Source organism: Parasteatoda tepidariorum, chromosome 1 (genome assembly GCF_982258835.1).
Source record: "Parasteatoda tepidariorum strain Cologne lab strain chromosome 1, Ptep-v5.0, whole genome shotgun sequence".
Classification (NCBI taxonomy): domain Eukaryota; kingdom Metazoa; phylum Arthropoda; class Arachnida; order Araneae; family Theridiidae; genus Parasteatoda; species Parasteatoda tepidariorum.
The window spans coordinates 64,567,081-64,787,556 of record NC_141755.1 but is presented as its reverse complement, the minus strand read 5'-3'; the positions used below and the strand labels follow the sequence as shown (position 1 = coordinate 64,787,556).

Below are 220,476 nucleotides of genomic sequence, written 5' to 3'. Positions count from 1 at the left end.
GGAATTTTTTTTTAATTCTTTTTTTTGCTAAGCAAGATTTATCTAAAAACAGGTTTTTTAGTAAAATATGGATGAGATATTTTTCAAAAATACCCATATATGACTTGAAATATTTATAGATTTTTTTTTTCTTGAAAAAAAAAAAAAAAAAAAACTTTTAAATCTGGAATATGAGAGTTCTAAAGCTTATAGAGAATTAACATAAGGTACAATTTAAGAATTTTTGATGGTCTTTGCTCAAGGTGATTCATTTTAAACTGGTTTCATGCATGACAGGAAATGTTTATCCAATAACATACCAAATCCAGAACATATATGTAGCTAACATGGAAAAGCTTCATTTATTACAATCATCTCCCCCTTTTTTTTTAAAAAAAAAAAAACTATTTCATGTGAAAGCGGGTTTTAAAAATTGGTGAGTTTGTTTTAAAGTACTCAAAACATGCCCACCTTGATAATTTTTTAAACTTATGAAGTATAGAACTTATCAAGTAAATCTTTCATCATCATTTTCTTGGGATTATTCATTTGAATCGAATACATTATTTTATTCAACTAAAGGTGAATTTTAACTTCTTTACATTAATATTAGTAACTCAAACATAATGTAGAAAAGATGCAAATTAATTTCTAACCTGCCAATTACTTTTAACACAAAATAATTGTGTTTTTCAAGTACAGATTGTGCTTGACTATAGACTTAATGAAAATCAAGGACATAAGTTTTTAAATTTATTCATAAAGATAACAAAACTTTCATAAGCAACATATAACTTTTCCTCTTTTGAATGCATTTGCAGACTTTGAAAAAAACTAAATAAAATAAATATCAATGAACTAAATACACTTTTACAATAAAATTACATTTTTAATTCATTTTTGATAAACAAAACATATTGCCATCAACTTGTAACATTATGCATTCTACAAAAACCACAAATGCAAAAATAAAATGTGTTTGATTTTTAAACAGACAAAATATAAATAGTCAATTAATTGTGGGTTGAAATTAGAAAGTGAAAGATTAATGTAAAAAGAACGCAGAAGAATTATTGCATTTCTATAACAATATAACCTCATAAATATCAGCAAAAACTTAATAGAAATAAAACTAAGAAATATCTATAACACAAAAATAATTAGAAAAATATATACAAAAGAAAATAATTTATGTAAAAATCCAAAAATAAAGAAATAAAATCTATAATTAAACTACAAAACAAGAAAATTTAAATAAATTCCCCAATATTTTCTATAAGCATGCATCGATGTGTTTCAGAAAAAAACATTTATAAAATAAATACTCTTTAAAATTAATTTGAAAACAATCAAGCACCAGAGGAAAAATTAAATCAAATTATAAAAAGATTTGGATATTTTATTAAATTCTAATCAACAAATTTAAGCAGATAATAATATTATGTAAAAGAGCAAATTATAAAAATACCAGCTAAATAATTAGTTTGAAAATAAAAATAAGTTACAGAATTTGGGATTTTAGAATAAAAATTATGAAACAATATTAAAAAAATGTTCAATAAAATAATTTAAACATAAAATTACTAATTTTAATATATTCAAATAGACATACTTGCAAATAAGTATTACAAAAAAGGGTAATAAAAATTTTGTTATATGGCATCAAAGCCTGGGAATCTACAAGTAGGGTCAACTGGATGAAATTACATCCCATTAAGAAATCCATTAAATTAACCTGCTGATGGTTCTGCACATAGAAAGTCGCATTTTAAGCTGCAGTCTTCTCTGCATAGCAAAACCGCTATTATATAACTGCTGACCGATGTCATTAGATAAGAAAATAGTGTATTGAGGAAGATACATTCTCTCGATTTTGACCATTTGATAAACCGCCAGTGGGTTAAAAACTATACTTTGCTTCTAGCTGTTATTAATTTTTTATTTGAAACAATTACAAATAATACTTGTTCAGTCTTATATTGTATACGCTTTAAACTATTAACTACATTGGAAACTTGCATTCTTGAATTTAATATTGTAATTAACTAATATTTTTTTTCATTTATATGAAAATATATAAAAATTGCTTCAATAAATTAAAAAGTTATAAAACGCAGGAACTCACTTCGCCTATGTGCTAGGTAGAAATAAACTTGATTTAAAAAATTTAAATTAAGTCTGGTTTTTATAATTATTTTTTTATTATAATTTTTTTATATTTTAAAATTTGAAGATTGTTAAAAATGCATTTTTTTTATAATAAGCTTTATACGTTAATTAAACTTCTGAAATTGCTTGTAAAAATATCATAACCATACATGCAAAAACCTTTTTCAGAAATACATATATATATATCTATAGATAGATAGATAGATATGCATGATTGTGGAAGTAATTTAATGAATATTTCCCCCTGGTTGCACCTTCTGGGAATCTAAGGCCTTGAGGGCCTCATAGTATCATTTACCGGAAAAATTAAAATACTCTATTTAATAATATTATAACTTATAAACTGTTTTAATAGATAGAAGAACACTTATTTAAATAAAAATTATTTAATAGTACAATTCTTAGAGCATTTTAAAAATTTCATCCATGTGAAGGTGGGATAGTAATTGTTCAGATAAGACGAAGGGAAAAGAAAGAGAATAAAGACCACTTTTAAAAACTACATTATATGAAATCTAACATGCCACATAAAAGTGGAATAAGCACAACAAAAATAAATATGGTGTAAAATTTGATCCATTATCTAAATCGACTTTTTTTGTGCATTCAATGTGTAAGTTAGCCCCTTTTAATTAACGCTTTCTAAATGAAACATAAAAGTGAAAAAATGCATAAAATTTTTTAAATAAAAATATTCCATAGCATTGCTTCTAAATGTGAATCATCATCATCATAGTTGGCCAGACAACCCGATGTGAGCTAATGCGTTCCTTCTAAATGTGAATATAACATCAAAATAATGAAAGAATAATTTCTAAGATTCATAATTCCTTTTGCTTTTGAGTCCAACGACACAAATTTAAATAAAATTAAGAAATTGGAAAATTAAGAATCTTGGTAATTTAATAAAAAATAATAAATACTGTTTCTTTTTCTTTAACCTTTAAAGAAAAATAGCAGTTAAATTTTTAAAATATACTACAGTTTTCAAATGAAATTTTTTCTACATTTTAAAAAAGGATTTAAATAAGATTTATTTTGTTACTTATGATGCATTACAAGAAACTTATAGCATAAAAAATCCTTCCAATATTAGAAAACTAAATTTGTGTAAAAGATAACCTTCAATGATTTCCCTGCTAATCAGAGTTTGAATAAAATGTACAAAAACACCAGAAAATACACTTAATAAAATAAGGAGACGGAGAAACTCTAAAAAGCAAAGAAATAAGACGCATGCAACATTTGCTTACAAACTCAAATAAGTAATGAGACTTTATATTAAATGAACATATATAAATTAAATAATTCATAAGTATTTTATTAAATTACTTAATACATAAACCTCTCTTTATCCCTGAGATAAACTCTTATTTCTCTCAATCATATTTCTTATGTCTGGAATGAAATATGAAACAGATGTATGAATATTTTGTTTAAAAACATTCATGATTACAAACGGAAACAACATTTAAAATTAGAAACATTACATAACACTTTGCATAACAGAGTAAAATTTTTTACTTAAATCCCTATAAACTAAGTAGCATAAATCTAGAATATTACATTTGTTTTATGCTTCCAATATTTGTACAAAAAAAATTCTCAGCTGCACTTTGTGTTCAAAAAAATAACATTAACAAAACTGGTTAGTGTAGCATAAAGCAACCAAGTTTCATAACGAACTCAGTTTCAGACTTGACAACTAGAGCCTAATAAAACACAGAAAAATTATTTACAATATGGTTTATCAATATTTGTTTCAATTTCAATTCTTTCAACAATATAGAATTTAACAATAAAAACCACAGCACAATATTGAGTTACTTATTGTTTCTCTAGTTATCTAGAGGTACTACACAATTTTTGTATAAAAATTTGCTTTAGTAACTGATTAAAATTATCCAAAATCTATATAAAAAAGAAAACACCAATTTTTAGCATTTTTAATGAAGGGTAAATAAAAATGAAAAAATAAAGCAAATTGTGAAAATTATCCAAAGTATTTTTAATTCATAATAATGTTCATATATTACACTAAAAAAAGTTAATTGTATAGTAAAAAAAAATTCAAAAAACAGTTAATTTTATGCAATCCTACATTTTCAAAATATGGTGAATAACGTGTATTTTACAATGAAAACGATATTAGATAACTTAAAAAATTTAACAGCAACTACTTGATTTTTTTAAATTTGTATTTTAACATTAAAAGAAATTATGCATAGATATTTAAATTAATGCCTTCATTTGTATTAAAAAACTTTAAGAGTTAAAAACACTCAATAGTTTTTCTCAGAATAAAAGCAACTTCATATTAATGATTACATGATGCAAAAATTCAATCCGATGAAAACAATATATTTAATAATTATCAAGAATAAATAAATAATTTAAAATTATATCACAGCAGTTTATAGTATTGAAAAGATACTACTTTGTTCTAGCAATTCTACAGAAATTCAACAATTTCTAAGGCACATTTTTCACTTAAACATATACTTTGTTTAGTACATGAAAAACTTTTAAACTAACTATAAAAGAATTAAACAATCATAAATTTGACTTTTGCTTTCACTTAAAAGCACTTTATCTGTAATTCATGAAGGCGTGTATTATTAAAAAAGAAATACTAATGTTTATATAAGGAACATTGTCAACAATGATGTTAAAGAGAACAAGCAGCTGCATCAACTCTAGGATCCTCAAGAAAATCGAGTGGTGACTTATTGCTTCCTGATAAATTTTCTGTAAAAACAATATCAACTTTCTCCCACTGCCTTTGATGCAGCAAAATAACATCAACAAGTTGTTTTAAATCAGGAAAAAATCCAGAGAGAAGTCTATATGAAAATATAACAGAAACAAAATGAAATATTTACAAACAAACAAAAAAATTACAAAGTAAATAAATATTATAAATAAAATAAAGCCACAAGTAATAAAACAAGCTTTTCTACAAATCAATAAATAAAATTAAAATTACATGTGCAACGCGCAAAAAAATTAACCGCCCGGAATAATGTTTTTATAATGATTGGATCCTCTCATACTAGGACTCAATCTTAACAATTTGAGGAGGTGACCTCAAATGTGCTGAGTAGTTATATGATATTTTAAGTTATAAAATCAGACACAAAAACATACTTTCACTGAATAAACTTCAATTTTTGTTTCTTAATTATGGTTTTTGACCCCCAAAATATAAGGGGTAGCTACAATATAGGAAATATGGTCGTATTAGTTTGGTCAGGAGAGCAGTTCAAAGTTTGGACCCCTTAATGTTAATTTTACCTCTTGATTGCTTTGCCATATTTTTTAAGGGAAATGAAACATTTTTCATACAATTAAAAAATTCAATTATCCGAAAGATAATTTCACACAAAAAGTAATTCCTAATAATTATTTGTTATTTTTTTTTTAAATTTTACTTAAGCATAGTCGGAACAATTTTGAATTGTAAGGTTTACAAATTTTTACATCATTTTAAAGAATGTAATTTTATATGACAAAATACAAAATTTGAACAAAATTGATTGAATAGTTCCTGGGAAACTGAATTTTAAAAAAGTGAGAAATTTAAAATTAGATTTCTCAGGAACTAGTCAACCGACCGATTTTGTACAAATTTTGTTTGTATCATATAAAATTACATTCTTTAAAATAATGTAAAAATGAGTATACTATTCAATTTTTATATTATTGTAGTCTGGAAAAGTTTTCTGATTATCAGTAAATAAAATTATAAAAAATATTAAATAGCTTTAAAAATTCTTTTTTGTGTAGAAATTATAATTGTGTGAAAAATTTTCCATTTTGTTTAACAAGTTCTGGCGATATAGCGAAATACGTAAAAAGTATTGTACGATTCTTAAATTACAAGAGAAGCAGTAATTTTTCAAGTTTAATGAGGTAATTTGTGGTAAATTTTAAGTAACTATGAAGGCTTAGAAACTTTTGTTTACATGAGGGAATGAAATACACATTATAATTAAAAACATTATTTAAGAAACATGCAGTTTTGTTAATTTAAACACATTTAATAAGCTTTCTTTGTAACAACTAAAATACCCCAAGCAGCATAATTTTTTTTTTCAGATAAAAAAAATAATGTAGTGTAATAAAATATCCATTTGCATCATAGATCAAAAATCAACAAATTGAAATGTAGAAAAATTAGGAATAATTTAAACATTCGTCAACTAAATATTTCTTTCTATAAACTTATGTGGTACTTAAATCAAACAGTATTTCAGAGTTTCCATTGGCAACAGCTTTTAACTTTTTTGAGACTAACCACAAAGCACATACTTGCAAGCAGCAGTGTGAATGGAGAGACACAATTTGATTGTTTACGCATGTTCAATTACTTGAATAAAATTTCTGCAGTTTGCTTTTTTGGGGGGAAAGGTATATTGATATCCAGGTTTCTCATTAAATGAAACTATTCAATTTGTTAACAATAAAAACATTTTAACATGCAGTGCTATGAAGCAATATGTTCATACTTTATGCTTCAATTTGTTTTAAGTAAAATCAATAAGAATTATTTTACTTATCTAAAAGGGCACAGTTTGTGCTAAACATTTTTCTGGGAGCAGCTCAAGCCATGCATAACAACAAAACTTAAAGATAGTTATAGTGAAGTAAATATATATTATATGTATATAATCTTAAACTAGTTATTGTAGCAATTGAAAATTTTAAAGAAAACTATTAATTTTACATAATTTTACTTATACTACACAAAAAAAGAAGAAAAAAAATTGATATACAAAAAATAAAGGGAAAAATTATAATAAACAGTGTTTCAATTCTTTCTTAAACAAAGAAGGCTTCTTTTTCGTTAAACTCTTCAATAAATTAACTACAGGTTTCTAAACACTCACTTATAAACGGGCAGGACAACTTGTTCTAAGAAGCTTATCTGTAGCATTGGTATTTGAGCTCTCTCTCTATCCATCATTTCATTTGGTTTCACACCCATTGCTTTCTCTAAATCTCCTTGTGAGAAGAATTCTCTGTATATAAGTTTCTAACATAATAAGAAAGAGATTCATTGGCATCATTTCATAAAGTTTTAGAGTTTAATTAACTACTGCAAGATTTTTAATCTTAAAAAATCATAACATTTTAATATGCAAATATTAACCTAAATATGTTAAAAATCAGATAATTAGTTAGTATGATATGAAAGAAACAAAAATAATGACAGTTTGAGGCATTAAATTTAATTTTTTTTTTTTAACATATGATTTAAAATTAAAAATATCATCTAAAATGTATATTTAAATGTTATTATTGTTTCAATAAGTTTTATCATTGCCAAGTTTCTAATTTTAATAACTTATAAGACACATAATAATTTAATTAAATTAAAGCATAATACTAACAGCAATTTCCTTCGTATTTATCCAGTCTTTTGTTTGGTCTGATAAATCACAGGATGTGACCATTAAGCATAAGAGTATTCGATGATGCTCAGGGTTTGAAGCATCATAACCATCTAAAATAAAATAAAGATTAAAAAGTGTTTTCTAAATTTAAAAATATGTAACTTAACTAGTTCAGCTATTAATAAGTTAAAAAGAAAATGATACCTTCAAGAACTTTCTTTATGCCCTTTATTATTCGGAAATGATGAGCTAAATCAGTAGCTAGGATAATTTCCCTCACAAAATCTAAACATTTCTTGTAATCCTAAGAACAAAATTGAAAAAAGAAAATCTATACTAAATAATGAAGGTGTATAAAAAATTAAATCATTAATGCATGTTCGTATGAATTTCCTTTTTTATAAAAAGTCATGCAGCTTTGTAAATATAAACATGAGTAATATGAGTGAAAATTTATATAGCCTAATATGCCCTTATCATGTAAATAAGTATACTACAAATATACACAGCCAAACAAAATTATAAAAACATGTCTAACAATACATAAGTATGTGAATTACTTAGCAGTTACAAAAACTATAAAATGTGTTATAGTTATTAAGTTAAAAGATTTTAAAGAAACAAACCTCTTCAGATAGATTTTCAAATATGTTACAACCATCAGCATGTAAAATTGCCATTGTTTGAGCAAAGTGATGTCTCTATAAGAATAATAATACAACAAACTAAATAGATTGAAGTAATATATTAAATATGTTTCACCAAAATATAATAAAAAAGTTTAAATTATATTTTAGCTAAAATTTAAAAGAAAAAGAACTAAGTAATTTTAAAACAAATTAATCCACAATGTATTACATCCTGGTGTGTAATACATCTCACACCTATAAAAAAGTGGAATATTAGTAATTTGTAAAATTGAATTTTCCTATGGCCTTTAGTATTAGACTTTTAGAACAAGATTGCACTTAAATGTGTAATTTAATATTTTGTTAAAATTGAAGTGACACAAACCCACTCGTCTTTTTATATAAGTCCTTTTTTTAATGAAATTTGTAATGAGAAATTTTCTTCTTATGGGAGACAATGTTGGTATTTATGCACTCAAATTTATTACAGTTTTAAAGAAATCTTTTTTAAAAATCTTTTTTCGAGAAAATAGTTCGACAGCCAGAATAGAACATAGGTGGCGAATGGTAATTTTTTACTGCCCTGAATGTTGCGACAATAAATTCTCAATCTAGATTTTAACCCTTGATGCATAATTTATTATTCATTATTTTCATTTTCACTCATTATTATTATACATTAATTTAGGACAAAATAAATTAAAAATATTATATTTAACATTTTAATAATTTATAGTTAAGAAATACAGCATGAGACACAGGTGTCGCTTTCTGCAGTAATTTTAACATCTCCCAGACATGACTCTCTTTCAAATAATAATTTTTCAACTCTACACTCCTTTGCACTTATTTAGATCTATGAAAAACAGTAATTCATCACTGAAATTTCTGTAAATTACAAAATAAATTATTGATAAATATTTGAATATAAATTAAAAATAAATTTTTACATAATCTTATGGTTCAATGTTAATCTCAGTTTTTGTGTTGAATTATATACATTACAATATTTTGGTATTAGATTACATACATTGAACCTTCTTTAATGTATATGGATCAGACAATTTTGAAAAAAAAAACTAAAATACTGATTAAAAGAATCTGAAGAAAACAGCTTATGAATTCAATAAAATAGAAAAGGTACAAGTACAATTATAGATACAAATAAATCAATAAAATACAATTAGATTCATATTTTTTTTAATAAGATCATACTTTAAAAAAATGTATTAAATTAACGGCATTAAATTAAAAGTTTAATCGTACCTCTAATACAGATCCTTCAGAACTATATAGAGCAGCCAAGACCGACTTCTAAAATAATAAGAATTCATTTTTGAAACAAACATTTTATTTCTATAATTTAACAGCAATTAAATTAATTGAGCTTTTTTAGTAATAATTTTCATTTATAAACTTTATTCAGACAGTAGCAATCAGATAAAGCATATAAAGAAAAAAAATTTGATACATATTAAATATTGGATTGGAGCTTTGTTGAGGTATGTTGTTATATGCAATTATATGCTTTGTTTATATGCAATTTTATTTTCAATCTTTTTATAAGTAAAATTATTTTTTTTATTAATTTAATATGAGTAAATAATAGAAACTATAAGAAGTAAAGAAAATGTTCTTGCAAACAAGGTAACATTAAATAGAGACACATTATTCAACTGGAGTTTTGACATTCTCAATTTTACTCCTTCAAAATGCTTACTTCTTTTCATATAACTTTTGCTCAGGCTAATTCCATTCACTCTCTAATCAAAAAACTGTGGCATGAAAAGTCATTTTTCGCTTATCTAATTCTAGATCTGCTTTGGTGTAAAAAAAATCTGAGAGGTTTTTCGATGTGCAGGACAATTTCTAATTAGAAAATGAAGCGACATTTTTTATGTGCATAACCATTTGAGAGGGTAAAACAAAAATGACCATGTAGAACCAAACGTAAGGATAATGAATCTTTCTTATCTAAGCAAAAATTTATTTAAATAATGGTTTAATATATACAGAATATTTGGAATCATACTTGTTCTCGTAAACTTGTATAAAAAATAATGTACAGTTATAACTTAGTAAAAGATATTTTAAATATAGCACTATAAATTAAATTTTTCAATTTAAAGAAACAAAACTAGTAAAAATAAACACTTTTATAAAAGTGTATTAGCATCAGTACAAGATTAACTTTAACAAGTTTATCAAATACATACAGATGTAACTTGAAAAGAGCTTGTAGTTCCTCGATGATCCAAATCATGACAAAGGCAGGCTACATAAAGAGCAAGTCCTTCCAGGGGACTGTAATTAAAGAATATAATGTATATGAGAGCAGTAATATGAATAACATTAATCAAAAATAGAGAAGCAATAAGAAACATGAGAAAATATTTACAATAAGAAGAAGATATACTTTAAAATATTTTATAGATATTGAAGTAAATACTAAACAAATGCGTATCATTAGCACACATAATACACAATACACGATAGATATGCTTTAAATACTTTATGCCAACACTGAGTTCTTTAATTAACTATTTTTGTGTAAAAAATATATTAAAAAAACTCTTAACTAAATACTAAACAAATGCATTTGATTGTTATTTTTTTTAATTGATATCTAAGACCAAATAAGCAAACTGCCTCTGTACCTGATTTGATTGCCCATTAATTTCAAATTCTTCAACAACAAATAGGAAAAGTGAGCCACAGAAAATCCATGCTTCCAATTATGATAAGGTGGGTCTCTGTATCCTTGCTTAACAGTAACAATGAACCTAAAGAATTAATACATTTTCAGAGAAATTAAAGTAGTCATGAATCATTTATTCATTCATCATATTTTTAAAAGAATGGAAGAAGGAAGAGTTTCTTTAATTTACTACTAATTCAAAAACTGAAACAAAAGTTTCAGAAAAACATTGGAATAAATTTGTGGTTGAAAATAACATGAACAGTGTATCAACTGAATGTTTGACATAAATTTACCAAATAAAGATTAACAACATATAAAATTAACTAGCCTCTTTTTGTAATTTTTAAAGTTATACTAATATTGCTTTGTAAAACCCTACAAACAAATGCAATGGTAATTTGCCAACAGATGACTTTAGAATGGAGCAATGCAATAAGCTGTGTGCTCAGAATAGCTGAATTTGGAGAAAAAAATCTTTAAATATATTAAAAAGGCTTCCAATGAAAATTAATTTTCTAATTTTAAGCTTGAATGGATAAAAGTTTTGTTGCTACTATTGTGAAGTAAAACCAGTTTTTAAAGAGCAAATACCTTTCAGTTTAACAAAGTTCATAGCTTAATCAGAAAGCATAAATAAAATAAGTAATAAAAAAATTATAACATCAATAAAACGACTCATTTTTAAAACTAATTGTTTATACCTAATTAATGTAGTCTTCCTCAGCCTCCAAAATTTTGAGAATTCAAGGTCTGCAAACATTCCAAGTGTTGCCTGTTATTAAAACATTAAAAATTATTCTTAAGAGTAAATAAAATTGAATGCTAGAAAAAAAACTGCAACATGTAAATAGAAAAAAAACACTATTTATTACATTAGCTGCTTCAGAATCTGTAAGAAGTCTAGGAATATATGAAAACTTCTGAAACTCTTCATTAATAAAATTTCTTTCAGCCATTTCACTAGTTATTTTTAGAATGTCTTCTTCAGTAACCTGAAAATGAAAATTTAAAAACATACATTTTAGTCAGCAAAGTATACCACAATTTTTACATTTTGTTTAAATTATGTATTAATAAACCAAGGCCAATATAAATTTTTTTCTGCAGAATTAACTTTTTGATTGCCAAACCTGTCTAAAATCAGTTTGGGGTAGCAGGGTATGTCTGTTATCTATATTATTTTTCTAAATTCTTGTTGTATAATAACTAATATTATACAGAATTCAAAGGTTTATTATTAGTACAAGCATGTTTCAAAACTTAATACTATAATAAAATTTATAATTAATACATATATCTGTATAAAAATAAAAACACTAAATTGAGAGTTAAGTTTCAAAATAATATTAATAAAAATGGAAATTGAGTAATGCTCTTTAAATTTTATTTCAACAACAGTTTTTGTACAACCTTTAGACTGCAGCCTATTTGAAGAAAAAAAACTAAACTGCGATATCACATTAAATGTTAGTTATCTATAAAAATCTTTAACTATAAACATAAAAGCTATATTTCTATATAATAATAAACTATTCACTTTTACTATTTTCTGAGAGTTTATTTTTCCTTTAACTACATTTTTTCTAAATATTAAATTTTTATTTAGTTAAAATAAAAATATATATTTAATAGGAAAGAGGCAAATGGAGGAGTAAGCTTCTTATAAGCAACAACCAAATGCATGACAATCAAAGGTTTTAAAAATAATTTTGTAATTAAATATTTTAATTTCCTTAATACTTACATTTTGAGACAGTTTTAAAGCATTAAAATTTAAACAAACGTTTTTATCTTTAAGATTAAGTAGGTAAATTATTAATTCATTTCTAAATTACATATTAAAATGCATGCATATAAATATGAGGAAAAAAAAGTACATACTTTATAAAATAGCAAATGAGCAAATTATAAAATGTACATTTGCAATTAAAACAAATATAATTTAGCTTTTTTTTGTGTGCGTGTTAACAAGTTTTGGCGAATTTTGAACTAAAAAAGACTTTTCAATGATATAATCATTCACATGTTCACATGAAAAAAATAACTTATTAACAACACATATGCTCTAAAAGATTAAATTTAAAAAGCAATAATTGAGCTTTCTTCTTAAGTGCACTGAATTAACACTATTTACCTAAACAGAACAAATATACCTCATAAATATAAGAAAAAATATGGAAACATAGTAAATATAAGATCTGTCAATATAGATAGATTTTAATTACTTACTTTAGCTTGCATTATTAAACCATTTGATAATCTGCTTCTTGATTGTGCATCCCTAACTTTCTTCCACATAAGAGACTAGAGTAAAATACATAGGTAAATAACAATAATAAATCATTACTCATATGGCTTTATAAATTTAGTTGAAATAAAAATAAAAATTTGTAACAAGAGCAAAGAGTGGTCCTGAAGAAAAATTTCATTTCTCAAAAATTTACTATGTTTGATTTTAAACATCTTACAAGACTGAAACAATATCAAAATACATTAATGACAAAAATTATAAACTTCATGAAAGTAAATGTTTCAAAGTTTATAAAAAAAAATTATTAACAATTAACTGATGTTACTTTCATTATCATTTAAAATTTGGTTTACGCAGATTATAAGACGTCTCTGTAAAAACTATAATTTAGATGTACACTTTTAATATAAAAATGCATAACAATTTATGTCATCAGCTATTTTAATTACGTGCAATGGCAGCAAGATTTGATACTCTAACGAACATTCATGACAGAATTTGAATCCCTTATTTTTTAAATAAATAAGTAACATCATATGTCAACTTGCTTTTCTATTATTTAATAGTTTCAATTAACATAAAAAATACTTAATTACATGACTTCTCTGTCAAGACTATAATTTAGATATATGCTTATAACATAAAAATGTACAAAAATTAATGTCATCAGCTACTTTAATTATGAGTAATGGTGTCAATATTTGATACTCTAACACACTTGACAGAATTTGAATACCTTATTTTTAAAATAAATAAGTAACATTAAATGTCATCCTGCTTTTCTATTACTTAATAATTTTAATTAACAAAAAAATACTTAATTTTTAAAAATAAAGGTTTTAACTTAAACATCTGCCACCCTTCTGAAATGAACAAACAATCTGAAAAAGTACCATTCCAAAAGATTAAAACAATCATTTAAAAAATAAAGTAAAACTTCATTAACTCCCTGCAGTGACAGAATACAAAGATCTATCAAATTATCAAAAAGCCAATTAATAAAGATTGAACCAGTCAAGTTTTGAAAAACAGTGAATATCTTTAAGATATAGCCTTTCTAAAAATATTTCTCTTACTTTATTAACACTTTTAAAATAAAGAAAGAAAATTACATTTTAAATCTAAAATAATTTCACTTTTAGTAAATACTTTAACTAAGAGATCTCTTTTTATCTAGGAGATTTATCAGAGCACAAACCTCTTCATCTACCACACATTATCACTGTGACTTCATTATATCAGTTAATTAAATTTAATGAAATAGAAAATTATGAAATAACTATTTTAGTATTTTCATTTGCATTGGCAACTTTAGACAAATGATTCACAAATCTTTCAACTTTTCAAGCCTGATTTTTTCAAAAGAATGCAAAATAACAAAAAACAGTGCTAAAATTGAAATGTTTTAGTGTCACTGAATTTTATGGCTTAGTTGCCCTCACCCTCTTATTCCCAGGGGTGGTTGTTTCCTACGTGACTTTGCTGCACACCACTGGGTGAGATTTTAAAAATTCTACAACCAACAAAAAATATCAAGTTAAATACAATCAGGTTCAGATTTTACAGAGATTAATCTCCAATTAAATAAAATTTAACAGTGACTCTAAAATGTTTAAATTTTCCTTATAAAAAAACAACAGATTTCTCTTATATCCAAATCAAAAGGTATGAAATGTTGAGCAAACAGTAATAGTAACTTTTTAAGAAAAATTAAGTAAAACTAAGCAAATGAAAACAACAGCCTCTTTTATCTGCTAATCTCAACCAAATTAGGAAAAAATTTTAACAAAAATTTAAAAAAAACAATTCTTGTAAAACTAAAAAAAATAATTATTGATAATTATTTGACTATTCCAACCATGCATTAAAAATCATATGAGAAAGTTCAAAAAAAAATTTTTTAACTTACATGCATTATACAAATGGCACAATACACAGAAAATGTACTAGCAATTTCTTCATCAAATTGTGTAAAATGGTTGCCATTAATTTTATTGCATAATTCAGCTACACCAATAACTCCTGATAAATAATATAATGAAAATTAGTTTTTAAAAAAAATGTGTTTGTGTCATGCAATAAAAAATATATATTGAACTTACCACTGTCGTCTTTGATAGGAAAACATAAGATATTTCTAAAAACATAAAATAATATTAATCAATAAAACAAAAGTAAATAAATATCCCAAGATAGAATTTAAGAGCATGTTATAATTAATATATTCATTTATACAAAAAAATATCTTTATTTTTTTATTTCAATATAAATAAAATCTTTAAACAGAATTTAAAAGATATAGGTAATATTAAAAAAAAAACAATTAATTAATAAAAAAGTTGAGAAAAATTTTGCACAATGATAGTAAATCTAAGCAAATAAAAATTCTTTCTGGGATTTTCAGAAAAAAATAATTTAGACTATATATTACCTAGTTTTAAATCCAGTTAAGTCATCCATTTTGCGATAAAACAGTGGATGTTGATATGCATCGCCAATATTCAAGATTTCCCCTAGAGCATTAATAAAATACAATGGTAAACATGTTTACATGAAGGAAAATAAACATTAATATTTTAGTGTTGCAACATGAAAAATAGGTACAAAAATTTCTTAAAAAATAAGAAAAAAGTGCTGAAAAGACTCTTTCACTTGAAGCAAATTTATTAAGTAATAATACTTTTATTTTAATACTATCTTTTAAGAAAGGAACCATAAAACTTAAATAACAAACATAAAGATAACAAGTAATTTTGGGGTTGAAGTTTTTAAACTTAAAAAACTTAACTAAATAATTTTAGAAAATTGCTTGAGAGATATATTTACTCTGCTTGAAATTTAACTACCAAAATGTAATTTTTGAAACTTTAAAATTTTTATAAATGTTTTGGTATAGCTTATTCAATTATTTTAGAAATAAACAAGCAAAACATAATATCATACAATGAAACTTTTAGAGAGCAACGACCCTCCATTCTGTAAAAATTTGTTAAGAATACTGGACACTCAAAAAAATTTTTAACACTTAGGTTGCAAAAATACTTTAAGTAAAAATATATAGAAACTAATTACATTTTCCATTTATAAAGAACATTAAAAACAACTGTTTGTTCTGTTTATATTAAATACTGGATACATTAAAAATAGTACTGTATATATATTTGAAATTAAGAACCCACCTGGAGTCTTATCTTTTACAACCTATTCCATCTTTTAAAATTTTATTGATTTGAATTTTCTCTAAACCAAATTTTCCAAACAACTTTTTTCTTATTTCATTTATTTCAATGTGCACCTTTTACATTTAAACCATTTATTTCTTAGGCATGTTTAGGAGTGGTTAGAATAGAAAATTATTTTAAATATTTTAAAAGTTAGTTACAAAAAATGTACTTCTTTTTCAAAAAGAAAATGCCAATTAGGTGAGGTTTTTTGATCTAGATAAAACTTATCAAAAACCATAAATAATTTTCAATCTTTGCAAATCTTTATGTAATATTGCATTAACATTTTTAATATTAAATAATTAGATCACAAATGCTTTTCATTTTCACAAAACTTTGGATTTTCTTCATTTCGATGTTTTGCACCATTTTCAGCATTATCATAGAGAGTGTCGGACAAAGATAGGCTAAACTTGCTTGAAAGGCTAAACTTGCTTGAAAGGCTAAACTTGATCTAACAGTCATGAATAATTGTTGCAATCTCACAGCAGTTATGAAAACAGCATATTATTTAAGAATAAGTGGTATTTCTTGTGACGTCAGAGCTAATGAAAATCAGCCTTAAAGTTCTACTTTACAAGAATCGCAACTGAATCTTTGAATTGTACATTTTTTCATCTTGTCATTCTCCTACTTTATCTTTGAGAAATTCACACCGAAAATGATAATGTTTGAAAAATTATTTGCACTTATTGCAGTTTTGTTTATCTTAATGCTAAAAAAAGAAAATTTTCCATCAAAAATCTGTTTATTGGTTGTTTGCAGAGATTTGTCTGATCTCTTCTTGAAGATGTTTCAATATTAAAATAATGAATTGATAAATAAGTGCCTTTAAAAACTGGGCGTTGGTAAATAGATAAGCTCAATAACGATAGAAAATCCGTTGAATTCTCACAGAAGTTATACTGTATACCATTCATTATAAAAAGATATAATTAATACATAAATAATTATAACTCTTAGAAAATCCTACAATTTATCTTAGGATAATGAAATATCAATATCAAAGATTGAAACAGGATTAGATTATGAAAAAATTAAAAGTAATAATTTAATTGTGAAATATTTAAGTGGCAAATGCGAACACAATGACCTCAATAAAATTTTATTTTATAAATGGCGTGGAACAGCCAACCCAATTCTAAGTTTAAGGCTACCAATGTTCAACTCTGTAGGTTTGTAATCTAAACACAACCCAGAAGACAAGGGAACTCCTGGATCACGCATTGGTACAAAATAGCCTTATTATTGGTACAAATAGGTGGACATTCTGATGGAACTAACCTGCATTTGAATTACATGTAGAGGAAAACTACAAAAACCACCCTCACAGATAATCCGATGACAAGGGTATTTTTACCCATGATCCATCTATCACTGAGGATATTTTATCCTTAGTGAAATTTATAATTTTATTTAACAAAAATCAGAGACTGATCCTCCAGTAAGTTAACAAGAAAATTTCAAATTGCGAGAAACTGGGCTAAATTTTTTTTCCAATCAATAGATTTAAAGTTCCATTTTAATTGTTTTTATATGTGTCAAAAAGTGCGAAATAGAAAATTTTAAGAACTATGCTTATTTTTATACATAAAATTTTTTCCTAATCTAGTAAAACTCTTAATATAAATGCCTTCAATTACATTGACCATTTATTATTTTTCAATGGCAGTAAACTCAATTAGACTCTAAATTTAGGTGACAAAACTTCACAAAAATAAAATAGTTTTTAATTTATTGGTTAGTTGCTTCATAAAATCTATATTGTCAGCACCTAACTTCAACCTTAACCTGTTAGAAGTTTGTAAATTTTATCTGACAATTTGCATACATTTTGATAAGCAGATAATAGAAAATTTTTGACATTTTGCAGTTTAAAAAAAAAATGAAAATTTTAAATGCATAACAAAGATAAAACAAATATAAAGACAAATGTAAATGGATTGATACAAAAAAAATCATCAAACTAACACCATACAATTACATACCACTCATTGCAACATGACCAGCAATTCCTTCATGAGCAGGCATGCAAATATCTTTTGGATTCTAGAAAGGAAGAAAAATATTTTCCTTTAAAACAGTCAAAAAAATTTTAAAATTAAATGTGCCAAATAATTTGATCAATAATAGCAGTTCTCCTACCCATACTTGGTTAGGATCTTCCGCATCATTTCCATCAAACACTTTTGCAACTAATTCATTTTCTTCTTTATCAAGAAGAAACAAAGAACATCTACACCAAAATGAAAATAAAAAATTAAAACAACAGTAAATCAGTAAGAAATATTTTACATAAATAGATAACATTTAAAAACACAAACAAAATTTTCTTGAATATTCAAATCATTCTTGCAATAATTTATCCTATTTGTAATGTTACAGGAGTTGCATTTAAAAATTATATATATATATATATATATATATATATATATAATATTTTCATATTTTATAATTTGGCAATCTTATTACGAAAATATTTTAAATCATTCTTGAAAGATTCCAGCAAGTGTAAGCTCATTAGAGTTAGCTACTCCCTTTCTAGATTTCATTTTGTGTTTTCTTTACATTTTATTTACTGTTTTTTGCTTGATATATTTTTTACTTATAGTGTGTTCTATTTTCATTTTAATCTTCTTTTTTTAGTGCTTCTCACACTATTATATTGATATATTTTGCTTTGGCTACATTGATGCAACATTAGAAAGCACTCCTTTTTACGGATATAATCGTGTGAGCTGATAAAGAGATTATCTTTTCATTATTATGTATTCTGGCTTTTTAACACTTTTTTAATATTTTATTTTAATAATTTTTTTTCTTCTCTTTTCATTAATCTTTATTATTTTTTATGTTTTCCTTATAAATTTAATTATTTATGTATATATTAACAAAGTTTACTAAATAAAATTAGTTATATTCAAAATATATTGAGTTTAGCAGTCAGTATTTTAATTTAGCTTAATCAAAATGCTTAATTAGTTGAAATGCAGATTAGGATTATAAATATTTGGAAGTAATTTCTAGTGGAAATATTTCATTTTCGAATAAGATTATTTATAATTTATTATGTAAATTGACAAGCTCCTGTTGTGAAAGAAAATGATCCAATAAGTTAAAGTATTGCAATTTTATTTTCTTATGTTCTTAGAGTTAAGATATTTCTGACAATGAAAATATATCAAAAAGTATACGAATACTGATGTTCAATATGATTTTTATAATATTTTCGTCCACAACTTCACAATGTATGGATGGGCAGAACGTAATTTTAAAATTTAAAATCAGGACCTCCATTTTTTTTCTTACAAATTTGATTCTACCGAAAAACATATGAAATTCAGCTAACTGGCTTTTTACATTTTGGTACATGGATGGTTTTAATTGCACAATGAAAAGGAGTAATAATTATCTAAAATTTATTTACTCAAGTAGTCATGCCTAAAAATTATTTACAAACCTCTCAGCTCCTGTTATTTTCTTTGCTTCAGTCATTACTTCTTTTAAAAGCAAGTTGACATTATCTGCAAAATAAGCAATTAAATTATAAATTCATGATCATAACAAATACAAAATAAATTTAAAATCATTGCATTAATACTAACCAATTTGTATAAGTAGAGTCTTGATGACTTGTAACAAGCACTAAAATAAAGGAAGGAAACAATTATTTTAAATAAAAAAGTAAAGATTTTCATCAAATTTTAGGAAATTTAAGACAAGACAAAAACACAGGGATAATTAATGAGTAGCTTTCAATTTTTCTGTTTCTTTTTTTAATTATATCAAAATTTTCTTCTAAATTATGAATGAAAGAGTTAAATATAATAAGAATTGATTCGAATATTAAGTTGAAAAATATTTTAATACAGCAAAACATTGATCAATCATTTCTCACAAGATCGAATATGTTTTATTTCCCAAAAGGCTAAACCCTCTGTTCACTACTGTTCACCAACCCTGATGATTTATTTGCAATAATTGTTATTTCATCAAATAAAACGGTTTTTTGCACAAAAGTTGAAATTATTCAAAATATTCACTTATATATGCACTATGAAAAATTCCATTTTCTTATGCTTCAAACATAAACGCTTAAATTAAATGTTTATTTTAAGTCAGATTTGTTTGCTAAATAGTATGAAAGATCTTTAAGATATATTGGTGAATATAAATAATTTTGCTTAGTACTAATAATTTTTTTAAATATTATTTAAAATTAAAGACATATTGTTATAACACAGTTGGTGATTTCACAACCATAACTTAATATTTTCACTTACCAAATATGTTGATATGAATACAATTTGAGCATGCTTAACATTGAGTATGAAGCTAATCATTAAGTTCTGAATCAATTAATAATTATTTTTAATTGCAATTTATAATAGAATATTAATGTAAAATGTAATTTAAACCAAAAAAATGATAATTGTAAAACCGTTAACAAATTTAGAAACTGATTCAAATAAATTTATCATAAAATGTAACATAAGAAAGAATATCATAGAATTACTAATAACAATTAGTAACTTATTAGTTTCAAAATATTAATTTAGAAAACTATCAAAATTCGCAATTGCAATGCTTGAGTACGCCGTCTATCGGACATTTATTTATTAAGTTTTCATTTAGTTATATCATAACCATTGGCAGAGTCGGACGTCATTTTCTTAGTAGTAAATAAGAAGCAAAATTTCCCTAAGGAAAAGGCAGAAGAGCTTGAAAAAAAATAACCAGAACATTGGTAAATTTTTTTGAAACGGAACACGCCAAACACTTGAAGAACAATTTCTCAATAATTTTTACCTTTCTATTATTAACAAGCTTGCAACAGATAACTTCAGATTTCAGGATTGCATACTGGTACAGATGTGTGTATTAGATACGGTAAAATACATTTTCTTCTGTCTTCAATTCATTCCAAATTAAAGTGAAGTCAACATTGCTTAGTTTATTCCAATGAATAAATATGATTTCAGAACATTAATAAATTTTTATCACTTTTTTTTTTTTTGGTAAGTATTTTTTAATTTTGAATGTTAAATTTCAACTAGAATTCAGCTATTTTGTTTTTAAGTAACATATTGAAATTCTGAAATTCATATCGAGATCTTGCAATTATAAAATTTTATTGTGTGGTATGTCATCTTAAAGTAATGAAGGGATAATCTATGTGTAGATTATTTGAGAATTAAGTTTTCAAATGAAGAACACATAATTTTGGAATTCTCCGGATTTATGAAACAGTTAAGTTTTATAATTTTCATTAAAAAAATTTTACCTGTAAATAATTTTTTTTCTTATTTGACGATAATTTTCTATAGAAAGGTTTTCTACGTCCTATTATAAATAGAAAAAACATGAAAGTTTTTTATTTTAATGTGAGGAATTTTTAAAATGTCTTTTTTGTTTTGTAAGCATTCTTTATTTTACGTTTTTTAGTTTCTAACTAATAATTTGTATCAAAACTTAAAATTTTTTGATAAAAATTGTTGTTAAAAAACCTTTTTAGCAAAATTAAATTATATAAAATTATGAGCTTATGCATACTTTTTGCTTATTTTAATGTTTGAAGTAATATGATTCATAAAACTATGGAATGTAAAGTTTAAATAGGCCTTTCATGTTATATCATTAAATATAGTAAAACTATTTCTCAGGCATTAGGTTCTAACTCTAATAAAAAGATACATATTTTTTTCTGTTTATCTACAAATATTTTTCCGATGTGTTTTGGATGCTCCTTCTCTAAAAAAAAGAGACACCATTTTGTTTTTGCTTGCATAAGAAAGAATATCAAACATTTTTCTTCTTTAAATTTAATAAACCACAATAAAGAAGGAACATTACAATGCTACACTGAAGACATTTCCAGAGCAACTGAATAGCCCCCTATAGTTTGTTGCGATTGTGAATTAAAAACATAGTTTTATTAATTTTATGCTGTTGACAATCAAACAATATGAAAATTTATGTGAAAAAACTAGACCCTACCCTGTGATTTCCCAGCCAATAAAAATTTACGGACAACAATAGAAAACTGAGACACCATCATTAGATTTTTATACATAGTTAGAAACATGAAGATACATAACAGATTAATTTTAAAATAGCATGTATATATTTTTTGAAAGAAAGTATGAATGATAGCATTAAATTTAATATAAATAGAAATTAAATTTAAATGTAAAAATTCATTATAAAAATGCGTAAAGTCTTTTACTTGTATTCATTTAATACTGAAAAATTTGTAGTGTACATAAAAAAAGCTAATATTTTAATAATTTCTGATCAAAAGGTAAAATTTTACCGCAAAAGCAAATACTTAAAGTTACAAAAAAAATTTACTTTCTCTGATTAAACATCTCTTTTTTCAATAGATTTTAAATCTTGATGCTAAAAACAGGGGGGTGCGACTGCAATTTGCAAAATATTATATCATGGTTTAGACAAAACAGCTGTCCGAAGCTTGGAGTGTTGCAAATCAATTTTATTTTTTTAATATATTGCCATTTCATAGAGTTTCTATTCCCACCACTAAAGATCTATTTGACCGATTTACTTTAAATTTCGCACTTTACTCACTTAAAATAAAATGTTTGAGTAAAAATTTGCATGCTTAATAATTAAAAAATTTCTTGACTATTAGTATATTGAACAATAAATTATAAAAATCATTTTTTATACAGAAACTTTAAATTAACAAGTTTTACAAATATGAACAAATTTTAGTTTCATTTCATTATTTCAGGAGATATAATCAAATATACATAAAGAGATATCTTTATGGGTCTCCCACCTAAACTATTGGGATCATATGATTCATATTCTAACAGTCAAGAGTCAAACTTCATTGAAAAAAAAATGTTTAAAAGACAAAAAAAAGACTCAGAGAAAGGTTATTTTTTTGCATAATTTTGTTACTTAATATATCAGTTGCACTAATATCATGTTCAAGATTAAACTCTTGAACCATTAAAGTTGAGTTCTAGGACATGAAGATCATTAAATGAAAAATTATAAAGAGATTTATGTTTTTTATTTTGCACACTGTACATGCTGTTTTCTACTTAGAGCAAACAGATTTTTAAGTCGTACTTCTTCTTTTTTTCTTTTCTTTTGAATAAGCATTTCTGCGAATGCTGGAATTGGTGTTGTATAAATCAAATTTCCTCCTGTATTTTTTTTTTCACTTTATTTCTTTTAGCTTTACAACAAGATATTGCATAGTTCATCCTTTGTGTACTCATTTTTAATCTAAAACAATGGGGTAAAATGTGCCCATAAAGTACTGATTTTTATGAATAGCATTGTCCTTCCCTAATTAAAGTCAGAATTCATGCTAAATAAATTTTTTTCATAATGTTGTCCGAAACTATGAATCATACAGAAATAAAATTAATGAACTCAAATAGTCAATGATATCCATCCATATTTTCCAATGAAGAACCTTATGGAGTGTATGCTAAACAGAATCCTTAAAATAAAATCAATTTTCCTTCATTTTTTTCCAATTGCATTGACAAAACAATGTTAATCAGAACAAATTTTTCTCCTTTAACATACATTTCTTATAAAGTTTGGCTAAATTTTTTAAACCATTCTCCCAAGAAACTGCTATTATTGGAAATTATTAATTTAACTGGCATGATTGGAATTACCAGAATTGTAATTGTAAAAGAAACATTACAATGATATCATATGTACTTGAAAATAAAAATTGTGAGAATGATGGATCGAGGTTCAACAATATTAAAATAGTTCTTATTGTTTTTATAATACTATGCTTAATTTTCAATTATGTTTTAAGCATTACAACACTAAATTAACCATAGAAAAAACTGTTGCACTAATAAATTATTACTTCACTAAGCATGCACAGATACAGTTACAAAAATTAATATTTGTTAAAGAGTTATGTATAAATTTTCTGTAATAAAAATTTAATTAAAAAAATTAGTTTAATATAATATTGCCTAGAAAAGCATACTTGGCTTTTCTTCCGAATCTTTCTTTCATCTTCACATTTACGTAAACGATAGAGCAATGGAGCAATATACTTAGAACAACTTTTCACTGCATCAAGATCTTCCACAGTGAAACTAAAACAATATAAAACATTTTAACATCAACAATAAAAAATTATCATAAATAAAACAGGTAGCAAATAGCAATCAAATATCAAATATGTTCTTCACAAATATATTAGGGCAGATTATAAAGTGAAATACATGTTTTGCAAAAGGACAAGTGATTAAAAAAAAGTTCCTAGAAGGAATATTTGTTTAATCACTTTGCCTATAGTATAAATTATAGTAATAAACTAGGCACTAACTGCTACACTTAAAGTTTGTAGTCAATAGAGGATGAAATTTAGCATATGATTTGATTGATCGCAAAAGTAGATTCAATCGTAAAATTTATAATATATTTCAAACTTCTTTTTTAATGTAAATTACATTTCTGTATTCTTAATTTCTCCATATCAAAAGCATTTTCCAATAAATTAGCTATGCCATTTTTTTCCATATTACTATCTGATTTAAAAAGTATTAAAACTAAGCTACTTAATGGTTACAGCTCATTTTTTTAATTTTTCCTTTTAAACAACTAAAATTAACCTTTTCCATAAACTAGTTTTCACAAACCTCAACAAACTGCCAAATGTTCTAAGATATTTCATTGAATAGCTGCATTTTTAAATTTTATACATCAGATTAATTAAAGACACATTATCTTTACCTACAATTTTGTAATTTATTTAAAACTGTAAAATAAATTTGCATACCTATTTTTGTTTATTAGACAAAGAATACTTGAAACTTTTTCTTCGAGACTAGATGTGAATAGTGGAACACACATATAAGAATGTACTTGAATATTCAAGTTATTATTGTTACCTAAATTGAAAAGCTGAAAAATACAGATGTGTTGTGAGCAACAAGAGCAAACTCAAAGTAAAATTTTAAAAAAAAAATTTAAAAAAATATATGGCTCTCAATGAGAAAATCATATCAGACTTTTTACTTATGAAGAAAAATAATAATTCTCTTATTCTAACTTCAAATTTATCCAAGACATAGCTTGTTAAAGTTTGTAATTGGTATTAAATGACCTTATGAGTCACCTGGTTGCAAGACTTCATATGGGATGTAAAGAATTTAACAAAATGTAAGAAAGACTTCTGTAGAGTTTCTTTTTTCAGTTCATTTTGTAAAATTGAACATCATATTAGGAAATATTAAACAGATCCCTGTGGCATAAAAACTTTTCCTAAATGAAGCATACTTTTAGAGTTAACTAATTGAACATTTTGAATTCAATGAGTTTATCAACAATATTCAGAAAACAATATTTGAGATAATATTAAATATATGAACAATATTCAAGTAAGCAGAGTAAGATTAAAATCAGTTATTTTGTCACTACCAGCAGTCTATCCTAAGAAATGTATTTTGGACAATAATGTCAACAACCTGTGATGAGAGATTTGTAATTAAATTTGCTTCTTTCTACATTATCATAAGTTTTTTCAAACATATTGAAAGTTCTATTACTTGTTTTAAAAATTTCAGCTGGGATAGCAGAAATGAATAGGGGGGACTACAAACACTAAGAAAAAAAAACTGATTTCTGAAAATGGTGGCATAATTTTTATTATTAATTTTTCAGTAATGCCATAGTCTTAATCATAAAATATGTCACAAAATTATAAATTATAAAATTATAAATCATAAAATATATCACAATCAACTTTAATGTGTGCCATTAAAGTTGAAAATAAACGAATTTTTTAGGAAACAAATTACGAACCATTAGTAATCTTACATATACATTTATTTATTTTCCTTGACTTTTTCGGCATTTTAGCAAAATTTTCTGCTTTTTCCACATTGATAAATTTCCCTAATTTTTACTTTTAATTGTTTTAAGAACACCCTGTAAGAAGCTTCCACTTTCCAGAGACAAATGAAGCATTGATACATTGAAAGTTCAAATAAAGGAAGCATTAGACAAAAAATTTAGTACTCTATGTTAAAAAATAGCTAATCTTTCATTGTTTTATGTTTTTTTATTTTGTTTTTATTAGTTATTATTGTCTTTAATTGATCAAATTATATGACCAAAAGCTCTCTTCTAATTTTAAGTGAAATGTAAATCTTAAAATGGTAAGAAAACCTACAGCTTAAGGGTAACAAATAAACACAATATAACTTGAATTTGTCAGTTGCATAGAGCAATCATATACCTATTTGAACCAATAGAAGTTTAACTTATAAGCATTTTAAAATGGAATTTTTTTCACAGAGTCAGAGAGTTATCAACTACAGTCCTACTAACACATTTCTTGCAGATTATTTTGTTTTTGAATTCATCGATGTAGCAGGTGTGTGTTTCCAACGCTTAAATGCTTAAACTTTTGTAGCACTATACATGTAGAAGGAATACAGCACTTTGTAAATTCGATCTTCATGGCCAACACAACATCTGGCATGTTAATGCAACAAGTCTTACAATCAATCTGCCGTGATTGAAAATTCTCTTGCTGGTGTGGTAGTTTGAAGAGAAAGTCACCAGCTGAAGCACTTTGCACGTCATCTGATTCGAGTAAAAATTAATTGATATTCTCTATTCCCAGAGCTAACTTGCTCTGGACAGCAGAATAATAAATAGCAGAATATCAGTGACTATGGTTACAACGTTTAACTATTTCAAGTTGGGGTTTTACATCATTAAGGTAAATTTTGATTCGGGTTGACAAGAAAAAGGAAATAATTTTTTTTCCGGTCAAATGTGATAACTCCCAAGTAGGTAAGAAAAAGCCAACCTGAAACATTATTTAAAATGTTATTTATTATTCATTGATTTAATTAAAGAAAGAAAAAATCAGGTATATCTTTAAAAACTTTATAAATCAGATTTAATAAATATTCTACTGGCAGCCAATTCAGTAAACATCCAATCTATCTATTCTATTTTCAAAGCTCCCCTTATTGAAATGCGCTATTTCTTATTTCCATAGCAGCAGATGGTCTTAGACTTCGTGACGAGGAGAGTTCTTTCCATAGACCAACAATATGTCAGTTTTTGTATCATTATTTGCGATTTATTTACATTATTTTCCTTTATCATATGTACCCTGAAGTATACTCTATCTTCATTTGAATTCTTCCCTCTTGATCACCCCTTTCTTGTTGATAAGTACAGCCTATACTTCTGAAGGAGTGCATTTTGCTAGAACTATAAAACTATTGGTTTTGTCACTGAGTAGTAATTCAAAGTAAACAATACCAGTTCTATTCTAAAAAATTTACAGGAGCACAAACTTTTGCATAAAATGAGTGGTATTTACATCATCAGTAATATTTTGTCATATTTATTATATTCTTAATTGCCAACTTTAATGACGACTACAGTTTCTTTTTCTTTAATTGTTTGCTTTATTTGCCATAGGTATACTGATTCACAGGAATAGCTAAGATTTTGTCAGTGTTAGTATTTTTACATTTATTAAAAATGCTGTTGTGCATATCAACTTCTACATGCTTTTGAACTATGAAGCTTTTTCTAAAATAGCATTTGATAAAAATCGCTTGATAATGACTTTATAACAATAACTTTATAACAAATATCTTGAACTTTATGATAACAATCCTGCATTTTTTTTTTTGTTTGGCATCAGATAATAATGACTTTTTAAATAATGCTGAATTGTAGAGGAAAATGAAATCAATAAAATTTTTAGAAATACATTGAAGAATTTAAAATATATATATATTTAAAAAATTTATATTAAAACATTTGACACTGAGTATTTAGAAAATTCCAACCAAATTACAGATGCAACCCAGCAATTAAATTCTATTTTGGCAACATTTGGTTATTATTATTCTTAGAAAAAAAAATATGAAGTATACTAAAATTGTTAGCATTAATAAGTTAGCACATACCTTGAGGTACACATACCTTCGCTTTATTCATGATTACATCAGTTTTCTTTTCTAACACCTCGGCAAAAGCAGAATTTTCAACCTATATAAATTACAATTAAATTAAGATTTAAGAATGTATTTAAAATACTTCTAAACTAGGGAATTTTAAATTAATACAATTAGTTTAAGTTAAAATTTTCACACAAGTTAAAATAATGATAATAGAAAAAAAAAGGAAAAGTTCAAATAACTGTTTATAGATGTTACAGACAGGTAAATATAATTAATTTACTATAAACCACATGAGTGAATTATTAAGATTAACTGCTAAATTCAAGCACAGAAAAGTCAATAAGTAAAGAGAGGGGGGGATACATATTGATCGATAAATGTTAAAATAACCAATGTCGAAATGTTGAAAACTAGGTATATTAACTCGCAAAAAAAAAAAAAAAATTATTTTTAATTAATTATGACATATTATTAAAATTAATTTCGGGTCTTCTATATTTCCTTTATATTTTTATCTTTGGTAGTTCTTGTTGATAAAGACTAAAACTTTTTTTTAGCAAATAACCCAGCATTTGATAAAATTTTGACATTATTTTTTTTTATACCAGAAGACATAATAGCTCATAAAATGTAAAAACTACAAAAGTAATCTTAAACTGATTAAGTCATAATAGAAAAAGATAACACAATTTTGATAATTTCAGTTTAGTAATACACTTTCCATAAATCTAAAAAAAATTTTTATAGAACAAAACAGAAATTTAGATTTTTTTAAGTATGTAAAAAAATAAATAAGAAAAAATAGGACTCATAATTTAAGTTTGTCATGTAAGAAAATAATTGTTTAAAGAACACAATAAAATGGAAAATTTAAATGTTTCTATAATTTTTAGTATATCAAGAAGTACAATATAAAACAAAACACAGAGCAGCTTAATAACTTTTGAATTAATGCAATGAGGCAATATTAAGTGTTCAAAGAGCTAACCTTAAACATAATTTATTTGCAAAAACAATATTTTATATTAAGAGAGATCCCATTCTAAAGTGTGCCTTCTCTGAATAAACTTACTTTGCTCACGGATAGATTATAATTTTTTATCCTTTAAATATTTAGGATAGACACAATCACAATAGTTTAGTCAGTAAAGTAGTAGAAAGTTTGGACTCCTATATGTAAATTTCACTTTTTGTACATTTTACAACTATTTAAGTGAAAGAAAAAGGAAAATGCACACATTTATAAAGCTAATTTATACAAAAGTATTACTAGTAAAATATATACTATTTGTGCTGTTCAACAGCATAATAAGCAAACATTAAATTAAAACTAGAAAAATCATGTGATTTCTAAACGGTATCTGATGCCTTCATAGCTCTAAGGATAAAATATACTTAGAAAATTAGTAAAAAAAAATGTAAACATTACATTATACAGAATTCAAGGAGAGATTACGATTTTTAAAAATAAATATTCATTTCATATATTACTTAAATTACAAAAAAGAAGAAAAACATACAAACAAACAAGCTGTACAATTTAAAAACATGCATATCATATACCAACTGCTTTTAATTCCACAATTAAATTACCTATTAAGAATTAATGTTCAAACTATTCTCCCTGCTTTCTATGAGTAAAATCATTATTCAGTAAACTAAAATGGACAGAATAGATAAGCAAGCAAATGTTTAAAGATAAAAAAAATTAATATGCTTACATTAATGATGATTTCTTCAGGTAAAACTCTTTTACCAATCACCTAAGAAAAGAAAAATTACATTTAGTGTGATAATAAAAAGACATCCCCAAGTTCAGCCACATCATAAACTAATTTAAAACTCACCTCACATGCAAGTTCTTGGTGATCTTCGGAGAGGAAAAGAATAAAAGACTCTTCTGCAGAAGTCTTTTTCATCAACTAAAAAAGTTTTTACCCACATTACTAATAAATCTTTGATAATACAGAAAGTACCGCTTCCATCCATTTATAAATCACATAATATAAACAGGGGTGAACCCAACTCAAAAATCCTGAAAATTTCTGGAGTAAAATCAATGATACATTTCAAAAAATTAATGCCTTTATAAATTGAAATCATTCCTATTTTTGAAACATGAAATTCAAAATAAAATATAAGCAGCATAGCAATGAATAATTAATTATATATGAGTTTACTTTTATCACTAATTACACATATTATTAGTAAGCACGTATAACTACAATAGGGAACCGATTATCCGGAATGATCGGACCATCGCTATTCCGGATAACTGATTTTTCCAGTTTTCAGAATCGCTACAAAAAGCAGTTTTTTTTATTGTTAAACTCAATTAAAAAAAAAAAATTTCGGAAATAATCTTAAAAAGAAGAAAAAACGATGAAGTAATACACTAATGATTATTTCCAAAATAATGGTAAGGTAAAAATCTTTTAAAAAAAGAAAGAAAAATCCTAAAATCTTATGAGGAAAAAAAAAAATTTCTTCAAAAATGGCGGGAAAATTCATCGAATTTCGTTCCGGTTTTCTGATTTCCGGATATCGGGCTCTGTACTGTACAATGATAATACAATGATATAAATAAATAATAATAATAAAAAATGATTAATTAATTGAATAAAGTATGAATAAATTGTATGTTTGATTCAATATTTATGAGGCGCAGTCATACCTTTGCACACTCTAGTAATAGTATAAATAAACAAATTAAAAAAATAATCGACTACAATAACAAATTCTAACGAAAACAAGAAACTGGAACTCCCGAAAGCTCCGGATCACGATTAAAGAAAAATCCGGAAATCCAGATTTTTTTTCCGGAGCACAATCATCTCTGTATATATAAACATATTATTAAAAAATTAAAAACACATTTTTTTCACTACATAGAAAAATATGTTATTCAGTCACGAAATAGATGTATTCCCATCATTAGTGGAACAGCACATCTAAGGTGCGCTGAACTCAGAAATATCAAAATGAGTAATTAGTATCAAAATGAGTAATAGTTTATATTTAAGTTTGTTACTTAATTATACAAAAAATTTTCTTTATCTTATAGACTTCATTTCTCTAGCGGCATAATAAAGTATTGGCTTTAGATAAATCGAAATTTAATTAGGCCTATTTACAAAATCTGAAACCTAGCCAAAAATTATGTGTAGGGCAAAACATCTTCAAAACTCAATTTTTCGACAGCTGAACAAAAAGAATATAACTTCTTTCAATCCCAATCAATATGTTGTCAACGTACCATTTTGTTTTCAAAACGAAATTTTTTTATAGGTAAGTGTTAATACCTTACACTCTCTTAGTTGCACTTATACTCAGTCTCATTATGCCAGTTTGAATGGAGTTTATTGTACTTAAATTGTGCCTTGTGTCTCAATGGGTTGAGTGATTCATAACAAAACGGAAGAAAAGCTTTACAAAATTGCTGTCATTCCTAATATATACAGAATTTTTAAACAATTTAAATAAAGGAAGTTCTGATAATTTAAAAAAAAAATAATAATAAATAAATTCATGAACAGCGAGTTTTTTTTTTTTTTTTTGACAATATTAATAAAATGTAAATATTAATGAAATATTTCTTGTGAAATTCAAATTATACTCATCACAAAAATATTTTGATATTTAATAGTATACTAACTTTTTATTAAAACTTTTGAGGTAAAATCTAAGGTCTCTGTAAATTATGGCTCACAATAAACAAAATTGACTAGTATATATAAAATTTTATAACAGTCCATGATTACAACATTTATAATTGTTAAGATAAAAGACTTTCACACATTATCTTCAACATGATTACAAAATAATGCAAAAAAATAATTATTAGACACAACAAATAAAATAATAAGCAATTCATTTACCATCTTATTGACTTCTTGTTGAAACAATAGAGAGGAATTGGCATAAAGACATTCTAAAGAAGAAAACATTGCAATTAATTTTGAGAAATTATAAATACTATTGAAAAAGACCAGGTAAAATAAATGCTTATAAAACATTTACCACACAACTTCAAGATATCTGAAGAATCTGGAAAATTTGACATTTTGTATGGTGAGTTCCTACAAAAGAAAAAAAAATTGATGAAGATAACATTAGGCATAAAACCAACCAAAATAAATCAGAATCACAATGTAATGTTTTCGTAACAGATCCAGCTAGGAACATGGATCTTTCTAAAAAGCAATAATTTTTTGAAAGCTGTATAATTTAAACACTTATAAAATTATAATTTTTAAGGGACAGAAATAATGTGATTTTTGAGAATAGGCCTTGCCCCCACAAATCAAAAAGCCTTCTTGAATATGTGTAAGCAATGAGCTCTAGCACTAGATTTAAAAAATAAGGGGAAAAAATAGACTTCACAATATTTGCCACAATACAAACTAAGTTAGTTCCTTACTTACATACAGTCTATTATCTATGATTTCATTATGTACTAGAAAAAATGTACTAAAAAAGCAAATGCAGTTTTTTTTTTCCTTTAGATAGCAGAAATTTTGTTTTTTAATACTTTAAATTATATTATTTATTCTTAAAAAAGAAAGAAAAAAAGAAAGAAACAGCACAATTGAATAATTACTTGAAACATCAAGAGAGATAAAATGAAACAATAATTGCCTTTTATTTATATAGAATTATAAAATGCTAAAAGTAGCAAAATTAAACTTTTTAAAAACAGATTTATGATTATTATTTTTTTTTCTTTTTAAGTACAAACGTTGTATTGATATAAATAAAACTTGTGCTCGACTTTGCATGCAGGTCGTCGGGCTACCGAAGTGGGATAATACCCTCTGCAGAGAACCGAAATTGTGAGGGCGTGTCTTCGGATCATCCTCCGGGATGTTTCCCAGACCGTCGCCAATTGCCCATTGTGCTGCTCCAGTGCAACGTAAATGAACTACAACAACAACATAAATAAAACTTGGTTTTCAACGAAAATGTTTACAGCATACCAGAGTAATCTGTTAATTTGAATAAAGCTACTTAAGGAATAGCATTTTAATTTCATCAAATCAATGCTTTATAATAATAAAATAAGTATGCTTCATAGCAGATACTTTCAAAACAAATAATTACAAATTAACTGAATAATTTTTAGATACAAGTTATGATAAACTTTCTTATTTTTTGTAACAATAGCTTAAACTTATGTAACCTATGGTTTGTTATTGTAAAAACTTTCTTTTGTTTCAAACTTTTTTTTTTGTCAATCAATGCATAAAATAGTTGTTTCCCAAGATGCATTAAAAGTTTTTATTAACTACAACCAAAACGCAAAAAATAATAGCACTATGTATGTAATTAAAGTGCATAAATATCACATTCAGCTTAAAGTAATTAGAAAGTAGTAAAATATGCTCACAGCTGACATCCGAATCTTACATTTCATTCATCACTAAAATTTGCGTAGATTTAAATAAGCTAGATTGTTAAGATTCATTTCAGTTGTTGCTACATCTAAATACTGAAAGAAAAAAATCAAAGCGCTGTTAAGTTAGTAAAAATACTAAATAACTTCAAGCAGTATAGGTTTATAAGAAACGAAAATAGAGAAAATTTTATTAGAAGTAATGTATAAAATAATTACAACCAGAAACTCACTAACAAGTGAAATTCAATTTCGATAATTATTTTATAAAATTAAAAGTTATTAAAAATCCTTATAATTAATAAAAAGTATTGAAAAAAATTAATTTAGACATCAATTTAGGAGTGATGAGAGAATAAAAAAATAAGCAATTTAAAATAAATTGCAGTTATATATAAATAAGGCAAAAAGTAAAACCCGTTATGAAAAACTTATTAGAAGGAAAATGAGTTATTGCACAAGTTAGACAGGTGTTACTATAATTCTACAACTACAAAGAAATAAAAACTATTAAGAACAAATTCAAAACTATAGAGAAATATAAATATTGGGATTTTGCACACGCGAACAAGCAAAGCAGAAAAACGAAGATGATGGATTTCAGAATATAAACTTACTTAATGTTAAGACATGTTAATGGGAAGTTATTTAAAGAGAACAAAAGGTCATTTATGTTTGTGAACTAATTTAAACGATTTCCTCTCCAAAGAAGGAAAAGAAATTGGCGCTTCAATAAACAAACACTCCATCGTCTGCTAAATTTGAGGAAGCTATCAATGCCAAAATCAGTATTAAAATATTTGAAATAATAGTGTCTGTTAATTACCTCTGAGTTTTCCACATAACGTGCTTTACCATAAACTTATTTCAACAGTAATATCGTTTTTGTAAGTAAAATTTGAACTTGATTTTTATAACTCTCTCAGGTTAAAAGTTTGAGTAAAATTTAAAACTATATTCGCACTAACATAGTTCACGCGCAATTCGCGATCGCTATGCTTGAGTGCGCTCTCTAGCGGAGCCTGAAAATATCAGGCATTTTCATTTAGTTCTATCATAATAATTGGCAGAGTTGGACACCATTTTCTTAGTAGCAAATAAGAAGCAAACTTTCCCTAAGGAAAAGGCAGAACTTTAAAAAAACTAACCAGAAAATTGGTAAATCCTTTTGAAACAGAGCACAACAAACATTTGAAGAACAATTTCTCTATAATTTTAATCTTTCTATTATTAACAAGCTTTTATTTTTTTTGTCTCCAATTCGTTGCAAATTAAAGCGAAGTCAGCATTGCTTACTATACTTCAATGAATAAATATGATTTTAGAACGTGCAAAACTGTAATATAGTTATTAAATAGTATATATTTCGGAATCTTTTTTTTTCCAATGATCGGCACTGAACTTTATTCGTTTCGCCTTAGAAGAAGCCAGAGGTGTTACTCATTTCGCGCTTCCCAGTGGGTATCTGTGAACCAAAGTCACGGAGGCGAGTAACATTGCCCACACCACACTGCCACAAACCCGTTCATAGGGTGGGCCACATTCACTCGAGATCACTTCAAGAGAGGCATTCACTTGATGATCATCACACACAACAGAGGACAACACAAGAGAGAGAAACATCCATGCCCAGGGCGGGATTCGAACCCGTGGACATTGGCTTCGCAGTCAGGCGCGCTAACCGCTCAGCTACCTGGCCGGCATATTTCTGAATCTATATAATTCAGAAAACAACAATAAGGAATCATCCGAATTACTTGAAATAATATCATTATGTTGATTATTAATAAATTTTTATTGTTTTCTTGGTAAGTATTTTTTAATTTTTAATGATAAATTTCAACTAGAATTCAGCTATTCTGTTTTTAAGTAACATATTGAAATTCATATCGAGATCATGCAATTATAAAATTTTATTGCGCGGTATGTCATCTTAAAGTAATGAAGGGATAATCTATATATATATTATTTGAGAATAAAGTTTTCAAATGAAGAACATATCATTTTGGAATTCTCCGGATATAAAACGCAGGTAAGTTTCATAATTTTTATAATAAAAAATTTTACTTGTAAATAATTTTTTTCTTCGATGATAATTTGTTATAGAATAGTTTTCTGCGTCCGATTATGAATAAAAAGAAACATGATAGTTTTTTATTTTTATGTGAGGAATTTTTAGAACCGTTTTTTTTGTTTCGTAAGTATTCTTTATTTTACGTTTTTCAGTTTCTAAATAATGATTTTTGATGAAACTTAAAACTTTTGAATAAAAATTATTGTCAAAAAACTTTTTTTGCGGAATTATATTATATAAAATTATGAGCTTATTTATACTTTTTGCTTACTTATACTGTTTGAAGTAATATGATTCTTCAAATTATCGAATGTAAAGTTTAAATTGGCCTTTCATGTTATATCATTAAATTTAGTAAAACTAGTTCTCAGACATTAGATTTTAACTCTAATAAGAAGATAAATATTTTTCTGGTTATTTAGAAATATTTTCCCAATGTGTTTTGGATGTTCCTTCTCAAGAAAAAAAAAAGAGATACCATTTTGTTTTCGCTTGCATAAGAAAGAGTATCAAGCATTTTTCCTTCTTAAATTTAATAAGCCACAGTAAAGAAGGAACCTTACAATGCTACACTGAAGACATTTCCAAAGCAACTGAATGACTATTCATATAGCTTAATGCTGGTGCAAAAGAAAAAAAAAATGAAATTGCTCAAGTGGTATGTTTGTAAAATGCGAATGTCCAAATATGTGCTCAAAAAAAGTGCAAATGCTTGATCAAATTATGCTTATTAAGATAGGTTTAGGAGCATTTCATACGGCAGCCCCAGACTCGTGTGCGAGTGTTTAGAAACTACGTGTAATGAAAAAATCACACTGTATTTGGTTTTTCCAAGATTCACAAGGATCTGTTAGCGTTCACCAATAACATATGAGAAAGCTCAAGGTGATATGCTCACGCGTTTCATTAATCAAAATGACGTGCGATCGCGTATGCAAATCGTATGCAGAGAAAATGCTCCGTTAAAGGGAACATTCTCACTGCATGCGATTGTCTAAGATATGCGTCCAAATGTTTAGAAACGACATGAGAAACGATCAGCTGGCGAATGTGCGCATTTCTTTGACATGCAATAGCATGTGCGATACACATGCAGTGAGAAATGTGCTATTGTATTGATAGAGCATTCTCACAGCACACTATGTTCCTATGCGATTGCACATTAACGCGATTTCCTTATGCGCAGGTAGTTCATCTTACCTGTAATTTTTAAACACTCGCAATTGCATCTATGGCAATCGCAAGCACCGAGGAATTCTTCTGTAACGTTGGACTCTTTCTAAAGACTCCAGCTTAACTGAACAGTTGATCATTGTTGTTGATATTGGCAATCTTGGTCAATTATTGTTGTTGTTGTTGTAGTTTGTTTACGTCTCACTAGAGCTGCACAATGGGCTATTGGCGACGGTCTGGAAAACATCCCTGAGGATGATCCGAACACATGCCATCACAATTTTGATCCTCTGCAGATGGGATGGCACCCCCGCTTCGGTAGCTCGACGACCTGCACGCGAAGTCGAGTACTTTACGGTAGAACAGTCGAGGACCAATACCGCACAACCTCGGTCCCTACGCAGACTGATCCAAGAGGTTACCCACCCGCACACTAACCGCAGCCAATGATGTTTGACTTCGGTGATCTGCTGGGGAAAATTTTATTCCTCTTTGTAATTCATTATTTATTTGATTGAATAAAAATGATGGAATTTTGATTGATCTTCTAACAAATTGAAGCAGTTGCGATTAGTGAATCCGTAACTTCTCTTCTACCAACATCAAAAAAGCTTTTGGAAAATCTAAGTGATTCTCACATTTTTTATTATTTAGTTAAAAAATAAATAAGTGTTTAAAATTTTAAAAAAAAACATTAAGTTATTTACTTAATGACTGTTAATGTTGACAGGAATTCTTTTACTTTCGTTATGTTCAAGTATAAATAAAGAATCCTCATTTTCTGTCAAACCAGCAATTGAATTTTTTCTCAACCCGCTAACGTTACAGTACAATGTGTAAATGTTTTCATACGTTACGATAATAAAATATCTACATACTTTTATATTGAAGGGAGAAAAGGAAAACAATTACTTTAGCAAACATTTTTATAAATTTCACATTGAAGAAATCCCGTTCAAAATTGCAGTATTTAGCTTAATTTTTGAATCTGAATGAAATGTGGTAGACCGAGATTTTTTCGGACAAAAAATAGAAGACGTAAAATAAATCATTTAAAAAAAACAATTAGTAATACATTTTCTGTTTAGCTATGATGTATTTTTCGAAAAAAGTTAACCCTTTCATACCCGAAATATTTATTCTCACCTTGAACAAATTTCTTCGTATTCCTTGTGTTGTTGGAAAGGCAAAAAATAAAGAAAGAAAGAAGAAATTAACAAATAAATGTCCCTTAATATACATTCGTAAACATCATTTTGATTCGTATATAAGTACATATGACAACTGCATTGCGTATGTAATATTATTCAATAAGGGAAGATTTTGATAAATATATATATTTATTGATATATTTAATTTATTAATCATATTGCCGATAGACCAAACTGACTTATTTATTATCCTCCTGAAACTATTAAGTATATTGAATTTTATTTATGTATTAAACTTTCAAAATGGGTTGATTCTATTTTTATACTATTATATTATTAAATGAAACGAGAAAGATCAAACAAACAAAGCAAATACTTAAGATTTCTTGACCATTATAGTTTTTTAAAAAAAGATCATAAATTTCAACTATGATCCGTAACAACCAATTGTGATGAAGAGGATAAAAATTTTTTGATTTGTTCCGTTTCTTTATTAACCATTGTATGAAATAATGCAGTTATATTTTACAACGATGTGCACTTGCTTCCATACAGTATTAAAATAAGCTATTACTCATTGAAGACTTGTTCAACATGTTATTATTATCATTATTATTATTATTATTATTATAATTACTATAATAATAATTAATATAATAATAATAATAATAATAATAATAATAATTACTATAAATTACTATAATTATTATTATTGTTGATGTTGTTATTTTCACACCATATACCAGTTTACGAGCTATATTTTTTAGCTTCTTTCCGACAGAAGTGGAAAAACAGCAATAATTTGTGTTGAAAACTGACTTCATGGTTCTACTTTGAAAATAAACGAACTGGATATTGTCAAAATGTTATTTGCAATAACCTAAAGAATATATTTGCGAAAAAAAGAAATTTTTTGAATTAAAAAAATTAAATGATCTTTTAGAAAAAGAATACCGAATACAGTGCTTTCTTCAGGGCACGAAATAGCTTAAAAATGAAGCATTTCGTTTAGTTGTTAAAATAAAATGTTTGAATCGCAATACCAATAGTCGATGTGATTGGAAATTCTGAACGTCACTATTTTTAGAAGTGCAGTCTTTCACTTTTAAGTTTTAACATAGAACTTGTAGTTAGAAAGTTATTCTTATTTTTTTTTCCTGCGAATTTCGAAAGGAACATAAAAGAAAATACTTAATATGAGAAATAATATGAGGACTCTCTGTGAAAAATCCCTTAAAAGACATAAAACTTGCAACGTTATTTCTTAGTTTTTTTTAAACTTATTTATTTTTTTTTTAAATTTTTATTTTGCATGTTTCTTTTTTTGTTTGCATGTTCATTTTCTTTTTCTCTTTCATTTTGCACGTTTCTTCTTACTTTTTTTTTTTTTTTTTTTAAACTTTTTCTTTGATTTTCATGTTTTTATGTAAGCAGTCATGCTTTCCGACAATAACATTACCTGACCAAGAGAAATCTTTTAAAGGACATAAAACTTGAAACATAATTTCTCAGTTTTTTTTATTTATTTTTTATAAAATGAAATTTTTATTTTGCATGTTCATTTTCCTTTTTTCTTTCATTTTGCACGTTTCTTCTTATTTTCCTCTTTGGATTTTCATATTTTTATGTAAGCAGTCATGTTTTCCGGTAATAATAGTGACCAAGAAATTTCAAAGGTACATATTTTAAAACCCATCTTGCTTTAATCGCATGCAACTGAATAATTAAACAGGAGGTTATGACTTTAATGATAGCATTAGAGGTTAGAACCTGGAATCTTTTAGCTTAAACTGCTATAGTGTTCCACCTCGCTATGTTTATAGCCATTTTTGGTAGTGATGCTGAAATTTTTTTTCCATTTGCATTTAAAACTATGTATCAATCCAAGAATAACTTTAAAAAAAAAAAACTAAATGCAATGATTTTCGTGACTTATTGCAATTAATGTTATTTTTGATATAATAAAGTTAATATTATAGTTATTACTACCCAGTAAATTCGCTACATAAAACAAAGCAAAAAATAAAATAAAAAAGCTCAAATTTTAAAAAAAAATATTATAGTGAATTTTATTTGTTAACGGATAAAATTCCAAGAAAGTTTTATCTAAAATATATGAAACATTATTTTTTTTAATTGACTTTTCAACCATGCGTGATGTTAATTATGTTATATTAAATTGTTATGTTTTTTTATTTATAGACACTCACGAACACCTGTGATGGTCTAGTCATCTATGTATCATTCATCTATGTCATCCCCCCAAGGAAATCAATATTTTTCTAAAAAATAGAAAAACCATTTTTTCATAAACTGTATAATTTTATTTACGAACATTTTGTTATCATGTTAATCGCAACAGAATGAACTTGAATTTGAAAATAATCAGCTTTACTTGAAAAAAAACTATTTTAACTTACGAATACGGAATGTGTTATACAATGAGAAGTAATTTTGCTTGTTAACAATCAATGGTGACCTTATATTGCATAACAGTTTACGTTGATAACGGTTTTAATTTTTAGTTGATTGTTTTTAAATAAATTCAATATAAATGTTATAAAACTATCAAACAACTTAGAATTTCATTAAGAAAAATTAGTTTAAATATGTTTACTAGTTTAAACTAATTAAATAAAATAAGTTTAAATAAAACTAGTTTAAACTAGTGTGACTAGTTTAAAATAGTGTTTCCCAGCAAAAAAGAGATTAACTGAAATAAGTTTATAATTGAAAATGGTCCTTGTCCAATATGGTTTTTTTATTTTTACTACAAGTTTAACAGCTGATAATTCTCGAACTAATAATTAAATCTTAATTATTTTTTTATTTCGTTTTATTCCTTTTTTTCTTATACATCTTTGTAATTTCAAGTTTCAGAGTCTTATACAAACCAAAAATTGAAAATTAAAAAAATGAAAAAAGAACGAAAAAATTAAATTAAAAAAAACGCATTCGAAAATTATCTTTCAAGCATGTCAAATTTTAACTCTGTAATTGCATTCTTGAGGCATTTGGAGCGGCTCGTACGAAATTTTTCCTACAAGTTTAACAGCTAATAAATCTCGAACTAATTATTGAACGCAATTTTTTTTTTCATCGTACTCCCTGCACATTTTTCGACATACCATCGGTATTTCACGCTTTTATAGTTTTTGCGCAGCAAACAAAATGTAACTGTATATTTAAGTATTTGAAAGATCAGTGATTATTATTATGAAGTCAGATTAGAAAAAAACAATCATTGTGGTTAATCCAATGTGTTGATGAAAAAGAAAAAGGAATTATATTAACGTGTCTTACAAACTATTACCGTATTACACAAACAAATGAGTAATACGGTATATGTTTGTGTAATACGGTAATAGTTCGTAAGACATTTATTTTCGGGGTTCTTGATTGCTAATATAAGATCAATTTACAGAAAACTAAATTTGGATATACGAGTTTTATTGCAATTGAAAATAAATTTCAATTTTTGGGTTTTCATCGAGTATTATTACTGTGATATCTGGGGTATGAGTGTATTTAAAATTTGTGTTACAATAATGGTTCGATTTGACGTGCAAAACGGATAAAGAAATCATTCGTAAGCTTTGTTTATATATTTGTTTATACAAACTCTGAATTCATAATTTCTATAAGATGTGCGATATTTTGAACTATCGAATAATTGCTGTAAAATAAATTTCTTTCAAAGAACTACCTTCATATGCTTTATAAATTCATTTTTTAAAAATCTAATTTAAAAAAAGAGAAGAAAGCAATTCATTAGAATAAGGCGTCCTGTATAATTTGCGTGCTTTCAGGATCTTTTACTTAGTTTTTACTGAAGCATTTTGTCGTTTTATAAAATAAGATAATTGAAACTTACTGAATTACCTAATTTTTTTCATTATCATTTTGTACTCTAATAATTAAACATTGTTATTTCTTTAAGAAATTTTATAGTTTGAATATATTACACACTTTTGTTATAGAGAAACAAAACTATTTTCTTTACATGTTTGAATTTATTTTTTAGAAATATTAATACAAAATAAAATAAAGAACACATTTCTTTAGAAAATAATTTTATAGATGACGCATTTTCGAATTTTTGCTTGCTTTGAACTGTAGTATTTTCTCTATTTATCTTCTAAAATAAGATAATAAGATAAAGACACTTTAATGAGTTAACTAATTTTACCATTATGAGTTTTGTCTCTTACTAATTAAAACTTGACATTTATAATTTTTACGAGAATGATATTTCGAACATCTTTATGACATTACAATAAAATAATTTCTTCGTAAAATTTTTTTTATATTCTTTATTTTTTTGATGAATACTATTGTAAAATGAGAATTCCCTTAAAAAGAATTATTGTATAAAAATGGCACATTCTTAGAATCATTTGCTTATTATCTACTGTAGCATTTTGTCATTTTATAAAATAAGAAAAAACGAGATCTTCTTTAAAAAATAAATTATTCAACAACAATAGTTCGTAAGTCATGCAAAATTTTAAATCAAATTCCATATACTTATAGTGAATATAAAGATAAAATTTCTCAAACTTTAGCGTGTAGTAACCTAAATAAAAATAAAAATAAATGGATTTTTTCTTGTGATAAACCAAAAGGATTAAGTATTTATCTGAAAAAGTTAGACTATTACACACTGACTGTTTCTCATAAAAGAATGATATATTTCGTAGGAACTATATTTCAGTTTTATCATTGAAGGAAGATAAAAGTAACACACCTAATGTACCATGATGCAAACAGTTATAAATGAACTTTGAATTTATTTTCTTGCTCTTCTTCATGTGGGATATATTTAAGAGTAACAGTGGAATTATACTGTGTAAGCAAGCATGGATGGATTTATCATTATATCAGAATTTATATCATAGCGCTTTATTTTCTTCCCAATTTTCCCTCTATTATTAAAGTTATTACCATTATTTTCTCATATAAAAATTATTCAATGCGCAACAAAATTAAAATCATCCAAATTGCTTTTTTGCTTTCAATGTTTTTCTCATTCCAGTATTTTGGTAAATTTAGCTAGTATTTTTTATGTTTTATATGATCTTGTGCACTCTTGCCTATGTAACCTAGTGTATTAATTAAAAATAAACATTTATAAATTTATCAAGTTTCAAAACTAGCGGTACAAATGATTTCAAAACTGAAGCTTTCATTAAGAAATTTCACATTAAAGGTTAATAATACTAGTTAAAACTAATAATAAATTAAAATTATAATGAACCAATGTCAAATAATTCATATTGCACTTTTCTTAGAAATTAATATTTCTTTAAAAAATTGTCGAACGCAAATTTTTCTAAGCTTTAACAATATAGTTGTCGTTCTATAATATTTATCATGTTCAATCTTATCTTTTATTTACAAGTTTCTACCACCCCAAATATAATAATCGAGGAAATTTTTATTAACTTCTTTCACTTTTTAATCAAAACAATAAAAAGTTTTTTTAATTGCTTTTGCATTACATTTTATTAAAAGGTAAAAATATAAGATAATCTAATTTTGCGTTTGGCTGTTTAAAAATGGATTATATTTTACAATTTTAATTGCAGATAATTACATTTATTACAGAAAATATTTAAAAAATTTGATACATTTTAAAGTTTCAACCATGAATTTTTAAAATACTTTATCAATATTATTACATCAAATTAATTTTGACGTATAAATATTATTTAAACGTATACAGATTTAAAAGCACTCTTTTTACACAATGTGTGTTATTTTTTCATCTTCTCTTTCAAAGCAAGTTTAAAAACAGTTTATTTTTAATTTCTTTATATTTTTGTCAAATCAATTTTTAAAAAAAAACTCAGCTAGTATGAATGACAGAAACAAGTGGTTGTCAACAATGACTAAGACGACATGGTTGACAACTAAAACATCTGTAATTTCTAACTTTTTCCAGCAAATGTCGACTATCAGCATGCTCTGATGCTGAAAGTTGAATCAGGTTTTTGTTACAATTCTAGCCTACTCTGACAAATGTCGACTTTTAATAAGCGTTGAGAGTAAATGTTGAGACAATTTTTCTTAAATATGGCTAATTCTTACTCATGTCAGCACATATCGACATGAAGCGTGCCCTGATGGCAAAAATTAAATCAGTGTTTTGTTATATATTTTGCTTACTCTGAGAAGGTTCTTTTAATTGAATATCATTTTTCACTCGCATTTTCAAGTGTTGACATTCAACATGCATTGATGGTAAATGAAATGTAGATTTAAAGGTTTTGCTGAATATTTCTTATTTACATCAGAAAATTCGACATTTACATGCCATGACAAGGATGATGTAAGTAATACAAGTTCTGATAATAGTAATTTTTGTGCAATATTCACAAGCAAAGCATGCCGAAACTTGACATTGCTGGAGTAAATTAAAAAAATGATGATATTAATAAAATAAAAAAATGTTTTTGGTGTATACTAAAGCAAATTCAAATTTGATTGATGATAATATTAAGCTAACGCTATATTTTATTTTATAACCTTCATTGAACAGCTGACCCAATTTTTTGGGTTTACGACTACTCCGTATCCTTGTAACTTTGAGCCCAATCCAGAAGACAAGGGAACTCCTGGATCAGGAATTGAAAGAAATTTGCCTTCGTGGAAGACTTTTTGATGCAATTAACCAGCATTTGCGTTACATGTACCCATGGTTTGCCTGACGGCAAGGGGACTCTAACACATGATCTGTCTACCACTGAGGATATTTTATGTCAGCAATGTGGTTGGAACAAGCAGGTTGCTGAATTCGTATCAGTACTAACCATTTTAGTACTTTTACAGTGAGAAAAAAGTATGGTTGGAATTGACAGAATATGGTAAGATTTACCGTGTTTCAGGTACTATGGAAATACCAAAACTCACGGTAATTTTTGCTGAAGTGCTTCGGCAACGATTTTCGTAAAATTAACAATAGAATACTGTTTTATAATTTGTGTTAAAATTCGCTAAATGTGGAAACATTTGATAATTTTATCCTGATTCCTTAGAGAATGGCATAAAAACCATTTACTCTGTTAAATTTATATAAAAGTTTTGCATTTTTACTAAATGTTTGGTAGAACATTTAACTAAAAGGAACTGTAATCGGGAAAACCAGAATTTCTTTTAAACCATAAGAACTGAACGGAAAAATTACCAAATTATTAGTTTAAATACTACCTATTTTGGTTTTATTACTAGATTTTTTTTATCAGAAGTGTCTTTACCATATAGTGTGTTAATTTCACTCGAATTTTTTTCGCAGTGCACGATAACGATTCTATTAGAAGTGGCAAATAAAATAGGGTATATTAGATTAAGTAAGTATTTCAGATCCTATTAGAATAAATACATAATTCAAAGCACATTAAAACAACCAAATTATTCAGAACATCTGAAAACAAATAAATAAATTCAAACATACCGAAAAATGCTGCAAACCCAAGACACAAGAGGTTTGAATGCAGTAATAGAAATACTATTTTAAACTCAAAAAAAGCTATTTAAAGCCTCTGCCTTCTAGGCAAAGTCCTAAAGTGAGAGGACAAGGAAGTCAATATTATCACGAGCAAGAGAAAAAAAAAGAGAAATAAAAAAACAAATAATTTATCAAAAAATAACAATCCTAAACAATGGACCTAGATGCTATAAAATGGAAAGAAGAAGCAATAAATGGTCAGCAAAGAATAAGGATATATAAAGCAGTAAAAGTTTTTCCTTTCATGTGTTTCACACTTCATATGACAGCATTCGTTATCAAATTAAATTGATAACATGTTAGATAAGAAATTAAGACAGTTGTTTTATTCGGAATGCAAGTTTAATATCTTTTGTACGTCATTTTGTTATAATTGTAAAAAATACGTCATATTACGTTAATTGGTTTATAACAATCGTATTATATTGTATTGAACGATGATAAATTCGATATCATTAAGCCCTTTAAAAATTGCATCGAATTTTAAATTGAACTGCAATTTTTAAAGTAATATGCGTTTTAAGCTACCTTAAAGTAATTTTTAAATGACATTTTGCCTTATCGTAAGCTGATTAAAGGTTTTCACATTATCCACTGCTTAATATAATATAATATAATATAATATAATATAATATAATATAATATAATATAATATAATATAATATAATATAATATAATATAATATAATATAATATAATATAATATAATATAATATAATATAATATAATATAATATAATATAATATAATATAATATAATATAATATAATATAATATAATATAATATAATATAATATAATATAATATAATATAATATAATATAATATAATATAATATAATATATTTTAAGATTACTTAACATATATTAAAATAATGTTACCAGAGTAAATTTATTTGACAATTTTCCCACTTGTTAAATAAATGTTGATTTATTCTATCGAAAAGAGACATATTTAGGACATTTTTTCATCTAAATTTGCTTCAAAAGTGACATGAATTCTAAGCAGATCGATTTATACATAATAAATTTAATGAGTAAAACGGATCTTAAAATCTTGAAACAAATTTTCTCCAAGTTGAGTAAAATCAGAACTAAGATGAATATCTTTAAATAACGGTGCATAACAACAAAATCAACGAAGTGTAAAGGAAGTAAATCGTATAAACTAATAAGCAAAATGAACATATTTTACAAAAAAAATAATTAATTCTTATTTCAGAATTGATGTGAAAATTCTCTTAAGGTCTTACAAGAAGAAGGGAGACTTTATAATATTCCTGTGAAGAAGTTGTTTCGAAATACGTAAACACCATTATTAAAATTCCACCACCCACTCAAAGATTAAAGGTCATTGAACAGAGTAAAATCAATATTTCTTTTTAACTCATAAATGGGCAGTGATCTAAGTTATGAAAATGTCTTATATTTAGAAGAATGTAGCACTGACTACGAAAAAAAGATAATATGAAAAGGAATATGATCAAGAGAATATAATATATCAATAAAATTTGAATGATTTATTGTTAATATTAAAAAATTTATGAAGCTTCGTAAAATTTCAAAATAGCTAAACTATTTTATTCAAAGTACTTGTTAAAATCTTCTAGATCTAGATGATATAATTTTATTTTTTCTTAAAAACAAATAGTTTCGTATTTTTTTTAAAAAAATGTCTTGTTCAATTGTTAATTTTTTTAAATCTCAGTTGATTTTTTTTCATTAAGAATTAGGGCTATTTACTTTTAGATATATATTTTTCTTCAAAAAAATTATCAAACTTTTTATAATTTATATTTTTATCATATTTTGGCTGTAAAATCCTATTGTAAATTTATTAAAATAACCGAAAAAAGGTGTTTTATAATGCCTTCTTCTCTCGATAGCAGATAAAGAGCAGAATAACGAGAATGATAAAGAGCAGAAAAATATTTAGAGACACCATAGTTTTCTGATTACAACATTGTGCAACGTTACTTCAACATCATTTTGTGTATTATTATATACTATTTTAAACTATTATGACAAGAGAAGTAAAGCTATGATAGTGCTGTAGCGTTATAACATATAATTACATCGTCAGTGCTGAGACATATAAGCATTTCTGTGTTGTGCTATGCTTTAGCTCGTATGTTGATATGAGTTAATGGTACTGAAACGGCTGTCTGACGTTGAAAAATGTTTCGTTGTTCTTTCGTTTTTCCACATTATTTTTGTTTACAGTTTAAGCTTGAAAATTTTTTAGAAAACTTGTAAAAAAATAAAAAGGAATTTTGTAATTTAATATATTATTTTAAAAGTCAAAAGTTATTTATTAAATATAAGATTTTGAAAAAAAAAAATTTCTGTAGCAAACAAGTCGAGCCATTTTTCTTAATGGTTGCTCATTTTTTTCCAGTCATCATTTACAATTAAGAAAATATGTACTTTCTTATAATCTTTTTGTTTAAATTTATTACTCGTCCACGTTGAAGTAATGATATATATACTATACTGAGAAAAAAATATGGCCAAAACTACCAGAAACTGGTAAAATTTACCGTGTCTATGGTTTTATGGGAACACCATAAAGCTCGGTGGCTTTTGGCGGATCACTTTGGTAACGATTTTGATAAAATTAACACTAAAATATGGTTTTACAACTTGTGATAAAATTTGGTAAATGTGTAAAATGGGGCAATTTTATCATGATACTTTAGAGCATGGCATAAAAACCATTTATTCAGTTAAATTTACTTTAGAGATTTGCATTTTTATTAAAAGTGTGTCAATAAGAACAATAATTTTAAAAACCAGTATTTATGGCAAACCATTACCATATGAACAGAAAAATTTGCCAAATAAATGGTTTAAATGCTGTATATTTTGGTTTTATTAATTAGAATTATTGCTGCTTTTTTAACAAAAATATCAATACCATACAGTACGGTAATTTAACCATAATTCTTTTCGCCGCATAGGTATGCACATTTTTCAGAAGAAATATGTTGAAATTGGCTCCCAAATGTTAAAAAGCTAAAACACTATTTATTTATCTATTTTAAGAACACATTTTATTGTATTACCAGAAGTCTGCGTTCTTAGACTTCTTATTCAAGAAAAATAATTTTAAAGTGAGAGGATTTCAAATCTTTCGTCTTTTAAATTCCTATACCAACTTTTCACTTTAAATTTGGGGTTATGAAAGAAAAATGGCTTGTTAAAACGGCTTTAAAGGAATTTAATTTTGAGTTATGGCAAGGATAATTTTTTTCAATTATTTGTTTACCCCAATATTTTGTAAAGTATAAGAAATTTGGAACTAATGCTTGCGTTTTTCTTATAAAAATTATGAATACAGATTTTTCGGCCTTAGAAAAATTATAGGATAACAGCCATAACTGAAATTCTTTTGAGTCTTCTCGACATCCTAAAGTCAATTTTTTTAACAAAAAGAATTTGCTGTGTTTATTTGAATCTATTAATCGAGTTCTTTAAATTCTTGCTACAAATTTTATATTTTAAAATTGAGAACTTTTTTTACTTTTAGTTGGAGTAATTATTATGTTTTGCAGGGTGCATTTTTACAGCTTGTTTATTTCTCGAAAAAATTAAACTCTTTAAATATATCATATAAAAATCGCTAACAATATTGTATATAATTGAATATGTATATGAAAAGATTACATTGGGGAACAAATTTTTTGTTGTATTTATGCAAATACTTGATCTTGCCTAATTCGGATGTGAGGTTTTCAAATCTGAAATAAGTTTTGTTCCTAAAGGTATAGATTTTTTAAAATGACAGTTGTAGTCCATTTTTTGCCGAAATGTGCAAGTTTAAAAACGTTACATGTAGCAGGTCACGTAAATGTAGCCACTATCTTCTAGGGTGGGGGGTACATCATCGTGATTAAAACGGCATAGGAGCCGATGCCTGGGAATGTCACCGTACGCGACTAGGGGCACTTTTCTATCATGACTTGTTCAGAAGCAAGCGAAGAAACAGTTCATAATAGTTAAGCTGCCCTTGTGGCGTATGACGATATTTCGGGGAATGAGTTCCTCTGCCATTTTAATCCTGATGTGATGTGCTTTAATTCCCCTAGAAGTTTGCCGCTTTATTTATACGACCCCCTGTTATATATATAACATTTTTAAACTTGTACATTTCGATAAAATAAAGACTAAAATTGTCATTTAAAATAATGTAGCTTGGAGAGATAAGCAAATAGCAAATTTGAAAACTGCGAGGTAAAAATATCCAAGATCGGTATAAAAATCGGATGTAACACAAAACAAAACAAAAATGCTCTCCAGTGTAATTTGTACAAAGAAATTTTTATAATGTACATCTGTGAATCATGCAAAATTTTAAAATAAAAAATATATATTTAAGCACATTCTAGTTTAAAAAAGTCATGAATTGTAATACATTTTTAAAATATGATAACCCATATTTTAGTAACATGCTTTTTGGCTTAATTAATCATGGTACATGGTTTCCATTTTACACATTATTTACAAAGTGCTTTGTTTTTATAATAACTTAAATGCATTTTAGCATTCCTTGCATTATTAATTTAAGCTTCATAAAATTAACTGGATACGTACTTTACAAGTTGAATAGACGTGAAATATGTTTTCAATAATAAATTTCTTTAATAAATAAAAAATTCTTTTATTACTGAAATTCTTTGTTCCGCATTTACCTTACCTACTCTTTAAGCATGACAAGAGCTTTGTGGAATTTTCTCTGTATTTTAATAAACAAGAGTTGGTATTGTAAATTCTGGGATAAATATCTGATTCGTTTTAACTTTGATCTATTAAGTTTTTTTTATATTGTAAGTAAAAAACTTCTTTTCTATCGACTATAATGGACAGGTTTTCTAAACATCGAAATTATTATTTTTCTCATAAATAATTTTGAATATGGCAATCAATCATTGAAGATTGATAGCATAGTTTATCTGAAATTCATATTAAATGTTAGAATAGCTTAGAATATAACTGACTTAAGAAGTGTTGAACATTGAGAATAAGTTAAGTGAAATTAGAGAAACAAATATTAATAATAAAAAACGAAAAAACGAATAAAAAAAAGCCAAAAATTGTCTACAATAACTTAAAAAGCAAAATTTGTTTTTTTTTAACTAATTACAAGCAATTTATTTAAAACAATAATAAAAACGAAACATCAATATTTTAAAGAACAAAATGTTTCGAAATAAGATTGATAAAATTTGAACAAAATATTTAAATCAGCCTTTATTTAAATTACGAGATATGGTTCAGGTTTTATTTTAAATTTTAAAAAAATCTGCCATCATTCAAAAACACGAGTCACAAAAAATAAAATATAACTAAAAGTTCAGAAAATTTGCTTATTTCTATCAATATTGATCAATCCATTAAAAAACTGAAAGTGTGGAATCGTAAAACTAAAAATAAATAACTAATTAATAAAAAAATTTTCATGGTCACGAATACTTTTACAACAAACCGTGTAATTTCTTTATTTTAATTACTTCAGAATATTGTCTAAGCAATGTAGTAAGAAATAAAAACAAACTCTGTATTCTTTAGAATTTTTTACCTTTAGTGTCTATAAATGTTTTTCATGCATACGTAAAAGTATATCTTTTATGCATACATAAAGCGTATTAAAAGCTACACCTATACGCCCATAAGAGGAAACAGAATGCTCAATATCTAAGGGATTATTGATAAAATATTAGTAAAAAACGTATAGATAAGCAAATTAAAGAAACAGAGTACTTCGATCCGTTCACTATAACTTTAAAAAAAAATAGATTACAATATTTATTTCATATAGAGCATAAATAAGAGGAGATACGTAAATTATCTCAGCAGCTTTAGTTAACATTTTATTTCGAAATTTACTAGATAATTGGAAAAACATAATTGGAAAAACATAATTGGATATATTGGAAGAACATAAAAAAGACCTTTTAAAAAACCTTTTTTTTTTTTTGGCAACAGCTGGTAGCCTCTGTTGCATACGCTTTTTCTCGCTCCTTGAATATTTTGATTTTACCCATTGTTTTAAGTCTAATTTCACTTATAATTATAAAAATTTGAAAATATCAATTTAATGTTTTAGTAAGCAAGCTTTCTATACATAAATATTGCTTCAAACAATGTCTTCGTCAAAAATTTTGTGTAAAGCATGTGCCGAACCAATTCTGGAAGACTCAGATGGATTAACATGCAAAGGTGAATGCAATTCTGTTTTTCATTTTCAATGTGGTGGTTTCGCTGAAAGAGCTTTTAGAAGACTTACTGTTGATAAAAAACAAAAGTGGACCTGCGCACAATGTTCAAAATCACAGGAAAATCCAACGAAAATAAAAAGTGCAACTAGCCCAGACATTCTCGAGGATATCTTACAGCAAAATAAAGACCTAAAAGAGTTAATAACTAACAAATTCAATGACTTAACCCGTTCAATTGAATTCAACAGTGAAGTAATTCAAGAGTTGAAAAATTCTATCACAGAGCTACAGAACGTAAACAAAACTTTACAAGCAAAAAATGATCAGCTAACTAGAGAAAGCGCAGAAATAAAGAAGGAACTGAATGAACTAAAAGATGCAGTTATTGAACTCAAGCAATATTCCCGAAGATCCAACTTTGAAATAAGTAACTTACCCGAATGTGAAAATGAAGACATACAACAAGTAATATCCCAGATTGATAATGTTGCGAATACTAATATATCCGAAAATCTGATCACCGCTCACAGAGTCCCCAGCTTTAATAAAGATAAACCTAAACCCATCATCGTTCAAGTTAAATCCAAATCTGTACGTGATGAGCTCTTAAAGAAACTGAGAAATCGTAAACTTTCAACCTGCGAAGTCAACTCCAGATTCACTGAAATGCCTGTTTACTTCAATGAACATTTGACTCCCGAACTGAAGCATCTATTTTATCTTTCACGTAAGGCTAAATCTGAAAAGGGATTCAAGTTTTGTTGGGTTCGTGATGGTAAAATATTCCTGAGAAAAGATGAATCGTCCAAAATAATACGTGTGAAATCATCTCAAGACCTTAATACTCCATCCAACTGAAGAAACATTTTTATCTGTGCCGGACTGCCTAAAAATTGAAAATTTGGACGATTTAAAGTTTTTTATTACCTCAACCTGTAAGTTAAACATTAATATTTTACATATAAATATTAGAAGTTTAAGAGCCAACTTTGATAATTTTATTTCACATATTTCTAGCATGATTGAAAATATAAGTGTCATAATTATGTCGGAAATTTGGATTTACCAAAATGAAACTAATTTTTACTCAATAGATGGTTATAATTCATTCTTTAATTGCAGAAATAATAATCGCTCTGGAGGTGTTTGTGTTTTTATTAAAAAATGTCTTGATATTTCAGAGTTAGCTATACATTTTGTTTCCGCAGAATCTATATTACTTTATTGCAAATCTTTAGATTTATTATTTCTATCTTTATATAGATCTCATGATTTTACTGTTGATTTTTTTAATACTGAACTTAAAGTAATAATCTCTAAGCTTAAATATCCTAATATAATACTGATGGGTGATATAAATATTGATATTCTAAGTGATGATTTTATTACTCATGAATATATTAATTTATTATGCCAATTTGGATTTCAAAATTACATAGACAAACCAACTAGAGTAAATTCCTCATCAACTTGCATTGATCATGTCTTCGTAAAAACAAATAAATTTTCAATCAAATCCGGAATATTCATAAATGACATAAGCGATCACTATCCAACCTTTTGCAGTGTTCATTACGATGAGGTAAATAAAATTAAGGAAGCTGAAAATAAAATTTCAATCAACTATAATAAGCTCAATAATTATCTGTCAAATTACAAATTTAATTACAATCCTCAAGATTCTCTTGATCAACAATATCGAAGTTTTGTTTTCAAACTCAATAATTTAAAAAATAATTTTAAATATAAGCATAAATCAAACAAAAAAGCCAAAAATAACTGGATGACTAATAATATCTTGATTTTAATTCGAAGAAAGGAAAAACTATTCAAAAAAACTAGAAAATATCCATGGGATATTATTTACAAAACAGCATATAACACTATAGTTTCTGAGCTTAAGAACTTAATTAAAACAGCAAAATCAGAATATTTCAAATTCAAATTTTTAAATTGTGATTCAAATAAACAAAAATGGGATCTTGTAAATGGTATTATTGGTAATCAGAGCAAATCACTTACTTTACCTGATATTTTAAACGACTATGAATCTTCTGATCAATTCAATAAATCATTTGCAAATGCCTACAATACCTCAAACCCAAATTTAAACAGTTTGCAAATATATATTTCACCAAGTTTAACCTCGTTTGTTTTCCTAGAATTGAATGATTGTGAAGTACTTCATTTAATAAATTCTCTTTCTAATAAAAACTCCTTTGACTATGACGGTATTAATGTAAAATTAATTAAACTATTTGCTCTCAATAATATAAATTTTATAACTAATTTCATCAATACCTCAATCAAGTCATCCATATTTCCAACTTCTTTAAAAAGAGCAACCATAACTCCTATTTTTAAAACCGGCGATAAAAACTGCCTATCAAACTATAGACCAATTTCAATATTACCTGTTTTTTCCAAAATCATTGAAAAAGCTCTAGCTGATAAAATGTACAATTATTTAAAACATACAAATTTTTTCTCTGTTAATCAACATGGATTTATTAAAGGCAAAAGTACAGAAAAAGCTCTTTTGGAATTTTCAAAATTTATTCATAATAGTATTGCCGAAAATAAGACAACAGTAGCTATATTTCTTGATATATCAAAAGCTTTCGATAATGTCAATCACAATCTTTTAATTAAAAAATTAGAATTTGCTGGTTTCAGAGGAATTATGTTAAATTGGTTTGTTTCATATCTTTCAAACAGAGAACATAGAGTTAAAATCCGAAGTAATTTTAGTAAGTATATTTTTTCAAACCGTGGTGTTCCTCAAGGATCTATTCTAGGACCCTTATTGTTTATTATATTCATCAATGACTTTTGTCAACTCAAACGTTTTGGTAAGATAATAACGTATGCTGATGATTCCGTAATTTTGTATTCTTGCACTGATTTAAATCAACTAATTTTTCAAATTCAATCTGATTTACGCATAATTTCAAAATGGTTTACAATAAATGACTTAAATTTAAATCTAAATAAAACTAAATATATTTATTTCAGTTTAAGAAAATCAGAATTTAACTTAAATTTAAAATTTCACTCTCTCTCCTGCAAAAGTACTAATGAAAATTGTCAATGCTATATTCTACAATCTGTAAACAATATCAAATATTTAGGACTATATATCGATTCTAATTTAAAATGGAAAACACATATTAACAATTTAGTTAAAAAATTGCGTTTCGTTTTAGTTAAATTTTATCACCTTAAGAATAAAATTCATTTTAATTTTGTGAAAGCACTCTATTACTCCTGGTTTTATTCTTTAATTAATTATGGTGCGATAATATATGGCGGTGAATATAAAACTAATTTACTTCCCTTAATCTCAGTTCAGAATAAATGCTTCAAGATTATTAATTCTCTAAATATAAATAATTCAAGTGTAACTACTACCAATATATATACAAGAATTAACCTATTACCATTTCGCCATAATGTATTTTTTCGTATTTTACTCTATTTACACAACAATAAATTAATATGCAAATTAAAAACTAATGTGTCTGAAAGGAGACCAACTGAAATGTATGAGATTCCCTTCTTTACAAAAGAAATTTCACGAAAACAGTTTTTTTACTTAGCACCTAAATTATATAATAAATTACCATTTCAGTTGCAAAACATCAAAATATATTCTTCTTTTAAGCGTGCTTTATTTCAATTTGTGATGAACATTGACGATTTAGATCTCTATTTTTCACTTTAAAGGAAGCATTTGATTTTTTATACCAGTCTTGTGCCAATCCAAATGAATTTCTTATGTTACCTTTGTTATTTTTTTTATTTATTTATTTATTTTTTTATATATATAGTTTCATGCATTTTTTTTTTGTTTTCTATTATTACAGTGTTCAACAATATATGACGTCTTATGATGAGCAAAATAATTTATGATTGTATTTTTTTTTTTTTTTTTTTTTTTTTTTTTTAAATTTCTATTTTAAATTTATTGTATTGCTTTTCTTTGTCGCCTGGACAGGATTTTCCTCTTGACGACGAATATATATTCTTTGTATTTATGTGTTTTTGTTCTCAATAAAGTTATATTTGTTTGTTTAAAAAAAAAAAAAAAAAAAAAAATTCAGTTTAAAAAAGAAAAAAAAGAGAAAAAAAAAAAAAAAAAAAAAAAGGAAAAAAAAAAAAAAAAAAAAAAAGGAAAAAAAAAAAGGAAAAAAAAAAAAAAAAAAAAAAAAAAACTATTTTTATCCATTTATTTTATTATGAATACATATTATATTATCTACACCATACGGAACATCTAAGCCTATATAGAAGAAAATATCTAAAATATCTGAACAGGTTATGTTAAAATTTTATTGACAAATGAAATAAATATTTACTAAACGAATTAAAGAAACATAACAAGTTTAAAATAACTTTGATAATTCTTCATTATACATTTTAAATTATTTTATTAAATTTAGAATACTGTCTATTTCATATACAATATTTAAGCGAACACGAAAGAATATCTTCATGGTTTATGTGGAAATTTCATTACTAAGTGAGTTAAGGAAGCGGTATAAGATTTTTAAAAAAACTATTGTGGTTTTATTATTATTATTAGTTTTTTTTACTTAGATTTTTAATAATATCTACTTACATGCGATGACTGGCAGTAGGTTTTTCGTCGTTGTCTGCTAAAACGTACTTTTTACACCTCCCAAATAAACACGTCATGAGAAACTATTTACGATTTCATCAAAATAATAAAAACTAACTGGATATCCAATAATTTGTATTGTTCAAAATCATCACGATCATTCGATCCGCATTTCACTATCACGATCAGAATCATTCGTGATGCCAACTCCAACAAAACTTTTGCATAATCACAAATTTTTCTTTTGCATACTAATTCATCTTAAGGACAAACGATTTAATTGAAAATCGTCTGCTCTTTCGTGAAATAATATTCACAATAGCACATACGTAACTTTCGGGTCTTCCCTTTACTGACACGCCGATCTTTGAGGAAAAACGTTTTCTGCATTCAATTTAGGACCCGTTTGAGTCTAGGTTAGGGTTGCCGAGAGACAACTACACAGTTTTCACACACATCATCTGAAAAAAAAATTATCGTTTGATACAATAGAAAAACAAAAGAGTATTTCCTCACCAAGGCGTTGAAAAGCAGGTTTGTTGTGGTAGTGTTTATGAAAGAAAACTTTGATCTGATAAATCAAAGCTGATAAGAGATGTTTTAATCAATTTGTATCCCATATTAAGCAGTTGAAAATATAAGTTGTTCATGTATTTTTAAATAAAAGTGTTTTAACTTGAAATAGTGATACATTTATTTCTTAAAAACGGTTTTTTTATGATTTTTTTAATTGTTTTAAAAGTTTAGATAGAAACTGACGAATAGCTGATTTTTTCACAACTAAGCATTTTTAAATGTAAATAATTTAAATTATTAATTAAATATAATAATTTTAATTGTTATAAAATTGCTTAAATATAAATAATTTTATAATAATTTTTAAATGCAATAATTTTAACATTTTTAAAGATAAAAATTGTTAAACACAATCATTTTAAGATTTTTAAATGCTACTATAATTTTAACATTTTTAAATGTAATAATTTTTGATAAATAATTTCATAAATAATTTTAAATTTAATTTAATTTTAATGTTTTGATTAGAACACTACCTAAGAAATGACTAAGTATCGTTTTTTTTATGTTAAAACTATTAAAACTTCAGATAATTCCATACACATTAAAAATTTCCTCAATTTACCTTTTTTTTCTTCAAAAAAGTAAAAAATTAGAGTTTTTTTCTAATTGCTAATTTTTTGCACTTAAATGTTATTTAAATCTCTACAGAAGACAGAGCCTCGAAAAAAAATTATTTTTTTCAACAATAAAATTTTTATAAAAATGTAGATTAAATGAGTGTTTAATTCAATGATAAAATTTTTATGACAAAATGACCGATACTACTTGCACTATTGATGCTATTTGTATATGAGTAACGCTAGAAGATGTAGTGATATTTAAACCAATGAATACAGATTTCAATATTTGTGGCGATGATTATTGTAATCTTCAACTAAAAATAACTTCGCAAAATATGCAAAAAATTAAAGGAAGTGCTTGTGATTAAAAACTCATGAGAAACATTTAAATCCCTTGTATTCTTAATTTTTATTGTAAATAATTGGACAATTTATATTGTTTTTGAGCATTATTGATCGACAATTTAATGTGCTTTTTAAGCATCCAAAACAGCTTATCTTACCTCTGTTTAAAAAAAAAATTTTAAGTTACTTAGTTTCCTTAAGAATTAAAACTATACAAATCTGGGACTTCAATATAAATATTTTCTGTAACAGGAAATTTTGATGATTTAAAAGTTAAACCTATACTCTCAGAAAAATCAATTTAACGCTAATCCGCAATATCGGTAGCTTGAACAGTAATATTGAGACAAACTACTACAACCCTAATAATATGGTCTCAATAATGCTATATTATTATTATTAATACTTTATTACTACTTATTAATGTCAACACCTTATTATTAATACTTTATTTTAAGTAATGCTTTATTATTATACTATCATTAATGCCTTACTATTAATAATACGATGCACCTTAGTATTATAAATAAAACGGTGCAACTTATTAAGGTTCAAGGTTAATATTCAATGTATTATGGTGTTAAATCGAAATTTCTACTCAAAGTAAACCATAACATCATGCATTCACATTTAAGAAATTTTAATTTGCGTGATGATATGGTTCAACTTGGATCGGTCTTTATAGGTTATAGAAAACTAAAACGAGTTTGTAGTTCAGTAATCTTAAAATTTTTTTAACAATCTATTAAGCATGGCAACGTTAAAATAATTTGTTATGCATGGAAATGTATTCCAAAAAGCTTCGCATCTTACTTCATGTTTGTGCAAATGTTATGCTTTTAAAATCTTTTTTTTTTATTATTGAAGCATAGTAAAATAACCAGTAAGTTTATATACGACGTATTGTATCAAATGAATCGGATCAACCATAATAGCTTTAACATCGTGCAAACTTGTGTCCTAATATCACGTAAAGTTTCTCCCATTTTCAGTGTTAAATTGAATCATATTTTCAAGCAAATTGGAATCATACTATCGTGTAATCAAACTTTGGAATGATTAATTTGCACGATAATATGGTTCAACCCATCAGCTCTTTATAATAGTCGAAGGAAATTTTCGTGACATTACAGTTCCATAGTTACTAACAGTGTGGATTCTAATGTGTTAAAGTGAGAAAAATCTCACTTTCTATAATGCCAAGTTGCAATGACGCAGTGATTAAAGTCGTTAAGCTAATTCTAATGTGCTAAACTGAGAAAAATTTAACATCGTGCAAACTTGTGTCCTAATATCATGTAAAGTTTCTCCCATTATAAGTGTTAAATTGAATCATGTTTTCAAACAAATTGGAATCATACTATCGTGCAATCAAATTTTGGAATGATTAATTTGCACGATAATATGGTTCAACCCATCAGCTCTTTATAATAGTCGAAGGAAATTTTCGTGACATTACAGTTCCATAGTTACTAACAGTGTGGATTCTAATGTGTTAAAGTGAGAAAAATCTCACTTTCTATAATACCAAGTTGCAATAACGCAGTGATTAAAGTCATTAAGCTAATTCTAATGTGTTAAACTGAGAAAAATTTAACATCGTGCAAACTTGTGCCCTAATATCATGTAAAGTTTCTCCCATTATAAGTGTTAAATTGAATCATATTTTCAAACAAATTGGAATCATACTATCGTGTAATCAAATTTTGGTATGATTAATTTGCACGATAATATGGTTCAGCCCAACAGCGCTATATAAAAGTCGAAGGAAATTTTCGTGACATTACAGTTCCATAGTTACTAACAGTGTGGATTCTAATGTGTTAAAGTGAGAAAAATCTCACTTTCTATAAAACCAAGTTGCAATGACGCAGCGATTAAAGTCATTAAGCTAACTCTAATGTGTTAAACAGAGAAAAATTTCACGAGTTTCTAAAATTCAAGCCGCGATGACACAGTGATTAAAAGCATTGAGCTATCTGGGGGAGTTAATGGGGGTAGATTCTCAGAGGTTGCTTGAAACCCATAAAGCTTTAAACAGATGGGTAGCAGCTTATCTTAAAAGTAACGGCGACTAGCGCGCAATGCCGATGAAATTGCCACAAAGTTGGCCCAGAAATCGTGGAACCGTTAGCGACATAGCCCACAACGATTTGTTGATTATTTGTTGTCATTGGCGATTTGTTGTCATATGATTGCTTTAGAGAAAGCTTTACGGTTTTTTTCTTTCTATAAAGCTTGAGTTTAGAATTGATAGATTTTGATAACGAGCTCTTAGTGAAATAAATGAATAATCAATCTAAAATAAAGTAGGAATTCTTAAAATACATAAGATCAACAAACTGTTTAAATGATACACAAATTTTTTTTTACGTGGGATGTTTTTAATTGTACTGAACTGAAATAAATAATGTTTTTAAAATAGTTCGCCTTTTGTTTCTAAACTCTGTTGTTAAACATAAAAATTCTATAGATCATAGGTCATTTTCATTTCCCAGAAAAGTTAACAAATGCTTTAGGAGAAAACCTCATAATGTAAATTACAGATCTGAAAATAACAATAGCTTAGTTTTGGAATAAAATAGTCTTTTCTTACGATTCAAAAACACAACTTTTAATGCAATCCACGTTTCTTGGCATTTTTCCTACACATTTACAGTTCTCAGAATCGTGCATCGAAAGCTAAAATGAATAATTTTAGATCGCAGTATAGTCTTTCTATAATGCTTTTGTTTACTTAAGCTGTTTCAACCCCAACAATTTTTCAGGCTTAACTTTTCTAAGTTTCTTCCGAACTCAATAAAATATTTTGGGGCTTAGTTTCAAATTGTGCATCCAATTTATCACCTTTCGTACTGTCCCTGATTTCTTTCATTCAGGCATTATACTAAGGGAATTATATAATAAATTTTTTAATAGTAAATATAATTAAATAATCATATAATTTGCATACTTAAGCTTGTTCGAGTCAATAATTCTAACATGTGTATTGATGACTTACCTCTAATATTTTTAATGTTGCTTCTAATTATGCTTCGTACATATAATGCATCAACATAAAATTGTATTTTCGATATTAATTCAATTTTTTTTTATTGAAACCTGAACCAAATAATTCTGCCCTTATACTATTGAAATTACTTGTGGGATAATTTTCCATCTATAGAAATCTGTTATTTCCATTCTATCTATTATACCTATTCAATCTCAGTTTTTTTAGAAAAATTACTGCGATTATTGTTTTATTGTATACTGTATACAATTCGGGATTAAATTACAGTAAAAAGTACCGGCACTCAGAAAACCTGTACTTTTCCCCGTAAAATCTATTTTTACCGGAACATGTTACGGAACAAAAAAAAATCTGATACAACAAGATTTTCATAGTAATAATCACCGTAAAATCAGAGAATTACTCTAAGTAAATAAATATTACTGTAAAAATTACGGCATAATATTTTACGGAAAGACCAGATTTTTCGTATGATGTACCTAAAGCGCCGGTACTTAATACCGTAATTTGCGGAAATTTTTAGTGTAGATGCAACAACATTTCTATAATTTTTAAAGCTAAAATGAAATGTTTCTTTTTAATTGGGATGTCAATGATTGGTCTTTGTTTTTGTTAAAGTCAACAAAAAACGTTTATTTTATATAATTTTCTGCCACTTTTAAGCACAGATGTAACATCAAAAAACTTTTTTGCAAAATTATTACGTATGTAATTATTAGATTTATTTTATTTGGTTTATTTTTCTTCTATGCAAAAATACAATTCTCCTTAATAGATTTATTCAACTTTGCGGTGTTCTTTGATCTCGACATTTCATACCAAAGTGTATTCCTGATGACCATACAATATTACATTATTTAAAAATTTAAATACTAATTTATTTATTTTTTAAAAATCCAAACATATTAAATTTTTCAACTAATTGAATTTTCTAAAGTAGACAAATATTAGCGTCCTAAATTAGTCCTAAATTTCGAAAGATGTAATGTTTTGAAGACGAAAAAAGACATTTTGCTTCGATTTGTATCAATTGTTTTTTTTTTTTTTTTTTTTTTTAAATATTCCATTTTTTTTAAAATTTATTTAAAAAATAAAATATTTTATTTTATTTTGCTTTTTTTTTCAAAATCATAACAATTTTAAGTGCTTAAGGGTTTTGTCGACTATGCATTTTGACGGTTTTATTAAGTTTCAATAGAGTTAAATATGAGACGTTTTCAAGATTGTTTTTCCCATTTTGTTAAAATGAGCTTTGAGTAGAAGATTTCTATTTTAAAGAAAAAGTAAGCTGCGTTCGCTTAGGCACTTCGCAAGTGACGTAATAGAGTAGCGATTACGATAACGATACTACGTTAAAATTCCAACAAATGCTAAAAGAAACGTTTGTATTCTTATGCCACTGATGCGAGTGGATCCAAATGAAACGTCTTATATTTTCAACTACATTTTAACAAAATACTCGTAGTTTTATTTTTCTGATACTATTTGTTTCTTTTTTTTTTAAATTCGTCATTTTACAAAAAAAAACTGTTTCAGTACACTGATAGATTTTTTTAAACATCTCTAATACTTATATTTACACGCATTTTTATTTTTTATTTTAAATACTTTATTCTTCCGGAAGGATTAAATAAGGTTCATCCTTATCCAAACAAAATTAAATGAGGGGAGCAATCTTAATATTTTTGTGATGAAAAATTTCATTGAGCGAAATAATTTTCTTCGCATTGTAATATGAATACCGTTTGAATCCACACACAATGAATATTCCGGATCACATTATGGTATCAAATACTGGTACTTCAGGTTCATTTTTCGTAAAATTCATCTTACAGCAGGATTCATTTTTATAGTAAAATATAACACCATAATTTTTACAGTATTATATATATTTTTTAAATTATTCAGGGATTTTTCAGCAATTATTACAGTAAAAATTATGGTACATCAGTTTTTTTAATGTGACATGTTCCAGTAAAAAGTGGTGGCACTCAAGATGACGGCTCTTTTGATGTAACTAATCTTGTCTACTGTAACTAATCTATGCTATAACTAACTTTGAAGTAACTAATCGCACTATGATGATGTAACTAATCTTTGCATGCATGATAAAATCTAGCTATAAATAAGTATATTTTCAATTATTTAAAAACTACAAAGAGAAAAACTTCCGGTAAAATTATCGTACTGTATGGTAATGACATTTCCGGTAAAAAAGAAACAAAAGTGTAATTCTGGTTTAAAAAAATATGTGGCATTTATAAACCAGTCATTTATCATTTTTTCCATTTATATAATTACGGTTTACTGGAAATTCTGATTTTCAAAACTATAGCTTAATACCAAGGCATTTAGAAAAAAATACAAATCTTAAAGTAAATTTAACCGAATAAATGATTTTTCAGCCATTCTCTAATATAATCATGATAAAATTATAAAATTTTATCACATATTATAACATTATATTTTATGGTTAATTTTACCTGAATCATTACCAATGCACTATGGTAAAAATTACCGAGCTTTTTGGTTTTCCTTAGAGCTAGAAACATTATAAATTTAACCATAGTCTGGTGGTTTTGACCATACTTTTTTTGTCCGTGAAACCTGCAATAATTTGAATTTCGAAATTTAGCCTATTTCACTATCTCAAAAATAAAAATCTATAGCATTAGGGGGACTGGAAAGTAATATCGTTTTAGTAAATTTGATATCAAGACTTTATTTTTAATCATTAATGAATTCCCCCTCGTTAGCAACAGCCTTTCAATGCCGGACCGAAAAGAATCGAAAAAAATGAATTGGATTTTAGGATTAACAAATATTTAATGCGCCAAAACGATATTATTTTCCGGTCCCCCTAATAGTTAATGATTTGTAACTGATAAAAGAATGAGAGAATATAATAGAGATTCAGTGCTATTTATTATTCATAAAATTAAATACACATTTAAAATACAATAATTAACAACAAGATTATTTGTTAAATAGTATACAACAGCAATAAAAATACATCTTAAGGAATGATGCTGTGATTAATGCTTTTATAAAAGCAACTTACTAAACTCTCACATTTATTCATAGAGTAAGAGACATATTAAGTGATGCTAAGATGCTTGGAAAAGAAGTATCTTCTTTAACTTCCTAGCGAACAAAATCTCTCGAATAAATTATCAACCGACTCTCATCATAATTAAATGTAAGGTAATTTTATGCGCATAAATTCATGAATCTCGATATGAATATTGATTTTTCCAAATTAGCTACTTCTTGAAGTTATTCATGAAAATACTATTAGGCTAAAGAAATAAAATAGAGGATTTTCGTTTAAAAATAGATAGTTAATACATCTAGTTTCATTTTTCTTATTTTTCTCAATTTATATCTATTTATATATTAAAATTTGTCTTATTTTTTTTATTTCTCTATAAAAAGAAGAAAAAAATTGTAATTCTGTAGAATATGTTTTTTTAGACGTAATGTTAGATAACATACAGGGACAAAGTTTTTGTTGCATTTTTGCAAATACTGGATATTGCCTAATTTAGGTGTGGGGATTTCAAATCTGAAATTAGCAAAATTGTCCGATACTGTAATTTAAACATAAATCAATATTTTTACTTGTGAATTACAAATGGACGCGAGCAAAAATTTATGCGTCATTGTATTTATGGAAACACGTTATGTTTAAACCAAAATAGATAGTGACTTACTGCTACTATAAGGTGTTGAATCGGCTTTAGTTGCTTTATTGTATGGTTATATGAATGGACTTGTACGGCAGAGTTAAATAGAAAACCTATATAAGTTCGCAACAAAATTGCCTAATACTATAATTAAACATAAATCAATATTTTTACTTTAGCGACATTTTATCCGGCACTATACTTATTAAAACACATTATGTTTTGCTGTTAATTATTTTGCATTTGCACTTGTCGATTCGATATATCTTTTTTAGTTATTCGATATTTTTTAAGATTTTGCTGGGTAGGAAGTTGTTGAAAGATACTTAAAAAACACATACAGAGATATATTAAGTATTCTAAAAATATTTACAATTATAGAATGGTGTCATGTTCTTTGGCTCGTGTAGTTTACATTTAAAAATAGTTCTTCTACCGAACATATTCTATTCTGTAAAACCTATGTAAAATATCACACAGTTTCAAGTATTTGTTCAAGTTTTAGGGATGCGCCATTTATTGTTAGAATTATTACAAAACCAAATTCATTTCCAATGATGATTTTTTTTTTATCTTTCTTATCAAAATATTCATTCCTTCTTCTCTATGTACTAGTTTTAAAAATGAGCTACCCCTTCAATTTAAAAATCCGAAACTTTCTATAGAATATTTTATTTTATATATTTATTCTATCTAACTATTGCTAAGAAATTTAATACGACGAAGAATTAGATCAGTTACATTTATTCTAAACTGTCTAGTGAACGCTCTAAGACCTCTTTTTATAAAAAAATTTGGAAAACACACAAAATAGAAAAATCTATAATTACATCATATTGTTCATAAAAAAAAACTTAATTTGCTTCGAAAATATGAAATTTGGAAATAACAATCGACATGTTTCAAGTGCTCAAATACTGACACCCATTTTCAGGACTTGTTGGACGTGAATGAGAAAAAACAAAAATGATTTGAAATATAAAACGCATTCACATTGAATGTTTAAAATATAAAAAAGTTTTTACCTTGGTTTGCCCTTCTCGGTCACTGTGGTTTTTCTTGTTTTGTTTTTCCCCTTTTTTCTCTGTCCCGCAGTGGACTGATCGTAAAGACAAGGTTCCCCATAGAACATAGAAGTCAGACATCACTGTCTGGGGTCAATAAGTGGATGAGTGGCCACTTTGATCAGCCTGCTTAGGGACCGAAGGTGCACTGTATCGATCCTCGTTAAACTGTTCTACCGTAAAGTGGTTGACTTCATGCGCAAGTCGTTAATCTATCAAAACGGAGGAGCCATCCTCTCTGCAGACGATCAAAATTGTAAATGGCATGTCTTCGGATGATCATTAGGTTTCCCAGACCGTCGCCAATTGCCCATTGTGCATCTCTAGTGCGACGTAAATAAAATACCTACCTAAGTCATCATTTTTCTCTCTCGGCTACTGTGGTTTTTCTAGTTTTGTTTCTCCCCTTTTTTTTCTGTTTTTCGATACGAACTTCACGTTTTATATTTCAAATCACTTTTACTTCTTCTAATTGACGTCTGGACGGCCTTGAAAATGAGAGCTGTTTTTGAGCGCTTGAAACAAAGTTGACTGTTATTTCCAAATTGTATATTTTTTAAGCGAATGAAGTTTTGAATCAAGTAATATCTCACAGCTTCAGTTTCTAGGGATTAAATATTTAATTACTTTATCTATTGTTTTATTTTAGCTATTATTTAAAATTTAAAAGTATGCAAGGTAGTAATATTTTTAATTTTAAAATTTAGAAATTAATCCCTTTCATAACTTTACGCCCTGAAACACTTTGGTAAATTACCAAACGTATTTTCTTAGTAAAAAAAATTAAAATGACCTTTTATTTGCTTTTAAATTTTAGGAATGAATTTTGCAATTTTATAGTTATTTACGTGTTTAATTTTATTGAATCATGATAACATTTTATCAATACTACTTTAGATTCACCTCATTTATTGAATCTCGCATTCGCTTAGGGCACAGGGGAAAAAAATAAAATGAACAAAATTTCAATTAATATTTGAAAGTGCACTCCACGTTCGAGATACAAAGTATTTATTAGTCTATTAAATCATCTTTCAGAAAAACATAGAGCTTAATTGAAAATGAATGACCATAAATTTAACTTAAAAAAAGCATTTTATAAAATAGAATAAGACTAAAAATATGATAAAGTTGAAAAAGTTGTGATACTAATTTTTAACAAACGTTCGAATTTTCACAATAAATTTTATTTTTATATGATTAGTAACTTCACATTTATCTACTTAAATGGAATGTATTAAATTTATTCACAATTATATTACAAAATTGCGTAAGTGCTTAAAATCAGATTCTCTAAATCAAATTTGGTTTAAATAAGAATCAGATAGCATGAGTAACCGATTAAGCATTTTGAATTTGGACCAGTTTGCGTACGCAATTTTCCCATTGAGTACGCAATACGCAATTTTCTCATTGAATAGCACACACACACAGGAAAGTAAACAAATTTTTTGGCAGAAAATACAACAGGTGACACGACGCCTTTCGTTTTCCTGTCAGTTCCATAATATTTGAACTCGAATTAGATTTTCTTAGATATTATTCTTTTTTTCCCCTCGCTAGTTCCTAACGTTAATAAAGTAGCGAAATTAATTATTTTTATTTTTTACAAAAGTAACTCATTGCGCAATTTTTAATAAAAATTTTACTTCAGAAAGGAAATAAAAATAAAATTACCTTGTTTCAGAACTTTAAGGTACGATGAGGAAGCTCTATTAATATTACCAAAAGAGATTTTGACTGTTTCTAAAAAAAGTTTTTAAATTCATACTGACAAGCTACACACTCACCAACCTTAGATCACCATATATAAAACATTATTGTTAAACTGAACAACAAGACATAGTGATTTCAAAACTTAAAACACGTTCATTTCCTTCTTAGTCATGCATCCCTAAATCACAAAATTCTTATCACGACATAAGTTTAAGTGAAAAGTTATGCCACTGTGGATACGTTATAACCTTTCACGATAACTTTATTACTAACCCAACATTTCATGAGTTTATAAACAAATATAAAGCAAAACAAGAAACAAGTATTAATATAACATTTGGCCCCTGAAATGTGGAAGATAAATTCTTTGCGAAAAATAAAAGAAGTCATATAAATGACACTTTCAATAAGTAATGAGAAATAAAATTGACATTAACAGATATATTTAAAAATTGTGCAAAATATGTATAAATGAACTACATAAAGCATTAATAAAAGTAAATTTAAGTTTATGAAAATGCAGATGTACTGGAATGTAAGTCATAACAACATTCAATTCAAAAAATATTTGAAAGTTTTGGGGCAATATGAGAATGAGTCATATTTTCAACACATAGTGTTTTGGAGAAAAACACTACAATAGTCATGTGTTCAATTAGGCGTTTCTTCGTTTTGTGCTGCCATCTAGTGGAAATTTTGAAAAAATAAAGTGAAAATATAACTTATTCTTCCATATAGCCCCAAGCTATTCATTTTTATTTATAAAAGTAAATATACCATGCATTTGGCTTATGTAACAACAATTATAAAGTAATAAGTAAAAATATTTACACAATAGGAAAAAAATATGGCGAAATGAGAGCTTTAATCTGTTTTAAGTGGAGGAAAGGTGCGATGCGACACCCTGAAAGGTGCCAAATATACGACAACCTGATTGCAGCCAAAGTAAAATGCTGATTGCATCAAAAACAATCTAAAATATATATGAAGGTTGTGTTAAGACAGTGAGAAAAAAAAAACGGTAGTAGTGCGAGCCTGGATTGTGTTAAAAAAATTTCCTTTGTAGAGTTTCTAAATAAATTCTTAGTTGATATGCATTCTTTTTAGCCAAATATGAGTGAATATTCTACTATTTTATTTATTAATTTTCAGAAAACAGCCATGGTTGAATTTATTTTAACTTTGTGAAGTGACATTTCTTATACATCATAAAAGGCTGTGTCATGTTATGAATCTTTCTCCTATGCCTCTATATTCTTTTTTTCATTAAAATCAATAAATATTAATTGATTACTGAAAGCTTGTTAGCAAAATGTTTATTATTTGGTTTCGAACTCCTCGAACTGGAACGTTTTTATTGCTACTTTCTGTTTTGTTAGCCTAAAACCGCCATACCTCCAAGTGGCATGATTTCAAATATGATCCATTACATCCACCCGGTTTTTGTTTTGTTTTTATCTGTCTCATTAAAAAAAGCAAATATTTAGTTTTCTTTAGTTGCTGTCCTTAGCGGAATAAGTAGTTAAGTTATCAATTGAACGCGGAATTTAATGTTAGAAATCCCTATGAGGGTGCGGAATTAAAATCAAGCAATGACGTATAGACACGTCGAGTGCAGAGCAAATGGTCCTCTCATAAATTATACGAAAAACGAGGAAGGACTATACTTTCATTTAAAAATAACAAACAATTCATTTCTGAAAAAGTTTTAGTTACTTGAAATTAGTTAAAAATTTATCAAAAAATAAATAAATAAAACACATAAGACAAGATACGAGATTAATACGAGACGAAAGCAAAGAAGAGAGAGTTTTTGAATGGAATGTTTTGTATTCTTTTACTCAATTAGGGAATGTCTAGGACTCTACCACGCTAAACAAAGGGCTAGCATTAGCCCTGCTAAATGCTTACGCAATTTCTCCACAAATCAACGCTTGCTGTCAGAGTCGTAGCTTACGTATGTAATTGGTTTCAGAACCTGATCCCCCGTCCTCAATATCACCCCACAATCTAAAATACTTAGCTGTCCTATTAGTAATATTAAGGAAACATAATACTAAATAATATTATTATTGCACTTAAAGGAAATTTTCAAATTTTGATAACCATTAGTAATTGTTTTTCACTCGACGTGTATATACGTCAAAGATTCTGAACTGGCTAATGTCTTATGTTCTGATAATCACGGAACGTAATGGTTAACCTCGAGACTAAATACGCCTCGAGACTAAATACGCCTAACTTATATCGTTTCTTAATTTCAAGAACTCATACGAGAGTAAAAAATTCTGATATGAAGTATTGAGGCATATTACTCGAATTTTTTGATTAGTTTAAGAAAAGTACCCAACTGTGTAGGATCCGTGCCATTAGAAAACATCTAATTTTAGATATTAAAAAAATGGAGAGGTAGAGAAATTGGTGACACTTAAGTTTTCACTTAGATGAAAATCATAACTGTCTTCTGCGCATTTTCATTGATTTAAAAACACGAAACATAAAAGAAATTTTAGCCCGTCTCTTATCTTTGTAGTAGACGCTATTTTCATTCAAGCTAAAAAAGAAGAAGAAGAAAAGAGCCAAAATACTAATCTAGAAGTTGTTTATCATGTTCCGTAACTAACCATGTAATGACAATTGTGATGGACTAATTTCGTCTATCTTAATTAGCAAAACTAATTAGTACGAGAACATATTGCCGCAAGGAAAATTTATTTTGATAAATATATTTTCTGCTCTCAACTCTTTTTTTTTTTTTTTTTTTTTTTTTTTTAGATTTTTGAAATAATAAGTCATTATATTGATAAAAGCAAAATTATAAAGAGAAGGCTTAAAGTTTGATATAAGAAAAATTTAAAAAGTTTTATCACTTTAAAAAGTGTTGCGTTGGTTAACACGTTTTCAAAAACACTTAAAATTTTTACCAATCCTATAACTTAGATCTAATATAAAGAAGGATATTTGTAGCAAGAAAGAGAAAATATTCAAACACTGTTTTGTAAAGAATATTCTAACATTGTTTTGTTGGGAAAATATTCTAAACTGTTTTGAGTAAACAAACAAATTTTACAATGAACAGATTTTTAAGTTTGGAAAATCAGACGACTGATGAAAAATGGAAGCACACAAGGAGAAAAATAATATGAAAGTCTTATTTCCATTTAAAATATTCCATTAGCCTAATTTTTCTCGTTCGTATACTTTTTTTTCAGAATGATTACTATTAAAATTTGAGATGAATTTGTGCACAGCTTCAAACTGAGTTGAAACTGTTATTTAATTCAATTATGAGCTATTCAACTAATTCTGAAACTCACTCTATTCAAGTAACAGTATCTCAAAAGTATATAAAAAGGCCTCAACAACAACTTCAAAAATAGTTCAAATGAAAAAGCATTGCACTTCAGTATCGCTGGTTTTTAGGATTGGCAACAACTCGTGTGTTTGATCATGGTTTTCATGAATCTTTTTTGGGATTCAAGTGTTTTTCAGAATCTCAAGAAGTATTGCGTAATCCTTTGCCAGGAAGGCCATAAATATTGAATGTCTAGTGATCGGACTGAGTTGGAACTGATTCCCCTGAAGGGTCATGATCCAGGTTTTCGAGAATCCACTGAAGGTTCACAAATTCAAAAATTGTTTAAATGAAAAATCATTGCACTTCAGTATCGCTGGAATGTTGGATTGGCAACACCACTAGTTTTCGATCCTGGTTTTCGTGAATCTTTCCTTGGATTCAATTGTTCTTTAGAATCTGTAGAAGTGTTGCGTAATCCTTTGCCAGCAAGGCCATGAATATTAAATGTCTTAAGATCGGACTGAGTTGGGACTGACTCGACTGAAGGGTCACGAGAACTATCTAACTGCAATGCAGTAGAGTCCTCCAATGGCACAATACTGGTATCAAAAGGCTGTATGATTCCTTGATCGACGGTAGGAGTTGTGCTAGCTACTGAGCCTGCGGAAGTTGTTGAGTATATATCAGCTGCCACCGATCCCCGATAATAATCAACATACAAGGAGGTAGGGCGCGGAATTGGAGTTAGAGTATAATCTTCAGGTCGCAAACGAACGTGTGCATTTTTGACGACAGTACCAAACCTTTTTTGAGATTTGCGTAAGCAACAGCATTTAATGCAACACATTAAAAAGCAAAGAACCAGAACAAGTCCAAATGTTATACCTACAGAAATATAAGCAATTGATTCATGTTCGGCAATAGATGTAATAATAGTGGAAGATGTATTCGAAGATTTCGATTTTTCGAACTTCAAATCAATTTTCTCTAACTTCACGACTCGAAAAGTCCTGTTGAGGACATCAACCGTAATATTATGCCTGTCGTCAATATTTGGCAAAAAACGGAGAGTTGGGGTTCGTCCACCAACCGTTAAATTTATATGGAGGTGTGAAAAACATTTGGCATTCGAAACTTCGGGAACGACATCACCAAAACCAAATTTGACCATTAACTTCCCAAGCATCTTCTCGAAATCTACTTTTGACAGCCTAGTGCAATCCTCCGCCCGTAAAACCAGCATCAGCAGCTTTTTGTGCTCGCTTTCTGGTAATACATCGGTGTTTGTAGATTCGTTGTAGAGAGATGACATGGAATGAGAGGACAGACTTGTGTGAGGCAAGAAATGGCTCTGCGTTTCTAGATGAATTGGAAACGGTAAAGACGGCGAAGCGACTAGTAGAGACATTAAGGGTGTATGAAACTGTTTGTATGGCACTGATCCCGAAATAGCATGAATTTCAGTATTGGAAGATGGTGTTTCTTTCATGCCATTCACAACGGACGATAATTTTCCTTTCTGTTTTTCTATAATTGCCATCGATCTGAAAGAATTTTCTCCGAATAATGCACTTTTTGAAGAATATTCTTGAAATTTGGAAGAATAACTAGACGTGCTAATTGGAATGGGAGAAGTACTGTATCTCTCAACGGGCATGGATGAAAAGACATTTATTGAAGACATCAGTTGAGTATCTGAAAAAGACGAGGTATTGGATTGAACATTTAGATCAGGGAGCATCAAAATAGAATTGCCTTCAAGAGCACCGGTCGATCTGGAAGAAGAATTGGCAAGATTCCATTCCTCTTCGGAAGTTTCAGTGGTTGAAGGAACATCACTATTCATAGAACTTAAAAGCACCGGAGAAATAATGGCTCCTACAAAAATAAACAATATGTATTAGAAAATTAATAAATTTTTAAAATATCAAAAACATGTTTAGAACTGACTATTCATATACCAAAAAAATATTTACTGCATGGAGAATATAAAAGATTTACAAATGTATTTAGTTTAAGCTTTAATAGTGTTTAATTTATTTCTAGCATTTTAAACTTTTTAAACCATGTCAATCGAATAAAAATTTAGTTTAAAATTACTTTATGAAGCACAATTTTTCATCTTCATCTTTTCAAGTAAGCATTTATACTCTAAAAACAGATTCTACTCTTAAAAAATGGCGAAACTAGATAAATTATATTTTATTGCGTGAAAGATTTTTTGAAAAAAAAGTAATATATTGTCTTGAAGCATGCCAGTTGTAACGTACGAAATATTGCTGCTGTTTCAACCAAAAATAGATTTTCTAAAGCACTTTAAATATTGTTTCATAAATTAATACTTTTACATCAAAATGCCATTTTGTTATCACACGCAATAGTGAATCGTCCTACTCACGTAGCAATCGCAATGTTGGTAGTTTTTCCCATAAATTTATAGCTTAAAATAGTTTAAACAACAAATTTCCTGACGTCTAAACATTCAACCGAAAAGTAATCATAAATTTAATATATCAATAATTTAATCATTATTTTATTTAAAAAAAAAATTTAAATGGAAAATTATTTTGAATAAGTAGGGAATATTTAATGCAAATAATATGGATATCAATAGAATTTACATTTAGTTTAAATTAATATTCTTTTCATCTTTTATAAAGCAATCTAATATTAAATAATTTTATTTTCTTGAACGAGTGTAGAGCACTGTAAGAAATTCCGGATTAAGTAATGATAAAGAGTGCTGAGACCCACGATACCTGTACTTTTTACCGTAAGATTATTTTTACCGGAACATGTGTTACGGAACAAAGCGTCTGATATACAATTATTTTAAAAGTAATAATTACTGTGAAATTACTGAATCACTCTAATTAAATGAATATTACTGCAAAAATTACGGTAAAAATGAGTTTTACGGTAAATTGGAATTTATGGATGATGCACCTAAAGTGCTGGTACTTCATACCGTAATTTGATCCGGATTTTTTTGCAGTGTATTTAATCTTTTTAAAATTAACGATATTTTTTTTAATTGAATGCACAATAAATTATAAATATCTTCAAAAGTTTCATTTACAAGATTTGATGCTTTTATTGAAGTAATACGCGTAGCAATTGATTGGAAAATATCATTTATTCCTAATAAAAAGAAACATCAATCCAATCTTCGTTTTTCTTTCCATACATTTATAGCAGTTACTTTTTTAGCAATAAACACCAAAAACTTTCCTATTTTAAACATTGGCGAATATTTCTTCCATTATAAAGGGAAGAATCCGGATCAATATAGTAAGGGGTGGGTAAAGAGGAAGGCTTGCAATGATGCTCATTTAAAAAATTCACGAATATCGTGCAAACATTGTAATGACTTCGAAACAAGCTTTGATTGGTGCACGATGCGAAGCAAATTCTTATTTAATCCCATCAAATATTAAAATTGTTTTTCGATATTTAATGTTCGGTAATTTACACAAATTTGTTTCGTTTAGTCACGATTTCAAGGAAGAAATGCATGGAGTGTTGGTTATGAAGTTACATTAAATGAAACATTACATAGTATCCCTTAAATAATTTCCATCTCTAAAAAAATCTAAACTTGTGAATAAAATGACTTTGGAGGCTGTGAAGTTTTCATTTCTTTACGAATTATTTATATTACATTTGTAAGGGGACGTTATTATTTTAAACGACTATAGAACGACTCATTTACATTTAAAGACGATTCATACTCAAATCATTCCTCTAAAATTATCAGTTATTAAATGAATGTTGCGCATTCGTTTTCTATTTTTTGAGACATAAAGAACGACTGTTAAATAAATGAATAAAAACGGTCTTAAAGATTTAGTTAATGAACGTGCCCGGAGAAAATAATGAACGGAAAGGGAAGCTCATTTTGAACAGTAAAGAAAAGAATATAATGAATACAAAAGTGATTCTAAAAGTAAAATTCTTTTCGGCTAGCCTAGAAAGAATTCTTAGAATAAAGATATCTGACTTCTTGCTTTAAGGGCCCATATATTACTTATGTTTCAAAAGGAAAACATTAATGAAGTTTAAAATCATTATAAAAACAGGAAATCGTATTCTTTTATCATTGAGATTAGTTTTTTTTATTTTATTAAATTTATTTATTTAGTTGGTCATCTATTTTGCAATAAACACACATAATGATCATATTTCAAACCGGCAAAAAAGTAAAAAATTACATTAAGTAAACATTTATATTGGACAATAATTTAGAATAGTAATAAGTTCTAGAAAAAAAATAGAACCGTTCTATGTATTACATTAATAATAGCTATTGTGTCACGTCATGGCTGAGTTTCGAAAGAAAAACGTGATAATTTATTACTAATTCAAAAAAAAAAAAAAAAATTAAATTTTGTTTGCAAGATTTTACCTGATACTTTTAATATAGATTACTAAAAAAAAGTATAAAATCAAAACCTTATTAATTAACTATTGATTATTAATAACAATTCAGAACTTAATATTTACAGTTTTTCATTTTTTATTTTCTACAAAACCTAATTAATAAAAATTTCAAAAATATCTATATAAAACTTGGGTTGTATTTTCGTTTTATTTATTACATTCTTTTTTTTTAACTTACATGAAAAAAAGGGTTATTTGCCTAGAAATCTCATTCTAAGCATATAATTAACATTTTTTTCCTCGTTTTTTTATTTTTTGAGTGCTGAAATTGATAGATATATCTTTTTTCAGATCGTGAGACTCTTCTTCAAAAAAGGTTGGCCACCCCTGTTTTTGAGACACATATTAAAAACATTTCACCGGTTAATGACTGGAAAAGTGTTCCAGTTACGCACGGTAATAATAATTTTATGCCAGTAAAGCTATCATGACCATAAAAACACAGGTCTGACAGTAAATGTTTCCTTGCAAAGATATGGCAACTGACTGCGAATTAACATCATACTCATAAAAATTATCTTCAGTTCAGACTTTGACGCTGTTTTGAAACTCAGGTGACATATCTCTCGAATCAAGACGGATCATAGAACGAGGCGAAATAATATAGTGCAGCTATCTGTCGTGGAGTGAGAGAGTTGCATATTTATTGTCCGTGGTCACCAACGTGGAGGGAGTGTGTTTGAGAGAGAACTGTAACTTGGCACCGATTGAGTTCGAACCAAGAACTTCTGTGACAGCAACCTTATGGTATAACCTCCATAGAAATGGTAAGGGAGCTGAAAATTTTATATTTTAATCTTATAAGTTAACGGCTAACTCTACTAATTTGTTAAATTGACGGGGACTGGATTTTTTTTCTCTAAGAAGAATAGATTAACGACCAGCATACAAAACGGTATAAGTACCTTTATAAGAAACAAATTCTTATTTAGTGTGAATTTCGTTAATATCACAATTTCTAAGCAACTTTAACAAAAAAACATGCAATAAAACACAGCCTAAATTTTTTCTTCTTCTTGATTTAAAAATATTCGTAGAATAAAGCTTACAACCCTGCATTTTATGATTATGATGATTACCCTGATTTTATGATTATGATGATTACCCTGATTTTATGATTATGGTTTTACAGGAGTGGTTCAAATTTGTCTTTGACCCGCAATTTCTTTACTAATAAATCAAAAGAAGATTATATAAGTATTGCAAAGACTTTAAAGTGAAACGTGGTAATTATTTCTTATTAAACAAGCAGTAATGCGGGGAGTTGCTGTCACTGTTCAAAATGTTACAATAAGAGGAAAATGATGATTCTATTCGTTATCTCGTGATTACTCGTAATGATCATATGTTCAAATCAGAAAATACAGTCAAGACCAATTTCAGGTGAAAACTCCTCTTAAAAAGCAGACATTTATAAAAAACGAAACTTGTCTCAATTAATTTGAGTAGAACTATCGATGTAGAATACATAAAAAAAAAGTATTAGGAACATGTGCTGCAACTACTTTTCTAACTTTTTTTTTTCATCAAAAATAATCTTCTGTTTTGAAATCATTTGAAAATTATCCAATTTAATATTTTAAAATAAATGGAGTGTGTTATTTTTAATTTTTGTTCACAAACGTAATAATAAAATTATAAAGCATCCTTATTAAATGCATATTAAATTAGAAAGTATTAGAGGCATAAAGAAAGCATTGTGTGAAAAATGCAAGAAGTATTACTTACCTAAACTAAAACGGATAAAACTTATGAAAAAAATGAACGTCAGCAGTGTGGACTTGAAAACCGTCAACAGCATTTTTAAACCTGGTAGTCATCACATTTTTGGAAAAGAAAGCAAACCTGTAAAAAAAAGTGGTTTTTTTATCAAATATATTACTCAAAAATGAAATATATTACTTAATTAATTAATTAAAATTAACTATATTACTTAGAAATTTAGAAATTATATTACTGAAAAATTATTTGGTGAATGAAAAATTATGTCCCTGGCTTATATCAAAAATCTTATAAAATATTACTCATCCTTGGTTTAGGATTTATTATTATATTAGAAATATTGAAAAAAGTTCATTAAGATCCTGACTAACATCAACATACAGAGTTGGTAAAATTAAATTGTTTCCAAATTCAAAGGAAAGATCATGGCTTTGTATGGTTTAGCAACAAAATTTTAGTAAAAATTCATTTCATTTAAACATTGCTCAAGATTTAATAAAAAAAATATATACTAAAATACTTCTACAGTATTAATTTATGACCGAAAATTCCAGAAACAGATTGATATTCAAATGTATATATCGTAAATTTAGCGAATAAAATTGTGTTTTGGCGAATGATTTTTTTCAACTAGAAAGAAAAATATATATTTAATTCGATCCTCAAAATTATGTCAAAATGAATTTTTCTGAAGAAATCAGTATGTTTTTATTCGCGTTCATTAATTTTTGGCAGATGCGCTGCATGACCAATTAGAATTAGATCCAAATGATATAAGCGTGAAACAAGCTACAATAAATTAGTTTTCCCTGGAGAATAAATTTATCATATATATATAGGTATATATATCATATAATTTATCATATATATATATATATATATATATATATATTATTTGTGAGAAGGCGCCTTAAAACTTTAAGAAAACAGTCATAAGAATTTTTAAAGAGAGAACATATTCTTTTCAAAAGCCTTTATAATTATTGTCTTGTCATCGGCAATTTGACATTTTAGGCGCCGACCATTTCCGACAAGCTGTCAGATTCATCGAGACTTTATTTCACTGTCAAGATGAACTGAAGGGAGGAAAAAAGAGGAAAAAAAAGTTTTATTATTTCGTTAAAAGCTATTGCTTTACTTTGCAATAAGTTGCAAAAGTTAAATTTATGTAACTTCATAATCTCGGAGAAAATTGGACAATCACAAAAAAAGAAAGATGAAAAAGAGTAAAAAGAAAACAGGAGCTTAAATTTTAAAAATAGAATTGACTCTCAACATATGTTTAATTTGCGATGAATCAAATTGATTTACTTTCATATCCTTTGTTAATATAATGCATATATATTTTTACTATACATTGTTACACTGTTATTTTCACAGTTTATTTGTATTAGGCTCTAAATAAACCCATATGTGATACACATATTTCTCATAATAGATATGGTTGAGTAAAAAAAAATTGGTTCAGATGCACAGAGAAAAAAAGTTCTGGTAAAAATACCTTACAATATGACAATAACATTTCGAATTTCAAAAAAAGAAAGTAAAAACATAAATTTAGTTATCAAAACTAAATTTCTGGTAGTGTTGGTAGTCAATATAAATTTTACCATATTCTGAACATGCTGATGCCAAAATTTATATGTAAGATTAGTTCTTCAATGGGTGAAGTATTCACATTATAATATACTCATAAATTCATTTTTACCGGAAAAAAAGTCTTTTTTAGTTTGAATTTTTTATCTTCGATAAATATTTTGAATTGTTTAATTTATTTTATTTTAGTTTTAAATCCCATTAAAAATTATCAATTTGCATACTATTGCATGAACTGAAGTGTTATATTCACGCAATTGTAAAAAGCACAGTTAATTCAGCTCAGTTCACAATTTAGTAGCAGTTAAATTTTTTTTTTACAAAACACAATTGCAGTTAACATACAATTGCAGTTAATTTTAACAGATAACCTTTTTTTAGTTTCATTAAAATACAATAATTTTAAGCCTATACAGTTATTTAACAAATGCACGAACAAAACTTCGAAAATTAATCAAGAAATAAAGGTAAGATAACAGTAAAAAATCAGTTTATTAAATTTTAAAGGAAAATGTTTTTAGTTGAATATGTGGACTCCATTTGTTATTATATTCATCAGAGTACTTAATGTAAACTGAAAAAACACATGCTTGTTAGCATGTGCTAGAGAGAAAAAAATTAAGTTACCATTATGAAACTCATATATGTTCAGCTTTTTCATGCACTACGTTTTTGCAATTCAAGTTTAATTTTTAATAAAAAAAAACTGATTTTATTATTTACAGGTTTAATCAATCATGGTTTTATTAAATTGTTCGAATTCTTTTATTTTGTTTCAATTTTTATGCATTTTAATTTCCTTCTTTTGCTTTCAGCCAGACTTACCTAATTAAAAAACAGTAAAAAAGAATGATTAATTTGAATAATATTGATCTTAAGCAGGGAATTACATAATATAAATTCCAAACTCTTGAAGACTCCAATGGAGATGAGTAATAATACCTAAGTACTTGTCTTATCCGTAAAGGACATAGAGAGAGCGCCAAAAATTTAATTAAGATTAGGAATGCGAAAGGAATTTCCTGAATGCTTTATAGTAAAGCGCCCTCTTCATTTCTAGTTAAGTTATTTAAACGGTGAAGGTTTTGTTTTCAGGATATATAGGACGTTTCCATTTTAAGATTTATTGAAAAAAAATACTGATTTACGAAGTAACAAGCAAATTAATGTATAATAATGTTTAAAATATAATAAAAACTTGTCTTTAATTATTTAACAGCTTTATGCTTAGATTTTTCAAAATAACACATTTTTTAACAAAATGATTATTACTAAACTAATTTGTTGTTTTTAACTTTCAAAATAAAACATTAAAAAGTTACAGGGGAACCTTAATTAAAGTTATCACGATAGACATAGGGGTAAGGTTAATAAGATCAAATATGTTCGATTTCATAAACGTTCAAGGACCGTTTAAGAAACAAACGTTTCACAGTCTTTCAATTTCAGAAAAATATCCACGTCTACTACAAAACTGGTACTGAGTTTACTATTGAAAGAAATTATGGCGAGAAATGATGATTTAAAAAGCCATCCTCTCTATCGTTCTCTTTCGTGAAATGTTTTACCGATTTCTTCACTTTTCAGCAAACGTATTATAAGGATAATCACTTTTGAACCACTTCATGTAGGCCAGTGTTTCCCAAACTTATGACTTTTGTGTACCCTTTCTAAATTTTTCGTAACGCTGTGTGCCGCTAATAAAAAAAAATGAATGTATATTTTATTATAAAAAAATTTCACAAAAGTTAAAAATCACAACTGGCTGTTGACACTACTAATTATTAACTGTAAACTCTGAAAAAAATAGCCAATAGAAAAATACGTAATTGTAAATTTTCATGGCTAGCTTCGTTTTTAAATAAATTTTTTTTGAAATTTTAGTTTGTTGCATGATATTTCTCATAAGAACGCGTACCCCGCTAAACTTTTCCCGTACCCCTGGGGGTAAGCGTACCACACTTTGGGAAGCACTGATGTAGGCTATTATTTATTTATTTTCGGAAAGAATTCTAAAAACTCATAAACAAGACTGTGTTTAGAGAACACCATGAATATATTCTATTATATTTGAATTAACCTTTAAATTAAAATTTTTATACTTTATTGCGACGATTTCAATTTACTGTTTGTTTGGATAAGCACAACTGACCCGCATGAAGTTAATCTGTTTAAACTTGTTAAGATCACGCCAAATAATATTCTGGCTTTTGATTGGTTAAAAAGAGATGCAGTTGAAAGACGATAGGTTTACAAATAATCCGTTATTGTCTTCGAATAAATGATAAAAAAATGTCTTCCATTTTAGCATGCCTAACAGCAACATAACCTTACGCAAAAGGAACTTACGAAAATTGTTTCACTATTTGATTTTACTAAGTTTTTATAATATTGCAGTGCCAGCTGAAAACATTATTTGAATACGATTTGTAAGTTCCTAGTATTTGCTGATTAATTTATCTCCTTGTTCGTCACCTTTTGTTTCACTATTGTCCTCGAATAGTCGATCAAAAAAAGTATTCCACTTTAGCATGCCTAACAGCAAAAAGAATCTTATACAATTGGAACTTACGAAAATTTTTTCACTATTTGATTTTACTAAGTTTTTATGATATGGCAGTGTCAACGGAAACCATTATTTAAATAAGAATTGTAAATTCATAGTATTTGCTGATTAGTTTATTTCCTTGTTTCTTTGTCACCTTTTGTTTCGTCGTTAACAATGTTAAATTTCGCAATTTTATCTAACTTATCATTCAGAGATCGATAACTAAGTTAAACTACCGAGACATTTTATATACATTTTTAAAAAAATACAAGATACTTTATCATATGTTTCAAAAAGAAATCACGCCGTGTAATGTCAAACATTTCTACTTAAAATGACGTAGGCAAAATACACAACAAATTGATCGATCCTGATAACGGATCTAAAATTCATCTTTCATTCTGTCACATAGAATGAACTCAACCGATCGTAGTTTTAAGTAATTCATCACATTTGCGCGTGCCATGAATGCAATGTGTGTGTGTGTTTGTGTAATATCACTCAAGGTTAAAGTAAGTGAAATATGAAAGCGCAGATCAGATTCAGAATGATTTATCATAGCTAGTAGAATTTTAAAAGGTCAGCAAAGGACTATAAACTACTTTATAGTCCAAATATGATTTTCAGTTTTATTACATAAAACATCCAAATGAATTAACCAGCGTTGAAGGCTTTTTGAATTATTTAGTTTTAAATTCTTTAAGCTGTACCTTTACTTGTTATGGTACTCTTTCTTTTCTGTAATTTATGAATAAGTGCAAAACGAGTTTTTGGGATTAAGCTGGCTTTGCCATTGCTTGCAAATGGCTTAGCTGATATTAGATTTAAATGTACAAAGCGATTTTTTGTGGTTAAATTGGTTTTGCCACTGATTTCCATGTTAGCACATATTAGATTTAAAAGTGAAAAGCGATTTTTTACGGTTAAGTTGGTTTTGTAATTGCTGGCCATGTTAGCACACATTATATTGAATTCAAAAATTTTAGATTTGAATACAAAACCATAAGCTTGAAATTAGTATTAATTTATCCGTTAATAAGTTTGAAAAAGGTTTTCTATGACCACCAGACAGTTTTATAAAATAAAAAAAAAACGACAAGATGTTGTAGATAAAAAAAAAGTTTATGTTAAGAATCGTTTTTTGTTCGAGATATTACTGTTATAAGAAATTCTGACAATCATTCGTTTTTTTCATTGGTGTCATTCTTTTTTGTTTGGTTCTTTTTTTTTTGAGTCATTAGTGTCATGAAAAAGAGAAAACCATCATAGTAAAATTACTTTACTGAATGGTAAAAACCCATAATTCTGGTTAACAAAACCAAAATATACGGTACTTAAACCATTCCTTTGGTAGTTTTTTCGTTCATATGGTAACAGATTGACGGAAATTCTGATTTTCAAACTTATCGTTCTTATTACAACACATTTATAAAAAAATACAAAACTGAAAAGCAAAATTAACCGAATAAATGGTTTTTATACCATGCTTTAAGGTATCATGATAAAATTACCAAATTTTGGCCACATTTACCTAATTTTATCACACATTATAAAACCATATTTCATTTTTGATTTTACCAAAATAATTACCAAAGTGCTTCTGTGAAAAATACCAAGCTTTTTAGTGTTCCCATAGAATCAAAAGCTTGGCAAATTTTACCATATTCAGATAGTTTTGACCATATTTTTTTCTCAGAGTTGATTTGAATTATAATTTATTTATGTTGTTAGTGTAAAAGCTATATCAGTGCTATAGGATAACTTGATTTGAATAACACATTTATTTTGTCTCCCAAATTTTGTGGCTCTCTATACTGATTAAGTTTGCTTCATATTTTTGAAAAACTTAAATTTTAATTTTAACATAAAGGAAAATGTAGAATGCTTATAATTATAAAAAGTGTCTTTTCGTTTATAACTTGTCTACCACTTTTAGACCATGAAATAACAAATAGACTTCTCTCCTTGCAAAAACTTCTGTATTAGACTAACAATCATTACTTTTTTATGGATCAGTAATTTGGGACAGTAGGGGAGAGTGGGGTCAATTGTAACATTTTTTACTTAACTATTTTTAACTAACAAAAAATCCAATATATTATTAGTATTAATTGACAGACGAGTAAAGTAGACTATCCTCTACTAGAAAAAAAATAAATACCTGATTTTAAATATTATTATATTAGTTATTAACAATTCTTGACAGTCGTGCAGTTGTTACAATTGTTCCTACTTACGGGGTCAATTGTAACAGTTCATAAATTCAACTAAAACATAGTTAATTATACATATTATCATAGTTGTGATCTATTTTTTTTATTGATCAAAATAGTAATGATATTTTAGGAGTAAAAAATAATAATGAGCAGAGACCTAAAGGGTTAAACTTTTAACTTTAAGGGGTGAAAAATTATTATTTATGCTGCGAAAGGTGACAAATGAAATAATACACATGCAACATAATATAAATGATATAGGAAACTATTGGTGGTTCTTAAAGAGTTAAGTAATGGTTTGTAAACATAAGATTATTTATTTTCAGCTGTTACAATCGTCCCTTTACTTATTGTTACAATTGTCCCCGAGACGCCATTTCAGCTTCATTTGTTAAAAACAATGCTAGTTAATTAGCAAAACTAATCTTTTTTTTATTGAAATGTTAATTAAAGTGTCCACTTACATATTCGGTTACTAATTTTTATTTGTTAAAACAAAATTACTTTGTTACAATATAATATTCTAATACCAAAAAAAGTACTTGCGTGGCGTGAAAATATCTTTTGTGATGTAACTCTTTCAAAAGTACATAAAAATGGTTGCCATCAGGGGTGTACATGTAGATTTATTAAATACACCTTGTGCGCCACCTAGGAACCAAATCTAGAACCCGGCACTCGAAATTTTTGCTCTGTTACAATCGTACCCTGTTACAATTGACCCCACTCTCCCCTACTGTCATCAACTGCATGCATGAACTAAGACATTTTTAATAAAAAGAATTTTTTTATTCTTACCCTACACACTACGATTACCTACAATTTACAAATACAAACTCCATTGGTTATTTGCGTATTATACCTTTCATTATATCACTTCCAAAATTTACATCAATGACTTAGTCGTTAATTATTAAAAAAATATTTAGTATAGACCTGAGTAACTTTTTTGATAATTCGTAATTTTGAGTAATTTTTTTTCCTTTTTTTTTCTTTTCGTAAAATTTTGCAAATGTCAGTAATTTTATAAAGTTTAGGAACGCAATGAAAATACCAACAACTTAAAATATTCTGGATTTCCCTACAAAAAAATTATTCTGACAATTGTATTTAAGAGAAAAAATTTTGTTGAATAGCAATAGACAAGAAACTAATTAATAAATATATAGACAAACTAAATACAATTTCACATTGAAAAAACTAATTCAAAAATTAAAAATAAAGAAGAATAAGAGGTTAAAAATAGTAACAATTTAATTTAAATGTGCAAAGGTATCTCGAATGAAAGACCGGATATATATAAATTTTCGAAACTATCACACGTATGGCAATAAATAATTCCCAAAACTAATTTAAAACTTATAAATTTTTATTCAATTACGAACGTTTAATGCACAATCTCTTTTATTACACGACAGACATCCAATCTGTTACTCATTAATCGTTAATCATTTTGTATTTGCATACTGTTATACTGTTTGTAAATAGAAAAGGAGTCTCAAGAATACGTGATTTTCCCATTCTTCACACTTTCCCCTCTCCGTTCCTATGGTATCATCAAATCGTGTTTTTCATACGCTAATATATTCCCATTTTTTTTTCTGAAACATACTGCTGGATAGGAAAGACAAGATTTTTCGTAATCATGGAAACGGAGAGGGAAAAAATCGCATAACCTTGCATAACCTACCTATTAACCCAATTACATAACCTATTCACCTATCTATTAATCCTATGACCTATTCTATTAACAAAAAAAATAATGGTTCCTAATGCTGAATCAATGCGTTTTTTTAAATTAAAAAAATGCTTGTAGTGTTTTTTGACTTCGGTGGTTTATCAACAGTGCCGTTGATGTAACCCTATGAAATTTAATCGTATGCATAAGGTTCAGAGATTATGGTGGCCATTTAAAAAACGGGTAAATCGAGCAAAAATCGTACCGAAGACACTATTTACGAAACACCTATGCCAAAAACGTTGCATTTGAGTACATGAGAAACTATAAATTTCGGGGAAAAACAACAAGATAACAAACATTTGTCACTTAATATTTGTTACCAAACATTTGTTACTTAATATTTGGTACCAAGCACTCGTAATTAAAGAGAGAAAAAAACTTGGTACAAATTTTTCTTTAATTTTGTGTATCATTTATAGGAACATGTATAATAATTTCAAAAATAAAAATATCTCAAAAAACAGGTGAATCGTTTGAGCTGTAAATAAATATAGAAAACAAAGCAAATTTTAAAAATCAACAAATTTCTAAGACAGATTTTGATAAAATCAAAGAAAATGTTTTGCTCATTTATATTGCATGAATAAAAATGTATCTGCGATCTTCTGAAAGTAATAAATTATTAATAGTTTTAAAAAAATCGGGACTTCTCGAAACGAAAGGAATATGCTTTGAGAAAACAAATACGAGCCTGAAAATCTAAATATTTCAGACGTATATCAGTTCAAAGTATAAATATTTAGTAAAATTCTAACGCTACCTATGTTATTTTATTTGTTTATAACTTGAATTTTAAATAAGTAAAGACTGGTAAATTCATACATTAATCAAAATGTATTTTTCTTACTCTTCTGTTGTTTTCTATTTGGAATTAGAATCAATCCGATGAATTCATTTAATATTTAGAAGTTAAGAGTTATGTATAATTCATAAAGCAGAACGTGCAAGTCTTGTTGCGTTCTAAATGTAGTACATTGTTTACGTTTTTCGCAATATTAAGATTTTATTTCATAGTAAATGAAATAAAAATGAGTGTTGTCTTCTAAATATACATGTTGAGAACATGTAGTACAGATAAATCTATACTGCTGCTCTATTTATATTTGTAATTTTCACTATTCATATTTATACTATTTATATTACTATTCATATTTATTTATATATGCTATATATATTTTCCCTACATCATCTTAAGCAAATGTGAGGAAACTGAGATGGTAGTAAACGTTTAATGCGAAAGTAAAGAAGTCAACGTATTTTGTTTAAGATTTAACAAAAATATTATTTTCTAATTTTTAATCAACATAAAAAAGTTAAGTTTTAAAAATTATTATTTCTTAAAATAATAATAAATAAAGTAATATCTAATTATTAATTATTATTTCTTTATTTTAGGTTTGTGCGTGCCAGTTTAGATCAAATATTGGCTTAAAACTTTGATTAGTGATAAATTCTATTTGGCGTAAAATCGGCAATAACTTCTACTCGCTCATGTCAGGAAAGATGAAAATTTGTATTGTCATTTTGCGCATAACTTCAGTTGCAATTTGAGCATGCTAACTAGTCGGAAAGTGATCAAAGTCAAAATTCCAAATTCTAATTTTGCCTTGCAAAAACAGCTAGTCTACCGACTTAAGAAGAAAGCGTTGCTTAAAAAATCTCATAACTCCTTCGAATTTCTGAAAATTAGCCTGAAAAGAAAATTTTTCACTACTTCAAAGTCATTTTAAGAAATTATGTGATTTTTGACGAAAGATGAATTCCTCAAATATTTTACGGAACTGCTTTTCCACTTTGACCTGACTTCAATGCATTTTGGAAGCTTTTTTTTAAACATATTTTAAAACCGTTTTGTGAGACTCACCGTAAAAAATTCCGTATCAAATTATAGGTTAAGGTGCATCATCCATAAAATTCATTTTATCCGTAATTTTTACAGTAATATTAATTTAATTAGAGTGATTCAGTGATTTTAAGGTAATTATTGCTGTAAAAATTACGATATCCCAGTTTTTTTGTCCCGTAGCATTACGTTAAAAAATACCGACACCCTGACTACCGCCACTTTTTACCGTAATTTGATCTGGAGGTTTTCACAGTAGTTCATAAGGTTAGGTTTAGTGTGACTACGAAAACTGGTAATTGCTGAGAACTCCTTTTATTTTATGTTGTATTTCCTAGTTAAATATCTAAATTGTCATGCAGAATCAAATCTAACGCTTTTGAAGATATTCGAATCTTGAAACAAGATAAGATAGTAATTTCCTCTATTTGACGAAACGTTCACTCGGAGCATTTGCCAGAAAACGGTTTAGTCAAAACGAAGAAAATTCGTGAATGTTTATTATTCATTTTTATAGTCTCGCGAAAGGAATCTCGCAATTTAAATATTCTTGCATTGTTTTGACATTTTTTTATAGCTTTTGAGAAATTATACCGTAACATTTCTTTTATATCACAGTGTTTAATTTTTCTATTCTACGATTTTAATACATTCTTTTTTTAATATAAATAACATTTTCGTGTTGTCTTGGTTGCATTATGTTTGGAGAATATTCATATTTTAAGAACTTCTTTTTATATCTAGTTTATATAAAGCGAAAAAATAAAACTTCCCATTTAGATATTGAGCACTTAAAAAAGTATACAAAAAAGAGACAGACGCCAATGGGAAGCAGAAAAAAATCTTAGATAATAAAAAATCTAAATGTCGCCAGACATTTTAGTTTGGCGACATCTTCAACTTATCACTGCAGTTATTTTTTTCTTGTTTTCAATCGATTAATTTCAATAGTTTTCCATTTATCTAACCAACTTAACATAAATTTAACGCTCGTTCAAAACTATTATTTGAATTGTATCAACGAATTTAAGTCGAACAGTTTTATAATTACATAAGGAGTTCAATAAAGCCTTTTTTGTTAAGCGCAAAAACTAAACCGTTAGATTTATATTAACAAAAAAGTTTGATGTGTTGTATATATATATACTAGGAGGCTTCGCCCCCTGCTCGCTGGCGCTCGTCAACCCCCGGAACTGCTTTCGCAGCTCTTTTCAAATTGCTTCGCAATCCAATGCTCGCTCATTGGATACGTCCTTAACGTCTAGCTTTTGTATACTTTTTTGAATACTGAAGTTCCGAAAACTTTTCACTGCAGAAAATTCTAAACCTGTACATTTCAATATTAATTTGAAATTGCAAACAGTTCACATATTTTGCTTAATCACACTATTCTAAATTTCAGTTGTTGAGAAAAGTAACTGTTGTAAGTTTTGTTTTAAAGGCTTTCCCACCAGAGGGCTAAAGCCATGTGTTGTAAAACAATATGAAATAGTAGTCTGCCACTGAACGCCGGTTGTAAAGCATCGGCTTCGATGAAGATATTTTTGTATTTTTAATTCTCTGAAGGGCGCCACCCTAATAATATGGAATTTGTAAAATAAAAGTATATATTTTTGATTGTTGATGAAGCCCATCATTTTGTGTTTTCATCTGTGTTCAGAAGCAGAACTATAAGTTTTTTATTTTATCACAAAAATATAAAATGCATAAAAAACAAAGAAAAGAGTAAGAAAATGAGTATAGTCATAGAAAAAGTTAAAATTATTATATAGTATTTGTCAGTTAAAATAAAACTTTTTTTTAAGTCATTGTTAACAATTCAAATTTCTCCGAGGCAATTCTAAACCTTAATTTTGTTCTAAATGTCAGTATTCAGACACACAACAGAAGTTTAATATGAAGTTCTAAAATGCATATATATATATATATATATATATATATATATATATATATATATATATATATATATATATATATATATATATATATATATATATATATATATATATATATATATATATATATATATATATATATATATATGTAAAATGTAATGAAAGAGGGTCATAGCAATAATGTAAGTAGAAGTAAAGTTAGTACTGTAAAATTAAAACAATATTTTTAATCAATGAGCCAAGTTCTTCAAGAAGCAGTTGTAGAAGTAGCTGGATAGAAGTTTTTTGTATATAAAACTTTTTATAGAATTTCTTTAAAAACACAATTGTTAATCTGGGCATTTGGCGATACAACACTTATACATAGAATTGAAGGATTTGTTACGTCAAGCGCTCATTTTGATCTAACTGCGCTTCTATGTCATTTTGATTTATGTTGCTAAGTTAACTTTCAAAAAATTCTATGGCTGGCAACAGCATTTATATTTTTTAAGTTGCTTATTTTTATTTCTTTTAAAATTCGTTCTTTTTTTAGAGAAATGTTTTTCAACCTAACAGAATTCTTTGCCGACTGTTCTCTGTATATAGGTTGAAAATAAAGTAAATTAATTAATTCCTAATTGAGTTTAAATTAAATATTATCATGTTTTTAGGGCATGAATCTGAATTGAACAACCTGATAATGCTCACTCTGGTTATTGTTTCCGTTTTTAAAAGCGCTATATGTTGAGTCAGTTTAAATTAAATATTATCATGTTTTTAGGGCATGAATCTGAATTGAACAACCTGATAATGCTCACTCTGGTTATTGTTTCCGTTTTTAAAAGCGCTATATGTTGAGCCACCTCAACTAGATTTGCCATGTGACATTTTTAGCAGCAATCATTGGTCAATTTTCTAACGTTGAAATTCGGGGAGTTGTAATGAGGCCTTTTTTTGGTGCCGTGTAAGAGAAATATATATATAGATTAGATTCAATTAGAATAAATGTTTAGCATAATTAGTTAATTTTGTTGCCTTTTTTTCATAGTGATGCATTTAAAAATACATGGTTTGATACTCTCGCTTTTCGCATGATCAAGAAAAGTAGGAATAACTTCAAAATTAATGTATATTTAATTTGAAAAAAGTAGATATTTTCGAATTAGAATACTCTGAAATAAAAGCATCTTAATTGAATTTAAAGTTACAAATGTACGAATAAGATATTTTTATACATTTTTTTTATTTAAAAAAAAACATTTGAAACATTTTCTAATCTTCTGCTAACCCTAACATTTTTATAATTAAGTATTCAGATACTTCAAGAAAATATGTTTAGTCAAAGAAAGTACGTTTTCCTAACTTAAAATATCTTCTACACTAATTATTTATCATACTTAGGTATTTCTACCCAACCTTTAAGATTGAGTTCTAGTACGAAATAATCCAATTATAAGATCGGAAGATATCAAGAAGTTCGGTTCTTTACTTTGCTCACTGTGCATAATCATTCAAGAAAATAATTTTGAAAATTTAAAGTTTTCTTTTGTAACAAGGCATTAAATTTAAAGTTTAATTCGGCATTCTGAGTAGCTCAAAAATAACTACTACTTTGCAATTTAACAGCATAAAATGTTTGACCCTTTTCCAGGAGGATAAGTTGTGTTTCCTATATCTATTAGAGTTTGAATAGAATTAAAACTTTATATAAGTTGGTGGCAACGTTTGAGTTCCAAACTTTTTGCCAGCAAACTTTGGGTATGTAGGTAGGTACGTACTCTATTTAGGTTGCGCTAGAGCTGAACAATGGGCTATTGGTGATGGTCTGGGAAACATCCCTGAAAATGATCCGAAGACTCACAATTTTGAACCTCTGCCGAGGGGATCCCTTTTGTGAAGACTCTTCCTCAATTTAAATATATATCTGAAAGGGAAGCAAACTATGAAAATTAAAGTTAACCCCTTCCCTCTCTCTCCCCTCAAAATTGGGGAGAGCTTCCGTCTCCTATATCACGTGCCCTTGATTTTACCAGCCTTGAGCGTTCAATAGTAATCCACCAAAAAGGCTTAAATATAACCATATCTTATGCCCGATTTTTTTATATCTTATTTTACTCACTAGTTGGCTGTACCAGACTATTTTTAATGTAACTGGAGATAGTTAGTTTATTATAAACTAGATGTCAACACTATTCAAATATTTTACTCTTAGAGCAGCTACTTATGCTTATTGTGGATACACGTGGTTTGTGATCTGTCTTAAAAAATTTTCAAATAATGCTTACAGTGCGCCAAAAAAGAAACGGACCACCCTGATTAGCTTTTGATCTAATTATCGGATCTTCACGTTCTAGGACTCAATCTTAATGACAGGAGGGGTTGATTTCAAATATAGTAATTAATAATGTTCTTTTTTACGACATTTTAAGTAAGGAATCAGACACAAAAACGTGTTTTCCTTGACTAAACATACCCTTTTTTCAACAATTTGGATTTTTGACCCCCAAAATATAGTCCGATCATTAGATCAAAAGCTATTAAGGGTTGTCCGTTTTTTTTTTATTTTGCACGCTGTACATTAAGAAGGAAAAATTGCATGGACATATGGAGTATTAAATTTCAAGCTAAAAAACTCCCTAAATACATATATTGCACATACACCTCTTTCATATTATTTTTTTGAATAAAAAAGCAGATCATTTGTTTTAAATGACCTGTTTTTTTAAAAAAATGTTAATCAGGGTTACGACCATTTTTTTAAAAAAATAATAAGGTTGTTAAAGAGTTAATAAATGCTCTTTAATCTGTTTCTTCCTGCATTGTTTGCATTAAATTATTAAATCTAAAAAAAATTAGAGCCGAAAATCCAATTATTAACCGTAATTACGGATATAAAAAAATTTGTATCCGTAAATTCACACTGTGAAAATTGTGGTATGATACCTATCCAAATTTGGTGTTGAAAAACTCTTAAAAGAGTGTGTTATTTCAAATTAATACCGAAACGAGCATTCGCGCACACTTTAAATAGTTTGGCTAAATCTAAACTCCCCTCCCCCGAAAGAAATATATATATATATATATATATATATATATATATATATATATATATATATATATATATATATATATATATATATATATATATATATATATATATATATATATATATATATATATATATATATATATATATATATATATATAGATAGAGAGAGAGAGGGAAAGCTTACATCAAGGTCAGGGGATTTTACCCATTCATGAATTATTTTCGCCAATTTTGGGGTACGTTGCTTTCACATAATTATAAATTTTAGCGTTACTGAATAACTGTACGATACTTTTTTAATTTATTAAAGCAGTATTATTTAATTTATTAATTTAATTTATTAAAACCGTTATTATGCACTGTAAAAAAATTCCGGATCAAGTTACGGTTCAAAGTACTGGCACTTTGGGTACATCATCCGCAAAAATCCATTTGTCCGTAAAATTTATTTTACCACAAAATATTTTTTTACCGTTTAAGTTATACCTTGAATTTTGCAGTAATATGTATTTAATTCAGTAATATTTATTTAATTCATTATTAATTTACAGTAATAATAATATAAATACAGTAATAATATAAATACAGTAATGATAATATATATGCAGTAATAATAATATAAATACATTAATAATAATATAAATACATTAATAATAATATATTTACAGTAATAATAATATAATGTAAATATTACTGTAAATTATTAATTTACAGTAATATTTATATTTAATTCAGTGATTTTACGGAAATTATTATTGTAAAAATTACTACGGGATATCGGATTTTTTGTTCTGTACCATGTTCCGGTAAAAATGAATTTTATGGTAAAATATACCGGCACCGTGAGTGCCGGTATTTTTTTACCGTTATATGATCCGGGATTTTTTTACAATGTGGAACAGTATAGTGAAAAAAATTAGAAATTTAATGTTTAATAATTTTCTATAATATTTGAAAAGAAATTTCTTTACTTTATTTTGCGACGTTTTAAAATGTAACAAATTTAAAAAATGTTTTATTTCCGGTTTAAAAACTCTGAAGTTACAACTTGTTAAAGTTTTAATTGAGAGGATGAGAAGTCTTGTAATAAACCTTATTAGCTCTAAGACTTAAATGAAGTGTTATTTGCTACCCAGGAAAGTTTAATCACTTTTATGTTTGAAGGGGGCTTTCCAGAAAACTACTGCAGGATTGAGAAGAGTGACATGCGCTACAGAAATATCGTGTGGGAGTTGCAGTAGTTGAAGATAAACTGATTCCTCAAATCCGCCTTCAACTGTGTGGGTGGATGTGTCAATATTACCGTCTTTTGATGAAAATTCAGAATAGGCAGACTTATTAGGCTAAATATAGAAACATGTAAGAGCAGACCTCTAAGGGATCAGATTGTTTATTCTTAGTAATAATTTACTCGAGTTGTTATAAAGTTCGCTCTGTTTATTTTTCCGGCACTCTTAAGCCTTAAGCGATAGAAATTGGTGAAGGAGGGAATTAAATTATAGAAGATTGTAAGGAATAACTATTATTATGTTGTAAATTAAAATGAAATAGTTAAGTGTTAAAGGTGATAACTGTCAATTGTTTTATTTGAAATATCTTTCTAGTTTGGTTGCTTTAAGATCCAAAAAAAATTGAAGTGATCGTAATTTTATTTCAGCATCAGTAATGAACAAACGTTCCACATAGCGGATGTATGGCTCTTCTGGTGTTTATTTTTGCAATCTTAGCCTTCCACTGCGGTGAACTGGGTTCGAATCCCAGCGGTGGCTAGTTGATACGAATTCCACATCCGGATCGCGCTGATCACAGTGCTGACGTAAAATATCCTCAGTGTTAGACGGATCATGGGGTAGAGTCCCCTTGCCGTCGAGCTGACCGTGGGAGGGCTTCGTGGTTTTCCTCTCCATGCATCGCAAAAGCGGTTTAGTTCCATCAAAAAGTCCTCCAAGTAGGAAAATTTCTTCCAATACTTGATCCAAGACTGGGTACAAAATTACAACGCTACCGAGTTGTACATCAACAGTCGTAAATTCAAAAGTGGGTCGACTGTTCAACTTAAATAAAATAAAACATGATAAGTTATAAATAAAATAAAACATGATTCATAAAACCGCGGTTGCGCAGTGTATAGAGCGTTCGTCTCCCAATGAGGTGACCAAGTATTAAATTTCAGCTGTGAACGATTGAGAAGAATTCTACTCCGACACACACAGACCTCAGTGCTGGCGTAAAATATCTCAAAGCTGATTATAAAATTGTAAAATAAAAACATAACTCAGAAGATCAGAAAAGATTCGAGTTAAAAAGAGACACGAGGATTACCCTTTTGCTATGAGTTCTTTTTTGTAATTGCTTAATTTTAAGCTTTATCTAAAACGGTTTTTATCAGTTGAAATAATCCAATTTTTAAAAGTCTGAAAATTGTTGAATGTATACTATTCCGTTGTCTTTTGAATTGATAACCAAATAATTTTGTGTTTCGTTTACATTTTTATGAAAAAATTAGCAGAAATTTTAAAATTTATCGAGAGTCTAACCTAACCACACACCATTATTTTTAACCTTGAAAGTAACCCTTTTTTAAAAAAAGTATTAGGCTGCCAAATAAATTATAAGCTATTACCAGGAAAAAAAGGAAGGATTAAAAAAAAGGCCCAGAGAGAAATAGTAAAAAATATACAAAGCTTCCGAGAAGGAGTAGTTTTAGTGAGGGATTTATAAATTGATATACAGATGTTTAAAGTGTAAGAAAATTTTAAACCAGATAATACTTAAAACTTTCAAAGTTTTCAATATCAGTAAAAAGTTAGATAATTTAAATACCTTATACAGTTTTTAAACATAAATTTACATGTTTAAACTTTTTTTAGGAGAGAGAGGGAGAGCTAACACACATAAAGGATTATCTATTTACTAAGCTCTATACTTAGGAAGATATCGCAGCTTATCATTCCTAAATCTGCACTGAGAAAAAAGCTTTTTAAAAACTACCTGAATATAGTAAAATATACCATATTTCTGGCTCTATGGAAGCACCAAAAAGTCGATGAATTTTTGAATCGCTTTGGTAATTTTGGTAAAACTATGGTTTATAATATATGTGATATGGTTTTATAACGTGTGTTATATGGTTTTATAATATGTGAGAAAATTTGGTAAAATTTGGTTATTTTATTATGATACCTTAGGAGCAGGGGATAAAAGCCATTTATTCGGTTATTTACTTTTCAGTTTTGTATTTTTTATTAAATGTGTGATAATAAGAGCTATAACTTTGAACGTCATCATTTCGGGTAAACTATTGCCCTATATACGGAAATATCACCAAATGAATGATTTAAATACATCATATTTTGGTTTCATTAACCAGAATTAGGATTTTTTTTACCAGAAATATCGTTACCATACAGTACAATTTTACTAGGACTTTTTTTTCTCCGTGTAGTTTCGAAAATATTATCTAGCTCCCCGATTATAATAATAATTTAAAAATGCGAAATTGGAATTGTAAACTTCTTTTTATATCAGTTTAATCCAGCTAAATACTTCAGAAATTACAATGAAAATTTGCTATTCAAACCAAGTTATTCTATAGCACTGATATAACTTTCACTTACATCTAACATAAATAACATAAATCAATAATTACTCAAATCCACACTGAGGAAAAAAAATATGATCAAAAATATCAGAATATTGTATACCATGTTCAAAAATATCAGAATATTTACCATGTTTTTGGCCCTATGGGAACCCCAAAAAGCACGGTAATTTTTACCGAAGCACTTTAGTAGTCATTTTGGTAAAATTTACAATAAAATATAGTTTTGATTTTATAATATGTGATAAAATTTGGTAAATTTTATCAGGATACCTGAGAGAATGGCATAAAAACCATTTATTTGGTTATATATTTTTCAGTTTTATATTAATTTACTAAATATATTTTAATACTAACTATAACTTTCAAAACAAGAATTTGAAAGTTACAATAATATAATAACATAAATCAATAATTATTCATATCCACACTGAGAAAAAAAGTATGATAAAAAAATATCAGAATATAGTAACATTTACCTTGTTTTTTGCCCTATGGGAAGCACGGTAATTTTTACCGAAGTGCTTTAGTAGTGTAACAAACCAATACCCTGTGGTGCCACCTATGTCCCCACCACTGAGACTCAGTTCAAGTTCGGATATGAAACCCTAAACATGACTTTTCCCCTTTCCCCGAGTTTTCTTAAATTTTAATTCTTTTTACTTTTGTTCAAATGTAATTTATGTTTGTATCTGCGGTTATTAATTAAAATTCTTTATTAAGTGTACTTTTAGTCACTTTTGTCCAAATTTACAATTATTTTGAGCTAGCCGATATTCCTTCACACTACAGTAGTAATTTTGGTAAAATTTACTATAAAATGTTGTTTTATAATGTGTGATGAAATTTGTTAAGTTTTATCATGATACCTCAGATAATGGCATAAAAACCATTTATTTGGTTATTTATTTTTCAGTTTTGTATTTTTTTACTAAATATGTTTCAATAAAAAATATAACTTTCAAAACCAGAATTTCCTGTTACCATAGAAACAGAAAAATTGCCAAATAAATGGTTTAAATACAGTATATTTTGGTTCATTAAGGTTTTTTTTTCAACCAGAATGTCAGTACCAGAAATGCTTTAACCAGAATTATTTTCTCCGTGCAAGCAATATAAAATTTGTCATTTTTTTATATGAATAATACGAAGCACAATTTCAAAAAACATGGAGTAGGCTAAATGCCAACATGCATCATGTCTAATTCCTTTATCCGTTTCCATTTCTTTCTTGTTTTATTTAAAGAACAAAAGTAATTACTTTAGTTATTTCCGAATCAGTTTTACTAAGAATGAAACAAAGATAGAAACATCTCAATAACTTTTGTCTTCAGAGGCAAAATATATCTTTTAACTTAGGTATGTTTGAGTTAAAGTCAAAAACACTTCATTGTCTAAAGAAAGAATGGTTAATAAATATTGCCTTAAATTATGCGAAAAAATTTATTTTATGACATTCCTTATAAAAAGAAATAATATACAACTCAAATAAGGACGTAAAACAACTGAAAAGAAACTTGCTAGTTCTTGAGCGAAGTTTTAAGAGCTCAGAAATAACCTTTTAATAATACCAAATGTCAATAAAAAAATAAGATATAATTTGAAATTTATTTTTGAAGTTGTCGAAATTTACTGGGTGACAGCATTTTACCATAATTATAATAAAATTAAATTAAATCAATTCTATAATTTTGATAATGTTCAATCATGCAAAAGCGAAATTGTGTTATTAACATTTTATAAATAAATTCCTAAAATAATTGCTAAAATATTTTTTCTAGCTTTACAGAAGCGTAAATTAGATTTTGTTTTAAAAAGTTATAAGAATTTTAAATATACATATTTTTTAAACATAGTTGAAAGTTTTAATTTTCTTTATAATTAAATTTGAATGAAATTCAGCCTAAATTTAGAGGTTAGCCAAATATCTCCTTAATTGCTTCAATAGAATACTCTTTGCTCAAAATATTAGCATTCTTTCATCTTTGAAGAATTTAAGGTACTGAAAATAGTATGTATTTATATGTGTTTAAGAACTTAAATAAGGCATTGAAATTTCAGCAATAAACTGTTTCTTTAAAGTTTTTAAAAAAAGATATTAATACATATATTCAGTATCATGGATGCAGAGTTTTCCAATTCAAATTCTGAGAAGGCATAGTATATATTCCTTCACTTCGTATTTTAATTATCATTACACCAGCATCATAAAAACTATCGAATTGAATAAAAATGTATGAAGAGAAAACGATTATGAAACTCTCAATTTATTAAGAACTAATTACGTATTCAAATTTTCACCATCAAAATGAATAATAAGAACGCATACTTTAATAATCTATTTTCTTATTTTTGCCTTCAGGTAATCACAAAGTAATTAAAGAACAAAGACTTAACAGTATTTTACGAGCAACTGTTTTAAATTTGTATTATACGTATGACACTAAAATATAATTTTACTAATATTGAATTTACTGAAATTACGTTTACTATATAATATACATTTAATAAACATATACATTTAATATACGTATGTGCATTATACGTATAATAATTTTACGAATATACATTTACTGATAATTTATTTGGAAAGAAAGCATTAGTCGGTAGATATAAATGCTTAAAATAGAAATTGACTGGATACACAGTTCGAAATATCGAAAACATTTTATTAAAACTATTTCATTTTTACTTTGAAAAAATAATTTCAAATGACTGTAAAACATAAGGATATTAGAAAAATAGATCTAAAATGGCTATTGTATTGTCTTTAGGCAAATGTCTTTTATGTTAAAAAACATTTATTGCAAAGTTGTAGCTAAAAGAATACTAATCACGACCGGAAATAAAACTACACACAATGCTTTTATAAATACAAACCATACTGACTTTTTATACTTGATAATGGTGAACTAATTTTTAACTCCAAAAATTATTTAGGAGAAAAAGATCGACATGTTTCGAGCTTTTGCAAACATTTTTCCCATAGTGCTATAAAACATGAGTGTTTTGCTTTCAATCCCCTGAAAGACGCCTACTTTTTCCACCATGATAATTTTTGAGTTTTTGAAGGTAATGAAGTTTTTTCCTTATCAAGTATATCTTTTCATTTCAGTTTTTAACAATTATTCATTTCAAACTAAGTTTTATTTTAATTTTGAGCCTCTTTTCTATTTAAACTTCCATAAAACCAAATAAGCTTAACTTTGAATTCAATAAAGCCTTTCAATTATCTAGACAAACAACTAAATAAACTTATCCCTTGGATTATAAAAATCTTAGCAGTATGCTTATTTATAAAAGTTTTGTAATGCATTTCAAGTCACATTGAAGCATCCAAATTGTTTTTACTTTAATTCTAGAACATGTAAAAAGACCTTGTATTTTTTTTCTTCTTCAAAGGTCGACAAAATTATACTTCTCGATCAAATATGCACTTGGGAGTACTCTGCTATGGTTATAGACTTAATTACTTGGCAGATGATGATTTAATCATTTTCTCGTTTCTATTAAATTTTAATTGAATTTATAAAATTCGCTGAAACGGTCTGATTATTTTTTTTTTATCTTAATTCTTTAAAATACTCGACTATTTCTTAAAAAATTTCGATTGTCAAAAAAACCAATAAAAATTTTTTAGCACTTTAAGTAAATTGCAATATGATTTAAACCTTTAAATTCTGCATTTTTCTGGTTACTTGCAATTTACATTTGTATTTTGTAGCTGTTTTTCGCGTACAATAATGCACTTGTGTGTTCTTTAATCGTATAGTATTAAATATTTTTTAAGTATCTTATTGTCAGATATTATATCAATAAGATTACACTTATCACTTATTATAATCACTTATTATCACTTATTATAATCAATTATTAAAGATGGTTTTTAGAATCTGCTTCGTTAAGGAAAATAAAAAAAGCAACAGTTTAAGTGCCTTTCACTTGAAGCAAAGCTATAATTTTAAACTGTATATGCCATCTGGATGTAATGAATTATCTGGGATATAAATTTTTAAATCCTAAATATTGCAGCACTGAAGTAAAGTTTCTAAAATTTAGCTTTTTCTTCATTTGAAGTTTTCCACGATTTTCAGAATAAATATAGAGGACGATATAGAGGTCAAAATAAATATAGAGGTTAAAGATAAGCTAAACAGTCATGAGTAACTGTTGCAAGCAAACATCATGAAAGTACAGAGCCTTTGAAAAACAGTCTTAAACTAAAGTATCTCAATTTAAACTGATTTAATCTATTACACTATTTAAAATTAAAAATGTTACACAGATATATGTTTTAAAAAAATTATTACAAACTTCTTTTAAAAAGTTGTACTATTTTGAGTTAATAAAGTAATTCCTTTCGTTTAATAAAAGAGAGCAGAATAAACGCTTTGTTTCGTGAAGTAGATTGCGTCATTCAAAAAATCACTTATCCTTTTTATCTTATTTAAGTAACACAATTGAGAAAGTGCAAAGATCAATTGAAGCAAGAGCTTTAACATCTTTCTCTTTTTCTCCTTCTCCCATTCTATCTTTAGAAGATATTGTTTTCTCTTTTTTTTTCTATTAAATCATTTAATTGACTATAAGGTTGAGATAAGTTTATTTTCAAATTATATATTTATTTTTATATATTTATTTTCAAATTATACAAAAATTACAGCGGCAAATATAAATTTTTTGAATAGTGATAAATGATAATAATGTGAAAAAAAGTCATTTTAATCATTTTAATAGATAATACAGATACGATGCGTTTAGCACTAAAATAAATTAGTTCAAAAATTTCTTTGTTTCATATTATTTTTCAACAAACTCTTAGAAAGTAAATTATTTTAATAGATAGTGCCAGTTTAATTTGTCCAGGAATGGTGAGCTAATTTAAAAATCCATGTTTCAAATGAAATTCCATGTTTTTCAAATGAAAAAAGTGAATTGATTATAATCTTGAGATTAAATTATAGATAAATATTATCGAAACATTTTTAAAAGAAAATATTTAGCAAACAATTTGTCTCTTTTTTTATTCTCCGAAAACAAAAGAAGATAAATTATTTTAATAGATGGTGCAAGTTTGATGCGTTTAGCGAGCTAAGTTAACTCAAAAATTTTTCTCTGAATCCCATTTATTCTAAATTAAGAAAGTGATTTTAATCTTGTGAGGTAATAATAAATAAATATTATTTCAAAATTTTTCTCTGAATTCTATTTTTTCCAAATGAAAAAAGTGATTTTAATTTTGAGAGGAAATAATAAATAAATATTATTTCAAAATTTTTCTCTGAATCCAATTTTTTCCAAATGAAAAAAGTGATTTTATTCTTGAGAGGTAATAATAAATAAACATTATTTCAAAAATTTTCTCTGAATCCAATTTTTTCCAAATGTAAAAAGTGATTTTAATCTTGAGAGGTAATAATAAATAAATATTATTTCAAAATTTTTCTTTGAATCCAATTTTTTCCAAATGAAAAAAGTGATTTTAATCTTGAGAGATCATAATAAATAAATATTATTTCAAAATTTTTCTCTGAATCCAATTTTTTCCAAATGAAAAAAAGTTATTTTAATCTTGAGAGGTAATATTAAATAAATATTATTTCAAAATTTTTAAAAAATAAACAAAGCGAAAAATGTATTTTTATTCATTGACTCTAGTAAAACTCTAGACTCTAGGTTGACTCTAGAAAGTAAATTATTTTAGGGTATTAGATGTTTTAATGTTTTAGATGCAGCTAAACTAAACCAAATCCGGAAATTTCTTTAATTACCATTTCTTGCAATCAAGAAAGTTAATTAATTATAATCCAATCTTGAGATTAAATTATTGATAAATATTATTGAAATTATTCAAAAATGAACATCTCAAAATTTTTTATTTTTTTATGTCCATTTCAAATGTCATTTTCATTAACTCCTTGAAAACTAAAGTCTTGAAAGCAAATTACTTTAACAAAGCATTACTGAAGTGTTTAACTGGACTAAACTGATTCAAAAAGAAGTTTTTAATTCCAATTTCAAATTTAGAAGGAGTTAATTAATTGTAATCTGGGAACCTAAATAATCTTTTTAATATTTTTAAAACTATGAAACTATTATAAAAAAACAAAAATAACTAAAAAAAAACTGCATTTTCCATTGCATTTGCGAAAAATTAGAAGAGGAAGTATTTAAATAGGTAGTAAACGTACATATATATAGATAAGTACGTTCGATATATTTAATCAGAAAAGGCCGATTCCAGAAAATTTTTCAATTATTAGAGGGTGAGAGATTCCTGAACCTTCACTTAACTAGCATTAAAATTTCCGTATCCTTGGTGAAAATGGGAGATAAATAGGATTATAGCTCTACGTAATCGATAATCATCTGCTGGCATGAGTTTTGAAGATTTGAACTTGGAAATCAAATCCTTAAGTAAGGTGCGTTCGAATTTGTTTGCATATTATTTATTTCTGTATTTTCGTGAACACCACATAAAATTTTTTTTATTTTTTTGAAGATTTTTAATTGGATTTGCCGAAAATTAAAAATCATTTATCTACAAGTCATCACAAGGTTATAGGTTGCCAGAATAGAAATTTTTATCCAAATTGACGTTTTGCTTTTCTACAAGTTAAATTATGTATAAGTTAAATTATGCCAGGATAAAAACTAGACAAAATAAGGAATGAATAAAATTACAAGAATAATTAAAATTATCTTTATCTCCATGAAAGTAATATACTATAATATTCTGTTATTTGTAAAATCATATTTTACTTTACTATTAAAAGAAACAATGCTTCTTAACTGAGGGATTTGTCGCAAAAAATCCTTATATGCTTATATGACTAAAATAAAAACGATCATTGGAATAAACCCCAGGTAAGATAAAAAGAAAAAGATAGGTGCCCAGGTAAGATAAAAAAATAAACAATTTTAAATTTTAGGACGTTTACACTATGATGTTAATTTAAATTTTCTCAAAACACCCTTATATAAACTTATAATTAAAATAAAATATTGCAGTAAATTTAACAAACACTTGAAAATCAGGTTCATTTTCTGTGGTGAAATAAAAAGAAGAAGAAAAAAAAGAGTTTTTTTTTTAATTTAAAGGCGTTTACACTAAGATATTCAATTAATTCTTATAAAACTTATATGAACTTTTGAAAATCATAAAAAATCAATAAATTAAACAAACATTAAAAGCCCATAAACGTATGCGTAGCATAAAAGAAGAAAATAAATAAAAATAAGAATTTTTAATTTCAAAATGATAAATAAGGCTCTGAAAACTTTAATATTAACTATAAATTAATAGTATCTATACGTCTATAATAAAAAATTATAACAATATAATAACAACTTAATTTTAATATGACTAATAAAAATTTCAATAAAAAATAGTTTTCTTTGAATTAACAGAAAACTAAGGTATATTTTTGAGGAATAATTTTATTGTTCGATGATATAATATTTTAAAAATGAGAGAATACTATTTCATTCATTATCTTATAAACGCTATAATAAATAATTTTTTTCTCAATATTTAAGAAGAGTAACTTCGTGAAATAATGAGACCAAGGGCATAAATACTCACATTTATTTATCAAATGCTAATATAATATAATATAATATAATATAATATAATATAATATAATATAATATAATATAATATAATATAATATAATATAATATAATATAATACAATATAGTTTAATATAATATAATATAATATAATATAATATAATATAATATAATATAATATAATATAATATAATATAAACTAATATAATATAATATAATATAATATAATTTAATATAATATAATGTATATAATATATTATAATATAATGTATAGTTCAAAATTTTTATTATAGTATGAGCGTTTCGATTTCTTAAATTGCTCTCCTGTAATTTTATTTAAAACTAATTTTGAAATATAATTCAATCAAAGTAATTCTGTTCAAATCATTAAAAATTCCCTTTTTAACTGTAATTTTTTGGGACACAAAAGGTTTGCTACTAATTGATTTCTATTGTCAATTTCTAAATATTATATCTTTGTTATAGTTAATGTAAAACTCAACATATAGTATGACCAAAATAAAATTTATATAATGTATCAAAAGATATCAAATATACGAATCTAGATTTTCATTTTTCTTTTCTTCTTTGAAAAAAAAAACTTTAACATTAAAATATTCAAAATTCTGATTTTAAAAAAAATTTAATTGTGAGGTTATAAATTTTTCTAAAACACAAATAGCAATTCATTGTTTATTTTGTCAATTAGTATTTAGCATTTTACTTTATTGTCTAAAAGAATGACATTCTCTATTGTCAATCAGAACATTTCAAATCACTCTTTCTATTGTGATTCTCCTTATAAAGTCATCATCTTGAAATTCAAAAATTGGTTGTTGTCATCAATTATAACTACAAATAAATAATATTTTATGAATAAAAAAAAACTTCATCATTTAAATGTCACAATTATTGATTCTCAACCATACTCCCCCGCATGGATGGGTAGCTATGGTAACACACTCATCCCTAAAGAGCAAGCAAAAGCGTACAAACTTTCTTCCAACACTTTTCTCTATACTCATTGTTCCCAAAAGAAAATAAATTATTAACAATACAAACCTCTGGTCCATCGAAATAAAAGAAGAAAACGAAAGTAAGCTAAGTGTGGGGGAAAATAAAATATTAACAATGGGAATTGTCCATGTTTATGCTTACCAGGGTTGATTTACGATCACGCCTATAAGCGCGGCATTTAGGTCTTGGGTAGAAATGGATGCGGCCTATGTTTTAGAGTAGAGGCACGAGATGCAGTGGAGATGGGATGATGCTATTTCCCCTATTCCAAAGCTTCTCTCACTTGGTTGTGTTACTACCGGCTTCGATTCATGAGGATCAGCGCCATCTGTCGGGAGGGTGGGATGGTTGTGATTACGATTTTTTGCCCTCCACTCTTAATAGTAGAAACAGCATCTTCGATGGGCAGATGAATGAATTTTATTCGATAACCGATGAGTTTAAATTTATGACGTCCAATAAAATGACTTGAATACCTGACGGGGTGTGATTGGGATGAGAATCGAATTCTAGAATGTTATCTATTATGAATGGGAATGACAAAAGGGGAGAGAATGAATTAATGGATTTTAAGTTTCAACTAATAATTTGAAAACGATTTTTAATTCATTAAAAAAATAAACAAATTAATTGAATTCTATTTTTAAACGGAAATTTAAATATTGATCTGCAAATAAAAATGTATGCATTGTTCTAGCAAGAATGATTTCATTACATTATATATAATCTTACTCTTTTGTCTCTTATTATTAGTACGTTTTATGCATAGTGATTTATTCCACCAGGAAAAAAAAATAAAAAACTTCTCACAGTTTTCTCTAGCTTAAAATTCTAGAATGTTATCTATTATGAATAGGAATGGCATCAGGGTACAGAATGAATAAATAGGAATGAATTGATTCATTACATAATATATTATTTTACTCGATTAATTCTTTTTATTACAACGTTTTATCCACAGTATTTTATTTCTTATGAAAAAAGGGGAAGAATTAAGAAACTGTTATATTTAAAACAAATATTACTCTGCTGTGACACAATAAAGTGAGCTTGTTGGGAAAAATGTTTTCTTATAATCTTTACAAATTGCCTTATCTTATTGACTCATATTAAAAACACGCTTTTTTTTTAGAAATTATTTTATATCTTTGAAAAATAATTAAAAAAAATAGCAAAACTTTAATTTAAGTCAAAATTCTTAAATGTTATCTTTCATGAATAGAAATGACACCCTGAGAGAAAAAAAATATGATCAAAACTACCAAAATATGATAAAATTTACAGTGTTTCTGGCTCTATGGAAACACTAAAAATCACGATATTTTTACCAAAGCGCTTTGGTAATGATTTTGACAAAATTTATAATAAAATATTGCTTAATAATCCGTGTTAAAATTTGTTAATTTTACCTTGATACCTCAGAGCATGGTATAAAAATCATTTATCCGGTAAAATTTATTTTCAGTTTTGTGTTCTTTCCTATCCCCTATTAATAGGAATTACGATTTTGAATACCAGAATTTCCCGTTAACAGTTACCACGTGAACGGAAACCGTTACCATATGAAAATTTTAAATAGTACCATATATTTCGGTTTTAATACCAGAATTATTTTTTTACCAGAAATATCTTTCGCATAAAGTACGGTAATTTGACCAGAATTTTTTTTCTGTGTACAATAAGTGGAAGTTCAATAAATGTATTCTAAGTTTCATTTAATTATTTGAAATTGGATTTTATGATATTGTTCAATCAAAAAAATATTGATTAAAAATATTGATCATTCAAATTTTAAATATTACTCTGTAATGAAACATTAAATTGTTGTTGTGGAGAGTATTGTAAAATTTTCCATTTTTCTAGCTTTATGGAAGCACCACAAAGCTCAGTAGTTTTTACCTATACGCTTTGTTAATGATTTTGCTAAAATTATCAGTAAAATGTAATTTTATAATATATGAAAACATTTGGTAAATGCGGTAAAATATTGTCACTTTTTTATAATACCATACCCTGTGACATAAAAACCATTTATTTACTTAAATTTAATTTTCAATTTTGTATTTTTCACTAAATACGTGGTAATAAGAACTATAATTTTGAAAACCAGAATTTAAAGTAAAGCATTATCATATGAAGGAAACAATTTCCAAATGAATGGTTTAAATACCGTATATTTTGGCTTTATTAACCAGAATAATTGGTATTTTGATATTAGAAATGTAACTGGGAAAATTTTGCCAGATTTTTTTTCTCTGTGTATAAATAATAAAATATTACATCTCCTGCTTCAATAACTATTCAGATAATTTTATTACTACTTATAATTTTTAATGCTTCAGAATCAAACAATAGGTATTTTCTGGAAATACCACAGGCGACGTTTTAACGGTAGTACGCAAAGCACTGGTTTGAATATAAAAAAGTTATCAGCCTAACTGGATTTGAAAAGTCTAAGTATAAAATTGTAGAAAATTTCTACGTTTTTAAACTAACATAACATTTCTAGCATCAATAAGTAGCTTTTTGTATTTAAAAACTAAATGGTTCTGAATATCCTACAACTAATAAATAAATAGCCCACTCCCTTTATGGAGGGCAATAAATCTACATACTTAATGAGGCATAAATATCTTAATCCTACGTACTATTATGACTGTACATGAAAGCCCATTCCATGTGGATCATTAGTAGGAAATCTCACTATCATCATCATAATTTAAATGACAAATAGGATTGGTTATTTCTGAAAGTCGAAGTTCAAAGAAAACTATTTACATCCAAGATTTATATTCTTCATAGTTGAGTTGAAGTATTTTTCAACGTAGTTTTCTTGTATTTATACTGCATTGATAAGATTTTGTCAATTATTTTTGAAATAGGATTTAAATTTACACAGACTACTGACATAAAACTACGAGTCTCTAAGAAATTGAATTGATTTGGAAGTACTTGTTTTATTATTAATATTAGTAAAATTTTATTAGCTTGCTTTTATGTCTATGTGTTTGATTCCTGCAATCAAAATTTCGGTTATTTTGCAACTTGCTAGAGAGCTCAAATTTCTACTAGAACTCAGCGTTAGATGACAATGCAAGTTTAAATACTTTTCTTACCATCACAAGCAAGTTCGCCAGTTGAAACTTTGACCACTTTTTGATTAGAGAGAATCTCTAAATTTCCTCATCCCCCCACCAGAGCAAAGCATAAATTATCTCTAATCAATTTTTCTTCCACTTTTCTATACACATTTATTAGTCAAGTAATTAAATTTAATTATAAGTTAATTGATTAAGTTATTTCATTCATTAATAAAGTTAATTAAATAAAATACCAGGCAAAAAACTGCAAAGAAGAAAAGCAAATGAAAAAATTTTAGGCGCAGCCTTTTTTTAATTGAAGAGAAGTTAAGTTTGATCGAAAACTAGTTATATATATATATATATATATATATATACATATATATATATATATATATATATATATATATATATATATATATATATATATATATATATATATATATATATATATATATATATATATATATATATATATATATATATATATATATATATATATATATATACATATATATGTACATATATATATATATATATATATAATATATATATATATATATATTACTAATATATATATATATATATATATATATATATATATATATATATATATATATATATATATATATATATATATATATATATATGTCTGATTGTTTCGCATTTTCAGACTTTTAAACCATTTCATCCAGAGCAATAAAATTTGGAATATTCACAGTGCTAAGCACAGAGAAAATCCACTGTTGAGATTAGAATATACCACTAAGAACCTTTCGAGCGTGAAGAGTGAAAAACGAAACATTTTCTGAGTGGTAAAGTGTTTGCCATCGTTTTAAATTAATTTATAGATTATTCTATATTTTCAAATATTTTATAGATAACACCTGTAAAATTTGCTAATCTATAGCTCTATTTGAAAGGGGGGAAAAGAGTTTATTGTACGAATTTAAATATCTAATTAGTTTTTATTTCCTATGTCAGATAAATTCAATGAAAACTCTAACGTAGAAGTATGGGAGGACTATGTCTCCAAATTAGTATTCTTAAAGTTATCTGAATCCACGTGTTTATTTCGCTTATAGTAGTTCATTTAAAACGTGTTTTTTATGAAAGCAAATAATTAAAAATCAACAGTTACTAAATATTTAAATTTTTTCTATTAAATTCAATAAACAAATTTTTAAAATCAACTGTACTGCTGCAAGTCAAAAGGAATGAAAAAGAAATGACTGCAAAACCTTCCTATCAACTTTTGAAAACTATATCTTCCATCATGTCACGTGATTCCTTACTCCGTCCGTCTTTCGAACCGTAATGGCTCATAACATTATGCCCAAATTACTACCATCCGCGCCAAAGGAGAGCCAAACGAGGCGCTGTAATATCGCCATAAATTCCAACTGTGTACGATCTCTCACAGAGAAGACACAGCATGTCGTACAGAAATGAGAATTTTTATTAAATATATAATCTCTTGTTCCACCGTCACCGAGAGATAATGACTAAAGATACACTTTATAGTCGGGGTTGTTGCTGAATTTAAAAATCAGATATGAATGTCGTGAAAAGAGTTGTCGTTCGAATTAATGATTTCCTTGCAATGTGTTTGAAATAGAAAAGCTTTTTTGAAATGGTAAAAAAAGTTAAAATAAACATGGAAGGTATGGAAGTTGAGTTATTAAAAAAAAAGATAAAAGGTTTCTGATTCAATGAAATAACAATGTTTCCAGAACACATCGATAAAAAGTCGTAAATAGCCCATTATGTTTTATGCAAAACAGTAAATAAAATAAATTCCCCTAATTGCCTTTTAATATTTGTTCTAACCATAAATCTTTGAATTGCATAAGCATTTCAACTGTTTCTATTGAAATTTATGTATGAAATTCTCTTGATCTCTAACATTTTTCCGTAATTTTGAAAATTCAAATTAAAATAAAATATGTTCGTTGACAGACCTGTCTCTAAAAAGTTTTAAAGCATTTTTTGTTTATTAACAAGCTGATTAACCGATTACTTACTACTCCTATTCACTGATCATATATATATATATATATATATATATATATATATATATATATATATATATATATATATATATATATATATATATATATATATATATATATATATATATATATATATATATATATATATATATATATATATATATATATATATATATATATATATATATATATACATCGTATATATATACATCGATATATACAATATATATATATACATCGTATTTAGATATAATTCAAAACTATCATAACGCATTAAACTTGATGACATCACTTTTTAGAATATAAGCAAAAAAGTTTTATTTCAAAAATGCAAGAAACAATCATTCAAAAATCAAGCGTAATACATTATTGCGCATGCATGAAATCTGAATAATAAGTAGCATTCAATATTTTACAGCATTTATTAAATTCTTTTTGCTGATTTTGTACATTACTCAAATTTGAAAGTTTTGAGTTCCGAGATTGCATAATAATATTCATAACTGATGATATAACTCTCACAAAACACTTTAACAAAGTAAACAAGACAAATCAGGCAATACATTTATTTTAATGAGCTACAATTGAAACTAAATGCAATTAAGTAAAAAGTCTTTTCGCGCTAATTCTTTTAATATTTCGCTTCTTTAATGAAAGAGCTGAAGTTGTTTTTTCTCTTTTCGATAAAATCTCTCCAATGAAAACCAAAATTGAAGCAACTAGACCAATACACAAAATAACGAATGTTCCCAAAACATGTTTCATTCCAAGACTTTCTACTTCGACAGCATCATTCGACAGGCATTCTTCGAAGGATAAAAATTCTAACTTCATCCTTTGATCCAACCAACCTGACTCAGCAGTGTATCTCAATCTAAAAAATTAAACACACACTATGAAAACAAGAATTCAAGACTATATTGAACATGTGTGCTAGACCCTAATTCTAAACTGTAATTTTAACAATGAGCCCACTAAATCTTACCACAGTAGTTGATTTTAATTTGATTTAGCTCCAATTTTAATCTTGCTATCCCGATTTTAAACTAGTTTCTAAATGATTCTGATTATTTGTATTTAAATTATCATTAAATTATTTGATTTTATTAAGTTGCATGAATCTCATAATCTTGCTAAGTTATTTAGCTTTTTACCTAGTTTTATACACATTATAATCAAAACGAGGCTCTGGCGTCAAAAAATTTATGTCAATCAACCCTTTTCTTAAAATTAAAACTTACCCAATATTTTCTTCCGAATGAACTCAATGAATCACTTTTGAAAACAATTTAATGGAAAAAAGGGGGATATTAGGAAACAGTCAAACCAAATTTAATTTTAAAAAACATTTTACAAATTAGGAAACTACAAAACTAAAGTTTTGAAGTGAAACTAATTTTTTCTTTATTTAAAATATTTATTATGGTTAGTAAAACGCAGCTTGCCAAACAAGACAGACACCAGTTTGTTTGTTTTCATCGACAAAAAAAATCAACAGCCTTAAAAAAAAAGATTTATTTGAACAATAACTACTTCGCTTACTAATATGTCCTTCAAACGAATTTAAAGATGATTTCATTAATTAGTGCAGTTAAGGCATCTTAATTATAAATTATTAATGTTTTAATACTATTTGAGAATTCGAAACTTAAAAGAATGTCTATCGGAAATATTAAATAAGGGATTTAAAAAATATTGAGACATTTATATTTTTCATGCGGATTTTAGTTTTTCGGAATCTTTACAGCCTCATAATCCCGTGAAAAAGTATAAATAATTATTTTTGAAAAAACGACAGTTAATAAAAACAAATTTCTTTCTATTATTTTAATAACATTTGTAACATTCAATAAAAAGTAAGTATCCAAAAACTTATTACAATGCATAATAAATGAACATTCAGATGTTTTCTATTTAGCAGGATAAGTTTTTAAAACATTATTTCAAAAATCTGATGAAATGAGATTTTTTTAAAAATTAAAGGGGTACTGTACTTAAAGGGGTATACCCCGGTAAACTTTTCGTGAGACAAATTTTTAATAGTTACATATTTCGGTTAAGATACTTGTAGATAATGATAAGACATTACGAATTTAGATATTTGAAGTTAAATAAAGATTTTGCACTTTTGCGTCAAATTCCGTATGTTCAGGTACGAACGATTTGAAGTAATTGCGCATGCCCCAGTGAATAAAAAGAAGAGATGTTGCGAAAACTAGTAAGTTAAAAACTCAAGCGTAGTGGAATGTTATCTTAATTTCGACCACAACCTCAAAGCCGACATTTACAATGGACGTGGATATTATGGAAGTTAAACTTCATCCAACTAAATTGTATAATTAAAGTAAAAATATTCAATAATCTTTAATAACAGAAAATATTAAGTTAGACCTTTTGCAATTCAACAACCATAATTTTTAACTAAAACCAATATTTTTTTATTAGATCAACCAATTGTTGAAAAATAATATGATTCGTTTTAACATTATGTAACAAGGAATCCCCCATCTTCATTTTGTGTTGGCGTTTTTCTAGATACTATATTTGTAACATGTCCAGGTTGTTGATTCGAACCTGGCCGGAAGTTGCTTATTTCTGCCCGCTTGCTTATTTCTGCCCGCCTGAAACTTCGTCTGCAGCGTCATGGGGAGCTTATTTCTTTTTTTTCTTAAGCCTAATATATTTTTAGTTTCGGTTTCTGTTTTTAATTTAGTTTCGTTTTTTAAATATTATTTAATTTATTAGTTTTTTGAGGGTGGCAACACTTATTATTTTAATATTAGTTTTTAAGGATGGCAACATTTAGAAACTTTGTTATTTGGGGGAGAAATTGTGTATTATGAAGTTATGACGTCATCTTTTATTACATAACACATAAATGATATCATGCTTTCGATCTAGTGGCGCCATCTGTGTAGGAATAAAATGACTTTAAATCTATTTTAATATTTAAATCTGTTTTAATATTATTTATTAAATATAATTAAGGCTGAGGATCGAACTCGCGCCATTAAAAAGCCTTCGTGGGTCAGTAGTTGGATATCATAACCACTGACCCACGAATGCTTGGTTAGATATGTGTTAATAAGTTAAACTTTTGTATTCTGAACCCGTGTATAAATGAAAAGGATTTGATATCGATATCATCCTGCAGTCTCATCGATATATTTTTCACTTAACCTTTGACAGTTATTAAATAATTATTTCTGCCCCTCTTAATGTTATGATAGCTTTCTCTGGGGTGGCAACGGTACTGACCATACACATGTTAAGATTTGACGTGTTTTTGTGTGATAACACAACTACTGGTTACAGAGCGAGTCATTCTGATAACATATAACAAGCTAGATCTTGGGCTATGACGCATGTGTTGAATTCAGTTCCTTTCACTTGCGCTGGTAAATAGTTAAGCATGTGACAGTTTAACATTTTTCTGATTGGTTGTTAGAGTTATACTTTCATGATTTGGCAACTAGAAGGATAGAGTGACTTAATTTCCCCTACCCCCTCTTATATTAGTATTTCACTTGTTCTTCTGTTGTGTCTCGATTAAGTTTTTGAAAAGTTTTTCAATTAACTATTTCGTTATGGACGGTTATTTAAAGAGAAAACATGCTGAAACTGAAGTAAGTACTATTGATTTCTTAGTAATTTACTATGCTTTTAAATTTATTGTTAATAGAATTGTTTTATTTTAACTTCTAGCACTAATTCGTTTTTAGGCAGAGCATGTGACAAAACTTAGTTAACTTTAAAAATTTTATAACTACGTTATTTTTATTATATTGATGATAATAGTATATTGATAATGTTAAATAGTATTATTTATAAAACTACTGAGATGCGTTAATCTGAATCTTTAATTAACCAAGATAAAGTAAATTGTTTTGTACATTTTAATTAATTATTTTTATTTTGTTAATAATAAAAATTACTCATCTTCTTAGTTACAAATTAGGAATAGTTATTATTTTTTTCATTGCGTAATCTAAATGAAGTTAATATTTCTTAAATTAACTTTCTATTTGTTAAAATTTATTAAGTATGTTTACTGTGAATAATAAAAGTATTAGAATTAAAGGTATATTAATTTTAAATTAATAAATATTAGTTTATACGATTAGGTATTTTTTATCCCTATCGTTTGGATTTACGGCTATCAATGTTGTCATTTTTGAACCCAGAAGACAATGGAACTCCTAGATCTTGAGACAATACATGTCTTCGAAGTGGACTTTGTGAGTACCCATGTTATATGAGGAGGAAGACTACGAAAACCTCCTACCCTTAGTCCGACGACAAATAGTGGGATTGGTTTCGTTAACCAGTATCCTGTGAATGTACAGAGATCAGAGGAAAACTTAAGGTTTTAATAAAATAAATTTGAATAATTTAAGAAATACTATATGAATTCTAATGGTGTCATCTATACTTAAAATGTTAGAAAGACACTATATTAATAACTCTTAATTTTAGTTATTTTTTAACGTAAATACAGTTGATATAAATGGCTATAATTATTATTTACCTATTTAATATTACCTATTATTAACCTACTCAATAAAAAAATACACCCTTTAATAATTAATACCAAAAAGTTTCATAAAAACTAGAAACTTATTACAAAAATATAAAAATTATTTTTGAAAAACTAGAAATTTTTCACAAAAGTAAAATTATTTTCTGAAATATTAGAAAATCTCCCTCAGTAATAAAAATATTTTCTAAAAACTAGAGCATTTTGTTAAAAAGAATAAATAACGACATATTTATATTATCAATTATATATTAAATTTCCTTAAAATTTCAAATGAATTATTTTAAATCTAAGAAACATGTAATGGGAATTTTTGCCGCTTTAAATTCAATTATATTAAAAACATGTAATGGGAATTTATCGTTTTATTACGTCGTTTTATTCAGTTATTACAATATACGATTCATTTATTACAATATTATTACAATTACGTCGTTTTATTCATTTATTCCATCGTTTTATTCGTTTTATTACAATTTAATATTATAATAATGCAAATAACTTACTTTATTTTCAAATTAGGAATTAATTTGAAACTATCTATAGCCTTTCTATTTGAAAGTATATATTTAAATGATACTGATTACAGAACTTGAACACGATATCTATTTCTCACAAAATTTTACAAAGATAATGTCTGTCCGGGACGTTTCGGGCTTATCCACGTTTTATCAATTAGTCATAATAACATAGTGCTTCATACTTGTTATAGAACGTGGGAATACAACTATTTCTTAGAAAATTGTTAAGAAACATATGATGTATGCTGTAAATTATGCTTTTCTGCGAATAATATGTTATTTTTATAACTGCTGTGAGTTTGTAACTGTTACTCATGACTGTTAGGTAAAGTTTAGTCTATCTAAGACCAGCGTTGTCTACGCTTATTTTGAAAATGGCGCAGAACTTCAATGTGGAGAAAAGTCACAGTTTTCTGAAAATGAAAAGCGTTTGTGGCTTAATTTTTTAATGTTTAAGAACTTACTCCAATGCTGTATTACTTTGAGTCATACTCATAAAAATTTACAAAAACTGAGAATAAGGCAGTAATTTTGATAATTTTCATCTAGGTGGGAAAATGTTGCCAAATTGGCGATTTTTAAAAAAGTTTAATAACTTTTAAAATATAAGTTATTTGTCTGTTCTAAAGCTCAGATAATTCCTCACGGCAAGTTTATATATATAGTTAAATATCATCGCTTCAAGTGCAAAGTACTTAAACTATGGCTTATTTTTTGACAGAGCATCGAAAAACAGCGTTAAACGGAAAACAACATTCAGGAGCTATGAACAGCGTGCTTGTAGCTTTGTAGAACCAAGGCAACAAAATGTTAAGAGAGGTAAAATCTGATAAATAAAAGAAAATAACTGAGCATGCGCAGTATTTTCAACTCTTACGTGCGAGAACGTACTGAATCTAAAGTAAGTCCTCATAATTTTTTATCTCCCATAATTTTTTATGTGTATTTCAGTGTTGAGTTAACATATAATTCAGATTTATTTTTTGTAGAAGAAATTTTATGAGTTATAGGGTACTTTCATTAGTTATAAGTATGATTTAATTATTATATGATATTATTATAATTTAAAAAGGACCAGACGGCACTTACCAGGCTTATCAGCGGCCACCTTAAGTCCCATTTTTTCGAGGAAAGTGTTAAAATCTTCCCAAACTGCCCCAGGTGCCACAACATGCAGGCTTCTCCCCAACATATCCTGGACTGTCTTGGTCTGAACAAAAGGAACATATTAAATAACCCACTTTTGGTGGCCGACTTCCTACGGGTCATGAATTTCATGGACATTGTTTAGCCCTGCTAATTTTGGGGATAAAGAAGAAGACAATTTAAAAAGATAGCTAATCTTGAGAAGCTTGCATGGTAATGTTTCAAAGATTGTTAAAATTTATTTAATGGCTTTAAATCTACAAAAAATCTATTTATTTAAAATGCATTTCCAAAATCATAGACAACTTATTTTGATAAAACATATTATGGTTATAAAAGAATATTTCATAAAACTATTTAATTTATATGGTATGCTATCTTTTAAAACCTTTATTCCATAGCATAAATAGAGATTTTATTTTATTTCATAATATGACAGCATTACTATGAAAATTATTCGAAAATACTTCGAAATCTGAAGCTGCAAATATAAGATTGCTGCTGCGTACATGAATGAGTAAGTAGATGATGAAAAGGTTTTTGAAAGGTCAAAGAATTATTTAAGCCACTTATTCATCCATTTAGTTCATCTCAATATTTCATGCAAGCACAAGGGGAAAAAAATCCAATTTTATTTTATATTGCATAAGAAATAAGATGGGAGAATTAAACATTTATTCTGGTATTCTACATAGTTGGTAAAAAAATTCCATCGCGAAAATGCACTTAAAATAAAAACACATGGCATGCATTGAAAATGCTACATATTTTTTAAATAAACTTTAATATCTTTACTAAGTTATTCATGCATTGTGAATGACTCTTTAGGTTCTTTAGCATAGATTTAAAGTATTTATTATGCAGATACTTATAAAACCATGGTTTACATTATGCCCTCTCGGTCCTTATTTATTTTGTGCTTTTTCCAGAACTTTTTTTTCCAATAAGATGCACAATCAGTCTTCCCGACTAGTGCGTTCTCCAGAGGTGGTATCCACTCTTTCAGGACGACAACAATGGATGAGATACCGTTGGTCATGTTAATTTGGACGTCTAGTTTCTTCCACACTAGATGGCAGCTCCGAGACTATATTTGGATGCTAAAGTGCACTAGGAATTTAATTTTACCGGAAATGCCAAGAGTCAATAAGGCACCCCAGGGATCTTTCACATGCCGCATAATCATACGACATGGCCGCTGAGGATTTTTTGCATCCCGATAATCCGGTGTCTGGGTCGGGGATCGAACCCGCAAACTTGGGCTCAGAAGGCCGACGACAAACCAACTGCGCCACCCAGCCACTTTTTCCAGAACTAAATACAGAAAAAATGCTTGATTTGTTCTACTAGACAGACAAACGCTTTGTTCTACAACTGTTCATGAGGATATCAGATTAATCAGAAAATGGATCTTTGACAATGCGATAGGCGAAATCAAGGCAAGAGCACACTTACTTGCTACCTTGGTGCCTCTCTTAGTCCATGTATATGTTGTTGCGCATTCATAACATGCAACTTCCTAACGTTTTGCACTCTACTCCAAGTGTCTACTACTTCCACTAAGCAGGCTAATGATGCCAATCCATTTGTTAATAATATTTCTTAATGTAAATAATAATAATTTCTATAACCCAACAGATGACGCTCTGCACAGTAATTGAAATCATTTAATTGTAATCAGTTTTCTCCATGCCACTGTAACATTACCATCATCCGTGTTTGTTATTAAATATAATATGTTAAAAGGCGTTTGTTATGATTTAACCCTGAGATCATCTCACCGTACTTAACACCATTAATGTTTCGGGATTTCTTTGAGGTGTACAATGCCATAGATCTATTCTATTTCCGCTGTTATATAACTAAATTTGCTTCATAAAAACAATACGACATATATAAAGTGCTGCAATAATTTTTTGTCTAATTTCGTTAATAAGGACATGCAACTAAAAATAAACATTGATTTTGGTGATCTATACAGGTAATTATGTCCAATTTTACAGGAATAAGATTAACTGCTTAATTTTTTGCCAATCTGAATTGGATAAAATATATTTTTTTATGTGCCGGTGAGATTGACATCCATCGAAAACCATCTTACTTCTTGATGGTACCATTACGAATGATCTTCATCCAATGTTATGAATTGGAACTATTTTATCTTGACCCAACATGAGCAAAATCAACATGGTTTGATGGTTTTGTTTAACGATATAACTAGAACAATATATCATGAACCAACATATTTTGTCGGTTTCCGACATAATATGTCATCAAAGACCATCTTACTTCTTGACGGTATCATCAAGACTGACCTTCATCCTATGTAAGAAATTGGAACAACTTCAGGTCAACATACAAAAAGTTTAGGATATTCAAAGAGAATTCCGTGTGTACCTGAAAGTGTCAATTTAGATTTTTAAAAAATAGAGTTAATAGTTAGTTAGACAGATTTAAGTTTTTGAAGCAAGAGACAAAAAAATTTAGACTACTTCTAAAATTTGATTAAAAAGTTCTGTGATTATCCATTGTCTTTAAGATAGTCAATAAAAGGATATATGAGTTTGATTATTACCAATAAAAACTGATCACCCAGGATAATCGCAATTAAAATAACGACGTCTCTTAAGTTTTTAATTTGGACATTGAGACAAGCTGTATTTTATAATTATATTTTGTATAATTAGAGAAAACGGGTGTTGGTTCATTTAAAAACATGTGTTAATCGCTTATACCCAGTGCGCAATCTGCTTATGGAAAATCTGATTTTTCTAGAGACATTTAGAAACTGGAAAATAATGTATTATGTGTCGATTTTTAAGTTCCATTCTGTCTCCTAAACGGATATTACTGTTTTGATATTTTCACAAAACCGACTTTTCGGAAGGTTGTGTGACGGTTTTTTTCTGTCCATGCAGACTGCCATATAATATGTTCTCCACAAAATAAAGCAAGAGATAAGGAAATTAAATTGGTTAAAAAAACCTCCTCGTAAATAATCTAGAAAAAAATAACAATTTTACTTTTCTTAAAACATTTGTCAAACGTCAAGAGATATTTATGGAAAATGAAGAATAAATATATTTGTAAAAATATTTCTTGTATTTCGTTTCATATTAGGACACATAGGGGCACGTGCCTCCTCAATAACTTTTCAGAACATCAAAATGTTTGAAAAATTATTACTTTGAAAGAAAACATAAAAAACTATTTTTAATTTATAAATATTAATAAATTATGATAGTTTATTAATAATTTAGCGAAATAATTCCATATTTTTCATTTTTCAAGTAAGTGGTAACTTAAAAACCATTTAGTGAATTTTTTTAATTATTTCAATCATTACTTAACAATTTTGACGTTAAAATCGGCAAGTGTTAATATAACTTGTAAATGTGGTTATTATTTATGTAGTTTAATTTATGCACAGGACAATTTTTTTATTACAATTATTACCTGTTACTGATCCATTACTGATTAATTTAACATGTAATGTACCAATTTTCTTCGTGTTTCAATAGTATGTGTTCTAAGCAATTTTATTTGATTATCACATAGCTTATTTGATTATCACCTATCATCGGATTTGAAATATCAGATTGTACTAAATGCATAAAAATATTAAAATATGTGACAAATTATTATATCCTGCAAAATTGTTATTCTTTCAGATTTTAAGAGAATTTCATATCAAGGAATTATATTTCAAATAATAAATAAAGCATATTATGGTAGATATGATTTTCTCTTAATCTTTCGGTAACTAAATATGTAAAAACTTTTCGCTTTTTGGCCACTGTGGATAAAGCGATCATATCTCTTATTACAAGCCTAGACTAATTTTATTCATGCTACTTTTATATTAAAAATATATTTTGCGACAGTTAGAATTGCATGAGATGTTGCATTATTTTTCAATCACAGCTTCCTGTTTAAAAATTAAAAGGAAAACAATTCCTATAAAAGCATTTTCTAACATTGACTTCAAGAGAGTAAATAATAGTAGATATAAGAAAATTATAAGAATGAAATGTTTAAAGAAAACAAATACAACAAAAAAAATTGATAATTGTTTAAAAAAACACTTAGACACTAAGAAAAATCGAATTTTATAATTATCATTTCTTGAAATACAATTGTAGAGAGCGCGAAAATAAATAAATAAATGAGTAAAAATAAACAAATGAATAAATAAATAATAACATAGCACCCTGAATAACTTTTGATCTAATGATCGGATCTTCACGTTTTAGAACTCAATATTATTTTATCACAAATATGCTAAGTAATTAGCGCAGACTACTTTAAGTTAAGAAATCAGACACAAAAACCAACTTTCTCTGAATAAACATATCGTTATTTTCGATAGATTCGAATTTCTGGTCCACAAAATGTAAGGGGAATCTGAGAAATATGGCCCCATTAATTTAATCAGAAGAGCTGTTCAAAGTTAAGGTTAAGGTTAATTTTACTTTTTGCGTATTTCTAAATATCTCAAGAGTTTTTTAAGCGGATTGAAAACAATTTTGCACGCAATTATAAAATTCGCTTATACAATGGTATAATTCCATGAAAAAAATTACTTTTAATAAATATTTGTTATTTTTTACTATTTTATTTAGCAATATTAATTAGTGTAAAGCATTAAAATTTATCATTATAAAAATGCAATTTTATAATGGAAAAATATAAAATTTGAACGATATCGGTTAAATAGCTCCTGAGGAATTAAACTCTAAAAAAGCGACTTTTTTAAAAAATTTGTTATCTCAGGAATAATTTGACCGATTTCATTCAAATTTTTCAGTTTGCCAGGTAAAATTACAATATTTAAAATTATATAAAAAAAATTTTACCTTGCAATTTAAAAAACTTTCGGTTACGACTAAATCTTAGTTTTGCGTAAAAAATCTTTAGAACTCGAAGCTAGTTTCAAACATCAAGCACGAAACAAGTACAGTGTGTGTGTATACTACCAGTAGATATAAGGTGTTTTCTCGAGATCGTTCTTCCAAAATTGTATAGATAATTTTTCTTTATTAACAATGTGGTAATTGACGAGAAGACACACAATTATATGGTTTTTATTATGTTTTTGTTTTGGAAATAAATATAGGTATTTTTATTTATAAATAGTCCATGCACACACATCCACCATGTCTGCTGTTTTAAAAAACACATATTTACACCACATTAGCTTTAAAGCCCATACAATTCAAATCAGTCTTCAGTTTCTTAAATAATATTTAGATGATCTATTACTATTTCTCAAATATTTCTCTGTCAAAGATTTGAAAAGTTAAAAGCAAACTTCAATACTGATTACAGAAACACCCATTGCCACAACTATTAGTCTTATAAACGTCTAAAATGGCATCTCTTTATTTGATTTTTATTTTTCTCTAGTCCAGGAAAATCTTTTTTCACGGTAAAAGCATTCCTCAATTGCACAAATGATTAGGGCGTAATTCGGTTGAATGCTTCGATTCTCAATGTTAGAGTTAATTGGAAGATTCAGTTCATTTGGATGAATTTCTACCCACGCACAGGATGCGAATCCAATGAATATACCTCGTTAGCACAGATTGAAAGTCTATCAAATAACATTGCCTCTCTCCAAAACAACTATTCCATGGAAAAGAGCTCTCAGTTTCAATTGGTGTTTCAGAAAAAGTGCTTTTTTTAGTTTTGTTCTTTATGAAGCTTGGCATAGTTATATTGAAAAAAGTTGAGGGTGATATTGTATGAACATCTAATACGTAGAACGGCTTTCTAAGTAAAAACTGTGATTTTCCAAAATAAACATCTTTTTAGAATCCATTTAAAATTTAAAAACATAGTAGAAAGACACTCACCGAAAACAAACTCAAAAAGTATATTTACTTGTGAACTTTTAATTTCTTAATTTCTCTCATATCGTGCTCTACAGTAGCTATGTAAAGTGCAGGGGCTGACATTTATCCCTTTCCTCGGCGAAACTCATCACTTTGTAATTTTTTTTTTATAAAATGAAAACAAAGAAGAGAACAAGTTATAAACTTTTGATCTAATGTTCAAATTTTAGGGAAGTATGATGTGATCTTAATGGTTCAAATGCCTACCCTTGAATACGCTAATTAGAGCGGACGATGTTTAAAGTTACGAAATCATATATAAAAATATACTTTGTCTTTTCAAATATATTTTTCTCTAGATTTTTTATTCTAATGGCATGGTAGAAAGTAGCCTCAAATCTGGAAAAGAAGATCCTAATATTTTGGTTCAGAGATAGACATTTTGGACCTTTAAGTTTTAATTTTACTTACGCTTGACACATTAAAACTGAATCTTAGTAGGTTAAAATTTGGCCATTAGATCAAATGTTATAAACGTGTTGTTTTATTTATTTTCCTAATTTTACGAAGCTAGAAATTTTGAAAAATACTCTCATAATATGGTTCATATTTGATGCAACCTTTAATATGTTGTTATATGTTGCTATAGTTGATAAGTTGAACTATATAATTTAATTTTGTAACACGATGCCATACACTGAGAAAAAATAAGGTCAAAACAACCAGATTAAGGTAAAATTTACCGTATTCCAATGTTAGCAAAAAAATTGATAATTTTTACCGAAGTGCTCTGGTAATTTTGGTAAAATTAACACTAAAATATGGTTTTATAATATGCGATAAAATTCGGTAAATATGATAAAATTTGGTAATTTTATGATAATACCTTAGAGTTTGTCATAAAACCATTTATTCTGTTACATTTACTTTAATTTTTGTATTTTTTACTAAATGTTTGGTAGTAAGAACTAAAATTTTATAAACCAGAATTTTCGGTCAACGTAAACCATACGAACGGAAAAAATTTGACAATGAATTTTTTAATTAACGTACTATATTTTGGCTTGGTTATCCAATAGTACGGTTCTTTTTTACCAGAAATATGTCATTACCATGCTGTGCGGTAATTATACCATAATATTATTTCCATGTACTATAACGTGAACGGATACTAGATTCTTTTAACTGAATTCAATTTAACAATTAAGTAAAAATTTAGTTAATTCGAGTAATATTATGTTTCATGGTACTGAAAATATGGTTCAAACCTAATTCAATTTTTTTAAGCCTGCAATAAATTCTGTCTAGTGCGTTTGGTTTTTCTGATATCCAAAAAAAACAGCCATGCTGAACTTTTTCTTCACTTTTGACATTTTGGTTTCACTTTTTATTCCATTTTAAAGAATAGCTTTTAACAATTCACTGTGAAATAGTGGTATGTTTGTTTTTATCGGAAATAAAGAGATAGGGCAAGATCCGCTTAAATGTAGCTAGAAAGTGTAACGCTCCATTTAAAGGAGGAACATCAAGAGGGATAAAAAGGATAAAATATCAATTCATTCTCTCTTTTGTGGCGAGTCTATTGTGTTTTATATCGAAAATAGTAGCAACAATAAAGATCGTCAATGCTTTAACACTTCAAGATCTTCAGACTATAGGAGAAATCAATAGCCCAGTGAAAAAATATACATTGTAAAATAAAACACAAATTTAAATAAACATTTTTTTTTTACAAAAAAGGATAGATTTAAAATTTTTATAGATAAAACACACTAAAAATTTATCAATGTGGTGCTTGCTTATAAGAAATGATCTAGAATAATTAACTTCATTGATAAATATCAGATGCATACAATTTTATCTCATATAACACAGTAAAAAATTCCACATCAACTTATTGTATGAAGTATCGGCACTTTGGATGCTTAATCTATAAAATAAATTTTACTTTGAAATCCATTTTTATCTTAAAATATTAAACCTTATTTTTTACAGTAATATTTATTGGCACCTTGACCAAGAAGTTCTCTTACAACTTTTGAAGCTTATTGAAAAAAATTATGTAAGTGTTACTGTGCTTCCAATTCCTTTCAGGCAAAAAAGTGTATGGTATATATAAGCTATTGCAGGCTTATATGTTGTAACTGCTTGATATGTCGTAATTTTCTTTACCTAGGCAGAATTTAGAAATTTGGATTAGTAAATTTATCATAAGAGAGCAGAAGGGAAAATTTTCAGAAACTTGAAAGCCCCGAGGTCGACGAAAAATTTTATCAGAACGTAAAAAGAGATATCCTCAGTCGATGACAAAAAAAGATCTAGCAAACCATTTTTTTTCTAAGATTTTGTAGGGAAAAAAAATAGGCTAGGGAGAGGATACGACCAAATGATGGACCAAGAACAGCTAGAAAGCTAACCCGAAAACTCGAAATATAGAGGGGATCAATGTTAAACATTCTGAAAAGGGACCTAAGGTATAGAAAAAGCAAAGTTCATGGATTTTCAGAATCTCCTTAGATAAAAAGGAGGGAAAGGGGGGAGGAAATTTTGATGAGTTTTCCTCTTCAGAAGAGAAACTTATTGTTTTATAGCATCGTCTCAACCCCCAAAATAATATAATATGGTCAATTTCTAAAGAAATCTTCCAAGGAGACTAACTGTCAGACTAACCACGGGAGGTTTTCGTGGTTTCCATCTCCATGTAACGTAAATACGGGTTAGGTCCATCTAAAAGTCATCCGCGAAAACAAATTTCTCTCAATACTTGATCCAGGATTCCCTTGTCTCCTGGATTGGGTTGAAAATTACAAGGCTACGGAGTTGCACATTAGTAGTCGTAAACTCAAAAATTGGCTCGGTTGTACAACGACGATTTTAAAATAAAAAATAAAATTTCTAATAACTTCCATGAGAGCCAGCATTTTGTTCCGCATCATCAAAATGCTTTGTCTGTTATGGTTTGGGTGGGTTATTTCAAAAAGTTATAAAGCCCCATTAGTCATTGAAAGAGGAGTAAAAATCAATGACCAATATTCTAAAACTGAGGTTTTGGAAAAGGTTTTACTTCCAAGAGTCCAGAGTATGTGTGGGTGGAGTATTTCTGCTTTCAAATAAGTAGTACTCCTTCTCATACCGCACGAAGAAGTGGTGCAGCAAACATTTAACTGACTTTTTTCGAAAAATAAATGGCCTCTTAACTCCCCAGATCTGAACCGCCTTGATCATTTCGTTTGGTCATTCATGCTCTTCTAACATATTAATTATGAAATCATCAATCTGAGCAAATTCAAAAATTTATTCCAAAAGATTTGACTGGAAATGCCGATGGAAGCCGTACGTGCCCCGTGCGATAGATTTGAAGAGAGACTCAAGCTGATTAAGAAAGTAAAAGGAGGTTTTATGTCAACGCATTCGTCGCATTAATCAAAGATACTTAATGATTGCTACTTTAATATAATGCAAATAATTTTTGTAATCCTGACATTTTTAGTTAGGAGGCAATTGTCCCATCAACACCTGAAGAGATCTTGAGAATTGCTCAAATATTTTATATACTCTTTCAGAAGAAATATACTTACATTTTATTAATTTCGAGTATCCATTCATTAGGGAAAGTCTTTTGAAAGGCTAAGACTTTCCACAAATTCCAGAGAGGCTGCCTTGCTAGACGAAACTGACACGGATATCTATCCTCATACCTCTTTGCTAAGAAACTTTTCAATCCCATGCTGTCCGTAAGCAAAACGAAAGAACCAGTCATCACTTGATCCATACCTATGGTGGACATTTCCTTATAGGTTAAAATACTCTTGGCTGGGAGTTGGTTTGCCTTTTCGAAAACAGATTTATACATTTCTGACTTCCCCTCCTGAAAATATGAAATTAATATTTAAATTATGGAAGATTAAAGTTATGAAATGATTGTTTAAAAAGTCATTTTTCTAATCCGCATAGAACTTGGGGTATGCTTGAAAATAATAATTGACGAATGATCGGAGCGGAATCAATCTACTTTTTTTAGCAAACGCTGAGAGTAAATGTTGGTAAAAATGCAAATTCTTAACCCTTATGGTTTGAACCAAATTTGATGCTATTTTTTTTATTTAATATACCAGATTAAAATCTTACAACGAGTACCTATTTTGTACACCGAGAGAAAAAGCATTGTCAAAACTACTTGAATATCGAAAAATTTACCGCATTTCTGGCTACACACCTACGTAGTGCACACTTGCGTGGTTTCAATAGTGAAAATTTTGGAATGAAAATTCAAATCATAACAACGCCAACCATATTCAACCAAGATTTGCCCCTAGGAACTGATTTTTATTTCCAAACATGAAAACAACTGTTTCGGGAAACAAAGGCTCACGCCAAACGAGAAGATCAACAGCCAAACAGATGCCTATGTTGAGGACTTTCTGAAGTCTAAACAGAAAATAAATTATGGTCAAAACTACCAGAATATGGTAAAATTTACAACGTTTCCGTCTCTATGGCAACACTGAAAAGTTTGGAAGTTTTTACTGAAGAGCTTTGGTAATGATTTCGGTAAAATTAAGTATAAAATATAGTTTTATAATATGTGATAAAATTTGGTAATTTTACCATACCTTAGAGTATGGGCATTAAATTTATTCCTAAAATAGTCCATACCATTTATTCGGTTAAGTTTACTTTTAAGTTTTGCATTTCTTACTGAATTTATGGTAATAAAAACCACAATTTTGAAAATCAGAATTTCTGATAAATTTTTATCATATGAACGGAAAAATTACCAAATGAATGGTTTAATTACTGCATATTTTAGTTTGAACCAGTTGTATGTTTTTTTTTTACTAGCAATGTCATTGCTATACAGTACGATAATTATACCTGAATTCTTTACTTCATGTAAATGATTACTTTGTGAGTTAACCATTTTGCTATCTTATGAGAAAATTAGTTAACTATTCTTCAAGTTAAATTTTTGGATAATTGTGATGAATATAATACTTATAGATAGATAGATGGAATCCCTCTCAATTATCTAGATTGATAGATTCTACTTCAATTACCCAAGTATTTTGACTTAAAATGTGCAACGTTTTGGATTGTATAAAAACATGTTTTAGTTTCTCGTCACATTGCTTGTCGGAGGATAGAAAATTGATAAAAATTTGCTGTTAAAACTTTCATAATACATAGTTAAAAATTTTCTTTTTTGGCACTATGTTCCAAAAATAATTCATATTAAATCTATCTAAACAAATGTAACACACGTTTAACACATTAATAATGTCGTATGCTTAATGAAAATAAAATAATGATACATGTTTACAGGAAAAGATCACTATAAGAAATGCTCAATTTTACCTGAAATCGGTAATAAATGGAAGATTCAGGTTCTAGAATTGGGAAAAGATCCGGCGCAGCAATGACATCATAAATGGAATCTATTGTCCTTGATTTTCTGAGTAACAGTTTTGAAAGTACCACACCACTCAAGACATTGGCTAAAACCAGAGTTCCTAACACCCAAAAAATTATTAAAATGGCATAGGGAGTGTTTGGCGGACGTTTCACTCGACCTGTAGGTTGAATGAAAATAAAATATTTAATTAAAAAAATTTTTAAAAATATATATTTGCTTTATTTTTAAGTTGTTAGTATTACATAAAAATTATCTTGGATTTTTTTTAAGCAAATGGGTTATACGTGTAATCATACATTTAATACTCAAGAGATATTAATAATAAAAGGCTTGAAGCTCTGTAGTGCAAGCCCCATTTTATTTAAAAGGTGATGTTTTTATAAAGTGATCCTTATCGTTGTTTACAGATTGGTAATTTGCAAGTTTTAAAAATTTTCCCCATTTGATAACACGATGTATAAAAATATCTTACTGCATAAATAAAAATCATGTTGTTTTTGATCAGAAACGCTCCTGTGAGCAATTACAAATGTGGCTTATTCATTTATTTCCCAATTATTATTGTTTATTTATTCCCGTCTTTCTCAAATTTTGAATTTTGTATTATAATATGATATTACTTTAATATTTGCACAAAACTGAATGAATTTTTTCTTCCTTTAGCTATCCCTTAAAGTTTTAATATCACTGCTGTTTAATTACTGATACAAATATTGATTTTAAAATTATTGATTTGTTTCATTATTAGCGCTAGATTGCCTAAAGAAGTCATTTTGACTGCTTTTTAATTTCAATTACAAAAACAATGATGACACAATTTCTTAGAATTTTGTGACTTTTTGTACAACATATAATTTTTTTATTGTTAATATTTGCTAATAGCTTGTTATATAACTGTAAATAATATAAAAATATTAAAAATTAATTTTAAACCAATTTTCTTTCAAAATCCAGTCATTTTGACTGCTTATGGGCAATATAGGAATTTCAGTCTTTCTAGTGTTAAATGATCATAATAAGAGAAATATTTTTACCACGTTTTCATTTTTATATATAAGACAAATATGTACTTTGAAATTCAAAGTAGAAAAACCACAGTAGCCGAGAGAGAAAAAAATTATGTTCTAGTTTTATTTCTCACCTTTATTTTTCAACTTTAAATTTTCAGTTTCCAATCATTCTTGTTTCTTCTCATTCACGTCTGGCAAGTTTTTAAAATGGGCGCCTATTTTTGAGCACTTAAAACATGTCGATTATTATTCCCCTTTTGTATATATTTGAAGGGATTGAAGTTTTTAATCAAGTGATATCTCATCGCTTCAGTTTCTTGAGATTATTTATTTACCACTTTCAACCTGTTTTATTCTGTTTTCTGAGCAATAAAGATTATATAATCACAATTTTAAGTTTAAATAAAAGTAAGCTACATACTGGATTCAACTTATTTTTATAAATCCTTGGATAAAAACTAAACAAAATTTCTTAATTTTTTTAGTTTTGTGGAAATAAATTTATTTCAGTTAATTTTTTATTAAAATATCCAGTTCGTAATATAATTTTTATAATTTTTACTCAATGTTTTATTTGCAGTCTTCATTTAATCCTAACTTATACCTGACCAAAATGAATAGGACAGGAAGAGTAGCTTGATTTTTATTTTCTTACAAAACAGTTGATCAGTTTCGTTATACTTAAAATTATTTCTTCATAGTTCTTCACTTAAATCAAATTTTAAGTGTATGACCCAATTTTTGGAAGGATGTTTAAATAAGAGGAAGAGTTTTATCTCAACTCTCAACCTCTTCAAAAATTGTTTATAATAAAAAAAGGAGAATCATTTTCACTGTTAAAATTTAAAGTTGTCTATTTCAAAAAGCTTCGAGCAATAAATATTTGCTTTAAAGCCCATTTATAGAAAATATAAGTTATTCCATTAACTTATATTTTCTTTTTTAGAAAACAAAGGGCGAAAATTTTATTTAAAAAATTTTAATAATTAGTCCGTTTAATACATTCTTGACACAATTTCATACCAGAAACTCAATATAATTATTCCTTGAAACTTGTATGTTATTTGAAAATTAAAAGAGGAAGCTTCCTCCAAACTTTTAGATTTAAATATTTTGTGCATATGCCATGTAAGAGGTCCAAAAATTACTTTGTTTGAGAGCTACTTTAATCCAATCAAATGAGTTTAATTTAATACACAAAGGTATTAAATTGAAGATTACTATTATTTTGAATATTATTAAAAATATCGCATTACGTAAAATTCTATTATTAATTAATCATAGAAAGAAACCAGTTCGTATCAGAAACTGTTAATCAAATTAATTTTACTTTTCTCAGAAATTATTTTTAATAATTATTTAAAATGCTCTTTTTTGTTGCTTCAAAGAGATCTTATTATCACTTGCAAAATTTGCAAAGTAAATAAACAGACTTAAAAAGGTACATATTTACTAAGAATAGTCTAAAGAATATCGCAGCTAGATTACGGTCAACAACCAGTAAACAGAAATTTCAGTCGCTGATCGTAAAAATTTTATTGCATTTATAAAACTATCATGACCATAAGAGTACAGGTGTGACCGCAAAGTTTTTTTTCGTAAAATGTATGTCCAATGATCATGAATGAACATTATGCCCAGAAAAAAAGTCATCTACAATTTAGACTTCGACGTTGTTTGAGACAAAGGCGATTTGCTTTTTGAATTAAAGTAAAGCAAGGACGGGGGATGTAGTTGCGTGTTCATTGTCAGTGGTCACCAACTTGGAGAGGTGCGAGAGACGAATGTAATTCCGGCTGGGATCGACTGGACTTTTATGAAAATAACGATATGCTGTAATTACCATGGAACAGGCATAACCACCGACTAGAGTGAGTTACAATGCCTTATAAAGTGACCGAGGCAAAATGACGATGTTTGAAAACCAACTATTAATAAAAGTAATTTATTTTGACGAGAGAAAATGTTTTGGGTGTTAAATAATTTTAGTTAAGTGAGTTCGACTAAGAAACAGTTGTCTGAACTTGATTTCATTCCTATTAATTCTAGTAATGTTGTGATACTGCTATTTGGAACTTTTTTCTGCATGGTCTTCAACAGCTCATAGCCGCTGATTACACTGAGGATCTTTTTTGGGGAAGATATTTTTCACGCTTGCTGGATTTTTTTCTCGAAGATGGCAGCTAGTCGTTTAATTTAAGGCTATTTTTCGAATGCTTTGTCGTATTATGAAATGATGTTTTTTTCGCGAATAATATGCTATTTCTATAACTGCTGTGAATTTGCGACTGCTACTCATGATTGTTAGGCCAAGTTTAGTCTATATAAAGTCAGAGCAGTCTACGCTTATTTTGAAATTGGAACAAAACATCAATATGGAGAAAATCCACAGTTTTGTGAAAATGAAAAGCGTTTGTGGTCTAATTTTTCAATATTTAAAAACTGACTTCAGTACTGCATTACTTGGGCACATACTCATAAAAATTTGCAAAAACTGAGAATAAAGGCTGTGATTTCGATAATTTTCATCTAGTTGGAAACATGTCGCCAAATTGGCGATTTGTAAAAAAGTTTAGTAAGTTTTAAAATGCATAAGTTATTTGTCTGTTCTAAAGCGCAGATATACACTGAAGAGCCAAAAAAATTGGTATACGAGGGTTGCTATTTATATTTCTGGCCTAATAATGAAAAAAACAAATATGTAGGATCAAAATTGGTTTTATTGTTTTTCAAAATATTCTCCATGATGATCAATACACTTTTGCATGCGTTTGAACCAATTTTCAAAGCACTTTTTCCAGTCCGATTGAAGTAACTCCAAAACATGCGTTTTGAATGCATCAACCGCTTCTTCGGGGGTCGAAAATCGTTGTCCACGTAATTTATATTTGATGTGTGGGAATAAGAAGAAGTCATTGGGTGCCAAATCAGGGCTGTACGGAGAATGACCCATCAGTTCGATCTTTCGCTCCGTCAGAAATGCCTTTGTTTGAGTCGATGTGTGAGAGCTCGCATTGTCATGATGAAAAATGATTCTCCTGTGCTTCTGCTTTTTTCGAATTTCTCCGATGACTTCTGCCAAACAAATGGTCGTGTACCATTCAGAATTGACCATCCTGCGTTGCCCTAACGCCACTGTTGCCACATGACGGTTAATGCCGAAGAAACAGGCAATCATTTGTTTCGATGTGCTTCTTCCTCGAACAACGTTTGTTGGTTTTGCCTCGTCTTGGAAGACCCATACAGTTGATTGCTGTTTTGTTTCCGGCTCATATGTATAGATCCATGATTTGTCACCTGTGTAGATGTTATACACAGCCTTTGATGTACCTTGAACCTATTTTTCCAACATTTCTTTGCACCAACCGACGCGAGCCTTTTTTTGAGCGTTTGTTAGATTATGCGGGATCCAACGCGAACAAATTTTTTTTACGCTCAAATGTTCATGCAATATTTTATTGATGCTAGTCATACTAATGTCCAAAGACGCCTCTATCTCACGGTATGTCACATGACGATCTTGCTTTATCAGTTCACGCAGAGCATCGATCTTTTCTGGCACAACAACGGATTTTGGACGACCTGCACGGGATTCGTCCTGGATCGAACATCGACCACGATTAAATTCGTTATACCAATTTTTTACAGTGCTGTAGGATGGCACTTTATCGCTGAATAAAGAATTAAGTTCATCGAAGCACTCTTGTCCTGACAATCCACGTCGATAGTTATGAAAAATAATGGCACGAAAATGTTCACGATTCAATTCCATTTTTTGAAAGAGAAGAACTTTTCAATTTACTGTCAACAACACAAATGAGGCTATAATGGTAAATCGTCTGCTGAATTTATGTTTAAAAATATCAAACTTTCGATTAAAATCGTCTGCGGTCGCCTAGCAACACTTACTGCTGCCAAGGCCAGAAATATAAATAGCAACCCTCGTACCTGCCTAATATAGTGTAGGGCCAACGCGAGCACGCAGAAGTGCCGCAACACGACGTGGCATGGATTCGATCAATGTCTGAAGTAGTGCTGGAGATAATTGACACCATGAATCCTGCAGGGCTGTCCATAAACCAGAGGGAGTAAGAGGGGGTGGGGATATCTTCTGAACGTCACGTTGCAAGGCATCCCAAATATGTTCAATAATGTTCATGTCTGGGAGTGGATCCAAGAGCACTCTTCTGAATTTAGACACTTCCGCTGGCCACCAAAAGTCCCAAACATGAACATTATTGAACACATTCGGGATGCCTTGCAACGTGATGTTCAGAAGATATCCCCACCCCCTCTTACTCCCTCTGGTTTATGGGCCGCCCTGCAGGATTCATGGTGTCAATTCTCTCCAGCACAGCTTCAGACATTGATCGAATCCATGCCACGTCGTGTTGCGGCACTTCTGCATGCTCGCGTTGGCCCTACACGATATTAGGCTGGTATACCAGTTTTTTTGGCTCTTCAGTGTATCTTCACGGCAAAATACTTAACTTTGTAGGTGTTCGTTAGAATTAAGAACACTGGGTTTTTCCTTAAAAAATTTTTAAAAAAGGTGCTGACTGTATAATATAACAAATTTACTGAAAAATAAGTAACTTTTATTATAATTTCTTGGAGTGCAGTGTTAAGCGATCTGTTCCTTACATTCTTTGTTAATTAATAAAGTTTATTTAGAATACGCATATATAACATATTTACTTTCTTGTAACAGCGATCGTGATATAATCCAGACATTTTTGTAAAAGTTCAGTACGAATTCGATGCTTCGTATTTCCTTTTTTTCAGCTACTGTTATGGTTATGCTTAAAACTAATCCCATGGTAAAAATCAAGATCCACACCTATGACGAAAAAGAATATGGTTAATAATAGTGTACTCTCTACTAGTGTGTTTAGTTAAATAGATTGCCTTATTGATTTGAAACTCTTTATACAATTATTTCGTAATTACTTTTTATTGCTGTAACTGCGTATATATTTTGCTGTTAATTGAGTAATTAAAATGCTTCAGAATTTTTTGGAAGGTATTGGTGCTGGCAAATTAAATAAATTGTTGATTAACAGCTATATTCAGGTTCAATAGATATAGCTGTAAGAAGCAATTTTGACGAAAATTCAAGTCTGTCTTGTCTGCGTGTATAGTCATGACAACTGTGTTTTGGGATCGAAAGGTGGTATTGTTGGTTGACTTTATGGAAACTGGAACCACAATAAACTCTGAGAGATATTGTAAGACACGGAGAATGCTCAAGTGGGCCATTCCGAACAGGAGAAGAGATATGTTGTGCAAGGCCGTAAGCGTTCTCCATGATAACGCTCTCCCCCATGTTGCCAGACGAGCCGTTGCTCAACTGCAACAGTTTGGATGGAGCATCATCACCCATCCACTCTATAGTGCGGACTTGGTACCCAGTGACTACCATCTCTTTCCAAAGCTGAGTTTCAAAGTTTCTTTAACAGTATGGAGGTGAACTAGTTTGACTTACGACCACTATATAAAACTTCCTTACTCTCCCTGAACTGGTGAGTACAACTATGGTGGTTAGAGCATCCTAGTGCGAACCCCAAAATCCTTGGCTCAAATGTTACCAGCAGCCAACAAACATCTCTTTTACGCCTTCCTCCCGCATTACTTTTTAGACTATTCATTTTGCACAGAAATCAGTAGATGCTGTTCTAATTTTGAATACATCGAGTTTTCAAATTCTATAATTATTGGTTTCGGAGCTATTTTGACGCATTTTTGCTTGATTTTGAGAAACCTTTCTTTATAATGCAATCTATCGTCTGTTTTGGCCAGATATTTTGCTTGTAGCATAAATAATAATTTTCATTTAAAATCTGAAAAAAAAATTTTTTTGCTTTCGAAGTTTTGAGACTGAATGATTTTGTTGTTAAGACAAAACAGCGTAATCTTAATACACTGCTGGACAATTGCTAAGGACGGATCACAAATTGCAATGTAGCATAACATTAGGCGAGACATGAGACCTAGTAGGATAAATTATAGTTGCCACACTGTTCAGACATTAGAATAAAGAACATTCATTGTTCTGGAAAGTACAAAAGCTATGAAACATCTGAAAGAAAAAAAATGTTCATTTGATGCTGCGTACGGAATAATGGAACAATGCATTTAAATGTCAGCAGGCAACTTGAAGAAAGGTGTCAGTACGGGATATGTCCACCGTGGAGTGTGATGCAACATTCTACAGGTCGTATCATACTTCGCACAACATTATCCAGCAGCTGTTGAGGCAATTTATCCCATTCCTCTGTCAGTGCACGGATGAGGGTGTTCTTGTTTGTCGGAGGATAGTTTCAACCAGCAAATTGCCTCCCCAAAGCATCTCAAACATTTTCAATGTGGTTTAGATCTAGAGAACGTGATGGCCATATGAGGCGTTGAATACCCTCACTGTCTAAACAATTCTGAACAGCGAGTGTTCGATGACATGTTGCGTTGTGGCCCATAAAAACAAATTTATCACCGACAGCACCACGGAAAAGACGAACATGAGGAAGTAGAACTTCATCAAAGTATCGTTGTCCCGTCATAGTCCCATTCGCAACCACATGTAGGCGCGTGCGGCCATTGATCATGATGCTGGCCCACACCATGACACTGCATGTCGGATATCGGTCCTTTTCCTGAATATTATCTGGACGATAACCAGTACCACTCTCGCGCCAGATCAGTTGGCGTCTACAATCCGATGACAGACTGAACCTACTCTCATCTGAGAAGAGTACGCATGCCCAGTCCTGTTCAGTCCATTTGTGATGCTCACGACACCATTGCAAACGTGCAGTACGGTGCTGTCTGGTCAATGGGACGCACACAACAGGTCTGCGGGTGTATAGTCCTCCTCCCCTCAAACGTCTGGCAACAGTTTTTCGGGAGATCTGCTTTCCTGTGGTAGCAAGAAACTGATTTGCCACCTGCTGAGCTGTGGTGCGCCTGTTCCTTTTTACTGATAGGACGATGTATCTGTCTTCAGCAGGCGTCTTACGTCTAACACGACCTCCCCCTTGCCGCTTACTACACATTCCAGTAGTTTTAAAAGATTTCCACAGCCGTTAAACAACGCCGTCAGCGATGTCGAACTCCCTGGCAAAGTCTCTTATTTTTCGCCCTTCTTCGATCTTTCCAATAATTCGGCCACGCTTAAAATCATCTAAGTAATATCGGGAAGACATGCCGAAAATTTCAAGTTCGTCAACTAAATCTTTCCTGTAAAAATTTGACTAGAAACAACAACTCTCCACAACGCGTCAAAACCTTTAAAGCTCTTATCAGCGCTATCACGTGATGAACAAACGTGGACAAAAAAATTTACATACCCATACCCCTTCTTACTATATCCCGCACTTATTCTAATTTTCCACATTTTGCTTCCCTTCATTTTGTGGTTGCTATGGATGATAGTGTTATCCGTCCTTAGCAATTGTCCAGCAGTGTATAAAGGAAAATCTTAAATAAATTTACGAATCTAAAAACATTACCTCATAGGAGAAGGCTGAAATGGTGTTAAAAAGCGACATTCTCCATTCGAAGACAGGAACCAGAATTTCAACATGATCTATATAAAGTGGAACAGAGGTTGCAAACGTCTCGAAACGGCTATATGACAAAGTAAATGGGCCTATTGCAAAATCAGCTTCCTGAAGAAAAAAAAAATTTAAAAAAACATATATTTATAAAGCAAAATAATTAACTCAAAAGCATTCATGGGTGTTTTAAAGAAATATGCCATTGGCTGAAATAACTACAAACACTTGGAGCAACATTGCCAAAGTTTGAAAATAATGGTGTTTTTAGCGCTACGTTAAAAAAACATTGGAGAAGCTTAAGCCAAACAATAGAACTAGTTTCAACCAAGTCGCAGGCAAGCTTAAACCAAACGTGTTAAATGATTTTAGCGGAACTATTTTCTAGCGACTTTATTCTACCACTTCCATAAAAACGTCTCCCTTTTTGAATTTAATGAAGGGCTGGGCACTCCATAATGATCACCTGTAGCACTTGTTTTTAGAATTCATATAAACATATAAAAAATGTTGTTGTTGTTGTTGCTTATCCTCTCTGTCTGACGGAGTCAGACAAGATCCACGAGTTCGTTGACTGAAAGGAAGACAAAGGAAGGACAACAACAGCAACAGAATTCATATAAACATATAAAAAATGAAAATCAAAAAGGCTGGTTGGTCAGGAATCGTAGACTGAGAAAAAAAGTATGGCAAAAATTTCCAGAAAATTATTAACTTACCATGTTTCTGGCTGAATGGGAACACAAATGGTCGGATTATTTTTACCGAAGTGCTTTGGTAATGATTTTGATGAAATTAACAATAAATTATGGTTTTATAATCTATGATAAAATTAATTAAATGTGGTAAAATTTGGATGTTTTATTATGCTTTAGAGCACAACATAAAAACCATTAATTCGGTTACATTTACTTTTCAGGTTTGTATTTTTTAATCATATCTGTTAATAAGAATTGTAATTTTGAAAGCCAGATTACCAAATTAATGGTTTAAGAACCGTATATTTTTTAACAGAATTATGCTAATTTTTATCAGAAATGTCAATACCATACAGTATGGTAGTTTTACCATATTTTTTTCATGCGTGCTTGCTACGTCTTTTGTCGAAACGAATTTTGATTTAGTAAAAACACATAAAATAATGGAAAATATAAATGTACTTAATGTATTATGTTAGTTACAAACTTAGCATACAATAATTATTGTTAATATTATGTAAATGTTGAAGAGTTGAAAAATGTTTGTGAATGAGATTGATTTAATCATATTATTGTTTTGAAAAACAAGAGTGTTTCAAAAAAATACATCACTGTCTTTGAAAGAATAAGAAATATAATTATGATCCATGATCATGCTTAAAATATTTTTGAATTTGGTCTATGTTTGTCATATGATGCATTAGCAATATTTAAATATGAAAACAAATTATATAAACAACTTAAAAACATTTATTTTTTAAATATAAGTATGTTTTTTATTTTTTTTTTGTCAGAAAAATCTTTTAAAAAATTAACATTTTAACATTTTTCTGATTCAAAATTATCAAAATAAAATATTTGAACTTTGACTTAAGCCTGCTCCTCCATTGTAGTTGCAAATAAAAATCCAAACCATTCAAAGGAAAGTATGGTCAAGAACGATATCTTATTGAGACAAGTTCGTGATATATCGCTTTCAATATATCGAAGTTTTTTTCAGCATTAGCATAAATCAGACATACCCAGAACAAAAATGGTCATATATCAAGTGATATTTCCACATTAAATTTTTCGTTTCTGATGCTTTATGGGAAGATTTTCCGTAGCCATTTTATAAGAACATGTATAAATCTTAAGAAAAGCTTGTTAGATGTGTTTAAAATTTGTCAATGTAAGTTTAAAACTCAGCAACGAAAAATAGTTGCGAGAAATAGTTAAATCTTTTTGAATTCTTCATATAGTATAATAATTAAATATCCACTATTTATTAAAAAAAACAACAATACTTTCGCTCCGGGTATAAAGAATATTTAGATTACCATTAATCTAACATTAACAGCGTTAATATTTATATTTAAAAGCTTTGTATTTCAATTAAAAAAATATTTAAACTTTTAATACACTTATCAAATATACGCTGAGCAATTCACCATTTAAAATTTCTCAATCAAAAATAAAATTAAATGTCTTCTATATATTGTTGCAACCTCATAATAAAAACAAATTTTTATTTATAAAAATAACTTACGTCCCTTTCCACCATTCCAAGCATACCTGTCCATCCGCTATTCGTTTGAATACCCCACGAGTCTCCTTTAGCTCGATGCAATGAGTACCTACATTGAGAATGAATTACATTTTAAATAGCAAAATAGTAAAAAGCATTGTATCACATACTTATACCATTTCTGCTTAAATCTACCAAATTGATTGAGACAGTTACAAGATTTCAATTAAAATTTTCGCCCTAAAGCAAATCTTGTTTAAAATAAATCGCAGACTACAACACCATTCACAATATCCGAATAGGCTTACTGAAAGTGATGATCTCCAAACTGAATGCACATATCAAACAATTTTCACGTTTAATAATCGTTCTCCTGATTGTGAAATTTAAGGTGTTATATTTGTAAAGTCTGTTAATTCAGTTTAGAAAGTTAATGAAATTCAAACTAAAAATTAAAATAAAGCGCAGACTACAGCACCATTCTCAATATCCGAATAAGCTTGCTGATAGTGATGATCTCCATACTGAATGCACAGATCAAACAATTTTCACGTTTAATAATCGCTCTCCTAATTGTGAACTTTAAAGTGTTAGATTTGTAAAGCCTGTTAATTTAGTTCAGAAAGTTAATGAAATTCAAATTAAACATTTAAATAAAGCGCAGACTATAGCACCAGTAGTAGCTCACAATATCCGAATAGGCTTACTGAAAGTGATGTTCTCCAAACTGAATGTACAGATCAAACAATTTTCACGTTTAATAATCGTTCTCCTAATTGTGAACTTTAAAGTGTTAGATTTGTAAAGCCTGTTAATTTTGTTTCGAAAGTTAATGAAATTCAAATTAAAAATTTAAATAAAGCGCAGACTACAGCACCATTCACAATATCCGAATAGGCTTGCTGAAAGTGATGATCTCCAAACTGAATGCACATATCAAACAATTTACACGTTTAATAATCGTTCTCCTGATTGTGAAATTTAAGGTGTTATATTTGTAAAGTCTGTTAATTCAGTTTAGAAAGTTAATGAAATTCAAACTAAAAATTAAAATAAAGCGCAGACTACAGCACCATTCTCAATATCCGAATAGGCTTGCTGATAGTGATGATCTCCATACTGAATGCACAGATCAAACAATTTTCACGTTTAATAATCGCTCTCCTAATTGTGAACTTTAAAGTGTTAGATTTGTAAAGCCTGTTAATTTAGTTCAGAAAGTTAATGAAATTCAAATTAAACATTTAAATAAAGCGCAGACTATAGCACCAGTAGTAGCTCACAATATCCGAATAGGCTTACTGAAAGTGATGTTCTCCAAACTGAATGTACAGATCAAACAATTTTCACGTTTAATAATCGTTCTCCTAATTGTGAACTTTAAAGTGTTAGATTTGTAAAGCCTGTTAATTTAGTTTCGAAAGTTAATGAAATTCAAATTAAAAATTTAAATAAAGCGCAGACTACAGCACCATTCACAATATCCGAATAGGCTTGCTGAAAGTGATGATCTCCAAACTGAATGCACATATCAAACAATTTACACGTTTAATAATCGTTCTCCTGATTGTGAAATTTAAGGTGTTATATTTGTAAAGTCTGTTAATTCAGTTTAGAAAGTTAATGAAATTCAAACTAAAAATTAAAATAAAGCGCAGACTACAGCACCATTCTCAATATCCGAATAGGCTTGCTGATAGTGATGATCTCCATACTGAATGCACAGATCAAACAATTTTCACGTTTAATAATCGCTCTCCTAATTGTGAACTTTAAAGTGTTAGATTTGTAAAGCCTGTTAATTTAGTTCAGAAAGTTAATGAAATTCAAATTAAACATTTAAATAAAGCGCAGACTATAGCACCAGTAGTAGCTCACAATATCCGAATAGGCTTACTGAAAGTGATGTTCTCCAAACTGAATGTACAGATCAAACAATTTTCACGTTTAATAATCGTTCTCCTAATTGTGAACTTTAAAGTGTTAGATTTGTAAAGCCTGTTAATTTTGTTTCGAAAGTTAATGAAATTCAAATTAAAAATTTAAATAAAGCGCAGACTACAGCACCATTCACAATATCCGAATAGGCTTGCTGAAAGTGATGATCTCCAAACTGAATGCACAGATCAAACAATTTTCACGTTTAATAATCGTTCTCCTAATTGTGAACTTTAAAGTGTTAGATTTGTAAAGCCTGTTAATTTAGTTTCGAAAGTTAATGAAATTCAAATTAAAAATTTAAATAAAGCGCAGACTACAGCACCATTCACAATATCCGAATAGGCTTGCTGAAAGTGATGATCTCCAAACTGAATGCACATATCAAACAATTTACACGTTTAATAATCGTTCTCCTGATTGTGAAATTTAAGGTGTTATATTTGTAAAGTCTGTTAATTCAGTTTAGAAAGTTAATGAAATTCAAACTAAAAATTAAAATAAAGCGCAGACTACAGCACCATTCTCAATATCCGAATAGGCTTGCTGATAGTGATGATCTCCATACTGAATGCACAGATCAAACAATTTTCACGTTTAATAATCGCTCTCCTAATTGTGAACTTTAAAGTGTTAGATTTGTAAAGCCTGTTAATTTAGTTCAGAAAGTTAATGAAATTCAAATTAAACATTTAAATAAAGCGCAGACTATAGCACCAGTAGTAGCTCACAATATCCGAATAGGCTTACTGAAAGTGATGTTCTCCAAACTGAATGTACAGATCAAACAATTTTCACGTTTAATAATCGTTCTCCTAATTGTGAACTTTAAAGTGTTAGATTTGTAAAGCCTGTTAATTTTGTTTCGAAAGTTAATGAAATTCAAATTAAAAATTTAAATAAAGCGCAGACTACAGCACCATTCACAATATCCGAATAGGCTTGCTGAAAGTGATGATCTCCAAACTGAATGCACATATCAAACAATTTTCACGTTTAATAATCGTTCTCCTGATTGTGAAATTTAAGGTGTTATATTTGTAAAGTCTGTTAATTCAGTTTAGAAAGTTAATGAAATTCAAACTAAAAATTAAAATAAAGCGCAGACTACAGCACCATTCTCAATATCCGAATAGGCTTGCTGATAGTGATGATCTCCATACTGAATGCACAGATCAAACAATTTTCACGTTTAATAATCGCTCTCCTAATTGTGAACTTTAAAGTGTTAGATTTGTAAAGCCTGTTAATTTAGTTCAGAAAGTTAATGAAATTCAAATTAAACATTTAAATAAAGCGCAGACTATAGCACCAGTAGTAGCTCACAATATCCGAATAGGCTTACTGAAAGTGATGTTCTCCAAACTGAATGTACAGATCGAACAATTTTCACGTTTAATAATCGTTCTCCTAATTGTGAACTTTAAAGTGTTAGATTTGTAAAGCCTGTTAATTTTGTTTCGAAAGTTAATGAAATTCAAATTAAAAATTTAAATAAAGCGCAGACTACAGCACCATTCACAATATCCGAATAGGCTTGCTGAAAGTGATGATCTCCAAACTGAATGCACAGATCAAACAATTTTCACGTTTAATAATCGTTCTCCTAATTGTGAACTTTAAAGTGTTAGATTTGTAAAGCCTGTTAATTTAGTTTCGAAAGTTAATGAAATTCAAATTAAAAATTTAAATAAAGCGCAGACTACAGCACCATTCACAATATCCGAATAGGCTTGCTGAAAGTGATGATCTCCAAACTGAATGCACATATCAAACAATTTTCACGTTTAATAATCGTTCTCCTGATTGTGAAATTTAAGGTGTTATATTTGTAAAGTCTGTTAATTCAGTTTAGAAAGTTAATGAAATTCAAACTAAAAATTAAAATAAAGCGCAGACTACAGCACCATTCACAATATCCGAATAGGCTTGCTGAAAGTGATGATCTCCATACTGAATGCACAGATCAAACAATTTTCACGTTTAATAATCGTTCTCCTAATTGTGAACTTTAAAGTGTTAGATTTGTAAAGCCTGTTAATTTAGTTTCGAAAGTTAATGAAATTCAAATTAAAAATTTAAATAAAGCGCAGACTACAGCACCAGTAGTAGCTCACAATATCCGAATAGGCTTGCTGAAAGTGATGATCTCCAAACTGAATGCACAGATCAAACAATTTTCACGTTTAATAATCGTTCTCCTAATTGTGAACTTTAAAGTGTTAGATTTGTAAAGCCTGTTAATTTAGTTTCGAAAGTTAATGAAATTCAAATTAAAAATTTAAATAAAGCGCAGACTACAGCACCATTCACAATATCCGAATAGGCTTACTGAAAGTGATGTTCTCCAAACTGAATGTACAGATCAAACAATTTTCACGTTTAATAATCGTTCTCCTAATTGTGAACTTTAAAGTGTTAGATTTGTAAAGCCTGTTAATTTAGTTTGGAAAGTTAATGAAATTCAAATTAAAAATTTAAATAAAGCGTAGACTACAGCACCATTCACAATATCCGAATAGGCTTGCTGAAAGTGATGATCTCCAAACTGAATGCACATATCAAACAATTTTCACGTTTAATAATCGTTCTCCTGATTGTGAAATTTAAGGTGTTATATTTGTAAAGTCTGTTAATTCAGTTTAGAAAGTTAATGAAATTCAAACTAAAAATTAAAATAAAGCGCAGACTACAGCAGCATTCACAATATCCGAATAGGCTTGCTGAAAGTGATGATCTCCAAACTGAATGCACAGATCAAACAATTTTCACGTTTAATAATCGCTCTCCTAATTGTGAACTTTAAAGTGTTAGATTTGTAAAGCCTGTTAATTTAGTTCAGAAAGTTAATGAAATTCAAATTAAAAATTTAAATAAAGCGCAGACTATAGCACCAGTAGTAGCTCACAATATCCGAATAGGCTTGCTGAAAGTGATGATCTCCAAACTGAATGCACAGATCAAACAATTTTCTCGTTTAATAATCGTTCTCCTAATTGTGAACTTTAAAGTGTTAGATTTGTAAAGCCTGTTAATTTAGTTTAGAAAGTTAATGAAATTCAAATTAAAAATTTAAATAAAGCGCAGACTACAGCACCATTCACAATATCCGAATAGGCTTGCTGAAAGTGATGATCTCCAAACTGAATGCACAGATCAAACAATTTTCACGTTTAATAATCGTTCTCCTAATTGTGAACTTTAAAGTGTTAGATTTGTAAAGCCTGTTAATTTAGTTTCGAAAGTTAATGAAATTCAAATTAAAAATTTAAATAAAGCGCAGACTACAGCACCATTCACAATATCCGAATAGGCTTGCTGAAAGTGATGATCTCCAAACTGAATGCACATATCAAACAATTTTCACGTTTAATAATCGTTCTCCTGATTGTGAAATTTAAGGTGTTATATTTGTAAAGTCTGTTAATTCAGTTTAGAAAGTTAATGAAATTCAAACTAAAAATTAAAATAAAGCGCAGACTACAGCACCATTCACAATATCCGAATAGGCTTGCTGAAAGTGATGATCTCCATACTGAATGCACAGATCAAACAATTTTCACGTTTAATAATCGTTCTCCTAATTGTGAACTTTAAAGTGTTAGATTTGTAAAGCCTGTTAATTTAGTTTCGAAAGTTAATGAAATTCAAATTAAAAATTTAAATAAAGCGCAGACTACAGCACCAGTAGTAGCTCACAATATCCGAATAGGCTTGCTGAAAGTGATGATCTCCAAACTGAATGCACAGATCAAACAATTTTCACGTTTAATAATCGTTCTCCTAATTGTGAACTTTAAAGTGTTAGATTTGTAAAGCCTGTTAATTTAGTTTCGAAAGTTAATGAAATTCAAATTAAAAATTTAAATAAAGCGCAGACTACAGCACCATTCACAATATCCGAATAGGCTTACTGAAAGTGATGTTCTCCAAACTGAATGTACAGATCAAACAATTTTCACGTTTAATAATCGTTCTCCTAATTGTGAACTTTAAAGTGTTAGATTTGTAAAGCCTGTTAATTTAGTTTGGAAAGTTAATGAAATTCAAATTAAAAATTTAAATAAAGCGCAGACTACAGCACCATTCACAATATCCGAATAGGCTTGCTGAAAATGATGATCTCCAAACTGAATGCACATATCAAACAATTTTCACGTTTAATAATCGTTCTCCTGATTGTGAAATTTAAGGTGTTATATTTGTAAAGTCTGTTAATTCAGTTTAGAAAGTTAATGAAATTCAAACTAAAAATTAAAATAAAGCGCAGACTACAGCAGCATTCACAATATCCGAATAGGCTTGCTGAAAGTGATGATCTCCAAACTGAATGCACAGATCAAACAATTTTCACGTTTAATAATCGCTCTCCTAATTGTGAACTTTAAAGTGTTAGATTTGTAAAGCCTGTTAATTTAGTTCAGAAAGTTAATGAAATTCAAATTAAAAATTTAAATAAAGCGCAGACTATAGCACCAGTAGTAGCTCACAATATCCGAATAGGCTTGCTGAAAGTGATGATCTCCAAACTGAATGCACAGATCAAACAATTTTCTCGTTTAATAATCGTTCTCCTAATTGTGAACTTTAAAGTGTTAGATTTGTAAAGCCTGTTAATTTAGTTTAGAAAGTTAATGAAATTCAAATTAAAAATTTAAATAAAGCGCAGACTATAGCACCAGTAGCAACTCACAATATCCGAATAGGCTTAAAGAAAGTGATGATCTCCAAACTGAATGTACATATCAAACTATTTTAACGTTTAATAATCGTTCTCCTAATTGTGAACTTTAAAGAGTGAGATTTGTAAAGTCTGCTAATTTAGTTTAGAAAGTTAATGAAATTCAAAATAAAAAGTTGCCACTAATCTGTAAATTGGAAACTGCAGTAAAAAAAAATATATATATATATATATACGGCCTCTCAATTTTACGTACACTCTGAATGATACATGATTTACTTGGATGAGAAGATCTCGTGAAATAGGCGGGGAGGGAATCTGTATCAATCGAAGATGAAATTGCGCTTTTGTAGAGTGCCAGTAGTATAAAGTTTGTTAAAAATCGTGAACGAGAACTACAAAAATATATATTTAATCAGTTCCTGTAAATTATCAATGCAAGTATATACAACCGGAAAAAATACTAATTTAAACTCTAACCCTAACATAGACACCTTATATTATAATAAATGAATAAAAGAGCTAAATAATATAAATATATTCAACTATAGATAGAACTATTGTTATTTCGCTTTCATGCAGTGTAAGTAAAAAATTATCTTAAAACTGCTACGCAGAAAAATATATTAATAAAATTTACTCCGAACCAATTAAAAACTTCGTAAATTAAAATTTTGAAATAAAATTTCAAAAATAATATCATTGTTTTTAATTTTTTCCTAAAATGTTTGGTCTACATTTAATTGAATTAATCAATTACTGAATTGGTTAGAAAACCATGAGCTCCCAATTTCTTAAAATAATTAAAATAATTTTAGATAATTTTAATCTCGATTTTATGGCAACAGATAAAGATACTAACATTATAATGATTATGTGACTATTACGGACAGTTGAAAAAAAGTATACTAATAGTGTTTGGAATTTTTAAAACTTGTAAATATTTGAGTTAGCTCACTTCTAAACGCTATTGAATTGGTCAAAACAGTCGCGATCAGACATAAGCATCAATTGTGTAAAGTATTTTTCAGAAGATGGCGACACTATCAATTAGTCAAATTCAAAAGTTCAAAATTATTTAAATACTTATTGCCACTTAATATGAAACAATCATTTCTAAACTAAATTTTCCAGTTAATTTGTAAGTTATGAGAGAGGAGAAGTTTTCTCAAACTTAGGTGTCATATTTGAAAAAAAGGCTAACTTTTAGTTATTTCTGCTAATATTTAATAAAACATGGATATTTTTTTCCTTTTTTGAAAAAAAAGCAACCAACAATGTTAAATATTTTACGGTAATAAAGAAGGTTTTTATTTTTTTAAATCATTTTTATGCTATATTTTAATATTTGTTGTTAATTATACGCGCTAATTTAAAAATATTATATGCATATTGTAAAAACAAATCAACAAATAGAAAAATATTAAAAAATGAAGGAAAAAAAACACATTAATAAATGGAAATAGTGTATAAAACTAATGAAGTGTTATAATTTTATTTTTTTCTATGCAGCATAAAGCAAACTTTTTTAAAAAAAAGTAATTCCTTCTTTAAATCTTTGTAAATGTTATATATAAATTATAAATTATATATAGATTGAAGATTATATATTGATTAATTATAATAAATAGATTAATTATTGAGAGGTGAAAATAAATTTATTGGATAAAGATTCAATGTGATCTCAATATTGTTCAGATAATGGCTGGTTATGGCAATAATTAAATATTGAATGAAAAATATTACTTCATTCGTGACATTCTGGGTCGATTTTATCATTTCATGTCATAACTAAATCTCAAAAAATATCAATTCTTCTTCAATATGATGGAATAATCAATGTATACATGTTTTTTATAATTGAAGGCTGATAAATTCTTTGAAGAAATAAAATGGTGGTTATTTTAGATTCAACAATGGTATATTTTTAGTTTTTTTCCTTTTGATGCAACCTTCAAATTATAAATCTTTTTTTTAAATTAATTTTAATACAAAATGTACACACTTCATAAGTTATAATAAGCTGAAAAAAGAAATTCAAAATCATTCCACGGAGTCTCAGAAGTAAAAACTTGAAATGATTTTAATTCTTAATGTAAGACACTCAAATAGATGGGGACAAGCAAAAAAAGTTTTAGAAAATAAAAATTTGTTTATTTTATAAAAACACATCATGCCACTTATATTCAATAAAATATACTTTTATATAAAGAAATAATAAAGCCACCGATAAAGGCAACAAATAAAAAATAATAGGAAAAACTAGGATTATTTTAGCTTTATTATCTATTTATATAGTAGTGTTCTTATTTATATTATATATCAATTTTTGAACATCTTATTTATTTGAATGCACTTACGTAAAATTTAGCTTATTCTGTATCAATTCAAACACATCAGTAAAAGGTCCTGACATTTGCAATTCTCCATCTTCATCCGTTTGTAATAACAAAAATGGATCATACTAAAAAAAAGGATTAGTAAAAAAAACAATAAAAAGAATAAGTATACAAAATTATTTATATTTTTAAAAAACCTGCATTATTGTGCAAGTCTGATATGAAAAGTAACGATTTAAAATAAAGGTTTAGCACAAAAGAATATCATAATTTTGTAATATTCATTTTTTTAAATATATTATGCATATTACACTAAATAAAATGAAAAATTTAATAAAAATATATTAGCATTTGTTTTCAATTACAAGTCTTCAATGCATGACCTTTTACTCCATGGAAAACATCCAATCTTTTGTTCCAAGCATTTTGAAGCTTCACACATTATGTAGCTCCAGTTGATTCGTAATGTTGTTCAAGTTTTGATTTTAATTTCAACTAATTCTTCAGTTTGATTCTGAATGGTTCTTAATTCTCTTCAGTTGAATTTTAAAAATGTCCAAATGTGTTTTTATCCATTGATTCATTAATAGTGTCTTGGGTATACGAATGTCAATAACTTGCACTTAATTAAATGGCCATCTAGGTCTCCGAACCTTACATCATGTAACTTTTTTACGGTGTAAGGTTAAAACACTGTTTTTATAAACCACCATTGCCAAAAAAGCTTAAGGAAGCATTTGCTAAGCATTAGGAAAAATTGACAGTGTGCAAAATTAATGAAACAATAAATAAGATTTCTTTTGTGTAACAAGAGAATCACACATATAACATTCGTAAGTGAAAAAAATTAACACTATTTTCTATAATTTTATCATTTATTGTAATATTTATTTCCCACCGATTTTTTATTGCAATATTTATGCCCACCCGATTGACACTCGTCATTCAGGCATCAGTAAGGCAGATTTATTGGCCATTCTTTCAGGGTTGCCATATTGTATAACATCCATGTCTTGTCCGATATATTATATAAACCCAGGACCTTTCTAACGTGAGTTTAGCTCCCTGACCACCACACAATCAGGTCGGTATTTATTCTAATATATGAAACATTATAACCGTTTTATGAAATACGTTTTTATTTAAGAAACCAATTTATGTAACAAATCATCTTTACCATTATAATCTTCTTAATTAATTTCATTAAACAAATTTTTATTTGAATAAATAATCACAAGAAACAGAAGCTGTTACTTATTACTTGATAAAAAATTTGATTTGTACTCATATGCAGATGGAAATATAAGTCCATCTCTTGACTTTTGACTCTAAAATTGACTATTATTGCCGTCTGCATATTTTTGAAGCCAATGAAGTTTTTTAAAACAGTAAACTCTAATTTTATTCACACAGATAAGTTTCAATGTAAAAAAATTTAAATATAGCATGAATTCATTTTAAATTTCGAGTTATTTGTTTAATTTCAAAATGTACGTATGTGTTGTAATTTTAACATTTTCCCGGTTTGTGTCAAAATGTATGATACATTTTTATTGGCTCTCTTTAAATAACATTGATTTCTATTATATATGAATCCAGCGCAAATTATTCATTACAATCATTTTCGGAAACAATTGCATTTATGTGAGAACAAGTTATATAATTTGCAGCTATATCAAACAAGTAAAATTTCAAAACCTACTTCAGCCACAGCAACTCGTAAATGCATACCAATCAGTAAGAGATCCTAAAAAATTAATATTTCTGTTAATTTCATTAAACAGGCTTTTATTTTGCATTTTTATAACAAACTAGAAATTTAATTTTGAAAAAAGTGATGTTATTGTTTTAAATTCTACATATTAGTGCAATTTACAATAAACTCACAGCATCAAATGCAGTATTTTTAGGTTTGGAGTACTAATAATTTGAAATATTAGAGTACTAAATAATTTTAAAAAAAGCGTGTGTTAAAAATAAAAATAAAAACAGGACACATATAATATCTTCTATTTGGTTATTACAGTGAGATTCAGAGCAAAAGCAAAAGGGGGAAATTCAAATTGAAAGGGAGAATGATTAAACTTTTCCCCTGAGAGGGAAAACGTACAAGAACTGTATTATTTTACTTTAGTATTAGGTGTGCTCAGGATTGTAATGGCATAGAAATGTCATGTTCGAGATGTTTACTTTTGTTACCTATTTTGTTTAATTAAATTTATTGTTAAATGTTGTTCACCCGTCTAATTATTATTTACATCAAAACTCTTATTCACAATTTAAAACCTTTCTATTATTAAGAATAATTTCCTGAAATTCTCTATTTATGTTCAATTTTAAAAGCGGTGAAACTGTATAATAATGGTAATCTTTTTTTTTTTTCTTAGACATAATATTAGTTTATAAAACCAAAATATACTACATTAGAACCATTCATTTGATAATTTTTCCATGCATATGGCTATAGTTTTAAGTTTACTACAAATCTGAATATGGCTGTGCAGAACATAAAGTAATGTTTCCCTGTACTGGATCTCGGTGAAATTATCCGGGTCAAAATACCCGGTACCAGGGGCCTGTTACGGTAATTGGTGAGTTGGTTATAGGAGTTGGTAGGAGTTGGAATAGGTCTTATGACTAAAAGTCGGATTCAGGTACGGAAACCGGGTAGAGAAATTATTGTATCGGTTTCGGGTAATAAGTGAGTAATACCCGGGTAACCTAAGTAGATAACGAGTAATAACCGAGTACCGAGAAATTGCCAAGTATCGATATATCCCTAGTTTCAATGTTCCAAAAATCAATGGTTTTGAAGGGTAAAGTGAAAGTAGCATAGAAAAATATCGTCTTAAGATATCGGAACACTTCTATGCTTCACTAAAGCGATAAGGTGAAAAGGCGTTTAAAGATATAAAAAAATTTCGCCAGTTTGAAATATTTGAAATAGTTAATGAAAAAGAAATTTTGCTCTCTGCTTTAGAAAGTGTTGTTGTAATACAAGTAGTAAAAATTCTATCACATCTATCTCGAAATTTGAAATATCTTTATCTCTTCTCAAAGAAAAAGAAATGGACGAAAAATAGATAAATTTATCTAATTCTTAGAGCGATGTATTAGTTTTGCTTAAATGACCACTATATTTAAATCACTGCTTTCTGAAATGAGAAATTTCATTAAATGTTATTTTAAATTAAACGGCAAAGAAAATGCCCCTTTTCTCTTGTTTCCATTGCCTCGTTTCTCAATTGCAATTGATGGTTAAGGCTATTAATAATATTTATTAACAAAAGTCTTATCGAATAAGTTTGGGCAATTATCTTTCTGAAATACGTGATTCATTTATATTGCGAAGACATCCATTAGTTAATTTTACAAAACACCCTTTTTTTTAAACAGTACGGTTATTTGCGAACATCGATGTAAAAGAAAAGCATAAATTGAAACTGAAGAAAGTGATTACTTCATCCTAATAAATATTAAGTTTTTTTAATAATTATTCAAACCATTTAATTACAACTTTAAATGTTAACAACATGTTAACTAATGAATTTCCTACTGTTAATATTTTAATACAAACAGTAGAAATGTTGAAAAAAAGTATTAAGGAAATCTAATATTTTTTTTATTAAGTTAATAAAAAACTTTTAAACGAAAGTAAATAGTATTAAATGCTAAATTAACTTCACTTTAGTTAATCGCAATTATTACTTTAGTAAATTTTTCTTGAAACAATAACTACTCTTAGAAATCTTACTTAACAATAGCTAACACGAATACGATTTCCCTTGCGCGTAGATATTTTTAAAATCTGTATATAGTAATTTAAAAGTTGCGTTCCTAATAAATAAATTTGTATTTGTCAAAACATTTTAGACTCATTTTAATTCTTTTCATAATAAGAGATCTTATCCATTTTACATATTAGAAATGTTTACAGGTTAAAAATACAGGTAAATGTAAATTTCACTTTAGAAATTTCAAAATAATTTTTATTTGAAATCTGTGTGATAAAAAAAACCAGAGCAGTGCTAAAAATGTAACTTTCTGTTTTACTTTTATCTTTTAAAAATATGAATATTTTATATTAATTACTTTAACCAGCAGATGGGTAAAAGAGAAGAAAGCTGAACTGATTGTCTCAAGTCTAATTGAAATATAATTTTTATGAAATGAAACTTTCCATGAATTGAAATTAAACTAAACTTTCCATTTTTGAAAATTCGAATTGTTCATTTTCATGAATTGAAAATTTCCATTTTTATGAATTGAAACTAAAACACTTTTTACACTCTATTTCTTTTAGTCATATTCTCCATATGTGTAAAAATGTATTATATAATTAATCATGACAAATCATATTTGATTTAATAAGTTAGTAAATAATAAGTAAAGTAAAGTAATAAGTAAAGTAAAGTAATAAGTAAAGTAAAGTAATAAGTAAAGTAAAGTAATAAGTAAAGTAAAGTAATAAGTAAAGTAAATAATAAATAATAAGTAATAGTAAATAATAAGTTAAAATAAAATAAATTTTCGGAAAGATATAAATAATTTAATAAATTTATTTTAGTAAGACTTAAACGCGGATCAATTTTTGAGAAAATAATTTATTTTTGTCTGACGTAAAAGAGAAAATGAAGGTGAAATACTTTTAAGAGACGATGGAAGAAAATCTTCAATGGTGATTGAAGTGATACGGCCAACGTATTTCTATAGTTTTATACTCTACAGTTTTCTGGAAAAAAATATTTTATCTTCTTTCAGTCAACTCAAAAAAATATAGTCTTTAGAATTTCAATTTTATTTTTTAATTTTGTGTCTTGTAGTTTTATCTTGGAATGTGGCCAGAACTAATTTGGTAATATATTTTTTAATTACAAATAATTTCAATCAAATTAATAATTAAGCTGAACAAATACTTACAATTTTTTTCTTTTTTGCTGCAAACTTTGACTATTTTATCAACACTCCATTCGGAAATCATAAATTTTAAAGTCTTTTTTTAAACTAACCAAATAGAAAATTCTGTTACCAATACAGTAGATCTAAACTCTAAACATATATATTTTTTTTAAAAAATTATTTATATTTAAAATCAACGTAATAACAAATACAGTTTCTAATAATATGGAATTAAGGTCTAAATGCAAATTAAATTTGTACTTCCTTCAATATAATATCAATCTTAAATATAATAATTTTTGTCGGATCTAAAATATGACATTATTATTTACTCACACTTCGTATCAATTTCCGGCATAAATCAATAAATCTTATTTCAATAAGATTTCAATTTTAGGGATAAGATTTGAAAATTATTTACTTACGTTATGAGTCTACCCGTGACTAATTGTAAGAATTTCCTTAAATGCCGTCCTCCGAATTTTAGTTCTCACTAAAAACTAAACAAAAATTTGCGTTTCCAAGTTTACATTGCATTGCATCACGCAATGTTGCTTTTTATTGTACATTTATTCCTGACAATTATTAGTTTTCAATATTCACTTATCGGCTTTGAGCGTCTTCTTTTGAAAAATGAATAATATAATACCTCACGGGTTATAGAATTATAATGATGAATGAAAAGTGACAGTGACATTTGGCGAGTTTTTGAGTTAGATATCTAACTGCTTTCATTACTGAAGCCCTAAATCGATTTCCCACTTCGTTTCTTTAGAAATATAAATGAAGTTAGACAATTTACGACAATGCAGTATTGACGTTTTCTCTGCCGATTCTTTGCATTTTAATGAATCTGTTTTTCTGCAAATTATTAGATAAATAATTGATGTAATAGGATTTCTTTCGATTAAGATGTTAGAAATGAAAGGTTTTTTGTCATCTTAAAATAAGTTTTATGTAGTTTTGGGAAAATATTGAGAATATTAGTTCTTCGTGGTTGTGGATGAGGTTTTGATTAGAATAAGCAAGTTTATCTCTATGTTGAAAAATCGTAAATGCCAACGTCGCCGCTTTTGGGGGTTCAACTTAACGTTTGTTTTACTATGCAAAAAACTGTAAGACTTTGAAACTTGAAATTACTAAGGTCTCTCGAAAAGAGTACATGGATTGCAAGGATATTAAATTTTAAAATTTTTCAATTTGTTCGAGAATTATATATATTTCTATTAGACTTCTTGGGAAAAAACTATAGGGCTGCTCGAAAGGCCTCGGGTATGCAACCAAAAAGTTCAAATTCGGCATGATGAAAATTTCCAAAATTTTAACTTATTCGGAAGTAGTAGAAATTTTAAATACTCTTTTCCGAATTCTTTTTCACTTTTTTTTATGTTACATTTTGTTTTGATGCTCAAACTCTAAAAAACTAAGGAACTTGAAGTTAAGAACGTGTTTAATAAAATATAGGGAGTACGGCAAAATAAAAAAACAAAATCGAATTCGAATTTGAATATAATAATAAAAAATTTGAGAAAATAAATAAAACATGTTAATCGATCTATTACTTGCTGAAAGGCAATTACAGAGTTATTATAATTTTGACGTTTATTTTTTAAATTGATATGTGTTCGAAAGTCTTTGCATATTCATGTAACGAATTCGCACATCGAATTCATACATCGAAACTATAAACTTTTTTGAATAATTCTATGATATATATCGTAAATGATAGCACGAATTAAATTTCTGTCTGATATGTTTAACTTTTGAAACTTTTTTCATTGTTTTGAAAGCATATTTGTTAAATTTGGCAACGAAATGAAACGGAACTAACTATAAGCATTTGGGGAAGATTAATGAAATCTTATACCGCAATGGTCTTTTCTTAACTTGCAAAGGACTATAATTATTATAATCACAATTTTTTAAAAATCCATTTGATATCGCTTTAATATTATTAGTAACGTAATTGAGAAGTTTCCCGTGTTTTGTTGTAATAACATTTTTAATAAGCTCTATTTTTAGGCTAAAGTGTTTACTGTTTTCCATAAATGGCACATGCAAATTTCTAAGCTATTCCAAAAACCAATACTTAAAACAAGTGCATTCTAGTGAGAATGATTTGAAACATATATATCAGTTTTTGTGATTGCAATTTCACTAAAAAAGAACTTTTAAGGCTATTAAGCCATTCAAAAAAATGATAGCAATCATTTATATTGACTGCTCTATTATTATGCTATGAATTATGAAATAGACCACGCAAGCGAGACAATTAATCAAAAGTTTGTCTTCTAACTTTTGGTTGCATGTAATTTATTTATTAGTTCCATGAAAGAAATAAAAGTTTTTGTTCATCTTGAAATAGGATTGTTTAGTTCTAAACGCATAGAGGTAATTTTCAGATTTTGAAAAAAGTTAAAGTCAAACAAACAATTTCGTTATTACTTTTTTTAAACACTTAATTCCCTGTTTCCTTTTCAGAAGTTTGTAACATTAATTTGATATGATTTTTTTTATTACTGAAAAATATTTATAGCCTTTTAAAAAATTTTAATATAGTTTTTATTTTTCGCATCCTATTTTTATAATTATGAGCCAATTTTACCAGTTTTGGCTTTTATTTTTAAATGTAGAAACAATAGTTTGAATATTGAAAATTTGTAGGAAATACATTATACATTTGTCTACATGGCGAAGGCAATTCTGGTAAAAATTATCGTACTGCACAGTATTGTCATTTCTGGTACACAAAAAAACATAATTCAGGTAAAAAAAACTAAATTATACAGTATTTCAACCATTCACTTGATAATTTTTCCTTTCATATGGTAAAGGTTTACCGGAAATTCTGCTTTCAAAAACTATAGTTCTTATTACCATACATTTAATAAACTACAAAACTGAATTCCATATTTTTAACAAAACTGAGCAAAACTATTATGAACAAAACTAAAGGCTATATTTTTAGGATTGCGCCCACTCCACCATATGTTTTACGGTTGGAGAGTTCAAATCCATCGTAAAAAGGCATGTTTATTCAGAGAAAGCACGCTTTTGTAACTTAAATATCTTCTGTGCAAATATTTCAGCATGTTTAAGCTCAGACCCTTGAATCATTACGATTGCATCACAGTACGTGAAAATCCGATCATCAGATTAAAAGTTATTTAGGTACTCCATTTTGCTCACTGTACTTAATATTAGTGTTTTTACGACCCATACACACTTGATTAAAGATGAACAAAAGGAAGGTTTGGCGTAAAACATTATAATTTTTTTAATTTATGCGCTAATTAGAAACACAAATAGACCCACATATTTCTACTTACTTTTTTTCACCATTGAGCATATATGATGTGCATTAATTTGTATACTGTTTACAAGCATTTATATTGTAATGTCATCCCTCAAATTAACCACTATATTAAAAAATATATTTATCATGAAGATTTTTTAGTTGCATGTTTCCTGTTTTTCTCAGTGCGAAAAATAAAAATTAAACCACTCTGAATAACTTTTGATCGAAAAATCGGATCTTCACGTACCAAGACTCAATCTTAATGGCTGGATAAAGTGATCCAAAACATGCTAATTAATTAATGCTGACTATATTTTAAGTTACAAAATCCGGCACAAAAACACACTTTCTCTGAACAAGCATATATTTCCCCCCCCCCCACACGGATTCCGATTTTTGGAAATATGGTCTCTATAGTTTCGTCAGGAAAGAGGCCCAAAGTTTGGACCCCTTAATGTTTTTATTTTTTTGTATTTCATCTTATCTCGAGAAATTTTCAAGCATGTTAAAAATTGTTTGCACACAATTATGACTTTTTTTGATCCAAAGATAATTTCATAAAAATTATAGCCTTTAGTAAATACATATTACTTTATTTAATAATGCTCGATAGAATTTTGAATTGTAAGGTATGTAATTTTTTACATCATTTTAAAGAATGTAATTTTACATACCAAATTTGAGTGAAGTCTGTCAAATAGTTCCTGAGAAATCTATTTTTTAAAATTCAATATCTAAGGAACTATTAGATAGATCTCACTCAAATTTTGTAGTATAAAATTGCATCCTTCAAAATGACGTATGAACTTACGTACCTTACAATTCAATATTGTTCAACTGTTATTAAATAAAATAATAAATATTTACTAAAAGTTACATTTTGCATGGTATTATCTTTGAATAAACAAGTTTTATAATCACGTGCAAAACTTTTTAATTTCGCTCTAAAAGCTCGGGAGATATAGCAAAATACGCAACAACAACAACAAAAAATAACATTAAGGGGTCCAAACTTTCTTGACCAAACTATTGCGGCTAACTTCTATTCGTTTTGTTGGGAACCAGAAATCCAAATCCTCCGAAAAAAATGTATGTTAATTCCGATGAAGTACGTTTTTGTTACGTAACTTAAAATATCATCTACACTATTTCATTAGCATATTTGAGGTCAACCCCTTCAAATCATTAAAAAAGAATCATAAAACGTGAAGATCCAATCACTAGATCAAAAGTTTTAAGGGTGGTCCGTTTTTTATTTTGCCTACAGTACATGAATTATGGAGAAGAGAATATTAATTCCATATTTCGTTAGTTTCGAATATATTACTTTTGTTTTTCCTCTGTGGCAGCTTGAATCCCATCAAGCTTCAAATTCATGGGTACCAGCTTGTCTGGAAAGTAAAGGAGGCTTGTGTGCAATGCTTACAACAAAACCAGAATCATGCCGTTAATTGAAATTACGGAGCTTTGACCTCGACGACCTCTCTAACAAGCAACGGACGTTTACGTTATTTGACTTTTTATATATACAACGAAGAGCCATTCCATTATGACCACCCTCCATCTATGACAATGGGCAGGCCCAGGTTTTCATGGTTTCTCGCCCAGGAACATGAGGCACATTAGGACCCATAATCCTCATAGAACAATCCCTGACGTCTGTAAGCTTCTTGAACATAGTTGCAGACCAGGTTCACCCATTAATGGCAACAGTTTTTCCTGCGGGGTGTGGTGTTTACCAACAGGATAATGCACCATGTCATAAGGGTCGAATCGTCGAGGAACATTCCAGTGACTTTCAAGCCATGTCTTGGCCCCCAAATTCACCTGACCTTAATCCAATAGAGCATTTGTGGTCCTACTTGGAAAACCAAACTCGTGCTGCCACGCTATTCCCTCGCAATGTGAGGGAATTTCAGGACCAGATGCTAGGTACCAGATACCTCAGACTACCTATCAGCACCTTGTGGAATCAATGCCACGGCGGCTGCTAGCAGTTTTGAGGGCTAAAGGTGGTCCTACATGTTATTAGAAGGGTGGTCATAACGTAATATTTCTTCGGAGTTTACTTTGGAGTTTTATATATTTTACAATTACTTTTAAATACCTATTAAGAACCATTAAAAATATTAATAATTGTAAAAAAAAAATAATAGATCAGCTATTTTATAATGTAATACTTTTAATTAGCTGTCCAATTTTAAATATGATCAGAATAAGAATTTTAAAACTAGATATTTTGAAACTAAATTTAATACAAAGGATTCATTTTTCATAAAGTGAGACAAGGAAATTGTAAAAATAACAAAAGGACAAAAGTAGGAAAATCAAAAATTTATTAAATCAAAAAGAAATCCAACAAAAACAACTGTGAAAGGCATGATAAAAAACGTAAAAAGCATAAAAAACGTATTATAAAGAAAGTAAATCAAAACGTAATTTCTATAACAGTCGAATTATTTTGTAATTAATACAGAAATAATAAGAAGTTTACTGTTCCTTCTATAATCCGAGTAGTTATATTTTATTTTAAATTTATTGTGCAATATTTTAAAATTCTAATAACAATGCTCCCTATCAAATTATAAATAATATTTACTGGTAAAAGACGTAAAGATAATTACACGATTTTAAATTTAACTTTATTAATTTTTAATGAATTCTTAATGTTGTTTTTTTCGCAAAATAAAAATTACATGGTCATTTTGGTATCTTTGTACAGTATTATTTTGTACTTACTCATGAAGTATGTACAATTTTATCGAACTGCTATAAAAAATTTGTAACAAATTTTTTATAGCAAAATTCGAAATGCTGTAAAAAATTTCTGAAAACTAATTATTATTATATAATGGAAATTATAGCAAAAAATTTTCTGTTTAATTGCAATCTTTTTCTTTTTAGTTCTTAATGCATAATTCCTAAATACGTCTAGTATCTGCAAAGATTTAACGTTAGTTAATTAATAATTTTCCCGTAATAACGTAATTAATAATTTTCAATTCAATTAAAAAATATGCTGAGATGATCTTTAGTGCTTTTAATGTACAAAATTGCAGTTTAACCTTTATGGAATTAGTGAATCAGCCACTTTTTTAATTCACCTATTCAAATTGAAGAACACGCTGGTGTAAATTGAAGACTCTTTTAACTCTGTTTGGGTTCTCAACACATTACAATCATAAAAATGGTGACATACAATAGAATAAACATAAAAAAAATTTGTACAATTCATATGCAGAAAGTCATGTGCTTTCCTTAATTTGTCACATTCAAATAAAAAAGAAAACTAGTTCTAAGTGTTCAAAAGCCTCTTTTGGTTCTACTAAAATTTTAAATTTATTGAAAGAATAAAAATATATATGGTTAAAAATTACGTGGATGTAATCATTAGATCTTTGATTATTCTAAATTACTGTTTAATCATTTTACTCCCTTTGAACGTTGTGCAATTCATCATTTTTACATGTAAAAGCATATTCAAAATATCTGAAAGTTGAAGAATTTTGTTGCTTCATTAGATTTTTAAAGTCATTATAAGAAAAAAGAATATACACATTTTAAAGATAAGATGAGACAATCATAAGAGCCGGAAGAATTTGCAACTTAACCCTCCAAGCGTTAAACCCCTGGGTAAAATTGTACTCAAATTTCTCTGCTACACATTACTCTCCCACTGAAGAAACCAGTTTTGTGATGCAGGGGAAAGTTCGGAAAAAGCAGAAAGTAAAGCTCAGAGGGTTAATCATTATACAGATTTATTATTTATTTAATCATTAAATAGATTTTTTAAGTCAGTAAATTTTTTCACCCAACCGAAGATCACACTGTTGTGAGTAAAAGACTCCTTACATACACTTGAATTTTAAAATAATTATGAGAAATAAAAAAAATTAATACAGAAAAAATTTAAGACGAGATAATTAACACATGATAGAATATTCAAAAATTTTTAATCGTTACAATCATTTAGAACGTCGTGTACTTTTGTTACTTAAAGAGCTTATTGTCCGAATATCCTTATTGTTTTCGTCCACTTAAATTTTACCCTCTTTGTAAGTATAAAAAAATGATGTCGTTAAAAAGAGTGAGAATATCAACATTTTATCATTTAAAGATATTGTGCATCATACATTCACATAAATATGTCCGATGCAAATCAAAAAACATATTCCAGATTTCTGTTGAAGAATCATTTAGCTCCACTAACTCACTATAAGCATAAAAATATTATAAAGTTAAACAATAGAACGAGGCATGTTGGGCACTTTTCTTTCATTTCATTATTGGCAAGTTGTGCATTTTCATTAGTGGAAGAGTGAGTTAAAGTTGAAGACACTTTTGGCACCACAATAACTTATCAATTCATTCAACTAATTAATTTACTTATTAATCCGTTCATTCATAATAAATACCTACGGGGGCCATTTCGAAAGTAAGTTTCCCATGACTGATAAAGAGAAATAAAATATAATTACTTGGAAACATTTATTGCAAAGTATACAGGAATATTTCAACTAATTCACAACATAAAAATAAACCGGCATTGTAATATTTAAGTTGTGAAATAAGTCTTTGTAGTCAAATGCCATCGAAGTCTGTCACCTGTTAACAGTCGATAGACAACCCACCAAACTATGTTAAATAGTATGCGTACGGAAATTGATGTCTATTACTTTCTGGAACATTCTGCTCGATGAATTCTTGACAAATTGTGCTACGTTAAGAGCTTAACGTTATTGTGGGGTGTTCAGTGCCGAAATTGTATTGCTTCACAGCAGCGCTCAACATAAGGACTTCATGTTGGACAGAAGGACTTCATGTTGAATTTGCCTTCTCGCTCGGAAGGCAAATTCGACATGAAGTTTGCTGAAGAACTTCGCTGGAAGATGTTAGATCATCTTTCCATAGTTCCGATATTGCTCCAAGCGATATTCACCTGTTATTGCACAAAAAGAAAATCCTGTCCGGATATTATCTTCCAACAAACGAAAACTTTTTAACAGTTATGACACACTAGTTCCATTTCCTAATGGCAGATTTTTTTTTGATACTGGATTACAAATACTTATACCAATTTATTAATTCCGATGGCTTATATGTTGAAGAGCAGCCGAAGTATTGCTGTATCCTTTGTAATTAGAGCTTTTGAGGAATTATGTTTGTTTCTTTTTATTGGCCGTGGGAAACTTTTCGGTTGACCCTTATTTACGGTCAACAAGATAAAGAGTCAACAAGAAAGGTTTTCAGAAATGTCGAGACAATTATGAAAACCTTTAATGTTCAGAATTGCGTCTTAATCGTTGTAAGGATTTAATAAATCGTACACTTTTTTCAATTCCTCATATTCAGCTCGAAGAACATTTTCCAATTGTTTGAAATTTGATGCCTCTTTCGGTTCTATTTGAATTTTCAACTCATTATAAACATCAAACAAAATAATGCAGTTAACAAACGCTAGTGCAACAGCATTTAGGAATACATCATTGGACATTGGAGACACAGCCACGGAAAGACCAGAAATAAAGAGTTTTTCTAATTTTGAAAATGATTTTATTTCAGACAACAATTTCATCTTTTCTGAATGATGCGAAGAATTCTCATACTTCAACCTGTTAAAAAAAAAGGAACTATTAATTGAGAAATCAAATTGCTCCTAAAAATATCAAGTACATAAAATAATGCATGAACGAAACCTTAGAATGAACAGTCATGTTGGAAAAAGTTGAAATTTGTGAAAGTGAAGATTTGCATGTTACAATCAAGTCAATTGTTAATCTAAATTAAATGCATTTTATGGTATGCCGTAAGATAATGATTAAATATATATAGTTATTATATGATTTGAGCCACATTAACGCATTGGTTAAGGTTTTAAACAGAAATTTTAAAGAGTTGAAAAATGATTCCTGGTGGCAACTTGAAGTTAACCCAGCCTAGCTTCCATTCGCGAGGTATCAGCTACTCTCAAAAGTAAAAGTGGTTGGTGCGCAATAATCATGGTGCCGTTGGTCACTAAATTGTGGAATTTTAACCAATAGGATCCACCTGGAAGACAAACAGACTTTTATTGGAGAGCTTTACGTTTATTATAAGTAATAGCCTGTGATTACTTAGGATAAATTCGTCTTTTGTATATATGATATAAATAATGCGTCTTATTATTCGGCCATGTAGTTTGAAAAATTATTATTAATGACCAATTTTTTTTAATAAGTTTTACAGATTGTTTCACTGTGAATTATCTAGAATGAAACAGAAAGCATTTCCATCCCATTCATCATTCTTTACTAAGAACTGAAGATACAAATATTCTTCAAATGTGAATAACACTTCGAATGTTGAAAATAATAATGAGTTATTTTTCGGATAAAATTTTAACTGTTTTCAATCATTTTTAAAACATCCTTAAACATTGACATCGTTTCGTGAATCTGTTACACTTGCATTTGCTTAAGAAATTTCAGCAATTTTAAAAGATAATATATTGTATAATTACAAAAGCTCATAATAAACTACTTCATATATGTCACTTGAAAATAATCAATATTTAACAAACCTAAAGTATATTAACAAGAACCTCAATAGCTCTACTTTTGTCTAATCAATATTGTTTAATCAATAACTCGAATTTCGTTTAGGTTGTAAATACATGAATATTTAAATTTCAGCCATTAACATTTTAATGAATGTATCAGCCAGAAGACTACTCTGCAAGGAATTTTTGAAACACGAATTTTGTGTTTTATATTTGCGTGAGAAGTATGAAGAACTCAAAAAATTACTAATTGTGTTTTTAAATACTTATAGTCTGCCTTTAATCAATAACACTAATAGTCCTACTTTCCAAAGTCTAAAAGGTTATTATTTTTCTAACATCAGAAAATAATTAAATGCTCATGAGACAAAACGCTTTGATTAGGGCAAAAATAAAATACATCCAAAAAACATTTGTTTTCCAAAAAAAATTTTTATTTATCCAAAATCTTTTAGTTTTCGTATATCTAATCGGATAATTTTTAAATATTTTTTGAAAAATCTAATACTTCTATTTTTAAATATCTAAATTAGATATTTTCTCCCATCATCTTTTTTTTAGGCAAGAGTAACTGAGTTTCTATTTATTCGAGTGAAGCTCGAGTTTTTAATTTAGATCAAATTATTTAGTTTTGAAATTTATTTTATAGGCCCCGCATTATTTTCACAAAAAGGAAAGGAGTAAAATTTTTAAAATATTCTGTATAATAAATACATTATGCTCAGAAGAAAAGCTGTTTGTTTGTTCTTCAAAACTATTGTTTAGAAATAATGCAAAAGCATTAATAAATGAAAAAGACTACAAAAAAATTTGCGTGGGGGGGGGGTCATTATTTCGGAAAAGCATTATGCAGTCCGCCGTTTTTCGTTTTAGATTTTTATTACGTATATAATAATAATCAAAATATTATAAATACTATAAATATTATAATAACCTAAATAATATAAATAACCTAAATAATATAAATAACCTAAAAATAATTATAGAACTTATATAATTCTTTTTTCCTTTTTAGTTCTTGTGACGAGCATGGTTACTAAAATCTGTTGTTTTTTAATTATTATATTTAGAAATTCTTCATTTTTGTTTCGTGTCTGTTATTTTGTACTGGGCAGTAAATTAATAATAATAAATTAGGCTCTTAGGGGTTGGGAAAAGATAGAAGAGATTTTTTTTGTTATCCGATAGTCTAGCCTAACTAGTTGAAGACCAAAATATCAACGATTAACACTATTTAGTGGAAACATACCTGCTTGCAGTAAGAATGCGTGAATACTTATATTGCCATCCGGCATAGCGAACCGTTTGAATTTTTATCACTAGTCTGTACAAAAGTGTTTGAAATTTTAATTCCAAGATTTGCACAGCTCAAACAAACAAACATGTGACCTAGTAAATCGGAACTTAAGAATTCAAGGAATAGACATAAGTATACTTAATAATTTTATTAATGTTAGGCTTGTTAAAAAAGAACCATTTTAAGTTAGCTGATTCACTTGATGTAGTATCCGCATTTACAGAGACACTTTTGACTTTTACGCACATTAAAGCTTGCTCATTACTCGAAGAAAAAAGAATTCGGACAAAATTACCGTACTGTTCTTACTGATATTTCTGGAAAAAATATCATAATTCTAGTTATGAAAACTAAAATATGCGGTATTTAAAAAATTACTTGGTAATTTTTTCTGTTCAAATGGTAAATGTTCATCGGAAATTTTGGTTTTAAAAATCATAGTCATCATTACCAGACATTTAATAAAAAAATACGAAACTTAAAAGTAAATTCAAATATTTTCTATGCCATGCTCTAAGGTATCATGATAAATTTACCAAATTTTACCACATTTCATAACATAATTTAAAAATCATATTTCATTTTTGATTTTACCGAAATTATTACCAAAGCGCTTCGATAAAAATTAGCGAGTTTTTTTTTCTATATTCCCATACAAAACACACGGTAAATGTATTATATTCTGCTAGCTTAAACCATAATTTTTCTCAGAGTAAGAATTTTTTGATTAATTTCGAAAAAATGAATTACCACGTAGTCTAATTTTCTCTCATCAAAACTATTAGTAGTTAAATTCAACATTTATTACTGAATACAAAAACAAAGGCATACGAAATATGAATATCAAGCAGATGGTTGCGTGTTATGATCACGCTCTAGCAAATTGATGGTTATTGAATCGTAATTAATTGTTAATCACCATAAAATTATTTTAACACGCAAGTTAAGAAATTAATGAAATATAGCAACAGAGACTTCATCTACGTCAAACAGGATTGGGATTGTGATATAAGCAAAGTCAGTTGTTGCCATGGTTATAATATGTAGTGTTTGCCCAAATTGAGAAACGATAACATTATACACTTTAATCTTGAGTTACATTAGCCAAAGAAATTTGTAGTTATTTTCATCTGTAGGACGTGTCAGTAATAAAGTTTATGCATCATGCTTACAGATATAAGTATCTAGCATGATCTGATAAATATTTCTCAAACATTTATCTATTGAATAGAGAGGTTAGTTAATTTTAAACCTGAGTATTTCCATTATATTTTAAAATTTGTGAAATATTAGCATGAAATATGTGACTTAATTCTGAAACTGTATACGGTGAAAGTTAATAATTTGAATGATAACATATTATAAATATTTAAGGTATCTAAATTCGAAAAATTTCGTTAAACACTTGACTCAGATAATTAAAAATAAAATTCTGGATTTAAAATCTATTCAAACGAAAGCGTTTAATTATTTATTTGTTAAATTTAATTTTATTCATTAATTAGATTTCACTTTACTAATACTTAATTATTGATTTATTTATTATTTATTTAATTGCATTTTATTCCTCAACTTTAAATTACATATTTGTGCATAAATCCAATCTTTATTGCGAAAATTACTTTTAAAAATTTACATTTTTATTCTTATATTTTTTCTGCTTTAGCATTTTAAGAAAAATTTTAGTTAAAATTTAAAAATTTTTGTTTTTTTACAATACGAGTTGGTATACTTTTCAGAGCTAGCAAGCCAGAAATTTGAGCTCTCCACAAAATTTAAAGTGGTTGACAAATGGTTATTAATGAAGTAAAGGTTTTTAAAAATTTCCTTTCACTTAAAAAACACAACAGTTATATTTGGTATTTAATACGGATGTTTGAATTAAATAAACATCGCCGTGGTCAAAATCATTTAAAATTAAATGTTAGATCCCAAATTTTGCTAAGATTTGAAACGTTTGGAAAAAATCTTTATCAAGAATCCTGTAAGGTTGGAAGGTTTTGTATTTTCAAAGATGAAATCACCTTTTCCATCGCCTGGGATATAAGTTGATATTTTACACTCTAAATATTCGGTAGAAACACCAGTTTTATATTTGAATAACGATTGCTCTTCTTCGTTTCTTAAAATCATGCTTCCACGTCAAAGTAACAGAACAAGGTTGTCTATTCAAAACAGTGTAAAAACGTATATCCTAGAGCAAAGTCATAATAAAAATAATTACGATTTATAGGTAAAGAAATGAAGTATAAGAAATTAAAAAAATCCGGAATGAAATCTAAAGAGAGCGATATATAAGCAATTCAATATAAAATAATGAAATGAAGAAATGGAAGTGAAAAATCGTAAGTAGAAGTGAACAAGAAGTGTAGAAAATTAAATTAAGTATAATAAATTAAAGTATAACGAAACATAATTAATGCTACTTCACAGAACATCTCACTGATGAATTAAATGTCCATGAATAGACACTAAAAAAAAACAGGAGCGTACATTTTGTTGTTAAGGCATTCCCGCCACAGCCCATTGTGAGCCAGAGGGATCATGGAGGTTAAGGCTCCACAATTTCGTTAGAAACGGTATTATTGTAGAAATTATGTGGTCAGCACTTCGCGCCATCAATATGGAGCTGAGTGGATTTCAAGCCGCCATTGAGGATCGAACCCTAGTTTCTGTGGTTAAAGAGTGGCAAAATGTACGGGCAAATTCCGGATCAAAATGCGGTATGAAATACCGGAACTTTGAGTGCATCATTCGAAAAATCCATTTTATCGTAAAATCAGTTTTTACTGTAAAATGTTTACCGTAATTTTTACATTAAAATTTATTTAGTTGGAGTGATTCAGTGATTTCACGGTAATTAGTATGGTAGAAATTAAGATAAATCTGATTTTTTTGTCCCGTAACTTCCGATAAAAATAGATTTTACTATAAAAAATACAAGCATCCTAAGTACCGATACTTTTTACAGTAATTTGAACCGCAATTGTTGACAGTGTGCCAGGGTCCCCGTTCCGTAATCATAGTTCACTACAGTACTCTGTTTTTAGATGATGCTGAGTTAGATTACCTTTTTGTTTAGTAACAGTTTTTGAAAGAACTGTGAAGGATAGTCCCCGCAAACTGTAATTTTACCCCAGAACGTGAGTCACACCTAGAAAACTTCTGACTTACCTGCGATTTACTTTGTTACTTACCTTGACATGCATATAAAATGTATACTCATCTGCTCAAAGAAGGATCTTTTATATGGCTTCTCAATACGAAAGAGGGTCTTTTAAATAAAGATTTGGCCGGAATAGCCTTGTTTGCAGGGCGCTGGACTCACGTTTGTAAGAATGGCACTTCGAATCCATCCGGCCGAAGACTTCCCGCGTAATAAATGGTTATGGGTACACGATAAATCTATCGGGTTACAAAGTCCTCCATGCTCCCATAACAAATCAATACCTATGAGGATACTGAATTGGAGATTGATTGTGGTCTGGTTCAAATCAAAATTACGATCTGTGGTTGAATGAATGGATCTATGTATAAACGGGTGTGACGTACGGATGTAGCAGAAATTTAATTCTTGGTCATAGATTGCACCCCCTCTGCCTTAATAACCGGTGACAACAACAACAAATAAAGATTTTAAATAAAATTGAAATGAGTAATGCATACCTATTCCACCATTTTTCTGCTAATGTGCTTTTTGAGAACATTTGTACTTTAGCTAAAAAATACGTGTCCTGCAAAAGATCTGGATCGCTCAATATATTTGAGAGTACAATGGCATAAAAAATCTTCTCGTCATCACTGGCTGAATCCATTTCATCAAAAAGGGTCTTAAAATGACTTAATTCCTTGCGTTTCATCAATTGCGGCTCGATCATGTTTTTTACAATTTTATAATTCACACCATTTGGGAAAAATTCGTGGATGTCATTGTTGAGTGCACCAAATTGTATCTCTTGTTCAAGATCGTCTAAAGTGAACTTATCGTCTTGGTACATGAGCTCAATTTCATCTGCTTTCGTTTTGCTGACATAAACATCGAATAAGCTGAACAAAAAACTAAAAGAACCAACTGTAGCTGCAGCGAGAAATGATTTGGCCGACCAAGATTTGTTGACATTGTTCAGAAATAAGCTGACTGTTGAAGCGATTACGGTTAATGATGAAAATGTTAATATTGCTTTGTAACAAATCTGTCTAGAATTTTTAATCGTTTTTGCTCCACCCGAAAGCTTATCAATAGTTCTTCTTCGGTTTTTGGCCCAGATTTCAAAACAGTTTGAAACTTTACCGAAGTTGTTTTGGTACTTTGTTTTGATACTAAGAAGGTTGGAAATTCCAGGATTCATTGCTGGTTGACTATCCAGCTTTTTATAAGTTTCCCTTATTATGTTGGAAAAAGACGTTTCATTTAATAGAGATAATTCTTTGTAGCTGCAAGTATCTATTGAGTCACAAGGCATGGTGATTCTGTGGTTCCTATTTTCACTGTTTTGTGTACCTAAAATTTAGAAAAAGATTTTATAATAAATACACAGTTTAGCAATACTCACATATATATTTGATTGTTATAGCTATTATACATATGGCAATGCTTTTATGAAGTAATGAAATTAAAAATAGAAATGCGTTTTATTTTCTTATGCATTACTTTAGAAATTTAATATTTCTACTGGTATTTTCGTTACTTTTTCTAAAATGAAATGCAAGTATTTCTGACGAAAATGTCGGGAAAATTTTTTTTTCCTACTATAAATGTTTTTTAAAAATTGTTTTAGCTTTTTATTTAATGTACTAATTTTCGCACTTGTAATTAAGTAGAATTTAACGTTGATTGTTTTTGCTTGCTTTATCATAGAAAAAACAACTAAAAGTGGAAAATATGTAGCTGACTCTTTTTTATACATAGTGTGTTTTTTCATGCTGCGATGAAGCAATTATTTAGTGTTAAAAAATATATTCTGAGTGGTAAGTGACACTTCTTAAAATGCACTTGTTTTACCAAATAAATATGAATGTTCAAGAACAAATTAGTTTTATGCGCTTAATCAGTAAATATTTTACATTTTTGTTCTAACAAGTTTATGCTATTGTGAATTTTCAATTTTCTCTAAATGGACTTCAATTAAAAGTAATGTTTTAATTTATGCTAGAATACATTATATGATATCTGTGTTCTCCGAACAATCAATTTTAAAAACTTAATTATAGAATTAAATGTAAGAAATGGATAACTCTTATAAATAGCACTTCTTATAATAATCATTGGTAATTCCAGAAATAAAGAACAAATTAACTTATAATCAATAAAAAATGCGTATTTTACTACTATTTGACTATCAGTAGTGATGAGAAGTTTAATTACATGCATTATACTTGTTCATATTTTTAAGCTACGTTCATTTTAGTATAAAGAAGATCTATTGCACATAAGAGCTTAATTTAAAAAATCGTATTTATAGGCCATAAAAGTATTTACGCATTAAGAAAGTGCATAATAAATATAATGCAACTTAATTGTTCAATTAACGCATTCATTATAAATACAAATATTTCAAAAGACCCAAAATAGTGCGGATAGACTTTTTTTATATGCAGACAAAATCAATAGTTATAATTAGTTTTTCTATGAATTTTCTCCAGTATTTAGAGTAAAAATCCAGTGAAAAATGCTCTTATAGCGATAAGAAGCGCCTAAAAATTGTTTCATGTATTCGTTTTTCATCATAAATATATTTATCATAATATATTCATGATATTATCATCATAATAATATTTTTTTCTGATATTAATTAAAAATTAATACATGATATTAACCTACTAATCTATATTAACCTACAATAACCTTAATAATTAATATATAATTATCGTCATAAACTGCATGGTTAAGTTTTTATATATAATAAATATATTTAAAAAACATTAATTTTATTATTCACACATAAAACTAGATTTCTTATTAATATCATTTATGATTCATTTTATTCAGCTTATAATTGATGATTTTCATTAGCGATGAAACTTCGAAAAAGGAATATTTATATTTAAAGGGTGAAATACAATATATGCCTTACAGTTAAGGGAAATACACAACTTCCTATTCTTCTTATACAAAAAAAAAACTGCTTCTGTTTCAGAAATTTACAAATAAATATTAAATAATTGTACGTTTGCTGATTTTAAAATTGTCTTTGTCCAAAACTATCTGGCTATATTTAGATTACAAATTATTTACATTCCAAAACATTTTCACACTTTAATAACATTTTAATTTTGAAAAATACTCACAGACTTCTTGATTACAACTTATCAATATAATTGATAAACAGTGAAATAAAACTTACAAAAATAAACGTGCTGCGAATGTTAGTTTCACTTCACTTTTTATCACTGATATGTGATAAAATACTGGCGACTGGATTCTTATCAAATGAAAATGTTTACCCGTACCCGCAGGTTTTTGCCTTCAAACAATGACGAATTTCGAATAAGATGCCGTTTTTGCAAGTAAACATTGCGATGCATTTAAAAGCTAAAATTTTGCATATTTCTTGTTAAGGATATTTCAAAAAATTTGAAAAGTGATTAATGTATTTTCCAATATAAATACTTTCTTTATCTTTTAATACTTTCTTTATCTTTTAATACTTTTTTATCACTCTTTCTACCTGATGCTATCATAAGGTCAATTGATATGCTTATTAGTTAACTTCCGCGTCCTTTAGCATGCATTGTTTCCAATTGATATAAAAGTGATATGATCCAGTTGATATAAAATTTATATAAAAATAAATTAATTTGAATCGAATGTTTACGGTTTAGAAATTTAGACTGCGTTTTTTTTTTTTAAACTATTTAAAGCTAACGCGTAACCTTAAAATATTTGTTTATGTCCTGAATCAGGTTTGTTTTTCATTTAATAGATAAATATCAGAAAAAAAATCGTGAAGCAAACCAAGAAACAATAACTAAAATAATAAAATAAAGCGTGACAAATAATTGTTTATGTCCTAATTAAACTTTATTTACTTCTTATTTAATAGATTTAAATCAAAACGAATTTCAAAAAGCAAATACTTGGTAGGGAAACTGCAATATCGTGTCACAATTGGTTATTTATGACCTAAATAAGCTTTGTAATTAAGAGACTTGAGTTATAAAATTTTTAAAAAGTAACTGCATGGAGGTTCATTAACTAAAATAATTCGTAATAAATAATTTTCGATGTCATAAACAAGCTTTATTTGCTATATATTTAATCGATATATGTCATAAAAAAGTTCAAAAAGCAAATTGATGGAGAAATGTAAATTAAAAATAATGCATAATATTAGCTTCAAGAAATTAATTTTTTACAAAATCATAAATGGAAACGTTATTTTTAAAAAGTAACGAGTAAAAGTATATTAAGCAAAAGTAACGAGTAAAATGTTTTGATTTTGAAAAGTAACGAATAAAAATAACAAGTAAACGTGCAAGTGCAAAACAAAAAAGTAGCGATTTTTAAAAACATATCGAGGGGATCAAAAATTTAAAGAAGTTTTAAAAATTTTATTGAAAATTTTTGGAATAAAATCTGAAATTTTTAATTTAAAATGTACTAAATTTTAATTAAAATTTATAAATTTTAAATGCTTGAAAATGTTACATAATTCATTGAAATATTAAACTTTAAAAATTCAAAGAAACGAACAAAGAAATCTAAATTCCACGTTTGCATTTAAAAAAAAGGAAATTTCAATTTTTCAAATCAACTTGTTGGATAAACTAACTTGGATAAATTAACTTGTTGGATAAATTCGATAAACATTGTAACACTTTAAAAATTGCAGTAAATTAATAAACAATAAATGAATAAACTGTATAAATATGTCTGAAAATCCTTGAAATCTACTAAATTAAAATTGATATTTCGTTTAGCCACATTAAAAAATTTCAATTTTAAAATTTTAAATTATGAAAATTTTTTAATTTGCCATATTGAATGTTCCACTCAAAATTCCACTTGAAAATCGAGCACAAAAGTTTAATAATACTAAGCTTAGTAATAATTTTTAAGATTAATAATAATTTTTAAGTTTAATAATATGATGAACTAATATTTTTATAATATTATATATAACGAAAAAGAAATATTTATTTTTTTAGCAAATTTAAAAAAAATAATTCGCGTCAATATATCATTCAAATAAAACATAATTCTTATATTTTATAACTTATTGGCAAAAAATTTTAATTTTATACCAAAAATTTTTATTTTTCCGATAGAAAAACTATTTGAATTTTTAATATTCCTTACCTTTTCTTAAAAAGATTAAGGGTTAAAGAACTCCCGTTCTAGTAATGGACAAAGAAACTCATCGTGCGACCATTGTTTTTTTTTCTTTTGAAAATAAAAAAGAAATACATGTTTGGTTTATAAAAAAAAGGGAAAAACAGAGTCTTAAAAAAAGTGAGGGCAGAGTCTAAGTCAAAATAAAAAGAAAGAAAGAAGACAACAAAGATACATTGAATTTATAATTTAAATTATTTTGGATGAAATGTAACACCCGTACCAAAGGGGGGGGGGGAAACGTTCATCCGAAGTAACCTTCATGGTACTAATACCACCGATTAGAATTCATATGACAAATAGCTCCTTTCCTCATGACTACTACTAAGACTACTATTATTGCTAAAAAGACCACTCAAGTTTTGGCTTGAAATACTTCGAGGACGATACTTCGTGAAAAGTAAGTCACTGTATCTCACTCCCATGGATGTTCATAATGAGCAGGATGTCAAAGTAGACAGTACAACCTTGTGAGAATAATTATAGCCCTCAAAATCTAAAAGTTCGGTGAACTTTTTTTTGAAAATAGTATATGTACATTATATTTAGTTAACAGTATTTTTGTGCATATTTTCCCTTGTTCTGAAACTTATTCCTTAGAACACTTTTGGGCTGTATTATTCCTTTTCAAAACACCAGGTATTTACGTCGTATATTACCACTCATTCTTCGAAAATGCATGCCTCTGTAATAGTCTATCACTACAATAACTTTTGCAGTAGTGAAGGGTTTAAAAGAGTCGCCTTATTTTTCAAGAAAAAGCAATTATCAAAAGTTTTCCGAAAAACAAGTTATCTGTTAAAGAATGTAAAATGCATTAAATTTATAAATTTAAAAAATATATATTTAATACCAAAACGTTAAAAAAAAAATTTTAGAAAAACTTTTAAAAAAAACTCCAAAAAGAGTAACGATTCCTTTCGATATTTTTGTTACAAGCACTTGTACTTTTGTTATAAAAAAGCAACAGAAAGCATGTGAAATTATTAAATTTAAAAACTAACAAAGTTCAAGTAAAAGAAAAGTATTGCCATATGAACATGAATGAATTCTTATAACATTAATGGATGTTTATAACCCATTTAAATCAATAAGTTTCAGATTGCTCATATGGCTTTAAATTTACATCGCACTAAAAAACAGATATCCAACGTGATTGATATCTTTTGTTATATCTTTCCTGGGAATGATATAGATAACTTTCCACTTTCACATTGAAATTAGATTATATAATTTAAATTGAAGTTTTCTTCAGTTCTAACACTCAATTACCAACTTTAAAGACATAATCGCAGAAAAAAGTGCTCATTGTTTTTATTACAGACAAAGGGATTTCATTTTAATTTTTTTCTGAATTATTTCGAACAGACCAGCAGTTACAATCTCTATTTTTCATTTTTAAGGTAAAGTCTTAATATAATATTCTTTTGTATATAAATATGTACATTACTTTAAAAAGGAAACTAATACTTAAAATTTTTAAACATTAACCGTCTCTTAAGACCATCTCTTTCAAAATTAATTTCTCATTTATATATACTATATGTAAATGCGCAAGAATACATAATAAAAATCAAAGCATTTAAATGTCTAATTGAAACAAAAAACTATATAAGTCCTATCTTAAAACGCCATATAATTTTTTTTTTTTCAATTTCCTAAAAACTATTATTCAACGTTTTCAGCATCGTCTAAGGCTGAAAATCTTTAAATTTCTATACTATGTACCTTTCACAAAAAAGCGGAGAACCCTGAATAACTTTTGATAATGATCTATAGATAAGATCTTTTCGTTCTGGGACTCAATCTTAATGGTTCGAGAGGGTGACCTCAAATATGCTAATTAATTAATGCAGACGATATTTTAAGTTACAAAATCAAACAGAAATATACTTTCTCTAGCTGAACATACGCTTTTTCGATGTATTCAAATTTCTGACCTCCAAAATATAGGGTGTAGCCGCAATCTGAGAAATATAGTCCCAATAGTTTGGACCCCTTAAATGTTAATTTTACTTTTGTACGTATTACGCAATATCTCGAGAAAATTTAAAGCTATTGCAAAAAATTCGCTCTTACTTTTAAAATTCATTTAACTAAAGATAATTTCTTGCAAAAAATAACTTTTAGTAAATATTTATTATTTTATTTAGTAATAGTCAAAACATTTTAAATTGTAAAGTGCACAAGTTTTACATCATTTTAAAAAATGTAATTTTGCATGGCAAAATACGAAATTCAAGCGAATCAGTCGAATAAAGAAATCGAATTCTAAAAATACGACCTTCTTTAAATTTCGATTTTTCTTAGGAGTGGATTTATTTTTTTCTTTTCTTTTTACTTTGAACATTATCTCTTGCTACGCTCTTAGCAAGTCATCTTCTGGCATGCCGCTTATTTTTAAAAATACCTTAACAGCAAAAGCATACTACCCATTAGTGCATTGATCTATTGCTACGAAAAATGCTTTAAGTTTTTTTTTCAAGCTGGAGGAAGCAACTTTATTCATGAAGCAGCTAATCAAAACAATCGTTATTACGAAATCATTAGATGCACTATCGCACCTTGTGTCCAACGCTTAGGACATAAGTCTCAAAAATACGTGGAAATTCTTTGAAAAATCGAAATATTGAATTTTGAGCTGCGTAAAGTGCTATTTTCATTATTATAAAATAAACTTACACCATTATTTTAAAGATAATTAAAATTTAAAATAAAACACCAATGACTGTTGAATTCTTTACTACAGAAATCTATTAAAAATGTTCTCTAACATATCTTTAATCGCTGTATGTGTGATGACAACATGCATAAAATTGTGCTATATTTTCGATAAGAGGAAAAACAAATCGTGACTAAATATTTTCTTCCTCTTATAACAAAGTGCGTATGCACCTAAATAATATTGTGACTGAATCTGTTTATCATTAATATCAACAAACCGTTTAATCACAACCACGCAAAATGATATTCATTTTAATTTTTAGTTTGCTTTTAAGTAGATATTTGGTTATATAGTTATAATGTTCAGATGTATTTAACATTAGTTTTCATTTTGCATAAATGGAAAATTTTCTTTGTTGAAGGTAATTTTTTTTCTTTTAATTACAAGAAATTATCTCAGAATTTTAAGAATTTCCGTTTCACTTACCTTTTGTATTTTTATTTATGACAGCACGTTTTATTGATGAACAGGAAATAAATAAATATTAATCGGTTTTTTCTTCGTTATAATCCGTATGTTAGATATTTTTTACTTTCTTACACGTATGCAGAAGTTTTTTGTGTCTGTATACAAATATAACGGCTGATGTTTTGTAGTTGTTTATTTCTCATAAGGGTTTATGGAATTCACATAATATCTGTTGAATTAAAGGAATATCGTTTGAAAATTAGTCATTTTCTCATTCCTGTGACGTAAACAGACGAGTTTAGCAAAACATTTGTATTTCAAAAAATCCTAATCCATGATTGATCAAAAATAGAATAAAAGTCAGAATCGATTACAATGTATTTCACAAAATTCTTAATCCATGATTGATCAAAAATAGAATAAAAATCAGAATCGATTACAATGCATTTCAAAAAAATCTTAATCCATGATTGATCAAAAATAGAATAAAAATCAGAATCGATTATAATGTATTTCAAAAAAACTTAATCCATGAATGATCAAAAATAGAGAAAAAAATCAGAATCGATTACAATTGATTACAATTTTATTTTAATTTTCTTGAAAAAAAAAAACTTTCATTCCTGGTTTTGACACTGCTATTTAATATTTCTGAGCAAAAGTGATGAAGTTTCGAGTTTAATTCAATCTAGTGTTATTTTGATTTTCATTGAATTGTTTTACATTTTCGCAAATAATGCCTTTGATTCTTGAAATAAGTAAAAAATAATAATAAAATTAAAACAGCATGCTTTTAAGAAAATGCAATTCTTTTAATTTATGTTTATAAAAAATCTCTTTTATTTGTAGATTTATTACTGTAAATAAAAGAAATAGAATGAGCATTACATACTAAGGACTAAGTAACGTTTACCCAACAATCTCTATAACTAGTAATCCAATTTACTACAACTTGTTTATTTAGGTATTATAGTTACAGAGTAAATAAATGTTGATTAAACAATTAAAAGACTTTAAACTTGAAAGTTTTAAAAAGGAAAAATTTTCTTACCTACCGTACTTTTCTTATTGCTTACGTTTTTCGAGGTGTCCATAAACTTCCTGTAGCAAAAATTGTTTGAACTTAAGGGAAAGCGTGGTTGACTAGTTTGAAGGCGGTGATCGCCAAATAGTGGTTGTTGAAATAATTTTTCTCCAGAAAAATGAATGAAATCGTTTTAGTAAAAAATTGATTCATTAAAGTAAGAATCGGTAATTTTAAAATGGTTCCATTTTTATACTCAACAACACTCTCCCACATCGAGAGTTTTTTTTGATTGCATGAATGATTGTAAACGGTTGGGACTGGGAGGCCCGCAAAGGCACCCCCAGTCGCCACAAATTTGAAATTGAAAGTGAATGAATTTATTCCTAACGGACACAGAAGCATGGAGAGGAGATCCCAAATTAGCGAAATATCGAAATATAACATAGCCAAAAATAAAGCCAATCCAGCATAATCAATATTAGGTTTGAAAATACCTTGGCGATCGCGAAGCGCCAACAAGACTGTGAGAATTATTGTAACCATGTAACTGAAACATACTTGTGGTAAGAAGTTAATAATAAAGAGTTATAAATAGAATTTTGTTTACGATTAGGTGCGGCAATGAATTAACGAGTCTATATTTGTAATGAAATAAGAAGTTTGCCGTTACATTGATCGAAAAGAATGGGATAAAATATTTTATGCTTATTAAGTAATTAATGATATTTTAAAAGGTAGGAAATATGTAATGCCAATTGTGGCATCACAATTGGAAATTCTTATTGCATGAAATTGAATTTAATAAGTATTAAATCAATGATAAAACTAAAATAGAAAAATGGTACTAAGGATTTGAATTTTCATTAATAATCGAAATTTCAAGTTTAATTAACTCAGAGCCTTTGATTCAATTTGAAATGCTTAAGATTTCTGTACAAAGCGATTTAAATACTTTATAAAGGTATGAAAAAAAACTTTACAAAATTAAAAAAGATTCTCAAATTTTTTTTATGCTTAAAAATTATTTCTAAAAAACAAATAGAATGATAATTATAAACAAAAAGGAATTACGCAACTCCAAGAGACTCTTTTCACTGTGATTCAAAGTAATTTATATACTATTAAAATTTTTGTGGCAAATTAAACCGTAATATTGTTGAAATCTGGTACAAACTAAATATATTGCTATTCTGTGAAGTTATAATTTATATACATTCGATTAAAACAATTCCCTCTTAGAATATATGGAATTCAATACAATCATTGTGGTATATAATTGTATGTTGATGATGCTGGTTTACCATACCGGCAAATTAAGTTTCAAAAAATTTAGGAGGATATTATTTTTTTCTTTATAATTTATCCCATATAACACAAGTAGTGCAGTACAATAACGCGCAATATTTGTGTGCCAAAGCTTATAATACGGCAGTGCTAAGGTTTTTCGGAATTTTTAATCACCATTTTAAAAAAATAATAAAGCCCCTTTTTTCACAAAAGCTTTTAAAGGCTTAAGATATTTATTTTAAATTTAAAAACTGTCGCTAAAATTTTAAAAACATTTTATGGGTAATTACTGAATTTGAATTCAGTAATTATAAATTATAAACTGAATAACAAGAGCAAATTATACAGTTAATTTCTAATGCTTCTAATACTGTAATTGATTTAAACTTTGTAATGAATTTTGACTAAAATAAAAGAATTTTGGTGTAAAATAGTACATTATGCTTAAAATAAGAAAAAACTCTTTCAGTGAAAAATTTTTGATTAAAAATAATAATTTTTGATATTAAACAATATCGTATTATTGTTTAACATTGTTAATGATATGATGATATTCAACTGACAATATAATTTATGTCACACAGAAATATTTCAAGAGAGGAGTACAAGACAAATGCGAGATTATTGAAACAAATTACACAAGTCTGCAAAACTTGTGATATTAAAAGTTTTTGCAATGTAATGACTGATTTTTATATTGTTTGTTGAGCTTATTTTAAGAATGGTATTCATTTTTATTGGCCAAAAAAGGATTTTTTACTTGCTCAGCTTGATTATATAGAGAAAAATGCCTGTTTATCCATTCTAATGGCAGAAGAAACTACATCATTACTTTATTAACAAATTAGGTATTATTCTAAGTATATTTTTACGCTGATTTGAATTAGATCACTCTCAAGTCTATAAAAGGTTTGTAAACTAATTAAATGAATTAATTTATGAATTAATGACCTATAAAAATTAATCAACCGTAGTTGTTATCTAGACAAGTGGAAGTACTGTCTCCTATGTATTGTTCACGTTAAATTGAATGAATGCTATGGAACTAACAGTTTAAAAGTTATTAAAGTTATTATAAGTCAAAATGACAATTTTGTGCGAATACCTAGTTATACGTGCATTGCTATATTGCTGTATATACCTATACCTACATTAATATATATGCAAGTGATGAACTATTCCTTGTATATTTCTTGACGTTAAATCTAATAAAAAGAAAATTAAATCAACAGAGCTAAAATTTTAGAAGCTATAATGAGTTCAGACGTAGACGGTTATGAATCGAATTCAAAATATTCACACACAAAATCCTCATTTCATATAAATTATTTAGTCTATTAACATAATTTAGATTTCAATGGAATTTGCATAAAAATATACATAGTAAACAATACCTCACATGTTATTGCATATAACGCATAAATAGGTCTATAAGTCAGAACAAAGGGTATAAACGAATACAAAACGTATATAACGACTTATAAAAGGAAATATTGATTCCTTTTAGATAGTAATCTAAAGGATTGGTGCACTGTAAAAAATTCCGTATCAAATTACGGTAAAAGGTTCCGGGACTTAGGTTGCATCATCCGCAAAATCCATTTTTATGGTAAAATATTACACCGTAATTTGTTCAGTAATATTTATTTAATTGGAGTGATTCAGTGATTTTACGATAGTTATTACTGTAAAAATTACGGTTTATCAGATTTTTTTATTCTGTAACATATTCCAGTAAAAATGGCTTTTATGGTAAAAAGTACCGGCACACTGATTGCCGGTATTTTTTACCTTAATTTGAATCTTGGATATTTTACAATGTTCTTAAAAAATCAACATTTTGCTTTTTGTTTTGAAATCAGCATCTAAAAATCTATCAAAATAATTTATTGATTTTTAAACGCTTTTTACGTTGTTATGCTATGTAGGTATTGAATTTAAATCAAACTTTTTACTTCTCTTTACCGACTGTCATGACCTTGAAAATGTTATCAGTTAAAGGGCAACATTCAAAAAAGTTTATTGACACGGCAAAAACAATAGAGGAAGCATTGAATTACTATTACAATAAGAACAAACTTGTAAAAACATGCATGAAATGAAAGAGAGCCGTCAGAGAATAACGCATAAAAGGAAATTTTGAACTATCGTCATATTGCCTCAACCACACCAACTTGGATGAATGAGTAATGTCCAACAAGAATAATTTGAGCAATAAATGTCAGTGTTTCTATTTTCTCGACATAATCTTAAAATTTGGAAACAGTTGGTTTGAAAAGTCACTTTACAACTTGAAGATTTTATTAATGAAAATATATATAAAAGTAATGTGTGGGGGAAAGCGTTGTACCTTGGTACAGTTTAGAAACATTTTTTTTTTAATTAGGGTACAGATTATAGTAGAAATGACAGCAATGTCTTATTGTTTACCATTTATAGAATCTATAACCAAATAATAAAATAATTTATTACTCCCTTATAAAATATGTAATAAATTATTTTTATACTCTTGCAAAGTATCAAGGTACAAATATCAAGGTATCGAAGTACAAAATATCAACACTAGTACAACACCATGTGATTACTTCTGACGCACTGAAGACCCTATTGCTGAGTGTGCTGGCAATTTAAATATTATTTCTTCTCCTTCTATTTCATATATAGTTTTATTTCCTTAAAAGAAAGTGTTCATTCCCAATTACACAAATTATTCCTTAGATACAACACATTGAAAAAAAACATAGCCCGTAAAGGTTTTTGCGGTTAGTAGTTCATATTAAATAAGCATACCATTTAGTACAACACAATTAAAAGTTCAATACACTATCTTAATTTTTAACACTAATCAATTAGGAAAAAATAGAAAAAATAAATGAAATAATAATTATTTACTTTTCAATGAAATGCTTTCATTTTATTTTTTAGCTCCCACGAATCAGATTTAAAAGTTGCTAGCTGTGATCCACTAACTCTTGGTGGCAAAGGAAGCAACTACGTCAGATTAGTTTTGGTAGTCACCAGTTGATGGCAGGGCTATGCTGTTCGTCCCAAAGATACAACGCTCTCCTCTATTAATTATTTTAAAAAAAATTATTGCTATTTATTAATTTCAGTTTTATTTATTTCCAGGACGTCGTCAGCCATCAACAGACTCGGCACAATGGTTAACTACAACTGAAAAGGAGACATTCAATCAAACAAATGCAGTTGAAAATCTTTCTTTACTATTAAGAGATTAAAATATATTTTATGCTAAGTTTACTTCAAACGTTTATTGAATTTATATCTTTCTTACGTGATTCTCAAATCTAACTGTATTTCAAATTCTCCATTGGCGACAATTATTGAGAATTTTATTATCAATTATAAAAAGCACACTTTGTTTTTAGTGGTGGACTTTTCGTAACTTAAAGAAATAGATTAAACAAAATGTTTGTGATACTATCGTACTTGGGCAATTCATCCAACCACAGTCAAACACCTAAGCCCTATTTTTAGGGACCTATTTTTTTAATGGTCACGTTTGGGGCAACCTAATGGTATTTTATGCAAATATTAATATAATCCCACTACTATCTATGCTTATCATTTTCTTACACATTATTCGCTAAAGAATCAAATGACACTAATATTTAGTACATATAAAAGGTACTAAGATGCCTTTTGCTTTAATAATGTTTTAAAGTTACGGTTGATGTTTAAGTCAAAATCATTTATTAAACACAGATTTTGTATTATCTAAGCAAATGTTTATTGACTAAATTCAAAACCAAATGAGGTAAAAAGGAAAACGTGCTTAACAATATGTTTTTATTTTTTTAAGAAGAGAAAAAATAGCGTGTTCTTATTTATTTTTGTTTTGAAATTGTATTTATTTGAGAAAAAAAAATATTGAAATTTCAATCTTACAGCAAAATCTAAGGAACTATCGAGATCTGAACAAATTAGGCATAAAATAAATATATTCTTATGTTTGTATTCATAAAAATACTTTTGGGAACGAAATCAATGATCAATTAATCAGTATTAATCAACAATACGAAATCAAGGAGCAAATCTTAAAGACTTAACCCACACAATTAATTAAGTTAAAACAATTCCTTTTTTTTATTATTTGTTGCCTTTCTCGGGAGTTTTATGATACCAAATTAAATAAAAAAAATTTGTGCGATGTTCACCTTTCAAAAAAATTTATTAATTTCAGTATCTTTGATATAATACTGTTGCTTGAAGTCAACCAGTACATATCCCTTTCAGTGGGAAGTAAAATCCTTTTTCTACAGAGGTATCTTGGTACCAATATTAGCATATTTAGTACTTATTAAATAAACACCAATTAACATAAAAGCAGGAGCATACATTACTAAAACTAACTAAACATCATTGGCATCAAAAATAATAAAGCTATATTCTATGGTTTTTCTTGATTAAGAAGTACATTTTCTCACTTAATTTAGCTTTTTAGTTCAAAACTTATTTTTTCTTTTCTTTGTGTAGCTGTTACCGGCAACGTATGAAATCCGGCATTGTATAGAATGCCTAATATTAGCCGGCAAAGTATGAAATGATTTATATTTCACACACTGCCTAGGCATTCTATAGAATGCCAAATGAGAAACCGGCAAAGTATAAAATGCATCTCCGATTCGTCAAAATGTCCTTCAAAAATGACAAATTCAAAACGTCATCCGATTTGATATTAATTTATTCGTGGATATAATTACATTTATTCGATATTTTAATACTTACTGACGATAGACTACATTTATTCGATATTTTAATACTTACTGACGATAGATTAGAAGAAACATCTGTGTTTGGAGTATCGGGCAACTATATACCGGGCAATGGCACTTGACCTTAAAAAAACATCAGTGTAGTGTAGGATATACTGGGCAAATGTATACCGGGCAGTGGCACTAGACCTAGTATATATTTCGGACATTTACCAAAGGTCTAGTCATACTAGGTCTATTAAGTGCCATTGTCCGGTAAACACTACACTGATGTTTTTTTAAGGTCAAGTGCCTTTGCCCGGTATACCCTACACTGATGTTTTTTAAAGTCAATGTGTGCCAATGCCCGGTAAAGATTGATACACTAATGTTTCTTCTAATCTATCGTCAGTAAGTATTAAAATATCAAATAAATGTAATTATATCCACGAATAAATTAATATCAAATCGGATGTAAAAAATATTTCGGCATTCACCAAAGCAACTATGTGATTGTCAACATTCACCGGTGAAAGTCAACAACCACCGATTTCGGTCATTCACAGAAACACTCACATAATTTACATAATAACCTCATCAGGACGTTTATTTCATACCTTGCCTAAATAGCATTTGGCATTCTATAGAATGCCTAGGGAAAGTATGTAATACTTCTTACATTTCATACTTTGCATAAAAACATCCGGCATTCTATACAATGCCGGCGTTTCATACTTTGCCGGTAACATATCTATTACCAAAATAAAGCATCATTAGCATCAATAACAAAAGGGTAACGGTTTATATAAACAAATAAGTACACGTCATTAATTTAGCAATATAATACAATTGCTTATTTTAATCTGTACCTTTTATCAAAACTAATTAATTATAATTCTCGAAAACACTTAGTAACGACACTAATATTTTTATAATCATTTTTTGCAAATGAACTAATATCGGTACTTTTTTCAATAACTGTAAAAGATCGCAAAAACAATTTTTGAAGCCAGCAATAAGTAATTAAATGTGATATTAACTTATTCTGGTATCGCCAGTACTGTGATAATGAGGACCTATTATACCAATTTATATACTGTGGTATTAAATTTTTTACCGCCCTCCGAAACAGATAAGTATATCCATACATCACCATCCTACACATCCATGGCGCCTAACATACAACTTTTATTTTTTTATTATTCGGTGTATATTCTGGTGCAGCTTCATACTATTGAATTTACCATAATTTAAGTTAGCAGTTCGACACACGAAAAAAAAAAGATTAACTATGTGTATAGTATTACTCAAAATGTGACGTTCAGAATTTTCCAAAATATGACTAATCCATGGCTAATAGATAACGTATATTATATATCATTAGTTTTTCTTGAGTTTTCACTAATTAAGTTTATAGAAACACGCTATATAAGAGTATCAATATAAGAAGTTTCATATACCTTTTTAAATGCGAATTTGTTGACGTGACTTCTATCGTTGCGAAATTATTAACATTGATTTCCCTAATAATAACGTAACGTAGAAAACTTAAGATAAAGAAATTGCGATAAATCTAATTTTTTATTGATTAGAGCTGCAAGCTAACAAATTAGTCACGTAAAATATTTATAGAATTCTATGGAAGTCTCTTTAATTGGGATGAAGCACGTGAACCGGTGATTCAAGGGAGTTTAAAAGTAAATAGGTCCGCCACGTTTTATATACATCAAATTTGATTCACATCGATTCAGTATTGCGGATTTGTATAAGGTTGTTACATGCACATACATGTAAACAATCTGATTTATTTAAATAGATTTCATGCTCAGGAACATGATTTCAGAAATTACTTATTATAAAAACTGTTAAGATACGTGTAAAAATTCTACAATAAAATTACTTCTGTAAAACACTTCCACAAGACGCTCAACGAAATTACTCTAATAAAAATAATTAGAACTTAATATTAGTTTCCATTGCTTACACAGAGACAAGATCGACAGAGAGGGCAGGAAAGTATCCAGGAATTGGAAAAACTGCCCAGATACGCAGCTGACTCCATGCCACATCTTTGAGTGTCCAGCAATGAGTGCTAATCTGAGAGAAATAGGAGTCTTGCCGTCATTGATAGACCTTTATGACGATAATACATCTTTGAGTGTCCAGCAATGAGTGCTAATCTGAGAGAAATATGAATCTTGCCGTCATTGATAGACCTTTATGACGATAATACATCTTTGAGTGTCCAGCAATGAGTGCTAATCTGAGAGAAATATGAATCTTGCCGTCATTGATAGACCTTTATGACGATAATACATCTTTGAGTGTCCAGCAATGAGTGCTAATCTGAGAGAAATATGAATCTTGCCGTCATTGATAGACCTTTATGACGATAATACATCTTTGAGTGTCCAGCAATGAGTGCTAATCTGAGAGAAATATGAATCTTGCCGTCATTGATAGACCTTTATGACGATAATACATCTTTGAGTGTCCAGCAATGAGTGCTAATCTGAGAGAAATATGAATCTTGCCGTCATTGATAGACCTTTATGACGATAATACATCTTTGAGTGTCCAGCAATGAGTGCTAATCTGAGAGAAATATGAATCTTGCCGTCATTGATAGACCTTTATGACGATAACATCAAGCAAATCGCAGAAGCAATAATCAAGACGCATGGAAACATTTGATTCGGCTATGTCATAGACACGACAAAAAAAAAATTTCCCTTCGTTTTTTTAGTTTTTTCCTTTCGAGAATTTTATTGACATATTTAGTTTCTATTTTTTATTTTAACATAAATTTATTCCGAAGGAGTTTAATAAACTTTCACTCTTTTCCGCTGTACTTAGTACAAAGAATGGTAATGTTTTAAAATATAGCTACTTGCTAAAAAATGCCCCACTACGAACAGAAGCTATAAACATGTGTGACCCTGAATTCAAAGCGATAGTTTTTCATGATACTCATGTTTAGCTTCTAAAATGTTTTATCAAAAAATTTAACAATCAAAAGTTGTAAGACAAATGGCAAATTACAGAATAAACCTTCGATCGAAAATAAAAATGTTAAAATCTTTTGTAAAAAGATTTATGCTTACAAAAAAAAAGATATAATCATCGAATCTCTATATTGTTTCAATTGTTTCAAAAGATTCTCAAACATGGATTTTATTAGAAGAAGCATTAGGCTGTAAAGCCTTAAAATTAAAAAAAAACATAGAATCGACTTCATAGGACGACTCCCATAAATTCACCACATGACCGAGGGGACTGAAAAACAGCAGATATTAGATACAGGACAATTCCATGAAAGTGTCAACTTTCAAGCGAAATTTTTTTTTTATGAATTGCATATTTTCATTTTAAAAATATGTTCAGAAATAGCCAAAGTCTACTTATTCATGTTTCATTTTTGATAATTTTAAGTTTTTTGAATCTAGCAGTATTCTAAAGTAATCACATGGCTGACAAGTGAATTGTTCACATTTGTGCTGAAATTATTTTCTTGAAAAACACTTATAAAATAAAATAAATGAATCTTTCTTTTGAAATATTTTGATAAAATTATGCATATAGTACAAAATTTAAACATTTAAAACATAGTCTTTAAGTCATTTTAAGTTTAATATATAAAATAAAAGTAACTTTTTTTGTGTAATTCCGTCACATGTTTTAGCATTTTTTTTTAAACTGCAACTAAATTTCAAAATGAAGATGTGTATATTTTGGAATATAAATCAGATATGGCATAAGAATCAATGAGAGATTATAAAATTTTATGCATTTGATTACTAACTTCCAATAATTAATGTGACGGAATGACACATCCTCGGCGATAGAATGACAAAACGAGTCCTTGAAAAGCCTATTCAAAAATTAGAGAATTTTTTATTTTTCAATTAACCTAATGGCTAAAACAACTGTTGAAAGACAGATAGAATATTGAAAAGGAACAAGATCCCCATAATACGATGGAGAAAAAAGCCAGAGACAGAAAAGCAGATAAGAAGGCTTCCGCCACAAAAGCTGAACTTAAAAGCTTAGATGTTGTGCAGAGATTGTGTAAACAAAGAAAAAATCTAATTCTACCAACCTCTTCACATACAAATAATTTAAATTCCCCCTACAAATCTTGGTAAAGCCGTAAAAAAAAGTTGTACACTCACTTCCAAAATCAACAATAAAGTTTAAAAAATTAATTCAGTCTTAATGTGAGAAGTATTTAACATTCAACTCAAAAGAAATTAAATTAAGTGAATGTCGATAAGCTGTTTATTTTGGTTAAAAAATTTAACTGTCAAGATGATGTTAGTCACAAGCCCCCAGGTGGTATGAAGGATTCAGTCATAATACAAACTCTGACAGAGTAACGAAGAGTGCACTAAAAGAGGCTTTTAATTTGTTTAAAGAAGCAGATAATGATGTAAAGTGTGTTTCATTTTTGTTAAGTGTATTTCATTAATACCTCACAACACATGCACCTATAAATACCACGTAAATGTGAGGTTGTTTTAAAAAGCCAAACAAGGCGTTGGATGCTTTAAAACGGCACCTAATATGCAAAAGAATTTTATGATTTCATAAAGTCGAAGCAACAAATTATTGAAGTTTTGTTTTTGTCCAGCTATTCTATTTAACCCTTTCGCGCTGACTGTCACAAATACGAGCCAGTATAAAACCGTATCGATCAGGGCAAAAGGATAAAACTGGTAATCAAAGTAATTCTTTAGCAGTTTATTTGTGGGCGGAGTTATAATTGTTTGATTTATTTAATTCACCATTACTTTGTTCAAAATAAAACTATTTAGTTATACCTTGAATTAACATTGATTATATATGTGATTAAACTGACAATAATTAAAGTAAAAGCAAAGTAAGTCTGTCAAATTAGAAACGACTACATTTAAGTTACCGTTTTTTATTTAATTACATCCTGATTCTGATTTTGTACGAATGCTTTTCGGAATCACCCGTCCCCAAGGGGTTAAGAGGGGGCAAAAAAGAGAATGACTTCAGCTGGTCACTTGTTACAGCAGCATTGCCAGAGACAAGAGACGTGCACTAGACGTTCATGTAGTTGAGAAGTGAATCATCAAAATTAGAATGTTTTCTAATTTTAACCAAAACCAAGTATATGATTTGAAAGAAGGCCACTGTTTTGAAGAGGAAAACATGGCTGAGGAGACTCTTTAATCACTGTCCCATATTTCAGAAAAGGAACATTTATATGGGGCTCAAATTACTTTGATAGACCATTTAGATGCTAAAGTTCTAAAAAGAAGACGGGACAAAAATTGATTTATGCATAAATTTCCTGAGAAAGAAGATAAGATGTGTAATTGGCAAGTTAGATATAAAACCTCTTCAGATACAAGCTAATTTTCAAATTGTTGAAATTTTTACTAATTCTGTTTATCGGTTGCATGCACATTAATCCTGTTTATCTGTTATATTCTTTTTATCATTCACATATTAATAAAAAAAATTTAAATTAAAACTTTCTTCCACTAAACTTTTTGTCATTCTGTCACGGTCATTCCGTCACAGCAAATAGATGCTAATAACTGATAGCCAACCTGAGGTTAATTTTCCAAATTCAGATTTCACATTGCTTACACATTATACTAAAAGTAAAAAACAGTTCAGAAAAATAATAGCTGCAAAATTCACAGAAACTACCAGTTTTAAGCAGCATGCCAAAAGCTTGGTTGCCAAAATGTCATTCCGTCACACAAATAAAAAGTTCGTAAAATTAAAAATAAAAAAGATAGAAAATCCTTTTTTTTTTAGTTTATGAATCGCATTATGCCAATAATAATGATATGCATGAGAAAAAACAATGTTTACTTGAAATTAGACGCATAGAAACTTAAATGAAATGTTATTTTTCAAGTCAAAATGTCATTCCGTCACATATGGAATTGCCCTACATCTAGTTTTAAATAATTCCCTCTACTACAATGATATTCTGCAATGAAAGGTTATCATTCATTTGACACGTACCTTACATGCCGTCTAACTATTTAAGATGCAGTCATAGATTAAAAATAATAATAAAAGAAAGAAAGAAACCCCACAACTTTAAAGATTTAAAAATTTCCACAGTATATACACTGTAAAAAATTATGGATAAAAATGAGGTAAAAAATAGTACTACGATAAGTATCGTAAAATCCATTAATTACCATAAAATTTTACGAAACAAAAAACTTGTTATTATTGTAATTTTTACAGAAATGTTTACTGAATCACTGTAATTAAAATAAATATTACTGTAAATATAATTTTATACAATTGTACGATAAAAAAGGATTTTATGGTAAATTGGATTCTTTGGTTGATACACTTAGGCTGTCAATACGTTTAACTGTAATTTCATCAGAAATATTTTACAGTGTATTATTCGTAGTTGGTGTGAATATCGGTTAAAATAAAAGACTACGCATGCGATTTTACTTCATGAATTTATGAGCTAACATACCTTTATTTTCAAATCCTAAAATTAATAGGAAAGTGAAAGCATCAACATCATGTTACATAAACACAATGAATCTTAATTTTAAAAGAGAAAACATGCAACGAGATTGATAAGAAAATGTTAAATTACCAAATCTTTGAAGATTATCCTATAGAATTCTCTTTACTTACATTCATATTTATTCAACTTCGCTAGTTCCATTTCCACTGAAATTTCTTCCTTAATTGACCAACTTGTCCACTACCATTTTATCTCAACAATCTTTTCCACTTTAGGAATATTTTTTCTTAATGTTGTTCAAAATCCCACCCCTTAAAAGTTAAGCCCAATCATATTAGGTTAAGAGTAAAGATGCAATAAAAACTAAAATATATTTAACGAACCCTGAATTAAAAAAAGAGGGGCTCACACACTTTCCATCCCGCTGGTCGAAGGTTATCCTCATCACCTTAATTGGGACTTTTCTCACAATTTGACCGGAAACATACATATCTTGCTCCCAAACACATGCTCTAAAAACAGGGTAGAACTAGAAATACATTTAATCTTAAATCTATACTTAAAGTATTAGTAAAAGGTAATTAACACTAGATTGCCTAAGGAAGTCATTTTGACTGCTTTTAATTTCAATTAGAAAAACAATGATGTATACAATGACACAATTTCTTAGAATTTTGTGACTTTTTGAACAACATATAATTTTTTTTATTGTTAATACTTAATAATTTTTATTGTTAATAATGACTTGTTACATAACTGCAAATAATATGAAAAATTTTAAATATTAATTTTAAACAAATTTATTGACGCATTCACAATTTGACTGCTTTTCGGCAATATAGGTATATACTAATTTTCCGTCTTTCTAGTGTTAAATTAAACAGTCGAACAAAAATAAATATTGAAGAAATAAAATAAAAAAAAAATAAATATATATAAGTAGTATAGGCGGCACTACAGCGTAAACAGCAGGGGGTCCCTATTCCTGACGTCATCATGGAAAGTCAAGAGGTGCTTATTTCTGCCCAACCGGAAGTTGCTCATTTCTGCCCACATACAACCGGAAGTTGTTTATTTCTGCCCGCCTATAAACCGGAAGTTGCTTATTTCTGCCCGTATACTTATTTCTGCCCGCCTGTAGTTTCGATTTTAGTTTCGGTTTCTGTTTATTATTTAATTTATTAGTTTTTTGAGGGTGGCATCATTTATTATTTTTTATATTAGTTTTTAAGGATGGCAACACTTAGAAACTTTGTTATTTGGGGTGAGATATTGTATATTATGAAGTAATGACGTTATATTTTATTGCATAACAAATATCATACACATGCTTTAACTCTAGTGGCGCCATCTATGTGAGAATAAAATGACTTTAAATCTATTTTAATATTTAAATCTGTTTTAATATTATTTATTAAATATAATTAAGGCTGAGGATCGAACTCGCGCCATCAAAAAGCCTTCGTGGGTCAGTAGTTGGATATCATAACCACTGACCCACGAATGCTTGGTTAGATATGTGTTAATAAGTTTAACTTTTGTATTCTGAACACGTGTATAAATGAAAAGGATTTGATAACGATATCATTCTACAGTTTCATCGATATTCACTTAACCTTTGACAGTTATTAAATAATTATTTCTGCCCCCTCTTAATGTTATTATAACTTTCTCTGGGTGGCAACGGTACTGACCATACACGCGTTAATTATTACATAATAAATAAATGATATCATGCTTTCACTCTAGTGACGCCATCTATGAGGGAATGTCAGAAATAAAATAACTTTAAATCTATTTTATTATTTAATTTAAATATAATTATTTGCTGAGGATTGAACTCTTCATGTGGTGATAAGAGATAACGATAAATAGAGGTTACGAGAGTAAAGTTTTTCATTCATCATGGATCTTTTGAAGTTCAAACATCCCTTCACAGCTGTCCTCGCAGGTCCAACAGGTAGTGGTAAAAGTTATTTTATAAAAAAAGTGATTGAAAACCAAATGATACAGCCTTTCCCAAAACATGTAGTATGGTGTTATGGCGTTTATCAAAAATTATATGATGAGATGCCTAATGTTGTTTTTCAAGAAGGACTTCCATCCGATTTGAATCAATATTCAGATGCATTAATTGTGATTGATGATCTCATGAGTGAATTGGGAAATGATCCTCAATTGACGAAATTATTTACAAAATTTTCCCACCATAAATCTCTTAGCATTATTTTTGTGGTTCAAAACATTTTTCATAAAGGAAAGGAAATGAGAGAAATATCCTTAAATGCTCATTATCTTGTATTATTTAAGAATCGTAGAGATCAATCGCAAATTACACATTTAGGACGTCAATTGTACCCTCGTAAAGTTAATTTTTTTCAAGAATGTTATGCTGATGCCACATCAAAATCTTATGGTTATTTACTCATTGATTTAAAGTGTGATACGGACGAATCTTTACGCATGCGTACTGGTATGTTTCCTGGAGATACTTATTATGTGTACCAACCTCGATAACTTCATTTCAACTGTGAATTTCAAGGAAATTAGATGACAACTTTAACCATTGTTTTTGAAGGTTTTCAACTTTTATCAACACCTATAAATAGGACAAGCACTCGAAATTCAAATCATTTGAAAGTAAGATGTCTGTATGTAATGAGCGAACATTAGAGCTCATGAAATTGATCTCTAAAACTAAACATTGCAAGCCTCTTTTAAAAAAGTGTTCAAAAAGTGAAATAAAAACTTTGTGTGAGTGTGTATTGAATGTATTGTGTGGTAATATACCACTCACGAAATCTCAGAAAAATAAATTAGCTCCTCATAAAGAAAGTTTAAGAAAACTTTCTAAGAAGAAATTGCCATTGTATAAGAAGAAAAGAATTCTTGTACAGAAAGGAGAAGGATTTTTATCATTTTTATTACCTGCAGCTATTTCTGTCATTAGTTCTTTAATTCATGGAGTACAGTAAGAAATTTGTGTTGGTTCCGGAGGATAGAGTGCAAGTTGCGGAACACTTATCACAACTGGATCAACAAATGAAGAATATTCTACGGAAAAAGGACTTAGCAGATGACGAGAAAGCAACCCTGTATTTACAAATATTGCAGAAGTATACGCACTTTTCAATTTCGAGACCGAATAAACCAGAACCTCAAACCGTTCAGGAGGAAATTACGAACATAGAGGATTCTCCAGTAGAGTCTACAGAAGAGATCTCTTCAAATATCAAAAAAGAAACTGAAGACTTGGAGGGAAAAATTCTAACTGCTGTTCCAGTTCGATTTCAAGAAAAAGCTAAAGATATGTACCAATTCTTAAAAAATAATGAATCTCTCCTTTGGAACGCTAAAGGTGAAATTATTCATGAAGATAAAACTGTTCCTGGAAGTAATATAGTAAATCTTATCAATGACTTTTTGCGAAATAGAAAATCAGCTCCAGTGGGGAGAAATGTATTTTTGAAAACATTAAATGATATTCAATTACCATCACATTTAGATGTAAATAAAAAATTGTATAGTAAAAATAAAATTGTTAAGAAACCTATGATGTATGCCCGCAGAAGTGCTTGGGTGAAACTTTGAATAAAATTTTATTTATTTTATTAAAATGTATTTTGTCTTTATTGATCATTTTTTTCACAGGTGAAAAAGTTTATATTATCAAGGAAACATTTCACCCTTTATTAATTAATACAAAAAATTTTAGAAAAATAGATAGAATTTTCTGAAAAACTGGAAATTTCCTTTTTGCAAAAACATAAATATTTTCTTAAAAGATAGAAAATTTTTTATAAGAATAAAAATATTTTTTTTGAAATATTAGAAAGTTTTTTTAAAAAGTTTGAAATATTTTTACGAAACAAGCAAATTTTTAACAAAAAGTAAAAATATTTTCTTAAATCAGAAAATTTTTGTGTAAAATCATAAATATTTTCTTAAAAGATAGAAATTTTTTATAAAAATAAAATTATTTTCTGAAATATTAGAAATGTTTCCATCAATAATAAAAATATTTTCTGGAAATTTTGTTAAAAAGAATTAAAAATGTTACACTATTGCCTACATAACAATATTTAAATGTAAAATTTTATAATAATGACATGAGAGACACTAGATTTAGTTTCATTCTTTTTTTATTTTCTAAACACAAATCTTACACCATATTTTTTCTTTACAAATTGATACATCTGAAAATCATTTACATATAATTGATTTGAAATATGATACATAGAATAGCCTTGACAGCGTTTGAGTAAAAAGTAAATACAATATTGTCCACATACATTGGATGTAGGTGATTGAAACACTTTGGAATTCCATAGTACGTCCGTGTAGGAAGCGGTATTCACGTTGTAAAATCCGGGAGGTTTCCCATATGAGTCATAAAACTCTAACTGTCTTTGATCATTCACAAATAACGCTAGCCAGTGAGTCCCAGGCTGTGATGAGTCATCTGAATTCGTGATAGCACATGTGTTTTCTCGGAGATTCGGAAGCGTATCTTTTGAATATACGCCTTGAAAGTAAGGTGATGTTATCTTATCTTGCGATAAAATGTTGAATAGTTGCAATCCATCCATTCTTCAATTTCCGAAGTCGAATAAAATATTTCTTGACTTGTTAATTTCAATCAAATTTTCAAATTCGGCAAAAACGATTACGCATACTGTTTTTTCCAGTGATTTGGCAAATTTCAGTTCTAATCTCAAATTGCTATGCTTAATCAGATTTAAATGTTCTCCTGAACATAGATCTGGGGAGAGATTAAATCCAAATAATGTATTTCCGTTCCTGTAGTCTTCTCTGGAAATAAATATTCCTCTATCTTGACCCATTCGTTCCGTTCCATCAAATAAAGTTTGATAGGCACGAATGTATTGATTTTGTGAAAAGTTGAGTTCCAATGGATTATGGGGGACAGGTTGTCCATCTACATACACTCCAATAAAATTTAAATCAAAATGTTTAAAATCAAAAGGAGATTTTGTCAATGTTCCATGAAAAGCTTCATTATCTACACAACCAATAATAACCTTTTTAGGCATTTGGCCCGAAAATATATTATCTTGAATAAAAGACATGCTCCCTTTAGGAATCGAATACACTTTGCATAGGACTCGATTAATGGGGTATTTTGCACTTGTTTTCTCGAGTGCTTTAGCATGACCAAGAAGCACTCCAGGGTTCACACGAACTTTTCGAATGAATAAAGAGACATGATCCAATACTACTTTAAATCCTTCAGATCCTTGTAGACAAAATTCTGGCTTGCTTCTTATTAGTTTTATTTTCAAATCCACTAAATTGAGTAAAAGACGATCTTGATGAAATAAATCTGAATGAATGCAGCCAATCATATCCACTGTTGCGCTTTCTTTGAAAAAAGCAGTTCTTTTATTTAAACCATCCTCAGAATCTTTATAAAATAACTCAGCAGTTAATTGAGATGTTTTGCTATCATATCCATGGTTTAGGAGAGTTTCAATGTAGGCCCTATAGGGATAGGTATTACTCGAATTGGAAACTGTACGATCGTTTAAAGATACATCTACTTGAGAAAATAATGAATGTAGAAATAAATTCACAGGTCCTATAACATCATCTTTAGTGATAGCTGTATTGTTCGTTTTTACTATTTTCGCTTTCACATACAATTGTGTTTGACTGAGATCTATGTAATCTTCTACACTTCCAGAGACATGAAACTCTACGGGAGCATTATCGAAAACGTTAGAAAGAGGATGAAATTGTATCCATTGACCATCTTGAATAACTGTTTGAGTTCCAGGTAAAGTAAAAAGTTCCAATTCCGATTTTACGCACTCAGGAGAATCTTTCAACAAAAATGCCATTTTATGGATCAAAAATATCACGTCCACTCACTTTGCGTGCTTTAGATGAAATGAATCGTTTTTGCTTCTTACGCTTCCTTTTATAGTTTCCTTTCCCGACCATAGACTGCACTTTATCAATCGCTTTTTGTGCTAGATTTTTTCCACTTTCTTTAGTTCTTGTTTTGACGGCTTCCTCAAAGTTTTCTCCAGATAATACATCAGATGCTACTCGAGTTCCTGTTTTTAAAACTTCTTTTCCAATAGTTTTACCACCTCTTACTAAAAAGGGTAGCGCTGCTCTAAATAATCGACGAAATATACCACCAAGTCCATAGCCCTTTTGGAAATTAACACCTTTATAATAGGGCAAACCCGAGCCAATTTGACTCGCATAATGATCTTCGAATTTTTCAGCACAACAAACGTACGGTACACTCATCTTGACGTCTTCTCTTCAAATGAATGATTCAAAAAACGCATCGTACTATTTATAGTATTTGTCTCATGCGGAAATGTAAAACTATAATCACTTTACCACTTTCAAACGGTACGAAATCACCTGAATTCAATCTGAGCTCCACATGGATAGTTTGAAAGGAGTGTCTCGTTAAAGGTAAGTATTGAGGTCTATCATAATACTGGCTGATTGTTTCACCATCATGTCCTTTTATTCGGACGATCCGCAGTAAAGGAGCTTGCGTATCTCCGACAATTTGTGGTGAAATTAAATCTGAGTAGACTTAAAAAACGGAAAAATTAGACCACGCGTCAGCCACTAATTCGCTTCTCCGGTTACCCGTAATGACTGCATCAGGTTGGAATCCTAACAATTCGCCTAACTTCTCTAAATGAAGGCTGCAACCTTGAACGGCGTTAATTTTAACTCGTTTCGTAGCTTTATTGTAATTTATTGTAAACCGACTTGGATTTTTAGGTAAAGCAAGTTGTATAGCTGATACAATATCGAACATTGATTCGTAACACCCCACATCAATTGTTTGCCTCGCAATCGATATGATATTACCATTATTTATCTTGTAATGAAAATAATTGTTATTTTCATTTACGTTCAGCCAAGAATGCGGATAGATGATTTCAGATAGGCCTACTTCCCATTCACCTTTTAGATTAACTGGTATCGGTAACTGCGTCTTAAAATGGGAAATTTTGTTGTTAGGAAAGAATCGCGTTGAGCTGTCAGAAGGTAACGTCACGTAGAAAGACATTTTTAAAAATGAACCTCTAACGAAAACGTTTCGCTATTTATACTTTATGAACATCCGTCACCCAATCATTAAATTTATCGGGATAACCTAGAAATTTAACAAAATATTCCGTGCTTCCTCTTTTCTTTCTCTTTTTGATAACTTTTTCTACGGGATAATAGCCCGAGTTGACTACTTTTTGTAATTCTTCTGCATAAAAAGTACCTTCTATTGCTTCATTCTTTAAATCTTTTAATTTATACACTACAGGATTTCGATGAACTATTTTATCTATGACAAATAATTCTCGAGTCCAATTATTTTCATATCCTTTCTCAAATGTAAGTTTTGATTTACTAATGCGAACAGTGTCACCTACTTGAAAAACAGGTTTATCAATATTCACATTGTCGCTATATAAATTATTCCAAACTTGTTTCTGATTATCGATGTTCACTGAGGCTGGTTCCATTTTTATACTTCTATGCTTTGTATGATTATAACTATGGATTAATTTAGAAAGGACATCAATGTATTTTTTCGTGTTGAATTCTGTAAAGTATTTCCACATCTTCGTTTTTAAAGTGCGATTAAATCTCTCAACAATACTTGCTTTAGTTTCATTATTCGTTGTAAAAAAATGAATTCCTAAATTTTTAAGATGCTGCTGTATAAGTTTATTAGTGAATTCTGTTCCTTTATCTGATTGCAGTTTCTCAGGTTTTCTTTCTCTAAAAATAGTTTTTAAAGCTGGCAATACATTTTTGGCTGATTTGTCTTTAATAGGAATAGCCCAAGCATACTTTGAGAAACAATCTATACAAGTTAACAAATATTTATATCCATTATTAAATTTCGCTAAAGATTGCATGTCAACTAAATCAATTTGAAATTGTTCATCTATACCTCCAACAATCACTCTATTACGTTTAAATTTATGCCTCACTGGTTTATGTAAAGTATAAGAATCTTTAGTCTCCAACCATTTCTTAACGTCGCTTTTTTTCACCTTACCTTTCACAGAATTATAAATAGCATTTACACCTCCAAAACTTCCTGGATGTACAGGTTTCGTATAAACAGATGAAAGTAAACGATTCATAATCTATTTCAAAAATTGTTTAGAAATTATCAGATTTTTTTTCTTTGATAACAAATTAATTCTAAGAGTTAAAATTAACACTCATAAACATTCTCAAAAAATAATGGTATACAATAATTTCTATAAAATTAAATAATAATACCTATTTAAGTATAAAATAGTTTTCCTTATTGTATTACAGCAATAATTTTTTCTTCTTCTACTTTAAGAACCTGAAAAAAGTATTATTTTGAAAAAGAAAATTCATGCCTGCTGAAAAAAAGAAATCTCGCTTCCTCTGAAAAACAAAAGTTCACAGTAATTTTTACAAAATATAAAAATAACAACAAAATATTTTAAAACTTAAGTTATTTTATTTGCAAAAATCATTTTTAGCAGCAGTTAATAAAGTATCTAATTTAATTTCTCTTAAAAAAGCTTCACACAAAAAGTCTTTAAGGGATTGTCTAAACAGCCTTCGTTCACTTAGTTCATTATTAAAATCCAGAGCAATATTCTCCACATGTAAGTCCAAGCAAGACTCATTGAAATCGTGAACACTGCACACAACCTGGTCTAGAAAGTCAGCAGACCTGTCTACTGACTTCAGACCTTTCTTCAGTCCAATATGTTTATTCAACACAATTTTCAGGCAATCTTTCATAACAGGACCCGCTTCGTTGATGTCTGAATTCTTTGGCACCACTGGACACTGTTGATGGGTGGATTCTTGAAAAATGTTCAAAAAGTCCACGGACCTGTATTTTAAATTAATATAGCCGAATGTCACACTATCTCGACACTTCTGTAGTTCTCTCCACTGTTTGAAACTGATTTCCGTCTCGTGCTTGTATACGCGACCACTTCTGCAGGTATATTCGTCCACTAGCAGATACTTTCCCTCGTCATTCATCAGCACATAAAATTTTTCACGGGGATTAGCTGGAGGGATCTCTTCCAAAGCCATGTTGATGTCTGCAATGCCGAAGATACATGTCGGTGGACCATGGCAGAAGCAAGCATTGTACTGTTCAGGCTGTAGAGTTATACCATATCCTGAAGGATAGTATGAGTCTCCATATCTGTTAAACCTTCGTATATGAATGGCTGATTTCTTGTTATACGTGCTGGCCAAAACGAATAAGTCCTCACCAATTGGATAGCAATACTCTGGAAAGTTTCCCTCCTGGAACAAACCTTTCCTCTTTGGTTCATCCTAATAAAATAAAAAGAAACACTTTTTTGAGTCACCAAGAACAACAAACAAGCAAAACCTAATTACTGTTTAGACATTAACTACATTATTTCGAACTACTATTTCTAAGTAAATTGTATATTAATATACAATGTAAAGTTTAAGAGTAAAATATAATTTCTAAGCAAATTGTATATTAATATTTAATGTAAAGTTTAAAAGTAAAATATAAGGATAAGTTTCGAATAGGAGTGTTAAAAACATTTAGTAAAAGAAGTTAAAAATTATGTTTAGCCTGGAAAATCTATTAACATTAAATAAAAATATTATTACACATGAAGATAAAATAAGGGTAAAAAAATATAGAAGTACTTACTTGAATTTCATCGTGTTTTCTTTTTAATAAAGAGTTGGCTTCCATAACTATCTAAAGACTGTAAAACTCCACTTAAGAAATAAATATTAACAATTTTCACGAAGTAACTACATACGCCAGAGCAAAGGAACTTGTTATATACGATAGGGAAATTATAATCAACACAGTATTAATCGTTGCCAACAAAGGAAATATAACTCTAACAGCCAATCAGAAAAATATGAAACTGCCACATGCTTAACTACTTACCAGCGCAAGTGAAAGAAACTGAATTCAACACACACGTCATAGACCAAGATCCAACTTGTTATACCTTATCAGAATGACTCGCTCTGTAATCAGTAGTTGTGTTATCACACAAAACACGTCACACAAAACAGGCGTATGGTCAGTACCGTTGCCACCCAGAGAAAGTTATAATAACATTAAGAGGGGGCAGAAATAATTATTTAATAACTGTCAAAGGTTAAGTGAATATCGATGAAACTGTAGAATGATATCGTTATCAAATCCTTTTCATTTATACACGTGTTCAGAATACAAAAGTTAAACTTATTAACACATATCTAACCAAGCATTCGTGGGTCAGTGGTTATGATATCCAACTACTGACCCACGAAGGCTTTTTAATGGCGCGAGTTCGATCCTCAGCCTTAATTATATTTAATAAATAATATTAAAACAGATTTAAATATTAAAATAGATTTAAAGTCATTTTATTCTCACATAGATGGCGCCACTAGATCAAAAGCATGATATCATTTATGTGTTATGTAATAATAGATGACGTCATAACTTCATAATATACAATATCTCCCCAAATAACAAAGTTTCTAAGTGTTGCCATCCTTGAAAGCTAATATTAAAATTAATATGTGTTGCCACCCTCAAAAAACTAATAAATTAAATAATAAACAGAAACCGAAACTAAATTAAAAACAGAAACCGAAACTAAAATCGAAACTACAGGCGGGCAGAAATAAGTATACGGGCAGAAATAAGCAACTTCCGGTTTATAGGCGGGCAGAAATAAGCAACTTCCGGTGTAGACGGGCAGAGATGAGCAACTTCCGGTTGGGCAGAAATAAGCACCCCTTGACTTTCCATGATGACGTCAGGAATTGGGACCCCCTGCTGTTTACGCTGTAGTGCCGCCTATACTACTTATATATATATATATATATATATATATATATATATATATATATATATATATATATATATATATATATATATATATATATATCTTCAAAGAAAGCTAAGGTCTGCATTTGTTTCATGCTGGTGTTTTCCATCAAAAGGGTGGGAAGATTCTGTCATTGGAAGAAAATGATAAAATATATGTAACGTTTGGGATATTAAACTGTTTAAAAAAAAACATATAACTTGTTATATGGAAATTATACGATAACAAATAAAATGAAATTAATATCTATAATTATAAAAAGTAATGGGTTGTAATTCTCAATTTTAGTGACTTTTGCTGTTTTACTGTATGCTTATTACATTCGCTTATGATGCTTAATCTGACATTAAGTTAAAGTTATTTTATTAAGTAGAAATTAAGCACTAGAGAAGCTATTTTTACTGTATCATAAACGAAAACTTATTGAGCAATGAGTTTTGTAGAGGCTAAAGAGTAGGAAATTTTCAAATAAATTGATTTTAAACCGCGAAATCTAAGTTTGCGTTTAAAATAATAATTTTAATAATCTCTTTAAATAATTTTGATAAGGAAAAATGCCTTAATCCAGTGTTTCGCAAAGTGTGGTACGCGTACCTCCAGGGGTACGGGAACAGTTTAGCGGGGGTACGCATTCTTATGCGAAATATCTTGCAACAAACGAAAATTTCAAAAAAAAAAATTTAAAAACAAAGCTAACCATGAAAATTTATGGTTACGTATTTTTCTACTCACTATTTTTTTCAGACTTAGCAGTTAATAATTAGTCGTGTCAACAGCCAGTTGTGATTTTTAACCTTTGCGCAATTTTTTTTAGTAAAAAATACATAAATTTTTTTAATAGTGGTACACAGCATACCCTTACGAAAAATTTCGAAAGGGTACACAAAAGTCATAAGTTTGGGAAACATTGCCTTAATCCAAGACAACGATTTAACAGCAACAATGTGCAGTTTTATCTTGGCAATTAACTTGTACTACAAATTTATGTTTGTTTAAATTTTAGCCATGGTAAGTATAGCCCTCGACTGTGAATCAAATCTTATCCACACGCATATATATCGTTTGTTTTGGAAAGCGTAAATAACTGTATTTTTGCTTCTGATCTTTCAATCGAAGTAAAATCCTTTAACAATTCTTTTGTAGCTCGGACAATAATAGCTTCATAATCGACGAAGAGAAGAATTTGAACTAACTTATTAGGGAAAATAGTTCTTCTGGTAATAATATCAGAATTTCGGATAGACCATTCCAATGCCGAATTGAAACAGAGACAGGCAGCAACATCACTTTTTGCACATCAATTTTCAGTTTAAAACATTCTGTTGAATTTCCGGGTACTTTTATGCAAGGATATGCTGGACTTAAATTTATTTTTATAAATTTAATTGGATTTTCAATAATTACCAAGTGCCTTTATATGCATTTATCGATCAATGCTATCATGGTTCGCTTTAAAATGAATATAAGGCGATAGTGCATATCTAGTCCATATTTTTTAAATTTGCCAAGAACTTGTAGCAGCACGTGTATATTATTTTCTAATAATAATAAAAAAAATTCTGTATAAATATCTTATAAGGATCCGAGTCATATTGCTATTATGGCATCCACCAAAAATGTTACGAGTTTTTTATTATTATTATTAACTAAAAAAAAGTGCAGTTCGCTGCATTTTACTCAAATTATTTACAATAATAATTACATCAACAATTCTTCAATAATCCAAATTAAATTTATTTAGCCTTATTAATTTAAATATTTTTAATTATATTTCAAAACAATTAAAATCTAGTTAAATCCTTAAATATCTCAAAAATAGTCGTTAACATTACTCTGTTTCTTTTATTCATTCGCATTGATTATTTTAGTTAAAATTTCGCCGTTTTTTACGACCGGAGATTCAATGTAAGCAATGGTTAATGAAGGGGAGTAGGGAAAAGGCAATACTCCCAGTATGAAATGAGAAAAAAAAACGACTGTTCATAATGATGCTGCCATCTAGTGAAAGATATGAGACACAAACATTTCGTGGTTTCATTTTACATGAGTAAACAAAGTTTACTTTATAAGTAACTCAAGCATAATTAAAATACTGTACTTACTCTTTTTATTGAGAAATATATATATATATATATATATATATATATATATATATATATATATATATATATATATATATATATATATATATATATATATATATATATATATATATATATATATATATATATATATATATATATATATATATATATATATATATATATATATATATATATATATATATATATATATATATATATATATATATATATATATATATATATATATATATATATATATATATAAATAAATAATTTTTTTTTTTATTGTAATAAATTTAATAACATTTTCTCCTTTTGGGTTTTAATAAATTAATTTCCGAATGATAAATTTTTACTAATATTTCTCATACATGGCAGCACTATTATTTTTCTTACTTAAAAAATTTTCTTGGATCAAATTTATTTTTTAATTTATTTTATTCGATTCAAGCTATAAGCACAACTTCAAATATTTTACCTCTTCGCGCGAATTTTGTTAACTGTTTAATTATTATACCTTTAATTAAACCTAAATTAAACGCAGAGCTATAAGCGATAAGCAGAGAGCTCATCGCACTTAACTATACTCAATTAAACCTAAACCGCATTTTGCTACACTTTGGTAAGTTTGATTACTTTTTTTTTTTTACAAGCTCTTTTTCAAAAAAAAATTTTTTGCGATATCGACACATATGAAGAATAATTTTTATCTTGGGTAAATAACTTTTATATAGCTTTTTAAGGCTGCTTTTTTTCTTCTTAAAAGTAAGTGTAACATAAAAAGCCTAAACAAGAATTTTAAATTGATTAAAATAAAAAAAAATTAAACAAATAAAATAATTAATGAGATTCTGAAATCACTGAAGTTTAAAAGATTATTCGCTCTAGAAAGGATGTTCTTTCCTTAATTATTTTAAAGAACACAATTGAAACATTTTATATTTTAATAAAATACGATTAAGATTGGATATTTTGTTACAAATTCAGATATTCAGAACGCTATGAAATTCGGGGGATTCCATTTTTAAAGTTAAGATTTTTCAGTAACCTAAATCCGCAATTTTTAAAAAAATAATAGTAAAGATCATGACAAACTTTGTTCAATATAGAAATCCATGACTTTCTAGGTGTGCTGATACCCTATATGTACCCTAATAAATACATATATGTACCCAAAGAATAGTATCAGGAGAGATATCCTATTCTTTGGCACGAGCAAATGGGAGGAACGTTGAACAAGTTCGTCATCTTTCAGACATTTTTTTAGTCCGAGAAAAACAGACAAATTGTTATAGTGCACAGAACTAATAAAAGTAAACAAGATCTTTGGGAATATCAGAATTGAATAATGTGATATAATTTAATAGTTAACAAACTTCAGTTTATGTAAGTTAAAACCCCTTCTGAAATTATGAATTACTTGATTAATGAGCTACTCGGTTCGGTAAGTAAGATGTAGACATATAAAATTTTCATGATTCAATTCTTTTTTTTTGTAATTTAAACATTATATATTAATTAGATACAGTAAGCATAATATTAAATAATAATTAAACACATAAACACACACACTGCAAACTTGTACGGTTGAGAAAAAAACTTCTTACTAGCAGCAACATTAGATATCTTATTAAATCTTCAGTATACATATTAAATCAATCTAGTAGAAATACTAAATCTTCAATTTTAAATTTCGAAGAAAAAAAACATTTCAATCTACCATGACAAATTAATAATTAAAAAATATGCAAATATGATCCATTTGTTAGCTCACTTAGCTCTTAAATTTCTTATTAGTTCAAGTACTAAAAAATATTTTTCATCAAACGTACAATTTGGCAGGTGTGAAAAATATAAACATAAGCATGTCAGAAGGCTTAACATCTCCAAACATACTATAAAATTACGCCACTGTTTGTGAATATGAGAATTGAATAACGTGATATAATTAAATAGTTAAGCAGCCTGGACAAGAAAAAGGTGGAAATCAATGTAATTCTTGCAATATATAATTTAATTATATATATTAAAAACAGCACATACCTGCCAAGATCAGAGAATTCGTTCACTTCAACAAGGTACATTAATGCCCCTTCATCTTCAGCTGGTTTGAGTTTTCGGGCTCGCTAAATCGAAATAATTTTCATTCCATTTACATTATGAGCTAAGGTATAAATCTTATGAGACGAATTTAGATTTAAATATAAGTAGACAAAAGATAAATAGATCGCAGGTGTAGCGGTAAATGATAAACAGCATTTTAACGGGTTATGGTTACGGTTCCGAGTGGTATAGATCGTAGATTTCAGTATTTAGAGAAAAAATCGATGTCGTGACAAAAACACGATTGCAATATTGATATCAAATATTGTCCGGGGTTGTTCGGATGTCTCTAAATTTATATTTCAAACTTATTTTTTGGAATTATAACAATTTGACGTAATTTTTTGTCTTTTAAATGATTAATTTTGATTTAAGGACACAATAAAGTTTTAAATGATAAGTTTTACAAACATATTTTTAATGTGAAATCGACGGGAATCGTACAATATCGTACACACAATTTCGATTTTCGCCAATATTGACAATGTCGGTCGATGTAAACTAAAGCTGTTACAATATCCCTGTGCTACTTGGGAAATATCGCATTAATTTATACCAATAGATATGTCTTGATATAATAGATGTATCTTGGTTTTTTTTCCATTTTTAGTTCTCTTTATATTTTTTTATTTTATTATTTGTGTATATATGCATATGTGTTTATGCACATATGTGTATGTATACATGTGTGTATATATACATATGTGTATATATGCATATGTGTATTATTTTTATTTATTTATTTTTCTTTTGGAATGAGAGTCATAGAGTTTCTTTTAATCAGAAAATAGCTGAGTTTATTTCAAGTGGAAACAGTATCAAACCTCTAGTCCGTCCAAAAATAAATAAATAAAATTTTTAAAAGGAAATTAAGGAGGAAACAATTTTTATGGCTCTTAAATGTTTAAATTAAGATTTTTTTAAGAGATTCGTTATAAATGTTATTCCATTATTTCTGTTAACATTTAATGCTTCTTTGTTTATCTTTAACTTGTTTTTGTTACTTTAGCACAATATTGTGAGCATATAAAATAAAACTCTGGAGAGAAAGATAAATAAAATTTTCTACAACAATGAATAAGAGGAAATTATTTGAAGCAAAAAGAGGGAGAAAAAAAAATTCTGAAAAAAAGCACTTAAAAATTCAGTAATCTTCAAATAAATTGATATTAAAAAAAAAAAAAAAGCATTTTAACCTCTAAGTGCATTTCTAAGGGCTGCAAGGCTGGAATGTAAAAATAAAAATAAATAAATAAATTGTTTTTTAAATTTGTTCTGTTTTTTCTCAATAAAAAGAGTAAGTACCGTATTTTAATTATGCTTGAGTTACTTATAAAGTAAACTTTGTTTACTCGTGTAAAATGAACCACGAAATGTTTGTGTCTCATATCTTTCACTAGATGGCAGCATCATTACGAACAGTCGTTTTTTTTTCTCATTTCATACTGGGAGTATTGCCTTTTCCCTACTCCCCTTTCATTAACCATTGCTTATATTGAATCTCCGGTCGGAAAAAACGGCGAAATTTTAACTAAAATGATCAATGCGAATGAATAAAAGAAACAGAGTAATGTTAACGACTATTTTTGAGATATTTAAGGATTTAACTAGATTTTAATTGTTATGAAATATAATTAAAAATATTTAAATTAATAAGGCTAAATAAATTTAATTTGGATTATTGAAGAATTGTTGATGTAATTATTATTGTAAATAATTTGAGTAAAATGCAGCGAACTGCACTTTTTTTAGTTAATAATAATAATAGAAAACTCGTAACATTTTTGGTGGATGCCATAATAGCAATATGACTCGGATCCTTATAAGATATTTATACAGAATTTTTTTTATTATTATTAGAAAATAATATACACGTGCTGCTACAAGTTCTTGGCAAATTTAAAAAATATGGACTAGATATGCACTATCGCCTTATATTCATTTTAAAGCGATCCATGATAGCATTGATCGATAAATGCATATAAAGGCACTTGGTAATTACTGAAAATCTAATTAAATTTATAAAAATAAAACTAGAGGTTTGATACTGTTTCCACTTGAAATAAACTCAGCTATTTTCTGATTAAAAGAAACTCTATGACTCTCATTCCAAAAGAAAAATAAATAAATAAAAATAATACACATATGCATATATACACATATGTATATATACACATGTGTATACATACACATATGTGTATAAACACACATGTATATATACACAAATAATAAAATAAAAAAATATAAAGAGAACTAAAAATGGAAAAAAACCAAGATACATCTATTATATCAAGACATATCTATTGGTATAAATTAATGCGATATTTCTGAATAAAGAATAATTATCCCAAGATAAAAATTATTCTTTATATGCGTCGATATCGCAAAAAAAAATTCTTTGAAAAAGAGCTTGAAATAAAAAAAAAAAGTAATCAAACTAACCGAAGTGTAGCAAAATGCGGTTTAGGTTTAATTGAGTATTGAGTATAGTTAAGTGCGGTGAGCTCTCTGCTTATTGCTTATAGCTCTGCGTTTAATTTAGGTTTAATTAAAGGTACAATAATTAAACAGTTAACAAAATTCGCGCGAAGACGTAAAATATTTGAAGTTGTGCTTATAGCTTGAATCGAATAAAATAAATTAAAAAATAAATTTGATCCAAGAAAATTTTTTAAGTAATAAAAATATTAGTGCTGCTATCTATGAGAAATATCAGTAAAAATTTATCATTCGGAAATTAATTTATTAAAACCCAAAAGGAGAAAATGTTATTAAATTTATTACAATAAAAAAAAACTATATATATATATATATATATATATATATATATATATATATATATATATATATATATATATATATATATATATATATATATATATATATATATACATTTTTTTTTTAATTATTCAGATATTTTTGTGGTTAAATAATTCCAATTTATCCATTCTTTTCTCTCTCCCCCTCCTCCCCTCTAGAAATCTTCCTTTTACCCGCCCACACTTGCCTCAAGACAAAAGCTACAAAAAAAAAAAAAAAAAAAAAACAATTTAACAAAACTCATAAGAATGTGAGATTTGTTTCTGCAGATAAAAAGTTATTATTTTCATCGAAATTTTTAAAAATATAAATACTTTAAAAGAAATTAAAACTAGTTCAATTTTTAACAGTGCTGTGATAGAAAGTTTTCTTTACAAATTTTTTACCAGTGAAATTAATTATTAACAGAATGTGCTTAAAAGAGTAACGAGTATTTAATAAAGAAATGTTCTTTTTACAAATGTTATTTTTTAAATCGATTTTTAGAGAAAGAAAAACTATAATGTTTGAGATAAAGTACAGGGGTTGGTGAGCGACGCGATAGTGTAATGAGCCTCCGTGTAATGAGCCTCAGAGTAATTTTTTTAAAAAAAAGTTGCTATTTCATTTTAATTTATTTTAAAAAACAATAGTTATGTTGATTACTTAAAAATGTAAAACGTATTGGGTCTAGTTTGTATACTTTAACTAAAAATTAAGCTAAAATGAAACTTAGTTAATAATTAATCTTTTCAAAAATTTACGTTAAATCAAGTCCTTGTAAATAGAATTATTTTACTAGATTTTTAATTTTTCTTCATTTTTTAAACTACTCGACCTTATCGAATTTGACTTTGCTTGGATTTGAAAGTAAAATACTGTGTTTTAAAAACATTATCAAAGTACAGAATTACACAGAAAAAAGAAATAATTGCAAGCAATAGGTAAACACAATTTTGTCTTAAAATATTTCATTTTAAGATAAAATTGATGTAATTTTGAAGATTCATAGTTGCATTAAAAACGAGGGATCGAAACAAGAATTCTTATATTAAGAATAAATTTTGAAAAAGTTAATCACATTAGAAATGTATGAAGAAAATTTTTAAGTGTCAATATAATTTATACATTGAAGTTCTAAATGAAAAATAACATTAAGAATTTTTTTTTTAATGTACAGACATTTCAACTGTTACTTGTTTAAGGCATAAAATTTCTCTGCAGCAGTCTATATTGAACAGAAGAGAGAGTTAAACAAGAGCAGGAGGTTTTGTTGCATTAAGACTCAAAACAATTACCAAAAACCTAGGCAGATAACAGAGAAGAAAAAAAAGACATTTTAAAGTGAAAAAAAATTGAGTTTTACATTAAATTTTATTCAATTACTAATAGAATCTTCATTGATGCAGGGTAGAATTGTAATTTTAGCAACAAAAGTTATTTATCTAATTTATTCCATGTATTATTGCGATTCAAAATTGCTGTAAAGTCAATTTAGGTTCTCCCTTTGCATATTAACATTAGGAGTACATATTTAGCAATTTCAAGACTTTTTTAATAATAAAAAATTTTTTCACTCATGGCGACAACAGGCTTATCAGCTACTGTACGAGTAAGATATAATTATAACAAAGTATTTATAAATATAAATAGTTTATCTAAAGCTTCTTGAATGTTTTTGGATTTGTTTTTCAGAATTTATCAAATCTTCACTAATCAAGATTGTTATTAATGCAAGATTTTTACTAAATAGAGTTTGCTTTAAAGCTCATTGTTTTTCGCATTTTATTAACGCATACAACGCATTTTATTATTAAATTTCTTCTCACAAATCGATAACCTTTAGTCCGAAATGTAGATAACGTAATCTATTGCTTGAATTTTAATCAATCCCAACACAGCAGTTTTAAATTTATAAGCTTCGAAACACGTTTAAAATTAGTTTCACTTTTAAGTATAGTTTAAAACTTTCGTTACAAATTAAATTTGAATTATATTGTGGCAAATTTGAAAACTTGGATTTCAGAGCCAGCTCAATTCACCCATCTTTATTTATTCATTTATTTTTCTATGCAAATTCATGGCAAATTTAATAATTATATAAATTGAATCCCCTAATAGTGCAAAAATCATTAATTTCTGTTGTTGCTGCAGTGTGTCTCCAAAAACTAGCAAACCCAGACTGTATCTATGATATTGTACAGGGTGCAAAAAATAAACGGGCCAACTTAAACAACTTTTGATCTAATTATTGAATCTTCAAGTTTTAGGACTCAATCTTAATAGTTCGAAGGGTTGACATTAAACATACTAATCAAAAATAGTATATAATATTAAATAGTATAATATCAATAGTATAATATTAAATAGCGATATTTTAAGTTATGAAATCAGACATAAAAATGTACTTTCTGAGAATAAACATACCTTTTATTCAACGGATTATGATTTCTGACCTTCAAAATATAGTGAGTAGCCGCAATTTGGGAAAAATGGCCCCAATAATTTAGTCAGTAGAGTGGTCTTAAGTTTGGACCCTTTAATGTTTATTTTACTTTTTGCGTATTTTACCATATCCCCAAAACTCCTTCAGCGAATGAAAAATGTTTGCACACAATTATAAAATTTGCTTATTCAAAGATAATTCCATGCAAAATTTAGCTTTTGATAAATATTTATTATTCTTTTATTATTTAATAATGGTCAAAAAAGTTTTGAATTGTTAGGTACAAAATTTTTATATCATTTTAAAGAATGCATATCTAAATGGCGAAATTCGAAATTAGAGCGAAATCTGAGGAATAGTTCCTGAAAAATCTAAATTTCAAAATGCGAACCATCAAGATTTAGTACTAGAATGCGAAGATCCGATTAATAGATCAAAGTTTATTTCGCGCAAAGTTTATTTCTATTTTTGCGCACTGTACAACCCAAAGAAATCCAAAACCAACTATAAATTCGCATTAAGGTCTGTTTAGACGATCCAATTTCTTGGACAGAGATTGATTGATATTGATGGAAACTTGTTTTGCTTTGAGCTTGGATCGTGTAAACAATCATCCAAGAACTTGGTCCAACTTCTTGGACGATAGTAGAGCATGTTCTACTTTCCATCCAAGTTTTTTCTCCCTTAACCAATCAGCGTCTTAGGTTTTGTGACGTCAACAAGCAGGCAGCAAATTATGTCATTTTGTTGTCTGTTTTCATATATTTTAGTCCAAATAAATTGATCTGTTGCGGTTTATTTGTGCTATTATGATTTTATTTGAATTTATTTAGTAATTTTAAACTTATGTAAGTATTATTTTATAATGTTGAATATGAACAATGCGCATGCTCAAGTGTTTCTTTCAACGAATCAGTGACATTCAAGAACTTGAATAGTGTCAACGAATCATCCAATTTCTTGGACAGAGAAATTCGTCCAATTTCTCGGATTCAAGAAATTGGACAGTGTAAACAGGCCTTTAGGATCTTGCTTGGAGGACAACAGACAAGCAACTATAGGTTATGAGAAACTATTGCTATTGATGAGACCATCAAGATATTTTGAAGGTTTTGGTTGGTTTCTTGTTGGCCCAACTCTATTCGATAGTAACCAGCCTCTAACAATTCACATCATATGGTAATTGATTTTGATGGGCCAGCAAACTTATTATGTAATTTTTTGTTGAAAGATGTTATTTTACGATATGATGGTCAACCAATACGCTATGTTAGAAACTCTCGGGCCAAAAACTTCGACCATTTTATGATGGAAAATGTTGTTTTACAATCTTTCAAATCTTACACTAAACAATCAATGTTACAAATATTGTTTTTCATTGTTTAACTTATTTAAATTGAACAAAACATTTGTGTAGCAAACTTAATTTTTAACTCATAAAATATTACGTTAGAAAACAACTAATTCTGGATACTTAAAAAAATATTTAATGGTAGACTTCAAACTATAACACCATTTTGCATTCAACAAAAATGTCTTACCATGTATAATAGAAACTTGTAATCTTTAAAAATATTTTAAAACTAATGATTTTTATTCGTTTCATTTTATAAGTTAAAATCGTGTAAGAAAACGTACATAAATCCTATAACGAAAGTTATTGTTATTATCTTCAATATTCAATAAAACATAATCGTCAAGATTTTGATGCTAAACCAATCAGAAAAATTAACATGCTCACTTTTTTTTTCTTTTGCTTTTGCTTTGGTATATTCCAACAACACAAACCGTAAACGTATAAACTTCATTTCCCAGAAAAAGAAGGAGAAACATCTATTATTATTATTTTCTTATTTTTTACTAATCATTTATTATTCTTATTCAGATATTCACATTTTAGTCGACTTGAAATTTCGCCTGCATTTTCTTTTTTCAAGTTTAAAGTTTAGTAAACTAAAGAATGCTCAAGTCTTCAATTATGTATAAAAGAATATAATCCTGATCTAAAACTTTGCAAATATATAATAAATTTTCTTAGAATAAATTAGTTAAATAAAAAGTCCTAATCCATAGCACTTTTTAGATTTGAATTCTCTCTTTTTGCAAGTAATAAATAACAAATATGTAATGTTTTATTCCTGAAAAAATATTAAAAATTTTTAACATCATAAAATATACAGTTCAAAAGCACAAGTTGGTATGACTAATTTATTTCTGTAAAGAAATGTTTTTATTTATTTTTTATTTTTTTACAAAAATAAAAAACAGTTTTAATTTATTGAATGCTATATTTTTAGGCTCTTTTTTTTTCAAAAATATTTATCAAAAAATTAGATTTCCATGAAGCAAAAAAAAGTCGAAAAGTATAAGATGTCATTATATTCGTAGAAAAATAAGATTTAAAAGTTGAAACAGATTTAATTAAGTCATAAAACAAATTTTTTTACTCAATATTTAAGCTATTGGCATATAGCCATATTTATTGACAAACTAGAGTTTTGACTTCTAATAGCAGAAAAGTTTATAAGCAAAGTATGTTCAGTCCATTGCAAAGTACGGGCGACCTATTTTATAGAATGAACACGTCCAATAGTACGTCCTATTTTATAGAATGATTTCGTTCAAAAACTAAAGGTTTCACCGTGGAAATGCTTAATATTTATTAAACTTCTTTCATTTAACCTTAAGCTATTGACTTATTTTTATAAACCGATTCCGGTTACAGTTATCAATAGGTTATCACTAAAGTTGTCAATGGATTATCATCCTTGTAATATTAAATGTATAGTCATATATCAATACGCAAATTAGCATTTCGACTGCATACGACAAAATCTTATCACCAGACTGTACGGTACCATAAGATGACCTTAGTAAATACTAGCTTTGTACAAAAATTACAGATGTCTCATTGTTATTTCATAAAATGTAATTCTAAAAAGTATCTTTTTACCATAAGCGCGTAGCAATATTTTCATAGACAGACTATTTCAACTGTCAAGGATAGAAAGAGATTAAAGCTTATTTTATAAAGTGATGGTCTCTTTAGATAGAATAACATTTGTAAAATTTGCTTATCACAAAAAATTGTACGTTTACTGGTGCAATGCTGTAAAATCAATTTTTTAGCTCCTCTTTGTAACCTTAAACGTGCAGTTGTATTTTCATGCGCAAACTCGAAATTCAAAAATCAAAGCTATAAGAAATTAAAACTATATTCAAAAATAAATTGCACCATTGCACAGAATGACATTTGTAAAAATTATTTTTGTCAGAGGCTTTGTGGTGCAAATTTGCAAAATTAAGCATCAGGCAGGGTGGGATTTTGTTGAACTTGTCAGGATATTATGTTTATGTAAAACTTTTAAGTCAACTACTACGCTCGAATTACTCATTGTCAATAACGAACACTATTCATAATATTTACTGATTTTAATAGATAAATGATAATTAAATTAATACTTAAACGTTTTGACTAATCAGTTAAGGTTACTAAATACAATGAATGTTTTTATAACATCACCCTCTCTAACACATCATGTTTTGAAATGCCTTATTTTACTTTTCTAGCTGATTTTTATCTGAAAGAAAACACTACCAATAATACTAATTTATAGTTTTATGTAACTATTATTGGAATTTATAAATTATAATAAAAAATATACTCAATAAGTATCTTTAAAGCGATTCATTCCAATTGCCGATAAATGTAAGCAGTCGTGAAGATGTTACAACTCAACAATTGAAAGAGTTACAGTGTTTTATCGTTCGCGAACTGAATTTACTTCCATTAATATTTCCTTGCGTTTTCTTACATAGAACTATATTCGAAAAAAATTATATTTTAAGGAACATTTTAATTTATTGTTTTCGTTCATAAATAAATGTTTATTTGTAAATGTTACTTATTAATAATATGGGGTGCCCTTTCTCACATAAAAAAAGTGGTCTCTCTCTCAAAAAAGTGGCGCTGGACGAAAAGCAATGAAATAGAGGAAATTTTTAAAAATATATATGTTAGATGGAATACTATTTAATCTTATATATTATTAGCTCTAATATTAGAAGATATGATTCAGGAGTCTAGCGTTTTCTTAGCACGGCAGTATTATATTGCCTCCTTCTAATGTTAAATAATATCGTTTTGCAACCTGGGTTTAAGAGTTATAAAAGTTTTAGGTAAATAACTGCAAAAAGCGTATAACTATATTATAGCTATTAATCTTGTATGACTTTTAAAATATTAGTAAACTGAAGTGTTCCCATTGATTTTTTACAAAATATATTGGCATCAATATCTCATTTGCCTAGATAGCATTGTCAGACACATAAATATGTATAAGTCTGAGTTTACTCTGTTTCTGTATTTAAAAAAAAAAAACTTAACTTAAATAAGTTCATAATTGTTAGATGTATCGACTCGGGAGTTATTTCATTCGATTATCCTTACAGCATTATTCTTATCATTTTTTTACTGATTTGAAATAGTTTCTGTATAAAGATGAATAAGAAGCAAGCACTGAATTTGAGTTAACAATGTCTCAACAACCATTTGAAGTTCTCCAGCTAAATGATTAAATTTATATACAAAAGAACTATATTGACGAAAATAAAATAAAAAAACTAATATAAAAATTCAATAAAATTGTCATGGCAACTTTATTGAATGTATTGTCATGTTGAAACAAGCAAATTACAGATTCAGATAAAGTTCCCAGCAGATAAGATTCTCCGCAAAAATGCCCTTGGCATTGCGCCAAACATGTGCCATAATAATCTTGTCTTTGCTAGAAGTCAGATACTGTAACTTATCAAATAAAGTTACATTGTTTCCTGATGTAAAGAAGAAAAAACTTCGTTCCAGTTTAATGAAATGTTATCAATAAAATGTTTCAAATGTTACATTTCCTTGTAAGATTTCAGAAGAAATGCGTTGTGTTTTGCAAGTGACGCATATTTCTAGAATTCTTATCTAAGACGTATTCGTTAATTAGTACGCAGTTTAAATCCTATACTTATTCCTTAGAAGTAAAAAACGAAACACCTCAAATTTGGCAGATCATTGTTAGTCTAACGGAAGTGAATACTAGCTTACAAATTAGTAACAAATAAGAAATTATAGAAAAATAAAACAATTGCATGTAATAATACAATAGTTTCACAGCCAATGACATGACATACACATAGAAGTACCTATTTGCAACCATTTGCATATCAAAAACACAAAAGTACTTATTGAAACCAATGGCATGCCATAACACAGGAGTACTTATCACAAACGATGTCATGTAATAAACTCAAAAGTATTTATTGTAACCATTTGCATATCATAAACACAAAAGTACTTATAGAAACCAATGGCATGCCATAACACGGGAGTACTTATCACAAACGATGCCATGTAATAAACGCAAAAGTATTTATTGTAACCATTTGCATATCATAAACACAAAAGTACTTATTGAAACCAATGGCATGCCATAACACAAGAGTACTTATCACAAACGATGTCATGTAATAAACTCAAAAGTACTTATTGAAACCAATGGCAAGCCACAACACAGGAGTACTTATCACAAACGATGTCATGTAATAAACTCAAAAGTATTGAGTAACTCAAAAGTATAAAAGTAACCAATTGCATGTCATGAACGCAAAAGCTCCATTGCAACCAATGGCATGTCATAAATACAAGAGCATTAAATGCAATTTGTGGGAATCCCACGGAAAAATTCTCTAAACAATCTTTCTTTTTATTCTTATAAAATTCAACATGATGGACAAGTAAAACCTAGTTCTAAAATAAAATTAAAATTTATGTAAATGATAAAAGTATGGGGATTTTCGCATTAAGTATTGAATGAAATAATCTTTCACAAACTGTTAAAAAGTATATTTAAAAACAAATCTTCTCAAACTCGCAACTGCAATTACCTTTAACGATTTTTAAGGGAAATAAAAACTACAGAAGCAAAAAAAAAATCATACTATTAAACAGTATATCATATCATTTGAAAATTACAGTTTTTAAGACTAATTTTATCTGAATGCGTTTCAAGGCAAAATATTTTTCTTTTCTTCTTATTTGTATGAGATTTAAAAAATTTCAAAAAGTTCTTTTCAAAACAAGAAACCCTTTACTCACAAATACAATAAATTCCTTTTATAATCAATTCGATGATTTTATATGTATAATCAAAACTACAAGAAAAACTATATGAATAATCAAAACTACAAGAAAAACCATATGAATAATAAAAACTATTAGAAATCATGCTGTTAAATTTAAGTCAAATCGATGGAAAATAATTCCTTTACAGTGTGTCTGAAAGGGCTCATTTTATCCAAACGCGTTGTAAGGCAAAAACCTCCTTATACGAGATTTGATTTATATTTTTAAGGTAATCTTTTCAAATGTGCATGATATCAAGATATGTAAAATTAAAGTCGCAGAAAACTTCACAGTAAAATAATTTAGCACAAGTGTATCCCTTAACTTACATGCATAAGAAACATATTTTTTCATGTCAAGTTCTTTATTAAATTTGACTTTGTGTCAGAAACTGCGGGAATTATTATTCAGATGAGGTATTTTAAAGTGATTGGTAAAAACTTTAAAAAATAAAAATAGAATAATTTAATTTGAGAAATTTAATTAATCGACGAGAGGGGGTGAAATTTATTCACTTTTATTTCACATATCACTACAATGCAATAAAACTGTATATGATTTTAAAAAAAAGGAAATATTAAACCAAAATGCTAAAATCAAATTATTTTTGCCCATAATTTCAAAATTCTGAAAATACTGACGTTAAATTATGCAGGATTTTTTTAAGCGTTAGAAGGCTCTTATTCTGATGCAATACTTAAAATATCTCATGTAAAGCAACTGCAATAAAAAATGAATTCCTATAAGCGTAAAATTTCTTTTAATTACAAATCCTTCCATTTTTCTTTTAAATTAAAAGGTCTCCCACATATGGCAGTTCCTAAGAAGTTAAATACAGAAGTTGAAATCCATGCCAACTGAAACCAGTAGTGAATTTTTAAAGTTTAAGCAATATCCTTGTATTTAGTATCCTTTTAAAGGAATTCAAAAGTTATTTTTTGGAGTTATGCATGATTATGGTAAAATTTATCATAAATAGAGAACATTCATGATTTTGACTTATTTTATCAAAAAAGCTGTCTATTTTAAAGACGAATAAGTTATTAAAAATATTACGATTTTACATATGGTTTGATTTATAATGTAAAATAAATTGTTCCTGAGCCCAATTATGCAGTGATTACTGTCAAAAAAAATTTTTTCGTATTTTATTAAGTCAAAAATTATCTTAAATATATGCTGTCCCCTCTGTTACAATTATTCTTTTAAGTTTATTTTATTCATTGCACAAAAAATTTTTAACTTAAAATATTTGGTTTTTACAATAAAGTCTATTTGTACAATCATGTTAAGTTACACTTTTGAAAAAAGAAATTTAAAGTTTCTCAAACAACAGAGGCGACGTAACAGAGAGGACGTAACTAAATGTCTCCTCAGTTACACAAAATTGATAGGTTGACCATTAAAAAGAGACTGTAGGAATGTATACAAGTGTTAATGCATCTTGATTCAACTAGTTTAAGCCAGTTCCTCCACTATTATAGCACTCTTTTTATACAAAGCTGTGCCATTTTTATTAATAGTGTGTTTAGTTTACAGTTAAAAGTTTTTTAAGTGAGTAATCAATACGGGGAAAACAGCAGCAGAAAGAGTGAGAGAATATAGAAATAGAATGGTTCAGGAAAAAGAAGGTATTTATTAGAAGAAACGTTTCTGTTATCATAAAACGAAAGTTTATGATAACAGAAACATTTTGGAAAAAAAAACTTAACAGAGAAATTGATAAATTGAAAAAAAGAAGACAAAGGAAAAATAAAAAGGCACTGATACAAGCAGTGGAAATTCAGGAAGGATATTCTCTTTATAATATTCCTTAGGCAATGGGGAAAGTTATTAAAAAAGCAAACCGTGCATTACCTGTGTCTCCAAGAAAACGTTGTACTGTTCTATGCATACTCTGTAACCTTGCTACCAGAACAAAGGAAATAACCTAGTAGCAAAGTTTCTGATGAAACAAAAAAAAACTAGTAATAAATTTCTACTCATCTGATAAACTTTCTTACCAGACTTCTGGTAGAGCTGAGTGCATGATTATCAAAAAAAATGGACAGAAAGTTCACAAAGCCAAATGTACATCTTGTTGGAAGCATATCAAGTATCAAAGCAGATGCATCCAAACATAAAAATTGTCAAATCTACGTTTCGCTGTTCTACGACCTATCCATATTTTATGCGTTGGTAAAACACCATATAAAATGTGTATGAGCTATTAACGAAAATGTGAATTTTCTATTAAAATCACAGTTGTTTGCCTAATAATTACAAAATATAGCGACTTGCGACAATCACTCAATTGACTTTTTATTTTATAATCGTCGTTTAACAGCCGACCCAAATTTGAGTTTATTGCTACCAATGTTCAACTCCGTAGCCTTGTAATTTTGAACCCAATCCAAAAGACATGGGAACTCCTCGATCAGTACCCTCAGAGGTTTTGATTTGCTTTGGGGTCTTTGGGACCTGACATATATAATGTACACCAGTCGCCATTTAAAACACTGGGATTCTTTTGATGTCGCTATAGACAATTTTGCAAGTGTAAAAAGTTCTAGGAAAAAATTGGGCAGTTAATCTAGTTGCCCAATTAACTGAAATTGAGAAAGAAACAAACAATGCAATTTTTTTTTAAAACAGGGTCTGGTAAAATAAAAACTTTCCAATATAACTACAAAGATGTAGCACGGATTTCAAATACAGCAGTGCTGCTAACTCCAATTTTAAATACCCGAAGAGTCACTTTTAACTGTATTTCCCTTTAACTTTTTGTCAAATTCGTAAGACATTCTCTGTTACATTCCATGTCCTATCGGTTACGATGCATTATTTTTGGACTTAAAAAAAGGGGGTCGGAATTTTAAAAGCCTTATAATAATTTATTTTGCCTTGAACTGCAATAATTCTTAAAAAAATTACAGATAATGTTTAGGATGGTTCAAATTACATAATTTAGCATAAATAACAGTGCATGTCAAAAACGTGGGATTTTATTTGTCTCCTTTGTTACAAGTACTTTTAATGAACTTGCAATTTAACTATGAGGCTCTTTTATTATTTTATGCCAATTAATTCAACATTGCATCCTAAAGTATAGCATATTCTAGTAGAATTTTTGTTTTCAAAAATATTTAATATATTTTTCAGAATAAAATATTTGTGCGACTCCCCCTCTGTTACGCTTGGAATTCAACAGAAACAATCAGAATAAAGCTGGATAGTGATTCAAAAACTGAGATTTGGCACAAATATGGATACTTGATGAAATTTTAATCTTCCCCAAAGTAAGCTTAAATTTAATAAGAGAGAAGGGTTTGAAGGAGGGAAGCTTAAAATTTACTATGAAGACAAGTGACGTGATGTTTTTTGTATATTAATGCAGAATGGAATGAAACTTAATTAAAGTTAATAAGACTAATAGCTTAGAAATTATGAAGGATTTAGTAAGTATGTAGTATAACAACGTAGAACTTTTTTATACCAATTTTCTCGTCACAATTACCTACTCAAGACAAACGAGGATTTATTACTGCTTAATTTTAAACATTGAAAAGTAGATCAAAACAAAGTCGGTGGGACTAATAATTCAACTAAAATTTTAGCTTTTGTCTGTAAAAAGTATAGTTTTGTATTTATACATACTTTCATATTTCATGCTAAGAAAAACTATAGAAGTATTGAATATAGAAGTATTGAAGTATAAAAGTATCGTGAAGTATGTACAGTTTTTGGTCTAAATGAAATGAGATGAAAACAAAGTCGATGAGACTCAGAGTTTAGAATTTATGAAGTTTCAAATAATAGAAGTATAATTTTCAACGTGTACTTCTTTTCACATAAAACCATTCTACCTTCCAAACTCTTAATTCCAGCTGCTTATTTTTGAATTTATTGAAAATAATGTATAAAAATATATAAGAAATAATATCTCATTTTCCGATATCGAAATATCAAACGCAAAAAGAAAAAATTATAACTGAAAATTAAGTGGTTATTCCTTATAAAAAATTTTATTTTAAACTTTTAACATATTTACTATAAAAGAAATTAATAATTTATTTTTATAAAACTTTCTATGAAAATTTTCTATAAAAATATCATATTTATTGGAATGCAAAATAACACGAGATGCTATCAGTTAAATATCCTCAGAAGAAAACCATTGACACAATTACAAAGTGACAAAAATGAACAAAACAATAAAAAAATGATGAGTCATATTATTTTTAAATAAAGATAAATATATAGTGTGATTTTGAAAAATGCAGCAAGTTCTAACTTGTGTTATCTTTCCTTCCGATACCAGTGAAACCTACCGCTACCGTCAAATTTGCCTTGCGCTTAATCGTGCGAAGTCCATTAAAACCACTCGATGAAAAAGATAAAACAAATAAATATTAGAAAATCTTTATCTGTTTTATTTAACTTTCTGGAAAGAGGAAGCTGTGGTAAGTATTATGTTTAAAATTCTCTCCTCTCTTTCTATAGTTCTTAAGGCCGTAATGACATTGGTGAACATTGGTATTTCGTAACATAGGTATTTTGGTTGCATCGCAAAATGCGCTTTTTTAAAAAATGAACAAGGTTGAAATGCACGTTTTAAGTACTTGATCAAGATCAAAAATCACGTTTAAGAAAATAAACGTATCTAGACCTGATACTAAACGTTCCTTTTTAATGCTTAAAAATGAATCTAAACGTAAAAAATTGTGATTTTTAATAATTACTTTTAGGTTAACCCTTTAAAGCAGAGCTGTGGAAACTCAGGAGGCAGAACGTTCTACTCCCAATCAGGTCACCCGTGTTCGAGTACCAGCGATGGCTGGTCGATACGATTTCCACACCCGGCTTGCCACGACCACAGTGCTGACGTAAATTATCCTCAGTAGTCGTGGATCATGCTAACCGTGGGAGGTTTCTGTGGTCCCCCCCCATGTAACGTAAAAGCTGTTACATCCATTAAAAGGTCCTCCAAGACCGCACCTTTTTCCCAATATTTACTCCAGGAGTTAACCCTTTACTTTTTTGATTGGATTTAAAATTATAAGGCTACGGAGTTGAAAATTGATTGTCGTAAACTCAAAATTTTGTCTGATGTTCAACGACGGGTATGAAATAAAAATTAATGCTTTGGCACATCATTTTTATCAAACATATTTATCATACTTTTATCATTATTTTGTATTAATTTAGGTCAAAATAAATGAAAAATATTATATTTGGGGCTTTAATAGTTTATAGTTATGGAACACAGCCTGAAACAACGCTGTCTTTTTCTGCGTTAAACGTATAATCCTCCAAACACGGCTCATTCCCAAACAATAGTTTTTCAAATTTGCACTTATTTGCAGTCATTTAGATCTAAAGAAACAGTTATTTATTATTCAAATTTCTTTAATTTACAAAATCAATTGTTTATAAATTTTTGAATATGAATGAATATTTTTCAGAATACTTATTTTTGTTATAGTAGAAAAATAACTCTGTTTATTTAATAGATTTTTTTAGTTACTACTATTAACTGCTTTTTATTATTAAAAAATGCTAACCGGACTGTGTAGTGTTCAGGTAGCTAATCTCACATAAAAAAGCGCTGTATTCGAATCCCGGACGAGGCATGGACGTTCTTTCATTCTGTGTACTCTGTGTTTGTTTTCCAAGGCCTGGTTTCTTAGGAAACGTCGGCGTTAGCTTGAAACGAACGTTTACCTCTGATTGGTCAATTTATGAGTTTGACAGCATACGTCATGGAACGCTCAGATTGAACGACAACTGCCGTCCAAATCAACTGCAGTTGGATTACAACGTGACGTTAACAACAGAAGCAATGGCGGACAACAGCCAACAACAGAGCACTGAAATCAGCCAAGATTTTAATTTTAACATTAAGCATAGCTTCCTTTTCCTCTTCTTCTTCATTTAGCTAAGCTATAATGTGTTTTTTCTTGGACAAAGTTATTATTTGTTCCTTAAATCACTGGTCAACAATCACAAAATCAATACAAATTCAAAATAAATATTTGTTTACGTTATTAACGCATGTGCAATGCGAGATAATTTCTGCATTGGACCGACTGCTCACGCTGAGCTAACAAAACGGTATTTTTATGGCGTCAAAATTATATCAACTTAAAGCTGACTCCCGGTTAAGACGCTTCTCTTAAGATACAGGCCTTGAGTTAACAAACCAGTATTTTGTTGGCGTCAGGGTAACGTCAACTTAACGCTGACGCCCAGAAAAGGCACTTGTCCTAAGAAACCAGGCCTTTACACTTTGAACAACTTTGGCCCATTTAATATGGGAGCCTGGAAAGAATGGCAAACAAATCTGTCCTACTGACATTTGAATGACGAATGTCAATCGAGTTGGCATTGGAAAAAAATAATTAAAAAAATACCAAAATCTATCGTGCTTGCAATTAGAGCGTCCGAAAAAAATATATTTATGAGTACACCACGCTGTCCCATCTGCGTCAAAGGGTTTAATTATTTGTGTTTTTATTTCTATCTTGAAGAAGTATAGGATTATACTTCGTGCAAAATTAGACAAGATCATTAAATTCGGGGCCTAACTTCAATCAGGATTCTTACAAAGTTCTCACTTAAATTTTATGATGAAGATAAAATCAAAAACTTAAATTTATACTCAAAACAAAACTGTATATAAACTGTATCAAATGAATATAGGTTTGAATTAATCACTTAAGATTTAATTTTACTCAACAATTTTAGATGCAAATAATTTCATTCATCGGTGTTTACATTTCGATTCGATCTTATATTTTCGGTTTTTTCATTTTGGTT

General features: G+C 28.0%; 6 protein-coding genes across 20 annotated transcripts in view; 1 reads left to right on the top strand and 5 right to left on the bottom strand.

The window, feature by feature from the left end:
- Window positions 1-4,640: 4,640 nt before the first annotated feature.
- LOC107444585 (cGMP-dependent 3',5'-cyclic phosphodiesterase) lies at window positions 4,641-56,857 on the bottom strand. 11 transcript variants are annotated; one of them, XM_071179704.2, is made up of 27 exons: window positions 34,307-34,461; window positions 33,684-33,785; window positions 32,318-32,376; window positions 32,176-32,228; window positions 30,145-30,219; window positions 30,019-30,060; window positions 28,304-28,385; window positions 25,141-25,265; window positions 24,343-24,454; window positions 19,955-19,994; window positions 19,810-19,873; window positions 18,495-18,585; window positions 18,338-18,398; window positions 15,557-15,638; window positions 15,228-15,262; window positions 15,035-15,147; window positions 13,104-13,178; window positions 11,747-11,866; window positions 11,576-11,646; window positions 10,831-10,956; window positions 10,390-10,477; window positions 9,440-9,487; window positions 8,171-8,245; window positions 7,749-7,848; window positions 7,542-7,654; window positions 7,038-7,183; window positions 4,641-4,991 (listed from the first exon to the last, which is right to left on the bottom strand). In XM_071179704.2, exons 8-27 carry the CDS (start codon window positions 25,212-25,214, stop codon window positions 4,817-4,819), a joined length of 1,809 nt encoding a protein of 602 aa, XP_071035805.2. In that variant the 5' UTR covers window positions 25,215-25,265; window positions 28,304-28,385; window positions 30,019-30,060; window positions 30,145-30,219; window positions 32,176-32,228; window positions 32,318-32,376; window positions 33,684-33,785; window positions 34,307-34,461; the 3' UTR covers window positions 4,641-4,816. The 11 variants fall into 11 exon arrangements, with proteins under 11 accessions (XP_071035805.2, XP_015914251.3, XP_015914247.3 ...); XM_016058765.5 differs by having other exon boundaries at window positions 28,320-28,385; window positions 34,307-34,436; XM_016058761.4 differs by lacking the exons at window positions 33,684-33,785; window positions 34,307-34,461 and adding an exon at window positions 56,430-56,857 and having other exon boundaries at window positions 28,320-28,385.
- Window positions 56,858-70,133: 13,276 nt separating this feature from the next.
- Window positions 70,134-104,242, bottom strand: LOC107444586 (uncharacterized). The gene is made up of 3 exons (XM_016058770.4): window positions 104,054-104,242; window positions 76,859-76,975; window positions 70,134-72,568 (listed from the first exon to the last, which is right to left on the bottom strand). The coding sequence occupies exons 2-3, from the start codon at window positions 76,929-76,931 to the stop codon at window positions 71,055-71,057; spliced, it is 1,587 nt and encodes a 528-aa protein (XP_015914256.3). The 5' UTR covers window positions 76,932-76,975; window positions 104,054-104,242; the 3' UTR covers window positions 70,134-71,054.
- Window positions 104,243-109,536: 5,294 nt separating this feature from the next.
- Window positions 109,537-147,919, bottom strand: LOC139425496 (glutamate receptor ionotropic, kainate glr-3-like). Its single transcript, XM_071180505.2, has 8 exons — window positions 147,881-147,919; window positions 146,200-146,303; window positions 137,242-137,329; window positions 134,971-135,129; window positions 132,164-132,305; window positions 126,398-126,612; window positions 124,621-124,910; window positions 109,537-109,878 (listed from the first exon to the last, which is right to left on the bottom strand). Exons 1-8 carry the CDS (start codon window positions 147,905-147,907, stop codon window positions 109,605-109,607), a joined length of 1,299 nt encoding a protein of 432 aa, XP_071036606.2. The 5' UTR covers window positions 147,908-147,919; the 3' UTR covers window positions 109,537-109,604.
- An 8,775-nt stretch (window positions 147,920-156,694) lies between these two features.
- LOC107448077 (uncharacterized) lies at window positions 156,695-175,071 on the bottom strand. Of its 5 annotated transcripts, none has more exons than XM_087165577.1 (3): window positions 174,731-175,071; window positions 165,877-166,711; window positions 156,695-159,987 (listed from the first exon to the last, which is right to left on the bottom strand). In XM_087165577.1, exons 2-3 carry the CDS (start codon window positions 166,671-166,673, stop codon window positions 159,672-159,674), a joined length of 1,113 nt encoding a protein of 370 aa, XP_087021703.1. In that variant the 5' UTR covers window positions 166,674-166,711; window positions 174,731-175,071; the 3' UTR covers window positions 156,695-159,671. The 5 variants fall into 5 exon arrangements, with proteins under 5 accessions (XP_087021703.1, XP_071035808.1, XP_071035810.1 ...); XM_071179707.2 differs by lacking the exon at window positions 174,731-175,071 and adding an exon at window positions 168,555-168,791; XM_071179709.2 differs by lacking the exon at window positions 174,731-175,071 and adding an exon at window positions 168,661-168,791.
- A 15,786-nt stretch (window positions 175,072-190,857) lies between these two features.
- Window positions 190,858-193,049, bottom strand: LOC147816486 (uncharacterized protein F54H12.2-like). The gene is made up of 3 exons (XM_087156610.1): window positions 192,710-193,049; window positions 191,865-192,571; window positions 190,858-190,875 (listed from the first exon to the last, which is right to left on the bottom strand). Exons 1-3 carry the CDS (start codon window positions 193,047-193,049, stop codon window positions 190,858-190,860), a joined length of 1,065 nt encoding a protein of 354 aa, XP_087012736.1.
- A 24,936-nt stretch (window positions 193,050-217,985) lies between these two features.
- Window positions 217,986-220,476, top strand: part of LOC107440755 (uncharacterized) — a 5,910-nt gene continuing 3,419 nt past the window's right edge. Inside the window, exon 1 of the mRNA XM_016053770.4 lies at window positions 217,986-218,120. The gene's annotated coding sequence lies outside the window, so the exon portion shown is untranslated. The remainder of the gene's footprint in view (window positions 218,121-220,476) is intronic.

Coding starts and splice junctions, on each gene's coding strand:
- LOC107444585 (XM_016058761.4), bottom strand. CDS start 56,506: ATGACGTGTTTATTTGGGAGGTGTAAAAAGTACGTTTTAGCAGACAAC. Junction 18,399..18,494: donor AAGATCCTAACCAAGTATGG/GTAGGAGAACTG, acceptor CTTCCTTTCTAG/AATCCAAAAGATATTTGCAT. Junction 4,992..7,037: donor GTTGTCCTGCCCGTTTATAA/GTGAGTGTTTAG, acceptor ATTTTCATATAG/ACTTCTCTCTGGATTTTTTC.
- LOC107444586 (XM_016058770.4), bottom strand. CDS start 76,931: ATGCTGTTGACGGTTTTCAAGTCCACACTGCTGACGTTCATTTTTTTC. Junction 72,569..76,858: donor TTTTATCCGTTTTAGTTTAG/GTAAGTAATACT, acceptor TTATTTTTGTAG/GAGCCATTATTTCTCCGGTG.
- LOC139425496 (XM_071180505.2), bottom strand. CDS start 147,907: ATGCATTTACGAGTTGCTGTGGCTGAA. Junction 126,613..132,163: donor ACGATCGCTGTTACAAGAAA/GTAAATATGTTA, acceptor TTCAACCTACAG/GTCGAGTGAAACGTCCGCCA. Junction 109,879..124,620: donor ATACTCGAAATTAATAAAAT/GTAAGTATATTT, acceptor TTAATTTTTTAG/ATTGAGATACACTGCTGAGT.
- LOC107448077 (XM_087165577.1), bottom strand. CDS start 166,673: ATGCCTTGTGACTCAATAGATACTTGCAGCTACAAAGAATTATCTCTA. Junction 159,988..165,876: donor GCAGAAAAATGGTGGAATAG/GTATGCATTACT, acceptor TTTTTTTAACAG/GTTGAAGTATGAGAATTCTT.
- LOC147816486 (XM_087156610.1), bottom strand. CDS start 193,049: ATGGCATTTTTGTTGAAAGATTCTCCTGAGTGCGTAAAATCGGAATTG. Junction 192,572..192,709: donor TCGTACAGTTTCCAATTCGA/GTAATACCTATC, acceptor CTTTTTTCAAAG/AAAGCGCAACAGTGGATATG.